Source organism: Castor canadensis, chromosome 6 (assembly GCF_047511655.1).
Source record: "Castor canadensis chromosome 6, mCasCan1.hap1v2, whole genome shotgun sequence".
Lineage (NCBI taxonomy): Eukaryota > Metazoa > Chordata > Mammalia > Rodentia > Castoridae > Castor > Castor canadensis.
The window spans coordinates 131,630,342-131,918,699 of NC_133391.1; the positions used below are offsets into that span (position 1 = coordinate 131,630,342).

The window sequence follows — 288,358 nt, forward strand, 5'->3', positions numbered from 1 at the left end:
TAGAGGAGGTAGGTAGTCTGGGCCCAGTAATGCCACCTAGTCCCTCAGCAGGGGATCGAAAGAGAGACGCCCAGCCCCAGAAGTACTCCCAATCCAATGCTGTCAAGTGGGCATTTAAGCCTGCCATTACTCCAGAGATTCACTCAGCCCTGTTCTCCTCCCACTACTCACTAGCCTCCTTTCTGAGATGGTGGCCAGGCATGCCACCAGTAATGACCTGGAGGTGTAGTTACTGCTTCTTGCTCTGTTCCCAAACTTCCAGATGCACATCCAGGTCTGGCAACAGGGTACCTGGAAGAGTCAGGAATGCAGGACTTGGGCAAAAAGAATAAGAAGCCCCCACCATTGCCAGGCATGGTAATGCATGTCTATACTCCCAGCTACTCGGGAGGCAGAGGCATGGGGATTGTGAGCTCAAGCCTTACCGAGGCAAAAAGTTAACAAGGCCTGACCTCAAAAACAAAATACAAAAAGCCAAAAGGGTCCAGGTTCTGGCTTGATCGGTAGAGAACTTGCCTAGTATGTGTGAGGCCTTAGGTTTAATCCCTAGTACTGGGGGGCCTTTTCCACTCTTCTCTACTTATAGTCCTCCAGGATTGGAGCACAAGTGTAAAATCCTGAGCTCGGAGTCAGCTGGCAGCCTCCCAAGAGGCAGCCCCCTCCTAACCCTTCACCATACCTCTCCCTTTCCTCCCCCCATTTCAAATTGCTCTGTAGAACCACTTCCAGATCTAAGAAACTAATTGTGAAATATCTTTGTGATTACAGTTTATACATTTAATTAGAAGCTGGGAATTAAGCCTCCAAATACCACCAAATGAAAGCTTGAGTTTCCCCCAACAAAACCCCAGCTTTCCATGAATGTGGACTGAGTCATCCATCTGTCTTCTGCGCTCCCCCTTCTCCCAGCCCTTGTCTTTCATGCTGAAGTCATCCACTTTCTACACCTGGATTTGGAGAACTGCTGAGCTCTCATTCGGCCTCAGGCCAAAGCCATCCTGCAAAGGCAAGGCCATGGAGAGTGGCTGCCTGTCACCGGCACAGGAGGAGGTCAGGCCTCTTAAGTTTGGGAGCCTCACAAAATGTGTTAACAACTCATTTCTACAAATGGGAGCAGACCACAAATGGGAGATCAAATATGGAGAAGGAGAAATATCTTATTCTTGCAACTGGATTGTAAATGCATCTGGACTGATATTCAAATATGTGGTTGGCTTCCTTTTATGGATTGAGATAAAATGGTCGTAATTTTCTTGCTCTTTTCTAGCTCTAGGGCCCTGTGAAAGAATGTTTCTTTTCTTGCTTTTGGTGGGAATTGGATGTTTGTCGATTTACCATATGTTGAAAATATTTTGACCTTGGAAAAGTGCACTGCTAGTCTTTTGCCTCTAGTGAAAATTAACTTCATTTTCCTGTAGCTCTCACAGCCTGTGATTCATGGCTCTAGTACAGCACATCTCATATCCTCTGCTCTATACTGACTTTTATCTCTGTTTGCCTTCTGCATCAGATCAAAAGCTCTGTGTGGGGAAAACTAGGAGCTCTGTGTGTAACACAGAGTTTCTCAAATAGAGTCTGCTATATTACATATGGTAGGCACTCAACGCATGTTACATTAAATTAAATTCTGGAAGGTGACACAGAGAGGACAGCAATCGCCATCCTTATAGCAAGTGCTGTTGATGTTCCACTCTTGTCCCATGGTCACCCAGGGTTCAGCTGTAGACTAAGCTGCTGTACAAATGGACGGCCTCCTTCTTCTGCCTGGCACAGTCCTGGCCACAGTAGTGAGCTGGGAGGTGCCAGGTGAGGCTGCAGGTGCCAGGGAGTTATTGCCTAAGGAGTGAGCACTGGTCAATAAGGGACAGGCCTGGCTGGATGGATAAGCCAGCACCCTGGTTCATCCTGAGGCATTTTACTCCGCCTCTAACAGGAAGCTCTAGCTGCCTACAGCTTCTATTTACACTCTTTTGGCTCTCCATCCTTCCCTGTTCCATGGCTCCTCACCACGCTTCTTTGGCATCAACAGTCAAATAACCCTAGTCCTTACCTCTGAGGAAGTGCCACAAAGGAAACCAAAGACCCCTAACCCCCACTAAAGCTTTAGAGCCAATTGCTATGCCATCAATTAACAGAGCTTGTTTGACATCTCTGAGCTTAGAAGGAAGGTAACTGGACAGGTGCAGGAGGAAGGAAGGAGCGTTCCATGGCTGTTGTCTCTGAGCCATGAGGGCATTTCCACCACTGGCTGGGAAATGGAGCTGGAGCCTTGTAAGAGGAAGACTCCTAGTACTTAGGACTGAAGGTGAAAGAACTTGCTGAGGACCAGATCAGCCTATGGGTCAGCCAAACCAAATGGGCCCAGACGAGGAATGTGATATTGTGGAAGAAAGGGCTTCCAGACCTACAGCACAGGGGTCGTCAGGAGAATGGGAAGGAGAAACTGATCACTGGGCACAGGAAAGGCTGAAGCCTGCCTTGGTGGGAGACTCTGCCCACAACGTGGGAAGGAGCCCAGAGAAAGGGGGCAGAGACAGGACAGGAGCTGCTAGCATAGCCTGTTAAGGAATGCTATCTCAGATCTCAGGCTTGGATCTTAAACCCCAAGGATCTAGAACTTGTCTATATTAAGTTCTAAGCAAAAGTGTGTGTGTGTGTGTGTGTCTGTGTGTGTGTGTGTGTGTGTGTATGGGCTTGTCTTAACACGGGACTGAACACTAGGCAAAACCAGTCCTCTCCTACATATCTGTTAACATCAAGTCTTAGTGTGCCCCTGGTTTTGGTGGCTAGGTGTGAATCTCCTAGAGTGAGGGGGCTTGTGATAAAGAGGGAAGAAGGCCAGCAGGCAGCCCTTTCTCCATGGCTTCACTTGATTACCAGAAACATTCAGAGGGCAATTTTAAAGTATTCTGTATTATGTGATATAACAGAAGCACTGTTGGTTGATACTCAACATTTGGAAATCAATGATGATTCTTTCCCCTAAGGGTTGATAGTTTGGTAATTTGCAAAGAGGTTTCTTTTGAAAATGAAAACAGGTCCTTCACAAAACAAACAAACAATAACAGAAACCAAACCAAACATCATTCACTATTTTTGTGCACAAGACGGGAGGGAAAGTATTGGAAGATTGCAAATCTGGGTAAGCCATTTCACTATTTGTCTGTTTCCTGACCTATAAACTAGGAGGGTGCTGAGCAACCTTAAGAGCTGCAGGAATCCATGGTCTCTGTGAAATTCCTCAGGCTGGAGAGGCTAGACACATGCCGTGGGAGGGGCCTGCCTGTGTGGCATGCTCCCTAGGGCACAGTGTGGGTTCACAGCTCTGGGTTTCCTTCTGCAGAGGTGAGGATGTAGTCTGTTGCATTGAGACTATTTCAGATCAGACTTAAGCTCTGTATGCATGCCTCCTTTCCCTGTCTTCTGGCTGTTTCTCTTCCTGTGTCCCCCAAAACAACCACCTTTGTTCAAGTCTAAATGAATTTCTTTGGTTTTAGGAGAATTTTCCCTTTGAAAATCTATTTCTAAACCCTATACTACAGAGAGAGTGACTGAGGTGGAAAGTCCCAGCTGGGCATGAGGGGCCTGTGTGGGCCACTTGTTTCATCTGAGCCACCCAATTTTCTGCCGTGTGGAGCTTTGCTCAGAGCTGTCATAAATTTTAGTGCTGGAATGGCAGGCCACGTGTTTTCTTGCTAAGCCTCTCATACATGTAACTGGGCTTCTCTGTTGGCCATTGCAGAGTGGACAAACTTCTAATAAGGAACACTCGGTCTATTCTGAGCTTAGTCCTAAAGGGAGAGGTACAAATTACACAGCTGCATACAGGGAAGTTCATTCCTGGGCCAGACTCGCTCCATTTCTGTAGCTCAGCTTCCCAGTCTTCTTCCTAAATTTGTTTCTTTTTTTAAATCTTCATTGTCTCTGGGGATATTTGTTGTTACTTTTGTTTTGGGTGCGAGTGTGTATTGAGAAAGATGGTACAGTCATTTTAGAGATTTGAAAATACAGAGGAAAGAATTTAAGCTCTTTGCTGCCAAGGTCAAAAAGTGGAACCATGTGAACTGGAACTCCAGTCATTACCTTCTTCAAAAACTGGTGCCCCATGGGTTAATGTGTGTCTGGGACCTTTGTGCTGAGCTCTGAATGATCTAGAATCTGACACTGAATTCTTTTCCCATTCAAACTGAAGTTGGCTTGCAATTATCCCCAAATTCAAGATGGTCTTATGATCTGGGTGAAATGCAAGCAACGCTAAAAGAAGTTTTGTGGTGGTGGGAGAGGAAGCATGGGGAACACTGTGAGGGAGTTCTAAATCATTGCAAAATGACCTTGACCACTGACATGGATGCTATTACATAAGAAGACAGGTGGACTCATTATTTTCCCACCATCAGTAGCCAGATTAGCCCCTTTGGTTGCTTTTTCCCTAATTTGACTTTGGCCTCTGATAGTATCTGCATTTGTCAACACTTATAGAGCACCTCCTGTACTCCGTACTCTGGGTACCAGGCCCAATGAATGTTCATATCCACCCCTCTTTTGAAGGCAAGCCTGCCTGCTTTTCTCATGTGCTAATTTTTAGGGGATTTAGAAGATGGGAGTTTCTAGGTGGGACTGTTTTTTATGTAGCAGGTGGCATTGTTTTAAGGAATCTAGTGACTCTTTCGCTGTGACCCATAATTATAATAATGCTTACATTTGCACAGTGCCTTGCAATTTATAAAGAGATTTTGCATGTTCTACTTCATTTGGTCTTCTCAACACTCTTGGGAGGTAAGTAGTCAGAATATCCTTATGCTCAATTTACAGAGGGAGAAACAGGCATGAAGAGATGAGTGACTGACCTGGCCAGGGTCAAAAGCTAGCAAGCAGTGAAGGCAAATCTGAACTCCTGTAACCCCTTTGCCTTATTCAGAGACAGGAGTTGCTGTGAACTCATCCACGAGCAGAGTTTGTCTTGGTTGCCTCAGGCTTTTCCATGCTTCCTATCCCCCTGTACAATGTCTGGCACATATCAGACAAAATGCAGGTTTACTGGTGGAAATTAGAGCTCCCTCAATGAGAGAGAAGGTGAGGAGAGGTAGGCATTTTCCTGCCTTCATCTTCTTGGAAGATCCTGATGATAGTCTAGTCTACTTTGTTCTTGTCTGACATAGAATTGTACCTAAATATTTGTTAGTAGGGAATGTTTCCTTTCCTAGCAGTCTAGGGTAGCCCTGGGTAGATGGTAGCCTGAAAGATGACACTACTGACTTTGTGACGCTCTTCACTCACGATTTAGCCTACCTTATCTCCAGTCTCATGACAACTTTTGAGAAGTCTTTTGGAGAATTTGGACTTTGTCATGGCTCAAGAGTCAAGCAAAACAGATAGTTTTAATAACCTCCCTGTAAATATCAGAAAGGCAGGGAGGGGTTATTAGTACTGTCTTTTCACAAATACTAATACAGAGATGAGTCAGGTTCTTGCCTCCAAGTTCAAGGCTCTGGAAAAAGCTGCTCTTATTCCTATCTTCTGTAATATTTCTCAACAGAGGACAATTTATTTTAGGCTAAAAGAAACACTTATTCCAAACTACAGTTGCTCAACTTTGAGACATCTACCTAACCTCCAGCAGGTAACAGTGGATAGGTTTTTCTTTTGTTTCAGATGAATTTTAATTTTTCTCTAAGGTCAACAGCCATGAAGCTGAAATAGTCCTGTGGCTGCTCATGGACCTCAGCTATCCAACTTGTATTCAGCCAAGTCCCAAATCTATTTCAGTTGAGTCTCTGCTCCCATTCTGCCCCATCAGCAGGGAAGAAAGGGGACAATTATTTGGTGATAATTACTCTAATGCAGTAATCTCTGGCAGCTGCTGGAGAACAGAGGTAATTGCCTTCTCCACCCCCTAACCTTTTAGAATAGAGCCTTGAAAGCTTGATAAGAAGGGGCTGAGGATGTGCGAACAGCCTTGAAATAACTTTCTACTTCCATCACTCAGGTTTTAATTAAACACAATGCATACCTCTTCAGAAACATGAGATGATGCACATTAGGAGGTTTGTATATCCAGGGAACTGCTGTACAAATGTCACAATTGCTGTATATTGTCCAGCTCACCTGGACAATTCAAGTCAGGGGTCAGGGGTCTTTCGAGGCTATACACCCTACCCCCGGAACCTATGTTTTCTTCCTGGGGAGATGGGATTTTCTTCTGAAAATTCAGGAAGAGGATTTTGGAATAGAAGATATGTGGGTAAATATAAAATAAAATTCAATAAGGTGCCATTGATTGGTAATCTTATGCTATGAAGTGTTCCTCAAAAAGAAAAGAAGTACCTCAGCTTTTATAAAAGTGAATTTTAGGGTCTCTTTCCAGCTTTCTGTGGAATTTAACTATTCTCTTCACTGTAGGATTTAGAAGTAGAAGTAGAAGGATGCTCATTCAGTTGACTATTGGGATTTTTTTCTGGATATTCTCTGAGAGGCAGGGAAAGACAGCAATAAAGAAGTAGTCAGAGGCGGGCAGCTGGTGACAGATCGAGCTGGTTCACTTTCATATAAATAAACATACCTGTTTTTATGCTGTGCACATAGTCTTTGGGTGATTTTTATACTCTGATAAAAGCAGTTGGGCACAGTAGCTTCCTCCTGGCAGAGGTGGAGATCAGGAGGATCTCAGTTCAAGGCCAACGTGGGCAAAATGTTAGACAGATCCTATCTCAATCAATAAAAAGCTGGCTGTAGTAGTGTTTGCCTGCCATTCCAGGAAGTATAAATAGGAAAATCGCAGTCCAGGGTGGCCTGGGCAAAAAACAAGAGACTCAATCAGAAAAATACCCAAAGTAAAAACAGCTGGGTCATTGTGTAAGTGGTAGAATGGCTGCCTAGCAAGTGCAAGGCCCTGAGTTCAAACCCCAGTACTATTTTTTTAAAATATGATAAAAATGTTCTGATATGGAAGCTTTTCTGTCTAGTTTAAGCCATTCCATCAAACACTCTAATTATAAACTGTTAGAAATGTTGAGAAATTCAAAGGGCCTTCAGGACACATTTGAGAGAATTTAATGAAAGCCAGAGACCAGATTTCATTGTTAATCCCTCTCCATGTTTCCCCCATCCCTGCCTCAAGCATGAAACTCCCTGCGTCATGCTGGTCATGATTCCTGGATGGGTTATGAAACTCCACTCCCTCTTCTATCCTGTTCTTTGTCCATATTTTCATGTCACCCACATTGCACAATCTGTTACCATTGTGCTTTGCAGCTCACCACTGTTAGGATATAGCTGCTAGGTGAAGGTTAATGAGTGCAGCCGTAAAAAACAAGACCAAGACCAAGACTAGCCTACCAACTTAACAGACCTCGTGAGCCCAAACACAATGGCGGGCTTCCTGTAGGAGTCATGTGACTCCCATGATGCACTGCATGAGAACTTTCCTTCCTGCCTCAAAATGTCACCACTGAATTGGGGCCATTAACTTATTTGAGTAGGAATGTGTCTGGGGTCTCTGAACAGAGGTTCTTTTCTCCTGCCCTCTTGAGTCATTGCACAAATAGGCACTGTCACTTTCTAGTTTCATGGATATGCCAGAATGGATCTGCCTGTCCTAACTACCCCAAAAGAATACACTGGTGTAGTAATCCCTTTGGTTTTTGGTGTTCTAATATAGCCCTTCTTGAACATACAAGCACATGGACCCCCTGTGCAAGCCTTGTTCAATGCACATTGTGATTCTGAGGGTCTGCCATGGGGCCTGCGACTCTGCGTCCCTAAAACTCCCCCTGATGTCAGCCTTCCTGGTTCACAGGCCACATTCTATGAGATGCAGCTCTGAGCAGGTCCCTGCCCAGAGAAAGGTACACATCTGGGACTGACATTAAATCCTTTGGTGGCCTAGCTTTAGCTCTGGTTATAGAAATTGCACCTTTTTTAATGCTTTAGAAAACTGAGGACTATTGCTAAATTTTAAAAGTTGTTTTGTTGACCATTTGAAATACATTGTTTGTAGAGCGTATTTTAGAAAAAAGCCTTATTCTACATTTTTTGCTGGCCAGCACATTTAAACATGACTTGTGGTTTAGTAACACCAATCACCTATACCTTCACCTTGTTAGTATTACAAACGTGAGGGCTGTCAGTCCATCTTGCCTGGGAAACCCTCATGGCTGGATGATTAACAACATCATCATCCCTGGTGATACTGGCAGAGCCCACAGACATGGGTCTGGGATCATCAGTTGGTAGCCTGTGGTCTTGTTTAGTCAGTCCACTTGCCACTTGCAGTCTGGTTATCTAATGGTTATCTGTGTCTCTTCCCTTTAAGAGATGGGTGAGTTACTTGTAGTGATTGTCCTTTCTGTGCCTGCCCCCCCAAATTCTGAGTCTGTATCCATGTATGAGAATCAATTTCTACCAGCTCCAAGTTTAAAGAAAAGAAACTGGGTTCATGTATTTACCTGTCTCCATGGCTCCATGAAATCAGACTGATCTTTTACCTTTCTTCCTTCTTTCTCAGAAGCATAAGGTACAAAGCCCAGGGTGGAGGTCTGTGGAGGAAGGAGGCCCAACTTTGCCTCTCCCATTTCCTTTGCCTCCTCCCCCAAGTCTGGCACAAGTGAGGAACTGCCCTGCAGGACTGTAGGGAAGTGGAGAAAGAGGTTTCCTTCACCTCCAGGCAGCCTCTAGGTCGTGTGGTCTGTGAAAACTGAGGGATAGAGGAGAGGTGACCACCATGGCTGGTGCGAAGTAGGAACCAGGGTATCAGGTCTAGGAGGGCAGTCATGTCAGGCTGGAGGCCTTTGGGAAGGGAAGTCCTGGGCTGTCACTGTGGAATGGCCTTGGGAACAGGAGATGTGAGGGTCTCACATGGTTGAGTTCTTGGCCAGCAAGGCACCATGCTGGTGCTCCTCATATCTTGCCTAAGAACTCCCCCTTTTAGCAGCTCCATTTAGCTGGTCCTCAGAACCTCATTTCATAGGGAGGAACCCCACAACAAAGAGATAAAGTGGAATGGCTGACTTCTCTAAGCTGATAAGTAGCAGAGCCAGAATCTGAACTGAGCTCTGTCTGCTTCCATATCTTTTGAAATCTTACCCTGTGAAACAGGGCATTATGGGAGCTCAGAAGACCTTTTGTAACCTAAGGCAAATAAGGATGGCAGGCTGGCTGCCAAAAATTGGTTTTGGTTACAGTTTATTTACATTGTTTTAAAATCTCCCACTTCTGGTGAGACTCATAGTTTCTGCAGAGAGCTAAGCAAGTGCCCTCTTAGAATTCCTTTTGTATTTGGTACACATTTGGTTTCTAAATGCTACCTGGTCTGTGGCTAGTTACAACAGTACCTCCCAGGTGTGCAAGGAGCCAATGATGGTGCATCGCTGGAGGCCAGAGGATCCCCACAGGATGCTTCAGGAAAGATCACAGAAGTCAGCTCAGCTTCTTTGTAGCCAAACCACAAATTGCTATGGTTTCCTTGAAGTCCTAGAATTCCAAAGGGTGTAGGCCCACCCTGTAAAAGAATGCTGAGCTCTGTAAAATCCCGTAGGGAGGAACCAAATCCACTTGTGGGAATTTGGGCATGAACTGAACTCCTTCAGTGTTCACGTGAGGAATTTGAATGTGTAGATGCTGCAGTTATCTACGTCATACAGTTTAAGCTTTACTGAGTGGAGAATCATCCAGCTAAAATGCACATTCTGGTTTCCTGGGTGCAGGGTGGGCCTCAGAGTCTCCATTTCCCAAGCTACTCAGTGGTGGTAGTGGTTCTGGTCTGTGGGCCACTCTTTGAGTAATAAGGATCTATAGTGTACCTCTCCATACCTTCCTTGTTCCCCTTCTCCAAGCCCCATGGAGTTTCATTCACTATGGGATAGTTTTATTTAGGGAACAGAGTGTGAAAAGCTGTTATTAGGGCTACATCAAAAATATGGGAATAGTTTGTCACAAATAAGCTTTGGGAGGATTGGGTGGAAATTTTAAGTTTATTTATGACTTTTTGAGCCTTTAATTGGCTAATATGCATGTGACTCTTCTAAGGGAACACTTCTCAAATTCATTTTATATTTTTTTGAGGCCCATCTTAAGAACATAATGTTCACCGAGCCTGGCTGTTTCAGACATTGACACAAGTGTCCAGCTGGGAGAGGGAGTTCCTCCTTAAAGTGTAAAAGTGGGTAAATGTCAAATTGCTCCCATGCTACCTAGGACCAGAGTAATTCTGAAATGAACTGAACTTTGAAAAAAAAAAGTTGAGTAGAAGGATGGGTGGACTGTGTGGCTATGTGCATCTACAGTGACAGACTCTTGACCTTGGAGGGAGAGAACTGATAGAAATGGATGGGGAGAGTGAAGGAAGTGGAATTGTTTGAGATTAACAGGACTTTGGGCAGTGGGGAGTCACCTAGAATGTTCTAGGAAGCAGCGAGGCAGGGGCTTAGTCCCTGAGGCTGGCAAGAGCCAGGTGAGGAGAAACTCAAGAAATAGATGCTAAGCAAATTCTAGGGGACAGTTGCCATTCTTTTGGATGCCCAGTGACCGAGCCCATTTTCTTTTGGGGGAATCTCCTGACCTGATGAGGCTAAGCTTTCTCCTCTCATAGAATAGCTAACTTGGATACCCCGGTTTGTGGTGGGGTTAAAGGCATATTAGCCTGGGTTCTACCTATCAGAATTGCCTCTCCTACACTTTGAAATACAACAAAAATAGGCACAGCATGGACTCCCCTTGGGTGAGGGCAGGACAGCAGCGATGCTGTGTTTACTTTCCAGAGCAACAGAGACTGTGGGTGGTCCACGGTCAGCACCCAGGGTCCAGTGCTGATTGCACACAGATGCTGGTTGCTGGGTCAGTGCCCAGTTGCGATGCCCGCAGCATCTTCTCTGGCAGCTCTGAACTGATTAGGGTATTGTTCCAGATACAGCCTCTGACCTTAGGTCTACACCAATCTAGAAACTGTGAGGTACCCCTCTGGCTCTTCATAACTTCCTTTTCTACTTAATAACTTAATTCATTTCTGTTCCCTGCATCTTAGAACCTGACAGGCAGAGAGGATGAAAGGAACCTCTTGACTCAGCTTCAGAAAGCCCCAGAGAACATTTTCAGTGTGTATGTGTGTGTGTGTGTGTGTGTGTGTGTGTGTGTGTGTGTGTGGTGGGGGTGCTGCTGGGGATTGAACTCAGGTCCTTATGCTTTCTAGGCAAGCACTTTACCACCTAAACCACAGCCCTACTCCTTTTGCTTTTGATTTGTTTTTTAGATAGAATTTTGTGCTTCTGCTCAGCTGGATTAGGACCATGATCTTCCTACCTCTGCCTTCCAAATAGCAGGCATGTACAACCATGCTGGGCCCATTTTCTATTCTGAATTAAAATTCTAGGGTGAACTTGGGGTTTAGAAAGGCAAGTCTATGCACCCTGAGGGTCAAGGTCAAAGGCATTGTGGTGGCTCTAGTTAGTAAGTTCAGGTGACAAAGAAAGTTAAGAAATTCATATTACTGAGCAAGCACACAGAGTGCCAGCTGGATGCTGTTATTACATGCTTCTTAAAACCATCATGTAATGAAAATACAGTCGTGTGCTACTTAACATTTCACTTAATGATGGACTGTGTATATGACATTGGTGATACCATATGGTCTGGGCCTGTGGTAGGTTATCTAGGATTGTGCAATATACTCTATGACATTTGCACAATTACAGAATCACCTACAGATGCATTTCTCAGGACTTGTCCTGTCCTTTTTTTTTGTTTTGTTTTTTGTTTTTTGTTTTCTTTTACTATAGTAACAAAGGAATTCAGAATTTTATTGGTAAAAACCAGTGATATTTATGTTCGGAGAACTTTTAAATGTCCAGTATGCTTCTATAATAGCATACATTCTAAACATAACCTCTTTAGTTTTCTTGACCAAAGCTTCCAAGATACATCAGCACCAAATATTTGCTGTTCCTGAGGTCAAGCTGAGTGTCTCCTTACTTTCCTTACCCAAGCTGAGACTGGGTGTCTCCTTACCATCCAACCAAGTTCACCAACTAATAAAAGATAGTTTACCAGGTACTGGTACCTGGTACACTATCAGTTAAACCAGATGTCAGGGCCAAATTAATTCTTCAACATTTTTATCTCATTTTCACCTTCTGGAGAGGAGAATGCAAATCACAAAAATTGTCCTGTCCTTAAGAAACACTTGACTACATTGTTATCTTCATTTTGCAATAGAGGAAACTGAGGCACAGAGAGTGTAATCAATTGTTCAAATAGTAAGTATTGAAACGAGAATACAACCAGAGCCTGTATGATTCCAATTACTGCCACATCTGGCTGCCTCTAATGGTCTGGTGAACTCTTATATGGGGGCACCTTCCATGGGGCACCATGATAATCATAGGTGTACCTGCCTTTGTGGAGGTTAAGATCTGCTGTAAGAGACACAAGTGAACATGTAACTGCCAGCTAAGATAGGGAGAAACAGTCAGAATGTAGGGTAGGCAAACCAGCCAAGACTTGAGTGTGTGGAGGGGAAATGGTTTCCTTGAAGGGGTGCCCTTTGAGCCTCGAGGTTTCAGGGTTGGCAGGAAGCAACTGGGATGGATGGGAGAAAGGGAAAAGGGCTATTTCAATAGCAGAAACTAAGTACAAAAGCATGCACCCCACACTGGGTTGTATCCTGAGAGTTCCTCTCAGTGTAGCAAGTTGGCTTTGTGGTTTCATTGACCATTTGGTTTATTAAAGATGGATACATGTGAGTGGTAAAAGGAAAAGGTCTGTGTTCCAAAGTCTTAGTAGAGAATGGAAAAGCAAGAGAAGAAGATGGTGATGGAGAAGGAGGAAGAGGAGAAGGGGAAGAAGAGGAAGTGGGAAAGGTGGAAAGAAGGAAGAAAGAAAAAGAAAAGGAAGAAGAAAATCCCAATCTTGTTCTTAGGGAGAAATGGTCCTAGAGTCATCTGTCTGCCCAAGGCCTACCTTGTCCCATCTTGGGAAATGAGCTGATTTCTGAATGGAGATGAGGATCAGGGCTGACTACAGCCACACTTCCCCAACTATGCCAAGCTATTTTGGTTTGGGTTTTTTGGTTTTTTTTTTTTTTTGTGGTACCAGGGCTTGAACTCAGGGCCTATACCTTCAGCAATTCCACCAGCCCTTTTTTGTGAAGGGTTTTTTTGAGATAGGGTCTGGCAAACTATTTGCTTGGGCTGGTTTCAAACTGTGATCCTCCTGATCTCTGCCTCCTGAGTAGTTAGGGTTACAGGCGTGAGCCACCAGCGCCCAGCAATGCCAACCTTTCTGCTGGGGTTGCAGCCTGTGGGCTTCCAGACAGTGAGGATGTGAAGGGCCCCCATCACTCATATTTGCATGGACTTAGGTGCAGCTGAAACTGGCCACTGGGTTCTATTCTCTGGACACTGTCCTTTCTTCTCCTGGCCACCTTGAAGAAGATCCCCATTGAGGGAAATGCAGCAGAATGATATTGGAAATATTATTTCTCCTTTTATATAAAAATTGGAGGGGATCCAAATATAAGGTCTAAATGGACGTTTGTAAAAGCCAAAATCCTCAGCATCTGTGATTGTGAAGGCTCAGCTTTAAAGTTCTCCCGCCACCACCTGGAAATTCTCCTTAATAATGCCAGTGGCAGTGATTCTCAACCCTCAGACCTCCCAATACATTGCAGGTCACCATTCTCAGGTGCAGAGCATGCCTGCTTTGTATCTTAGTCCTCCCGACTCATTGCAGTCTAGTGAATACAGGAGCCACCTGCCACAGGACATTGGAACAACAGAAGTGTTTGCATATAGCAGGTGCTTTCTGAGATTTGCAAACAGAACAGCAACTGGAAATCAAATTTAATAAAAGTCCTTTTAAAATCACTTATTTAGGTACCTATTATATTTGTTTTGCATTTATAATATTGCTATATAACAAGATAACATATTGCAGAGCAGCTAAATCAAGAATTGAAAAGACAGGGCTTGGTACCTGTTATCTCTCTTTCTCAAAAGCTGTATGGTAAAGTCCTAACCTCTGACCTCTGAATGTGACTGTGTTTAGATATAGGGCCTTTAAAGAGACGATTAATGTTAAATGAGGCTGCTGAGTGAGCCCTAATCCAATGTGACTGGTGTCCTTATAAGGGGAAGTTAGGACACAGACACAAATAGAAGGAAGACCACAGAGAGGAGAAGAGTCCTCCACAAGCCAGGGGGAAGGGTCTTAGAAGAAATCAACCTTGCCCACTCTTTGATCTAGACTTTTAGCTTCCAGAATCATGACAAAATCAACTACCAACTACCATTGCCAGCTAGCCTGGCGATGATACTTTGTTATGAAAACTAATAGAGTACCTCTAACTCTTGATTATGCCATATGGAATAATCAAGGAATGGAGTTCCTTATTTAAGCTTTTCAATAAACCATTGCAGTATAATATGGAATAGAGCATCTGCATTCAACTTCTCGTCCTGCTTCTTGCTTGCTGTGTGATCTCAGGCAAGTCACTTCACTTCTCTGAATTTTAATTTTCTCATTTATAACATGAAGAAAATCCTATATCTAACTTGTGGAACTGTGGAGAGGACCAAACAAAATAGCACAGAAGTGCCGTGGTGGGTTCTAACAGCACAAAGGCCAGGATCTTGACCATCCATTCCTCTGCTTTGTGCCTGAGGTCCTCTTGCTGCAATGTGAGCAGATGCCTGAGACAAGAAAGGTAGGCCAGCCAAGCACCTAGAACATTGCCATCCCAGGGGGACTGTACACATGCTTTCCTACAGAGCAAGCGAGTCTCTGGTCTCTGAGGTCCACCTGTGAGTTAACGGGCAGGCTACTTGTTCACTTCTCAATCACTCTCACAGCACTTATTGCCATAAATTACCACAATCATTTGTCCTCTCAAAGTGGGGTCCCCCTGCATGGGATGAGAACACTGATCCCTTAGAAATGGGCTGGACCAACATCCCCTGCACCTCTCATGAGATAAAAATTGTTTGTAAGGGCAGTTGCCAGACCACTGTGTTCAAGTGCAAACTCTAGGGTCAACAGCCAGGGCCACACCTTGGGAAACTGCACATGTAGGTCACTTGGAGTGTCCAGGTAATCCCAGCCAACACTGTACTCCATGCCTGGATGTGGGTGTCTCACCCTCTCCCCAGGGGCTGGATGTCAGAAACCCAGGCGAACCAAGAAAAGCTCAGCTGCTCAGGCTTTGAGGACTGTTTTGGCTCAGCAAAAGGGTGGCTACGTTCCTGGTTCCTAGGATGATGTTTTTGGGGGTGGCAGAAAAGGGAAGCAAAGATGCAGGGTCTGGCTGCCATTGGTCAGGGTCTGCTGGGCTGTGGCATAAGGGGCTTTCTGCAGCTACTGTTATTTCCGTTGCTCTGGCAACCAGAGGAGAAATAGACAACGCCTAGTGCAGGTGCACAGAGCTGATGGCGGGCCCATTTCCTCCAAACAGCCTGGGCTGGCCAGAACCAACGACCTCAGTCTCCTCCCAGGATGCTAGCTGCAGTGTTCAGTGTGTGGATGCTGACATGTGGAAACTCTGAATTCAAGGAGTTTGGTGTGGCAGCACTGGAGTGTCCCCCTCCCTGTGGGCACAGGAAAGCTGAGCCCAGCCTGGAAGGGTCACCAGTATCTCCTGTCTGTCCCCACTCAGCTTTCTGCCTTTGATAGCTACATCCAAATTGCACCAAGAAAGCTCAATTCTGGGCCAGACCTGGGACTCATAGCTCCCCTCAGAGCTCTGGTGAGAAGTGGGAGCTGCCAGAGAGGTGTCAGGGACTCCCCACCTTGGGGTCTCTGGCCACCTTGGCCTTGCCAAGCCTCTAAGTTGTGCATACCCCTAGCTGTCCCTTTGCATGGTGTTCAGGGCCTGGCACACACAGATTCAGATCTCTCTTCCTGACTGGTGGAATTTCCCTGGGATTCTAATATCCTTAGCCATGAATTGGAAATGGGCAACCCTACCACGAAGACTTATAGGGAAGAACCTTCTGTGAAAATAACCCACACAGCAGCTGGCACATAGTAGGTGTCCTGGCCTCCAGACTAAGGGCCAGGATTCCAGAGGCCTCCAGCCTGATGTCTTTACTTCTCTGATTGATCATGGAGTCTTCTCTTTGACCTGGGGTTTTGGGACCAAAGGCATCCTGTGAGTTCATCCCATCAGCAAATCCTTGCAGCCCTTGCTTCTCAGATATATCCAGAAATTCTCCTGTCCTTCCACCTCCACTGTGGATGCCTTGTTTCAGCGCAATCACCTCTACCCTGGATCACTCTAGCTGTCTCCAAATTGGACTCCCTGCTTCTGTGCTTGAACCTCCTTCTACCCAGCAGCCAGCACGGTCCTTCTACACAGAACTCCAGAGCTCCCTATCCTCTGTGCAGAGCCTGTCAGAGTGCCCACCTCATGTGAGCCCTCCCCACAGTGTCCCCTGCCTTGTGATATCATTACATACCTCTCCCCTCCACTCCACTGCAGCCATGCTGGCCTTCTTGCTGCTAAGCATGGAGGTCCTTGACCTACTAAGCATGTCCTAGGTAGGGCCCCCAGAACGTTTGCACTTGCCTTTTTCTCTGGCTGGATGTTTTTCCTGCAGATATCCTTATCTCTGCTTGGCTGTCACATTGTCGATGAGGGTCTCCCTTACTGCCTATCTAAAATATCATTCCTACCCCCATCACTTTCTATCCCCTTGCTTTCTTTTTCTTCATGTCATAACCTTAATACACCTTCATGTGCTTTTTATTTTGTTTAATTTTACCCTATCAAAATGTCAGTGCCAGAGAGCAGAGAATTTGGTTCTTTCCCCCTAAATCTCCATTGCCTAAAACTGTGCTTGGCAAAGACTAAGCCCTAAATAAGTTGAATAAATGAATGTTTAAGTGGTATATTTAAAATATGCATTAGATCAAATTTTGCATATATTTAGTCATACATATGCATAATTTCTTTAAGGCTCTTTTCTCTGGAGAGTTTTTGTTTTGTTGTTTTGGACCACGAGCATGTTCTGCAATGCCCATATACAGTGGCGCCCCTGCAGTATTTGGGGTACCCCCCGACCCTCCTCTCAAATGGTGATGAGAAGAGTGACCTTGGACTCAGGGCATTGGTCTAAAGTCAGGTTTGCTAATGTCCCAAGCAGGCTCTTTTGATACAGGACCTCTGATGAGAGCTGTGTTTGTATTTGTAACACAGGTGACAGAGACAGGATGTGGGAGAAAGGAATAGATCCATAGAGGCTCTTGGAACAGGGCAGAGGATAGAAGGGAAGCAATCAAAGTAATTTTCCCTACAGATGGGTCAAAAATTTGTATCTGCTCATAGAGAGGTATGATAGAGACACCCCTAGGGAGGCAAGCACCTCAAAGCAGGACATACATGGCTTGGCAGCTTTCTGTCACATTCTAGTTGCCCCTCGGTGACATGTTGGGTCCTTTCTCCTGTCCACATATGTTCTATTCAACAAAGTATAGAGATGAAGGTAAGACTCACTTCAAGTAATGTAGTGGGGGAAAATGGTAAGGTAAAGTGAAATATGAACATGCTGCCAGTGGTCAGGAACCTTCTTCTGGGACACAGGCACCGAGCAGTGTGTGGAGCCCCTCACAGAACATCTGACAGGAACCAGTGCCTCAACGACATGTGCAAAGCAACTCCACCCAATTAGGAAGAGCTGTTAAGAAGAAAGAAAAAGTTTGCACAGCTAACACAATAGCGGGCTTGCCAAAATCATCCTGCCCTAATTCTCTTCTCAGCAAAGCCACTTATGCGAAGAGCTAGTGACTCGTGACAGGCTCGATTCTGCCTGCCACTTCTGCCACACACCCCCACCCACCCCAGGACCTCAGCCAGGGTGCTCCCTTTCTCTGTTTTCACTTGCAGGCTCTTCTCCAGGTCTCAAAGCCTCAGAAATTCCGTTGAGAGCACAATGATCACCACTCAGGATGTGAATAGCCACAAATGTCATATTGCTTATCTTGCTCTGTGCGACACCCAGCAGCTGCTGGTGCTTAATGAGGAGGTGGCACAGGCCTCTGAGAACCGTCCTGTGTGTGCTTTGTTCATGCATTTTGCAGCTGATTTAAGAGCAAGAAAGGAACAAACGCGATCTGATGTCTTTACCCCAGAGATCATTCCACATCCTTCCGAGGGCAGGAAGAGCAGGTGACTGGGACACCGGACATTTGGCAAGCTGGTGGCTTTCCTGCTCTGGCATGCTTTGCCGGGGTTTTCATGAAAAGACAATGACCTTTACAAAAAACAATGACCTTTGCCGAGATCTCCAAACCCTGGAAACACTGCAACAAGTTCTGTTCCAAAAGCGTTCCTGTTGCCTTTCCCAACAGAGTGGAACAATCAGGAAGAAAGACTTTTGAAAAAATTCACCAGTGTTTTTTGGCAATGCTTATGAGTGCTCTCCCCCACCCTGTAATTAAAGCAGAAGTAAACAGTAAAAGGCTATCAGATTGCAGCTTGTGTCTCTAATAGTTGCCCAGGTGGAGTTGCTGCTTGTGTGGACCTGTGCATTGAGACAGAAGGGCAGCTTTCTGAGGACTCCACAGGTCCCCAGGTCTGACACATCAAGATTAAGACCTGAGGATTTGAATCTGAGAGACAAGAAAGGGTGAGTCATCTTGGCCGGCCATTACATGAAAAAAAAGAAAACCATTCTTCCTCCCTCAAAGTCGGTCTCCCTGCACTAACTCTGAGCACTTGTGTTTAGATGTCATCTCCTGCCTGGTGCACCTCACCTCGAAGGCTTGTGGGTTCAAGGAGCCCCAAACACCCCTCGCTCCCTGAAGAACCCAGGGTTCTGCTCATAGAGACGTATGATAGAAGCACCCCTAGGGAGGGGAACACCTCCAACCAGGACATACCCATTAGTGCCTATATATATATATAACAATAGTCCTTATAGGGTGCAACTCAAATGAAATAATATCTATTTGGGATACATCAGAGCCACTCCATCGCTTGTGTGACATATATCGATCATTCATTCCTTTTTAATGTAGAGGAACATTGCATTGTATGGAGATAGCTCGATTTATTTATTCATTTACATGTTGATGGTGTTTGGATTGTTTCTAGTTTGGGGCTATTACGACTAAACTGTTATTATTTATGTACAAGTCTTGATTATACACAGTTTTCTTTTTCCTCTTGGATAAATACTTAGAAGGAAAATGACTAGATCAAATAAGTGTTTGTATAATTTTATAGCAATTGTTGAACAATTTTCCCAAGTAGTCTCACTCCCTTACCTTCTTACCAGCAGTATGAGAGTTCAGTTGCTCCACATCTTGGCCTGCATTTGCATGGTCAGTTATTTTCATTTCACCTCTTCTGACATTTGAGACTAGTAGGTGATTCACATCGTACTTATAGTGAAGATACTTAGGTGGATGTTCTGTGCAGCTGTGCATAGGCCTCAAGGTTTGAATATTATCTGAAGACAAACAGTTATGAAAGTTCATCCTGGAAGCATAGTTGGTTGCATCTGATTTGGACCATTGAAGGAGCCGCAGGCAGCAGTAGACCCTAAAGATTCAGGGCTGTAAACCCATTAATTTCTTCCTATCTCAAAAGCCAAGTCACAGCTGTGATTTCATTACTTCTCCTATGACACCAGTACTGATCTGTGGTCCATATCACCTTTAGCTCCTGTTATCAGTAATAACAAGCATCATAGCACTAGCAACTGTGTTTATAAGAATGAGGTTACTAAAAGCATCCTCACTCTTTTTAAATATCCAAAAGAGAGAAACTGCCGGAAAAATTTGACCTTGATCGTTGTTCTAGGAGTAGCTTTGTTTTTCCTTGGTAAGTGGCTTTTTCTCATCTGGTGGATGTTAAGAACCATGGTGCTCCATTCTTCATGCTGGTAGTCAAAAACTTAGAGCCAAATGTGGCTTCTACTTACTCCACAGCAAGTTTCTGACTCAATGCTATATTCTTTGTAAACTAACCCTGGGTCCAGCCTACTTTCCTACTTAATTTTTAATTTGCTTTACCTTTCCTATGATTTAAAATATTTATCATCAAAATTCAAACATATCAATTCAGTCTTCTCTCTAGCCCCCAAAATACTTAGTCCCTTTTCCCAGGGACAACTGCTGTCATCAATTTGTTGTGTCTCTTTCTAACAATGTCCTAATATCATAAGTATTCAGTGTGATACACATGCGGATGTGTATAGTATATGTTTGTAAGAAGTTTGCTGAACCACTTGGAGTTAGTAGGATATAAACAGAAGGTACCTTTACCTGTGCTCTTTGCCAACCATTGGAATTCACTGTTTCTTTGCCTTGAATATTCTTTAGCAGGTCACTTAGCTGTTCTAGTCACTTTCCCTTAAAATTTTGAACTAATATAGAACCAAAATATCGATCTCCCCTCTCCTTGTCTAGGTGGGGCCCAACTCTGGCTCAGATATGCACAGGATTGAACTCAGTGCCTTATTCTTGCTAGGCAAGTGCTCTGCCATTTAGATACTCCCTGGCCTTTTTGGCTTTAGTTTATTTTTCAGATAGGGTCTTGTGCTTTTGCCCAGTGTGGGCCTCCAACCATGATCCTCCTACTCTACCTCCTAAGTAGTTGAGATTACAGCTGTGTGCCACTATGCACACCTGTGAATATAGCTTTTAAACCCAAAAAATCAATTTTATTATCCAAAATGTCAGACACTCCTGGTAGTAGCAGAAAAACCTGATTTGATTTGGGTCTCTGGGGAGTGGCAGATCCCTTTTGCAAGGACTGTCTTGTCCTGGCGTTACGCCCATGGATGGCAAGAAGAAACTTGAAGTATTTTACTCTTCTATCATATGGATTCTCTTCTTTAATGCATATCAGTTTTGTTCATATTTCCTCATTTGGTCTCTTCTACATTCATTATCTTTTTCTCTAAACTTTTTTGGGTTGTTGTTTTGTTACCATTAGGTCACTTTCATTTTATTTTCTTCACCAAGACCTCCAATGCCATGTTTGTGTCAAGGGTGAGTCTCCTACATGCTGCATCCAATGTGAACTTCGTCTTTGTAATAACGTACTTTTCTTCTTCTACTTCTTTTATAAATTCTTCCAGTTCTTGTTTCTTCTACTCCTGTCTTCTTTTTCCATCTCCTCTTGGTGCTTGTATCTTTGCTTTCTACCAGTTTGCAGCAATCTCCATAACAGCTGAGCTTTCCAAGGACACTGGATTCTAATTCTATTTGGGTGGCAACATGGAGCAGGGAGGCTGGAAGTTGAGAAAATTTTTATTTACACCCTGACTCTACCACATAAAGTTGGGTTGTCTTGAAGAGGTTGGTCTCCCTGAGTCTCGGTTGCCTCATTTGTAAAACAGATATTATATTCCTTCACAGTGTTGTTGTGAGGACTGGATGACATAAAAAAATGCAAAGGCTCAGTTCAGAATTTGGCTTATAGATGGTGCTTAATAAATGTTTATTCCTTTCCATTTTTTTTTTCCTGAGCTAATGGAGAGATGTAAGCCATTGTCCCAAAACAAGAAGCTGTCTTGTCTTAAACAGTAATTTATTTAACTACCAATCTAAAGCATTCATCACAATAAATATTAGAAAATGTTTATTGAAGGCTACCTTCTAGGAGTTTTGCTAAGTCTGCCACATATTTTGTCTCACTTAATTGCTTAGCAACTCTATGACGTATGTCATATAATTGTACCCATTTTACAGATGAGGAATTTGAGCTGTGAGTAAGTTCTTGCTCAAGGTAGTGGCTGGCAGATCCACAACTTGGTCTAAACTCTAATTCCAGTGATCAGGTCTTAATTACTACAGAATATTCCCTATGGTAGGAGCTGGAGGAGAAGCAAAAATGTATGAGGTATTGCACCTGCCTTGGGAAACTGACAGGACACACAACACATAAGCACACTGCATTAAAAGTTTCATAAAAATACAAGATTATGATCATTTTGATCCCACATGCCAAGAACTCTAGGGAAGAATTCTCATTCTCAGTAAAATCTGAGATCCTATTCAGAGCCTCAGACTAAAAATTTCTGTTCTTGTCCCTCTGCTTTTAGGTGGCTTAGTAAAAGTGACTGAATTCTAAGTCACTTAGAATATTGGATTTTCTCAGAATGTAAATCTCTCTCTCTCTCTCTCTCTCTCTCTGTGTGTGTGTGTGTATGTGTGTGTGTGTGTGTGTGTGTGTGTGTGTGTGTTAATTTGCAAACAAATGATTGGTTCTTGGGGAGGAGGTGAGCGGAAGGGAAAATTGGATAGTGAATGAGGACTCTATAAAAAGAAATAGTCTGTACTATGCTATGTATCAAATATTTTTCCATTTGAAAAATGGGGGCAAGTATTGTCTGACTGAGCTCTAAAGAAAAATTCCTAAAAATACCCAGACATTTACATTTGTGCTTGAAAGGAGCTACAGAAAAGCAACACACCATGTGAATTCCTTGTTTAACATAAGCAGACTTTAAATTGCTCTAGAAATGACTTTTGTACGTTGACAGTTTTTGGGTACATGTAGCACACACAAACAAAGCCAAATTGAAAAGTAAAGAATCTTAAGAACTGTATCATTTGGGTTTCTCCAGACTAAACAAAAAGTTCCAAGCATGGGCAGATAAAAAGATTTTTCTAACCCTCCCTGTCCCCCACCCCACCTTCCTCAGAGGACCATATTTGCAATACAGCTCAAGAATGTTGGATCAAGAGTCTTACACTGCTTCATGGTGCACATCTTGGCTTTGGGCAGAATGCAAGAATTCAACCATACCACGGCACAAGTGTGTTGGAATTCAGACAGTGAGTGTTTCCTCTAGATTACGATAGAGTCTTTCCATCAGAAATATTTTTCTAGGCAAGCAGTTCCATAATTTATTAGCTTCAAGGACCTACAAAGTCAAATGGAGACAACCTTTAGTTGGGGGAAAATAAATAAGAGTTTGTAGAGAAGGCAGACAACAGCCGTTCAGGGAAATATCATTTGGCACCATTGGGGGGGGGGGAACCCACTCCCATAGCAGTATTAGTGCTGTGTAAACCAGACCCTCCCAGCCTTTCCTTGTTCCTAACAGTCACAATTATCTCCCATAAGCCAGCGCACAGGTCACACACATAGTCATAAAAACTTGATTATCAAATGCTACCAAATCTTTTGTCCCTTCTTTTCAATAACGGGCCAACCCAGCTCTCAAGATCTATTTTACTGCTTCCTCTTGTACAGTCTTGACTGTGCTGGAGCTACTGTTGTTTTCCTTTGTAGGTCTGGAAATATTGTGCACTCTGTGTACTGGGGCAGGGCTCCCAACTCTACTATGGAGGCTGATTCTCTGGACTAGGTCTTGAGCTCCCCAGAGGTAACTCCTGCTGGACCTATATTCAAAGTGTGTGTGTGTGTGTGTGTGTGTGTGTGTGTGTGTGTGTGTGTGTGTGTGTGTGACAGGGTCTCAGAACTCTATAGCTCAGGCTGGCCTCAAACTTATCTTTCGCCTCAGCCTCCTGAGTGCTGGAATTAAGGCATGAGTCCCACACCCAGATGGAAGTTTCTATAGCCACACTTCTCAACAGTGTCCCTTCTTATTCAGAGCTTAACTGGGAACCAGGTTCTGGGTTTATTATAAGTAGTCTCACAGAAATATTACCTCTCTGTCTGGTTTCCTCCTGCTTGCCTTCCTTTTTCCCATTCTGTCTTCCATTTTCTTTCTTCTCACCTTCTATTTTCTTTCTTCTGCAGAGAGCAGCTAAAAACCTGTGGATGCTGAGGAGGTCCCAAAGACAAAGAAGACAAAGATTTTGCCATTGAGATCCTCAATATAAAGGACACAGATTTATAAGAAGTAATGACAATATAGTGAGCATTCAAAATGTACATATGTCATGTGTGCCCCTGTTCCTGGTCCCTAAATTTTATCTGTCACTATGTCCTGTCAGACTTTCAGTGCACCTCAGGTCTCTATCTTGGTCATTTCCTTTTCTTACCCTCCATGTTCTGTCTTGGAGATAAGATTCCATCTGTTACTTTAGCACACACTGTATCCTCCTACCTCCTAAGTGTCCCTCTAGGCCTAGAGGTGTGGCTCAAGTAGTAGATCACCTGCTTTGCAAGCATGAAGTCATGAGTTCAAACCCCAGTCCCACCAAAAAAAAAATTTCTAAGTGTCCCTCTCCACCCTTGTTTGCTGCTGGTCCATAAAGCAGATACCAGCTAAGAAACGAGACCTATGGGAGAGGCATCGATGTGGCCAAAGGAAAACGAGATCGTGGTGAAAGAAATGCCCTTTCAATGGTCTTGCATGAATTCCTAGTACTGTCACCAGGAATTCAGATGCATCTTTCTTGTTGGCTCACATGCTGAATGATTGGTGAGTAAACTCAGGTTTGATCTTCAGCCCTCTGTAAGATATCTGGCAAGAATGTTTTCTTCCTTTCTTGGCAATCATAGGTACACACTGGGGCTCTCGGACAGAGTGGTGCCCTTTTTATATGACCAGGAAAAGTGTATACTTGGTTTTATTAAAAAGGGCTCATTCAAAGAGTGATGATACAGCACACATGCACTCAAGTGTTGGAGGTATGATCAGAACATCATGACATTCAGTGGGTTTCTCTTTTTTTGTTTGACTTCACAAAAAGGTCTTATTGAAGGTGACTATTGTCTCTTTTAAAGGGATGCTTGGAAGCTTGTCACTTATTCCTGTCTCACTGCTATTGCTGACTTCTTCTTCTTTGTCTTCTTCGTCCACTTCCTTCTTTCTTCCGTCTTTGCCTTCGCCTTCATTTTCTTCTTCACAGAACTGGGTGATTCAACACAGGGCCTTGTGCTTGCTAGGCAGGTGCTCTACCACTTGAGCCACTCCTCCAGCCCTTTCTGCATTGATTGTTTTTGAGATAGGGTCCTGCTTTATGCCTGAGTCAGGTTGGACTGTGATTTTCTTATTTGTGCTTCCCTGTATAGCTGGGATGACAGGTATGTACCACTGTGCCTACCCATTGATTGAGATGGGGTCTCACTAACATTTTGCCCAACTGACCTTGAATCCAAATCCTCCTGATCTCTACCTCCCAAGTAGCTAGGATTATAGGGTTGAGACACTGCTCCTGGCACTGACACTTTTTAAAAATCACATTTTTGAACTGTAGATTTTTAGTTGCCTCAGTTATGTAAATCATCCCTTTTAGGACAGGGTAACTTTAGCGGTAAGCTGGGCCAACATCTTTCTTAGTCAAAAAAAGTTATAATTACAAAATAAGGAGTTTCATGTTACCTCTCACTGTGTTATCTGCAGGTGATGAACAGCTCAAAGGGAAATTTCAAAAGGGGAGATTTTTTTTGGAAATACATATTTTCATAGGTTTTTCTTAAGGAATTGAAATTCACTTAAAATTAATATGTATTTAATCTCTTTAAAATTTTTAAAAATGAAAGTATGTATGTCATGAATACTTCTAGGTATTCTATATCCATTCATATTTTGATCCTTTTTTATATTATTTTTATTAACATGTATTAGTTTTACAGAGGGATTTCATTGTCTCATTTATGTATGTGCTTACAATGTATCTTAATTAGACTCACCCCTCCATCATTCTCCTTCATCTCCCAGATTTCAGTAAGTTTCATTGTTCTGTTTTCATACATGTATACAAAGTACATCAACCCTATTCACCCCCTTCTTTGTCCCACTGGCACCTACCTCTAGACAAGACCTATTTTACCTTCCTGTCCTTCATTTTTTAAAGTATATGTATTGATTGTTCAATGGCGAGTTTGTCTTGGAATTGCACACATCTATATATTGTACATTTTTAAAAAAAGGATTTACACTTTAAGCTGATCAAAACATTTCTTCGTGTGTGTCTGTGCTGGCTCTTGAACCTTAAATAGCAAAGTCCATAATTATAAGACTGTCATAAATAAATAAGTTTTATAAAGTTGTTCATGTTTCTTAGTGTAAAGTTCCGAATGTATAAGAGAAGACATCAGCACCCTTAGAAGTTGAAAATAATAGGGCAGTGAATAGGGAGCAAGAGAATGGGATTCGTCAAGTTTTGTCCATGCCATGACTTGGCTGGAGCTGAGAACTGCTGCAAAAGGAACCGTGGTGGTGGCTTCATTTAGAGACAATGAGCACCGTCCTTACGGAGCACCTGTGAAACCTGAATGTACAGCCCAAGCCTGAGTCTACATCTGTTTCATAGACTAGGACACTTGGAAGATTCAGAGAGTGTGCCTGAAGATGAGGGTATCTGATGCTGGCAGAGACCCTGGGAACACATCAAACTCCCTCTTCACCCATGTTCCTGTGTGCATGGAAAACCTATCTTCCATCCTCCTCCCCTTCATCTGTAAAGTTGGCTCTGTCACCACTCTCAGCTACACAACCACGCTACATCAGCCTGGTGTTCTGTAGGAACCGACTGATGTCTTTGTCAAGATAACCCTCTCCTCCAGCTCCACCACTCGTTCCATCCAGCAGCCTTGAGAAGAATGACAAGGTTAAACAGACATGTGGATCTCACCATTCTGTCACTCTTCTGGCCATGTGGAGGCCTCTGCTGCTGAATGTCTAGGTGAGCAAGGTTTTGGAATATGATTGGCAGTTGGTATTCTTCATGTGTTATACTCAGGGGCCAGGCCACCAGCCTGCAGTCAATCATGGGGCAGGTTTGCTGTGGGATAAAGTGATCTAATTCCACTTTTTGGAGGATATAGTTGGGTGCTTCATAAATAGCTCTTGGGTAAAAGAATTATTCAATAATTTTCAAGAGAGAAGGATATAAGGATATATTTCTCCAAACAGGACATACTAGAATGTTGAAAGTTTCTTTTTGTTGTACAGTGGAAGTAGGGTGGGGGATTCTTCCTGATTAAAATAAAACATTTTCAGCATCATTTTCATTTTTCAATGTTTATGAAGTATTACATTCTATATTACATAATGCAGAAATCTTAAGTGGCCAGCTCAGGGACTTTTTCATGTTCATATAGCTATGTAGCAATCACCTTAAGTAGCAAAGATCAAAACCTAAAACATTTCCATCACTCCACAAAGTTAGTTCATGCCCATCTCCAGTAAATAGCACCTGCTCTTCCCCAGTTCTGGATAACATTTATTCTTCCCTTCTTTTTCTATGGATTATTTCTGCCTATTCTTAAAAGTCAAGTAGAGTTCTAAAGTTGTACTCTTTTGTGGATACACAGACATATTTAATTTATCCAAGCTAGCAAGTTCATTTCATTTTATTGTTATATAGTATTCCACACATGAAAGGTAGTTCCATTGTATATACACTACAATTTGTTTACCTGTTCTCCAACTGATAGACATTTGTGTTATTTATAGCTTTCTGTTATTAGGAATAAAGCTCCATGGACATTCTTATATACGTATTTGGTGGTATGTGTATTAATTTCTCTTGGTTATAAACCTAATAGTGGCATTGCTAAGTCATGAGCTTGGTGATGTCTGATCTGATTATAAATTACCTGGTATTTTCCCAAAGCAGTTGTAATATTCTCATTCCTAATGGTAATATAGATTTCCGGTGACTCTACAACCCCTTCACAACACTTAGTATTTATTATCAGTCTTTCTCCCCCACCATTCTGATGGGTGCACCATGCTATCTCATTGTAGTTTTAATTTGCATTTTAATGATGGCTGATGATGTGGAACAATTTTTCATATACATGTTGGCCATTTAGATGACTTTTTTTGTGTATGAAGTGCTTATTCAGGTACTTGCCCATTTTTCAATTGAATTGATTGTCATATTTTTATTATTGATCTTAAAAATATCTTCCACATATGAGTTCTTTGTTAGATATCAGGTTGTTCATATTTTCAATGTCTTCTGATAAGTGGAAGTTATTAATTTGTATGAAGTGTGATTTATGGATGTTGCTTTTATGATTAATGCTTCAGCACTAAGTTTTTCTTTATCTCTGATTAGAAAAGGTATTTCCAGTTTTTAAAAGCCTAGTTATTTTTAGTGTTCATATTTATATCTCAAATTAACTTTTGGTACAATGAGAAATCAGGTCAAAGCTGATTATCTTTCATATGAATATCCAGTTGATCCCACAAGTATTCATAAAGGCTTTCCTTTCCTCATTGACTTTCATTAACACCTTTGGTGAAGATCCAGGGTCTGTACACATCTGGCTAGATTCCCGATAAAGATCTGTTAGACTAGATCATATCTAAATAGCAGCACCACGCCATCTTAATTACTATGGAATAGCTTAGCTTATATCAAGTCTTGAAATTTGGTAGTTTAAGATCATGAACATTGTTTCTTCTTTAAAAATTATCATGGCTATTCTGATTTTTACATTTTCATATATAATGGAATCATTTTTTAATTCATATTTTTTAAAAACTTGCTTGAATTTTTATTGGCATTGCATCAAATAACAAATCAATTGAGGGGAAACCAACTTTTTAAATTCATGAACACATTATTCTCTCTCACACACACATCTTTTTATTTAGATTATTGTAAGAGAAAGAATAATATTCAATGCTAAAATGAAATTTTTGTGATAAGAAAGAACAAATTTTTAAAGCTGCTCCTTCTCTCAGAGAATAGAGGAATTTCTTTTAGGGACAGAATTGCTTCTCCTTCTTCTTCTTCTTCTTCTTCTTCTTCTTCTTCTTTTCCTATTTTTCTTTTTTCTAGTATAACTCATGATTTTTATAGAGAGAATGGGGAGACACCGTGTGCTGTGGTCTAGACACTGTCAAGTGTGTCCCCTAGAGGTTCACATGTTAGAAGCGTGGACCCCAGCGTGGTGATGTTAAGAGGCAGTGCAGCCTTTGAGAGATGGAGCCTAGAGTGACGACATGATTAGGTCATTGAAGGCATTCTTCTGGAAGGAATCCCTGTAGTTCTCTCAGGGCCCCAGTTAGTTCCTACAAGAAAGAGTTGTTATAAAAGACCAGGACTGGCCCCTCTTTGCTCGCTGGCTTCCCATCTCATCATGTGACTTCTGCTTCTTGTACATACCCCAGCGTGATGCTATACACCATGATGTGACATCGCTCAGAGCCAAGCAAATATCAATGTCATGCTCTTCAACTTCCAAAACTGTGAGCTAAATAAATCTCTTTTCTTTATACATTATCTAAGCTCTGAAATTTTGTTACAGCAATGGAAAGCAAGCAGCGAGGCACCAGAAGGACAGTGTGAGGCTGGCTTGTAGCTTGGATGGGTACTGAATATGGGGCTATATCCCTCTGCTCTCAGAAGAAGGTGACCTTGAGAGCTTTGGAGGCATCCAATTCTTTTAAAAGTTTGATAAGACAAGACAGTTGGCTTATATTTGGAAATAAATGAGAAACCCTTATTGTTTTATAACCCTATTTGCCAGAGAAGACTTTTATAGCACTCACTCTTTCCTTTATAGTGTGATCTCTTTGTGAACTATTAATCACTGTGTCAACATAGATAATTCAAGTAGTACAACCCATTAACTTCAATTGGACACTTAGCAATTTGTTTGAGTTTACAACAGTCTACAAAAATCACTTAATATAGTTCTCAAAAGTTAGTATTTTCCTGGAAAAACTTGGGTAATGATGTGAGATGGTATTTTGAAAATGGCCGCCTAAGAATCCCCACCTACTGTATTTACTCCCTTGTGTAAACTCTTTCTGTTGTGTGCATGCTGGGCCCAGTGATTTTACTTATAAGGAATAAAATATGGCAAAAGTAATGTGGCATCACATCCAAGGATGGGTTAAACAAGACCAAAATTTCCATCTTGCTTGCACTCTTTCTCCCTCGTGCTGGCAGTCCCTGGTACTCACTCTAATGAAGCAAGCTGTAGTAGAGAGAGGCTCACATGGCCAGGAAAGGCTACCTCACTGAGGGACTGAGGCCCTCACTCCAAGATTCAGAGGAACTTAATCTTGCTGATAACCACCTGAACAAGCTTGGAAGTGTACCCCTGAAATGATTGCAGCCTCCCGCTGACACCTTGATTGCAGGCTTGTGAGAGACCCAGAGCCAGAGCCTCCAGCTAAACCACCCCAGGTTCCTGACCTACAGAAGCTAGAGTAATTACACAGCAGCTAGTTAAGACAAATGATAATAGCAATGATTAGCACTCTCGAGTGTCAGGCCCTGGCTTAAGTGCTGGATGTGTGATTTCGCTTTTGATTTTCACAATCATCCTATGAGGAAGATAACATGCTCACTTCATAGATGGGAACACGGAAGCTTTGAGTAATTTGCCAAAGTTACAGAACTAGGAAGTGAAATCAGAATCTAAATCCAGGTAGTCTTGGTCTTGAACTTGGATATTTAAGTAAGATGCTTTGTTTGCTCTTTTTATCAACTAGTCTCTCTGGTCCTGAATACTTTTTTACTGAATTGATTGACTTTTAAAAATGGAATTACATTGTTGTTTTGAATAAAGTAGCACCAGGTCTGGGCATTTAGTCTCCCCAGAGAAAGGCAGGCAAAAGCTGGAGTACAGAGTAGCAGCCTCATGTGAAAAGCATATTCCCTGCCACTCTTGATGTAGAGCTGAGAATTGTCTTAGCAAGAAGCAAACAATCCTAGGGAAGGATTGAAGTGCAGAGGAAGGAGGATTCATTAAGTTTTTATTTCAGCTTTTATGTCAACACATCAACTTGTAATGATAAAAACAAATCAAGATGTCTAGGAGAGTATATTGTAGTCTAAAATCCGTCTCTATCTCATTTGGAATCTACCAAGAAAAAAAAAGTCATGCTTAAAATGTGATATAAAATAGTTCTTATGAGAATAGCAATATTGCTTTCTTATAAAATGCTACTTTTTAAAAAACATCTGTTATCTGTTTTAATGTAAATATAATTGTTACATGCTAACTACAATAAAAATATTAATAAAACAATTGAGAAAATTATTGATTGATACCACCATCAATCCCATCTTAGCAATAAGCAGATTGATTCCATTCCCTGTTTTGTTATGAGTTTTATTTCTTTAGTAGGGGTATCTTTTCATGTTAATAATTATGCATACACCACTGTTTTTAATGCTGTGTTGTGCATACATCCCATAATTTATGCAATTACTCCCTAGATATACAAGGTACTTGCTATTTACTGTAGCAGATAACTCCACAATAAATAGCTTTATACAGATATCTTGAGTATTCGTCTCAGGATTTCTTTAGAATAATTTTCTAGAAGTGGAATAGTTGGGTTAAAAGGTTTGCATATTTAAAATTTTTATAGTTATTGCCAAGTTGCCTTCCAGAAAGGTTGTACCAAAATTAATTCTCATACCAACAGTTTATGAGAGTGCCCACTTCCTCCATGCTTGCCAGCAATGGGTGTTAGCATTCTTTTAAACCTTTGCCCATCTGATAAGTGAAAACTAGCATCTTGTTTTAGTTTGCTCTCCTTTAATTACTAGGGAGATTAGGCATTCTTCCTTATTAGTTGTATGTCTTCTCTTATTAATTATCTTCATATGCCATTTCCCATTGGATTGTTCATAATGTCTTATTAAAATTTATAAGTTAAGGAATGCAACACTTTCTCTTTTGCATATGATACATTTTACCCTCGTTTGTAGTCTGCCTTTCATCTGTGGTTTACGTTATTTGCTTGGTGCTTGCTTTCTTGACATTGAGAACTTTTATATCATCAAATCTATCCACCCTCATACTTACAGTTTCTGACCTTGTTAGGCCTTTCCTTCTGGCCACACGATTTTTACCAAGTCTAGACAGCCATGAGGAACCAACATCTGACACAACACTTGGAAAACCAAATGCGAAAGACAATGAATTCTAAAAATTACTCTTCGTTTTCATAGGCTCCATGTTTTCCCCAGGGACTTCCTTTTTTGCTTCCAATGAATGACACTAAAGGAAACACTGCAACCATGTTCATATACGTGGATTAGAGCACACATGTGAAAACTCAATGTTTCTACATTGTACCGGGCTATTTTCTTTATTAGTAACATTAAAGTGAATACGTTATAAGCATATTGCTTATTATAATTCTAGTAATAAATATATTATAGAATGACTTAAATTCAAATCATATTCCATATAGATAATGTGATTTCACCATGCATTATTTCATTTAATTCTCACAGAAACATTTCAAGTTAATTATTTTTATCTTCCTTTTAGAAATGGGAATACTGAGTTGAGAATGGTTAAGTAACTTGCTGGTGTCACATAAATGATGGCACAACCAAGATTGAATTCTGTGTCTTTTAATCAAAATCCAGTGTTCCTCCTAGTTATCAAAATAGTAATTATGATGTTTTCAGATACTGAAAAGGATCACAGGAAGACCAGAATTTACTTGCCATTTTGGAATTGCAGCAATTTTAATCCCACTCAAGGATCTTTTTTAATTTGAACTTCAGTTTGGCCATAAGAAGTAATGAACTGCCATTGGTTGGACTCAAATTGCCTTCTCCCTGAGCGAAGGCTGCAAGGCAGCTCCTTTACTTAACAGGTCTCATTTCCTGGAGTCACGCATCCTTAGTGGGTGACTGTTCATCCACAGGCTGCTGCCCATCTCAACTCTTTTGGTGCTTTGCTTGACAGAGATCCCCTCCCCGGCATCAGGGGGACAGAAACTGCACTCTTTTCACCAGTTCCCTCCAAGCAGGGATGGAACTGGCACACAAGCGCAGAAGCACACTTGCTTCCTTGTCCAGCTTCTATTTAGACTTGATGTCCAAGATCGGCTTGATTCAGTATGGGGACCAGTTTAGACCATGCCCGAGTGTGTAGCCAAGTTTTCCCCAGCCCTGGGAATTCCTTTCCCACTCTAGTTCCACTTTTCCTCTTCCAGAAGTTACCTGCTGCTTGATGAATGGTAGTAGAAATGTGTGTTCCCTCTGAAGTGACCCATAACAGGGGTATGCTATCTTTCCCACCCCAGTAAGAAAGAGAAGCGTCTTTTAAAATGGGTTCATTTTCCTCCAAGACTGGATTAATTTGTTCTTATTCATGGTCACTTGTCTATACTTCAACTCTATGGGCTAACATGGTAACAGAAAGGCAATATAACCTTCATAGAGGAGATACTATTTAAACTGGCTCTTGCAGGACGAGTGTTTCCTCAGGCATACAAGGCAGAGACTGTCACTCCAGGCAGAGGAATGAGTACATTCCAGGCATGAAGAAATAACACAGATGAGGAGGATGTGTAATTCACTGTGACGGGAGCCTCGGGTGCCTGTGGGAAGAACAGGGGATAGAGGGAGGAGGAGACAAAGGCTGTTCATTCCAGGGTGGGACCTGCAGCCACCTTCCAAGTGGGGTGCAGACGTGATGTACCCCTTTGCCTCTCCTTATCCTAGCAAAAGCAGCTGGATCATTTCCACATAGAAGGTGCAGATAATAGGATATTGTGTCAGAGACTCCTCTTGGTCTTGCTGTCACAGCTGAACTTTGATGCTTTGGAATTGCTGTGGTCTTTGTGACTCTTACTCCTTGCTAGCTGGCTGTTCTCCAGCTAGAATTTCTGTTCTCAGTCTTATTCTCTGGTTGAATGAGGCCATCAAGAGTCACAAAATTTTGCAATAGTAATCACTTCTTGGCCATGCTCAAATAACTTCCCATACTCCTAGAACAAAATACAAGGTCTATATCAGAGTTGTGCACAATCAGGTACTTGGCTACATCTCTGATCTCTTCTTTTATTATCCATTTCCCCTCGCTTCTCATAAGGACACCAGTCTCCTTCCCGTTCTTCTCCCATGCCCATGTGGCCTGCTCACTCTAATGCCGCTGCTTTACAGGGACTGTCTCTGATTCCCTACCCAAAAGTAAGAGCTCTGTTCTTTTAGCTTGCTTTATTTTTCTGTATGCTACTTACCACTGCTTGGTATTAAATTATACATTTACTTATTCGGCCTTTGTCTTTTTCCCTTATTAGAATGAAGGTTCAATGAAGTGAGTGATTTTTCCTGTTTGTCTGTCTTGCACATTGCTATATCCCCAGCACCTAAAACAATGCCTGACACATAGCAGCTACTCAGTAAGTCTTTTGTGAGTGTAAAAATGAGTAAAAGAATGATGGGGGAGAGGGGTAAAGGAGAATGATGAAGGGAGTGAATTCAACTATGATATATTGTAAGAACTTTTGTAAATGTCACAATGTACCCCCAGTACAACAATAGTAAAATAACAAATAAAAGAAAGAATGAATGAAAGAAAGATAGAATGAAAGAAAAAGTTGTGCTTTCAATGCCCTGAAGAAAAGGGCAGGGAGCAAGGCACAGCAACCTTGGAAGTAGGGGGAGAAAACGAAGAGGACACCTTTTTGCATCACTACTCCTCAGCCACAGAGGCAGAAACCATTGTTTTGCTGCTCTGAGGTCTTTCCAACCATTAGTGCCAAGGGTTCCAGGGAGCAGGTCATTGCCAGACCTTTGCTTTTTTACCAAGTAAAAAAGACTATGTGCTGTACATAGTCTATAGGTTAGCATCCATGACTGCTCTGTCACTGAGTAAGACACCAGACCTGAGTAGTAGGAAGATTGCCAGGCCTCACCAAATTCAAGTGGAGGTTATGGCAAGGAAAGATTAGAAATGATGTACATTTTCCACTTGCAAGTGGGGCTTTTTTCTTGCTCAGACTTATCATAGAGTCAGAGCTGCTCAGAATTCCTTGCTTAAGCCTGGCAGCCCCTCCTCAGCAATGCAAAGCTCCCAGGAGTCTGCCTGTCGCTCATTTATAGGAAAGAACCTGGGGCCACTCTTTCAGTTCATTACACACCAGCTGCCCTCTCTGGACTTGGCTCTTCCTGCAAGCCCTTTGCACGGCCCCCATCAGCTCTCTGTAGTCAGAAGTCCTGTTTACTGCTCACTCCACTCGCTGTTTACAATAACTAGACTGGGGCACTCAGGGTGGGTCATACGCCATTAGGCCCTATGGACTTGATGCAAGGCTGGGTGAGACTGGTTGGATAGCATGAAGTTGGGTAACTGGAGATAATGCACCCCTTCTCCTCCCCCGAGATGCAATTTCAGTAGTTCCCACAGTGTGTTTTCATTGTACAGTGTATGTAAGAGCTCCAGTCAGTGTGAGAACAGAGCTTGGATAAGGAAAACACAGCAATGGCACAGTTCCTGCAGGACTCCCATGCTATTTTCTCAGCATTGAGAAAACCCAACAATGTCTAAACAGCTGACCTTGTGGTGTGTCAGTAGGTTTGCACAATTCCCTGGGGTCACAATAGCATATGCTTTCCAAGCAGGGAGATCAAGTCAACTCGGGAAAAAACCAAGAAGACGTGGGTACATTTAAGACTTATCTTCCTTCTATGCTCCCCCTGAGCCACTGGACAGTTACTGAAGTCTCCCCAGACATACTTAGACATGTCTGGGTCACAGCAATGGAAGCAGCTCAATTCTTAGTAGCACATGGAAGCTTCTTTTTTAGTGTCATTAGTCCCTTTGCTTTGGATATCCCAGAATACGTTTGGAAATACCCCTGGACTCTTCACTGTCTTGCATCAGCCTCCCTCTCCCTCTGGAAAATATTAGTGAGAATTGCTCAGTTTGCAAACATCCCTGGTCAGCTGGGGTAGAGTTCCCTGGTGAACTGTTTTCCCTAGCCATGCAATCTTCCCACATCTCCTATCTCGTGTTGTAATCTCTCTGGTTACATTGTCTGTAGACTTTTTTTTTTTTTTTTACTTATTGCTTATAAAAACAGTATTTAGAAATTTCTTATAAGGTTATTTTTAGTGGAAAGCCATGCCATGCAATGAACTCTAATTGTCACCTCTCCAAAATTCCAGGACACTCAAAGGGATCCTATTAAAATTCTAAGGACTAGGTCCAGAGTAACTCTGCTCTGGGATGCCAGCAAGATTTTTGTCACCACCCCTGTCTGTCGGCCACTGCCCAAGACCACTAAATATTCTCTTCTACCTTCTAAGACATTGGCTGATGAACCAGGTCAAGGATTAAGAGCTGTATGAGGCAAGAGCTCTGTTTTGGTGAAGGTTGAATACCTGGTGCTTAGCACAGTGATTGCTATATAACAGATGCTAAATACATATGTACTGAGTGAAAGCACCTCTCTTCACTATGAATTGCCACCTTTACTACTGATGGATTTGAGAGCACCAAAGGGGTGTTACTCTCATTATATGTGTTTGAATTTTTTTTTCTGTTGTAAGGTGCGACCTTCTAATACTGTCTTCAGAGATATGTAACATGGGCTAAAGGACAAGATTTTCTGATCTGTGGTTTTAGAAATGAGCATAATGGTTATCTTTTATTGGACTGAAGTGAGCAATGACTGAGTGGGGTCATGTGAGGGGGTTCTGGGAAGCTGATAAAGCCCTGGAAAAGTATGTTTTCTTTACAAAAATTAATCAAGCTATGTACTCTTCATGTGATCTCTATTCTAAATATGTGTTGTTATTCATTAAGATGTTTATTTTCTTTCTTTTTTTTAACAAAGTAGGACTCTAAAGCTAATTGTCAAGGCTGATATCTGGGCTCACCCATTTCTGGCTTGATGGGCCAAGAACAAGTTACTTAACATTTCTGTGCTCCCTTTATCTGCAGTCACGAATAATAACACACTGATGCCTGTGCTTGTTGTGAATTAAATGACTTAATCAAGAGTAAGTATTCAAAAAATGTTAGTTATTGGCTGTTGTTCTTCAGCAGATGAGAAATTTCAAGTCTGGTTCATTCAGTGACTCAGAAGAGATACTGGGAGCTGCTAGACTACTCCTGGGCCTCCAGGCAGAACCACTCTTAATTTCTAAAAATCGATCTTCTTCTGAAAGGTCTCTTTTTTTGATTTGGTAGCCTTCCAAAGTACACAGACCTCTAGGGACTGATCTACTATAATAATTTACTTTTCTACATTTTTACCTGAAGAAGTCCTGTGAATCAGAGAATGCTAGAACCAGAAAATATCTTTAAAAATATTCTATTTATGCTATCCAATATGGTAACCAAAAGGCCATATGTGGCAATGGAGCTTTAAATCCAAGTTGATTAAAAATTCAGCTCCTCTGTTCTTCACGTTAGGTGGTCAGGTTTAGTACATTTTCATCACAGCAGGAAATCCTACTGAACACCCTGCTCAATCAACGTTCTCACTTTATGTAGAAAAACACTGACCTCCAGAGAGACAGAATCATTATACTAAAGTAACATAGCAACTTACAGGAAGCTCTAGGCCACAGTTCAGAGTTCTTGTTTTCTACGTTGTTATTTTTTCTTGGCCACAATGATACCTGCAGTTCCACAGGACCCTCTACCCTCACAGTGCTAGCTTGCAAGTACGTGCATACCACATCTAACCTACCCTTGTTTCTGAGGATATACCATACCATATCATTTTACCCAGTGGGATCTGCATTTCCATTTCCATCTTCCAGTCTTTTCTTCTAGGAATCAGTGGGTCACGGGGTCACAAGTTATGGTTAGTAATAATTCCCAATGTTGATTAAGCATTTACTATGCACTGCTTATTTCTTCTAAGAAATTTACATTCAATCGAGGAATGCAAGGCACAGCAAGGCTATGAGGTGCTCAAGGTAGTGGAGGGGCTGGGATTTGAACACAGGTAGTATTTGCTGGCAACCCCTGCTCTTATCCATTCTGATATACTACACTAACTAAGCAGCCGCCCTGCATAGAGCATCATGTAAAGTGTTGGTGAAAGCTGAAGCATGAGGGCAAAGAATGAGAAGGCAATGTCTTCACTCACATGAAAAAACAATCCAGTTATAGGCTAGGAGTAGAAGAAAGTAGTATATCTATATATGAAATTCACATGTACTTTGTAGTTACTTAAAAATCACACAAATACTTATGAATTTGGCTTTCTGCATCTCTAAATCCACCCTCTCTCTTATCATCTTTTTTTACTAATGAACAAAAATACCAAAGCCACCCCCTTTAATGATAACGTCTTCCACAGAGTTGGTGATTGTTCCCAGACAATCATCCTCTGCTGAGGTTTTCTTCCTAGGCCTCAGCTTCCTCTGGATGTGCTTTCAGAAGTGCTTTGTGGACTGGCCAGGCCTGTGGGTGGAGGAAGCAAGAGCAGCAGAGAGATCACTTGATGCTTGGATTACCAGCCGAGCACCCAACAAGGCTTTCTCAGTAGGGCCCTGGAGTTAATGTGATTGTGGCAAGAAGAATTTTTATACAGATTCACTAAGTGTGACTAGATGAGTTTTTTTGAAGAGTAGATAGATTTAGTAGTTGATTTTCTGGTTTGGCAGCAGTTGTTTTGGTTCATAAAAAAAATCCTTGCCCACACTTGCTGGTGAAACTACATTGGCCCCCAGCTAGCAACAGGGCTGTTTAAACATGCTGAGGCTGGCATGGTTGAAACAACAACAGAAAGGGCTTTAGCTTCTCAAAACCTCCTCACCGTGGGTGAAGAGCTCCTTCCAAGATTTCAAATACATGAGAGAATAACATACCAAGTTGCAATTACCTCTGAATTGGGCCAATCATGCCTTCCTATCATTGAGTTAATAGTAGTCTATAATTTCTGTTATCTGAGTTTCATCTGCTTTGGGATTTGAATTTGAATTCTTGTGCTTAACATCTTCTGCATTTGTCATAAAAGTCTCATCCAAGGTCACTGATCATTTTCCTAAGGTATTATGGGTCATGAGGAAGTAGAATACAGTTTCTGTAAAGATCAGTTCTCTAAGCTTGCTGCTCCTAGAATGTCTAGGTTTATTTGATTGTTTAACATAGCTCTTCTCTGTTTTCTTTTCTTTTTCTTTCATTTTCTTGTTTAGGATAGAAGGTAAATCTTGGTGGACATATAAAGAAACTAAAGATTCAGTTAGAAGCTGTATTAACTGACTTTCATTTAACTAACTCTCCCGCCTAACTGGTAATGATCATTCTCTCTGCACAGGAGCTCTGTCTCCTCTCCCAGAGTTCACTGCCAAGGCTGCTTGCTCTTTGGTGTGCCCAGTACTACTGCACCCACTAAGTTTTCATTAACTGACCAATTATCTGATCTTGATTGTGTTAAATAAGGGAGCCCAGATTTTCTTTTATAAATTCGTAATCTCTAATTTTTTTCTTATTCCAAGTTTCATTGGCTAGGTCAAGGGAAAATCTGGCAGGTCCCAGGCTACCCAGAGAAGCAAAACAGATGTTACCTCAACAGTGTGGCTGGGGAAGAACCAGCTATATTGTTGCAAAGCAGCGAGGTACACAGGAAGATGGTGTAGGCATCAGTCTAAAGAACAGACAGAGAATGGGGGGAACAGAGAATAGATGGGAGTTGCAAGAGTTCAGAGACAATGCATTAAAGTATCAGTAGTGGGTCAAGGCAAGTGACTTGAAACTAAACTTATAACTGGAGTATCTGAGTTGGAATACCCTTTGCAGGATATGGGCCACACAGGAAAGGCTAAGCCGTCTGAGTGTCACCCGGGGTGTGCTGAAGGATACTTCATTACTCACACATGTTGACCTGAATCACAGGCTAACAGTTTGGGGCTATATCTACTGTTTATGGAGTTAAGCTATAGAAAGCCCCATGGTATGGGTAGAGTGCGACAGTTCTACAAATGTTCAAAGGAGACAGAATCTTTGAGAACATGGAAGACAGGAGTCCTTATTTCTAGGGAATATAATACAAGGCAAGGAAAATGATGACACAGAGATAAAGAGGTGAATTGTGGTTCACAAACTTTGTTAAGGTTTTAGGTTTCATAACAAATCACAGTCCAATATATATAACTGAGAAATTGTCCAAGAAAGAAAATCTGCCCAAAGATCTTGAAAAGTTTTGTGCTAAAAGTCCATAGATGAGTCTCCAGGAAGATAAGGGAGCCAGAAGTAGCCACGCAGAGAGCACAGAAAAGAGATCAAGAGAATCCAGCCCGGGAATATCCCTGACCTCTTAATCTTCTCCAGGTAAGAGAAGAGACAGTGAAAAAGTTGGAACTGCCCAGTGATTACAGCTTCCTTACACACAAAAATTCCTCATGGTAAGATTACTAACTAGGAACTGGTATGGCCATATTTATTCCATAATTTTGTAATTCCTCATAGTTCTGAAATAGAGGGCTATGCCAGAAAAATCACTATTGCTTAGAAGTATGTATCAATGAAGCATACAGAAGAAAGGAGAGGCACCATGATCAGTCTATATTCTCTTCTGATCAAATTTTGCATAGCCACTAGGAAAGTGACAAGCCAGCTTCCCTTGTATTTCTCTAGCTAAAGTTAAGCATTAGATAGCTAACCTTTATTACCACTGCTAGTTTCTCAGGTAGACATTAGGATGTGAATATCTACTTACATCTGAATTTTCCATTTCAACGTCTATCATAGTTCCCTGAATATGAGAAGAGCTGGGTTAACTTTTATTGACCATCATTTCACAGCAGGGAGCTAGGTGCAAACAATGCTTTTTCCCTACTGATACTTGTAAAAAGGTATAATTTAAGTCAGTGATTACTTTTTATCAAGAGAAATAGAAAGAGAGTTATCTATTTTTTATTTTATTAACTGCTCTTCTTTGCTTTAGGTATTAATTTACTTTAATGGTTTCACTTGGGGCATAGAAAATATGAAAAACTCATCATCAAAATATAATTTAAAAACTAAGCCTGCGTAGCAAGTGTGAGGCCCTGAGTTCAAACCCCAGTACCACCAAAAAAACCAAAAAAAAGCTGAAAACCCATGTCAACAGACGATGCTTGTTCTTTGTTAAGCATTCTGATGACAACCATATTGCTTTGTAAACTTGTGTTTCTACTTGTTTATCACCTTATCTCCTATCCTACTGCAGGGGACATGTGGGAACAGATAGCAGGTGATGTTCTGCCTTCCAGACCTTGGTTGGGATAAAAGAATTCTTCTGGGGAAGAGGACTACAGAGGAAAGCACCTATTTTTCTCAAGAGAAGAGAGAGCAGGCCTGCAGGCTTGCAAGAATGACTCATCTTACAAAGAGCAGGTTTAAGTTTGGGAGAACGAAAGAACTGGAGCGAAGGGTGAAACACCCCAGGTAGAGGAAAACCTTTGGAGAAGTAGATGAAGACAGAAGGCATGGACTGGGGTCTTGGACCAGGAGGGGAGCCCAGAAGTGAGGCCACTACAAAGGGTGATGTTGATGCTAGTACTGTGGCAGACTGGGCAATCCCTGGCCTCATCCAGTGTGCCTCTTTGCAGCCCAGCTCAAGGTAAGGTTTTCTGTTCATTAACTTCCTTCCATAATGCTGTTAGCTCCTGGGCTGACCACGTAGCTGTGCCCTGGTGGGAGAAGCTCCACCTAAAGCTAAGGAAGAGACCGTACCTTCAGCTTCTGGGGCTTGATGGCGCCTGAGAACTGGTTCTATCAAATACTCCACCAAGTCCTTTGGAGTTGTTCACACGACCTTTTTAGGGGCATGAGTTTAGCTAAACATGAGACTAAAACTAATTGGACTGTTTTAAAGTAACTACTCTGCAGTATCTCCAAGGCTTATCTGGCGATTATGTTGCTCATACAACATGGCTACGTATGACTGCTTGAAGTCCTGAGAAACAGGAGAGACTGTGCCTTTCCACAGGCCGCTGGATGAGCAAGGACCACCCAGACACTCAGGCTCACAAGAATGAAAATATTTAGGGCAGATTTTGACATAGTAAACCATGCTCAAGCTTCAGTCTTGCTTATGTTTATGTTAACCAAAGACCTCCTTTTTTACTCCATTTTCCCCATTTCCTAAACTGCATCATTAAAATGACAAAATTTGGCCTAGCTTGAAACCAAAATTAGACCTTTAGAATCTTTGATTTTGAAGCAAAATTGAGTCAAGTTATTTTTAACTTCCACTTAATATAAACATCATATTTTGCCTCTGCTAATGCCAGATCTTCTGTCCTTCCCAAAAGTCATGTGGACTGACTCTTACTGGCTCTATCCATAAATGTTTAACACTTGCCTATCTTGGAACACCATGCTCTATTGTACTTGCGGGTACAGCCTTCATCACGCAAACGTAAGACTGGTCTTGTTACAATATCAGCATCTTAAGTCACTAGACTCTTTCCTTCCCTTTGTGTCTACCCCCCAAATTATTATTATTACTTTGGGCTTTTGAGACATTGTCTCACTAGGTAGCCCAGGCTAGCCTAGAATACATTATACTGTAGCCAAGATTGGCCTCAAAGTCATGATCCTTCTGCCTCAACCCCCTGAGTGTTGAGATTACAGGCATACACCATCACACCTGGCTCCAAAAATTATCTTAATGAGGAACAAGGGGTAACTGAGGAAAGAAGACAAATTGGAGTGATGCTCCAGGCTTATGACTGTGCTTGTCACTTTTATCCTGCTCCCTAGAAAGATAAAACTCAGCTGCCCCGAGAAACCTTTCAGCTTTTCAGCTAGACTGTCTAGGATCAGAGAGAATCAGGGTTTCAGAATCATAGTGGGAGTTGCTTAGGATGGCCTCTGGCTCCTCCCCACAACCCAACCCCAACATTTTTAAAATCAAGACTCAGAAATTGCCTTATGAGCCAGGCACCTATGGCTCATGCCTATAATCTTAGCTACTAGGGAGGCTGAGATTGGAAGGATGGTGGTTAGAGGCCAGCCTAAACAAAAAGTTCATGAGAGCCCATCTCAAACGATAGCTGGGCACAGTGATATGTGCCCACCATTGCAAGCTACATGGGTGGTGGAGATCAGGAGGATCATAGTTCCAGGCCAGCCTGGGTAAAAAAGTGAAATCTTATCTCAAAAAAAAAATAGGGGAAAGGGGGATGGAGGTGTGGCTCAAGTGGTAGAGTGTTTACCCAGCAAGAGAGAAGCCCTGAGTTCAAACCCCAATATAGCAATGTTCACAAGTGGAGACTTTGGGAGGTGATGGGATCATGAAGGCTCTGACCTCATGAATGGATGAACCCATTTATGGATTCATAGCTTCAAAGGCTGTTGGAAGGTTATGGAAACTTTAGAAGGTAGGGCCTAGTGGCCCACTGTGGGGGCTGGGCCCTTGAAGGTTATATTTTGTTCCAGCCCCTTTCTCTTTCTCTCTCTCTCTCTCTCTCTCTCTCTCTCTCTCTCTCTCTCTCTCTCCCTCCCTCCCTCTCTTTCATCTTCCTGGCCACCATGAGGTGAACAGCTCTCCTCTACCACAGGCTTCCACCATGATGGACTGCCTCACTGTAGGCCCAAAGCCACCAGGCTAAGCATTCATGGTCCAAAGCCTCTGAAATCATGAGCCAAAAATAAACCTTTCCTCCTTTAGACTTATTTTCTCAGAAATTTGGTCATGGTGATGGAATAACACGCCTAATAACATCTCACACTGAGAACCTTAGAGTATGAGTTTTCTTTATGATTGCCGTGATCCATCGAAGTCTCAAAACTCCTCTGAGGAATCTTTTTCACACCCACATTTTTTGCCCAAGGAGTAAAGTTCAGCAAAGGTGAAGAGCTATTTCCAAACACTATCGCTGAGATTTTATTCAGTGAAAGACTCTAGAGTCCTCATCCATAAGAGTTGGCTCCTCCCAACTCTAATAATATTCTAGGTGTCCTTAATCACTTATTTGAACAGATGTTTCTGGAAGTTTCAGATTTGAGACTTAGACAGGTGCTATTTGAAAAGGACAGGGTAGTCTAAACCTGAAAAACACTTTGTTTAACTGGCATTTTGACTATCAGAATAATTACATCTGGGCTTAGAGCTAGAGCCCAACTGTTCAAATAGGAGCAACCATGTCTTCTTGCTGGGAAGGGGCTTATCACCTAATCTAGTTGGAGAAGGGTGGAGTACAGCCTTGCAAGAATTGAATGAGCAATAAAAGGCACCGTCTAGTCAGTGGTGGTTTAAATAAGACTACAAAACCTATGACATTTATTTCTATGTGAGGTAAAGAGGCAACGAAAACATTTTCAGAGAACACAGAGAAGCTTAGTATCAATGATATGGCCAGGTCACAAAAATGAATCTTTGATACTCAAAATGTCAGTCAGAGGAAAGAGCACACCCTGGAGTACCTGATGAAAGAGGGAAGTCTGTAAAGCCGATGGGTTCAAACTGTGAATGTGCAGCTACTTTGCAAAGGCACACTTGGCACTTGAATGAGAATAGACTTGGGTAACTGAAGGAAGGACTGCTTTATCTGCAAAACCCGCTAATGCTGAGGTGAAATGGGGAAATGTTTACTAGATTCAAAATACGACAATATAAGCATATGATATTCTGCTAGGGGAATTCAGCTACTATAAGTTTACAGTTCTGCTTTGACAATGATCTCTTTAGGTCACAGCTTCCCACAGTCCCTCTCCCCCTCCCTTTGAAGGACAAAACATTAAAGACAGAGCAACTGCCTAGAAAGAGTCAGAGTTTAACCCAAAACTCTAAGCAAAAGGACTTGTACAAATTCCATTTACAATAGCCTTAAAAAAAATCAAATACCTAGGTGAAAACCTAACAAAAGATGTGAAAGACCTCTACAAGGAAAACTATACACTTCTGAAGAAAGAGATTGAGGAAGACTATAGGAAGTGGAGAGATCTCCCATGCTCATGGATTGGTAGAATCAACATAGTAAAAATGTCGATACTCCCAAAAGTAATCTACATGTTTAATGCAATTCCCATCAAAATTCCAATGACATTCATTAAAGAGATTGAAAAATCTACTGTTGAATTTATATGGAAACACAAGAGGCCACGAATAGCCAAGGCAATACTCAGTCAAAAGAACAATGCAGGAGGTATCACAATACCTGACTTCAAACTATATTACAAAGCAATAACAATAAAAACAGCATGGTACTGACACAAAAACAGACATGAAGACCAGAGGAACAGAATAGAGAACCCAGATATGAAGCCACACAACTATAACCAACTTATCTTTGACAAAGGAGCTAAAAATATACGATGGAGAAATAGCAGCCTCTTCAACAAAAACTGCTGGGAAAACTGGTTAGCAGTCTGCAAAAAACTGAAACTAGATCCATGTATATCACCCTATACCAAGATTAACTCAAAATGGATCAAGGATCTTAATATCAGACCCCAAACTCTTAAGTTGATACAGGAAAGAGTAGGAAATACTCTGGAGTTAGTAGGTATAGGTAAGAACTTTCTCAATGAAACCCCAGCAGCACAGCAAGTAAGAGATAGCATAGATAAATGGGACCTCATAAAGCTAAAAAGCTTCTGTTCATCAAAAGAAATGGTCTCTAAACTGAAGAGAACACCCACAGAGTGGGAGAAAATATTTGCCAACTATACATCAGACAAAGGACTGATAACCAGAATATATAGGGAACTTAAAAAACTAAATTCTCCCAAAACTAATGAACCAATAAAGAAATGGGCAAGTGAACTAAACAGAACTTTCTCGAAAGAAGAAATTCAAATGGCCGAAAAACACATGAAAAAATGCTCACCATCTCTAGCAATAAAGGAAATGCAAATTAAAACCACGCTAAGATTCCACCTCACCCCTGTTAGAATAGCCATCATCAGCAACACCACGAACAACAGGTGTTGGCGAGGATGCGGGGAAAAAGGAACCCTCTTACACTGTTGGTGGGAATGTAGACTAGTACAACCACTCTGGAAAAAAATTTGGAGGCTACTTAAAAAGCTAGACATTGATCTACCATTTGATCCAGCAATACCACTCCTGGGGATATACCCAAAAGACTGTGACACAGGTTACTCCAGAGGCACCTGCACACCCATGTTTATTGCGGCACTATTCACAATAGCCAAGTTATGGAAACCGCCAAGATGCCCCACTACTGATGAATGGATTAAGAAAATGTGGTATCTATACACAATGGAATTCTATGCAGCCATGAAGAAGAATGAAATGTTATCATTAGCTGGTAAATGGATGGAATTGGAGAACATCATTCTGAGTGAGGTTAGCCTGGCCCAAAAGACCAAAAATAGTATGTTCTCCCTCATATGTGGACATTAGATCAAGGGTAAACACAACAAGGGGATTGGACTTTGAGTACATGATAAAAGAGAGAGCACACAAGGGAGGGGTGAGGATAGGTAAGACACCTAGAAAACTAGCTAGCATTTGTTGCCCTTAACGCAGAGAAACTAAAGCAGATACCTTAAAAGCAACTGAGGCCAATAGGAAAAGGGGAACAGGTACTAGAGAAAAGGTTAGATCAAAAAGAATTAACCTAGAAGGTAACACCCACACACAGGAAATCAATGTGAGTCAATGCCCTGTATAGCTATCCTTATCTCAACCAGCAAAATCCCTTGTCCCTTCCTGTTATTGCTTATACTCTCTCTACAACAAAATTAGAAATAAGGGCAAAATAGTTTCTGCTGGGTATTGGGGGGGGAGAGGGAGGGGGCGGAGTGGGTGGTAAGGGAGGGGGTGGGGGCAGGGGGGAGAAATGAACCAAGCCTTGTATGCACATATGAATAATAAAAGAAAAAGGAAAAAAAAAGGACTTGTACATAATAAGTGCCTACTATTGATATAAGGAAAACACAAAGATGATAATTTATTATGGCTTAAACTTGAAACACACAAAACTGTCTATCAAAAGTGAACATAAACAAGCCAGGTAGTGACATACACCTGTAATCCCAGCTATTCAGGAAGTAGAGATTGGGAGGATCACAGTTTGAGGTCAGCCCAGGCAAAAAGTCAATGAGACTCCATATCAACAAATAATCAAGTGTGGTGGTACCACACCTGTAATCCCAGCTATACAGGAGGCATAGGTAGGATGATCACAGTTTGATGTTTGCCCTGGGCAAACATCATTCAAAAAAATAACTAAAGCCAAAAAGGGCTGGGGGCATGGTTTAAGTGGTAGAGCATCTGCCTAGCAAGCACAAGGCCCTGAGTTCAAACCCTCATACCACCCCCCAAATAAAGAACATTAAGTAAAAATATTTACAGAAACTGAAAGTCTACTATTTAAAGAGTTTTGTCTCCAATCCAAAATAATCTGCCTTCTCTTGCAGTTAAGAAAATTCCATTAGCTAAAAGAACCACCTTCTCTGATTCCAGATTTAGTGCTCCCAAAGAACATCCCTGTGGTTGGAGAACACCATTTGAAAGAAAGTCAAGCTACCACTTTAAGACTCTGGCAGAAATGGACTGAGTGGGCTAAGGGCAATACCACTTTATGGTATTTATGACCACTGTACAAGGAGACTTTTCCTTGGATATTTCTGAACAGATTCCAAGGGATTCAGTTTGGGTAAGTGCCCTATAACTGGATGCCAAGGCATAAAGTTCACATGTGATAGATTGATTCAGGGTCAACGCCAACTTCACTGGGTGTGTTGTAGATTTTGCAAAATGAATGGATTTATGCTGCAGAGTTTGACAGCTGTGGCGCCAGAAGATAAACAAAATCACAAGATCATTTATGAAAGCTGAGCTTGCCGGAAAAACAGAACATAAGGCTGGCCAAGATCTTTCAAGACCAGGCAGGTACTGACAACGGAGTTATCTTGGATGTTCCATGATGCCCCTCTAAAATAGCAGCCATGAGTCACAATCTCAGCAGCTCCCACCAGCCAACTCATGGCCAGATGCTTGGTTTTCAGGTGACTTTAGTCCCAGCTCATCAGAAGGACTCTGGTTGATGAGCAGGATGTCACACTCCTGAGAAAAAGACCCCAGTCAGGAAGCTGAGGGTCTACTATCTGCCCATTGCTCAAGAGAGAAGAGTGTTCACCATGAACTAGCTCAAGAAATATGTGCACAGAATTTGCCAGAGAAAGACTCATTTAAGATGGGCACAGGTTATCAAGACGGCTATTCTGGGACAACCCAAAATAGATATAAATTGGGAAAAATTCCATCATGGAAACATACAAGTATTTGAAAGTAAAGGAAAGAAACCTTTCTTTTCTTCCAAATAATTTTTGGGGCTCTTGTGTTTTTCAGATCTATAAGGTTATTAACTGCACATTTTCACATGATTCATTTATCTCTCTTTTCTTGCTATTTGGTGGTAAAGAAAACTAATTATGTGTGTTGACATCATAAATATCCTTTCCTGATTACTCTGAGAAGGCTAGAGTTTGAAAACCATTATTTTCACTCTTGGTTTGGTTATACAGGAATAGAAGGACTCCAGTTTCTAGAAATTTGGATTCTTAAATTTATTTGACTATGGTTGGATAGCTTACCACATTCTTGGTAAAACAGTTAATAAAGCCACCTCTTCTTAAATTCCAGTTGCCAGCTGAATAGTCCTTGACCTGACTTTCCTGAAAAGGAAGTCATGACCCCTGCAGGACCCAGCTTCCTTGGCAAGCTTGCGTGTGGCCTCCTCATCCACTTTGCCCTCACCACCTGGATCCTCTGCAGCCCCTTGGCTCCTTCCAGCTCTGCATGCCAGTCTAAAGGTCTTTCTTTAACTCACTTTGCACAGAGGCAGACTAGGGAAAGCAAAATGCTGAGGACCAAGAGCCAAGAACCAGGGCTCAGATTCTAGTCCAGCACAAATTGATTGCGTGACCATGAACACATCAGTTTTTTTTTTTTCTCTCTCTCTTTTTTGTGATACTGGGGTTTGAACTCAAGGCTTTGTGCTTACTAGGCAAGTGATAAACACATCCATTGTTGACTTGCAGTCTTAGTTCACTTGTTTGTGAAACTGGGAGACTTGACTACATGCTTTCAATGGCTTCTGCAGTGGAAGTGTCCAATGCAGTCATTGCACCTGTGTCCCCATTGCTGGACCATAGCCTGCTTCTTCTTCTTCCCCTTTCTCAGTGGTAGAACTGACTTAACTTCAAAGAGGAATCTCAGAGGCAGCGAAAAGAAGGTGGAGGGTCTGCCAGGCGGCTGCTCAGTGTGGTGATAATGCTGGACGTTTGGACATGGACCCGCTACACATTTCCACCATTGCCACAGCTCAGAGGCTAGAGGGCCACTCTGCCTTCTCGGGGCCCGGCTGACATTTCGTGCCTTCTTTTCCCCTTCTAGTCCACTTGTAATGCTCATTACAATTTGATTCCTTCCATATGAATAAAAATGATGAGAGAAGGCCAAGTCTACAGCAGGATTTTACCCAGGCCTTGAACCCGTGACGTGTGACCCATATTTTGGATTGGATGTATGGGACAATGCAAGTATTATGCCTAATTCCATTCCTTGGGACTTACATTTGCATTAGGGAGATAAGGCTGGTACACATGGGTTAGCTTTACTTTCATGTTTTAAATAAAATTGTGAATCACTGACTTTTATAGGTTGGTTAAAAAAAAATCCATAGCAAGAATGGTAGACCCCTGCTGCTTCCCAAGTAGATTTATTCCTGACTATGGTTCAGAAAACTCCATAAGAGCTGATATAGATGGTTAGGATGGTATAGGTGTTGACTTTCAGTTCCTTTATTTTTCTTCTGTGAAAAATCTCTCTTCATTTATAAAAATATCCTCGGGGGCTGATTCATCTTGGGTACAAATTTGGGCCACCCTCCTAATTTTGAACTTGGGCAAGTTATTCATTTTACTAAGCCCTCAGTATCTCCCCATCACAGTGGAGAACAGCAGTATCTCCCTTAAATGTTAGGACTATCAAATGGGGTTGAATACACATCTGCTTGATATTTGGAAATAGCTCAGTACATGGCAGGTATTGTTACAAAATTTCAGTCCTCAGCTCCCACAGATCCTAGAGACTGATGGAGACAGGTGTTCGTTCACTCTTACTACCTAGAGACTGGCCTGTCGCAGTTGGTGCCAGGTGGACACAGGTCCCTCTTGTTTTTCTGTAGCTTCACCTAAGGGGTCAACAGCATTGTTGTCTATCGCCTGAAGACATTTGTGACGGGTCAGTCAATGTCCACAGCAGGGTGTGGTTGCTGTTTCATCATCTTCTGTGTGTGCCGGTAGGGAGAGGAGATAGAGGACTTCATCTGCCTCAACATGAATCCTTTTAATGGACTCCTGTCGAGTGCTATTTCAGGACACTTTCCTTCTTTCAGGAATTCACAAGCTCACTTGACAGGCAAGATAAGAGAAAGTGGCACCTTCTCTTCCTGGTGAACTTCCTCAGGCTTCAGCTGCATGCACTGGTTCTTTCTGCCTGGGCAAATCACACACTGCAGGGGTATGTAGTGAAGAGGGACACACCTGATGTGACCTACTAAGTTTGCGACTCATTTCCTTACATACCATTTCATCTGTAATACTATTGTACTCTTCGTCTACAGACTAGGAAATGAGGCATGAGGAGGAAATAATGTGTCAATGGCCATACAGTTTGCAGGGGAAGGATTCAACTCTGGTCCTAGTTTGGCAGATTTTTCACCCCCCAGACTCAGTTAGGAAACTCAGAAAAGTTCATATGCACACGCACAAATACCTACCTACGAATATATGCCTGACCTCCCTCCCAGAGATTCTTATTTAATTGGTAGGCTGGTGTAGGGCTTTGGGATTGGCACACAAAACAAAAACAAAAACAAAACAAAAAACCCCAAAGTTTCTTGTATGATTGTAAACTGGAGCCGGAATAAAAACCATTGAAGTCACTCCAATATCACATGATATCACATTGCTATAAGAAAGAAAGAAAAAAGCATTTTTACCAAACCACGTTTTAGAAACAGGAAGTTTCTGGACAGGTTTGAACTCCCAGGGTATTTGTAATCACGTCCTTTCTGTGTACAAGCATTTCACACTCTGGTGGGCCATGTTTCTAAGAGAAGAGAGTGGTAAATACAAATCTAAGAGGAAAAACGAGCTGTAAAGTGCAGCCTCACTTTCTTGGAGCCTGTGCAGCTGTCAAAAGTGCTCCCTGATTGCTCGACGTTTCTGGACACTTTAGCTAACGGCTGGCCTCTTTTCTTTCAGCCCTGCTAAGGAATTTCCTCCTGATTCCCCTGAACTTTGGTTGAATTTATGTACCTCATTTGGTTACTACAGGGAATAGTACATGGTCATTGCCACAGTCCCACATAGTAACTACCACTGTGTCTCTGTAGACACTGTAAAATTCAATTCCAGCAAAAATTCCTCATTAGAGAGGTCAGACCCAGCTTCCTAGGAGCTAGGAGAACCTGAATGTGCAGTAGGGTCGTCTAGGCTGGCTACTTGACATTTGTAAGCACATTTTTTTTTTTTGCATTTAAAAGGAACATTTTGAAAAACCAAACGTACCAGGTGTGGTCCTGTATGCCTGTAATCCCAGCTATGCAGGAGGCATAGGTAGGAGGATCAAAGCAGTCCAAAGTTGACCCCAGGCAAAAAATGTTAGACTCTACCTAAAAAAAATAACTAAAGCAAAAAAAAAAAAAAAATGGGAGTGTGGCTTAAGTGGCAGAATGCTTGCCTGGCAAGTGTGGGGCCCTGAGTTCAAATCCTAGTAGAACAGCAACACAACAAAAGTTTTCTGCTGAAAGGCAATATTTCCAAGTTATTGGAAGATTATTAATTGAAAAACACTATTGGGGATTAGAGGTAATTTCCAATTGGCTTGGCAAGCCACCATGGGCACCAACATATCTACTAGGAAATATCTTGGAATTGAAAAATAGCATATATGGCATTTTTTTTCTGTGTTCTCAAAGCTGACATAAGGATACATAAGACACCATTAAGAAGTTTTTGTCACTAGACAATAGGATGCAGAAGTGTGGGAAGTATTTATTTTCACTATATATTCTCCTGTAATAGTAATAACTGCAACCACAGTGACAGCTAGTATTTATTGAAGATGTTCTTTTGCTTTTGTTTGCCATTTCCCTTGCTACATTTTTCATTTGCGATACCCAAACTGGCCATTCAGCTATGGGTAACATAAGATTGGTTAGACAGCAAAGCTTGTTACCTGATTTTATAAGACATTCCAGAAAGAATGGCTCCAGAAATGATGAATTCAGAGGCATCAGGATCTGTATTTTTGCTCTGCCCTCATCAGCACAGCAGGTGGTCCTACAGCAAGCTCACCTGTGTCTACATCACACCCAGTCTCTTCCTCCAGCAGCTCCCCACTGCCCGAGATGGCACAGACATGTACATGCTCCCCCTGCCATGAGAAGAAAGGGACCTCCGTGGTTGACTTCCAGGCCAGTCAAGGGTCACTGCCTCTCTGAAGCCTCTGGAGGAAGAAAGTTGAGAAAATGTCAGGTGGGGTTATGAGAGCAGGTTTGAGCCAGAAGGAAAACATTTTCCAGTCCCCACCCTGTCAGAGTTATCAATTGAAATGACAAAGAATTTGCATTCATACACATCAGAATTGTCCCAGGCTGCTTTAAGGACCGGACATCAGATAATTTGTCCCATAGGCCTTGTCACGAGGCTCAGAATCCTGTTGCAAACAGGGAAGGAGAGGGTGTAGTTAGGTCACTGTGCTGTACCATTATCATCCAACTGCTCACTGATGAGGACCTGAGGTTAAGAGAGATGTCCAGGAAGTCACCCAAAGGCACTGGCTACTAGATGATAAAGCAGAGCCTTACAATGTCTACTCACCTCAAAGACAAAGATCTATCCTTTCCTGCCCTAAAATTCCATCCACGTGTGGTTCTCATGTGAAAAATAACTCAAAGGAGAGATTTCTTTAAAAGCTTCAAACACCAAAGAATATCCTCCATGAAAAACTGATTGGAATTTTTAGAAGTAAATGTTACTCTTTCTATAAAATGCACCTGCTTGTTTGTCACAGAGCAGATGGTGGTGTACAACCTTTACCTTTGGGGGTCTGGCCCTGATACTGAGGTGGTTTGTCTTTTCTGTCTATCATGGTGCTGTCTGTTCCAAGGACCTAGCTCACTCGGACACGAATATGCCAATAAGCCTTTCTGCCAATGGCAGTGAGCTGACAGATGGCTCTAGGAAAGTCACCAGAGAACTCATGTATACATGGTGTACGTAACAACCCAAGTGACCAGATGAAAAAGATCTGCCCTCCCTACAATCTCTAGTGGGGAGATTGCTCCCGGGAACTTCAAGTAAGATGAAAGCAAAGAAAACTTGAATAGCCAGCATTACTGAGCAAAATATAGGCAATAGGAAAGACAAAGGGAAAAGAGGCAAAATAAGCATGTGTATTTTATTTTCTTCTTATTTCTAGAAGACAAGGAGGGATATTTAGGTAAGAGGATAAAAAGGCTTAACAGTTATTTAGACCAAAATGAGAATTTGAAATTTAAATACCAGATATCAGCAAGGCAATACCAACTTTTGCTGAAGAACTTTCATGATGATGTATTTGCGAACTTTACCATTAGACAAATATAATATCGTCCAATTTCTTTCTGTAAGTTCTGGAAAAGCCAAAACAGGTTTAATTGATAGCAAAGCTGCCTTCAGAATTGCCATTTATTCAAGAGTTAGATTCCAGAGATAATCATAAAGTTAAACAGGTAATAGGTCGCAAGGAAGACATGGGGTAAGCTTTGTTGTACTTACTTCCCTCCCTTATGCCTTCCTTGTTAGCACTAATAGGAGTCAGCCACATACCCCAAAAGTTAAAGGAGAAAATTTTCCATGTTTGTTTGTTCTGCCAGCTATTATTGTTGTCTGACAGAGGACACTATGTCTATGGGGAAACATTTTTTAAACACACAAACATTACTAGTCCCAATAAAACCAATATTGAAAATGCAATTTAAAGAGAGAGTCTCTCTCTCTCTCCCCTCTCTCTCTCTCTCTCCCCCCCCCTCTCTCTCTCCTCTCTCTCTCTCTCTCCCTCCTTTCCTCCCTCCCTCTATCTCTCTTTTTGAAAAAGAAGGGCTGTGCTTCTTTTTTGAGTGTCTGGAAAGGTTCTGGTCACTTTGGATAGGAATTGTAGGTAGCTTTCAAATCCATGGCCTGAGCTAGGCACAGTCCCCATGAGACTTCTTTTAAAGTAAGAGATATTCACAACAGTATCAATTCATGAACAGTCACTCCAGGAAATGAAAACAGACACTCTTTTGGATTAAATTGTCCAAGTAAATGTTTTAATTTCCAATTTTCTTCCCAATACAAATTAAAGACAAAATTCCTTAGGTAATAGAAGCAATAAAATATGTACCACATTGTTACCAGATTCCGTCTGAGATCTGTCCACATTCTCATGGACCAGTGCAGACTTTGGATTTTGGCAGTCTCTGAAAGTCCTTGACACATTCAAAGTCCTCCTGTAGTCGAACTGGGGTGGTCCCTCTGAGGAGGCAACTGCCTGCCTGAGGCCCTTTTAGACTACAGAATCCCAGGTGCTCACACCTCTTAGTACAGCACAGAAGCCAGCGTGGCTGTCTCCAGGCCTCCCTCCGCTGTGCTGGTACAACTGTGAAGGAGCTCACTTTGGCAGCTATAGATCACATAGGCTTTGTCTCAGCCTCTCTCGGAATAACTTTCATCAGGGGACTTGGAACAACTCTCAAAAAAGAAAAATGCAGCAAGAATCAAGGCGTCAAACATCAATGCCTGCCTTAAAGAAAGCTACTCAAAGATTTTGAATTGTTGGTTTTTCTTGTGTATGTATAGTGAGAAGAATCTATCATTTCTGCCTTATGAGCAGTTCGATGTGATAGAAAGAGCTGCAGATTTAGAGTTAGAACAATTTGGATTTGACTTCCAGCTTTGTCTACAGTTCCAGAGTAATTTAGTTTAGCTTCTTTGACCTTGGTTTCCTCATCCGTACAATGAGATGGTTGGGGCAGATGATCTTTGACCTAATAAGTCTGTGAAAAGTGAATTTTGGAAGCTCATCTTCACCTTCTCCAGTTACCAGCTGTGACTATGTGACTGGACCAAGAGGCACAAGCTGTCGAAACGTTTTAGGCTGAAGGGGAAGCACTCTGAAATGGGACAAGGGCACCTCATGTTGAAACCTAGAGCCAGTCAACTCACAGATGTTGGGCCAAACTTTGCTTTTCCCTCCTGTTCTCCCCTGCCCCCCACTGTTACTAGTGAGTCCAGGAGAAACTCACCTCACGACAAAAGAATCTGAAATCGACAACATATTGATAGGTAGTTTTATAAACAGTTGTGAATCAGATATTTGCCAATCTTTAAAATTATAATTCCTGTAACTGGATTTGTGGCACTGGTAGTCATGAATTTATTTGTCTGGACTCCAGGCCCTGTTTGGTCCACCAACATTTTTTAAGTATAAGTTTCTGAGCTTGGGGAATAGAAAATTCTTATTTTCCTATGTGCCAATTAAGAGTGGAGTCACTAATACTGTCTCAGGCACTGGATCTTCACCAAATTCTTTCATGTTGTAAATATTTTTCAATACTTCAGCCTTCCCCACCCCACCCCACAGTGGCGTACACCTGGTAAGCACTAGCTCCTCCCCGTCTGTCCCATGGCCCCTACTACCCTGACTCATGGTAGAAGAGCACAGTGACTCATGGTGACTGGCATGGATAGAGAAGATGGCTGCACTCATGGTCCATATTCACCATAATAACTTCTGTACTCATAAGACCATAGGTCATTTCAAATTGACATGGCTTCCCAAGTGAGGCTAGTGCATGTGTACACGTGCGTGTGCATTTGTGAATGTACATATCATGACCCAGAGCAGAACTGCTCAAACTTTAGCATGCAAGCAATGACCTGAAGGGCTTTGTTAAAACAGGTTGCTGGATCCCACCCCCAGTTTCTGATTCTGTAAGTCTAGGGTGGAGCCTAAGGATTTGTTTTTTTATTTTTTTTGTTTTTTGGTGGGACTAGGGTTTGAACTCAGGGCTTCATAGCTGCAAAGTAAGCACACTAGTGCTTGACCCATACCTCCAGTCCATTTTGCTCTGGCTATTTTGGAGGATGGGATCTTGAGAACTATTTGCCTGGGCTGGCATCGAACTTCACTCCTCCTATCTCAGCCTCCCAAGTAGCTAGGATTCCAGGCATGAGTCACCAGTGCTTGGCTAGGATTTGTATTTTTAGCAAGTTCTCGGGTGAGTCTGACGTTACCATACTCAACCAGACCTCCACACTCACCTAGAATCTCCAGTCTCTGGTGCTGCACAGACCATGGAAAAACAACACAATGTTTGGAAACCTGAAGTTAGTTTTTCAATCTGAGAGATATTCCTGGAGTCTAAACAGAGAATATGTATTTAAAAAAAAAATGGATGAGCCATCCATTTGTATTATTGCACTGTGTGTTTTCCTATGGTTCTATCTTTTTCCCTTATGCATTTCCAAGCTACTAACCTGATTGACCCTGCAGTGAAGTAGGTATACCCAAGGTGGAGTCACTAAAAGGACTTTCTCTAGCTATGAGTCTAAAAATCCTAGGTTACCTATAGGAGTCTCCAGGCTCTGAGGAGGATGAAGCAAGGGAGAACAAAGGCCAGCCTATCTATGACACAGGCTTAGCCTGTGCATTTTTCTTGGCTTGTTTCCACATTAACTTGTATTATTTTTAATTAACAGCTTTATTTCTATATTGTAAAATTCAACTATTTTATATGCATAATTCAACTGTGCTCCGTACATTTACAAAGTTGTACAACTACCTCCACCATCTAATTTTAGAACATTTTTATAACCCCCTAAAGACAGTCAAGCCCTTGTATAATCACTTGGCTTTCACTCTCTATCCTAGGCAAACACTCATCTTTTCTCTGTTCTATACAGTTGGCCCTCCTTAGCCAGACATTCAACCAGTAGTAACTGAAAATATTTGAAAAAAATTGTAGCTCTTTTCTCTTGTCATTATTCCCTAAACAGATAGTGTAAGGGATTTACACAAAATTTATAGTGTATTAGGTATTATAAATCTACAGGAGGAAATGCATAGGTTATATGCAAATATTGTGCCATTTTGTATAAAGCATTTGAGCAGCTGCAGATTTGGGGGTGTGTGTGTGGATACCAAGGGACTACTGTGAATGGAATCACAACAATATGTGTTCTTTCATGTCTGGCTCACCAATATTGTGTCCTTTATCAGTACTTCATCAAACACCAACTTTTATTGTATCTTTGCACACACTTCTTTCTGCTTGTACTGTAACTCTTACAGTCTAGGGCCTTGTTCTCACAGTGTAGTTGGACCAGTAGCATCAGCATTGCCTGGGAGATACTCCATGCAGGCCACCAATCAGGAGCTGCATTTGAGCAAGGTCCCAGGGGATTGTGGTGCACATTGCAGGTTGAAAAACACTGTCCCAGAGAAGCTCCTTATTTCTATGAGAACCTTCACACTAGCCTCCCTGCCTCCAGAGTCCCCACCAGACTACCCAGCTTACACTACTGCCTGGGATTATCCCTGATGCACCAATCTCTACACGCTGCCCACTTCTTAAGCCACCTAAGTGGCTTCCCATCCCTTCACTCAAGTGTGATACTCAACACTTTCTCAAACGGCCTCTTCTCTACTCACTGAAGCTTCTTATCATCAATGCTCCATCACAAAATATTAATTCCCAACCTGCTACACTCCTCACTCCTCTTTGACTACACAGAGGTCAGGCTCTTCTCCCAGTGTCTTACCAGACAGTCTTTCCCTCCAATCCACTCAAATATGCTCAGTTCAGATCTCATCCCTGCCTGCCCCAACCCACACAGAATCTTCTCCAATCTATAGATTTGCATTGCCCTTTACCTACTCTAAACCCTAAAAGTGCTTATTAGATATGGAATTCTGTGGCCACTCTTGAGCTGCTCAATGTGATGATGACACCTTATCCTATTTTGCTTATATAATCTGCATAACTTTCAAAGATGAAACAGAGAATATGCTCCTAGACGATAGGTTTTATTGCTATAGGTCATTGACTTGGTTTCTTGGACAACCCTGGTCATACAGAGGGCACTTCATAAATTCTCTAGGAATGAACACAAAGCCAGAGACAGAGTGACAAATTTCCCCCAGAGGGGCAGATCAACTCCACACGGGGGAACTGTGAAAGGGCAGGTAATAAAAGCAGAAATCCTCCACCTCTTATTGACATTTAATGAATACTGAAACAGATATTTTGTGTGTGTTATCTCAGGCATTTTTCACTAGAACTCCATCAAGTCAGCATTAGTATTCCTATTTACTCATTCCTGTGGATGAGGAAACTGAGGCTGAAAGAAATCACACCCCTCACTTGAGGCTGGTAGGTGTCAGAGCTGCGTGTTAAGCACAAGTTTCTGACTCTAACTGCTCTGCTGTGTCTCCATATCATGAAAGCAGTTCCACCACTGAAGGACTGGAACAGGACTTGGGAACCTAGGGTCTTGGAGGTCATGACTATTTTTCCAAGTCAGGAAGTGTTTCCACAGGCAATATTCCTGTTTTCATTGGAACGCTGATGAGAGTTAAAGTCACCCATGAATTTCCTCCTTTGCGTCAGAGAACACTCAAAGGGAACAGCCCAACGGATACAGATGGACTCCACCAGCTTCCTTGGCCAAGTTCTTCTCATTCTTTACTCATTGTAAGAGGCTCACTGGGTTGACTACTCTCTCTGAACATGAAACCTTTGCTGTAATTTTCCCTTGGAGTGACCAGGAGAACAAACGAGACACTGACACAGTCAGATGAGACAGAGGGCAAACTGCCTTATTCAGTCAGCTACCTTATAAGGGGTGATATACAGCTTGGTTCTACTGATTATCAATAACTTTTCAATGTCAGCAAGCTACTCAAGCCCTAAAATGTTTATTTCTTTATTTCATGATTATACAGGTATTGCTCAGCAATCCCCATTTCTTTCTATTGGTCCTCTTGTCATGAAACAAAAAAAGAAGAAAAAGAGGAAAACTTCCTACAGCTCACAGTTCCAAATACAATTTCCAGAAAGTCATTCCATTCCCTCAGAATGAAGTAGACTGGAGGAGCGTAGAAACTTAGAGTTAGGAGAGATGGCTGGGAAAATTCAGTTCTGGGATCTCCAGAGTGGTCCTTAGAGGATGGCATTCTATGAAGGTCCTAGCATGCCACCGTAGGATGTGGGAGTGTATTAGCAGCCTACTGCTCCAAAACAAATTACCATAAATTTAGCAGTTTAAAACAACACGTCTTGAGTAACTCACATTCTGTAGGTCAGGAATGTGGCATGGATCATGAGGGTGAAATCAACGTGTTGGCCAGGCTGAGTTCTCATCTAGAGACTCTCAGGGAAAGTTCACTTCCAAGTTCATTCTTTTTTTGATGGGACCGGGGTATGAACTCAGGGCTTTGCATTTGCAGTACTCTACTCCCTGAGCATACCTCCAGTTGATTTTGCTCTGCTATCTTGGAGATGGGGGTCTCACGAACTATTTGCCTGGGTGGTTTGGAAACGCAATCCTCCTGATCTCAGCCTCTCAAAGATCTCAGCTAGGATTGCAGGCATGAACCAACAATGCCCGGCCCCAAGTTCATTATTCTAGCCATAGGGTAGGGCTGTGGTCACTGTTTCCCTATGGACTGTTAGCAGAGGTTGGCCTCAGCTCCCGGAGGTGCCCATTCCTTGCCAAGGGGACCCCCATCTTCAAGGCATCAGCAATGTGTTAAATCCTTCTTGTGTTTTACATAATGGCTTCCTGTTTGGTCACCAGCCAGAATAAACTCTGTCTTATTAAAGAGTTCAGATGATTGTCAGGTCCACCTCAATAATTTCCTTGTCTTAAGTTCTACAGATTTGAAGCTTAAAATACATCTTGAAGATTCTTTCATAGTAGTACTTAGATTCACATTTGATTGATTAAATGGGAGAAAATGTGTTTTCACTGGGACTGGAACTCTTGAGGGCCACCTTAAACTTTTGAAAGCCACAGGAGAAATAGAAATGGGGTTTTCTTTCCCCAACTCATTTTAGTCAGAGTTGCGTTTTTTATTTATTTGGCTGTACCAGGGTTTGAACTCAGGGCCTTGAGTTGTAAGGCAGGTGCTCTACCACTCAAACTTAGAAGTTGTCTCATTTTAGTGGGTCCTATATTTCATGCTAGCTTTCAAATGCTACAGTGAATGGTTATTTATTGTAAATAATGCTTTGGCCACCCCTTCCTCTTTCTCCACTCCATGACCTACACTAAGTGTTTCATTAACAGATGAAGAGGCTGCTGCCCAGAGAGGTCATAGTGGGTCAAGGAGGCCTAGTTGATTGGTGGTGGACTTGCACTGCACAGCAGGCCTCTGCCTTCTGGCCCATGCCCTCCTGCAGCACCACATACAGAAGAGCGATTTCATCATTTCTCATCACCCAAGTGCTCTAAATGTCACACTGTCTTGATTACTCCTTTTTATGATCTCTGCAAGGTGGATATTATTATTATTATTATTATTATTATTATTGCTATGTAGTCTAATCCAAACCAGTGTAAGTAATTACATCTGAGTTGGAGTACTATGAAAAATTACTATTGACATTAGTAGGAGAGGTAATTAACTTACTGTTGGGGGTGGGTGCAATCCCTGGACACTTATATGCTTCATCACTCCCCTGAAGGGTTCTTCTTTCTACTCTGAATCCTTCCACGTGCAGTGTGAGGGCTCGCCACACAGCTCAAGAAATAGTGGAGCTGAGGTGGAGGTGTGTTTTGCAAGAAATGTAAAAGAACAGTGCATCCTGTGATCTTTCAGGGGAGTTCCACCTATGTCACATGGGTAGGCAGGCAGTGGCAGAACTAGCAAGCAGTCATTGGCATATTCCCACTGAGCTAAACTCCCAGCTTTCAATCACTCAAGGATTCCAATTAGCATCTGAGTAGCAGCCAATTGTGTGGCTTATGATTTTACAGACCTCTCTGTTTGCCCTGCCCTTTTACATGGTACTTTATCAGTCTTCAAGTCCACTTAGACCCAGCACATAGAAGAGGGAGTAGCTAGCATCTGGGGTTCTACTCTTGGGACTGTTGTTCAAATGTTGTTTGACTTCCTGTTTTAAGAGTGTTTCCTCAGTCATAAAGTGAGACATTGGTCACTCTCAGTACCACATAGCATTTGGAGATAATGGTGGACAAGCAGTTTTGGAAAATGTATTATTCTTTGAAGAAAGAAGACATTCTAATAGATGCCAGCTGCAATTTGAGTGATTTAAAAGTATTAGTCTAGTTTCATGTTTTGTTTTTCTTTTTAAGAATTCCATTGAGGGGTTGGGTTGCTTAGATAACCTTTTTGTTCTCCAAAGAAAGCCTGTGCATTGTGGAAACCAAGACTTGACCATTTAAGTAGATTAATCAGGCCACTGCACAGTTTTATCAGCAGACAGTACCAAAAACAAGCAGTGCTTATGCTGAAATGATGAAGATCACTTTGTCAACCATTCCAAGTGGCTTGAAGGGGTGAGGGGTCAGTGGCACCAGCTGAGGTAGGAAATGTGGGCAGAAGGCTAATCGTGCAAGGCCTTGTGTAGATCATGGGAGGAAACTGGACACTTTTCAAGAGGAACACAAAATAGTTTAAACAAATAATTGTTTTTCCTAGCAAGAGTGTAGGGGGCCAGTGTAGAGGGAATGGGGTCTCCTTCATCTGAGAGGCCTTGTTGGGTTGAAAAAGCTAATGCATCAACCTCAGGTCCCCTCTTACCATCTGCCACCATCTCCACAGGGAAGAGGGAGGGTACAGTGCGGCAAGGAGGTGCCTGGGGATATGTCCAGAGCCTCTGTATTGGAGTCTTTTGCTCTTATCACCTCCTGACTCCTGGGGCCTCTTCAGACCAGCTTCCCACACAAAGGGAAGAGGGAAGGACTGAACAGAGGTGAATGAAGAAACTCAGATGTACTGAGATGTACTTACAACAACTATTCCTAGCTCTCAAGGGAAATGAGAACCCCCCCTGCGGCAAACTGAATAAACACCTTGCATGTCTGAATCTCCAGCATCTGTGTTCATGTCACTTTATGTGGCAAAGGGGACTTTGGAAGTATAACCAAGGAATGCAAGGGGCCTTTAGGAGCTAGAAAAAAGCAATATGGATGCACCCCTCGATCCTCCAGAGGGACCCACCCCTGCCAACACCTTACCTTTAGCCCAGTGAAATTGACTTCAGTGAAATTGACTTCAGATCTCTGGCTTCCAAATCCTACCTGAAGGCACTTGTGTTATTTTAGACCTCTATGCTTGTGGTAATTTGTTGCAGCAGCAATAAGAAACTAAACATCCCCTTCCTAAGCTTTTCATCAAACTTGGCAATGGTTGGACTGGACTTCATTCATTCTTAGGTGAGCTCAATGTGTTAGGAACCAGAGACGGGTACTGAACTCTCCCAGAACTGTTCTTGTCCAGCTCAGTCACTTTTCTGTTGGAGTGGTCATGAGTAAGTCATGGCCCCTTGCTCACTCTCTTCATGTAGACAGGAGGTAACTCATACCTTGCAGGGTGATTGTGAGGCTTAAGGCAATGTGGTAAGGCTTGAAGGAGCCTCCTAGGCACAACTGGCCCTCAACATGGGACTGGGAAGCTCTGGGTCAGGCAGGAAGGGTGATGGTCTCTATTGCTAGGGGCAACTTGAACCTGAGTTGATATAGGTTAGTGTCTTCCAGGTGAAGGGTGGGGCACAATCAGGCCAGGTGTATGGTCTGTGATCTAATTTCACTGTACAGGACCATGCTTACCCAATCTCCATGATGGGGCTATGAGAGATTCATCTTTGTCCTCACCAGGCCAGCAAGGACATGCCAGCCTTGTTGTTTTGCAGCAGCCTGGGGCCCTGGGAAGAGGAGGGAGGGTGGGAAGACATGCAGAGGGCTCTGCATGGCCGTGCAACCCTGGTGTGGGTGGAGCAAAAAGCCACAGGCTAAGCAGGGCTTCAATTGTCTGCACCCCACCCTCACAGTGCTCTCTTCTCAAAAAACATGGCCTATTTGTGGGAAGGGGAAGGGGATTCCAGGCCTCTAGCTAACATCCTGGTAGACACTTGAGACAACACTTTGTGAAAGAAAAGAAAACACAAACAAAAATAAACAAGCAAAAAACCATTCTCTGAATACTACCTGAAAAACTGACTTAAAGTAAGTTTCGTGTCCAAGAACATATCACCTTGTCAGAAAAAACAAGTGCCATATAAGGAATTCCACTAACCAGACAGGGGAGGCTGATGCCCAGACACACCTTTTCTGCAGGTGACTCATCTCCAGGAAGGAGCTCAGTCAGAAACAAGAGCAGTTTGCTGTGTTCTACTCAGCCCAAGGCTTCTGGAAGGGAAATGCCCCTTCCATGAGACCTCCCCAGCTCTTCAGGGTATATATATATATATATATATATGGAGGTGGAGTTTGAGCTCAGGGCTTTGTGCTTGCTAAGCAGGTGCTCTACACTGAGCCACATCTCCAGTCTATTTTTGCTCTGGTTATTTTGGAGGTGGGGGTCTTGCAAACTATTTACCCAGACTGGCCTCAAACCAAGATCCTCCCAATCTCTTTCCCAGGTAGCCAGGATTAAAGGCATGAGCCAATTTTACTAATCCTCCAATGACAGCACAAATTTCTTTTACCTCCAAAATACAATTTCCCCTTAGGCCTGTGGTCAGTATGGAAAACCTAATACTGCAGTACAGAATCTTCCGTTGGGATGTCCCTGGAGTCCACAGACTTAAATAATATCACATATGAAGAAATTGTGTCTTATCAGGTGACTTGCTAAAGGTTATAGCTGAGTAGTGACATGTCAAGAGCCAGCTCTGAGCTCCACTATATCCTGGGTAGTGCTCTTGCTCTGCAACAAGCTAAGCCATGACTTTGCACCTTTTAGGCATCATTGCTAAATGAAGTAATATCTACTTGATCACATTAGCTAACGATCACCTAGCAAAGAACAGGTCCAAAGAGCCATATGCATTTTTGAGGCTGGGAAAGGGTTTGGCAGGGGACTATAAATGCAGAGGTAAGGGACAAGTTATGATTTAGTATACTCAGTGACCCCATCGCCACTCCCCAGGCACGGTGCCAAATCAGATTTTCCCCTTTTCTCCAATTCTTGGCATGAGCTTGTTGAGTGACTAACTTGCATTATCCTATTCTCAGGGCATTTTCTATTCTAATCACCCATAAATCAGTCCTATTCCAGAACTTCACACACACACACATACAAAAACCCAGGCATACCGTTCAACTGCTCCTTGCTTGGTTTATTGATAAAGTAAATTAAAACATTTAGAAACAGGCAAAAAAATCTAGTCTTCCCAAATTTTTCAGAGGAGGAAAGAACCTTAGGTACCATCTAGTTTACCTGACATAGTTTTGACGTCTGAATATCTTGAGGCTTCAAAAAGATTAAGACATCTGTCTATGACAGCACTTGTCCTTCCAGACTTTCAATAAGACTGTTCAACACAGAAGCCACTAACCTCGTGTGGCTACAGAGTGCTGATAATGTGGCTATCAAAACTGAGGAACTAAATTTGTACTAAGTGTGTTTGATTTGAATTGATTTGGATTTAAATAGTTACATGTGGTTACCATATTGAACAGCAGAGGTCTAATGTCACAAAGCTGGAGGCAACACTGGGTTGGTTTTAAATCTTTATATTTTTGCTTAAATTCTTGCATTTTCCCACTACCTTCACGCAGAGCTCAAAGTCAAGGTGGAGTTTCTTAAGTGCAGCGTGAGATTTACAGTGCTTCCAAGTGGGCAGTAGTGGTCAGAAGTATGTTGTGAGATGTCACTGGAGGATGGGGAAGAAGGTTCCTCTTTGTATTAGAAAACATGGGCTTCCCCAGGTGGGAGCAGAATAGAGACACTTTTCATTCTTTCCTCCCCAAGTGCCCAGTATGGACTAGGTGTGTGCTAGCCACCTGGTACTACAATGGTTACCTGGTATGTTTACTGATTCATTTTCCTAAAGATTAATGGTAAAAAGTGGCACAGAGTTTAGAGGTTAAAGAACCATTTAGCCCTGGTAAAACTCCCCAGGATTTTGGCAAATATTCCATGGGATGCCACAGAAACACCTGCCTGCGACAACTTTGCTGGGATCAGTATTGGCAGGGTGTGTACTCCCTCAGCCTTAGTATCCAGCCACTCAGACAACAGCTGGCTTCCTCCTCCATACCGTTTCCTTCCATGGATTCATCCTGGCTGGGAGGGTGATCACAGGGCCTGTTTTAGTTGATTTAAAGGTCTAAGTTCTATAAAAAAACAAGCCACAATACTACTATCACAAATGTGTAATGCAAACTTGCCCCATCCTTTCATGAGTGTCAATGAGTTTTCCATAGACTACCTTGAGAATAGGTATAATTTTAAGTTCTTGTTAAAGACTCTAAACTGTCTGTGTGTATGTGTGTGTCTGTCTTGTGCATTTAATAATGGCTAAGACGCAGATTTTTAAATAAATAGAGCCCAAAAGAGACATAAAGACACAAATGACTAAAATTCAAACAGAAGTGAGGTAAAAGATAGGTGTGCATTCAAGGATAGGGAAGCAATCCCTCTTGCTGAACAGAATTAGGATGAAAAAGTTGCCTTGAAGGTGCAGATGGAATATTCTGTCAGACAGATGGAAGAGGTAGAAAATTTCAGATGAAGAAAATGGCAGAAGCAAAGAATGGGAGGTAGGAGTGTTCAGGGTGAAATGAGGAAGCTGTACTACTGGATTGCAGCATGGAGACTCCTGACGGGGTAGTGATAGAGAACCAATCAGAAAGATAATCAAGGCCTGGTTGTCAGGCTAAGAAACTTGGTTTTAACTTTGTAGCTAATAAAAAGTCACTGAAGGTGGTGCCCTGGAATAATAAGATTAAGCTTAGTTAATGTGGATTTAATCTAGTGGCAGAAGAATGTTTCATGGTGGGAGAAGCTAAGGCTAGGAAACCAGTCAAGTGGCTATTTGTGTAGTCCTAGAAGAGGGGCCTATGTGCCTCAATAAAAGTCCTGACCAAGGAGAATGGGTAGCCACTCTGAAGCCTTTACCTGATTAGAAAGAGAGATGATGTAGCTAAAACCAGTGCAGAGATTCTAATCACAAATACCAAAGCTGTGGAGGTATCATCAAGGGAAACAGAGTAGCTGAGAAAAAAAGTTGGTTTAGGGAAAATCTGACCATCCCAATAGAAATACCCAGCAAGCACAACAAAACAGAAGATGGGCATTGTACTAGGGAAAAGGCAAGGCAGAGACATAGCTCTCAAAACTGTTGAGTTCATGGGAATTCATGAACAAGCCAAATGAGAAGATGTGGGGTGAGGATGATTCTTAAGAAATCGTAGGACTGGAGGAGTGGATCAAGTGGTAGAGCACTTTCCTGGCAAGTGTGAGGTCCTGAGTTGAAACCTCATTAGTACCAAAAAATAATAATAATAAAAGAAAAAAAAGAAAGAAATGGAGGAAGAAACAGATGAAGAAATGAAGGCTCGGGGAAAGAGTTGAAGAGCAAGTACCTCAGAGTCAAGGGCAGAGACAGTGTCCAGTCCTATGAGTCACTGCATCCAGATCCTGGAGATTCCTGGGTGAAGAGGACAACCATGGTCCTTACCTTCATGAAGCTTGGTGTCCAGTGAGAAAGACAGATGAAACAGGTAAACACAAAAACAGATAATTACAGATAATAACATAGGGGTTGGGGACATGGCTCAGTAGTACAGCACTTGCCTAGCATGTGCAAAAAGCCCTGGGTTTGATCCCCCGCATGGGAAATAAACAAAGAAAATGAAACAAAACACATGACAAAAGCCATAACAGAAATAGATTTTGTAATAGAGGATATTAAGAATGGGTAAGGTGTCCTTTTGGAGAGGTGAGCAGGGAAGATCTCTTCTGCAGCTGTCATTCCAGCTGAGTTGTGCAGGTAAGGAGTTGGGCAGGTTAGAGGAGCAGATGAGCTTCGAAGTAGAAGGAAGAGCAGATAAAGATGCCAGGACAGAAAAGAAATTAGCCTATTGGAAGTACTGGAAGATGACTGGGGTTACAGGGGCACAGAGACTGGGGAAGAAGAGGACAAGAGGTATAACTGGAAGGATAAACAGGGGGCAGATGATGTATGCTGTGTAATGAAATTCAGGCTTTCTAGTAAGAACACAGATCAACAGAATAAAATTGAAAAAAGAGAAACAGAGCTTGCAGGGAGGGAGGATTGAGAGAAGACCACTGGATTCAGTCACCAGGACTGGATTCAGATCTGGGACCCAACTAGTGGTCATCAGGGAGCAGAGGGAAGAGATGGTAGCTGCAGTTAGTTTGCAGAATTGAGGGAAATCAAGCGTCAGCAGACCCCTTCATGAAGAAATGTGGTGGTAAAAGTTTGCAAGGAGATAGGTTTTCCCTGGAATGTACCCCAGACCATACTCCTCCTAGACGCTCAGGTATATGTGCTGATAGTCACAAACCAATACTTGTTTGACTTACTGTAACTGAAATCATAAAGGAAAAAGTGGAATTCCCAGCCCCTGCTTAGATCTATGTCCAAGGTCCTCCAGGAAGGGCAAGTAGCAAGCCAGCATTCCTGTCTGGTGAAAAGACTGGGGCAGAAGCCACCAGTAGGGTTAGCCCATTTCTGGTGGTATGGCCAGCCTTTGAGAATTATAGCTGATGGCAAGGCCCAGGCTTTGGAAATGGATTGGGAAAGCCCCAGGCCTGGGTAGCCAGTTAGGGAAGAGACTGTGCCATCCCAACTGTCGCTTCACACAGTGTGTTTGACTCATGGGTGTTGACAATTGCAGTGTAATCTTAATTGCACTAGACAGCGTTTCATAATACCTCCTGTCAACCAATATTTTGTAAAAGCCATGAAGTTTTAATAGTTGGCTGCTTCAAGAGAGCTCTCAGCTTTTAAATCTAAGCTGAGTGAGATCGGGTTATAATTATAAGGGTTGAGAAGTGCTGGGGATACTATAAATGCCAAATAAAAAGAAATTCACTAACATGCAAGGCCTACTGGGGAGAGGCTCTGATTCAACCCTCTGTCTGCCGCCCTGGGTCTGTGAACTCCAGGACAAAAGGCAGGAACTTGGTCCCTAGTTGCGATGGCTTCCAGAGGAAGAGGAATGACCAACATTAGCCTTCTTTTCTCTCTGTGAGGCCCAGGTTTGCATGGGTTTGCATGGGGTTTTTGTGGGGGGATCCAGGGAATCCATGGAAAGGGTGGCAGGAAGCTGAGTTTCCCAGTGCCTGGATGGAGCAGTGTTTCTCAAGCTTCTTGTGCACCTTGTACCTGGCCTGTGCCTACACCAAACACATGAGGATCTTTACTATGGGACACAAGCTTCAGAACAGAAGAAAATCTCTGTGGCAGGCCAAATAATGCACCTCTCTCTCTCTCTCTCTCCAAAAGATAACTATGTCCTAATCCCTGGAAACTGTGATGTTATCTTCCATGGCAAAAAGAGCTTCATAGATGTGATTATATAAAGGATGCGGAGATGGAGAGATTATCCTGCATTAGCCAAGCGAGTCTGTGTGCTCTAAAGGCTCCTTATAAGAAGAAGAGCCAGAGCCAGGCACCAGTGGCTCACGCCTGTAATCCTAGCTACTCAGGAGGATTGAGGTTCAAAGCCAGCTCTGAGCAAATGCTTCTTTGCAAGACCCTATCTCAAAAGAACCCATCATAAACAAGGGTGGGTGGAGTGACTCAAGTGATAGAATGTCTGCTTAGCAGGCATGAAGCCCTGAGTTCAAACACTAATAAAAAAAAAAAAAAAAGAAAGGGGAGCCAGAGAGAAGAGAAGACCAGGTGTCAATAGAAGCAGAGATTGGAGAAGTACCTTTTGAAGATGGAGGAAGGGTCCACAAGCCAAGAATACAGGTGGCCTCTAGCTGAAAAAAGCAGGGAATGAGATGTTCTGCCCCTCCTCCCTCACAGCCTCCAGAAGGAATGCAGCTCTGTTGATACCTTGACTTTGGCCCAGTGAGACTGACTTTGGATTTTTGACCTCCAGAATTACAAGGGAATAAATTTTTTTTAAGCCAGTAAGTGTGTTATAATTTGTTACAGCAGTCCTAGGGAACTAATACCATCTACCTAAGTGATTCTGGTGACCAGCCAAAGGTAAGAATCAATGATGGGGAGCCTTGCTACTCAACATATAGACAAGGACCAGCAGCCTCTGTACCTCCAGGAAGGTTATAAGAGGCCAGGCCCCATTCCAGACCTGTTGAAGTAAATCTGCCTTTTAACAAGACTCTGGGATGATTTAAGTGTATACTTTTGTTTGAGAAGTGCTGAGTTTTAGAACAATGGTTTTCCCAGGGCAACTTAAAGATACAGATTCCCAGCCCAAGACATGTTAGCTTTAGAAGCTTCCCAGGTGACTTTAATGTGAGGCCAGGATGGGAACTTGTGGTCTAGGACAAAAAGTTTTCAGACTGAGTCACTAGGAGCGCTTATTCAGCATTGAGGATTCCTGAGCTCCATCTCAGGGTTCTGACTCAGTAATTCTGGGATGGAGCCTGGGAAGATATGTTATTGAGCAAATATCCAAGAGGCTGGGTTGTGGCTCTAGCAGTAGGGCACTTGCCTAAAAAGCCCAAGGCTCTGAGTGCAAATCCCAGTACTGCCAAAAAAAATAAGGTTGATCGTCCACACAAGTGTCCAAGGAACTCTAACTGCAGAAGTGAACATTCAGATCACCATTGGCTCTGTGGCTGCCTTCTCCTGTGCTCTGCTGTGATAGCCTACTTTCTCCCTCTGCAGCTGGCTCCATCCAGTACTTGCTCATCTTTCAGGTTTTTCTTTATTCTCTCTAAGCGGAAAAGCTATAGATAGGCCTTAAGAGGTAGATGGGTAACAGCCAGGAAGTGCTCTCACCATCATTTTTTTAAAAATTTCTTTAGCTATTTTTTTTACATATTGTAGCATCATTGTGATTAGATTATTCATCTCAGGTCCTGAAACATAGGCTTAGTGGTGGCAGAGGAAGCAACCCAGCAATGCAGCCAGGAGCCAGGGAGCAACCAGAGGTGGAGAGGTGTGAGCACACAGGCCTTGCCTAGCCCTGCCCTAGTTCTTGCTATCCCAGGTTCCATAACTAGAGCCTGATAAGCAGGCTACTGTACAGCAGAATGCCATGGTGTCTGTTCCCCAGGACGTTATTCTTACCATGCTTCCCCACTCAGTTTCTGCCAAGTATTATTTCATTTTATTTTCATTTGTCTTGAAAACAACCACCTCATCCAAAGGACCCATTTTAATGGTGGCATTTCAAACATGATGAACAAGCCTTACAAATCACATTTGTCCCAAACCTCACTTATTCTTGACTCACATTCTAGCCTTATACTTGTCCACTAAATATTTACAGCTTCATAATAATGTCACAGTGTTGAGCCCTGGTTCTGCCTTTAGGTTGTACGACACTGAGCAACTCAGCTGCCCTTCCTGAGTCTAGTCCTCTACCTGCTAAGTTGGGGTCATTGTACTTCAAAGGCTGGTATGAAGACTGATAGAGATAATATAGCTAAGACACCAAGTCCAGTACCTCAATAGCTGACAGGTATTATTATTAATGTAGATCATTGGTTTCATTGACTTTCCATTGTTGTGAAAAATACATGAGATAAATCAACTTAAAAAAGAGGAAAGGTTTATCTTAGCTCATCGTATTAGAGGTTTTAATCTAAGGTCATTTGATCCCATTGCTTTCAACCTATACAGGCACAGCAAGTCATGTCAGACTATGTGGCAGAGGAGGCCAGCTCACCTATGGTGGCCAGGAAACAAAGAGAAAAAGAGAAAGTAGCTGGAGTTCCCAATACCCCTTCAGGAACACAGACTAATGGCCTTTCACGAGGCCACATCTCTTAAAGATTCCACCATTTCCCAGTAGTGCTGTAGGCTGGCAAGCAAGCCTTCAACATGTAAGCTGTTGAGTCTTATGTATTTCAAACCATAGCAATCATTATGCTGGATGTGGTTCAGTCAGGTGAACGAGAGGAAGGTTCAGATCCTGAAGTGCTTTCAGAGGCGGTTGAAGTGAAGGGAGGGAGTCTTCTAGACTTCTAGAGGCTGGGTGTAAAATTCAGAAAATTTATCTGAAATTTGGAAACAAATAAAAGAGACTACCAGGGATCTGACTTGGGTATTATTTGAGCTATTTCACAGCTCTAGAAGAAGCCTACCTTGTAGGCTTTATCTGCTAAAGATGCAAATAATTTCTGTCCAGTGGAAAAAACAACCCCAAAGCCAGCTTATAGTTTATGTCCCTGATGGAAATTAATCAGTTTCATATCTAACTCAGCAATCTTATCCTAATATTGCCTATACATTTTTTATTCATTTATTCACATGTGTGTATATTGTTTGGGTCATTTCTCTCCTCTGCCCTCCTCCTCCCCCCTGCTTGCTTCCAGGCAGAACCTGTTCTGTGCTTTTCTCCAGTTGTGTTGAGGAGTAGAAATGAGCAATAATAAGAAAAACATAGCGTTTTTACTAGTTGAGTTAAGGGTAGCTACACAGAGATTTCTAGCACTGCTTTCATGTACAAATGTGTTACAACCCAGATTGATTCATCTCTAACTGATCTTTACACTGGTTCCTGATCCCCTTCTCATGTTGACCTCTGTCACTTTAAGGTTTCTATATTAGTTCCTTTGGAGGGGGACATCAAACGCTTTCATGTTTTGGGTTTTCTACCTATCCCCATACCTCCTGTATATGTTCTCCCCTTGTCATGTGACCCAAGCACTTCCACATTGCTATATTTGCCATAGATCTAAAGACTGCATATGAGGGAGAACATATGATTTTTGGTCTTCTGAGCCTGGCTGACCTTGCTCAGGATGATGTTCTCCAGTTCCATCCATTTACTTGCAAATGATAAGATGTCATTCTTCTTCATGGCTGAGTAAAATTCCACAGTGTGTAAATACCACATTTTCTTGATCCATTCATCAGTACTGGGGCATCTGAATGTTTCCATAACTTGGCTATTGTGAATAGTGCTGCAATAAACGTGGGTATGCAAGTGCCTCTGGAGTAACTTGTGTCACATTCCTTCAGGTATATCCCCAAGAGTGGGATTGCTGGATCATATGGCAGATCTATGTTTAGATTTTTAAGAAGCTTCCAAATATTTTTCCAGAGTGGTTGCGCCAGCTTGCATTCCCACCAGCAGTGTACAAGGGTTCCTTTTCCCCACATCCTCGCCAACACCTGTTGTTGGTGGTGTTTTTGATGATGGCTATTCTAACAGGGGTGAGGTGGAATCTTAGTGTAGTTTTGATTTGCATTTCCTTTATGGCTAGAGATGGTGAGAATTTTTTCATGTGTTTTTTGGCCATTTGAATTTCTTCTTTTGAGGAAGTTCTATTTAGTCCAGTTGCCCATTTCTTAATTGGTTCATTGATTTTGGGAGGGTTTAGTTTCTTAAGTTCCCTGTATATTCTGGCTATTAATCCTTTGTCTGATGTATAGCTAGTAAATATTTTCTCCCATTCTGTGGATGGTCTCTTTAGTTTAGAGACCATTTCTTTTGTTGTGCAGAAGCTTTTTAATTTATGAAGTCCCATTTGTCCATTCTTTCTCTTAGTTGCTGGGCTGCTGGGGTTCTATTGAGGAAGTCCTTGCCTATACCTATTAGTTCCAGAGTGTTTCCTGCTCCTTCCTGTACTAACTTCAGAGTTTCGGTCTGATATTAAGGTCCTTGATCCATTTTGAGTTGATACTGGTATAGGGTAATAGACATGGATCTAGTTTCAGTTTCTTGCAGATTGATAACCACTTTTCCCAGCAACATTTGTTGAAGAGGCCGTCTCTTCTTTATCGTATATTTTTGGCCCCTTTGTCAAAAATAAGGTGGGCATAGTTGTGTGGATTCATATCCAGGTCCTCTAGTCTGTTCCACTGGTCTTCATGTCCAATGTTCTTTAGAGTATTAATTGGGTAAAATATTTGACAGACATTGCTTTTATATTTGAATGTAGATCATTTCACCATTTTGAAAGTGTCTGCTAATCTGGTTTGTCCGAAGCTTGAGTCCTTGGGAATATCAGTTCCAAGGAGGTCTGATCTGCATTCCATGTTATAGCTGTGCTTTTCCTCTTGGAACACGCACAGGAAGGAAAAGGTGAAGAAGACATGGAAAGACAGGAATATTTGTACTTTGACTTTACATTATAATTACAGTTCTCACATTCTTATTTAATCCCAAAGGACTTTATGCATATTGTGACAACATTAGTTGTACTTAGTGTATATCATAGCTAGATATTTATATGTCGCCTCTCCATTGAGTGATGAGCTTTGTGGTTATGCAAGTGATTATCTCTCATGCATTTTGAGCTTCTAGCATCTAGCATAGATGCACTTAGAGGCAAATAAATATCTAATTGAAATGAACCAGGGGCTGGTGGAGTAGCTGAAGCAATAAGAGTGCCTGCCTAGCAAGTGTAAGGCCCTAAGTTCAAACCCCAGTGCTGCCAAAAAATAAAAAAGAAATGAGCCAAACTGTCCATATTCTTGCTAATTGAAATGTGTTCATGGCGCAGAAGCCTCAGCATCAGCCAGGAGTGGTCAAAATGCAGACTAGACTCACTGAATCGGGATCAGCATTTCTATAAGATTTCTGAGTGATGTTGTGTACCGTTTCAGACCATTATCAGCTTGGAGACAGTGGTTCTACCCTTAGTGATAAATGAGATAAGGCAAAGAAAGTTGATGTGATTGTGCCATGAGTGCAAAATTGACATCTTTACCTTCAAAGTATGGTTACTAAGTGGGAAAGAGTATGCTTCTTAGGTAGAATTCCAGTTGGGTGGATAAAATCTTTGGCTTTTTGGGGGACAGAGCCACTAAGTTTGGTTTGGCAGGAGGAATGGTTCATTCTTTGAGTCCAACTTATCAACCGAAGGTGTCTCTGCCCTTCTAGATTCTAGCTTGGGTCCACCAGACTTTCCTCACTAGGAGATTGTAACTAAATTTCTGTTGGCTCAGAGCCCAAAACAGCTGAAAACATGGGTTATCCCTGTGTGAAATCATCATGGTTTAATCATAAAATTTAAATCTCTATTTGTCATATCCAGGGCTTAAATTGTCAGGGTTATTTGTCCAATATTCTTAAGCCAAAGACAAAGAAAGAAAGACAAGCAGAAACTTTCAGGAAATCTTAGCAACAACATCTTTAAAAGGAGAGGTGGCTAAAATGCAGGATATAGTGCAGGTATGGATCTAGTGCTATGAACAGGGATCTTCAAAAAATATTTGCAAAGAGATTTAGCCTCATTATTACAAAGTAATGATTTTTTTTGTGTCTGAGCCATGCGTCAATCCTTCCTAATAAATACCCAAGTCTGTCTATGAAAGAATGAGACTTTTATTGATTTTCCTGGCACAAAGATTGAACAACTTTCAACTTAGGAAGAATCAGCACAGGAGAGTCCCTTGCTAAAGGGAAGCCCATTTCATGCAGGGTCTACAAACCCAGACACTTTCACTGGCCAGCAAATGAATCAAATGTGAGAAAGCCAGTCAGCTGGATGCGATTAGGAGTGGTTAGCACCATGGGAACAAGAAAAAGAAGGCTTAGAAAAGTTATTCGAATTCACAGTTTTAAAACACCATTGGGTGAAAACAATCTGAAGGCAGGATTAGGTTTATTGATTTATATTTCAGAAATCCAAAGCTCAACATTTTCTGCCTAAGATTATACAACTCTAACTTATCCATAGAAATGTATACTCCAGCTCTGGCCATTCCTCATGTTTCCCATGACGGGGACATTCAGATTATATTTGGATATACAGGTGTGTGTGTGTGTGTGTGTGTGTGTGTGTGTGTGTGTGTATACAATGCAGTGAACAAGTCACTTCTTATTGGAAATTATCTGGCTGCTAACAACTAAAAAGCAGCAACTTTATTTTTTGGAGGGGGATTCACATCTTTTATTTTTAAATTTTTTTTCATTATTTACATTGCCTTCATCGTCAATCTCTCTCAATCCTTCCTGCCCCATTTAAAGCAATTGCAAGAGGTTTTTTTGTTCTATTTCATATATGTATACGAAGCCCATCAACCATATTCCCTCACCTTCATCTCCTCCATTCACCCTACCCCCTCCCACCAGTACCCCCCACACACGGTACCTATTTTACAGTCCTGTCTTTCGTTATTAATACTTAAGTTGATGTACAAAAGGATTTCTCAATGTATCCCCGCTGTGGGTGTACTTTACTTTGATCTATTTAACCCTTTCCATTACTTTCCCTACCCCTTTACCTCCCACCCCCCATTTTTCAACAGCTTTCAATACACATCCTTATATCCTCTACCTTCACAGAACAACTTTAAACCACACAGTACTGCAATGAGTGAGTAAAAACCAAATGCATCCAGCTGCCTTTTCTGTTCTGGCATGGCTTTTTACAAGGCTATAAACAATTGTATTTACAGGTCTTGGATGTTTTTGAATATAGTAATAAAATCTGTATGTTTTAAGAGAAAGATTGCTGAGTTTAAAATTTAATTGGTTGGTTAGTTAGAAAGACTATGTTCTACAGAAAGAGTGACAATTAGTGACTGGGCTTATACTCTGGTCAGCATGTTCTGCCCTAGTTGAAGCCAGAATGCACCACAAGACTTCTCTCAGACTGGAGTTTAACAGAATGAACCTGGATTGCTGCATCTAGCTTCCTGCTCAGTTATGCCCAGAGGGCATCCCCTGCCAGTTTTCTTCACGCCACCTCAGACATCAGCAATTGCTCTTCTGTGAGAAGATAGACAAAGATAGGCAACCAAGCCAGTTACAGCTCTTTCAAGTCTGCCTCCCATAGTAGCACATTTGTTCAGTGGACATGCGTATTCTCTGTTTAGTGTTGTTCCCCATTTTACAGATGAGGAAACTGAAGTTTACAGAGTTAAGTAACTTGCTCATGTGGTTGGGATTGGAGTCCAGATCTGCCTGCCTTCACAGCCCAAGCTTTTAGGCACTATACTATACTCTCTGCTCTCCGCCAACCATCCAAAGACAAACTTGACTTACATAGTCCTTGTTTGTTTGCTTCTATATTTTCTATCAATGAATTAAAAACAGCAGTCTTTTGCCAGGACTTTGAGTTCCAAATCTGGGGGATGCTGACCTTTTTCCTAGACATAAGTGGAGGTGCTAGTATTTTATTTACCAAGAACAAATGCTTTTTAAAAAATCAGTTTTACTAATGAACCAATAAAGAAATGGGCAAGTGAACTAAACAGAACTTTCTCAAAAGAAGAAATTCAAATGGCCAGAAAACACATGAAAAAATGCTCACCATCTCTAGCAATAAAGGAAATGCAAATTAAAACCACGCTAAGATTCTACCTCACCCCTGTTAGAATAGCCATCATCAGCAACACCACCAACAACAGGTGTTGGTGAGGATGCGGGGAAAAAGGAACCCTCTTACATTGTTGGTGGGAATGTAGAATAGTACAACCACTCTGGAAAAAAATTTGGAGGCTACTTAAAAAACTAGACATCGATCTACCATTTGATCCAGTAATACCACTCTTGGGGATATACCCAAAAGACTGTGACACAGGTTATTCCAGAGGCACCTGCACACCCATGTTTATTGCGGCACTATTCACAATAGCCAAGTTATAGAAACAGCCAAGATGCCCCAGCACTGACGAATGGATTAAGAAAATGTGGTATCTATACACAATGGAATTCTATGCAGCCATGAAGAAGAACGAAAGGTTATCATTTGCTGGTAAATGGATGGAATTGGAGAACATCATTCTGAGTGAGGTTAGCCTGGCCCAAAAGACCAAAAATCATATGTTCTCCCTCATATGTGGACATTAGATCAAGGGCAAACACAACAAGGGGATTGGACTATGAGCACATGATAAAAGCGAGAGCACACAAGGGAGGGGTGAGGATAGGTAAGACACCTAAAAAATTAGCTAGCATTTGTTGCCCTCAACGCAGAGAAACTAAAGCAGATACCTTAAAAGCAACTGAGGCCAATAGGAAAAGGGGACCAGGTACTAGAGAAAAGGTTAGATCAAAAAGAATTAACCTAGAAGGTAACACCCACGCACAGGAAATCAATGTGAGTCAATGCCCTGTATAGCTATCCTTATCTCAACCAGCAAAAACCCTTGTTCCTTCCTATTATTGCTTATACTCTCTCTACAACAAAATTAGAAATAAGGGCAAAATAGTTTTTGCTGGGTATTGAGTGGGGGGAGAGGGAGGGGGCGGAGTGGGTGGTAAGGGAGAGGGGGGGGCAGGGGGGAGAAATGAACCAAGCCTTGTATGCACATATGAATAAAAAAAAAAATCAGTTTTAGAAGCTGTTCTAGTGAGCCACTAGAAATGGGTGTTTTGCAGTACCGGTGTCTGTAAAGCAAAAATTTCAACAGACAAATCCCCTTGTTCCACTGACTTTAGTTTTAAATTCAGAGCCACATTCCCAGAGGCTAGAATGCAAAAGTCCAATTCTCTACTCACTGGGTTGAAAACTTTTGGCAAGAACTGGCCAAGTGACCTGGCCTGGCCCAGGGAGGGCAGAAATCAGAAAGTTACCCAGTCCTTTCCCAACCCAGAGCTCCTTTCCCTGGCAAGTTCCTTCCTGTCCTTCACCTTTTCCTGCCCTTCACCACACTTGTCAAGATCGCCAACTGTGCTTTACTAACTCTGAGCACTGTTTCCCATGTGTCCATCTACTTCACTGGCTAACTGAATGATGGAGCAAAGACTGTATGACCACACTGTGATCACCTCCTGCAGGTATATTCTACTGGGGAAATTCTGGATTCCAGACTCAATGCCATCTTAAGAACTCTATTATTTTGAATACCTCTAGATCAGATTTACCTCAAGTAAGATATTTCTTTGAAATAATAGAGAATTTAGAATTAAAATTTGCCATTACTTTAATTAAATTCAAATTGTGGGGGATTAATTCTAAGTATGTTTGGAGGGGGCTCAGAAAAATCAATAATACTTAATAAATAAAATAATAAACATCTGAATAGTTGGGCTATCTTTTAATTGGTCTATCACATCTCTGTAGTTCAGTTTGAACACTTTCCCCCCTTTACTCTGCCCTTCCTACTCCCAGAGCAAATAAACTTAAAAAGAAAGAAAAACAGAAAGGAAGGAAGGAAGGAGGAAGGGAGGAAGGAAGGAAAGAAGGGAGGAAGGGAGGAAGGGAAGAAGGGAAGAAGGGAGGAAGGGAGAAAAGAAGGGAGGAAAGGAGGAAGGGAGGAAGGGAAGAAGGGAAGAAGGGAAGGAAGGAAGGAAGGAAGGGAAGGAAGGGAAAGAAGAAGAAGAAAGAAAGAAAGAAGAAAGAAAGAAAAAGAAAGAAAGTAGGGAGTAGAGATGTCCTTGCCTATTCTACTTGGAAATACAGCCATTATGACAGAAGGACAGTAAAGTGGGTTGGATGTGCCAGAGCTTTCTGTATAAAAGTGGAAAGAATATTGTGCAGTGAATAAGGCACAGATTTCAAAGAGGCTCGGAACTACCTCTTGCTAGCTGTGTGACCTTGGGGAACCATTTTAAGGTCTCTGAGCCTGTGTGTTACCTTCTGCAATGCTAGAGCAGCAGTGTCTGCTGCTAGGGTAGTCATGTGGGTTTGAAACTGCTAGCACACAGCAGTTGCCCACTGATTGCTATTCTTAGGAGAACTTAAACACATACAAGTAATTCTCAAAATCAAAGTGTCGGCAAAATCCAGCGGTGCTTGTTCAGGGGTGTATTTGAGCCCCTCAGTGAGCACATTTGTATCCCCTCCTCTGCGGGCGATCTTTAGCATGAGTAGAGAGTAATAAGGGCCTGCTTCATTCTTTCCTTTTTCACCTTCCCCCCAGGAGCTTTATGTGGTGGGCTGGCTCAAGGCCATGCATGATGGTGAAATAAAAGAACTGAAGGGAATTTCCTTTAAATGTCAATACATTATTAAGTGCCAGAGAAAAATGTATTCCCATTCCCAAATGAAGGCCCAAGGACTCCCACAGGAGGCACGTGACTCAGGACCGTTTTAACATTCAATATACTGTTAAAAGCAGAAAGAAGTTTTATTCCGATTGCTATCCCTGGGGAGTCAGCATCATGACGCTTTGGGCCACAGGAATCTTCAAGTCTAGTCGTATAGAAGAGAAAAAGCCTGCCAGGTGCCAGACAGGAGCCAGCCAGGGCTGCCAAGCATGGCCTTGCCTCATCTCAGAGTTGGCATGACCTCCTCTGGTTGGGGGGGAATGGTGGTTACCAAGATGGGTGGGGATGAGGTGTTGTAACCCAATGCCATGAGTTTCCAAAACCCCAAACAGTTGTCAAATACGAATGACAAGCACCGCAAAATGCAGCTGTCTCAGCTCCCACCCACATGAAGCAGCGTGACTGCCGTGTCCCTTCAGGCTCCCTGGCAGAGCAGCAGCAGCCTCTGTTTGCCTGGGGCATCTCAGCAGAGAAACACTGTTCTTCTTTCTTTCTCTCTTTCAGTGGCTGGATGCTTTTCTGGCTGAGCCACAATAGAACAAGCTGACTAAATAAACTGAAACCTGGAGAGACACCTCCATGGCTAAAGGCAACAAGCCATGGTACATAAGGAGACAGACAGATGAAGAAGGAAATTTCTTTCTTTGTCTTACTATTGCATCTTCCCAATGATCAGTGCTGTTTGGAACAACAGCCATTATAACAGAGGGACAGTGTAACAGGCTAGATGTTTCAGAGCTCTGGAGAACCACACATCTAGTTAACTCAGAGGGTGCACCTTCAGTCTCTAAACCATAGTGATTTAGGTGATAAGTTAGTTATAGGGTCTCCTTAGTTATGGGTCATAAACCATTGGGTTTATGAGCCTCTGTTGATTGGTGGGGAGTCAGAATTAAGGTAGAAATAGACAGAATTTGGGTTGGGTTTAGGAGCTAAAATAATTTCTTAGGCCAATAGCAACCAAATTGAATTATTGTCAAAGAATGTACCAGGCTCGGTTCCATTGGCATCGACCTCAGCCTGGTAAAGAGGGCCAGTAGCAGGACTGGCTAGAGAGTGGACAACTTGCAGCATGTGTTATGGTTTCAAGGGATCCATTGGGTTTGCAGCAGGATATCAGGCAATGGCTAGGGCTAGATAGAGTAGGATTTCCCTTGGAATGAAGGTCAGTAGGAGCCAGGCATGGCGGCACACATCTGGATTCCCAGCACTTGGGAGACTGAAGCAAGAGGATGGTGAGTTTGAGGCCAGCTTGGCCTGCACATGAGGCCCTGTTTCAAAAGAAAAAAATAAATAAAGTCAATAGGAATCAGGCTGGGGTTATGCCAAGGAAGCAAGGCAGATTCTTCATGTAAGCATGAAGTGGAAAAAAGCTTCAGGTCAGTGGGCATGTGATTCCAGAGGGCTCACTCCAGTAGTCACCTGGGTACTCATTCCAGGGGCTTACCTATGTTGCTGCATCAATCCTTCTAGTAGCCTCATGAAGTGGGTGTCATGTCCTGGAAAAAGTGAGGTATCCAAGGCTCAGAGAGTTCAAGTGACCTGCCCATGCTTCTTGAGCAGGACTCTGATCACTCTGAGTGAACTCTGTGGTCTTTCTCCCCATCACACTGCTTGAAAGATAAAGAGTTGTTCAGGCCAATGACATGGAGAAGGTCATTGGTGCAGAGTAATCAGAGAGCATGATGCCTTTGACTGGGAAGAGAAAGGACTTGGGTATGTCTGTGGCAGAAGTGTATGGGAGAGACTGAGATGACGTGAAGGGCAAGTCAAACTGTGACAGAGTTAGACTGTACTCCGTAGGCAAGGGAAAGAAGTAGAAGAGAGTCAACATCCAATTCAGGTTCTAGAAGGTGTATTTTGGCAATAGGGAGGTGGCTGAACTCTCAGGGAAGGGAGAAGGTGAGAGAACAGGAGACCCCTTAAGAGACCAGTCTACAGAAGAATCTTTCAAATGTGTGAATAATAAAAACCTTGGAAATTTCCCTACTGTTCTCTGGATAAAGTAGAAGTTCCTTGGCAAACCCCATAAGGCCTTCATGCTGCCTTTCCTGCCATCTGTCCTGGAGCTCAGTTAGCCACCCATGATTCTTTGAACACTTGCTATTTTCTTTGCCTACAGTGGCTTCCTCAAGCTTGACAAACTTATTCTCAAGGTTCAAGTTCCAGGTCCAATGTTATCCCAGATGGGAAGGCTTCCTATATTAACTGGCAGGATTGGCCTGCTTCCCTCACAGCTCTTCAAAGATGCCTTTATGAAACTGGTCTTCCTGAGGTTTCATAATGGCTCTCCTTATCTGTTTCTGAGCCTATTGAAGGCAGAGATATGACTGGCTCATCTTTGATTCCCAAAGATTCCATCTTTAATACTTTGCATGTAGAAGATACTTCCTAGCCAGAACCCTGGATGCTAGGAGAAAGAGCAAAATTAGCTATAGACCATCCCTATTTTCCCTCAACCTGACACCTCAGCTCATATGGACTCACAAGGAGTTTTGTATACATGTGTCTAGACAGTCTACTTTCAGTCATGCACGTACCTCACTGTAAAGAACCACCACATGGCCTGCCTTGAGCCTACAGATGTGTACTGTAATGATGCAGTCAGCGTCCACTTAGGGGTTGTGTCTTGGAGAGGGTCCTACATAGGCTCTGAAAGCAGGCTCGGGCCATCAGCAATCCTGGATATTGAAGCATGGACTAGAATTGAGATATGTTGTCTACAGTGAAAGTGTCCCTTTGGCCTTATGGTCTTCTTGATTTGTGGCTAGGGGTGTGATCAGAGAAAGGACAGAGTCAAGCTCTCTAAAGTGTGCAGTTGTTCAGTTTCGAGGGTGGCGCTGTCCATCGTTGTATGAAATAGGTGAGACACAGTAACGATCTGAGGGAAAATATTAAGATGAGAGAAACAGGGCTTCCTCTGAGAGTGCACTATTTAAGGGAAGATATCATAATCCCTGATGGTCAGTTGGGGTGTGTATGTTGGGGTGGATCATTGAACTCTATTGGTGGAAAGAATGACATTGTGCATTAGCTCAGAAAGGAGGAACATGTGTCGGGTGAATTCAGCATTGGACAAAGTAGAACACTATGGGAAAATTGTTCAATAGTGGAAAATGTGGCATTCAGAACCAGGACAGAGGTTGAGATTGAGCTAAGGACATGTCTGTCATTGGCACACATTAGGTGATTTCTAAGGCTATGGGTGTGGTCAAAGTGCCCAGGGAGAGAGTAGAGACTGGGACGACACTGCAGTAGATGATACAGAGAGCCCATGGAGAATACCGAAGAGCAAAACCGAGAGAGATCTGGATGTTGGAAGCTATTGAACCAGGACAGCAGTTTCAAAAAGGAGAAAGTCATATTGACAATTGCCAAGTCAAGTATGGGAAGGGCTGTGGAGTGCATATGAGAGGCTGCTGGTGCCTTAGGAAGAGAAACTTCATCAGAGTGATAGGGACTGAAAGCCTGAGTGGAAGGTAAGGTAGAGGCAGAGTCAAGGTAGTTCCTCAAGAAGTTTGGGTGGGGAAGAACAAATAAATCCATAACTTGAGGCTAACACAGAATTTAGGAATGGTGATTATAGTTTTTGGTTGTGTTTCTTTTAAATATTGGAAAGCCTATGTCATTTTCACATGCTGAAGGCAAAGAGAACCTTCCCTACATGAGAAGGGAAGGTTAGAAGATGTAGGAAATGGACAGAAACTCAATGGAGATGGTTCATGGTACAGATGAAGAACCTGCCAAGTGGAGGGGGATTTATGAGTAGGAGACTTATAACATCTTGTTCTTGGAATCAACACTCATGCAAGGAGGGAAGAAAGGAGGATGCTGGCCTATGATGCAGCCATAATGAGGCATAAGCCTAACTCTTTGGAAGCTCTAAAGCCCTTCAGAGTTATCCAGACTTGGAGCATGGGGCCAGGCCTTTACACCCCCACATCTACCAATCAGTGATGTGAGCCATCTTGGGAAGGGAGTGGAACCCAGGGCAAGGTGACCCAGTTCAGTCAAAGCACTCCCCAAAGGTGGATGGCAGCGGAGGACTCTGCCACAGCAGCACTTCCGGGAGCTGAAACAAAGGAATCTAAGCTCCTATCTCTACCAGTCCAGTTCCAACCAGTGAAGCAGAGTCAGTAGGAGATAAACATGAAGAGATTTACTGTGCAGAATGGGCTCACATGATTATGAGGACGAGGAGCACAAATCCAAAATCCACAGGGTAGGATGTCAGGAAAGACAGGCTGGAACTCTTGGGCACAGGCCAAAGCTGCTATCCACAGTCAAGATTTCTTCTTCATCCAAGAAGCCTCCCTTCTGCTGGTCAGGTCTTTAAGTTGGTTGACTCAGGCCCACCAGATGATCTGGAATAATCTCCCTAGCTTTGATACGTGTCTCCATCCACTGTTTCTTCTCAGTGTTTTCTCCTCCCTGACAGCAGAGGAAACAGTTAATTACCCCATATTCTCTCTTCCCACCCTTCATGACTACCGACCACTCTGTCTCCTCCTATTCTAGCTCCCTGGGCTTTCCTCACCCAACTCTGAACTCATCTCTTTCTGCCCATTACCTACATTGCCCACTTGGAAAGACTGAGGAGACCCATTCCCTCCACTAAGACTACTGTCTCAGTAACTCCAGATCTGTTTCCTCCTGCCCTCAGTCTCCTTCAGAGCTGAGTGTAGCAGAGACAGAAGACACTGTTCTGTAGGTTGGCCTCCATCCTAATCCCAAAGGACTGCCCTGCAGTGAGAACCCAGCTTTGACTGGAGCCCTGTGGCGAGCTGAGCAATATTCCTTATTACCTCTGGGGCCAATGTAATTAAGAGCCTCCTGAATTTCTGTTTCAGATTTCACTTTAAAAAGTTTAAAATTTGTCAAATGTGATCTGCTGCAGGCTGGGATTTGAAGCATAAAGAAGGTCGCTGTGTACAGTGGTTTGTGTTTTTGTTTAACCATAGATTGTGAGGTCCATCCACTCTGCTCCTTTAAGATCAGAAAGTAGGGCTCTGGTACCACCTGACTGAAAGGAAAGTGTCTCCCAACTTTCAAAATAATTAAAATAACAAGCAAGCCAGATTGGGAATGACTTGGTTACTTTGGGCAGCTTTCCAAGATCAAAGGTAAAACTACCAAGACGCCAAATTCTAAATGTCATCGTCTCTGTAAGCAACTTCCCATCCAGACAATTACACTGCATGTAGGAGCAAGTTTGTAGCACACATGCTATTACCAGCACAAACTTATTTTGTCAGTTTCGTGAAATGAGTCCCTTCTCCCTCCCCATCACCCATCTCTTACTCTTTCTCTGTGGAAGAGAAACTTACCTCAAGCCCCAGAGAATACAGAAAAGGGATTGTGAAAATTAGCTTTCAAGGATTAAGCATCAAGATTTGGGAAGCAAAGAGTGAAGCCTAATCTTGGTAATCTCTGGCTTGTTTTTGGCTTTAAAACAATGTCTCCTTACAAAGCCAACTTCCCCAGAGTGGCATTGGAGTTTAATTTTTCTCCCTACCTTGGATTTTCTTGCAGTCACATATTAACATATTAACAGAACTTCAAAGTTCCCTTTTAAACAGCTAAATTAGAACACGCATAGTATGAAAAGAATCAGTAGGCTGGAACAAGTCAAGAATTTGGAGGTCAGGTGGATACAGAAAAGATATAACACTTAACATGATTTTAATCACTTCATTGTTTGGACATGTGGTCTTGTCTGCAATTATTTTTTACTTGGCGTAATTATGATTTTTTTTTCCAGTAAAAGTACAAGACAAGTTACCTTGTTTCTCCATCTGTCCCCATTATCTCCACCTGGGGAAGATAAACTAGAAGATAAAACACAGAGGTCCAGACGGTGTCTGTTCCCTGTCCAATTTGCCAATCTGGCTGTGCATGTCCAATTGTATCAAAGGCATCAATATAACTTGTTGCTTCTCAAAGGCAGCCTGCCTCTGGAGGAAGGATGCACCAGCCCTAGCTGCTGGAGGTGGTAGCAGAAGGATCCATTTAATTGAAGAATAAGTCACTGAGCAAGCCATTTCCAGACAAGGGATGAAATCATCCCTGGTACCTTAGATGTACTGGAGCCAAGAGCAAGTGGGTCAGAAAGCCGGGCCCTGCTTGGAATAGCTTCAGTAATTACTTATGACATCCCTGCCTGCAGGGCTCAGCCTCAGAATATAGGCTGCTCTGAAAGGCCCAGCATGGAGGCACTTCAGCCTGCGGTGGTCGGAGCATAGCTCCAGCTCCAGGCCAGGTGAAGGGACACCTGACCAGCTCTGCCTCTGTTCTGTCCAACACTCTGTGTGGCGTGGAGTAGATTATGGACCCATGCTGGGCCTCAGGCTCCTCCCAGTTGAACAGGCTATGGTGAGAAGTAATGAAATAACACATGTGCAGTTCCTCTTCCTCTGTCATGCTGACTTCCAAAAGGGTCCTGGACTTTGTAGAGCTTGGGGAAACAAGAATATTCCAGGGACTCTGGAGGAGGACACCATGGTGCAAAGACAGGCCCAAGCCTTGGACCCACAGGCTCCTGTCCTACACAGGCTCCAAACTTCACTCATGATCATGCTATGGACAAAGTCACTCTGTATTTTTCACGTATAGGAGTAACAGCTACACTATGTAAAAACAAAAACCCTTACAAAACCATATTGAAACAAGCATGAACCAATGTAAGCTATTAGGATTTGAGTCTTTTATTTTCTCGACAATATCGGGGTTTGAACTCAGGGCCTTCTGCTTGTTAAGCAGGTGCTCTATCACTCAAGCCACTAGCTCTTTTTGCTTTAGCTGTTTGCTTTCTTTCTCTTGCTTTTGCCCTAACTTGCCTGGACCATGATCTTCTTACCTATGTCTCCTAAATGCTGGAATTACAGGTGTGTACCACAAAAGCCGAGCTGTGGCTTGAATCTTAAATGTCCCCAAAGGCTCGTGTGTTGCAGGTTTGGTCCTAGCTTGTTGGGAAGAATTGTAAACTTTGTAGGGGAAGGGCCTAACTGGAGGAAACTGAGTCACTGGGAACGTGCCGTTTCTTTCTCTCGCCATTTTTCTACTCCATGAGTTGCTCCCCACCATAATGCTCTGCCTTGCCCCAGACCCAAAGCAAGGGAGTGACGGAGCTAAGTGAACATGGACTGAATCTATGAAACGGTGAGACAAGTAACTATTTCCTCTTTTTAAATTGTTTATCTCAGGTAGTCTATTACAATAACAGAAAGCTGGCACACTGGGAAACATAGTTTTTCTGAGATACTGAATTTTTCAAAAACGTTTCAGAATTTATTCATTTGGACTTCTGCCAAAAGCCAGTTTACCAGCCACCTGTGCACATTAGTCACACGTAATAGTTAACCCCAAACAATATTTTGCCTAGTTGGGTTATTCACCTTAGTAATAAATGACTTTTGAAATTTTTTGTCAACCTATTTTTCCAAAGAAGAAGATTTGTCAGTACTGAAGAAGTACATGACCACGACTCTCTGGAGGAAATTCCAGTTTCCTTCGAATATCTTAAGTAATGGTGGCAGCCACCAAGGGGAGGGGAGAGGCGTGGCCTGGGGGGAAGGAGGGATTTGGATCCAGAGGGACCTGGGTTTGAATCTAAGTTCCCCACTTTGTAGTAGGTGGAGTTGTTGTTTAGCATCATTCTCACAGTACTGAGCTCAAGATAAAAGTAAGGAGTCCATAAAATCATTTCTAGAGAGCGCTCAGCCCGTGAAGCATGCCCACAGTCAAGTTTTCCTTTTCTTAAGGATGTTCTGAATACAGCTGCGCTCATTCAGATGTTTGACAATAGTATTAAAAACAGCCAGATGTGTGACAATAGTATTAAAAACAGCCGTGTGCTGGGTCCTTCTTTAATTTAGTCCTCACAACAGCCCCAGGTGACAGGTACTAGCGTTATCCTATTCTATAGATGTAGAAACTGAGTCCCAGAGAAGGTAAGGAGCATGTCCAAGGTCACCCAACAAACTGAGTCATGATTTCCAAACCCAGGACTCTAGGTCCAGAGTCTCCTCTTGGCACATTATACTGTACTTGTCAGAGCATTAGTCATTGCTAACTGTCACACTTTACATATTTCTTAGGGGTGTGTGTGTGTGTGTGTGTGTGTAAGAGAGACAGCCAGAGAGAGACAGTACATGTGAGAGAAAATGTGTGTGGAGGTGTGAGAGAGAGAGTGTGTGTACACAGAAGAGAGGAGCGGTGGGGTTGGATGGCCAGGCTGGATGAGCAATTCCTCTTGTTACCCAGGCTCTCACTGCCAGTCTGCATACAGAAGGACTTTTTCCTAACAAACTTTCATGGATGCAAACAAAGCCAAGAGCCAGAGCAGAAAACCAACAGCTCGAGCTGCAGCCACTCTTTAAGTATCACTTGGGACTGAAGAGCATATTGGGCTTTGAACTAACCTCCTTGCAGGTACTTGTTCTTTGTGGTTTGCTCTGATGCCATGTTGGCTGTCTCACATACTCCCATTTTTCTGATGATGTGGGGAAAGAAGGACTTGCTAAAGATCAGTCAGATGACAAGAAGTGGAGCTATTGATCAGTTCCTTCTCCCTATTTTTGTTTTCACTTTCACTCTTTCTGGAGGCCATCTTGACTCCTAGAAAGATGCAGAAGGTGAAGCAGAGAGCTGCATGGCAACACAGATACAGATGGCAGAGCAGCCGGGCCTCGGGGCTGGGTGGCTGTTATGGGTGGAGGCCCTGCCTGCTGGCTTTGGATGTCCAGAAGCAGCCAAGTGACCCATTTTTCCCAGCTCTGCCCACACAACTTCGATTGTTAACACTGAGTGGCCACTGGCTGACTACATCAGCACACTTCCTAATGTCCTGGCACCAATGACCTTGACATGGCATAGAAAAAGCACTCAGCTCTGCCTAGTGTTTTACCCTAGTGCAGCCTAGCCCTGCCCTTTGCCAGGGAGGGGGAACCACACACTGCAGAAGAGTAGTTTGTGGTAGATTTCCCAGGGCTCTGAACACTCTACCCATCCGACTCCAAGTCAAGAACCTTCACTCATTCCCAAATTCATGATTCTTTTGGTCTTAGCATCTGACTGTCTTCCCAGGGAAAGAAAAGAGAACTAGTGTTTCTGCTTGGCCAAAAAGTCATTTATGTATTTAAAAACATTCAAGGCCCTGAGCACCTCATTGGGCAAACCAAGGACCTTGTCTTGGCACTGATAAACTTGGAAAAATAGAAATAGTCCAGGCAGAAACAGGCTATTTACATACTTGCCCTAGGAAAAAATGTTGGGAAAGCAGTGGCTTGGAGCTCTGGGGTGTGAATATGCTTTTCTCTGGCTCTGTTGATTACCCAACACCATTTGAGAATATTTTATTAAGCAGTTCAATTCATTATATTTCCACATATTGCTTCATTTTAAATCATCCTATCTCTTTGTCTTGTCTACTTAGCTAGACTGCAGACTCCTATGGAAGGTATGAAGAAGAGGCTTTCCTTCTCTGTGTTTCTCATTCATCTATCACATAACCATGGAAAACAGCTGTCACTCTGACAAACCAGAGCTGCTTTCTTTTCTTTAGGCAATTCCCCATCTTAGCAAACAGAGCCCATCTCCTCCTATTGAAGGTAAACATCTCAGATACTGCGTTTTCCAGGCTGCCTTGTAGTTAGACATGGACATATGTTCAAGATTCCACCAATCAGATAGTCTTTGGTGATATGACAAAAGAACCATTCAGAATCCACTCTGGTCACAAGCACTGGACACAATGGTAGCTACAGGTAGGTTCCAGAGACAGGTGGGTTCTAGCCTCAGCATCTGAGGACCAGTACTGACAGTGCAGATGGAGTAAGCTACAGTGACATCTTCACTGTGTGAATCCTGCAGTGCAATTGGCAACATCGCTCCTGGTTGCAGTCAAGCTTTATTCTCTGGATCCCCCAGAAATTCTTTGAGTTACTCAATGTCCTTTCAATAAATTCCTCTTCTTCCTAAATTAGCCAGGGCCTATTTCTGTTGCTTGCAACAAAGCATCTCAAGAGATACAATGTTAAAGCCAACAGGCAATAAATATTTGTTAAATGACTAATTAAGAATTTCTGACATTTCCCCCAGTCCTTATGAAATTCAAGACCCCTCTCTACAGAAAACAGACACAAATAGGGAGGCAGAAATGGACCAGACTATTTAGGGAACAAAAAAGAGAGTTCTGTGAGAGCAGAAAATTCATGTAGAAGAAGAATGAGAAATGAGACTACAAAACTCCATTTGGGAGATATTGATGAGGATCTTAAAAAGCCAAATCAAGGAGTCTGGGACTCACCTCCAGGACTGAGTGCATGCATGCAAAATCAGGGAGTTTGGAGTGATGGCTGTCCTCAGCCATGGTTGAGTGTCCTTAGCACACTATCCAAGATGGGCTGTGTAAGACCGACCCACACAGAATATTAACAAGGAATAGGGATCCATATCGTAGCATCTTTGGGAAATAGTGGCTCAATTGGACTTCAGAAAGATTTCTCTACTCTTTTTTTGTTTGTTTTATTTTTATGGTACTAGGATTTGAACTTGGAATCCCACACTTGCTGGCAAGAACTCTCCCTCCTGCTAGATTTCCTTGTTCTCTCTCTCTCTTTTTTGGTGGCACTGGGGTTTGAACTCATGCTTGCTAGGCAGGTGCTCTACCACTTGAGCCACTCGACCAGCAAATTGTTCTCTTAATGAGCAAGTGAAGTTCTAAGAGGGAACATTTGGTAAAAAGTACTTCTCACACTTATGGGATCCTGGAATTTGTGGTCTTCTGGTCACAGAAGCCATTCTGGGAAGGCTGGTCTTTCCTTGGTGACTGCCAGTTAAGAGGAGAAGGACATAGAACAAGAAAGGGCAGGTGGGAGCTGGAAAAGATGCAGAGCTTGAAGAAGCTTTAAAAGATCAGATGTGCTAAGACCTGGGCACTTGGGGGAATAGGAATGCAAGAGGAGGACATTTCAGGGACAGAAGATGGAACACCAAGGATCTCCTTCATTTTACAGAACACCAGCATTGTTTCGCGCTCTCTTGCCTGATTTTAACAATTTAGTGTATGCTTCTTCAGCCTCACCAATTACTAGGGACTTGCTCAGGGACATGACATATCTGGGTGACAGTCCAGACTACTGCTTGGGCAACTAGGCAGCTTCCAGGAAAGAGAAAAGCAAGAGGGCAATGCCAAGTTTAATACCATTAGTTCCACCCACAAACCCCCTATGTCCTACCAACACTTCAAAGCTACCCAAAGTTTCCCTTATGAAATGTTTCTGCCAACTTGCTGCTGTTCTGAGGCTCACTGCTTCAAGCTTGAACAAGGTTGAAATGATGGCTATGAAGACCATAACAAAAGCCAAGCATGGCAGCGTGCACCTGCAGTCCCAGTTACTTAGGAGGCTGAGGCAGGAGGATCTACTAGAGTCCAAGGATTTGAGGCCTGGCTGGGAAACATAGCGAAACCGCATCTTAAAAAAGAGAAATAATGGTTAGAAAAAGTTTTTGCTTCCAAGAAACAGAGCATGTGACTAGCCAAGGCTTATATCACAAGAATACTTCTTATTTACAAAACCAGGAAGACCAGATAGGAGGTTTCAGCGTTGGCCCAAATGCTTTGTAACAGTTACCTCTTGCATTCATAGCATGTTGGTTTTCAGTCTGCATGTCTATTTCCTCATAGCTACAATATTGCTGCCATAACTCCAGACATCATGACCAAATTCAAGACAGGAAGAAGGGAAAAGAGAAGTGATTTCAGCATCTCTCCATCATTTGGATCTATCCCTTTTATCTAAAAAAAATAGAATCTTTTCCAGAAACTCCTCTTTAGATGTCTCCATGAACCCTCCTGGCACCAGGGCATTTAGAAACAGTTTTATTTATTTTTTCAATCTACAATGGTAGGCAAGCAAGAGAGCAGAGTAATAGAAATGATTGATTAGCTAAAATTTATAGCAGCCACCACAAAGGTTTGTTGCTTGTGGTGGTTGTCATAGAAACAGCAACAACAACAGGCCTACTATAAATGCACTAAGTGAATAAGAAGCAGAATTAAACCACTGTATATAGATTACATGTAAATATGGACTATGCTTACAACCAACCAGCAGAGCAAGTGATGGGGAAAGACTGGATGAAATGATTTCAAAACACTACATAAAAATTTACCCATCAAAAAATGTTGAAGGAAGAAAGCCCACCTGGATGAATAATCCTGGCTTCCACTACCAAGGCAATTGTGTATCTAAACAAACAGATAGTAGATGGGCCCAAAAGAAGACTCTTTGGACTGAACGAAGAAAACTGTAAGATTCCATCACCCTTGTTTCTTCTTCCTGGGGCTGCTTCCTGGACTCACACTGAGTTGTCTTCCAGCTGTTATATAACTGTGCTCACGCGCTGCATGACCTTAAGGTGAACACCCCGTCACAGCAGCTGTCTCAGGGCTGTGCAGTGGTCAGCTTCCACAAAGGAAGAAGTGTATCAAGCCTCAAGCCTCTGAGCATCATGTTTTTATTAGTGTAATAGTGCAAAACTTGGAAACACGAAGAGATCAGAATAGAGAACCGGACAAGGGCTGTCAAGCTTTGATCAATTAGCAAAATATGTAGAAAAAAGAAAGAACGAAAGGAGAAAGAAAACTGCTCATTACCCATGGTGATAATTTGTCAATATACTATTTTAACTGGTCACTCCTTTGATCAGTTATTTGGGATGACTAAAGTTATCCTTAAGAAAAACTGGACAGGTTCACATCTTTAATCCTAGCCACGTTGGAGGCTAAGATCCAGAGGATGGGGGTTCAAGGCCATCCTGGACAAAAAGTTTGCAAGACCTCCATCTCAAACAATAGCTGGGCATGGTGGCACTCACCTGTCATTCCAGCTATGACGGAAAATGTAAAATAGGAGAATCATAGTCTAAGCCAACATAGGCAAAAACAAGACTCTATCTCTAAAATAACCAGAGCAAAAATTTCTGAAGGTGTGGCTCAAGTGGTAGAACACCTGCCTGGCAAGCTTGAGGCTCTGAGTTTAAACCCCAGTCCTACCAAAGTAATAATAATAATAATAATAACAACTGGAGCGTAACCTGGACACTTCAGGGCCCAGCAGTGCTATAATACTGGAAAGGAAAGGGAGAGAATTGACAGAGTCTCAAAAGAGGTGTGACCCTTGGTCTCTGCCAGGCCCTTGGCCTGAAGTTCTGCTTCAAGAAGGGTGTGAGCAACACATCACATGATTCTTTACAGGGCATCTGATTTCAGCAAGCCTGGCTCAGGCAAGCATGTGATTGTGGCTTGAATGGGTGACATCCCAATGCAGGAAGGAAGTTCTCCACAACAGGAGGGTAGGGTCACATTCAGATTTTGCCAACTATGGCTGAATTTGATTTGTCTCAATCTGAGTTTCTTTAACCAATCACCTATGGAATGTGTAATGTACACCTTACACGCTGGTCTACAGTGTGAGATAGAATCTTTGATAAGAGAAGAAGGGGTTATTGTGGCCTCAGTTTACTTTTCTGCACAACAGGGAGAATAATGCTATCTATCTTAGTGAGTTTCTATGAGGAATGAGTGAGTTAGTATGTGTGAACTACTAAGCATAGGCAAATTATATGTAACCCCTCACAAATGCTAGCTGTCATTCCTGTTATCGTCATTTGTTAACTCACAACTATTTGTTTCTTAATCAGGAAATAAGTTTCTCTAACAATCTTTCTGACATTTTCCTCCAAATCCATCGAAAATCCCAAAGTCAACATTCAAAACAACATGATTTCTCTAATTGTTGAGAAATCATGTAGCAGGTTGCTAGCTTCTTCTAAATTCATTCATTAAATCTTTCCCAGAGCACACATTTGGAAAAATATTAAAAGAAAGTAGAAACTCCCCTTGCTCCCATCCCTCCCATGAAAGGGGATGTTTATTCACAGACACCCAAACCTGGATATTAGGTATTTAGTTACAATAGTGTGGGACATTTCAACCCTTTCTGTGTAAACAATAGCTATGGGCACATAGCTTGGGGCCACAAGAACTGCCTATGTGAGAGAATGACTGAGGGACCACCACTCCCCTGCCCCAGGGCCTCTAACCAACTTTCATCCATTCCTGGGTCATCCTTTATCCTTTCTTTTTGTGATTTAAGGGAGACCAATTGTCACTGTCCCAATTTCAAGTGTCAGAAAATAAAAAGAGAGGTTGAGGTTATAAATGACTTGCCCAAGGTCACACAGGTTTGTTCAGTAGTGACGTGAAGATTAACACTGATCTCAGGTCTGGGTCAGGACTCTTCTGTGTGCTGTGTTTGCCAAGTTTCAGAGAGTCCATCTACACTTGCCCAGTTGGGGCAAGGCCAATTAGAGGGTCAACCTCTGTCCTAAAGCAGGAGGTCATAGGAGCTGTGCAGAAGTGACACAGGCCACTCTTGTTTCAAAGTTTAATACCACAGACATTCAGAAGAGAAGAGACTTGCTGTAGAAATCTTAAAAGTGATCATGCATAAAATACCAGAAGATTCCTTAGTGTTCGACAAATGTGCATTTTCATTTCCAGTGATCTTGCACTTGCCATTCAGTGAATGATAACATCACAGGGCTGGTATTTTTCTCTGCTGCTCTTAGGAATGGCCAAGGTCACATTCCAGAAAAGGATGGTTGCCTTGCAAAGCATACCATTCTTGAGGAGTGATAAAGAGGGAGTTAATGTTTGAATACATAGCCAACTTCTGCAACAACTAACAGACTTACTCATCTCTGACTGTTGCTATAACTTTATCCCTTTCCCCAGAGAAGTGCAGATAAGAAGAGCAATGAGCCTTCTCAGACTATTAAAAGAGCGATGGTTTTATAGAACTTAATCTAGTTTTTTCATGAGTACCGTTTGTTTTCTGAGGTGCTGTGCATTTTGTATGGCATCTATTGCTTGTCTATTTTTAGAATGCAGTGTGACTTACTCGAATCCTGGACATTCTTTCTACTTGACAATGATGGAGGGTAAGGGTGGTGGCAAAAGGGAATCAGGAAGGATGTCACTTGTGGTTTCTTACAGTTTTGCGGGCACTGCTCAAGTTAAGGAACTCTAGGGGCCAGATGGGAAGCTGAGGTGATGTAATGCAGCCCACTCCCTTCTTTATCCAATTCAGAAACTACTTGCACGACAATTCTAAAGGATAGTTCTACAACTCTGCTTGGATAGCTCCAATGACAGGGACCGGAACATTCCAAGTGGCTGGCGATGCATTATTGCAACAATTACACTGTTTAAAAAAAATGGTTTCTTACATTGACCCAATTTGAGTGTTTGCAACATTCCCTCATTTACTCTAGTTCTGTCTCTAAGTTATGTGGGATAAATCCTACCAAAGGCAAATACACGTCAGAGTGATGATGATTACTGCTGTGGAGCCAGTTAGCCTGAGATTAAATCCAAGTTCCTCCTCTTTTCATTGAGTACTTGTGCCTCAGTAAAGGACCAAGGACAAGGGCTGGGTGTGGTGGTACACGCCTACGATTCCAGCCACTCAGGAGGTGAAGGTTGGATGCCAGCCTTGGCAAAAGCATGAGACCTTATTTGAAAAAAGTTTAAAGCAAAACACAAACAAACAAAAAGACAGGGAGTATGGCTCAAGTAGTAGAGGGCCTGCTTAGCAAGTGCAAGTCCCTCAGTTCAATCCCCAATACTGCAAAAAAAAAAGAATAGTATTAGCACTTGACAACATAATTTTTATTGTTCAAAAATTATATTTAATATATTATATGATATATAATCTTTATTTTAAGAAAGTAATATTATTTGGAGAACTGTAGTGAGTGTAGCAATGTCAGCCAAGGGTAAAATAAAAGAAAATGTTGTCACATGTCAGATATTTATACATCTATAATCCAATCCTACTCTTTCATGACAGTCCTTTGAATATCTAATGAAATAGAAAGTTATCCCATCCCTGCCTCCTCTCCTCCAGGCTAAAGTATCTGGTACAAATTCTGGAAGATGCCAAAAGATGAGCTCACAAGGCATCTTTTGTGATTTAAATCAGAGCAAAAGAAAACATTTTGTCTTTTCATTACCTTTTATTAAATTCCACCAAATACCTGAGAATGTCATGATTGATGAAAATCTCTCTAAATAAATTGCTACTCCATTTTTCACAACTTAATAACAAAATTGTTTTCTCCTGCCTGCACACATACAGCACCCTGCATTGGTTTTGCTATTTGCATATAGTGTACTGTTATGGGGAGAATGTCAAATGGGGAGGCAGGAAGTATAATGGACTGAATTATATCTTCTACAAATCCTTATGTTCAAGCCTAGCCCACAATGTGCCTGTATTTAGAGTCAAAGCCTTTGGGAGCTAATTGAGGTTTAATGAGGTCATAAGGGTGGGACCATCATGCAATTGACTTGTACCTTACCAGAGAGAGACGGAGACAGAGATAGTGACAGAGAGAGATATTATGGATGGGCATGCATAGAGGAAAGACCAAACAAGACCTCAGTGATAAGCCAACAAGAGAGACCTCACCAGAAACCAATCCTACTAACACCTTGACCTTGGACTTCCAGACTCCAGAACTGTAAGAAATAAGTTCCTGTTATTTAAGCCACATTGTAGTATTTTGTTATGGAGCCCTAGCAGATTCATACAGGGAACATGAATTCTAGATCACCAACAAAGAATATGATCCTGAAGTCTTTTGCCACTCCAAATCTCAATACTGCAAAGTATCTTTTCCCTTGCAAATTCCTATCATAAGCTTCATCTACATCCTGTCTGGTCATGAGTGATGAGCTTAGTGTGGTGAGAAAACAGAAGTTTTGTAGAAGATGATCTTACAGGCTTCAATTTCACCTCCAAAATTGCACCTCTTCAATTGCACCTCCTCAACTGCACCTTCACAATTGCACCTCCACAATTGTGCCTCCACAATTGTGCCTCTTTGACCCCAGAAACATTTACCAAAAAAGTTTAAGAGCAAATACAGCTTTGATCTTTGAGTCTTGAATTCTAACCTTTTCCAGAACACACCAAGCCCATTATACTTTCTTCCATGGAAGAAAGGTAAAAGATCTAGTCCCCATCACAATACCCTGCCTGGACTCCTTGCTCTTCCTCTTCCCTCAAAGGAACCATCAAGAGAATCTAATTTTTAGAAACAAGGGGCTGGGAGGAGTAGAGAGGGATGAAAGAGAAGCAGACAGGTAATACTTTTCTAAAGATACTTACCCTGTTAAAGTTTCCCAAAAAGCATCCTGGGATTATGGGATATACTTGGATAGAAAGAGCTGCAGAAGGATTCTGGCCAAGCCACCAGGCAACTTAATGCCCCTAATATCTACTCAGGCCCTATCTAGAATAGTCATAATTACTATGTGTTTATACCCATTGGGGGTTCAGGAAGGATTTAGGGTGACTAATCACAATAATAATAGCTCCCAGCTGGCAATCTGATATTTAATTGTTTTCTAAAACATCTCAGCCCAGTAGTCTTATCGTCCAAACAAAATCACCTCAGCATTAAATGCCCTTCCATCTGTGTACTTCTTTGATTAGAGTCAGAACCTTAAAGCCAGAATGAACCTCCAAAAATCACCTAGCCCATCAGTCCCACTTTGAAGGGGGGAAAGAAGCCTAGAACCACAAAAGTGGTTGTTTCATGAGTCACTACCAGAGAGTGGCAGAGTTTCTATTGAGACTCCTAGCCCCTGATCCTACCCTAAGACTCCTGTATGGGCCTCGACTCCTGAAGGTCAACCAGCCCCGGATCATCCCTGGGTCACATCCAACACTCTTATCTGGGGTCTCAGATCTTATATAGTCATATTTGAACAGTGTGCATCAGCCACCTTTCTCAGAATAACACCCACTTTGACAAAAGGTGGAAAGGAGTGGGTCTGGTTCATAGCCTTAGACTCTGTTATTTATACAGGAGATATTTCTATTCCCTCTCCCTTGATTTTTTTTTCCAGTCCCAGAATATAAGGAAGGCCTCTCGTCTTGCAATCTTTGCAATTGATAGAACTCAGCCATCCACAAAAGGATGGCTCAAATTACTGTTAGGAAGGCTGGGGTCATGACTCAAATGGTAAAGCACTTGCCTGGCAAGCACAAAGCCCTGAGTTCAAACCTTAGTACCACCTAGAAAGGAAAAAAAGGAAGTTAATGTTAGGGATGGGTAGGTATGTAGGAAAGGAAGAAGACATCTCCTTCCTATATCCACTGGCTGGGTCCTGAGTGGAGCTCAGCTCAGAGTTTAAATCTTCTAGTTGAATACATGCTACCTGTGTGTTCTCATAAACCACTACAGTATCTCAAGTTTTAGGATTACTCAGAGACTGATGGGTTAACCTAACTAATTTATAGAAATATTTCCCCAAAGGAACAGGAATGATTTTCTTCCAAAATATAAACAGACCTAATTAGAAGTCAATAGGAGTATCCTGAAAAGAATGAAAGTCAAATGATGTCTCTGGCTTTGAGACCTGGCTGCTTCTGAGCCTTCCTAACACTTCCCACCCCCCCCACCCCCATTCTAATTTAGCAGTCCTGTTGGTTCTTCCTGCTGATAATGTCTTTAAAAGAATCAACCAAAGTATTGTTATCAGTCCCAAGGTTTCAGTTCTCATTTGTATCTATATTTAGGTTGGAAGAAACTATTTTTTCCATCCTTCTGGTGAGAGGGTGTGGGACTGTTTTTAAGTGAGTTAAAGAGTATCTACATTTGTAAGTAGATGTCTTCTTCTTGAGCAGGAAGGAGACATGCTGATGAGTGTGGAAGCTACTACCTGGTGGAATGACAATGACTTTGATAGTTACAGCTCAAGCTTATGGCCACCTGCACATTCTCCATATGTGTTGGGCCAGGCTGTGGAGGAGGCAGAGGCCTAGGAACTTGGTACATGAATGTACGTGGGAACAAGCTTGACTGTCATATCCTAATAAGATCAAAGGCCAGGGCTACTCAGGAAGAGCGTTGATAAACACAATTTTAAAGAACAGGTGCTAAAAGATGTGTCTTTTAATTAGGAATTGAAGTCTGAAATCCATGAATTAGAAGGAATCATGGGAGCTCATGCATATTCACCCCAAACATGTCATTTCCTATCTTTCCTTACTAGCTTTGAGGAATTGGTTTTTCCCTTCTTTATACCATTTTTACTAAGTAATTCCTCCAACAAAGTGCTTTCAATTCTCACTATTTTGTGTGGAGGATAAAAAGCATATTTTTGTCTCACCTTATGAATGAAAAAATTCATGTGCTGGTCCAGTGTAGAAGAAATTTGAGAGTGTCTCGGGGAGGAAGTACCAGTGAGGTGTTTTCAGGGCCAACCCTCAGCGAACAGGCAAAGAAGGCAATTTGCCCTTCTCTTTATTCCCTCCTCCTACTCCCAAGCTTTTAATTCATTTAAAGACTGTCCAGAGCTCTTTTCTGAGAATCTCATTAACCCTCCTCTTCCTAGCCCAGGGGCCTCCCAGTGGGATTGAAGGACTCTGGAGAAGGCTCAATGTCCTAACCTACAAAACTCTGCCCCCACTCAATATTGGCGATACATAAAATCACTTTTTTCCAATTGGATTATTTTTTGGCAAAATGCAAATCCTTAGAGAACAAGACAAAAATCCATTAGCATGTTTTTTAAATGGAGGAGGGGGAGATTGAGAAACTAGTGTGAACTGGTGTGGACTTTAATAATTCTACACCTTAGACCTTGCCTCAGAGTTTAGGCACGGACCTCTGATTCTTGACCTACCCCACTTTCAGGTATTTGGGCCACATTGACCTCTAATGCCTCCTGACTCTCAGAATTAATGTTTACACTTTAGGGCTCTTCACATCAGGGGCCCTTTCAAGACCTTAAAAAAGCTGTTGCAATGTGTTCACATAGTCGCGTGTTCTTGTCAATTTGCAAATGTAAGATTCCTTTACTATAACTGAGTAAGATTGCTATCTGTCTCCACTTCCGTTCCTCACCTTTCTGCTTTTCTTCCTATAACAGGTTGAAGTGAGGGTGAGCACAGGGAATTCTAAGTGCATGTTCACTTAGGAGTAAATTAATATCTAAACAAGTATTTTCTTTGAAGCCTAACTATGTTTTTGTAATTTTTAATTCTTTTTTCTTATTTGGGCTCCATAAAACGCCAAGGCAGGTATCTTGGATTTAAGACTTCCTGCAATTATGTAATTCTTAATCTCATTTCTACTTTCTTTCTGTCCCAATATTCAATAACTTCTACCAATTACATATATAATGCTTGGTTTTCCTGGTTTCCCATTAAAGCCTAGCACACTCCAACCTAGAAAACTGATAGCAAATGGAGGAAATGCTGAAAAAATAGTGAATCCAGTGAAGAGGAAAAGAAGGTTGAGAATGTAGATAAATTGATTAGCATCCTTATACATCAGGGTCCTGGGGGCGATGGGTAGGAGAAGGTCCTCATGCCTGGAGGGTTTAAGGAGGAGACTTGTAAACTTTTGTTTGTTTTAAAGGCTGACATACAACACTGCTATGCCAGTTGAGCAGCTGAGTGATATTCCAGCTGAGATGGATGTAGGGGAGAAGAAGAGGGAGGTGACAGGATGGAGTGCTGAAATAAATTAAGGAAAACACATGGTCTTCCGAAAAGGAAGTGGAGTTATGAAAGAGATGGGAAACCAGTTCTTCCAGGATAATGCCTTTTGTGGGGCCCCAACAGGAAGCTCAGTGGAGACGTGAGGAAGCTGGAAGAATACGATGGAAGCCCAGGTTACCTGGCAAGAGGAAAGAGGGCTGAAGGGAAAGTGAACAGTGGGGGACAGGGGACGAAGGGTCACGTTTTTCTTGGCATTGAAATATTTTCAAACGAGTTATTTTTCAAAAGTTTCCAAGGAGGATCCTTTACCAGTTTCCAACCTCCATTTGGGATTTGAAACCTACAGGAAACAAAGACCCTTCCCATGACCTCTTTTCTTCCTCTCTAAATTAAATTTGGATGCAGAGAGCTGGCGAAGCAGAGGCTGGAGCCTTCTGCTGTGCCTGGAAATGTGGCCTAAACCTCCTGCAGGCTAAGGGGCTGGTTCTGCTCCCAATTAACTCTTGTTTTGGCAAGTTGGTGATGTTGTTTTGGGTTTTGGCAAGTTGATTAAAGACCTGCCTTTCAAGATCTTTCATCTGTAAAATAAGGCGCTTAGACTAAAATCATTGGTGCTTAACTTTGTGAGGGAGTGGGAAGGTGGTCAAAGACCCTTTTGGGAACAGACTGAAAGCTAGAGAACTACTCGCAGAACCAGCACAAACCTGAGTGCTCACACATAAAAAGAACTTGCAATGCACAGGTCTGCATTGTACTTTTCCTCCTTGTATCCTTTGTACTCAGGCAGCGAGCAATGGAAGGTGAGCAGACAGACACGTGGCACTTACGGGCTGAAGGCTTAAGGGAACTGCTCTCGTTCCCTTCTGCACTGAGGTCAGCAACGCTCCCAACAGTGGATTTTCCATCAGGCCCATGAGTAAGGGTGGCGATGACAGAGGCCCAATCTCCCTAGCCAGCCTTAGGCTATCATGTGGCTTGTTTTGTAAGGCTTTTTTCATGAAGCCACTGAGGTTTTAGGGGTTGCCTGTCTGCCATCTCAGCTTAACACAGCCCAGACTGATACAGCTCTTGAGACTATTATGGCCTCTGGGACAAGCCCCAATTATCAATCCTGAGTCTAAATATTTCTCTCTTGTTTTTTTGTTTGTTTATTTGGTTTTGCAGTAATGACCAATGGACCTTGCATTTGTCAGGCAGGTGCTCTACCACTTGAGCCACACCTCCAGCCCTGTTTTGGTTTAGTTATTTTTCAGATGGATATTACACTTTTGCCCAGGCTGGTGTTAGACCATGCTATTCCCACATGTGATCCCAATATGTTGAGATAGTTGGGATCACAGATGGTTGCCACCATGCCTGGATTACTGGTTGAGATTTGGGAGTTCCCTAGCTTTTATGCATGGGCTAGCCTTGAACCTGGATCCTCTGTTCTCTGTCTCCCAAGTGGCTGGGGTTACAGGCATTCACCACCACACCCAGCTTCTTAAATCTAAATATTTCTAAGGTCTTTTTATTTCTGAAAGTCTTTGAGTCTGTGAAATAAAACTTAAAACTAAAACTTCATATTGTTGAATCACCTGAGTTCCTGCCCCAATTCCTAGGGAATGTTTCTCTGATTGAATGGGATGTCTTACTGTGGAGTCAGGTGATCAAATCCAGAATTCAACAGAAAGAAACACCAGGCCCAGCTTCAAGAGGCAGTGAGAAGACAAGAGATTGGCTGAAGTCTTCCGGGGAGTCCCTCAGTGACAGAGTAGGAAGGGATCACTTTACCATCCTGCAGTGGCTGTGTCCCTTTTATAGCCTTCTTTGCAGAAGAAAAAGAGAAATCAAGAAAACAAATAAAAGCATACTTCTGAAAGATCCAAATGACAAAAGTCAAGTCAAGAGGCAGGATGTCTGCACTTTGTTTCTATTTATGGAATGTAAAGTTTAAACAGAGCCCTCCATTCAGAATTCATCTGGCCATTAAAATTGCCTTCCAAGTTTTTATCTGCAAGGAAACGGACAGCATTCAGATTTTTTCTCAAATTTTTTCCCTGTCATGGGCTTGTATTTAGAGATGTTTCACATGTGTTTCATTTGCTGATCAATTTTACCTTGTCAAAACAGAGAATGGCCTGTCAAAAACAGGATGAAGGTCATTAGTGAGATGCAGGAGATAGCATGGTGGAGGGGAGAATAAACAGACTGCCCAGAAATAAGGAAACAAGAGCCTATTCAGGAAGCAAGTGGAAAGAGCAGAAAATGAGACTGTGACCATGGTCACCCACAGCTGGTAAATGATACTGAACAGGAAAAAAATCCAGTAATTACTGGGTGATGGTTCATGCTCCAGGGCTTGATAAACTAGCATATAAAGCAGCTGACCGATTCTTCTCCATTCTAGGTGGTTCCTGATTTTCCCAGTTGAACATGTAAACTCAACCAAGAATGTTACCAGAAAATCAGTTCAACCATCTACCTCGGTCCTCCCATCCAGGGAGAGAAGAATTCAGGCAAAAGGTGAAAATGACAGTAAGGTTTATTAGGAAAAGAATACACTTTCAACAGACTGAAAGTGGGTCATCTCTAGAGAAACAATGAGGGTGACAATTGTTTTTATGCTGGCACCAGTTTTTATTGAGGTGGAAGGGGCTTGGAGCATTAAGTCCCTTCCTAGGACCAGCCCATAGGGCTGAAGTCACAATTAAGGTCACGAGGCTAGGGTAGGCTAACAGATTTGCAATGCACCAACTGTTATTGGGTTCACCTGACCCTTAGGGTCTGGTTTACAGGTCTGAGGCTTTGTTTTGTTAAGTAAAAGATCTATTGTTTTAGGAACTGATGTCAACCCATGTTAGGATGGGTGACTCAAAACCATCTTGTGACATCCCATGACCTTAGTGGGCTATCTTGATCCTAACAGGGGCTTTTAAGTGTTTTTCCCTCAGAGACCTTGACAAATCCTTCATTTTAGGTTTCCTTTGCCTGTCCCTATGCTCATGGCTAACTGCTACCTAATGAACATTTCTGAAGCCAGGATGTGTCTGACCATTATGTAGATCTAATTGGTAGAATTTTCTCTGCTCCTCACAGAAGAATTCTCTTGAAGAGGTAGCTTATGACAGAAATGTATGAAAGAGAAAATCTGAAAATGGAGTCCAAGTAAGAATTAAAAGGTCAATGTAGGCTGGCGAAGTGGTTCAAGTGGTAGAGCACCTGACTCGCAAACGTGAGGCCCTGAGTTCAAACTCCAGTACTGCCAAACAAAAGGTCACTGTATTACATACAAAAGAAAATACAGGCTTACGATTTTAAATGCTATTTATTTACTGTCTAGTTTTTATCTCCATATAGCTCATAATTTACAAAATCAGTACAGCAGAAGTCTCCCTTTGGGTCTTGTCTCCTGGCTGGCCAGTTCTCCTACCTGAAAGCTAACAGAAGCAATTTACTTTTCTATAATTCTCCTCTTACTTATTCAAATGATAGACACCACACACACCTTTCTATACCTTGCCCTCTGTTCATACAGTGATGGTTTGGAGATTATTCTACTGTACATCAAGAGTTTCACATCCCCCTTAGAGCTGGGTAGTGCTCCAGCTTATATGTGTGCAGTGACTAACATCTAACCTTTTGTTATTGCAGACACTACTGTGGAGAATGGCATTGTGCAAGTGAAACAGCACGCGAGTTGGAGTAGGATGGCTTTTAGAAGTGCAATCGCTATGCCAGAGTGTATATGTATTTGTATATCTGATAGGCATCGCCTATTTGCCCTCCGTAGAAACTATACCACTTATATTCTTGTTAACAATATGTGAGTGTCTATTTCTCCACATCATTTTCAATGTAGAACATTATCATTTTTATCTTTGCCAACATTATTAGGTTAAAAAATAGAATCTAAATGTACTCTTTAAAGATTTTTGACTGAAATATATTTATAAAAGTCCATTGTTCATATGTGTACAGCTCAATAAATATGCACAAATTCGACATGCTCTATGACCAACATCTCTGTTCAAGAAAGAGAACGTGTTACCAGATGAGGCTTCCCATAGCTTCCCAGTTGTCATGACAAATCACAGGTCCTTGAGTTCCACAGACACGAAAAGCATTTCAAGGAGACTCACAGGTGGAAGTTTTAGCATGGATTTATTTTAGTATAACAGGATAAAGTAGGGAGAAGAGGGGAGAACCATTTCCTGCTCCCCACACAGGAAATGGGAATAGAGACTCAAAATGGTGTTTTTTATCTGTTGTCTTCATACTTTCTCACCCAGGGGAGTTCACATGGTCATTAGCAACCCCTGATCATTAGGCAATGGATCTGGGTGCCCAAGATGGGTGCTAAAACATGGAGAGGTGATGATAGGGCCACCCAAAAAACAGGGACCATAGGTGTCTTAGGACTTCCTTTTGCTAGACACGCTTTTCCTTTTGATCTGTCTCTACCCATCCAAGTTGCTCTGCAGCTTCAGAATATCCAAAGAGGAAGGTAGATGCAGCTAGCCCCTCTATGTCTGCCTATTCTTACAACTTAGCAGCTAAAAGGAGGTGGGGGGGGGCTACCTGCTCTGGCTTTTAAGTTTTTACTTTCTCATTCCAATATCTGAGTCTGGTCCTTTTAATATCTTTTTAAAAATATTTTCCCTCAAACAGAGGGAAACAGAGCTGGGGTACTGGTACATGACTGTAATCCCAGCTACTCAGGAGACAGTGCTAGGAGGATGAAGGTATAAGGCCAGTCCAAGCAAAAGCATGATGAGGCCCTTTCTCAAAAAAAAAACCTGAAAGCAAAAGGGTTGGGGGTTTGGCTCAAGTGGTAGAACTTCTGCCTAGCAAGCACCAGACCCTAAATTCAATCCCCAGCACCACCAAAAAAAAAAAAAAAAAAAATCATCCTGGCTCAGAAGACCCCTTTATATATTTCCCTTCCAGTTCATGTGATTTTGCTTTTCTCTTGTGAGTGAAAGCAACTATCTTGTTAACAATAATTTTAAATTGGCATCATAGAAGTTGAGTATCTTTGTGTGTGCTCAGGAGCCATTTACATGAATTTTTCCCATTAATCTTAGATTACGCTGTTGGTGTTTTTCCTGTTGATTTATAGAAGTTATTTTAGCAACAAGGGAATTTCAGTCAATAATCAGAAAGCCACGAGTACAATAATGGAATTTATCCACTGTGATGGACCCCTGAGAGTGGATACTCAGCCTTTGGAATTCTAGAAACACAGGAAGGGGTCAAACAGCTTGAGGACTGATATAACCTGCTCAGGGAGCCTTCTCTTATAGTCCAGAGCACAGCCTTCCTCCCTCTCTTCCTCTTCCTCCTCCATCCTCCCCCCAGAAGCCTTGGGCAAGTGAGTTCTTCTGTCAAATGAAGAATTTACCCTCAAGCATGGAACAAATGTTTTTTGGGTCACCAGTATAAAACTGCACCAGTCAAGCGAAAGGCACTGTGAGGCAGGACTGTCCAAATATCCTCCAGGGAGACATTTGGAAAGAAGCCTTTCCCAGGAGAGAGCTGCTTGCTGGCGCATCCTTGGTGCTTCTGGCCAGCCTCATCCACTCAGCCCCCACCTACAACCAAAGAATCATGTCTCTGCCTGGAGGCCCTGTGTACAAAGGACTTCCCGGGGAGCACACACAGGGGGGGAGTTTCCCTTTAAAAACAAAGCAAGGGGGAGGTTTTTGTTGTATTTTCTTTTTCTTTTTTTTTCCTTCTCTCAATCTGACTGGAGTGTAACCTTGCACCACAGGCCTTCCAGCAAACACTCATCACCCGATAAATCATGTGACCCCTTCTGTTTACTTAGAGGTGCTGGCCTGGCTGGGCCTCTGATCCAGGCCCTGGTCTGTAACCAATTTCAGAGTGGTTTTCACTGGTAAGGGGAACTTGTGAGGACCAGATAAGGCAAACTTTTCATTTGCATAAAGAGCTCCCCAGGGGATGCTGGGAGACAGTTAAGAAGCCACTCAAAGTGTGTGCTCCAGAAGCCAGGCCTGTGAAGTTCCCACACAATATGGAGGAGTTGCAAGGAGGCTCTTCTCAAAAGTAATTTTAGGTTCACTTTTTGAGCCTTCATTTAATGTTGCAGATTCTGGAATCAACAAAATGCAATCCAGACATTTTTGCTGAGTGCTTTGGCAAAACCTCTGACTGAACTATTTTAAGCCTGATTTTTTTCTTTTCTTTTTTTTTCTTTTTTCTTTAAAGGCTACTTATAAAGTGCAAAAGGTGGAGGCTGCATTTGAGGCGATGAACTGCCTGGCTCCAAGTCCAGAGCAGTACATATGAGTGGGTGTGTGAAATGCCTACTTCAGAAACCCTTGGAGTCAGCTGATTCAGGATAAGCAGATAGGTTCTCCTGGCCCATCCCAGGTACAAGGAATTAGAATCACAAAAAGTTAGGCTTCAGAAATATGACAAAAAATAATAAAAATAAAATACAGCCCTTAAGGTAAGTGTTAGGCTTATTGACTTCGACACCTATGTTAAACATCTAAAATCACCATTTTTATGAAGTAAATTGTCTTCTTGGGCCATAAATGAGAAATGTTCTGGGTTGGAGAGGACGGACAGATCACCTTCACATTATTCCACCTTTCTTGGTCTATTGATCTTGCTTTAGCCCACTCCATGGCTAGGTTTTCAAGGTAAATGAGTGTTTCATTCAGTTTTCTTTTTGAAAGTCCTGGCCTCTTAGAGTGTCCTTGGAGGTCAGATATCTTGTGATAGGAAGACACACCAGAAAATCTATCAGGATAATGGATTTGTGGCTGTGCAGAGCCCGGATGGTGTAGATGGATGGAGAAAGTGGAAGGGCAACTGAGTGTTTTTCTAGGCAGTTATTTAAGCAAATCATTACTTTGAATTTTCAGGCATCATTTGAAGTCTGGTCCACCAACTGCCTCCAGACTCAGTTTCTTACCTCTGAGCAAAGGAACTGGGAACAGAGAATCCAGCTAGGAGTCAGCTCCCTGGTACTGAAAGCATTGGGAAGGGTCTGACAGCCTCAAAATTCACTGTTCCAGGGCCTGGCTTGGAAAAGGGCACTGACCCTTAGCTCTGTTGGTCCCACAGGCTCCTGGAGGCAGCCAGCAACAGTGACAGGGCAGCGCCATGTGGTACCCAGGGACACTGAACTGGTACTAGGTTTTACGGAGGATATCTTCAGCAGAGGTCAACCCCCAACTTTGTCTACTTTTGACATCAAAACAGTGAAGCACTTTTGTACAGAGACCTTAACTGCTCAGACACTATCAGTGGTGTCTGATACGAATAGCAGACCATAGTATTAGGGTTTCCAGGACTGTATAATCCAGGATGCTTTCAAAGGATGTGCAAGCTTACCCACTGTTGTCTGGAACTACAGGGGTTTATCACCCTGCACACCAATAGGAATCAGAGTAGGCAGTCTCAATGACACATGATGTCAGTGGTCCAGTGCTCTCTGGATCATTCTCCCCCTCCCTGTCATGGAAACGAGATGACTGCTGTTGTTGATCTGGGCACCATGTTTCACATGTGTTCAGAGGCACAGAGGCAGGAAGGAATGGACTTTTCTTTTAGTTGAGGGACCCCACCCCTTCCAGCCCAAGATTTTAGAATCCACTGTCACATGACCATGTTCCAGTAAGTTTGCTATGCTGTTAAGCTTAGACTAATCATTTGCCTGAGTGTGGGGAAGGATCCACTTTCCCTGTGTACATTGCTGTCCTGCCTTTGAATAAAATCTGGGTTTTTATCAGCAAACAAAAGCAAAGTATAATGGAAGTTGAATGAGATCCCCTACCAAAGGGATCGTGCATTATCTTTGGTAGGGTGTTCCTTCCTAATGGCTAAGAATAAATTTCCTGTCCTGGAGAAAAGTGGCTGTAGAGTCAGGTTTAATAGGATTTTGGAAACTCTCATCTGAGCATTTTATTTTGTCCCATTTTCTGGGAGTCAAAGTCATGCCTTCCTGTCGTAAAGGTGGAAGTTTGGTTTGAATCTCAGAACTTGGAACTTTAATAAAATCCAGGTTTGCCAGAAGCACTCTTCTTCTCCAACACCCCAGAGACCCTTCCTGCCCACCTCCCTCCCTCAGCTCTTCTGCTGCAAGAAGCATGGGTTTTGGCTCAAGCACTGGCATTTGCCACCAAAGGGTTTCTAGAAATTTTTAAATGACTTTCTGAAACCTTCAAACTGGGCTTCCCCCACCCCCTTAGTCTAATAAAGCCTGAGCAGAGAGGCCTCTTCCAAAGAGTCGTGTGTACTCAGCAGCTTTGATGTGTCCATTTGTCTTCCAATCTGTCTCACTCAGGGTGCTTATCTCTTGGAAAGAGAGATTACTACCACAGAGAATGGGCTGGAAACCGCTTCGCTGACAGGTTTAAGAGTCTTAGCAAAATAAACAGCAGAAAATGCAAAAGTGTGTGCAAAATGGCAGGCTTCATTCTTGTGCAGCTCCGCTGTGTAGAGAGGGAGCTGTAGTCAAAACAAAACAGAGAACCCCTCAACCACACTTGGGGGCTGAGCTCCTGTGAGGGCGAATGAGGCAGGGGCAAGCGCTGGCATTTCTTCTTAACCTACCAGTTCTCTCCTTTTATAGTGACAACTGCTACCCTGACAGGCCAGCCACTGCACCTGTCCATCTGGTTTGTGATTCATGCCTTCAAAGAACCCCAGACTTGTGAAAGTTCCACTTCCTGTTTTTCATACTCAGAAAGTACACAAACTATAAAATCATGCATGCTATTGAGTTTCTCATAGTTTCGCATTTTGTGCCCACTTGAAGTCTTTTCCTTGGGTTTGACAGACTCTGAACTAGGACCAGTACATGCAAATTTGCAAGTAACCCGAAAATAAGAATGTCATTTTTCAAAATTTTTTCTCTTTTTCTCTTCCCAGCCCCTCCGACCACAGTATCAGAAGAGAACCTGGTGTTCCATAAATGCTACTTATTAAGGACTGAAAAAATTAATGGAAGAATAAATTTGCTATCTCATTGTAACACCACTCAGGAGTATTGAGTAGTAAAAGTGCTTCCACAAACTTATTCTTCTTGTTTTTAATATTAATGGCATTATTTCTAATGGCCAGGTACCATGGCTTGTGTCTATAATCCCAGCTACTCAGGAGGCAGACAGCAGGAGGATCAGGGTTCAAAGCAACCTAAGGAAAAAGTTACTGAGATCCCCTTCAACAAATAAACCAGCTGTGGTGATACACTTCTGTAATCCAGCTATGTAGGAGGTGTAGGTAAGAGGAGCTTCATCTGCAACTGGCCCTGAACAGAACGGTGAGATCTTACACTAAAAATAACTAGAAGTAAAAAAGGGCTGACTAAGTAAGCTCAAGTTCTGAGTTCAAACCCTGGTATCACCAACAAAAAAGGAAAAGGAAGGAACAAGTTAGAATGTTAGAATGCTTAACTCTTACCTAGAATTCATTAGAAGGAGAGGAGATATTTTGGTTGGTCTTGACACTGAAAGAACATTTAAGTACAACTAAAAGAACCATTCTTAACTGAAGCCTTAATTCTTCCACTCTCAAAAGATTTCGGGAGATTCAGGGGAACTTCATCTCCACCAAAGTTCAAGAGTTCAAGAAGCAGAGGCAGGAAGAGTGTGAGTCCCAGGCCAGCCTGGTCCACCCAGCCAGACCCAGTCTTAGAACAAAACAAAAAAAATAACGTCAAATTCAGGGTAGTTTGTCTGAATGGATGATTATGGAGTGGTGGGACTATTTGGGAGAACTGCAGTCTGGCTGGTCCATTTTGACCCCTCTCACACCTAGCTCATGGCTCCCTGCAGTGGAAGAGGAGGAAAAGAGGCCATGTAAGCACTGTTAGGAGTTTAGGAGTCAGGCAGGAATTTAAACCTGAATCCATGTCTCACTATGTGACCCTGTATTAATTTTTTTTAGCATTACTACAACAAAATACTAGAGGAAGACTAATTTTAAAGTAAAGAGATCTGTTTTGGTCACAGATCAGCGTGGAGGAAGGCCACATGGCAGGAGGGCACCATAATAATGAAAGTGCATGTGGGAGCCTGATCACATTACTAAGTGGGAAGCAGAGAGTGATTCCAGGGTTGGGTATAGCAACTCTCTCTTATAGTAACTTAGAGGTCTCAGAAGAGCTACCTGAATCCTTTCCAAAGGCAGATTCCCCAGTGACCTGAGGACCTCCCATTAGGCCCCACCTCTTAAAGGCCCCACCACCTCTCACATGGCCACGCTGAGGACCAAGCACCCAACACAAGAACCCTTGGGGGAACAAACCACATGGAAACCACAGCAGACCCTAAACCAGGGACTCTGCTTGTCTAAACCTTGACTTTCTCATCTGTAAAAGGCATTTTGCAAGGACTAAATGAGATGGTATATTTAAAGCATTTGTGCAATGCCTGGTACTCCACAAGCTCTTATAAATGGGGGCCATTGGTCATTTCTACTATTGCTTTAATTGTTCCCATTTCAGTCCCCACACTGGAACATGGCAGAAGAGAGAGGTTTGGTTCAACCTCATTTTGAACCTCTTTTTCTGGATGATGGGTCTGAATCCATGAAAATTCACTTAGTTGGCCACTGACCTCAACCCGCTCAGTTACCATAGATGTGGGCTGAGGTCAGTCAAGGATAATCTCCCAGGAAGGGGGCTTGCAGGCCAGCCCCATTGCTCTGTGGCACTCTGAGACCTCAGTGCACTGCCAAGTGACAGTTTCTCTTCTTTGATTTTATTTGCAAAGGGGCAAAATCGGTAACATCTGACTATAACCACACTGTTTACCTTTTTACTACTAAAACAAAAGAATAAAAAGAGAAATGAAAAATAATAAAAGACATTGTGTTTAAAGAAGGCTTTTGTTTGAAACCATCAACCAGGCATCAGAGAAGCAGCTGGGCCATTTGTAAAATTGAGATAATGATATTATCTAAGAAAGCCTCTATCAGAGCTAGAAATAGTGTCTATAAAGTGTTCCTGGTAACGAGATTAGTGCTCAAAAAAAGCAATAGCTAGCCCTGTGTTATGGCTCAAGCCTGTAATCCTAGCTACTCAGGAGACCAAGATCTGGAAGATCTCAGTTTGAAGCCAGCCCTGGTGAAAAGTTCACAACACCCCATCTCAACCAATGGCTGAGTATGGTGGCACATGCCTGTCATCCCAGCTACACGAGGAAGTACAACTAGGATTGCCAGCTAGGTTGGCCTGGGTATAAAGCAAGACCCTATCTAAAGATTGTCAACATAAATAGGGCTGGAGGCATGACTCAAACGCTAGAGCGCCTGTCTGGCAAAGGTGAAGCCTTGAGCTCAAACACTAATACCACCCCACCACCCCACCCTGCCAAAAAAATTGTAGTTAGTTCTAAGATTCTGTTTGTTTCTCGGTCCTACCCAAAACTTTAGGGAAGTGACTCCCTAGGTGACAGCTAGCACCCACATATGCTTGTGGTGGGCCCAGCTGTCTCCTGTGCCCCTAGTGTTCACTCAATTCTGTCAACAGTCCTAGGAGTCACTAACACCATCACCCACTTTCCAGATGAGGGAAATGAGGCTGGGTAAGGCTAAGCTTCTCATCTAAGGCCAGTCAATGACAGGTAGGCAGTGTGGTATCAGAACTCCTGCACCTGGACACTCTGCCAGGGAACCAATGAGGGAGAGAAGACCCACCTGTCATCTTCCCTTCCAGCTGATCTGCTGAGTAGCCTAGGGGCAGATCCATTCCCCCAGCAAGTCTTAAATGAGGTCAGAGAAAGAACCTTGTCCTTTCATAGGACTTTCCACTATCCTATTAGGACTAAGTCTAAAAAGAAAAAGCAGATAATATACCAACAACAATTTTAAACCTTCTTTTGAGAGGATGAGTCTACTGCAGAAGTCTAGGGTTCTGCTTTAAGAGCCTTAATCCGACTGTGGGGACATCATGTAGATTAGCAGAAAGCCTTCCAACTTTAGAGTCAAACAAATCCATGATCATATGCTAGGTTTGGGGTATTTTTTTGGTGGGGGACAATACCTGGGTTTGAACTTAGGACCTCACACTTACAAGGCAGGTGCTCTACCACCCCAATCATGCTAGTTCTGATACTCTTTTGGCCATGTGACCTCTCTGAGTGTTAGTTTCCTCCTCTGCAAAAGAAGATTAACAAAACTTATGTCATAGAATTGTTGCAGGAAGTAAATGAGATAATACCAGAAATAGTTCTGGCTCTCAGTGAAGGAGCCTCATGTCCCCACCGTCAGCCATCTTACATGAAGCCAACATCCAGAGTAGGTCTCCTCTTAAGAAACAATGGAGAATTTTGGACCACCTGTCTCTGAAATAATAAGTACTCATCTGTTCAGACACCTGGTCCTAGTGTCGCTACCTTGAACTTTGTCTCTGGTCCTTCTGCTTTCTACCACCTCTGATCCTCTGATACCTGCTGTGGGCCTGGCCCCTGCCTAAGCCACCAGATCCTCTCACAGGGCCTCCTGTAGTCAGGGGTGGCACAGAGAGGAAGGTGGCATGGCAGCGGGGAGCTTGGGCATAGGACTAGAGAACTGGCTGGAGCTTAAGTTCTGCCATGCTGCAGCTAAAAATGTGGTCACCTCTTTGCCATTTGATACTCAATCACCTTGTCTATAAAATGAGGAGAAAGTACTAGAAGCCACATCCAGACACTCATTGAGTCATATCATATCACTAAGGTCACATCCAGACACTCTCTTTCTCATGTATGTCCCAGCCCCCAAATTCACTAGCTGGGGAGCATCACAACTTTAAGACACAGTGTTACGAGATTTTCTGAGAAATAAGAAGGGAGGAAGAGAAAAAAGAAAAATAGCCCTCTACGATGAGTCTGCCAGTTCTAGGTGAACTCACTAAGGAAACAAAATCGTGAATCAGTCTCCCTTTCACACTCCCCAAGAAAACGAACTAATCTCTTGGACTTCCTAGTGCATCAAAGGAAAAGTCTTTCATTTGCAAGCCAGAGTTATTTGTACACTGCTGCCTCGATGTCTTTTCAGCCAGAGCTCATCGTACAAGCAATAGTAAAGGCAAAGGAAAGATGAGCTATTGTTTTGTTGTATTTATATCCTGCTGTAGGAAACAGCATGAAAATATTGTTAAGGAAACTCAGTAAATCTCTGCTCCAGAGTATGTATATAGTTTTGGTGCCAAAGGCAGCAGGGCCAGATGTTGCAGGGTGAGATCCCCCTGAAAGAACAAAAGGCAAGCATGCTGGAATTCCACACCGGAAGGGAAGAGCCAGGAAGAAGCACTCGGGTGCCTGCCCGCCAGCAAGACCCTCTAGAGGCCTCGTGGCCTTGCCTCTGGCTGTCAATCCAGACACCATTGCCCTGCAGGCAGGCAGCCGTGGGATCTTGGACACAATTGAGATCTCTTTGTCAGATCAACGAAATGGGAAAAATGACAGTGCTTAGCTCACAGAGCTGTGTTGAGAATTAATGACTTCATACATGTAAGTCACACATACATAACTTATGCTAAGAACTCCCTGTAGGCTAATATCCTCATTATTTGTAGGTCTCTGGAGAAGGCCAATGTCCCAGAGCTGCCGATTTAGGGAGACAGTGTGTGCAGGCTCTTGGACAAACCTGGACTGGGGGGGAGGGGAAGAAGGAGTAGTAAAGTGGCCCCAGGCTTAGGAGGCCTATGGTCTGTTCCAGGTATTCTGTGGATACCATACTGGCCTGGACCGTGCAACCCCTTTGAGGCAATTTCCTCTATCACAGTCACGGTCATTCTTTTCATCCTGTCATCCTTAACTTTACTTACTGATTGAATCAGTAGTCTCTTGTATACTTACATGCTGCCAACTATGACCTTCATCTAGTTCAGAACACGTCCATCACCCCAGAGGAGACTCCAGCGCTATTAAATAGGCACTCTCCATTCCTTCCTCCCCTGGCCCTGGCAACCATTAATCTGCTTTCCGTCTCTGTGGGTTTGCTTATTATGGATATTTCCTATAAATGGAATCATATAGCCTAAGGCCATCGGTTTTTAGCCTAGCTTTCGCCTAGCATAATGTTTTGAAGGTTTAGTTGAATTATATCAGTACTTCGCTCCTTTTTATGGCTGTATAATACTCCACTGTGTGTATATGTTACATTTCTTGCATTCATTTATTCATTGGGAGACATCTGGGTCTTTTCTGCCTTTTAGCTATTGTGCAGAACATTACTATGAGCAAGATGCACAAGTATTTGAATACTCATTTTCAATTCTTTGGAACATAATTGTGGGGTCAAATAGTAATTCCATGCTTAATGTTCTGAAGAATCTCCAAACTGTTTTGCTTAGCAGATGCACCATTTCTCATTCAAAAGGAGGACTCTGATCGTAAAAAGTAGTCCCTGTGGTTGAGACTTTCTCCTTTCTTACTCAGATTGGTCAGTGGGGTGGAGAAGTAGCCCACAACTCAGTAGGAGAGGGAAACAGTAGGTTGGGGCTCAGATATCCCTGCTGCCTCCTTAATCTTTAATATAGAGAGCTATCAAATCTGTCCTTTGCAAAGCTCATGCTACTAAACCAGTAGGAGGGAGAAGGAGAAGGATGTGTAGAAGACTCTGAACACAACCAAGTCTCCATAAATGAGGCCAGAGGGTCAGGGGTAAGGAGGTTCTGCCTCTGCCCCTAGATGAAGGGAAGAGACTTTGCCAGCAGGAGACAGAGAAAGTCATTAGGAGTCAGGGTCCAGGTCTGCACTCCTGTAAGACAGAGACAATGGCTTCAGCACAAGGCATTGACCTTGGATAGGGTTGGGATGCTGCTGTGGTTTGAATATTTGTCTCCCAGAATTCATGTGCTGGAAGCCATCTCCAAAGTTGTATGTCAGTGGTACTTGAAGGTGGGACTTTTTGGGGGTGATTGGGTCATAAGGGCTCTGACTTCAATGAATTAACTCAGTCATGGACTAATGGATTCGAGTTATTGAGATGTAGGTTTATTGTAAAAGTGAGCTCTCTGTGACACAATCAGAGAGAGCAGCGAGCGAGAGAAAAAGAGAGAGAGAGAGAGAGAGAGAGAGAGAGAGATTAGGAAGTCAATGTCAGGGTCTCTGGCATGCTATTCCTGGGCCACCCTGCCAACTGGAGAAGTCCTTGCGCCTGCAACGCAAGTCGCAGTTCGGTGCCTTTAATAGGGTAACATAAATGTCTGAGTTTCTTTTTGCTTTGGACGGACGCCATAGAGAGAGACCAACCCAGAGTACAGTCGGGTTCTGATCCCACCCAGCCCGGAAGGGCGGGCGGGGGACGCGGGGTGGCCGTCCCGCCGGGCCGGCGCGCGGAGTCCCGGGGAGCCTGGCGCGCGTGGGCTGAGCCTTGAGGAACTGGCGCGGGGCAGCGATTCCCGCCTGGTCTCCGCCGCGCCCGCCGGGGTCACGGGCTGCCCCGGGGCTGCTTCCCAGGGAGGAGGAAGCGCTGTCTGCAGATCGCTTATCAGTTGGCTCTCTGCGCCCCAGCGTCGCCGTTTTCCGGGGACCGCTGCCACCCCCGTGATTCCCAGCCCAGGCTGGGTGGATAAATAGGCCATTGTGAGGCGCTGGATGCAGGTTTCTTACTAAATCATCCAACAGCCAGAAAGAGACCCCACCCCTGCCTCCAGTCATCCCAGCTTCTGACTTTCTCTTCAGTTACAGCCATTTCCTTTTTAAAAAAATTTTTGAAGTGAATACTCAGAAAGCAATTTACTTGTCCTCTTCCTGTGCGTGGCAGGGACTTCAGGAGGGCGTGTCTGACAAGAGAACTGGTTTCTCTGGGACTTTGGTGAGCAACATTGCATTAAGCATCTTTGGCTTTAGTGCATGGTGTTTCTATTTGCACACCTCCCAGGGCAGGTGAAGATCAGGAAGGCAAGGCTGCAGGTCTTTATATCTACTGCAGCTTTGAACTAAATTCTTTGAACTAAAAAACTCTTAGGAGAAAACATTAGTGGGAATTGATCTATGTCAGAGTCTACAAGGAAGTGTGGTGGTTTTGGGGGAGCCCAGGATGCTGCTGGTGTTGATAGTGTCTGTTTTTGTTTCTTGTTTTTCTGTTGCAGCCTCTGTGTGACCAGGGAGGGGTTTCCTAGCACTAGGCTTAATAGATAGTCATCAGTAGGCAGGGCAGTATGCAGACCTGGGCTGAGAAGGGGATCCATGCTGACTAAATGTTTACCTGTCACTATCTTGACCTGTTTAGTAATTTTTTAGAAAGGATCCTGCATCTTCGCAAATCACATAGCCTGGACAGTTAGTAGGAGTTCAAGTTTATTTGAACAAACTTGAATAATGAAGAGTTTCCATTGTAGATAACGGCCTGCAGTGAATTGTTAAGCTGTTGGAGGTGATTCTCTTAGTTCTCATAAATACATGCTGTACTTGTTCTGATGGATTAAGAATGTTCTGCAAACTAAACCAGGCCCCTGCCTTGGAGGGCATCTGCAGCCAGCAGCCCCCATCACCTGTCAGAGCAAGAAAGTGCATCCAGGACAGACTCGCTTTGCTTTGCTGATTCCCAGTTCTTTCTTTAGAAAACTTTGAATGTATCTCATGCTTTCCATGTTAAGCTGCCATGTGTGCACTTTGCTTCTCTTTCCTTTTCCACTCTGGCATGCCCTCCTTCCACATCATAGGGCCAAAGCAAGGTTGACAATAGACTCATCCTAGCAAAGCTCCCTGGTGGTTTTGGAGACTGATTGTGTTTAGAGACCAAGTTGTGTCTCTCCAAAATTCATGTGTTGAAGCTCTAATCCCCAATGTGGTGGTATTTGGAAGTGGAGCTTTGAGAAGGTAATTAGACTTGGATAAGGATTAGGGTCCTTCTAAGAAGAAGAAGAGACACCAAGCCCCTCTCTCTCCACCATATGAGGACACGGCTCAAACTTAATGATTTGAAAATGAGGAACAGGATCCTCACTAGGAACTAAATTGCCCCCACCATCTCCCCCCTCCCCATCCCATTTACAGTAATTGCAAGAGGTTTCATTGTTTTATTATTTCCCATAAGAATATGAAGTCCACCAACCATATCCCCTCACCTTCATCTCCTTCATTCACCCTTCCCCCTCCCACAATTACCCCCCCCACGTGACTATTTTACAGTCTTGTCTTTCATTATTAATTCCTCAGTCAATATTCAAAGAGGTTTCCCGTTGTATCTCCACTGTGAGTATACTTTACTTTGGTCAGGTCAACTCCTTCCATTACTCTCTCTTACCCACCCCCCATTACTCAACAGCTTTCAACACATATCATTATATCTACCTGCACAGATGTAATGCATTTTCATATTATTGACTCTCTGTCATTCTCTTTTTCCTTTCCCTCCTCCCCAAGTTCCATAGAATAGTTCCACTATTACAAACATGTTCTACGTATAAGTTTGTATATGATCATGTTTGGTTTTGTGTGTATGTTATCTTCTGGATCTATCTTCTACATATGAGAGAAAACATTCCACTTTTGTCTTTCTGAGCCTGGTTTACTTCAGTTGGTATTATGTCCTCCAGTTGTATTCATTTACCTTCAAACCACATGGTGTGACTAGACATTCTTGAGAGACAGGAGAAGGAGGGTGGGACAGGTCACAATAAACAAGTAAAACTCTATCTTTTTCTAGAAATAGTTTGTGTAAGAAACAATTGTTTTAGTATAATGCAAAAAAAATTCCCTTCATCAGTTTCTGTATTATTTGCTTTTGCATTGCTGTGACAAATTGCCTGACATAAACAACTTAAGGGAATAAAAAGTTACTTTGGTTCATGATTTCAGAGCGTTCAGCTCATAGTTGCTTCTTCCTATCCCCTTGGGCAGAACATCATGGTGAGAAGCTTGTGGTAGAGGAGAGCTCGTGGGTAGACAGGAAGCAGAAAGCAAGATAGGATGGCGTCAGGGACAAAATACCCCCAAGGACTTTTCTCTGGTGACTTACTTCCTCCTCCTAAAATTTCCAGAAACTTTCAAAATAGCACCACCAGCTAGGGAGCAAGCCTTCAACGCATGAGTCTGTGAGAGACATTTCATATTCAAGTCATGACAGTTTGCTTATTGCTTTATTCATTAATGTGTGGCTTCATTTTTTTCTTTACTCAACAAAGATTATTTAAAAGAAGTAACATTGTGATACAACAATAAAAAAGAGATAATTCCTACCCTAGAAGTAGTTCAGAATAGCAGGAGTACAACAAAGTGTACTTTGTAAATAGAAGTATTTATCAGGACATTTAGGATCACAAAAGGTAAGTTAATAGAATCAATAATAAGGCTTTGTGAGTCTTATGATTATTATGGCTGTTGTTTTTGTTAATAAAGTTTACAAAGTAATTGGTGTGTTTGAACTCTGAAATACACACACACACACACACACACACACACACACACATACGCACATGTATCTTTTTCTCAGTTGAGACTTGTAATAGGTGAATTGGGTCCTCTTAGAACCCAGGCTAGTGGCTCAAGCCTATAATTCTAACTACTTAAGAGGTTGAGATTCAGAGGATCATAGTTTGAGGCCACCTGGAGCAAATAGTTCACCAAGACACCATCTCAATCAATGATCAGGCATGGTGGCATGGTGGCATGCACCTGTTATCTCCAGCTACATAGGAGAAGCACAAGGATCATGGTCCAGACTGGCCTGGGCATGAAGTGAGGCCCTATCTCAAAAATAAACAACACAAAAAAAATTGGTGGAATGGCTTGACAGGTAGCCTGCCTGCCTAGCAAGCATGAGGCCCTGAGTTCAACTTTGAGTACCTCCAAGAAGAAGAAGGAGAAGAGGAGGAGAAGAAAAGAAGAGGAGGAGGAGGAGGAAGGGGAGGGGGAGGAGGAGAAGAAACTGAGAGTGTAGCATTAAGTTGCTCAAGGCCACAACCTAAAGCACAGTTGGGATTTGAGCCAGCAAGCTCCACTAAAGCTGTCCCTCTCCAGGTGGCACTGTCTCTTTTACATGATGCCTTCCCTTCTCACAGAGCACACTGGGAAAGGGAGGGGTGAGGGTTGTTCTCTCACTGCTCACTTGCTTCAGTAACATGATGCCAGCAGCCGATGCCTGCTCCTTACCAGTCAGAGTTACACTTTTCGTGTCACAATGTTGGAAGCTAGCTTTTTCAGAATCATTCCAGAAGCCCCTCTGGGCTGGTTGACACTAGTGGCTCCTTTGGTTGGGGCTTTGGAAAATCTCTCACACAAGATTATAGTAAGAAGAGAATGGCATCAAGTGGCCATTTAGATGGGGACAAGGGCAAGACAAAGCTAAAGAAGTGGCTGGGGATAAGGCCATATACCCAGTGAATGCTAGAAATTGAATTCAGGTCTTCTGGTGCCTGGAGACCTGAATTCCCCTCTGCAAGGGGCCTGAAACAAGGTTGGCTTGGGGACCAGCAAAGTAAAGCTAGCATTTTCTTAAGGGAGATGTTGTTTTTCTTCCTTTTCTCTGTAGGAATCTAAACTCTAACTCCTTGCCTGCATGCTAAATGTTTTCACTGGGGAGAGGCCCCGTGTGCCTAAATTCGGTTCCTCCTGTCCCAATATAGTCTCTTGCTCTGACCTTGACCTGAATGTTGGGGAAAACTGTGAAATTGAAAGGAAGACTAGAAGAAAACAAGCAAAGATGACAAAAGAAAAGTCATCCAGGGTGACACTGTGGGGAACTCAAGTGTCTGATTCTCAGATTTCCCATTGCACTTGGGCTCCAGCACAGAGAGGAACAACTTCAGTTGGCCTTCTAAGAAAAGAATCTGGTTATTATTATTATTTGAGTAGAAAACATAGTTATTTCAGGGACATTAGATAAGGATTTTCATCTGTGGGGCTGGTGAATATCTCAGTTGTAGCTAAAGATGTCACATTTGAGGAGATCAGAAATGAGGTAAGTATAAATAAAGCCCCTACTTGGATGACTTCTGTTGGAAATGACATGGCAGCTTTCTACTGCTTGTCCTGGAATAACCAGGTCACCAAGAAAGCTGCAGTTCTTACTCTGTACTATGGACGAACAAGCCACCAGCCTCTCTGTTGTCTGCAAACTTATCATGTTCAGGAGAGATTAAAAAGAAAAAGCACATGAACTCGAGACTCAGACAGATTAGGAATTGTATGAGGGACTAGTCAGGCCTGGAATGTTGGCAATATTGCTGGAGTTGCTTTGCTTGGGGGGAAGGAGCCAGTAAGGGCAAGATTTGTGCTCCATACTCAGAGGGAGCTCAGGATGAAGGGGATAGGTCAAACTGGTAAAGGGTGACAGAATATGCACCCCCAAATCTGCCACTTTGACATAAGCAATATATCCATCAAACCAGACACTTGAAAATCAGCAGATGCAAGAAGAGCCTTCCAATCTTCCCCCTTTCCTCCTGAAAATAAGAGATAAACTCCCATGTAGAAGATTCCCTCTCTGTATCCGGAGAAAAACATTTTTTGACTGGGAGTCCTAACTAAGAAAATTCTGTACAAACAGACCTTGTTAAAATGACACATATCTTCCCTTAACCTCCACAGTTAATCTATTTATTCTTCCAGGATTACTTCTCTTTGTTCAATGGATACAAAAGCACATAGCTTTTGCATTTCACTGGGTCTTCATTTCCTTATGAGGGCTCCCATGTCATACAAAACATAATGAATTTGTGTGCTTTTGTCCTATTAATTTATCTTACATCAGTTTAATTCTTGGCTTAGCTGGGACCCTAAGAATAAAAGGTAGAAGTGAAGCCTCCCTTACATAGGTGACTTTGGTCATGCATCTTGGGCAGAAAGTCCTCCTGCCACTAAGAAATAGAACAGGAGAGCTAACTGCACTTCCATTCAGGTGAGGGGAGGCTTTGCCTTGGTGACAAGGGTGGGGAAGCTGCTACCTCATCATTAGGGCATGGAGAATGGGGAGCTCTCACTTTCACACCATCCCCTGGGTCATAGCCATCATGACCTGGGGGCTCAGCACTATTCATGGGACCAGGTACCAGCAGTGGAGATGGAGGTGAGAGGTTCCGAAAAATCCACTCTTGATAGGTCAAGAACAGAGAGCCCCCATAGATACTCTGTCAGTTGAGTACCTGGGCCTACAATTGATAATGATGGAAGAGGTATGTTGACAGGCAGGCAACTTTTAGCAGCATTATGGGCTAGAAAACTACCTCCATTCCACACACAATCATTCTACAGTACAGCTAACAGTCCTAATAATCTAAAAAGTCTTCAAAGTTGTCAACAGAGAAAATTCTAATTTGCAGTGACTGAGTTGTGCATTTTGTACTCCAGGCTCTCCTGAATGATTGGCTTCCAATCTTGACTAACTGCTGAGTTGTCCCTAACTGAATTCAAAAAAGGAGCACTCTCCCTTGCCACCTTGCCACCCTGCCATCCTGTCCTTGAGCTTTAATCAAGTTGTATTTTTATGAAAATAAAAATTATCAGAATGTTCATCAGGCTTGTTTGACCACTGTTATTAGCATCACAGTGAACACTGATAAACACAGATGTGCTTCTGGAGATAGTTTGAATGTGTTAGCCTAGTGTACTCTATATATTATACCTAACCTATAAAGACAGTAAGGACTGTGCACTTTTTTATGGACTCCAACCTCTGCAGAATCTAATACAAAGTAAGTGCTCATAAATAATTTACTGCATGATAACCTTGAAAATAATTAACTAGTTCAACATAAAACTCCATGACTTAGGCAATGTCCCAAATTCATTGACAAAGTTATTATTTCAGTAGATTAAATTTAAGAGATGTTTTCGTTGCATAAAAAGTTGTCCAGTGAGACTAAAGAAAATGGTGGAATCAAGTGCCCTAGGCTCAATTATCAATTTCTTATTTTCCTTTTCTTATTAGTTTTCTGGGTCTGATAGTAGGAAGCTAGTAACAAGAACACACACACACACACACACACACACACACACACACACACACCATTGATTGAATCATGATTGCATCATGATTCTCCATCTTTAAGATTTACATAAAAATTGCCTATTCACAATAGCTAAGAGGTAGAATCCCAAGTGTCTGTTGATAGATAACATAAACAAAATGTGGTATATACACACAATGGAATCATTTTCATTATTCTTCAGCTTTTAAAAAGACCCATGCTGTAACATAGATGCTATAACATCTATGCTATAACATAGATGAACCTTGAGGATATTACGTTAAGTGAAATAAGCCAGTCACAAATGACAAATTCTGTATGATTTACCTCATATAAACAGAGGTGCCTACAATAGTCAAATTCATACAGACAGAAAGAATGGTAGTCACCAAGGGTGGGAGAAGGGAGACTTGTTTAGTTTCCATTCTCTAGATGGCAAAGTCCTAAAGGTTGTTGCCCAACAATGTGAATTATACTTAGCATTACTGAACTGCCCGTACACTTAAAAACGGCTAAGATGGACTGGGTGTGTAGCTCAGTGGTAGTATGAATGCTCAGCCTGTGCAAGGCCCTGCATTCAATCCTCAGCACCAAAAAAAAAAAAAGGTTAAGAAGGCAAAGTTTTTTAATTGATTTCACTGCAATTAAACAAGTGACATTCCCTCATAGTGATAATTCCAGTGCACTGAAAATCAGTCTTTATGTGGGGAATTGCAAACTTAGATTTTATTTGTTTTTCTTGAATTTTAACTTGTTACCCTGAATTTATGGAAAGAGTTCTGGAGGTTGGTCAAAGAACAACATGAACACACTGAAGCACATTGTAATTACAGTATATTGTAAGTATACTTTAATTGTATACTTACAATAGTTAATCTGCTAAATTTTACATTATCTCTATTTTACCACAAATAAAAAAATAACTCACAGAAGCTAAGAAGTTTCACAACTACAGAGCCATAGAAAGAAAAAAAAAAACCCACATGTATTTCATTCACTTAAATCTTTTAATTATTGGGAATAAATAATGTGATGACTTTTTTTTAAATGGCTGACTCTCCACATATCGCTTGGGTTTCTTCTAAGCTCTGCAGACAGAGGAACTGTGCTGTCTGTGTTGTTACCATATGTATTTTAGGAAGCCAAGCTTATTACTTCCTCCCTGCTCTGTATTGCATGATAAAACATGTTTACAGATTCTATCATTTCCAGGGAAGGTAAGTGGTGCTTTGCTGTACTTCACCACTGTGGTAGAAGCTGCTAGTGCTTCCTGACATCTCAGACTCTCTCTTCTTGGATTCCCACTGGATGATATTTCTCCATCCCTGTGCACATGCGTGGGCCACGAGGCTACTTCCCTCCAGAGTGACGTACTTCGCCTAAGAGCTATGGCACCTTTCTGCATGCTCTTTTTGCTCTTCAGTTGCTAGAAGAAGGAATGAGCCTGGATCCCTAAATGACTTCATGGAACAAAGTCTGTTGTAGCCCTGTATGGGACTGTGACAGGAGTGAAAAATAAGTTTTTGTTGTTGTAAGCCACAGGAATTTTCGACTTGTTAAGCGCCTAGCCTACTCTGACTAATGTGACCATAAAAGGTATACAGAGACAAGATGGATGCTGATGTACCTGTAAACTGAGAAAAGGTCAGGTAGGCAAGAGAAATGGAAACTATATGTTAATGACTCCCAAGTGTCAGTGCTTTATGTTGCCAATTAATCACGTGGCAAATATGTTTTAAAAAACACAGACGGGCAATTCCTGCTCAACAGATATCTCAAAGGAAAAGGGCTTTGTTGGAGGTTGGACTAGAATGTTAACAGGCAGCAGAAATCAAAGTGAAAGACTTTCCAGGGGAAGTGGAATAAAACTCACGGGGAGAGACCCAGAGCTCCTTTTAGAGTTCTTATTCCCTCAAGCCTTGAGATTTAAAAATTATTATTGTTATTATTAAACCATGGTCTATGCTTACACAACAGCAAGCACTCAGGGGTTCTTAAGAGTTCCTCAAACAGTATCAATCCTGTTCTTCTCATGGTCTTTTCCCAGCCTTGGGGCTAACTTGTTCTTACCAACAGTGCCTATGTCAGACTGGATTCCTGTCTGTTTACTCCAGCTCTGTAGTCTGCCTGCCTGAACTCAGCAGCCCAGAATGAATGATCTGCTTTGCCCTGACTTGGACGGAAGCCCTCACTCCTGGCCCCAGTATGGACCTTTGGTCAATGATACCAACAACCAGCTTGTCCTTTCCTATGTAGGAAGACCACTAGCTTCGTACCTATGGGTCTTCCAAATCTGAAACTCTTACAATTCTTTTTTCAGCGTTTAGTAGAGTGCACTTTTATGACCCTGTCATGAGTTCATCTTCACCTAAATATAACCCTTTTCATGTCATCCAAGTCTCTGCCTGACCTGACCACTGCTCCCATCACGCTACCATCATGAGCTGCCTGAACTCTTGCTTATTGTGGCTACTCCACCTCTTCAGTTCCTAAAAGATGCCTGTTCTTTCTCAGGGCTTTTCAATGTGCTCTTTCCTGTGCCTGGAGATGATCTCCTCTCCACTCTTGCCATGCTGGGCATCTTGTCTTTCTTAAAACTCAGACTACAAGCCACCTTTCCAGAATCGCCCACCTAAAGCAGGCCTCCATTTTGGTCACCTCTTGTGTCCTCTCAACCTTCTCAGATCAACTCTCCCTCCAATCATTGCTGCAACACCATCCTTGGGCAGGTGTCACCTGACAGCTCCTGACCTCAGGAGCACCTGCCTTTTCCAGTTTCTGCTCCAGGATTTCTCTGATGATTCAATGGGGGCTTTGCCTGCCCAGCCTGGATATGGGAGGAAATTAATGGTTCATGACCAGTGTTAGCTGGTGGACCAGTATTCACCTCTCTCATCCAGTGGTGGTCAGTTCTGAGTTGTAGTCTACCTGACTTTTTGGAGTTCCAGCAGGATTGTCCCTATGGCAATGACCAGCTTGAGGCTGCATGGTAGTTTCAGCTTTCTTTTCCCCTTTTTTTGTTTTATTTCCCCCCAGTCCTCCCTCTTCATCCCTGGTATAAACTTCCAAAATAAACCATCTGCATGTCATCACTTGCCAAACTTCCCACGAAAACTCAAACTTAGAGTTTCCATACCCGCCACCTTATTTAATATCACAGGACCTCCATTTCTATATTAGCACTTAACTGCAGCTTGCACTATTTCTATTTCTATAACTACACACACACACATATAGGATAGATAGATGATAGACAGATAGATGATAGATAGATAGATAGATAGATAGATAATCATTCTTTTAGATTAGAATGGAAATGTTAGAGGGAAGGGAACTAGTCAATTTTCAACTGTCCATATCCTCACCTCCTGTCCAGTTCCCAGTACAGACACACTGTCAGTGTTTATATTCATGAATGTGTAAATCACAAATATGTTGTATTTTACTTTAAGAATTACACTTGTATTCTAGGCATTGAGAAGCAATACAGTGCTGCCTAAGAACATATGATCTTGAGTTGGACTTCCTCAGGTCAGTTCCTGACTTTGCCATTGAAGTAGCTTAGTCACCTTGAGCTGGTTTCCAAGCCATCTGGACACCAATCTCCCTGCCTGTGAAGTGGGAACACACACGATTGATGATGCATCTAAAAACTCAGGGCAGTCCTGGCACACAGTAACAACTCAATGTATTTTATTGTTGTCTTGAGCCTTCTTCCTTTATATTCATTTAACTAGAACTTAGTCTTGCACAGAGATAATATCCATTTAATCTTACAAACCTGTTGTTCTTTAGCCACATTTTGAAAGTATGCATGGGCTGAGTAATAACAGCCAAAGGACACATAGCTGAGAATCAGGTGATTTCTGTGTATAATACTGTAAACATTTCACAAATTTTAATTTTCTCTAAGGATGAAGGGAGGATTAATCAAAAATTTACAATGACTAATGCTGATGTACAACATACTAATTTTTTATCTTTGAGGGGTGTACTTCTATGCGATTACAGTTTTAGGCGTTAAGCTAGAACCACCATCAAATGACAATCTTGACCATGTGCTCTAAATTGTCTTTTGTAGCTGTAATAATATTGAGCAATGAGCAAATGTTACATTAAGAAATGCTGCTGGGGTGAGGGTTGGGACTAGATATTGTTAGTGACACGAATGTGCTTTAAGGACTAGACGCTCTTTCTCCTCTTCCCTCCCAGCCCAAGCAGGAACAAAGCCTTTCTTTTTCAGGTAGAAGAACTCATGCCCCATCTGCTTTGGCTTTCTGTGGGTCACTCTGCTGTGGGAGTTTGTGCTTATTTAGGGTCTAGGGAATGTGCACACCTTCATTCTAGCAAGCTCCTTTCCTACTAGAGATACTCCAAAGAGACAGTAAAACTAAGAGAGAACCAGCTTTGTTTCACAAACTGACCTTCAGATGACTTTTAGAAACACCTCTTAAATCCATTCAACTCTTGGGAGGAAAAAAAACAGAAGTTGGGTTTCATCTTGTCCAAAAGTTCAGTATGAGACAAAGAGACTGTGTGTCAGCATGTGGGAGGCAGGGAAGCTGACGCCTGGATGTTATTCTTGGACTATGGAAGGGAAGGGTGGCAGTGCTGGAATTCTGTCATTGTTACTTTGTCTCCCCACTTGCAGAGTGGCTCACCCCACTCCTCTTCTGACTCCCTCCGTCACTTTCCCTTGTGACTAATACCCACCTGCATCTGAGCCAAGACAGGTGGCCAGGCCTTGTAGGTCAGGCTTGAGTAAGGCAGGTGCTAGGTGGTATGAAACAAGGTGATGCGACTGAGGGTTGAGAGTCTTAGGAGCTCCCCCTCTAGTGCAGGGTTACAGTGCATTGGGATCAAGCAAGAATAGTCCCCTAGGAGATCCCTGAAGTGTGGGTGGAGCGTTGAAGACAGGAGAACTGGATTCTAGCCCTGAGTGTACCTCCAACTGGCTTTGTGATCTCTTCTTTGTTTGTTTCCTAGATGTTGGACAAGTGATTTTCTAATCAGTTTTTACTCAATTGAGGCATGAGCTGATTTTTAGCTCTTTGTTTTATATAATCTGATTCTACCTATATTTCACCATCAGATGGTCCCTGACCAAAAATCGGCAGGGAAAGTCCTCAGTGGGCTTTGACAACTGGAGTCTGATAGTGCCATTACTTTTCATGCATATTAAGATAATATTTAATTTTACCATGTTTTTTTCTTTGTTCTTTTGGCCTCAAAGAGTTCATTTCAGACTTGAACTTAGCCTGGATGTTGCCTAACTTCTGTGGGATGGGAGGATGAGCTCTAAAGAGACAATAAGATCTCCTGAAATTGTATGTGTATGTGTGTACATGTGCATGTATGTATGTGGGTATACGTGTACAATTATGTGTGTGATATTGGACTTAAGTAGCACACTACTTTTTCAAACACTCATTCAAGCTCTTCAAGGTAATTTCATAACAATTCTTTATATTCTATTTATCTCCTTTGCTTTCTGGCCTCATTGCCATTCCTGCCCATATTGCTGCTCCAAGCAGAATTTTAAGAGTACCTCAAGGTATTCTTCATTTGAAATGAAGCCAGTAAACAGCTTTAGCTGCCACCTCCAGCGTGGCGAGGTGACACAAGCCAACACAAACAGGGAGTGGGAAGTTTGCTGACAGCTCTGGGCACTGAGATCTCAGGACTGGTTTGGTGAGGCAGACTTGAGATCAAGCAGTGACTCGTGGAGGAGCCAGGGAGGACTCAATCGTGTCGCCTCTTGTATGAACTTCCTCCACAAGGAAAGGGAATTCTGGATGAGGTTGCACCCTCCTTTGGTCAAAGCTAGCAAGGAAGTTTGCATGAGCAGAGTGGCTGGGGTCCACAGATGCTGACTCAGCACTGCTCCCGCTGGGTCCACACATCCTCTTCTGTTTGGTGTTGGGAGCCGTATTCGACATTCCAGCATTATCTTGTGCACTCATTAGGAAATAGATTGAAATGACAAGATTCTTAAGAGCAGAAAGAATAATATTCAGCCAGTATCTTATGCTGTTGGGTATCCTGCTCACAGAAAGTGCCTCCCTCCAATCCATGTCCTTTGGCTACCCTAAAAATGAGCTATTCTATAGCCATATGGTAAGCTTTTGAAACCTATACACACCATGCTTGAACAGTGCTAGATTGTATCTAGAACCCCAAAGCAGACACTGTTGATGCGGTAGCCATACACATTGCTATGCTCCATTTCACACATTCCAGATGCTTTGAGCTGCAGGAATGTCTGCCTCTAGGCTTCCTCTGGTTTCCCAGGGTGTGCTCAGTTCCAGGAAGTCAATAGGTAGTAAGCAGCCCTCAACCAGGATGAGATCTGACACCTGAATACCTTGGTTTTCTCATCTCTTGGGTGACATTCAGAGGGCATCCTATAGCACCCCACAGAGGTCTCCAGGGTAACTGAACCCCAAATGCCCATGTTACTAAGCTGGTCACTGGCATGTCCTGCTTTGCTTCCTTATCTTCCATGGTTCATTTTCCCCACCTTCCTGGTCCTCCTGGGATTGTCACGCAAATTAACTGCATGTATTCAGGATCAGCTTCTGGGAAATCCAAACTAAGACACTCTTGCCCTTACTGTGTGCTTCTGTCTAATCACATGACTGTAGATGTGGTTGATCCTGCTAGCCCTCATTCTTCCCTTTTCATGCACCTCCTCCTTTCAGTGCCTTTCTTCTCACTTTCACAAAAACACACGTACCAGGATGTGTGCCCTTCATAACTGCCAACCTCCTCGTACTGATTAACACAGACCAGTGAAAGCCAGGCCACAAAGACACAGAATGTGGTAGCAAAGAATACATATTGTCTTTGGGGCTCGCTACCCTGCCTAACTTCCTTCAAACTTGTGATAATTCCTCTCGGGGCCAGCACATATGGCATATTGCTTAGAGTTGTGCCTGGTTTCTGGCTGCACATTGAATCAGAGACAGGGCAGGACCAGCTCTGTATCCTGTTGTGGTGGACAGGCATTCTCTGTCCATTTCCTCCCCCGGCAGAGAGAGGATGGAAGTGTTTTTCATGAAGACAGGAAATATCTTCACTACTGCTTTGTGAACTACCTGGGATTATCCTAAAAGAGCAGGCCCACTGGCCTGGATTTTCACTAACAATAGTGCTCTGTAGCCAAACCCTGCAATTTGGCACATGGAAAAAAAACAACTTGGCAAAATAAAACCCATGTCATTTCATTGTTGGAGTTGTACAAGATTCAGTACAAGAAGCAGGTAGTCTTTGGCAGGATTTTAGTGTGCACCAATTTCAGTCATGATGGTAGAGTTAGTTAAACAGAACACAACTCACATTTCAGTCACCTTGGCTTATGAGCTGTGAATACCTGCATGAAGCATGAACACCACCACTATCTCTTCTTTTTTGTAAGTAGATGCATCATGATCAGTTAGTGAACAATCCTGTCACTTCTTTCAAGATGTGTCAGTTGGTGGGCCACCATGCATCTGTTATCCAAGTAACAAACAGAAAACAAAGTAAGTCATTAGACTGCTTCCTTGTCTTCTGGTGATAACTCATAGGGCATTTTACAAAATGGATAACCAAGGGAGGAAATTAACCAGCACAATTAAAGGGAATCAAAGAAGCAAAAAATGAGAACATGGAGTGAAATTCAGATAGAATGTCAATGGAGCTTAGAAGACACAGCTGAGCACAGGTTGACACTCAGCCATTCTAGACTCTACCTAAGCAACCAAAGGAACTGAGTGACAGTAAATGTTTTGACATAGATGAAGAAAGTGACAAAAAGAGGAAGCTATCCCAGATGAAGTGATACCAGACAAAAACACAATGGAACTCAGCTAAATGAATCCAAATTTAGAAAGGTTATTGACAATTTACCAAGTCATGGAGAAGATACTGGCTCTGTGTTGTAAGTTATATCACAAAAAGGGAGGAACTGTGTATTTTTAATATTTTTTTCTGTACTGTTTTGACATCTTGAAAACCTTCCTGACTCTGGAGGGACACCTGCTTCCTGGGGCTAGCCAACTTTTGTTGTTGTTGTTTGTTTGTTTGTGGCACTGGGGATCAATCTAGGACCTCACACATGCTACACAGCACCACTGAGCTACATCCTGAATCCTAGCCAATTCTTACAGCTAGCAGAAGACTGCAGCAGGAGCATGCCTTTGAGTGCAAACTACCCAGGGCACAGCAGTACCTACTCCAAGTGACCTGTGTACCCCAGAAGGGAACATACCTCTGCCTTAGTCACCCCAAGGCCAGATGTTAGCCAACTGGAAACCACCTTTATAGTGTAGCACCTGCAGAAATTATTTGAGCTAGCTAACCCTAAACTTTTCATCCTGCCCTGCTTTCCTTTTACCTTAGAAACCCCAATAAAGACTCTGGCTTAAGTCTTCCCCTCGCTGTTATCTTTTATCTCCTGACTATCCCAAGGCTTTCCCAAGTTCTGTGCCTCCTGTCTCCTGGAGACCTGTGACTATAATACCTTTTGTTTTCCTGAGCCTCTCCTCTGTCTTCTTAGACAGAGACCTACATGACTACATGACTGAGGACCATAGAAGACACTGTTCAAACTACTTAACAAGTTTTTACAAAGAAAGAAAACACTTCAATTCTCAATATTACTCCTAACCTGTTAAATGACAATATGCTAAGTGAAGATTTGCTTTACCATTTATTATGTCCTTATACATTCATTACCTGTAGAGAATTTTTCATATTTGACAATAACTTTCAAAGGTTATGAAGTGATGGTAATTTTCCCTGATTAATAATATCGTTTGGTAAGGTTTCACCTGCATGTCACTTTGAAGGTCCTGCGCCACCATATCAAGCGCAGGCTCTTGTGCTTGGGAATCTGTCTTATTTTTAGGACAGAGAGACATGGGCTTTGGAACCTGGTGCCTCACATTCTGACTCTTGTGCTCAACTGCTTCTGCCTGCTCTTGCTCAAGTAAACCACCCCATCTAATACTCAGTTTTCTTATCTGAAAAAAAAAAGAGAAAAGAGACAATACTACTTACTACATGGAGTCCTCGTGATAATAGGTGACAAAGTCTCAGCAAATGTTCTCAGCCTAACATCTGAGAAGTATCTCATAAATAATAGCCACCAAAAGTGGAGACCCTGTCGTATTCTTCATTGCAATGTCCTTCCATTTAGTACAAAGCCCAACCCATGTAGGAGTTGCTCAGTAAATATTTGATGCATAGTAAATAGTTACACTTAATAATAAGTTCTGATAACCTCTTTCTTTTCCCCTTTCTTCCTTCCTTCCTTCTTCCTTCCTTCCTTCTTTCCCCCTCCCTCCCTTCCTCCCTCCCTCCTTCTCCTCTCCTCTCCTCATTCTTCCTTCCTTTTTCTTCCCCTCTCCACTCCCCGCCCCTTTCCTTTCTGCATAACCTACACCTTTAGAGAGCCTCACTTTATTGAGAAGTCCCACACAGTCATCTCTGTCTTGCTTGCGCTGTTCATTTATTTGATTTAGGTAGCCAGATCCCTTGATAAGTTAATGTTTTTCATATAAATAATGAACCCTATAAATCTAAATAAGAAAACCCTGAAAACTCAAAAATGAGGAAAGAACACTTTCATTTCAAAACATGGTACTTCAGTGTGCTAATTATTTAATTTTTTTGTTTCTTTTCTTAATTTTTTTCCTTTACTGGTGTGCTGGGTGGGGGTACACTGTGGCATTTACACAGATTCTTACAGCTTATCAAATATATCATTCTTGAATTCACCCCCTCCATCGCTCTTCTTTATCCCCACCCATTTCCTGGAACAGTTTGAACAGGTCTCATTTTTGCATTTGCATACATGTGTACACATTTTTTTGCACCATATTCATCCTCCTACACCCTTTCCCTGCCAGTTCCCCTCTCAAAGGCCCTGAAGGTGGGCTCACGCTGGAAGGGGATCTGCTCTGATATTCCTTTATTTGCCTAAAGAGCACACCTACTGCCAAAGAGGACAAAATGGCCACCATCCCCCCTGGAATCTCTATCTGTGGTGGAAGACTCAGGAACATAACCATATCTTGGTGGATTTTGTCATAAAATAGTGTCTGTCTCAGCTCATTCAAAGTCCAAAGGGAAGGCGTTACAAGCTAATTTCTGTCTTCTGAGTCCATTCATCTTCCCGGAAATCATTTACAGCTCCTCAAAGTTCCAGACGTGAAGAAGGGTCTGTAAGCATCTGAACTTCACTGGGGCACTGGGTGCTCACTCTCCCATGCATGCTAAATAAATTGGATGCCTGTTAATATGTTGTTAGTTCATTCAGCAAACCTTCAGAAGGAGAGAGAGAAGTTTCCCTTGCCCCTTATGATTTCATCTTTAGTTCTCACAACAATCTAGCAGAGTAGATGTTAATATGCTCATTTTATAGACAAGAAAATGAGGTCCAGAGGTCCAGGGAGCAATGCAGATTGTCTAACAGTTAAGTGTATGTTTCCCTGCCAAGTCATGCTCATTTGTGTCTGTTTTGTTTGCTTTTTGAGAAAGGGTCTTGTTGTCTATTTCAGGCTGGTCTGGAACTTACTATGTAGCCCAGGCTGGCCTTGAACTGTTCATCCTCCTGTACCAGCCTCTCAAGTGCTTGAATTACAGGCATGTGCTACCATGCCCATCCCAAGTCATATTCTTAGCCATATTTGGTACAGGCTTAATTTTTTAACTATGAAACAATGAGGGATTTTCTAAATTTTCTAAGTTTTTGAGTTTTTAAAATCTTTAGTAGCAATAATCATAATAATCGTACTCTAATAATAATCATAAATATGGTTAAAAAGAAAATAATGTAAATTTAATAAGTCATTTAACCACTCTGAGCCTCACTTGCTATGGAATAAATAGTACCTATTCCTGCTCATTTTATAAGGATGTTTGTCATTGTGCCTGGTGGAACTCACCTATCCTCCCATCTACTAGGGAGACAGAGGCACGAAGATCAGGCAGAGTCCAGCTTAGACAAAGGCAGTGGCAAGACCCTGTCTCAAAAACAGAAGGGCAAAGAGTGTAAATCAAGTAGTACAGCACTTGCCTCACATGTGAAAGGCCCTCGGTTCAACTCCTGGCACCTCAAAGAAGGTACACACATATACACACAGACATACATGTATATAAAATATATGTCTGTATATATGGCTGTATGTCAAAGATAAAGTAAAATAGCAGATAGCATGTTTCAAAATCCTTGCAAAAAATTTTTTTAAAAAGGAAAGATGCTCAAATTTTAACTGTTCTTTTCCTAACTTAAGTCAAAAACTTGACTTACTTCAGCTAATTATGAATTCTCATTACTGCTTTAAATATTATGAGCAGAAAACCTTCAGTAAATCCAGCGCTTTTTTAGTCACACATGTCCACCCCAATGAAGGAACAGGGAAAGGAGTCATTGTTTTGCAGGCTGATGTGGAAAACCTAGCACAGTCCAAAGTTCTTGGGAAAGGAAGAGGAAGGCTCTCCCATCACATGTTTTGGAAGAAGGTAACTGCAGAATGGGCTGGAAGTTCTAGATGGAACTTTCCAAAAGTACTTTTATCAACTCCTGTTGAATATTCAGGAAGTTGAAACTTGCTGTCTCTAATTGTGTGTGCATGTGTATTTGTGTGGTGTGGTGTGTGTTTGTGTGGTGTTTCTGTGATGCTTGTGTTTGTGTGGTGTGTATATGTGCTTTTTTGTTTATGTGTATATGTGTGCTGCACACATGCATTAAGAGTATCTTGACCCCGGGCCTTTCTGAATCATTCCTTCAGGGGCTGTTTACTCTGAACTCTGTCTAGGATGCCAGACTCAGTCCTAGATGACTCCTCCTGACAAAAGCAGAGGGCTCAGCTCACCCATAAGGATTGTTCTCACTGGTTTATTTGGGCTTGAACTTCAGGGCATTCTAGAAGCCTTCAGAAAATCTTAAGAGATGTGACCATCTTGTTCATCTGCACCAAGAGACAGGCTCTTGAGCAGTTTCTACAGAAACAAGTAGAAATGTTTGGTTAGGACAACTATGTGCTGAGGTGACCACAAAGTTCTCAAGGTTATGTAGTGGGTGACTCCCTCCTGCCACCTGCTCTTGTGGAGTCAGGACTTAACTGTGGGTTCCCTGCCACCCAGAGAGTTTAAAGGAAGGTACCTTCTAGCTACCCTAGAGGGTTTTTTTCCTCCTTCTTTAAGAGAGGGAAGGAGAGAAAGTGGCTATGAGTCAAAACATCAATTAAATATACAACTGGCTCCATTTCCATGGCCAACTGTGAGTCCTGCCCAATTTACCAAATAGTACTTATCTCCCCAACACAGGGCTTCAGGGGCTCAGGCTTTTCTCCCTCAGCTGTACTAACATCACAGTGATGTGAGTTCCACCAACATCTCGCAGCCCAAGAGGAAGTTTAGCTTGGCTGAGTTAAAAACTTAAAACAGGGAAAGAAAGAGCTTTTTTCTTTTCTTCTTGTGGATTAGAGTGTAGTTTTGAATTAGATATTATAATTACCTGTACTTGGTGACATGTGGAAAACACAATCTCACGTATTGACCACAACTTTTGGCAGGCTCTGCCGAGATCCCAGATGGTCTGGGAGATGACTGTAAATTGCTTCCAGGCCTGCGTTATTTTATTACTTGACTCTTTCCCTTTGAATTAGACTTGGTCTTCTATGCAGGAGCATAGCCAAGTGATAGGTTTTAAAACTTACTTAAAAGAACAATTTTTAGAAAAGCTAGAAAGAGCAATATTGAATAATAAAGGGAATGATTGTGTTTAAGAATGGAAGATGTTTACAAAGTGTTTTTGTTATGGGACCAGATAGCATAATTTTAGGCTTATGCACAACTTGTTTTCTGGCACATTTACTCAACTTTGTCATTGTGGTGCACAAGCAACCATAGACTACTTAAAAGAATGAGTGAAGTTATAGTCTAATAAAACTACTTACAAAAATCAGGCTGCTGTTCATAAGTCTGGAATAAAGATTATGATAAAAAGTATTTGTTGCAGGCATCTGGCATTTTGCATTCAGCTTTCCTGTTTTCCTTTACTTTAGAGGAATCTCAACCAAAGATAGTGAAGAAGCCATCTAATGTAAAAAAGAAGTCCCAGAATAGGGAAACTCCAGGGCTGGTTAATTCAATAATATCTGCAGGCCCAAGAGAGCCTCACCATCACTCACCCAACTGCACACGTAATTTTATAACCTTGGGCAGCTCGTCTTTCCCCAGGGTCTAATATTCATCACTGGTGGAAATCAAGATGGTAAGGATTGTTTTCCTTTGCATATATGAACCCTCAGAGGCTGGTATTTATGAAGTTCTGGAGAGCTCTGTAGTAGGAAAGGGCTCAGGTTCCACAGCTTTCTCCAGCTACCATCTGAAGGGCATGTGTTTTGACCTCTGATTGATTGGCAACCAACACTATTCTTCTAGCACAGAGTAAAATCTCCATAAACCTTACTATGGACACATGAAAGAATGCATGGAAGGACCAGTGGAAGAACTGAAGTACTGAAAGAAAGAAGGGAGGGAGAGAGGGGAAACAGGAAGGGAGATGTAGTGTGGATCCGACATCAGCTCCTGCTGATCACACACACACACACACACACACACACACACACACACACACATATCAGATGTATGGATATTATATAAAACATATAATTTATATGTTACATACATATATACTGTTATATATGCACACACACACACACACACACACATATATATGTGCATATTAGATGCTCTAAAAAGTAAATTAAATCTTTGATTGGGCTCCCTCCTTGGAAGATGTTTTGAATAGTTCCTCCCAGGTGCAAATGTAGGGTGGCTGTCTGGGAGTCTGAGAACAGGGTTTTGTGAATGGTAAAGCAAAATACAAATGGTGATTAACTAAGCCTCCACAAGCAAAGCATGTCTCCCAGACAGTCCCAGGAGGTGCTCTTTAGCCTTCTTTTTGTCATTTGATTTCCCAAAAATTGTCCTCAGCTTAGGCCAAATCAACTTCAAATGGACTGATTAAAATTTCTACTCTGAAGTTCAGAGCAACATAGGAATTATAGGAACAGACCCATCTGAAGATAATTTATAAGTAACACTCACATTTTAAACAGGCTCTGTCCTCCCAAAAAGTCCTGTGTCCTATCAGTGGGAGCCCTGCCAAGGTACAAATCACTAAATTGGGCCAGAGAGATTGAGGTTGCTGGGGGGAGTCCCTTATGTCTGATTCTTCTACGAATTTGGGACGCTTCATTGAAACATTTGTTTTTCCTCATGTAAAATGTAAGCTAAAAGCTGTTGTCTATCTGCAGATTGGACAGATTTTCTGGATTTCAGTGCACAGGATTCCCTCCATTTTTACTTTGTCTACTTCTAAAATAATTGAAGCATGAGTCCCATACTGAATAGCACTCCTAAATACCCACATACATGGTAAGGTTTGGGACACTGAAACATGCTGGCCGCTTTGCTCCTTTCCCACTGAATCCTGTTTACCTAGAACGAAGTCATTAATGTCATCTCTCTCCTGCTCCCTCTCTCTCAGGTCAGTCCTGGCCACCGTAGCAGATGTGGCTCTGAAGGGCCAATACTCGCTATGTCAGACTGTGTACCATGTTGCTGCCATGTGGCAAAGAATACTGTGGGGCTGTGGGAGCCAAAGCCATGTGTAGGTGACAGGCCTGGATGATGATGCTGTTCCCAGACATCTGTGGGGTTGCTGTGTTGATGCTCTTCCCTCCCTGAACTGAGCTGGAGTGATCCAAGTCTCCTGTGAGCTTGCATCACCAAACCTGTCTATCCCTCAGTGAGAGGCAAAGTTTTAAAAGAATTCAGCTCAAGGGAGAGCTCTGAAATGAGCAATCTGTTTCTCCTACAGAGTTCCATGAGCTGAGTTCCTCAAATCAAAATATGTATCCAGCTGGGTGTGGTGGTGCAGTCTTATAATCTCAATACTTGGGAGGCTAGGTCAGCCTAGGTTACATAGCAAGACCCTGTCTCAAAAAACAAAAAGCCAGCACATCCACACAAGTCCTGTCCTGCCCCTGGTGAAGGTTCTGAGTCCTGCAGACTCCTACAATCTGGCTCGTTGGACTGGAAGATTTTCATATTACTTTTCAAACTAGTGGCATATGACAAAATCAACCCACTGATCCTGGAGAGAGTTATATTGCATGAGAAACAAGACACTTATAAAGCAGCACTTTTCTGTGGGTTGAAGGCAAAGCATTTTTATTTGGAAAACATATAGCATAACACAGACCTCTGCTGTGTAAAACATGATCTGTGTGGAGACAGATCACATGTCTCTTTCCCAAACCATAAGAAGTTCTTTTTGGTCTGAAAAGCATGTGACTAGGTGGCTTCATAGTGGGACCCTGCTCTGTTCTCTCTGGGTCCCACGAAGTTGGTCTTTGTGCAGCCTCTACTCCTTCCCTTAACATTTTATAACATTGGATCTCTCACAAGGAAGAAGGGTCATAGGGACTCATATCAGCTTATGCTGGTATCCCTTTGAAAAACATATTATTCCCCCTCACACACACTCTTACTCACAATTGTACTGGAATTCCTAGCCAGAGCAATAAGGCAAGAGAAAGAAATAAAAGAGATTCAAATAGAAAAGGAAAAAATTAAATTATCCCTATTAGATTCTATCTTTAAAAGACCCCAAAGATTCCACCAAAAAAAAAAAAATCCTAGATCTGATAAACACTTTGGGCAATGTAGCTGGACAGGATATAAAATCAATTATAAAAATCAGTAACTTTTCTATATACCAACAATGAATACGCTGAGAAAGAAAGCAGAAAAATAATTGCATTCACAATAGCAAATCAAAAACCTAGGTATAAATTTAATCAAGGAGGTGAAAGGCCTCTACAAAGAAAACTATAAATGTTGAAGAAAGAAATTGAGGAAGTCACCAGAGGATAGAAAGATCTCCCATGTTCATTGATTAAGTACAATTATTATCATGAAATTGGCTATTCTATTGAAAGGAATTTACAGATTCAATGCAATGCCCATAAAATCCCAATCTCATTCTTCCCAGAAATAGAAAAATCAATCCTAAAATTCATATGGAAATATATAAGACCCTGAATAGCAAAAGCAATCCTGAGAGCAATGCTGGAGGTATCAAAATACCAGACTTCAAATTATACTACTGAGCCATAATAACAAAACAGCATGGTGCTGGCACAAAAACAGACACTAAGACCAATGGAACAGAATAGAAGACCCAGAAATAAAATTACACGGCTATAGCCATCTGATCTTTGACAAAGGAGCCAAACACATACACTGGAGAAAAGACAGCCTCTTCAACAAATGCTGGGAAAACCAACTATTTACATGCAGAAGACTGAAACTAGACTCCTATTTCTCATCCTGTATAAAAATCAATTCCAAATGAATAAAAAATCTTAATGTAAGACCTGAATGTTGAAAGTACTGCAGAAAAAAAATAGGGGAACTGGAAGATCTAGGCATAGGTAATTATTTTTTGAATAGGACTCCAATTACCCAGAAATTAAAAGCAAAATTGACAAATGGAATTGCATTGAATTAAAAAGTTTCTACACATCAAAAGAAACAGTTATTGGAATCAAGAAACAACCCATAGAATGGGAGAAAATCCTCATCAGCTATTCAACTGATAAGGTATCCATACTCAGAACATACAAAGAGCTCAAAAAGCTAAAAAGCAAAAGAACAAATAATTCAATTAATAAATGGGCAAGTGAATTGAAGACAGTTCTCAGAAGATACATGAAGAATTTAGCCATAAAGGAAATGCAGATCAAAACCACAGTAAGATTCCATTTCACCCCAGTCAGATTGACCATCATCAAAAAAACCCAAATAACAAATGCTGGTGAGGATGCAGGGAAAAAGGAACCCTCATACACTGCTGGTGGGAATGTAAACTAGTGCAACCACTGTGGAAAACAGTATGGAGGTTCCTCAAAAAACTAAAAATAGACTTACCTTATGACCCCCCCCATAGCATTCTTGGGCATATATACTGAAGGAGTGTAAATCAATATACAAGAGAGATACCTGCATACCCATGCTTATTGCAGCTCTATTTGCAACAGCCAAACTATGGAAACAGTCACGGTTCTCAACAACTGTTGAATGGGATAAAGAAAATATGGTATGTACCATGGAATATCACTTAACCATAAAGAAAATGAAATTATGTCATTTACAGGAAAGTGGATGAAACTGAAGATCATCATGCTGAGTGAGATAAGCCAAGCTCCAAAGGCCAAGTATCGAATGTTCTCACTCATTTGTGAAACCTAGACTCAAGATGATGATGAGGAGGAGGAGGTGGAGGGATAGAGGAAAAGGAGAAGAAGAGGAAGAGGAAGAGGGAGGAAAAGGAAGAGGAAGAGGGAGGAAAAGGAAGAGGAGGAGGAAAAATGAATGTATATGGGGACTGTATGTGGGAGGGAATCAGAGAGAAAGGAAGGGGGAAGGAAAAGATCTTGCGGGGTGAAGAGGATGGAAGTACACTACATATATTCATATGAAGACAGCATGATGAAATCCACCAAGCACATGTGGGAAAGGGGGATGGGAATGGGAATACAGTGGAGGGGTGAGCTTGCTCCAGGTGCACTGTACGCATGTATGGTGTTGCCACAATGAAGTTCCCTTGTATTATTAATCTATGCTAATTCAAAAGTAGACTTTTAAAAATCAGCTTAAAAACACATATTTCCACAATGTAACCCCTTTGTACAATTAACATAAACTAGTGAAAACATATATTTCATGTTCTAACAGCATTTAATAATTTAGAAAAAATGTTCACTACGTTCATAATAATAATCTCTGATGGAGGAAATCTGGGGTGTCATCTCCCTCAGTGGGTCCTGTCAAGATTTTATTGGCCAATGAGTCATAACATTTTTATGCATATCAAGTAGGAAAATAATGCTTTAAAAATTGTTCAAAAATCCTTCTGGGGCAAGAGACAGCAGGAGATGCCCATAGGATGCTGTCTTCAGGTGCTGGGGCTGAGACAATGAGACCCCCTGATGGGGAAGGAGCTGCGCCTGCAGAGACTGTGGTCCAGGGTCCTGAAGAAAAGGAGAAATATGCAGGAAGACAGCCATGGCACGCACAACCTAGGCCCCCGCCTCCTGTGTGGTTGTAGTTGCCCAGACAATGGGAGGAGGAAAATGGATGAAAGCAAATCAGTCCAGAGCCTCAGCCATGAGACTGCAGTAGCCTCTCAAGATTCCATCATGAGGCTTGTGGGAGCAGAAGGACAGACAGAGGATGCTCCCTGACTGCCCCATGATGGCTCTCTGGGCAGGGGGTTCGGACAAAAGTTCACTCAGCAAACAAGTAGCAGAATTTGATCCTAGACCGCTTAGCAGAGAGGCAATTCTAGGGAGACAATTTCCTGGTGTCACTTTCACAGGGCCTTGTGATGTTAGTCCCATGCTCCAAAAGCAAAGCTCTGGGGAATGAAGAAAAAGGGAGTTGAATAAGAGTGGCTGACACAGGGGACAGTGTACAAAGCATAGTCAGGCATACTTGATTGATGACTTTTAACAGTGAAAAGATGAGAAAGCCCAGTTAGCAGACTCAGATGCCACAAGAACCACCACAGTCCTTGCTGAAGAGGGGACAGGGGCACTATGTTGAAGAGGAGCTGGAGGACCCTATGTGGGTGACAGCATACGAGCTCAGCAGGGACCTGTGATGCTAGGGAGACATCCAGTCATACAAAAGGATGCAGAACAGGACAGGAGAGAGCAGAATGGGCATCTGCTGATGCAGAGACCATACCCTGAGGCACTGAGAGGGAGAAGGAAAGGGAGAGAGAGAAGAAATAAGAGAGTCAGAGGTTTGTAGAATTGCAGTCCAGTGAGTTTCCACCAAGGAATGCAGGACACAACACCCCTACATTTTGCCCTCTCAAGCCAATGGATCCGAGGCTTCAGTGGGGCTCAGTGTGGAGTAAGGACAACAAACATAAGGGCGATCCTGAGACAATGGGGACAAGATGGTGAACGAGAGCTGGCATGCATGGGCACAGGGTCCAAGGAGAAATGGAGCCCCCATAATTTAGGGTGTTGCTGGGGTGGAGGAGAGCAATCAGGACTTTGTATTTTAAAGAAGACTCAGTCCTTAGTATTAATAGAAATGCAAACAAATCTTCTGGAAACACTTCCTGTGTTCTTTTAATATGGATATTGATGAAAGGATCTCTCTGACCTCTGCCAAACTGTCCACACACCAAATGAGGCTGTCCAGGCTCTGACATGAAGCTGTTTTATTCAACAGCCTGAACATATTATCTTAAACAGTAAAACCAGGAGAGAAGGAAACTTGAAATTCTAGAGGGGCACACTTTCTTCAATGCTTTGAATTGTAAAGTAAAAAGTGATACCAGCCAGGGAAGTGCTGTGAACATAGGAGGAGCAGGAGTGAGCGATTTCTGACTAAAATGTTAATCTGCAAGAAAATGCTAGAGATGGACCACAAGAAGAAAGGAAACAGAACACAAATGGTGTTGCATTAGTCATCAGGATAAATAGGCTCTTTCTTCACTCTCACTTAGTAGCCTGGGACATTTGAGATGGTCTGTCTGATCCCAGGAGACCCTTCCAGTCAGAAAATGCAGAGGATGGCTCCCTGTATAGCCTCACAGGACATCTCACTGAACCCCAATAAGTTTCCCATGGACCCCTGTCTACCTTGAGTTTGATTTTCAGCATGGGCCAGTCCTCTCCCACCGCATTGATTTGACCTCCCAAGAAGCAAACTGACATTCATCTGGACTGTGGCTCTGTGGTCCATCCAGACAAGCCAACCTGTTAACTACAGAGAGCTGAGACCTGACGCTGAGCCCAGCGACTCCGGGACAGACTGTTGTGACTTTCGTTTGACTTCTGAAGTTCAGTTATCATATAATGTGGACTCATTGGCCTGCACGGTTTGTGGTCCTTGTAAGTCTAGAGCTTTCCCAGTGGAGCCTCAGGGAACATGGCAGGTATGGGAGTTGTCAGAGCTTGGGGCCACCTGGGACTCCATGGTTGTGTCTGGTGCCATTCAAAGGAGCAGCCAGAGTGGTTTTACTCTACTCACAGCAGTAGGCTTGGCTCAGGCATGCTTGGGCATGCTTGGGCTGCTGTTGGATCTTCTGGGATCCAACATCTATTCACTCATTCATTAGTTGAGAACCTACTGTGACTAAGACCCTGTTGTGGGGCTCTATGACAATTACTCTTTTGGTTTTCCTTAAAGGTTTATTGACCTGACCCTCTCACCTAGGGGTCAACACACTATAGCACATGGGCCAGCTCAGGCCCTCTGTCTGCCTTTCTGTGGGTTGACAAGGTAAGAAGAGTCTTTACATTTTTAAATGGCAAGAAAGAACTCAAAAGAAGAATATTTTGTTACACATGAGCATGTTATTCAATCCAAACTTCAGTCTGCAGCAAAGTTGTAATTAGAACACAACTGTAGTAGGCAGAATCTAAAATAACTCCTTTGAATAATCTCTGCTCCTTGAGAGTGGGTAAAACCCATGAACATAACAAGGAATCCTTCCTGTGACTTATGTTACATTCAAAGGTAAAAGAGATTCTTGAAATATAATTAAGGTTACTAATCAGTTGCATGGATCATTCAAAAGGGAAAGTATTTAAGTGGCCTAATTTAGTCATGTGAGCCATTTAAAAGTAAAGAGTTTCTTCACTTGGTAGAAGAAGGAGACAGATGTGCTCTGAATGGCCTAGAAAAGAGTCAACATCCATTCATATTAAGAACCACCAGTGCAAGGCCAGAGAGACACCTCTAGGGGCTGAGTGTGATCCCACTAACAGACAGCAAGGACACTGAGGCTCCAGTCCTAGGACCATAAGGAACTAAGTTTTTCCAACAACCTGCATGGGCTTAGAAGTGAATTCTTTCCCAAAACCTCTGGAGAAGAGCCCAGCCTTGTGAGATCTTAAGTGGAGAACACAGAGACCTCACTGCTTGCAAAGCCTAAAGTACTTACTATTTGGCTGTTGACAGAAAAGGTTTGAAAACCCGTGCTTTAACCACAAATGGCATCTTACCTCATGAGAGTTTTGTGCCTGACCTAAGGCTCTCAGGAAATAAGACTTATGCCCAGGAGCGTTCAACACATGTTCCTTTCGTCAAACTGAGTTAGTCTGAAGAACTAGTATATGCTGGACTTTCCTGGAGACACATTCTCTATCCTAACTTTTTGCAGGTTGAAGAAAAGAGAGACAGACAGACAGAAGAGAGAGATCCCCTGCCCATCCCATCTCTCAAGATCCTTGACTATAGATTAGACAATTCCTCCATGGCAGAGCATGTGGACAGTGTCAAAGCTTTCCACTATCTGCTATGGGTGCCCCACCTTGTCTTGCCCTCTTTACCCAACTGGATAAAACACAAGGTAAGTCAGAGTAGGATCATCTCATGTTAGGTTCAGGACACAGAACCCTGTTGGGACTTTCTGTAAGTGGAAAACTGTTTGCGCTCACTCACAGAAGAGTGTGGGTCTCTCTGGAAACAAGTCTATGCTCCTTATTGTCCATGTGGCCTTGGGAAAATCTGATGCTGTGATCTGGTTTCTCTCCCCGTAAAGAAAGCATAACAATGCCTTGCTACCTTACCAGGGTGTTGTGTGAATTTGCTGACACCCATAAAGCTCCCTGAAAATGAAGAGGCTTTCATAAGTACTCGGTATTATTCCCACAGCAGACATTTCTCCTGAGAATAAAGTCATAAATGGTACCATTGTGCTGCTGGTGGAGCACGTTCAAAAGTTTCCGTTCACGACTAGTAGATCAAGTTGTGGGTGGCTGTATGGACTTTCTGAGTTCATGCCAAGCCCCATCCCAAACGCCTGCACAACGGGCTATCTGGGAATGAAGAGCTATAGTGTGAGAGGCTGCCAAGCCATGGCATTATCGCACACAGGACAGCTATATAGAGCCAGTGACTTCCCATGTGCCTTTTCCTTACAACAGAAAAGAATTATGGTAGAAACCATGACCAAATGGATAGCTAACATGGCAGCAGTGAAGAAGTAGCTTTTTCCAGCACACTGACAAGCTTCCCCAGCTAAGGATGCTTGCAAAGGATTCTCTCTCTCTCTCTCTCTCTCTCTCTCTCTCTCTCTCACACACACACACACACACACGCACCAGGGATTATAATCCAAACAGACCAGAGAGAGTGTTCAGGTTAAGGACCTCTTCTCCTTCAGTTCGATTCACTTGATGTGTGGGAATCGTCTAGACAAAATGCTGCCAGCCAGCATAGGAGACAGGAAAGGATTTCCTTTCCACCTTTGTGAGTCCTGGAAGCACGCCAGGACATGATACAGGGGAAATGCCTTCTCTCTTCTAGCAAGGGCTGGGGCTCTCAGCCTTTGCATGGTACATCTGAGAAGGTGACAGATATTTTTAACCAAATGACAGGAAGATTGACTGCTAAAGATATCACATTTAGTTTTTAAGCGATCATGTTCAACTGCAGCCATTGGGAGACTACACTAGCAAGCTCAAAAGATGGCCAGAGGGGACCAAGCTAACTTCCTTAGTGGTAAATACTCTCACATTGAAAAGCTAAAATCACAGAGCCAAAGAATTTTTTTTTTTCTGCTTTGAGTCAGGGGGTCTACTATATAACCCAGGCTGGCCTTGAGCTCAACATCTTCCTCCCTCAGCCTCCTGAGATTACAGGCGTGAGCTACCACACCTAGCTTTATGAATCATGGAATTTTTGAGCTGCAAGTGATTTATCTGGATATGAAACTATTTGATTTTTTAGTTGTATGGACAAGCTACCATTTTACTCCTCTTTCTTTCCAGTGGCAACAATGAGGCAAATACTTGAAGAAAGTGAATGAGCTTAGGCTAACAATAGCAGAAACGATCTGTCTGAGCACTTCATCGTTGTCATTGGGCAAAATCTTTAGATTTTATCACAGAGACTGCAGAGAATCTTTCATTCATTCATTCATTCATTCATGAGGCACCTGCTGTGTACTGGGCAGTGTGCTAAGGGCAAGAGGTACAGAAAGATGAAAGGTATGCTCACTGCCCCCGGGAGTCCCTCACTTAATGAAGATGAGCGGTAAGCATCAGAGTCAAGAACAGAGAGGAACATTTCTTCGTGCCACCTTGCCTCAGACCCAGCAGCCAAGGTCCCAGCACCCTTTCTCCCTGGGAGAGCCTTGGAGACACTGTAGGGCCATTTCTTTGTGACCGGATCCATCGGCAGGGAATTCCATGGTTGCTAAGGTTTCTTCATCAATGAGCGGTCTGCAGGGCCCCAAGGCTGACAGTGCTGACCTATGGTGGTCAAGTTCAGAAGCTCAGGAAGGAGCTAATTGCCTGAACAAAGCCGAGCGTGCTTGCGAGCCTGGGAGTTGCAATCATTTGAACACTATTATGTGCTGGCATTCCCATAAGCTTCCAGGGGGCAGACGCTAATGTCCCTGCTGCCTTCCCTGCTTCTCAGCTCACAGGCAGCCTGCCCCCTCTGTTACTCCAGTAACTGAAGGCAGGTGATCTGTGAAATGATGCAATGGGTGGCATAAAGATGATTTGAGGGGAGGATGGCAGATTTTCAACCATGTTCCCCAGATTTGGGTTCTTTTTTTGGCAACCTCACAGCAGACTCTGTATCTAGCCCCGCTTCTTTCCAGTTTTGCTCAAGATAGCAATATGTCCAGATACCTACTTGTTTCCCTAGCTTCTCTCACTGCTGGTGGAAAGTTGTTTCCACGACAAAAAGGGACCCACATGTGTGGCACTACTCTTCCTCTGTTTATTTTTTTTTGCTTGCTGTGGACATGGACATGGTAGCTAGAAAGCAGCAGCCATCATATAGCCATGAGGCAAGAAAGATGAAGACAAAGGCCAAGACTGGAAGTAAGGTGGAACAGAAAGATACCTTCGTTTATTCATTTAACCAATATTTATCGAGGATTTTTTTTTGGTGATACTGGAGTTTGAACTCAGAGTCTCACACTTCTTAGGCAGACACTTTACCACTTGAGCCACTCTGCCAGCCCTTTTTTATGTTGGTTATTTTAGATATAGGGACTCACAAACCATTTGCCTGGGCTGGCTTCGAACCTTGATCTTCCTGATCTCTGCCTCCTGAGTATCTAGGATTACAGGCGTGAGCCACTAGTGCCCAGCTATTTATTGAGTTTTGCAATGTGCCAAGCACTGTTCTAATTGCTAGAGCTAAGCAGTGAAAAAAAACCACATACATACACACGCACACACACACACACACACAATCCTCTGCCTAAAGTTTAAATTTTAGAAGTAACAGGAGAGAAAGAGACACAGTAGATGCTATGTGATAAGGTGAATGGTATCTATAAATACTGGTAAGTAAAGGATACAATATATCACGTTGTGGTAAGCACTATAAAAAAAGGAAAAACAGGCATCTCCCCCCATCCCCCACCCCCACACCCTCCTACCCCTGCTGTGGAGACCTGAATGCTAACGAAAGTAGCTTTGGCTACTCCCCTAGGCAGGATGAACATGTCACTGAGCACACATGGATGGCTGGAGGAGAGCTTGATGTGATTCATAACAAGATCACTGTGGCCATTCGTTGAGTTGAGGATGGGTTGAAAAGAGAAAGACAGAAAGCGCCAGGCCCCTGATGGCGTCAAGAAGCAGCTAAGGCAACAGCAGCAGTCACCTGTGGAGAATAACTTCTTAGCTCCGCAAGCACCTCCTAGCTTTCCCTTACTTGTAGCCAAACTCATAGAGCAATTACCATGATGTGTTGAGCATCTTCTTTGTGCAGAGCTTGTACTAGGTCCTGGGGATATAAAGATGAAAATATCTGTAGTTCTTATTATCTAAGACCCTTTCATGGGCCTTATGACTTAGTCACGGAGATCAAAGACAAATGTCACACTGCAATAAGATGAGTGCTTCAGCAGGTTTGTCTGAGGACTGAATGAGTGTGGGCAGGGAGAGGGAGCTTGCACCTGAACTGAGGGAAGGGGTCAGGGAAGGTTTTGTGACAAGCACTTCTCAGGGGATCAGGTCAGTGGAAGGCAGCCCAGGTGGAAGGAACTCCATATGTTATATAGCACACTGAGAGCTCTGAGACATGGAGACTCAGCCATATTCCTGGGACAGCAGAGTTTGGGGAGAGGATGGCGGGAAGAAGTGGAGGTTAGGCTGCACGGGTTCCATCAGTGCTACTGAAGAATATGATTTCATCCTGGAGAAAACGGGGGCAGAGGGACTGCCATCATCTCTGACAGCCAGAGGAAAGACATGAGACCAGCAATAAGGTCAATGCAGGAGTCAAGGAACAGGATGCCAGCCTGAGCCCATGCAACATTTAGGACAGACAGGGAGGAGCAAGCCCACTGTGTGCACCTCTGTGTGAAAAGCCAGACAAAACTTTTGTGTAGAGATCATCTATCAGGTGATACTCAATGTGTTTTTTTTTGTGGACCATAATAGAGCATGATTAGCTAGAGATAAGCCCTTGAAGATTGCATCTGGTGAGCTGAGAGCAGAAGGTCCCATTCAGCCGGCTCTGTGGAGGCTACAAGGCAGCTCCTGGCACCTGGTCTGGGCTGTGCTTGCCTTCTTCAGTGTGGCTCTGTGTTTAGCCCACCCTCTTAACACCAATTACCATAAAGGGCTTATCTACTTAACATCATTCTGCAGACATTGTAACTTTAACGACTATCGTGGTAGAGACTACTATATGACAAACATGGTACATATACTCTTAAAATTTCACAATAGCCTTACAAAGAAAGTACTACTAACTTGAGGCCCAGTGAGGTTAGGTAACTACCGTAAGGCCACACAGCTAGTGAGGCAAGATGTGATTTTCACCCTGAGCTGCCTGACCAAGTCAACACTAAGTCCCCAGTGCTATAAAGTAATCCGGCTCATTATAACCCATTGCCCATTCAAAATGCAGGGCTCTGCATTTTGTCTACAAACACAGGGCTGAATAAAGGTGGGGCATTTCCAAAATACTTTCTTCTATATCAAAGGAACTCTTCTAAGCAGGGCTTGCCCAGTTTCCAAGAGTTCATACTAATAAAAAAATTAAGAAACAAATTTCTCATTCTCATTAACTGTACTTTACAATACAGAATAATCTAGATGAGTCAGAATGGAACCAGGAAGGGATGCTCGGAATCATTAGCCAAAGAAATAACACTGTAGAATTGAACATGGGCAGGAAATGTTAATGATCACTGGGGATGATGGATGGATAAATTCAGACCTTGGCCCATTTGTCAGAAATTAGTTTGCTAAACATCTTCTCTGTTTGGAGTGGTGCTTTTGGGAAGATGAGAAGTGCTGAAACCAGAAGGAACTGAGAGTCACTGTCCATCTTGGAACTCTTCAAGAGAAATGAAAGACAATTGTAGATGTCCTAATGCAATATGGGGTGTCTCAAGGGTACTGGTCTGGATCACAGAGTTTAGTAGGGGGGCCTTGGCGATCACAGCGTCTAGCCCTTAGAGTCCACAGATAATGAAATGAAGCACAAAGGAGCCTATGACTGGTCTGAGGTCACAAAGGTAGCTGGTGGGAGAACCACTGCTGCCATGACTCTGTACTGCTCTGCTCCTACTTTTCCTCAGGAATTGATTTAAAATTTTCTGGTACATTCTGGAGAGGAAAAAATAAAACACTTATTTAACTCAAGAAAAAAATAAAAAGCTAAGAAACTTTAGCCTCTCATTTGGGAGGGACTTGAGCATGAGGACATTGTTATATTTGTATGCCGAGATCTGCATGGAAGTTTAAAAAAAGTATTACTACTAAAAGATAAAGAGCAACTTGACTTCTATCATTAGAGGACTGAAAATGGTAGGGTCAGTTACACAAAGGAATATTGTACAGTCGATAACAAAACAAGGCAGAGCTATGTATAATTGATTTATATACTTTCTTTTTTTTGCAGTGCTGAGGTTTGAACTCAGAGCCTATATCTCAAGCCACTCTACCAGCCCTTTTTTTGTGATAGGTTTCTTAGAGATAGGATTGGGCAAACTATTTGCCTAGGCTGGCTTTGAACCATGATCCTCCTGATCTCTTCCTCCTGAGCAGCTGGGATTACAGGTGGGAGCCACTGGTGCCCTTAAGTGAGCAAAAAAAGATGTAGATCAATGCTGTATATTTTTACAACCAGTTTTTTATAAAGACTCAGCTCACTATGAATAATATAAAATGATTTATTTTTCCAATGATAGGTATACTATCATTTGTGTAATCTTTAATTCACTACGTATTTTCCACATTTTAATACTTTCCCACAGTTTCAACACAATTTTTCCAGTGTACAATCAACAACAACCCTATGCTGCCATTTCCCATGCCCCAAGGCTGAGAACATATAATTTATGCTCTATAAATAAGAAGAGCTACAAAACACTTCGATTTAAAACGAGCTTTTATTTATAAAGGTGGGGCATCCATTGGCCTCTCTTAATAGAAGTAGCATTTTGAAGCCAGAAGTTGTGCTGCCTTCCTGGTTTGTTTATTTATTTATTATTATTTTTTTTATTATTATACTGGAAGAAGCACAAACCCTTTTAAGGACAGTTTATTTTTCTTTTCTTTTTTATTGGCACATCAAGGTCAGTTTCTTGACGCTCAGTGTGGAGTCTATTTTTCTAATCTTATCAGCATTTGTAGAACTTTCTATATCCTTAAATCAATCTCTTTCTCTCTTTTTTTTTTAATGCTAGCTGGAGGGAACTCTGCTGAAAGCATGAAGCACTGTCTCCAATGAAAAACCTTTCGCCATCCTCTGTCACAGTCTCCTTACTACCATTAAAAACGATGGGCAGCTCTCATTGTTATAATTAAATTTAGCCTCTTCATTGACTTTACACTTCCCATTCAAGTCCTATTTAACTCTTTTATCCTGTTGTTCCCTATTGTGAGGCAGGCAGCCAGTCAGACAGTGAGACCTGAGTTTCCCTCTTCTGCTGATGGTCTCAAAAAGAGTTCCCCTTCCCCATTTTTTAGTTGGAGAAAAGGGTGGTGAAGACCCTGCCAGAATAAGATGGGGGAAGAGAATGGGGTTGTTGCAAGGGGTCCAAAAATAGCCTCCCACCATGAGCACTGCATTCCAGAAAACTCTGGCCTCTTTCATGCTCCCCACAGCTCAGTCGACCTTTAAAGACTGGGAAGGGTGGAGTTAAGATGATGGTTGGAGTAGAAGGTGTGGTGTTTCAAACTCTTCAAAAGTTCCAAGAGAAGTGTCCTGAAATCCTCTTTAAACTACGGTAGCTTTTTTTCTCAGGCCTGACCAGCTGTACAGTGTCAGGAAAAGTTTCACTTAATACCCTAAGGCATTTCTATTCATGTAGAAAGCAGGTGGACACAAAGACATTTCATACACATGTGTTGTTTTCTGGATGGATATTCTAAAAGTTGGTGAAAGCGACTGGTACTTAGGAGGAAAACAGGGGACTGGGGAAAATGAGATTTTTTTTTTTCTGTCCAGGCTGTTCATCACTTCTTAAGTTTTTACTGGAGACCTAGACTGCACCCACCATAGTGTGAGAGAGGCAGCAGCTAAGGTGCTTCTTGTGGTGAGTCTGTTTCTCCAGTACTCTTTCAGTTTTGTGAGTTTCCCAATAACCTCTATGATACAGCATTTACTCTTAAGTACTGATCCAGTTTCATCCTACAAATTCAATCATTGAGTTTTCATAATTCAAGACGTTTTCCAACTTCCCTATGTTGTTTCATATCCAAATATTTTGAGATTTAAAAAATGTTTTCTTTTGTTGATTTCTTCTTTAACTTTATCATAGTCAGAGAAGCTACTTTGGATTAATTAAATTCTTTTAAACTTTTTTTTAACAATCCCCTCTTATTGGGTGAGGTGTTCTATGTCGAGTAGGTCAACTTGGTTGATGGTGTGTTTTAGTTCATCTACTTCCTGAGTTTTCTTTCTATTTGTTCTATTGAGAGAGAAGTAAAGGGTTCCAAATATAATTATGGATTTGTCTATTCTTTCTTTCAGTTCTATCAATTTTTGTTTCATGTATTTTGAAGATGTCTGATTAGAAGCATACTCATTGGAGATTATTATATCTATGACTTAGCCTCTTTGTCATGCTATAATATCCATCCATCACTAGTAATGATTCTTTGCTCTCATCCCTACTTTGCTCAATATTAACATAAACACTTTGACTTTCTTTTGATTAGTATTTGGTTACTATTTTTTTCTCTCCCTTTACTTTTAACTTATCTATGTCTTTTGATTTAAAGTGGGTTTCTTGGGGCTGGGCATGGCAGCACAGACCTGTAATCAAGCTACTTGGGAAGCAGAAACAGGAGGATTGTGGTTCAAACCCAGCATAAGCAAAAGTGGGAGACCTTATCTGAAAAACAAAATTAAGGCAAAAGGAGTGAGGGCGTGATTCAAGTAGTAGAGGGCTTGCCTATTAAGCCAGAGGCCCTGAGTTCAATACCCACTACCACCAAAAAAACAAAAAAGAATAGGTTTCTTATAGACAACATATAATTGTTGAGTTTTTTGAAATTGTAATCCAATCTAAAATCCTTTAATTGTGTAATTAGACCATTTACATTTAATGTAATTATTGATAAAATCTACTACCATTTTTCTTCTTGCTTTTAGATTTACAATTCCATTTGATTCTGACTTTGAAATTTTTTAAATCATGCATTTGCTACTTATTTACATAGGTAGATAGATAGATACATAGATAGATAGATAGATAGGTAGATAGATAGATAGATAAATGGACTGAATTTTGTGCCCACCCTCTCCTCCCACAATTCATGTGTCAAAGCTCCAAACTACAGTGTGATTGCAGTTGGTAGATAATTAGGTTTAAATGTAGGTAGGACCTGCCATGATGGGATTAGATCCTGATAAGAAGTGGAAGAGATGGGTTTCTTTCCTAGCACTAGAAAAGGAAAAAAAAAAAAAGACAATACAGGAAGAAAGACCAGAGTGTTCATGCATTCCATCTCTCTCTCTCTCTCTCTCTCTTTCTCTCTCTCACTCCCTCTTATTATGAGAGCACAGTGAGAAGATGATCTTTTGCAAGCCAGGAAGAAGGCCCTCACCAGGAACCGCCCTCACCAGGAACCAAATCAGCAAGCAAGCCAGTCCCCTGATCTTGGACATCTCAGTCTTCATAACTGTGCAAAATAAATTTCTGTTGCTTTTTTTTTTTTTGCTTGCACTAGTACCTTGATTACTGTGTGGCTAATATTTAAAAAAAGAATAATATTTATTATCATAACCATTATGAATATTATGAATATTCACTTTTTTGCTGAAAATACAAAATATGTCAGACAGAGAAGCAGAATAATTTAAGTACTAAATTAAGTTCAACCTTGATTGATTGATTTTAGCATCATTTCTGTAGTATTAAGAAAATGACTTACTCCAAGAAAAGCAACTTTACAAACAAGCTATCAAGGACCGTAGTACCTTAAATGAATTACTAAGTATAACTTATAGATGATTGTGTTTTATTTTACTGATTAAAGCATTTGAAATCTCAGTTAAAGATGAAAGGCTGGTTGAGAAACAAACCAATTTAAATTCTGAATATTCACTAGCTCTTTAGAGTAATGTGTAGAATTAGGACTTTTTTATGCACTCCTAGGAGCATATGTATCTCTGCATCTGTTTCTTTTCCTTATGTTAATCTTTTGTGTTGATAAATTCATTTCTGAGGTTTAAATGATTTTTATGGATTAGATCCCCAGAATCACACACACACACACATGCATACACGCACACACACACACACACACACACACACACACATAGACTTTTAATGGGGACATTAATATTTTAAATAAAGTTCTGCATAAATTCAATTGATGGAGAAATGTCCAAATTAAGGAAATTCTTCTATTTTAGGTGAAAAGAGTATTTGTGTGTTTTTTAGTTTGCTGAAAGTTTCATTCTTTGTTGAACTGTTCAAATATTTAACACAGTAATTTTTAATTATTCAGTTATTCACATGTGCATACATTGTTTGGATCATTTCTCCTCCCCCCTTCCCTTCCCTCCCCCCTCCCCCCTCACTTCCAGGCAGAACCTGTTCTGTCCTTAGCTCTAATTTTGTTGAAGAAAAGACAGAGCATAATAAGAAAGACAAAGCATTTTTGTTAGTTGAGTTCAGGTAGCTATACAGAAAGATTCCTAACATTGCTTTCATATACACATGTGTTACAAACCATGTTGATTCATCTCTAACTGATCTTTACAAGGGTTCTTGATCCCCTTCTCATGTTAACCTCTGTTGCTTTAAGGTTTCTTTATTAGTTCCTCTGGAATGGGGACATCAAACGCTTTCATGTTTTGGGTTTTCTGCCTATTTCTATATCTGTTGCTTTTAATAATCCACTAGTCTATGGTATTTTGTTCTGGCAGCCCAAGCTGGCTGGATATGTAGACATTAAGGGCAATTCTGTGAGCACTCAGAAAGAAAAGGGTAGAACATGAGCCAAATGTTGGTAGAAATGTGGATGTTGAAGTTCCATCCTGCTAAGGTTCTAGATGCAAATGAGGGATGTGTTATTAGGCAATGGACAAAAAAGACAATCTTTTGTATCCAATGGCAAAGAAATTGGCTGAACTGTGTCCTGGTGTTTTGTGGAAGGTAGCACTTGTGATCTATAGAACTTTATATTTAGCTGAGGTTTATAAGCAAAATGTTAAGGGAATCACTTGATTCCTCCTGACTTCTTATAGTAAAATGCAAAAAAGAGGAAAATAATTGAAACAGGAATTGTTAATCAAAAAGTAACAAGAATTTAAAGATTCAGGAATTCTCAGATTATCCATATTAAAAAATTTAGAAAACTTGTTCTAAAGAGAACACCTAGGGTATGGTCAAACAACCACTGATAAGGAGATTTGTCTGTGTGTGAACCACAGACCTAATCAGCCACATCAGCAGAAACATTGCCAGTTGGTACAGAAGGGGTTGGCAATGGGATAAAGGAAGGGAGGTTGTCATACTTTTTAGATAGTACATGGAGCTATTCAGAGGCACATTCTGTTCTTTAAGAGAGGCTAAGAATGACCCAGAAGATGGTTCAGAGATCTTCAGTAGTACTGCCTTCCCAGTTCCAAAGAGGGGAGGACATGCCACCTTGGCTTCAATAAGCCAGGAAGCAGCCAGTCAGAGCCTCGTGGACAACATCCCATCTGACAGAGTGTGGGGGGAGGCCTCTGCTCCACTGAGTCTGGAAAGCAGAGCATCAAACCAGAGAGGATTATTCTTGAGCCTTAAGATCCAACTTATTTGCCTTGCTAGGATTTGTACTTGCTTGGAAGTTATCACACTTTTTTTCCTTCCAACTTCACCCTTTTATGAGAATGTCTATCCTGTCTTCCTCATAATTAAATTTTGGAAACATATAACTTATCTGGTTTTATAATCTCACAGAGAAGAATATTGCCTCGGGAGAAATGGTACCTTGGATCTCAACCACATTTAATTTAGATGAGGCTTTAGAATTGATGTTAGGATGAGTTATGACTCCAAGTCAGTTGGGATTGGATGAATGTACTTTGCATATGAGAAGAACATGAATGGATTGGGTGGGTGGATGCTAAGGATAGAATGTTATGAACCAAAAGTTTGTGTCTCCCCAGAATTCATATGTTGAAGCCTGAACCTGCAATGTGATGGCATTTTGAGGTGGAGCCTTTGGGATGGAATTTAGTTTAGATGAAGTCATGGGGGTGGAGGGCTCATGATGTATAAGAAGAGGAAGAGAAAGCGGAGGGCTGTCTTTCCACAATGTAAGAACACAATGAGAAGGTGGCCATCTGCAAGCCAGGCGGAGGGCTCTCACCAGGAAATGAACCTGTCAATACCCTGATCTTGGACTTCCTGACCTCCAAAATTGTGAGAAATGAATGTCTGTTAGTTAAGACACCAAGCTATATTACAGTAGCACAAGATCAGACAATTAAACAGTTTTTGCTATTCTTTAAAGTAAGCCCATAGATTTCAAAAGAGATCCATGCAATGAGATTTATCATAGCATTATTTGTAAAATTGAAAAAAAATCCAAATTTCCATCTTTTGGGAAATAATTAAATAAATTATTATGCACCCATTCTGTGGAAGACTGTGCTTCCACTAAAGAAAATGTGATCAATCAATATATACTGATATGAAAACTGTCTAGCAAATATTCTTAAGTGAGAAAAGTTAGTTGTAGTACAGTATGCACATTATGAAGCAATTTATGTATTAAACTAAAACTCCCACCAGGAAATATATGCTTTCCTATATGCAAAAATATGTCAATCTGTCTGTGTGTATTCACACACACATGTAAATATATATGCTTCTAAAAAGTCTGAAGGAGACAAGCAGGTGGATATAAGGACACTCAGTGGGGAGCAGTGTAGGATTAGGGGAATAGGAAAGAGATGTTCTGCTTGAATTTGTATCAGTGTACTGTCTTAATTTTTGTCAGTGGGAATCTATTGTGTAATTAAAAAATAACTCATTATTATGATGAGTTGTGATTAGGATTATAGTTTGAAAAGAAAGAAAAGAGAAAAATGCATGTCAGGATATTTTTCTCTTTAAGTCTGATGTTTCACTCAGTTTATTAGGGACAGGAGATTGAGGTGGGAGAGACCAGATCTTCTTCTGCCTTTTGTCCTAAACAGCAACAATAAAAAGCATAGCGAGCATGCTGGGAGTACACGGTGTGTCTGGGGTGCGTCCCAGTGTATTTGGTTATGCTCATTCATGCTGAGACATTGCTTTTTGCCCATAAAAGGAGGAATTACAACATCAGACCTGGATTGTTTTCATTTCCAAACAGCCACAAAATGTCAACACAAGACTGTCAATCTCTTGTTCTCGTCTCTCTCACAAACACTCCCTGGATCCCAGGCCAGTCGTAGAAAACAGATGCAGGCAGGCCCTGTTTTGACAACACTGGAAACGCCTGTGATTAAGAGTCAGGATAGCATAAAATGATTAATGTGCTCCTAAAAGAACAGGGAGTGCACCTCCAGAGAGATAATTGGATGGGCGTCCCTGCTGGTACTCATGCACCCTACCCAAACAAGGGAACGCGTTCCTGCACAGATTCCTCGCAAACAACCCCTTGCTGAATATTTGTTGGGACATTTTCATCATGGCAAGGCAGGTGGGGTGCAAAGTTCTTAGAAGATGGGCAGAAGGGTTGCAGGATGGAGAAAGAAAGGCAAAACTCCCCTTCTATCATAGAATAAATAATCTTTAGACAAGCAATGAAATGGACCTTGGTACCTTTTAAAAAACCAACAGCTAAGTGTTCCCTGATTTTAGCAGCATCTCATGGGGTGTGACAGTTTGGCTAATTCTTAATTAATGAAAAAAGAAAAGCGTTATTTAGCTCATCACAACTGAATTAAGACTATCTTGAAGTAACTTTAATTAAGTGATCATCTATTTACCAAATACTTATCTTTTCCCTATAAATACAGTCTTAGTTGTCAGTAGTCTGAGGGTCAACTCACCATCTTATCTTGTGATGAAGGAACGAACTCTGGGACTGAAAAGCAGAAGACCTGGCTCAGTTCCCCTTTAGCCAAGGGGTCTTTTATGGGACACAGAGCCTGCCTGGATATCAGACTTTCTCATCAGTATCACAGGCATCTATCTGGATTACATGAGTGACCTTCAAGTTGTGAGTAGATTCTTCAGCTGCTTCAAGATTGTGGCATTCGGGCCCCACCTTTGCTTCAAAACTTCTTCAGAACTTTAACTAGAGCATCCATGCTTTGATCTGTTTGATTATGGGCTTTTTGAATAAAAGATTTTTTAAAAATAAAGTAAAAAGGAAAGTTATTCAATATTTCAATATGTCTTTTTTTTTTTAAACAAGTATCAGCTGGGTTCCTAGAATGTAACTGGCACTGTTTTAGGGAGGAGGAGACAGCATGGTGCAGATGCCACCTGTTCTCATGTGAGCATTTTGCCATTCCACTGGACCAAATGATCATTCCAGCATCCTGCATTTCCAAGACACATAAAACAGGTCCTGAAGCATGCTCAGAGAACCTTTTGTCCTTACAGTCAACTGTCCAGCTGTAACTGTACAAGGGCAAATAGACCAGAGGAGAACTTCAGAGTGGTGTGTTTTACTGTTGTATTGATGGTCAACATTTTGGGTCTGCCAGATCCTGTTTAGCTAAAACTAATTAACTATTCTGAAACTGTCTTAGTCTGTTTTGTTATTCTGCTATAACTGAACAGCTGAGACTTGGCCAGAGATGTAGCTCAGTGGTAGAACATTTGTCTAGCATGAGTGAGGCTCTGGGTTCAATTCCCAGCAGGGCCAACAAAAAATTGCTGAGTCCGGGCAATTTATAAAGAGCAGAAATATATTTCCTGCAGCTCTGGAGTCTGGGAAATTCAAGGTCTTTATGAGGGCCTTCTTATTGTGTCATCCTATGGTGGAAGGCAGAAGAGCAAGAGAGAAAGGGCAAGAGCTCAATCTCAAAGCCTCAAGCCCTTTTATATTTGGCATTAATTCATTTATGTGGGTGGAGCCTTCATGAACTAAATTCCACTCATCAGGCCAGCATCATCACATTGGGGATTAAGTTCCCAACGCGTGCTTTTGAGAGAACATTCGAAACATAGCAGTGCCTCAACTTCTTTATCTTTAGATGGAAGTAATAATAGTACTTATCTCATTGTGGTCTAGATAAAAATACATAATGTACCCAAAGTCTCAAGGCTATACCTGGAATTCTGCAAACTATATTAGGTGTTACTAGTTATCATGTGTTCTTCTTCCTGCCTTAGATCAGGATAAAGTATATGTGGAAAGCCCCAATAAAATGCATAATATGGAGCAGAATTCAGCATAAAATAACACTAAACTGGACCTGTAAGGACCTTCTCACTCACCGATAGCCATAATATGGTCTCCAGTGGAACCCAAGGGCAAGGCTCAATTAGTGTGAATCAATCAAAACAATTTTTATATGGTAGATGATCAGTAAATATTTATTAAATTCATGAACACATTCTACAAATGATATTTAAGGCCCTGTAGGTAGTTTTATACTTTATTTAAAGCAGTCACTGCCTGAATGCAGCTTTTTCTAAATTTTATTTTCAATTATGAAATATTCCAAGCATATAAGCAATAATAAGAGGCACCTGTGTGCTCACTATTGATATTACACAAATGTTGCCTCAAAATATTAACTAATTGGCTTCAAATAGTCTTTTAATAAATACAGTTATTTACAGGCAACCAAAACTCCATTCACATTCCTTCCTCTTGTCTAAGATAATCCTTACCTTGAAGTCTATGTGTACCATTCCTATATACAGTATGTGCCCATAAGCAACCCACTCTACTGTTTCATGTGTACTCATTTTTCTTTGGGGGACATTAGCATCCCCCCCAATTTTTGACTATTGCAGATAAGGCTGTATGTGTATGGAGTGTATGGAGTGAGATTGGGATCTAATTTTATCTTTTCCATTCTGTTCACTCTTTCTAAAGAATCTTTTTTCATGGTTTGGATTTTTCTTTTATGACCTCAATCAACAAACTATTAATAACTAAATTGGTAACCAGAATATTAAGTTATTTGACATTCTGAGGTTCCATTCTTGCTGTTTGTTCTATGTATGATTTTATTTCTTGAAGGATTATTTATAATTTTAGATTGTAAGTTCATATTTAGGAAAATGTTCATCTGTGGGCCTATGTACACTTAAAGGGAAATGTTTTCTTTTCACTTCTACCAGGTGTACCTGGTATACCAGGGTTCCAAGGGCAATCTTTAACATAACTTCTCAGCCTGAGTGTCTAAGACCACACAGGTATAAAAATAATCAGCTGAAACTGGTGACTGTAAAAATAGTCAACCTGAATATGAATTCTCGGGTGAACTTTGTCTCTGTTGAGAACTCTGGTAGACACAGACAAGTGTCCGTATGCTGATGGGTTTGGACCTTTTTCTCCTGATTTATTCTTTCACTGAAGTCCCATGTTTTGGAGTTTCAAGTTCATGAAAAAGTCTCAGGTTCCACTTTCTTTGACTGTAGCAAAGTACTTTACCCTGCTGTTCACACATAGACTATAATATTCAAGCTCCAAGATTAACCAAAACTTTTCATACCCATCCTCCCTACAGCCAAAGAACCACAAAAGCTCCCACACCCTCTGGCCTGATTTTCAGTTCCCTTTATCTATCTGACACTTAGGAGTTTCCCTTTTTTGTAAGACTTGCTATGCATTTGAATGGTTGTTATAATTTATCTTGTAGTTCTTTGTATTTGTAGTGGCAGAAAAAGGAAGGCTGGTTTCAGATAATCCAAACAATTTGTCAGAACCATTTCTGGATTCAATTTTTCTTTCATTCCTCTGTGTGTGTGTGTGTGTGTGTGTGTGTGTGTGTGTGTGTGTGTGTGTGCTATAAAGTCAAATTTCCCTACCCTACATTTGGAACAATACAGTTTGCTAAAAGTATCACACTTTTTGAGCACATGCAATATCTGTTTCATGTTTTGAGTGATTTGGGGATAAGTCCGATGTGTGGCTACTTTGGGGTTTGTGAAAGGCCGGTACTGAAATAGGCTGCTGATCATATTTATCTCTGAGTATCTATAGTTCTAGCCTGCTCTACTTTGGTGGAAACATCCAGAACATAGTTGTACTCATTTACCTTCCTCCCATCCTCCCACGAAGGACTGAGCTAGTATTCACAGAAAGTTTCATGGGGTCCGACCAGTGAGAAAAGCCAGGCTGAAGACGAAGTTGGCCAGCTCTGTGACACTAGGCCTTGCAAATTTTCATGGTCTAGACCATGGCCAATCTGGTCTTCAGCTCTCAGTTCTTCCTCCCAGCTATACCATCACAAAGCAGAAAGTGATGAATCCCACACACTGGAGCCCATTCTACCCACATATTAGCCATTTTGTATTTTTATTGCGAGCTTACAAAAATGCTTCACATAGATCAATTTGGGCTCTGATCAGTTGGGAAGGACACTGGTAGAGCTGCCTTAAAACCCCATGACTTGTTCTGCTGTGCAGTCATCATTCACACTGACTTGTATAGTGAGTAGAAGAATTATGGGTAATTGGCCTCTGGACCCAAAGCTTTTGTTTGTTTCACGAGTCTATTTTCACTGAGCCACATGTGGTATTCGTCCTCACGGGCTGAGAAATGCGGGTCTCTTTCTGCCCTCTTGCTCTGCTTTCTGAGCCCTCCTCCACGTGTGAGCCTCTCCCAAGCCCTCCGTGGTCTCTGTCATTGTACTATTTGCTTTCACAAGGAAAGTGCAGATCCACTAGTGCCTTATTAACAAAGCACAAAGCCACCATTTCTTGAGCTTTAGTAATTAGTCACAATCAGGGATCTCCATATAGAATGGTATGAACCATTTCAGTTCTATCTGGCATTTGCATTCAAGGTTATATTCTTCTTAGGTGCATCCCTCCTCCCTCCCTAGGAAGCCCAAAGTCACCTTACTTTCCTCCCTTCCCTCTGGAAAATCCTGCTACAGGTAGGAGCTCACCTCACTTTTGCTGCTGATTTTGCAGCAGGCAGCAGTAATATCAATGTGCTAGACTGGAGCCCTAGCATGGAGCTGCCACTCTGCAACTCAACCAGCCACTGCCTTCCTGATACTGCCCTCCTCTTCCAAAAAAAACAAACAGGTCCAGAGACACTGGGCCTCAGCTTACCTTACCTTGAACTTGGGATGATCAGTTGCTTCAGAACTCAGTTGGCCCTGTCCCTGGCAAATGGAAGAGAACCAATCAATTGGGTTTGCCTTGTGAAAACCAATTGACTTAAACTGAGAAATATATATATATATATTTTTTTTTTTTTTTTTAAGATGCTCATATTCGTGTACGTGAGGAAGGCTGCTTTTCTGAACAACTTTTGAATACCTGCCAAGAAGAAAAGTGATGGGTTAAATTTCCAAAGAAGTGGCCATGAAAAGAATGTGGGATTGAAAGATGTCACTGTGTGGTCATGGACATTTAATGTCTAAAGATGACACAGGAGAGAAGCCAAGTAGCTTTACAGCATCAGTTAAGGGAAGGCAAAATAAAGAGCTTCAAAAACTTTTGCCATTCAAAAATTAAATTTATTCAAAGGTACAATAATGACATCAGATTCTGCAATACAGATTAATCATGGGGTCCAGGACAATTTAGCTGAAGATGAAACCCTCAATGTTTAGATTTGAAGCCACTGCATTTCCTGATCATTTTGAAAAGCTGTTTTTGTAATTGACTCCTAAGCAGCTTTTTCTTGAATTGGCCCTTGTTCAGAAACTGTTCAACCCCGCCTTAAGTGTAACTGTGTTGTAAGAGGGAACAAGGACGTTCAGGGAAGGAATTCATCTCACTGAGCTATGCTGGAGACAAGAGAGAACAATTTTAAGTACCTTAAATAAAAGTGGTTTTTTTGTTAATTTTCACAAAGATATCCTCAGCATCTGACCACCACTATCCTCCAGACTGCCCTTAGACTTGTGTGCTTTTAAGACAAATCACCATAGGATACAGAGTAAAAACACACCCTAGTGAGTTGGAGAAATGATCAAAGGAAAACTATTTTTTTCTCCCACTCCTAACATTGTGTACATGCAAACTTTGGAATGCAGCATGTCTGGCTCTGTGTGGCTTCACCACATTCACACTAAGGGAACAACACGTGGCCCAGAGAAAGGGCAACCATCTTTCTTATCCACAGAATACCAGCCTGGTCTTCAAGGCTTATTTGAATAGTCAGTAAGTTTACAAAGGTTAAATAGAGCTTGGCAGGATTTGTAATTTAATGACCAACCTGCAATGCTTCCTTAGCAATTTGGGGTGGGGGAGGGGCAGGTGCCCTCCTCTTTACTCAGCCTGAGGACTGATGAAAATGATTGCTCTATTTTAGTCTAAATTAAATGGGGATGAGGTCTTGAAGTGACAGCAAAGTGACAGTTGCCCTTTCAGACCCTGGGTTTTAAGTGTTTTCCTGACTTTCAGAGATACCAAGGGAGAGAATTAGGAAAAGAGGAGACTTATTACTGTAGTGTCACGACTGGGAAGAGGAGGTAGAGATGATCATTTTTCCTTTGAGGGAAAAATGTATGTCAAATCAACGCTGAGAGGAACAGAGGCATGCTTTCATGCTGAGGTCTACATAAGATACCCAGATGACTGCCTAAGCACAGATGGGCCTTAGCACACAAAGAGCTATGGGTATATTCTAACGTGACGGGGCTAGTGTACCCTCTTAAGCCTTCACCATCTGGTGCTACTTTACTAATCTTTCACATCCTATCTGCTTCTACTCTCTGGAAATGCCTCTCCATCTGAAATGCTCATGCTGGGATCCAGGGAGCACACTCATGGTGAATATGACCTGTGCTCTGTCATCAGGGGTCTAGGATATGCCTTGTGGTCATAGAATTGGACCACCCTTTTGTCTAAAGAAGAATTTCTGAAATAAGAAAACAAAGTCCAGAGAGGTGAAAAGATTTTCTTGAAGCTGTTACACTAGTTCCTAGAAGGGCCAGCTTCAGACCTAGCTGCCTTAATTGTCTGTCCTGGGTTCCCTGCCCTCCAATGTCCAGACAGAGAATGTCCTGGGATCTAGCAGGAAAGGGCAGGTTCCAACTTCCCTCTCTGTTCCTCCTCACCTCAACAGTCCTGCCTCCTGCAATGGCTCAAGCCACTTCTAAACTATTTGAGAAAATCCATTAACTTTAACCAACACATAGTAAGGGACCTAGAACATTGCTAGGCCATGAAAACTCCTGGGCAGGGAGGAAAAAAAGACTAGGAGATAGACCCAGTCCTCCAGGTAGTGAAGTTACATCTCTGTGATGCAGTATAATTGCAAAATGCTCTTTGTGACTGTTACTTAAGGTGACAGGCATTATTTAATTTTATTTTATTTTTGAATTAACATACATTAGTAATACAGGGGGTTATGCTGTGATAATTCCATACATGCATACAGTGTACTTTGAACAAGTTCACCCCCTCCATTAAATTTCCATTTCCCCTCATTTTCCTCCCCCTTGACACTATTGTTTTAAGAGCCAGCTCCCCCTCTTGCCTGGTGCCCCCTAGGCATAATTAAGACACTTAGGCTCAAGTCCACTTTCAGGCATCACTATAGGAAAATGCAGACTTCATAATCATTTTTACCAGGGAGGCTGGAATGCAGGAACTCTTAGAAACACATCGTAGCATGGGTTGGAATATGGTTTCTTGGTGAAAGTTCTGGTTCACATCATGCTTTCCTCAATGTTTATTTATAAAATGTGAGGATTTTATGTGTTTTCAGCTTTAAAAAATGCATTAATAGCCTTTGGGGGCCTTGGACAGTATTGTTTATGTTCCTCTAAAAGGCAGATCTCTGAAAGATACTGTTTCTCTAATTAGAGCCAGAGAGCAGGCTGGGAAGAAAAGACTGCAAGAGCTATGCATGGAGTGGGGATCCCGCCGCAGCCCTTCTCCTTCTGGGAAGTGTGACGTTATTTATCAGTGCCCCAAGTGAAGAGGTACAGTGATGCATGGGAATGAAATCATTGATAATGCTGTTAGTCTTTGCAAGTGAAGAGCAAAAATCCCTGCATCCAAAACTCTTAACATTTTGGTCCACAAATAAACTGACCAGCTGCCAGTTGAGAAAAGTCATATAACTTTTTATAAGTAATTGATTTGGAATTTTTTTTTACAGGCTTTACTCATGCTGTGTTATTTCCCAGTGCTCTTCAACATGAGCCCTGGGGCTCACGTGCTGGCCTCTTGGCTGTCCCTCGTGTGCCACGCGTGTTTCTATGCAGCCTTTCCCATGCATCTTCCTACTGCTGGCACGAGTACCCTGTTCTCCCTCTTTCTTTGCTGTTGGCCCAGCCAAGCCTAGCCTAGCTCAACCCCGGCTTTCCCAGTCATTTTCCCCATTGGATACTGTCTTCGCTAACTCTGCCCACACTCGTAGCCACCTCCACTCACTATACCTGCTGCCTCTGTTTTACGCATCAAATGTCTCTCCCTCTTCTCCTTATGACGTCACTTCTTCCTCCTTTGGGGGGACTGTGCACCACCCACTCTGTGGGGTTTCCCAATGTACATTTCAAAAATCCCATTAATAAAACTTAGCACATTTTTTCAGTGGCTTCTCCAACACAGACAGAAAGGTTTGAGAAGGGGACTTGCTATAGGGCCTACCACTGTGCCCACCTTTTGCACCTCACTGTCTGCCTCATGGCGGGAACTCAAGGAATGGTTAAAGAAGGGACTCAACAACCAGAGGTCAGAGTTTTCCCATTAGCAAAAGATGGAAAATTTATTATTCAGGTAATCAGGCCTTTGCTTAGGTGGTTTTCAATGGCACATGTATGTTGAATCATTTCTTCTCTGTACTTCAGTTTGGCTGTGGTCAGAATGAGACCTGTAGAGTTAAAACTCTTCTTAGCATGGAAAATTTAGGAGGCAGCTGGGCACAGACACTGGGCTGAGATTTCATGGGAAACAAAAGTTGATGCCAGGAAATTGGGGCTGTAGACCAGAAGGCCAGGGTCAAGGCAGAGGAAATATGGGTGGGAAAGATCTAGCAGTGCTCTGAAAGCGAAGTCTTCAGACATTTAAAGGTGCTAACCTGAATCTTCAGGCCACAGTGAAACCACCCTCCAGTCCTTCTCATTGACTGCTTTTTGTTTACATATTTTGCATAATTATGCATTGCTAATTAGGACTGGAATGCATTCTCTTCTGTCCGTGGCTTCCCTGAGGGTTGTTTGCAAGAGCTATGAATAGCAGGAGGAAGGGGTGCTGATCTCTCCTGATCCTCCCTTACTTGACTTCCACAGTGGGACAGCCAATCAGATTTTTATCTGAAAACTTCCACACCCTCTGGGATGGTGTCTCAATTTTCCATAAACCATTTTGAAAAGGAAAACGAAGTCAAACATAGAATGGTCAGAAAAATCTCAGACCACCTACCCTCTGTGGTTTCTTTCAGTGAGCTGAGAGCTGATCCTGATAGAAAATGTGACGCACCTTGGTATCCCCAAAGTCCTTTTTGGTGCCCAGTTCTCTTCTTCCACTTTTACCTCCCCTCTTTTCTTCAGGCTCCCAGAAACACAACAGCTCTAATTCTCCTCTTAAATGACAGAGAAATAATGTGCTGTTCCTGATACGCAGGAATTTTCGCATGTTGAGGGTTCTTGGGGTAGAAATCAAAGGCGGACTGGAGCAGCAAAGGTCAGAAAGATTTTATTTGTAGAGAAGAGAAAGAAAGGACTGTATGGGGGCATGCAGCAAGACCCGGAAACTGGTAGACCTGTGGTCAGATTGGAAATTGGGTTTTACAGCCTTTTTTTTAATGCCCAAGGGAGGAGGTGCTTGTCTGGTGCGAACAAATGTTTCCTGGGAAGTAGAAGTGTCCTCCTGGCTAATTATCACCTTTGGGGAACACATGGACCTCCTGCAGGACACCCTTCAAGTCCCTCCTTTCAATGATCACCCTACCTGCTGTTAGGAATAGGGACGACAAAGTCTATTCAGTGACTACTTCTTGATGACAGTGGGCGATGAAGGGGCCGCAGCATCAGGGCTGACCATGAGAGGAGTCATGGAGAGGACTGCAGTAGTACGTCATTTTCATCTCCATCAGGGGCATCTGTAGTTTGATGGATTCTAGACGAGAGGAAACAAACTTGACAAGTAAGTTTAAAATGCAGGGCCCAAACACAAGAAAGAGAATAATGGCAACTATAAGCCCAGAAAGGGTAGGAACTAAGTCCTGGAGGGGAGCCAGGATTTTATTTGGTTCTATACCTGTGTGAATATCTGAGTTTCAAGGGACTTTTCCCAGAGACACTTAGCCTGTTGGAGAATGTAGTCTGCACGTTCCTCTATGGTGTCTGAAGTATTTATATATGTGTAACAGGAAGTATTGGCGATGGCACACACCCCTCATTGTTTAGCCAAAAGAAAATCTAGGGCTAGGTGTTGGTCCACGACCATGCAGGCAAGGGACGACAAAGACCTTTTCATGTCCTTAATGGCAAGGCCTACTAGGTCTGAGGTGCCCTCTACTACTTTGTTTAGGTTTTTTGTAATTACATGATTGGCAACCACACCATAGCTGATTCTAGCTAGGGCTGTAATCAGTGCTGTTATCCCTAAAACTATTAGAGTAATCTCTCTTTTGAGTTTAAAATTTTCCCTAGGTCATGGGAGTGTAAACTGTCAGGGGTCAGTTTAGGACAAGTTTTTGAGCTTCAGGCACTAGAAAGCTAACTGCATCTGCTGCTCAAAGACATCCTGGCCATCCCTTGGCTACTTGATCTAATTCTTTACTTAAGTAGCTCACTGGCCAGAGCCCACTCCCCAGAGTGATGCCCCAGAGCTGAGCTACCATTCCCAGGGCCAATCCTCCCTTTTCATAGACATATAATTGAAATTTGTCCTGTACTAGGAGACCCAGGGCTGGAGCTGTCATAAAGACTTTTTTTAACTGGTGAGTCTTTAGGTGTGGAATTTAGGGCCAGGGATTTTTCTAGGGCAGGAGCCCCCCTGGATCTCCTGAAATCATGCCATGTACATGGCTGCTGATTGATCTGTCCTTAAGACTGGAATTCCTTCTAAGATGTTCTAAGTGTGATGGTATTATTTCTTGGTAAGATAGTTTCTTAAGCACCCTTTCTAACTCTAAAGCACTAAGTTCAGAAATTTGGGGCAGTGAAGTACTATTTCCCTAAGAAAATACAACATCCCCTGGAATTTTCTTGTTTTTCCTTTAAACTTTACTAAATAGGAGCTTTTGAGAGCAGAGACTGGTATTATAGTTTGCATGTGCTTGAGTGCAACAGAATGCCTAACTAAAAGTTGCTTCAAAAGCAGTATTTTGGTTTTTTTTATATCCCCAATAGTAAGTTCAAAGGTAGGGTCTGTTCAGAGGCCAGATGAAGATGTCCAGGAGACAGGCTCTTTCTATCATTCCGCTGCTCATTCCTAGGTGTGTCCGAGTTGTCTCCTCTCATGCTCACAGCATGGCTACCCCAGCTCAAAGTACCATCTCCTCAGCCCTGCATTCCAGCAAAGGTCAGTGCTGCTACCCTTTCTGGTTTCTGTCTACCCTTTACTGGGAAGAAATCTATCCCGGAAGCTTCAGTACACTGTTCCTTGTAATTCATTGGCCCAGAATGAATCACATGGCCCCTATTCACCAGTCATAGTGCAAGGACATGGGATCTAGGTCAGGATTTTCCACAGGCTGAGCCCTCCCTAGATCAGGGGAGGAGCCAACCACATTGGCCCCAACACCTGAGCGGAGTAAAGAGGTACTGTGCTCAGTTAGCAAACAGCCAACCTGTCAGCCCAGATGCCATCTCAACCACAGCAACAGTCTTCTCAAGCTTTTGATCTACAGATACAAATCCAAGATGGCTACTCTCTAAGGCAATGGCAGTTAATAAAAATGGAGACTCTAAAAGCCCCAGGACTGCATTATTGTTTTTAATCAATGCCTTTGCAGAATTTACAGGAAAAGGAGTTGGACTAGCCTGGAAGAAAGTGATTTTATTTTAAGGCAAATTGTTTTGAAATGTTTTCATTAGTATAAAAATCATACCCAAATGTACTCTTCTTCTTAAAGGAGAGACTACACAAACTATATACTTAATCCATTCACAAGGGAGTACCTGACATTTTCACTGATGTCAGCTCTTTAGGATTTGAACTTGTAGTTATCACAATGTAATTTTTAAATTTTGCTCTAGATTCAAAGGATGAATATGGATGAAGGAACTCTGATGCCAAAAATACTTTTTCCCAATCTGTGCTAAATAGAAAACAATCTATTCTAAAAATAAACATGTATTTGAAAATGGTAACTTGTTGGGGTAACTAGTGGTATAGATGGAACAAGATCAGCCATGAGTTGATCAATTTGGGTGGGCACATGGGTTAATGATATGTAGAAATTTGTTATATTATTCTATTTTTCACAATAAGAAGTAAATAAAAATAAGGAACAAATAAAATGAGAAATAAATAAAAAGAAGGATTTTTAAAGCAATGATAGAAACAAAAATAAAAATTGAATTTCCTGCAAAATTTCCATAATGGTGAATAAATTCTTTCAGTGTATAATATGAAAGATTTAGTGTTTTGAAGAAGCAATGAAAAGTTAAAACAAATTCTCCAGATAGGTGAAAACTGTCCCACAATTTCAATTTATTTTGAGGCTCTAGGAGCATAAATGTTAGTAAATTCAATAGTAGTTGCAGTAATTCATGAATATATCAAATGATTAAAACTTGATCATTTGCAGTCAAATGCTCTGCCACTTAAAATTTGATCATTTGTAACACTAAGTTATACAAAGAAATATTCTATGGCAGAAGAAGGTAGTGAGAAGCCACCACCATTTTGGTTCACTTGGGTGGAAAGGGGAGCTCCAGAATCCTAGTCTCAAGGCAGGTTTAAGATCGGATCCAAGAATTGTGAGGCCATCAGGGTAAACTTACTTTTCATTAGTTCTCTAAACTGCTAATGGCATAGAAGAAAGGAACATGGCATGCACATCACAAAAGAACTTGACCTGAACAAGACCAAAGCAGCTTCCAACAAGAAGTGATGACAGAAGTGAGATTTAAAGGAAGTGGGGAAGTTAAGCTTGTCCTAGGTGAGGGAAGGAGAAACAGGGTGCTCAGTTTGAGTGAACAGCAAGCACAAAAGTCCTGTGGAGGGACGAAGCAGAGGTTTCCCTAGGGATCACCTATGGTCTGGGTGCCTAAGGGCCTGGATTGAGGAGAGAAGCAGGAGATGAGGCTACAGAGGGAGCAGGATCAGACCATGTCCAGGGAAGCAGAGGACCAGAGTGATAGGTGAAGGGGCTCTCTTTGAGAGGGGGTCTAGCAGGCCTAGCCCAAGAAGAGAGAAAATAGTAAGAGACTTGCCTTGATGTTTGGCCAGTGGATTTCCAGCACACAGGAAACAACCTGAATCCCATTTGGACTTGTTTCCTATGTATTGGGTGGTAGTTTCTTCCTGGCAGACCCATGCCATCAGTAAGGTTGTATTATCAGCCATGACAGCCAAGATGGCCCCCAAGGGAAGCTGGAACTTCCAGGGAGGGCAGGCGATGGCTTGGCCAGGGTCATTCCTAGGTGAGGCCAGAATCTGGAGCAATGGGTATCAGGCAACAATCAGAATGTCCTCTGCTATGGAGCTTGGATGTGACTTGAAGGTGATTGCATGTGGTAGTGAGTGCCAAAGGGAAACCTGGATTTGTTCTTTGTTTAGCTAGGAAAAGGGTGATATTAGAAAACTGAAGAGCCACACAACAGTTGGGTGACAATAATTTTGAGTTGTGTTTCTTTTATTCTGTGCTTTTTTTTTTTTGTATTTGCTGGGGAGAAAAGTAATAAAACAGTTTTAGGATTTATTTCCTCTTGGCTCTGGAGTCCGTTTGCTTTTCTTCTCTTTTATATGCAAGATCATTTGCTAGGCCCTCCACAGCAGAGGAATTCCTGGTGTAAAAAAGTGGTGTGAGGATTGTGGAGTAATTATTCTGAGCCAGAAGAGGAGGCTAATGGGCCCACTGGGAGTGACCTTTCCTGGCTAGGGCACTAACAGCTGGCCCGATGTGCACATTAGTTATAAAATGTCTCCAGAGAGAGATGGTGACTGATGCCCCAGAGGAGGAGAAGGAAAAACGATGCAAAATCTGAGAATGTTGGCACTGATGAAACCTTTGGGTCTTTGAGCACAACCTCTTCCCCTGGCAGCTGAGGACAATAAGGCTAGGAGAGTTGTGTGTGAGTGAAGGTCACAGCCGGTCAATGGCAGAGCAGGGACAAGACCCCAGTTCTGAGAGTCTCCTTCTTTGTTTCTTCTACAGAGCACAGGTTGCGTTAGGGAACCACAGGAGTCTGTAAATCCCTATACAGCTTAGAACTCCTTCTTCCAATGGCCCCATAAAACCTGGGGCTTTGTTTCCTCTTCTACACAACACAACGAGGAAACTGAAAAGTTGAACCAACTTGTAACACCCAGAAAGAGAGAAGCTACACCCTGAAGAAAAATCAGGGGGAATTGAGACTGCTATAAACTAACTTGGGCTCCAAATGAAATCAGGATTCATTTTTAGTTTTTTTCTTGTTTCATTTTTCTTATCTAGTTTGGTGTTATTTTATTTTCCTTGGCTAATTGCATTTTAGAAGATATTCTAAGTCTTTTATGAAACAAGGTTGAATGGGCAAATAGGAAATGGAAAAATAAACTGTGGACAAGAAGGAAGAACAATGGTAGAATAGAAATATCATCCCTATTTGCATGGAAGTTGGGTACAGGCACCAGAGCCACTGGAGTCAAGAACAGCTGCTGGAAGCCTTGGTTTAATTCTTGTTTGCTACCCCCACCACACACACACACACACACACACACACACACCAAATTACCATTTTCCCAGACAGTCCTGTTAAATGTCCGTGCATGTCTGTGTATGTATACTCTACATACACTTAAAATATAGAACTAACTCAGGAGTTTGACAAATGAATGGAATAGGGATCAGAGAACAGGGAGAGAGAACATACAGCAAATGCAGCAGAGAATAAGAGCTATCAAAACAGCACCAATACAAATCAATAGGAAAAGACAGCTTGTTTAGTGGTGTGAGAGATATAGGTCACTATATTTAAAAAACAAAACAGAATCTACATTTCGCATCAACTAAAAGGAAGACTCCAGATGAATCAAAGACCTAAATGTGAAGTTTAAACCATATAGTTATTAGAATAAATTAGAATAAATTGTAGGAGAATATTTTTGTGGCTCAGAAAGGGGAAGGGCATTCTAAAAGCCTCTTAGTCATGATGGGCAGAGATAGAAGACAGGTTAGGGAAAAATTATCATCATCAACAAAATATTTACAATGGCTTAACTATGAAGAGTTTACATGGAGCATGGAGATTGTGTAAGGATTCCCACAAATCAATAAAAATTAGACAAAAAATTCAGGACAAAATCAGGCAAGGTATAAAAAGGTAAGTCATAGCCAAGCAGGGTAGAACATGCCTGTAATACTAGCACTTGGAAAGCCGAGGCAGAGAAATCATGAGTTTGCTTGTTTTTATCTTGAATTTTCTGCGAAATGTGAACTATCATATTATTAGACACAAGGGAAATGCACATGCAAATAAAATTTAAAAACAAAATAATGATGGGTCAAAGAACAAAGTTTTTCCTATATAATTTATGTAAAGTAAAAACATATACATGCAAAAACAGCAGATAATTTATAAGAAAGCATAATTTTAATGATAAAGATCAAATACATCAAGTGTATCCTAACATGGAGGTATGGGGGTTGAGTTTAAGAACTTCCTGGGACACATTTGGAAATGACACAGGAGCAGCTGTGGTACTACTGATGAGGGTGACATGTCAGCAAACAGAAGTGGGCATGCAGTCAGCCGTCTGTGCCTAAAGTCCAGCCAAACACACAAAAGAAAATAAAACCAATGCAGGATCTTGATTGTTTCCTTCAACTCTAAGAACTGAATAAAAAAGTAAATATTTGATGCTACCTTCATTGGGTGACCTCTTTTCCCTCTCTAGTCGTTATTCCTTATCAGCAATAGTTTGAAATAATTCTAATTTGGGAGGCAGTGATTGCTGTCTTCCATGTGTCACTTCTTTTTCAGTAGAAAAAGTGTCCTGGACGTGTGGCTATCTGGAATAAAGATGACATTTCAAGAGCCCCTTGCAGGTAGGTGCACCATGGGACTAAGTTCTGCTTACAGAGGTGTGGGGAGAAACGACGTGTTTTACTCTGAAACTTGTACATAAATGGACAAAGTGTAAGATTTCTTCCCCCCTTTTCTATCCTGCTGGCTGGAATGTTGGTCACAGTCACCAGTCACCTCCCAGTAGTATGTGGTTCATTCTGTCAGCTGGCAAGAATTTGCTATCGTATTGAATGAAGGCTTAAAAACTACCATGTATCAGATTGATCCATAAAAAATTGACATTTTTACAAGCCAAAAAGGACTGACCTTGGGCAATTTCATAGGGTCAATCAAATATGCTGATTTCTTTGCCTTAAGTATTGAAGTGTTCACTTTTCTCCCATCCTTCTGGGGAAAATGGAGCCCTCACCTGGGAGCTTCTTGAGAAGTCTAACTTTTTCAGTTTCTTCTGAAACTTATTTTTTGGGTAGTATGCCAGATGTATAAGCAATAACACCCTTAGACAATGGCTCTTGCTTTGTGATTCTTTTGAAGTACCCAGACACAGGATTCAAGTACAGGTCAGTATTTCAGATGTGGTCTCATGAAACGTTGATAAGGGAATGGTACAGAGAGATGACAAAGGCAGTCAATAAAAGCGGAGCGACTTTGCGAGATCCCACTGTGGGCAAGTGAGGTGTTCCCCACTGGGGAGCTCAGAGTCAGGGGGAAATAGCTGGGACTTGTTCCACTGGAGGAGCGATGGAGCTGCAGGCTGCTGGAGTGGGTAAGCTTCAGCTCCTCAGTACTTCTGGCTTGCCCTGGGCAGAAGAGGCTCCAGCCATCAGTCAGGCAGGCATGAGGAGACAGGGAAATTAGGCTATTTTTAATAAATATTAAAAGGACCAGACTCAGACACTGGAACATGGAAGTAAAAGCTAAAAACCAGAGCAGCTAGCTTTCTTCCTGCTCCTTTTAGAAGTTAAGTTACAAGGATAAGGAAACACAGGAGCTACCCGCGTCTGCCTTCCCCTCTGAGATGTCAAAAAGCTGCAAGACTCCAGGAATGGATAAAGGGACAGAAAAACAAAAGGCATATCTAGCAAAAGGAAGTCCTAACATACCTGTTGTCCCTTGTTTTGGGTGGCCCTACATCACATCTCCATGTTTGAAAATAATAAACAGCACCCATCTTAGCCATCCAGAACCACAAGGGGTTACTAGATGACATGACCAGCTCAAAAAGTAAACAGTGAAAGAACCACCATTTTGAGCCTTTACTCCCATTTCCTGAATAGGGAATGTTTTTCCCATCTTCTCCCTACTTTTATACTCTCACACTAAAATAAATCCTTGCTAAAACTTCCACCTCGTGAGAGTCTCATAACAGAGACACCTTGAAACGCTTCCTCAAGAACCTGTGATTTTTGCTTAGAGACTGGGAAGTTGTGGGACTCCACTGTCTCTCATAGGTCACAAGAGGAAGCCTTGAGGCAAAGAGAAGCAAATGCTGGCAGTTACAGGCGGGCAGCCAGGACTGCAGTGGTTTAAAACAAAGCAAAGGAGCCCCAACAATGAATGCTGCAGGCTAATTGACTTGACACTGGGCAAGTCAGAAGCACTCAATCGATTTTTTTTTTTCAATGAATGAATAAATTGAGGACCTAAAAGTTCTCTAATAAATAAAAATAGATTGCATTCAACTCATCACTATCATTAAAAACAAACAAACAAACAAAAACTATCCTGTGCTCTTGTACATATTCTTCATGGACCTGTGTGAGAATTTCCAAGGACACAGGCAGAGGAGCAGAATTGATCCAGCTGTCTGAGTTCTCTAAGTGCAAACTAGTTCTGTAACTTTAATCAAAAGTGAGCCTTTGTCAACATCATAAATGCACAAATACATCTGACAGCAACAAAAATGACCTAAATATGGTTACAAAAAACAGTTCACAGAAAGCAAAACCAAAACTCACACTCTGAAAAAAGGCGAGTCCTCAGAGCGGGTTAACTGTGCAGAGACAGAGCAGGAGAAAGGGAACCTTGTCCTTGTCCTTGGCGGCCAGCTCCTGGGACTTGGTCCAAAGGAACCAAGGCTGCAATTCCAGTTTGGGCACTAATTCCCAGCGGACCTTAAGCAGGTCAGTTCACTCCAGTCAGCAGAGAGAGTAATAAAGGCCTCGCCTCAAGGGCAATAAGAAATAAAGTTTGAAAGCACTCTGAGATGAAAGCTCCTGTTACAGTTTGCAGCGAGGAGCTCAGAAAGGGAGGCCTCTGGCTAAGCAGGGACTGAAAAGGTCAGCACATCCCACCCTGGGCAGCGATCTAATCAAACCCTCAGCAGCCCTCACCACTGGCCAAATTCCGATTTCTGTCTCTGAATATAATGTTCAGAAGCTATGGATGGATGTGAAAGTCAGCTTCTTTCTGATGAGCAATGAAAAGGCAGTGTCTCTTTAAGTCTGTGCGTGTGCAAGTGTGCACCTGTGGACTATAACACGTGTCAGCATTGCTCACTTTAAGAAAATCTTCTAAATTTTTCCAGGCACCAGGGCCTTATGCCTGTAATCCCAGCTACTCAGGAGGATCATGATTCGAAGCCAGCCCAGGCAAGTAGTTCAAGAAACCCTATTTCAAAAAAACCCATCACATAAAAGGGCTGATAGAGTGGCTCAAGTTTGTACGCCCTGAGTTCAAACCCCATTACCACCAAAAAAAAAAAACAAAGAAGAAGAAATCATCTGTATTTTTGTTACACTTGAAACACACTCAGGGCAGAAGGTAGCATTGAGTTTGACCACAATAATAATAAGCACTAATAAAACATACTGATGATTGCAACTCAATATGTTTTTCTCTTAGCAGAGGTGTCTCTCGGAACTTACAGTGCTGTCTGGAAAATGAGCATTCATGCTTTTCTTATCGAACTGTTCCATGGCCTTGTCTTGTTATTTTGTCTGCTCCCGAAAAATTGAATGGACTCCTTGAGACTTCTCCTTTTCACTTTTACTCATCTATTGAATTTTAACTGTTAAATTCTGGGATTCCCAACAATCTAGTGGCTGTTCTTTTCAGGACAGACTTCCTGGGACTTCCTTCTCCAGGTAGAAACTGTATCTCCCTTTCACCTCTGCACAGAGTGGGCCTTGCCAAAGCTGTTCTCTAGAGACTAGGAATTTAAGTCAGGTGTGATCTGTTCCAAGGAGCATATTCCATGCCTTGCCAGTGGAATGATTTATCTTTCTTGTTCCAGGATAAAACTGGACCCCCAAACAATTTGCCTTTATTCAAATTATTCACAAAGGGAGACATTTATATGACTGCTATGGTTGTGCTCTATTGAGCAAAGTGCGTTCTTGCTCGTAGGCCTGGGAGTCTAGTCCTTCTATGAGCTTCCAGAGGGACTCACCAAGTACACAAATACTAATAGCAGTGCTTTGTAATATTAACTGTCCCCAAAGTGAGGTTAGATTTGCACAGCTTTCAAATGAAGTTGGCTATCCCGTGGTGTAGTGTGAGTTATTATGACTCAGTGAAGATAGCTACTTTGTACTACACTTTCCAAATGTGATTTTCTCCTGTATTAAAAATCCTTTTTGACAGAGCAGAAAAACCAATATACTTGTTCAGCATACATATTTTAGGAAATCTTTGTGCCAATGAAGGAAAATGATATAAATGGATCAAGTAGAAACTAGAGTTGAAAACTACAGTATCAGAAATAAAGATTCCAGTCAATGTGTCTAACTATAAGACTGGACACAGAAGAAGAAGAAAGGATAAATGAAGACAGCTCAGTAAAAATTATCCATAATGGACCACAAAGAGGAGAAAGAATGAAAAGCACTGAATAAAATGTTCTAGATGTTTAAGACATGATCAAGTAGTCTAAGACAAATGATTGCTGTCAAAAAAGAAGGATAGGAAAGAGTACAGCAGAAGAAACATTGAAGAGATAATGGCTAAGATTTGTCTAAGTTAATGACAAACATTGACCCACAAATCAAAAGCCAAAACTATATAGAATAAATCTCAAGTTCATAGAGAAAAACCTACATATGATTTGGCTGGTGGCAACCACTACAACTTCATTTTCCTACAGAGTTTTCTCACCTTATTAGTCTGATCTTCTTTCAGTTATTGTTCTAGATTTTCTCCCTGACTGGTACTTTTGGGTATTCAGATTCAGTTCAAATGTCAATTTCCCAGTAAGATCTTGTCCAATGGGTGTGTCTAAAGTTTCACCTCAGCCTTCATTTTCACCGCCCCAGTATTCTCTGATTACTGGGGTCTTTTTCAAAGCACATATCATTATTTTAATTTATCATAATAATTTGTTCTGACTTTACCATTTCATTTCTTCACTCTATAAAATATAAGCTCAGTGAAAGTAGGAAAATCTATATTTCACTCAGAAGTGTTTAACCTGAATGCTTAAAGAAGTGTTTGATAGTGTGTGTGTGTGTGTGTGTGTGTGTGTGTGCAGACACTGAAGATTTTCAGGAATTACTGGGCCCCATTAAGTTTTTGTCGTTGTTTTTGGTTTTGTTTTTTTTTTTCAGTTCTGGGGATGGAAATCCAGGCCTTGAGCTCACTAAGCAAGTGGTGTACCACTTGAGACATGCCCCAGTCCTTTTGCTTTTAGTTTCTTTTTTAGACAGGATCTCATGTTAATTTAGTCTTGGCTAACCTCAGATCTAGATCCTCCTACCTCCACCTCAAGTAGGTGGGCTTTCAGGCTTGTGGCACCATACCCCAACCTCCCCATCAAGATTCTGAGTAGCTCAGCCCACACTTACAGATGAAATTCCCTCTCCCACTTCATCTGCTCTTCCTTGTCTGCTTCTCAGGTTGCCAGAGTAAACAAGCACAGTATCAATTCTTTCTTTGTGGCCGCTTTTTACTGAGAGCTGATTTGGGGGTCAAGAAAGGAAAAATAAACCTCTCAAATAAAATTGGTACACTTGAATAGGTCTCTTAATGTTCCAAATATTTCTTATCTATTAATTCTATTCCTACATCACACATATGAAATGGTAAGTGGGCAAATCTTATAAATGAAGTTAGAAAACTGGTGTTTGGAGGAGTTAGATGACGTTCCCAAGATCTCACACGAAAATATCTAGATTCTAAGTATCAAATAATCTCCTATGTTTTTCTACCATATTTATTCCACATTTTGACTCCTAAGTCTTGGGTTACCTCATGCGTTATTTTCATAGATAATGAAGGCAATTGAAAATCAAGATGTTGAGGATTTCTTATGCTTTTTTTTCTTGGTAGTACTGGGGTTTGAACTCAGGGCCTTACGCTTGCTAAGCAGGCGCCCTACTACTTGAGCCACTCTGCTACCCCTGAAGATTTATTATGGAGGAAGACAGAAAAAGCAATGAATAGGCTCACCACAAGGTCAGAACTCAGACTTCAGCTCTCTTGAGGTTCATGTATTCTCTGTTCCTAATCTGGGGACCTTCGTGGTTTGTTATCTTGCTTTCTTCAAGAAATCAAAATACCAGGCAGGTGCTCCTGTCATCTTTTATATTCTTCTCATTGGATTGCTTAGTTTTTGACCAGCAGTCTATGCAGGTGACATACATAATATAAGTGGAAATAAACTCCCAAGTCCTCTGTGACAGGGGAAAGCCAAAGAAGACATGTTGATGAAACTTGCTTCAGGTAACATTTTACTGTCTTGTTCAACTTGTCTTGATATTTTGGAAACTTTAATGATTGTCATGAAATTACATTCCCTGAATGAAATTCTTTTACTTCTTCAATTTGCTTCAACTAGTAATTTTTTGTCTTTAAACTTATCATTTTATAAAAAATTATACAAAACCTCCTGGATTATGGCCAGGTATGGGGGCTCATGCCTGTTCTGGGCAAAAACAAGAGATCCTATCCAAAAAATAATGAAAGCAAAAAAGAGCAGGGGCTGTTTCAAGTGGTAGAGTGACCCTGAGTTCAAATCCCAGTACCACCAAAAAGCAAGACAAAACCTTGTGGATTATAATTTCAAGAAGTGACATGTGGCTAGTGTGACATTGTCCTTGTCCAAACTGTAAGTCCAGACTGACTCTTTTCCTGGGTGAGATTCAGCCAAGTGCCTTGACTGATGAGAACAGTACCGGACACATGGAGAGGAGATGGTAAAAAGGCCTCCATTTACAAACTAGAAGGGGGAATGCTTACATACATATACTTGGAAGCATGAGATTCAAGGTCACTCACTGAGAGCACTGGGCCAGATTGTAGATAAGTAACACTAACGACACCCAGTCTCCACACTCATGAATTTCATACCGAGGGGACCCGTTTAAGCTATCCAAACTTAGAGATATAAAGGTAGTCATGAAAGCCTCGTAGCCTATAAAAACAGTTGGCAAACAGTATGGCTTTTAAAATACTCTAATGAATAGAAACAACCAGAAAGTATTTTTTTAAATCTCTTTTTTTACTGAAAACTTATTGCCTGGTCTTTTTTTTCCTTAATCCTATGTAGAATCCTGTGAGTTTCTACCCAACTGAAGGACAGCCAGCTTGGATCATTTAGAGTATTCCCCAAGCTAGAAAACTGTTTCTGGCACATAATATATGCTTAACAATTTTCATTGAATAAAGGAAGTAAGATATGATTTAAGTAATAAACTGAGGAGGAGTCAGGAGTGGTGGTGCATACCTGTAATTTCAACTTCTTGAGAGGCAGATGTAGGAGTTTGAGGCCAGTCCAGGAAAAGGTTAGCCAGGAGTATTGCAATCTGAGGCAGGCCCCAGAAAAGGCAAATTATTTCAACAGGACTAGGGAAGGTTGGTTTATCATTAACAGCCATCTCAGGAGAATGCAGCTGCAGACAGGTCCTTCTGTGGGCACAATTGCTAGAGCTGCCACTATAATAATTGTAATCATTTCTGAGAATCAAACACCTACATCCTACAGATATGTAGAATGCTTAGAAAAATCCAGCAAATGACTATTAAGACAATGAAAGAAATCCCTTTTTCTCTGTTTAGGAGTTGAGTTTGAGTCAGTATTTCTAGATAATCAAGGACAAAGAGCAAAAGTATTTTAAAGATCTGAAGAAGATTGAATGCTGTGAGAAAAGGGTTAAAATGTGTCTTAAGATTTAAAAGGTCCCCAAGCTAGTAAGTAATAAGGGAAGAATGAGTTGATGGGCCAGAAAAGGCAAATTCTGGTGTGGAATTGTGGAATTGTCCCAGGGTTGGGTCTTACAGAAACCCACAGGTCTCTCTGGAATGTTGCAAACAATGACCTAGAAAGACATTGCTGAGACGTGGATGATAAATGGCCACTGGACAAGAAACTAGACCCAAGGCCCAGGCCAGCTTCTTAGTTGTGCGGTCCACCTCTCTGTGGGCTTCACTGGGAGTAGAGAGGTCAAAAGCAACAACTAGAAGAACTCTGTCTGGAGGCGACTGGTCAGGCTGTGACATCAAATGTCATGGACCAACTACTGCTCCCGCCTTTACTACTGCAGGCCAGATTTGTCAATCTCAGAGCTTTGTTTTCTCCAGTGTGCATGGGGATGCTGGCCACAGTTTCTGTCTCCATCTTGCTGGACGATTCCACTCTGTCAGCAACCTATGACATGGTGATGGCTCAGTAAATACTAGTTGTTTGGTATTGACGGTTGCCACAATTCAATAATGTACTAGTGACTGACGTTTCTTTATGATAGGTATGGAGAAAGTCAGCTATCATAGCTGGAGAATAAGTCAGAGTGTCCAAGTGACTAGAGAGCAGCCATAGGGCAAAAGGCAATTGATGTTTTTTACTGAAGAACTGGTTCTGGTCAGAAAACCTTCTGGAAGGAATTGTGCCCAAGCCGAAGTTTCTCATCTGAGCATATTTATTTATTTATTTATTTTTCTTCTTGGTGGTAATAGGGTTTGAACTTAGGGCCTCTTGCTTGCTAGGTATGTACTTCACTACTTGAGCCATGCCTCCAACCCATTTTTTGCTTTTAGCTATTTTCTTCAGGTAAGGTTTCAAGTTTTTGCCTAGAGCTGGTCTCAGGTCTTGATCCTTGTACCTATGACCTCCCATGGCCTCCTACATAGCTACAATGACAGGTGTGTGTCACCATACCTGGCTTGTTTTGTTGAGATGGGGTCTGGTTAACCTTTTTTCCCAGGCTGGCCTTGAACTTGATCCTCCCAATCTCTACCTCCTGATTAACTGGGATTAGAGGCACGAGTCACCATACCTAGCCTTAAATTTAACCATTTTTACATCTTTTTGGTAGTATTGGTATTTGAACTCAGGACCTTGCACTTCCTAGGCAGGTGCTGTACCACCTGAGCTACTCTGCCAGCTCTTTTTTCACTGGGTATTTTGGGGACAAGGACTCTTTATATGTCCCAGCTAGCCTGGACATTGTTATAAATGATCCTCATATTTGTGTTTCCCCACATAACTGGGATGACACGCACATACTATCACACCCACATGGTTAACATGAGAACATTGTAAATTTTTTTGCCTAGGCTGGCCTTGAACCACCATCCTACTGATCTGTGCCTCCTGAGTAGCTAGGATTATAGATGTAGACCACTACTCCTGGCTTCTACCACTTCTCTTAATGCTCAAACTGGATGTCCCCATTCAGGTCCCATGTTGTTTACCTCTAAGCATTTGCTCAATGTCTTCCTCTGCTTACAAAGTCACCATCCTCACATGTCCCTTTGTCTCCCAGTGTAGTCTGGTGCACCAGCTGTTAGGAACCTTTGCTTGTTTGTGCCTTCCAAGCTCTTCATCTGCACCTCTTCATGGAAACCACCAGCTCCCTTGTATCATAATTATTTATAAATAATATATATTTAGTGCAGCTCCTTTCCTGGATTATAAATGTTTTGAAGGTGCTAAAAACAAGTCAATGAATATTTATTAAATACCTGCTATGTGCAAGGCTCTCAACTAGTGTTTGGCTTCTTTTGGAAGACCCATCAGTTTCTGGAACATGGTTGCTTAATGGCAGGACTGGTTGGATAACTGACTAATCGCAGTCTACTTCCTTTGGTAATTTTTCCTGTTATTGTCCAAATGGTCTCTATGAAAATTCAATCCCATCTTAGAAACACACATATACACATATACACACACAAACACACAGACACACACACACACATACACATACAGACACACACATATATGCAAATACACACATACACACACACACACACTACTATGCCATGTCTCACCCCAATTAAGAGAATTCATTCTATAAAATGGGTTCTATAGAATGTGTCAATTATTTATTAAACTCATCTGGCAACAGCTCAAAGACAATCAAGACCTATGCCAAATTCTAACTGCATCACAAATACATCTTCATATCCTGTTTAGAAAAGAATATTATTTCATCATTGCCTCTCCAACTAAATTGTAAGCTCCTTTAGGGTAGAGACTATCTTAGACCTCTATGCCCAATATCTCACATTCTCTAGGAAGCTCAGTGATCATTATTCAGCGTATGTGTGGCAAATTCCAATTTGTATTCTGCATTAATTTGTACCAGAAGAGGTTCACCATGTTCTATAGGGAAAAAATAACTAAAAACAAGAAAAACTTTTTCTAAACCTGTTCTCCTCAATTCTGTCATAGATCTATTAAAATAATTGGAATCGATCTATTGACTGATTTCAGGTTTTTTAAGAAAAAGAATTCACTCAGATATTTCAGGATTCCTACAAAATATTGGCAGCTAATAAACTTGCTTAGACACCCATATACCTTAAACACTGGAGGGCAGTTAGCTAGACTTTCCAAGAGGAAATGACATTTGCTCCCACAAAGTCTCAATTTTCCATTGCAACTAAAAAGAAAAAAAAAAAAACAGGATAATGTCAGGACAAAGCAGCTGAAATAAATTGTAAGTCCTTTGGAAAAGGGAGAAGGGAAAAATCTTTCCCCAAGGGAACATTTTTTTTTCAAGAAGTTGCTCTTTCTATTTGAAATGCTTCTGACTTGAAGACTGCAAGAATTTCACAATCACATTGGTGCAAGGAGGAGCAGCTCCACAGAATAGCAGAACATTTCTTGCAAATTAGAAAATTATTTGGTTTCATTGCCTGTTGCTAACCCTGTCCACAGATTGCCTAATGGTTTACAAAATGCTGGTTCCTCTTGGTTATTTCCTGTGCATGGAAATGTATGAAATACATGGCACAAAACTGTAGATGCTAATTGCAATATTTTCAGATTCTTACACATGTACTTATTAATCAGTAAATTGAACAAATTATACGAAATCAGACTTCTAAGTTTGTCAAAGTATAATTTTGAAAATTTAGAAACCTAACTCTAATATTAATATGTAATGGACGTGTGTCAAAGATTCATTGAACTCATCGATGAGAAAGCTTGCAAAACAACAAAACTGGTCCAAAAGAGAATACAAGGATGTGTGTGTGGGGGGGTGTGTGTGTGCGTGTATAAAGAAAAATTCTGAAATAAGATAGCAAATTTAAATAGCAAAATGGTTAAAGTCCTACAGGGGAAAAAAGCCATAACAACTAAGATTACCTCTTGTTTTTTGGACAGAAATTATTTGCAATGTATCATTTTCTGTAGGATAGCATCTAACTTTACAGAGGCTAAGCCCTAATTAATGTGACAATATTATCTCTCATGTGACTTTTAGACAAGTGTATTAAAAAGGTATACAGTAATCTTTTTTTCTTCATTTTCACAAGTTTGATCATACTTTTTAATCTAAGAGAGAGATACAGGAAAGGCCAGGATTCTCTAGCAAAATGCTCATGTTCCCACTTTTACTACTGTGCTCAGCTGGCATTTGTATTTTCACGGCAGAGACCAGGGACAAGGAGGACATAAATAGGAAAGCTTCCTTGAAACTCTCCTGCTTTGCAGCATCTGCCTCAATGCAGATACTAACACTTAAAATCAACCCATGTAAAAGTAAACAGGAAACCAAACATGGCCACCCTCGCAGTTCTGTGCTCTCTCAGGATCTCCTCACGTGACAGTGCTGACATGGATTGGAGCCAGAAAAGTCCCAGCCCCAGCCAGCACTGTCTCCTTTCAGTGTGTCTCCCATCACTCACACCCTACTGCCGCCACACCACAGTGCAGATCAAGGGTGGCTTCACCCTGCAGGGGCCCAGGCAGCCTGCTGCCTCTGAAATGCTGACTTACCCACACTGCATATACTAGCTGTTTTGCTGCTTCCCCTCTGGTGCTACAGCTGCATTTTACTGCATTATAACAAGTAGAAACCAATACTTAACAATTTGCTTTTGAAAATAAACACCCAGGGGCTGGTTTGTCATCTTTTTCTTTCTCAGTTCATACCAGGATCTGGCCTGGTTGTCACAGGTATATCCCCAAGAACTTAAAAACTTGCATTCTGCTTGTTCTTTCACAATCTGTCAGTGAGGTAGAGTACACCTGGTCCCCTTGAGCTAGAGATCAGATATGGTCCTCTTCCCGAGTAGCTTAAAATGAAATAGAATAGAAAAAAGTGGTAAAACCAGAGAGGCATGCCAGATTGCTTTTGGTTTTTAAGCCAGTGCTGAAGAACATATATATAAATCAAGCTGGTGAAAGAGGGTTTAAAACTAAGACATGTTCACTGAAAGTCAAGCAGTTGGCACCCACAAGGGTGGGCCTTTCTTGAGTAGGGAGCTTTTCACAATCCACTGGGAATGTCTTGTCACGTTTTTTTACAGTCACCTAAATCTTATTCTCAATATTTAAATTGCAGTTCCGTAAGATGTTTCCAGTAGTTTTTCTCCCCTGCAGCGCCCCTCACAAGGATCAGTCAGCAGACACGGAGAAGGGTGGGAGAGGGGCTTAAAAGAGATCACCAGAACTTGGAGCGATGTCACACACCTCGGGTGACTTTATGACGCCTGGCAATGTGTTAATGGGCCATTCACTAATGGTTATTAATAGATAAACAAGTGAGTGAGTGAGTGAGTGAACTAGTAAACAAAATGTTTTAAACTTCCTGCTCTCTTTCTTTTCTCTGTTGATTATTTAAAAAATTCTTTATTATCAGATTATTGTTGTACTGGGGGAACATTGCGGCATTTACAAAAGTGTTTACAGTACATCTGGGTTGAATTCACCCCCTCCCCCCTCCATCATTCTCCTTTATCCTCTTTCCCATTATTAGAATACTTTCAGCAGGTCTCATTTTTCTATTTTCATTCATGAGCAAATAAAATTTCCACCATATCACCCTTCTATGCACTTTCCTTATATCCTCCCCTCTTCCACTGGTACCAACTCCCAGACAGGACCTGAGTTACGATCCTGTTCTCCATTTTTCAGGGAAAGAAAAAGACATTTTTGTTTGTTTAAGATATCTATATAGAGAGTTTCATTGTGACATTTCCACGTATATATGTATTATTACCCAAATTGGCTCATCTCCTCTATTTTCTCCTTTCTACTTTAGTCCCCTTCTTATGGTGATTTCAACAGGTTTAAAAATTCTATATTCATTCTTGTATAGAGAGTACATCACCCATATTCACCTCTGTTACTTCCTTCTTTTACTCTCCCTCTCCCCTTGTGCCCTCCCCTTACCATGATCTCTGTTGGTTTTAATTCATACCAACCTTGCTTTAAATGATCTCTTTCCCAAATAGTATGAGAGACACCATAATTTGTTGTTTAAATAGTATAATATGCAAATTTCACCCTATAAAATGGCATATATGTGGGGTTTTGGGTTCCTTTGTTTTGTTTCCACAGTTTTGTTTTGTTTGAGATAGGGTTTCACTATACTTCTCAGGCTGTCCTTGAGCTCTCGAGGTAGCCCAGACTATCCTCAAACTTTCGGTCCTCCTGCCTCCAACTCCCAAATGCTGGGATTACAGGTGTGCACCACCATGCCTGGAAATTTGCATGGTTTTAACCTACAGATTGGTTGATTCATTTTTGTCCAACATTGTTATGTGTGGACAAAGTCCCTAGAAAAGTCTCTCTGGGCCCCTCAAGCTGTAAAAGGGGGCTACTCAATATTTAGGCTGATCTAAAAGTGGAAATCTAATTAATTACATTGCCTTGGAGCAAAGATGTAGCCAAAGCATTGATTTTTTTTTCCAAAGACAAATTTAAGAAAAAAAGTAGAAATAGTTAAGTCAGAAAATGTTCCTAACTAGTTTGAAAAAAAATGCTTCTTTAAAAAAAAAAACTGCAGATTTTTTAAATTAGAAAGTTTTTTTGCCCCAATTTTATCAATTTCTAAACTTCTAAGATCTATGCTTCCAGGAAAAATTCCAAAAATCTTTTAAAACAATCCACTATATAAAAATGGGCAAATGTGAAAATGCCCAGGTGACTGAAGATACAATTCAAAAGCTGTGTCATGGTGTGGTGATTTTTGTAAGTGGCACAAATGAAGCCCATTGTTAGTCAATTAAAGATGGAAAGAGCCCTGCTCCTGCCTGGTCTGGCTCCTGTATGTACTTCACCTTTTCATTGCTGGGAGTCAGCCTGGTGCACACTTCCAGGCAACCTGAGTGACAACTGCCTTTGATGAAACACGCTCCACCTCCCACCTCCCATCCCCAAACAAGGCTGAAGAAATGGGATTGAAACATGAAGGCATGGTGGGGACAGGATTGCCAGACATGGCATTAGCTAGGTTAATGCCCTCACTATGCATCCACATTCCCACAGGAAGGATCAAGCCATCCTTATGGTGGGCAAACCATTGAGCAAGGTGGGGAAGGGAGATGGTACTCACCTGCAGGCAGGATGGTTAGGTTCTGCAGGCTGCCAGGCAGTTGAACCCCCATCCCTGAAGGCTGAAAGAAGATAGAATTTCTTCTGGGGGGAGGTGGGATTGGAGGTAAGTGAGTGTGGTGTAAACCATCAGGAATGGAGGCTGAGGGAAAAGTGACCTTGGCCATTACGTACAACAGAATGGAAGTCCAAATTCTTTATTTTCCTCAGCAGTTCAAAAAGTATGTTTGGGAAGCAACTGGTCTTCCAGAGAGGAGAGGGACTACTTATGCCAGAAGAATCTTTCTCAGGAATGAGCTTATTTTCCTTTCTAAACAAATGGAGCCATGAGTTAGCAATGTAATCTTACAGTTAAAAAACTACCATGACTCCTCACACAAAAACACAGCAATGTAGTTTCACCCATCTGTTCGTCCTTTTAGCCTTCCTGGGTGACAAGCAACTTGTAGCCTGGAGGAGAGGAGTCAGAGGGAGCGGGCCAGGGTGTCCCCATCCCAAGGACAGCATCACGAGGGGCTGGGGGTGGCAGGCAGGAGGTGGGGGCACTTGCTGTGTTTTCATGCTTGGCTCTGCTCTTCTGATCCAGCTCGTTGGCAAAGAGAAGGACACCAAGCAGGCCCTCACAGTCCCTCGACTCAGCACAAAGCTTCCTTAGATTAGTGCCCAAACTAATTTTTATGACATGTCATTCCAGTAAGGGCACTGCTGCATTTCACAGATGGGCTTCCCCAGATAGCGAATGTTGATTGGCCAAGTTGGGATCTGGCTGGATTAGGGAAATGGAAGCTGACAGCTGGTCTTTTTGCATGAGAGCATAAAGCCCCCGTTGTTGGAGGAAGCAATGGGGGCTGGTCAGACCCCAGGGCCAAGTAGGAGGCTTGTTCTTAGCTGTGGCCAACATTTCCCAAGCTAAGATGACTTTTTAAAAATAAGGGTCATGCAAGTACAGTTACACTGTATATGCCCGAATGATCTCAGGCCTTGGCAAGGCCAGAGCAGACAAGAAAACAGCCCAGGGGAACGTGGTGTGGGAACACAGAAACAGCTTAAAGAAGTCCACTCCAAGGTGGAAATACCAGAAAGTCCTTCAACAAGGAACTTGGCTTCCTTAGAGCAGTGAGTCACCTCTAAGTCCCTCAGGAAGATTAGTGCACGTTATCAGTAAGTATGAGAGCAAGGATTTGAAAGATTTATTTGTCCAAGGAAAGACCTAGATGTATTTGGAAATAAAACTAAATAAAATTTGGTGTGTGTGTGTGTGTGCGCACACGCACGCACGTGCTCAGGCTCACATACCAGCCATTATGCAAAGGGTTTAAAGTGCATTAAATCATCTAATTCCACAACTATCCTCTAACAAGATGGATACCATTATTTTCTTCTCTTCATGGAGGAGGAAACTGATGTTTAGGGAGATTAGATAACCCGTGAGGCTCTGGAAGCCTTGCCAGCACTAATACCAGTTTTATTCAAATTATAGGTCACAACCCATTAATTGTTATAAAATCCATTTATCAGGTCACCTGTAGGCTTTCATATAACAGGAAAATCAGAGTGCTTTACATATAGTAATAAAAAGAATTGTTTCCTCATTCTTTCAATTCACTTATACAGATGTTGCATCATGTGGGTCGCAATATAAAATATAGCAGCCTGACATAACAATAAAGATTAGTTTTATCTGATTTTGAAAGGTGTAGTATGCATTTTGGGTCTTTCACTCAACCTTATTTTTGAGAAAGCCATCACTATTGTTGCTGTAGTTTGCTCGTTCTTGTGGTTGTACTCTACACACATATATTATACATATTGTTTACTGTATGACTACATACTTTCTAAACCAGTCTCCTAAGTATGACATTTGGGCTGTTTCTACTTTTTTACTATTACAAACATTACCTCCATCAACATTGTAAGTATGTCTTTTGGCAAACGTATGTGAACATCCATATTGGATAAGTACCTAGGCAGAGAATTGCTGAGTTATTGCGCATGGGAGAGCTCAGCATTAGTAGAAATTGCATTTTTTTCTTATAATAAATTGCCAAGCAGTTTTTTAAAGTGCTATAATATTTTTAATGGACCAGTAGCATAAATGGTTTTCTTTCTGTGAATGAGGTCAAAGAAGTTTGAAATATTCTGACTTATGATGCCTGTGAGAAAATGCTTTCTGCCAAGACGGATAAATACAGAAATGTTTCTATGTACACATCTGTTCCCTCATCCTCTTTTCTTCCCTTTCCCACCCACCTTCAGCACTCCTGAGCAAGACTGAGAGAGAAGGTGGAGGTGGAGGTGGGGCTGGGGGAAGGTGGGGAAGGACTGTGTTTTCTGAGCCAACAGCAGAGCAGAAGTTTGTGTACATGGGTATGTGGTAGGAGAGATTATCTTGAACAGAGGTCCTTCTATCAAAGACAGGAAGGAATCTTCTTGACACCCCTGGAACTCCTTGCCCCAGAAGTCAATCTTGGCCTATCTAGTACACAATAGAGACCACCTTGGTATTCTGGTCACTGCCAGCCTCCTGGTCTGAAGATCCTCAGGACAGACCACCCACCAGGCAACAATGACTCTGTTACTCTGATCAGTGATGATAGCAATCACAATTTCTCTGGAACCCCTCCCAAAACAAAGATGAGATGATTATCCACTGGGACACACCTGTGACCAGGACTGTTTAATAATTACATGTATCTCTCTTCAGTGTCCCCAAATCATTGTCTATTGAAATCTAAAGCCCATGTCTGTTCTGTGAAGATGGCTGAAGTTGAAGTGCTATCTTCCTGTGGCTGCCCAAACCATGTAATAAACCCCCTTTCTCTGCCCTTCATCGTGTCTCTTTACATATGGAGGCCCAGGAGTTTGGGTCTGGGTTCTTTGTGATGTGCCAGACCATGATGAGGGTACTACACATCACTGTCTGTTCACAGAAGTCTTTGGTTTACACAGAGCCATCTCAATATGGGCACTCTGAAGATTGTGCCCTTGCTTCCCTACTAACACAGACACTCAGGACCTCAAGGGGTGAAAGGGATAACCTAACTGCTCTGAATAGCCACACACCCCAACAACTGCCAGCCAGGTCAGCCTCTCCATGTCTCTGTTCCCACAAGCCTATAGTCTTCTCAGGGAAGCTTCCAAGAAGTTTGAGAAAGAAGACACTCAGGGAATATGGGTATGGAGCTTGGCCTGGGGGGGCAGATGTAGATGCAATCCACTCCAGCTTCTGTCAGGCTGAGGGATGGGTCACTCCAGAGTCCAGAGCAGCCCTCATGTAAGGCACAAAAAGATTCCAAGTGGGTTGAAGGCTTAGGTCTTCCAGTTCCCCCAGGAATTTCATGCTAAACCCCATCTCCAACACAATTCTGGACTTTAAACTCTGTCTCCATCCAAAGAGAGAAGTCACATGGCAGGGAAAGGGACATCTTCACTTGTTGTAAAACCCAGACATTTAGAATATGGACTTGAGATGGGAAACGCAAGCCATCCATGACAAGAAGCACTCAAAACATGCTTAGCCCAACTGAGATGTGCTCTATGTATAAAAGGGTTTCAACAATTTAGTTTAAAAGATGCTTAAATGTAAAATATTTTTACATTTTTGTTCCAGGAAGGGGAAAGGGAGATAATGAGAGATGATGAGAGAGATAATGAGTGCAACAGTAAAACAAACAGACAAAACAATAGATTTGAGGAATGTCACAGAGCACCTGGGATGAGACCAGAGAAGGGTCACCTCACCCCAGAGGTTAAAATAGCCAATGAAATAGTATGTGACCATGGATGGGACAAGCTGTAACCCCCATTTTTATAACCGGCTCTAAATGGTATATAAGGAAAGCCCCTTTTGTTCTTAGAGCTTAATCTTTGGACTCAAGTCTGCTGAGTCACTGCTGACCTGCTTAATAAACTTGCTTCCTGAAAGCTTTGATGCCCCATCTCTCTGAACCATCCTACAACATTTCTGGGGTGCTCATCTGGGATTTGGAGTGGTGTTTTCACCTTGTTGCTGGCTCAGTGACCCCAGCCTGCCAGGTGAGATGCCCCTGCCAGGTGCCACTGATGTATTGATCCAAGGGGAGGGAGTCTTTCTCCCAGTGAACTGAGGAGGTGAGTTTCAGTAGCACAAAAGAACCTGGAAAGGTTTGGGAACCATCTTGGGAGCCCTGCTCATAAGACTGGTAAGAACCCAGGTTTGAATTCAAGCCTGCCTCAGGAGGCAGAAGGTAAGTCTGATCAACTCCCAGTGAGACACCTGAATAACCACCTTTTGAGATGAAACCATGTCTCTCAGGTTCAGGGAGCAGGGTGAAAGTACTGTGCTGTGTAAGAGTGTGTGAAAGTGTGAGCCTGAGATGCAGCTCACCTGCAAAGTGAATCTGGAGTCCTGATCTGCAGGTCCATGGCAAACTCACATGGTCTAAGGCCTCCAGTCCAGGGCTTATATGGACTCACTACAGCCAAGAGATGCCTAAATCCCCACGAGAGGAGCAGCTGAAGATGGATAAAGTGAGTAGTGTTATTTGTTTTCTCCTGTGTGCCAGAGAGGAGGATCCCTTACTTCCTCTTTACAACCCTCAACCCTTCTGTCTCTGTCTCTGTCTCAACATCTGGTAATAAAAGGAATCGGAGGAGGACAGAGTAAGAACACCCCCTAGAGTGCATGCTTAAAAACTTTACAAAGGAATTTACTAGAGATTATGGAGTCAAGCTGACTCCTGGCAAACTTAGGACCTTCTATAGAATAAACTGGCCTGTTTTGGTGTAGGATGGCCTTCAAGGGGTCATTAGATAAAGTCATAGTCAATAGAGTTTTTAAAGAGGTTGTAGGGGAGCCTGGACACCCAGATAGTTCCTTATATTGACTGTTGGCAGGATGCAGTCCTCAGTCAGCCCACATGGCTAAAGCCCCACCTAGAGGAAGCATGTAGGGTCATGGCAGCCAGGATGGCAGCAGCTTCCAAATACAGGGAAAAATGTAAAAAGCCAGAGAAACCCATATTAGCAGGGCACCCTGAGGAGACCCTGCCTCCTTATGTGCCACTGTACCCCCTCCTTCACGGAAAAACCTCAGGCTCTGATTGATCTAATGCAGTCCATCATTCAAACAAATAAGCCCACCTGGACAGACTGCCAACAGCTTCTTCTGACTCAATTTAATACTGATAAGTGACCCTGTACAACCTTGGCAGCTCTAAAGTGGCTGGAAGATCATGTCCCAGTGGGCACTCTAAATGCCCAAACCTATGCCCAGGGCCAGTTCCCTGAGAAGGACTCCTGCTGAGAACCTAATGATGACCAAGATTACCAGCAGCTTGACCAGTATCAGGAGGCATGAAAGAAGAAGGAAAAAGGCCATAAACATGAGTAAGATGACAGAAGTTCTCCAAGGGCCAGCTGAGAGCCCCATCCAGTTTTATGAGCAGCTATGTGAGGCCTTCCACCTGTACACCCCTTTCAACCCAGAGGGTGGCCGAAAACCAGAGGATGATTAATGCAGCCTTTGTCAGCCAGGCCCAGGGGACATAAGGAGAAAATTGTAAACGCCTGAGGGTTTTGCTGGTATGAAAGCCAGACAGCTTCTGGAGGTGGCCACAAAGTTTTTGTCAGTCGAGATCAGTAGGCCAAATGGGAGGCCAATGGAAAGATGAAAAGGAAGGTGGACCTCCTTGCTGCAGCTCTAGCCTAACAGTTGGGCAGGCTCCAGCATGCAGACCATGGCAGGAGAAGAGGCAATCCCCATGGACAGCAGTCAGTGCCCCAGGAATGGCCTCATTCTAGAGAGGAACTAAGGTGAAACCAGTGTCATCAGAAGGGCACTGGAAAAATGAATGTCCCCAACAGCCCAAGAACCCCCAGAAGTATCCCCAGATCAGAGGCAGAGGTTGAGATGTTGAAGGAAAGTATCAGTTTGCTTAGGGGAGAAGGGGCCCCTAGGAAGAAGACATTGTCAAACTGACCACTTTTGAGGATTGTGAGGAGGACTGGGCTCCATTCTACTGGGCCCCCAGGGGCCTATGGTCCAAATGAAGATAGGGGGCCATTTTGCTGACATAATGGTGGACACTGGCTTGGAACATACCTCAGTGGTGGTAGAATTAAAGCCAGCAGCTATTCTTATTAGCCAGGCAATACTACATTCCTCACAAGGCCCTTGCACTACCTCTGTGCAATCAACTCAGCAACTGTCACTTTATGCCTTGTGGTCCCAGACCTGTACATTCTTTTGAGACTTATCCAAGCTGAGGCAAAGTGTCTTACCTGTCTGGACCTTAAGGATGCATTTTTCTGCATCTGCCTGGCCCCACAGAGCCAACCCATATTTGTCTTCCAGTGGGAAAGTTCTACTACTGGAGAAAAGAGACAAATAACTTGGACTCGGTTGCTACAAGGTTTCAAAATCCCTCTCACTATCTTTGGGACTGCCTTGGCATCTGACCTAAAGGCTTTCTTGCCCAACCAGCATCGCTGCACACTCTTCCAGTGTGTAGATGACTTTCTGCTGGCTGGACCAATTCAGGAAGATTGTATGGAAGAAACTCACCTCCTTCTCTCCCTTTTGTGGAAGGCAGAATATAAGGTTTCCCAAAAGAAAGACCAGATTTGCCAGAATATTGTCAAATAATTCTGATTTCACGTGTCATAAGGACAATGTAGACTGGGCCCTGAGAGAAAACAGACCATTTGTTCCATTCCAACCCCCAAGACCCATTGACAGATTAGAGAATTTCTAGGGGCTGAGAGACTGAGGACAGCTATGGGAGTCTTGACCCAGCAGCTAGGTTCCTGGCAATGCCCAGTGGCCTATTTACCAAAGCAACTTGATGCAGTTTCCCAGGACTGGCTGCTCTGCCTGTGTGCCCTGGTGGCCAGTGCTGTCTTGGTGGCTGAAGCAGACAAACTTACTTTGGGACAAGAACTCACAGTCCAAGTTCCCCATTGTTTTGAAGTATGGACAAGAAATTCTGGAATTGCTAGAAGCTGTATGTGCCCCTAAGCAAGTGGTGGTCATGCACTGCTGAGGGCACCAGAATGAGACAACAGCTGTTCAGGGATACTGAAAGGCTGATAGGGAAGCCAAGCAAGCAGCCCTCATAGGACAACAAACCTCGGCCTCACTGAGAGCTGCCTTGTTCTTATGTCCTTTATCTGAATGGGACCCGTGGCACACACCATAAGAACAGGCCTAGTTTAAGACTGAGGAGGGAAATTTTCTACCAGGCAGATGATGGAAGTTTGCCAACGGCCCGTATTGCAATTCCAGAATCACTAGCTCCCACACTTGTCAAGCAGTTCCATGAAGGAACTCACTCAGGGCAAACAGCTCTTGAGTCCACCTTGGTCCAGCATTTTTATGTTCCCAAGCTCTCTAACATAAGTAAGACAATATGTGAGAGGTCTAGTTTGTGTGCTAAAAACAATCCCAGACAAGGGCCAAGAGTGCCATCTCAGGTGCAAAGTGTTGGAGGAACTCCTTTTGAAAACCTGATTGTGGACTTTATTGAGATGCCATGGTCCAGAGGATGTAAATATTTGCTGGTGCTTGCACCTTCTCAGGATGGGTAGAAGCCTTCCCTACTTGTACTGAGAAAGTCCAGGAAGTAGCTGGGTGCCTGTTAAAGGAAATCATCCCTTGGTTCAGAATACCTGGGTCTATTGGATCCAGCTTTCATGGCTGGAGTGGTACAGTTGGTGGCTAAGGGTTTAGGAATAACTTGGAAGCTGCACACAGCCTACAACTCCCAGAGTTCAGGGAAAGTAGAACGTATGAACAGAACTCTAAAAGTAATTGGAAAAATTATGCCAGAATACCCACCTGCAACGGGTTACTGCCCATAGCCTTGCTCAAGATTAGGTCTAGCCCCACCAAACAGATGGGTCTGACCCCTTTTGAAATTGTTTTTGGGCACTCACCCCCTTTAGTCAAGGGCCTGTGAGGGGACCTTAAGGAAATAGGTGACCTCACCCTGAGACAACAGATTCAGGCCCTAAGGTTGACTCTTTTGAAAATCAATGACTGGGTAGAAGAGAGACTCCCTCTTAGCCTGACAACTCCCATGCACCCTTATAAACCAGTGGGTACTGCTTGGGTAAAGGAATGGAATGTTCAACTGTTAAAGCCCCACTAGAGGGGCCCTTTTGTTGTTGTTTTATCCACCTCTCACTACAGTTAAAGTAGCAGAGATCATTCGCTGGATGCACCACAGCCGAGTAGCTCCTTGCTGTCACAGGGGCACTCCAGCTTGCTGCAGGAGAACAGGACCCTGCTCCCAGGAGACAACAGGAGACCATGAACGATGAACTGTCAGTCCTGCTCTAGTCACTCAGGAAGCTGACAGTCTACACACTGTGGAAGCTTGAGGAGTTGCCCATCTCACCTTTGAGGATGAGTCCCTTCCGTGTTTTCTTTTGCTAATCTTAGTCAGCTCTCTACCTGGGGACCCCCAGGCCTTGGACTGTGACTCATGCATACACAGTACCCAAGCAGGAAGTGTTGTCACCAAAACTCTGGCTTTCCATACTTATTATTCCTGTACAGACCTGGAAGGAATGGAGTCCCAATGACCTGTTCGGGGGCTAGTTCTCAACCCTTGGTGGGCTCAAGACCTTAATAAGGACAACGTTCCTTGTCTTAGGAGCATGCCTAATATTACTCTGCTGAATCCCCCTTGTACTGTGATCCTTTAGGTCCATTATGGAATATAAACCCTTAGATCAAGATGATGCTCTTTGGCCCAGAAGTGGATCTGAGCATCAAAGGGAGGAATGTGGCAGGAAGGCAGGGAGGAGGAAAGGGGATAATGAGAGACAATGAGTGCAACAGTGAAGAGAAATGCCTCTGTAGAGTTAGACCACCTGTACCCAGGTCAGTCTATTCCTTGCTCTTGGGAAGCAGCGTAACTTTTTTGTGACTCAGTTTCCTCTTCTCTAAAATAGAGAATTCATGTACTTTCATGATATTGATAGGAATAAATATACTCTATATCTAAAGTGTAGAGAGCTGTGCCCAGCACAAGATAGATGTTCCCTAAATGTAGATATTACTATTGTTAACATTATCAATGGTGCTATACGAGAAAAAGTCTGACACTTGTGTAGTGTTTCTCCATCCTGGTTCCAAGAAAGCTCAGCAGAGCGGGAAATCAATCATTTGCACTCCTGAAAGGCTTGCAAGATTAATGACTATAAGTGAGGAGCGTCTGTCCTTCAATATAGGTGCCATACATGGACTGGATTCATGCTGTCCTTTTATGATGAGCTAAAGCCATAGTCTTTTGATGAAACCAGAATATGTCCTATTCTCCCCATCCTAGAGAATGCTGGGAAGAATTGCTGTATGGTGCCAATTAGGCCACAGATCAATGGCTGCTGTGGAAATATGTCCCCATTTCTAGTTTTAATGATAGCTACTAATTTTTTAAAATTTATCAGAACACTAAGATCTTTTTTTTAAGTCATGTTAAATTTGGAACTAGATATGCACATTAAGATAGAAACTGAAATCCATATGGAACATAAAAATATTCAATCTAAATCTTCTATATAATAGTCTGTTATGGGGTTTTGTCCCTTGAACTCTTAGTAAGATCCTTGCTTTAGGCTACAATGGTGCCTGTTGTTCTCCACTCATTGAAAAACAAGTTCTGATCTTTTCCTTTTAAAGTATTCTGTTTCCAAATGCTTGTCTTGTTTAAAAGAAAGAAAGCAAGCCATATCCTGGTGCCATGAATAGCAGGCTGCATTTTCCCCCAGTTAATGGCACATTATTTACTTTCTAGATGTGTAAATGAGTAATGAGTCCCCAGGGGGAAAGATAGTATTGAAGAGCAAATAAATTCCATGGATGGGATCCACAGAATTTTTAAGAAATGATTATAAACTCATGCTTTCAGCTAATAATAGTAAGAGTTTTGTTGAAGGATAAGAACATTGAATTGAATTACATAAGTGGGAAAGAAAAATGGATTTTCATTATTCACTTTGAATTATAGAGGTTTAATTTTTGTGTGCCATTTTTTGCTTTCAGAAAAAAATTAATTATAAGGAGAATGACTGTGAAGAAGGCAGACTTCCTTCTGTGAGATTCATAAAGCCTCTATGTTTTTTCCCTTTTTTCCTCCCACTCTGAGCATCACAAATCACTTCTGTGATCCTAGTAATGTATCTCCAAAGACTTATTAGCAAGAGGCACAGTTAATTAACATGGCCAGGGAATGTGACGACTTCACGGGGTTGCTGAGCCCTTTAATCCAGAGAAAAACCCACACTTCTTTTTGTGTCCCCAAAGCCATTAAGTATTTAATAGAGTCACAACTACTTTAGATATAGGCAAAAAGGCCAAACCAAGCAAGGAAAATTAGACACTGTTCCTAAACCTTCAAAATCTCGTGACAACTCAGAAAACGTATTGTAGAATTTTGCAGGAGACAAAGTTTAAGGACAATGAATGTAGATTTCAGACATGACTTGGAGGTAGAGGGACATTGAAATGACCTGTTTGGGTCCCATCTCTAAAAATATACCACAATTGTGTAATTGTGTTTCCTGATTCTTTGGTGTCACATAAATTCAACTTTGTCATTCTAGACCCTGGTCTTAGTCCAATCAAAAAGAGTGTTATAATGAGCCATATATATAGATATATGGCTTAGGTGATATCATGTTAAAATTATATGTGACAAATATATTGAACTGCAAATAGAAACCACAGAAGCACTATCTGAATGTATTTTTGAAAATAAAATGTTATGATTTCAATAAAGCATAAAAGAAATAACTTATGGTGTCTATCAACAAAACAGAGACTCATTGGATTTTGTAAGTAATGGAGTACCTACAGGGGTGACATACCTCTGCGGTACCCATAAGGTGAAGTACCCAATTTTATTCCTGTTCATCTCTGTCCCCTCCAACATAGATGGCAAACTTACCAAATTTAAGATGGCACCCAGCTGGGAGGAATGATAACTAAGATAACAAAATCAAGGTTTTGTCTTTGTCTGGGTGTGGTGAACTTATAAAGCTATATTTAAAAAATATAGTTCCCAAGACATTAAGAAAGCCACCTTCCTAAGTACCACTGAGGATGGTGTACTTGGCATTATTAATACGAAAATGACATGTGGGCTTCTGCGTTTTGGTTGAGGACAAGTCCAAAAGGCACCAAAAACATGGTATAGTTGAATTGATGTAAGGTGAAAACTCTAGGGGCATGGCATGACTCTACTCACTTTAAACTTGTTGAAGTGTATCTGGGGTAGGGTTTTCTCCCCTTTGGGCACCAAAACCTGGTATTGAGCTGCTTTTGCTGCCCAACCCCCTTACTTGGATCTGTGAATTAACTGAAAGCAGAAGCAGAGCTTGGCACCCCTGCCTCCAGTTTTGCACCTACCTTTATCCTAGGTTATTCACCTGCAGTCACCTTGCAACCCAGGAAGGACAGGACTGATCAATAACATCTTTACAAGGGATGGAGAAAACTGCCTGCAAGAAAGGAACAGCAGAGTCCCCTCCGGACAGACTGCCACCAGCCAACAACAACTTGCTCATCTTGACCAGGATGTTCCCCTTAAGCAATGGCAGCAATAACAAGTCCAGATCAACTTCTGCAGACCCCCTCCCAAAATAAGGGCTGAGATGATCCACCAGGCCATACTTTGAGCAGCACTGTTTAATCATTACACATACCTTTCACTTATCTGCCCCAATTCTTCCACTAAACCTAAAGCTCACGTGTATACCCTGAAGATGGCCGAAGGTGGGCGGAGTGCTTACTTGGCCTCTTCCCTCGCTGCCCATGCTGACTAATAAATCTCCTTTCAAACCTCTATTTAGCACGTTGGGGCAAGTGGCCAGACCTGACATGTGAAACCCCTGGAGTTTGGGCCTGGGTCCTAATGCTCTGATTTCTGTGTGATCAGAAGAAAGAGATCAGGATGATACACAGGAGAAGAAAGAAACAGAGAAGAGAGGACTGTTGAGTTGGCATGAGAGTGGTCTTCAAAAATTCCAAAGAGCATCCAGTTGCAGAGACAATAATTTGGGAGTGACACGTGCTTTATAAAACTCCGATATTAGCAGCAGCACAACAGTGTCCTACAGCGCATCACTTGTGTCTCCTTGATTGATCAGCATTACAAGTGGCCACAAGAGAGGCAGAGGCCTCTCTTGTCCTCCTTCAACTACTAGCACTGTGACCTTTAGAGGCCCTTATATGCAGCACATTGAACATTAACTCTATTTTTTTGGAATAAAGCTTTTCTTAATTTGAACAATTATGCTTTTGAAATTTTTTGGCTATGTAAAACTAATTTTGTTTATAAGTGAACCAAAAATAAGGAATATCTGGGAATCTTTGAGGCGTGAGAAAATCTACCTATAAATTGCTTTCAAATGTAAAGGAAATTTATGTCTACAATTAATTAAGTTGACATTTAACTGTCTATTCACTTTGTATTTATAGGGTTGTTATATATGTTTGTATAAAACTGCTGTATATTCCCTTATGTAAATACACCCGGTCTTGTGCTTTCTTAATCCTTTCCATGGGTCTAGGCGCAGTATGCTTGGTGACAGCTTGTCTCAGTGTCTGTTACACAAGAAACACTCAGTTAAGTATTTGCTGAATCAGTTAAAATACACTGATTCGTCAAATAAAAAACTAGAAATGCTTAGTTCTTTCTGCTAAAGCTTGGGAGAGGGCATTAAAAGGCAGGTGGGGAAGGACAGCAGCTGTCTTGGAACTTCTGAGGATCCCGCTTGCCAAGAAAAGATAAGTCCTAATTTGGTTTTTAATTGCAGGTGTGATTGCCCCCAGTGCAGCCAGCGACAGGGACATTACCATGCTAATAGCAGGAAGTGAATTGGGATCTGAGAAGCGAGCTGGGTTTGGTTTGTTCAGCTTTTGAATCAGGGAATTCTAAATATACTGAAAGCAGGACTGGTCGCTGGATATTGGGAAGGGTGCCTTTTTGCAGGTCTTTTTGAAAAAAAGGCAACAGATTAAGCAGTAGATCAAAATATAAGTGAAAGACTTGCCCACCAAGTTAAAAAGCAGAAAAGAGCTGAACTAAAATAAAAATAGCTCCAACCCAGAGATCAAGAGGACTATTTTGTCCAACTGAAGAATAGAAGTGGCCTGCTTACACTGCGCCAAGCCACTAGCTTCAAGTGCATCATTGTGCCAATGGCGGCAGGGCTGAAAGGCCTCATTATTAAGAAGTTAATGCTTGACAGCCGCCGAGTCCACCACAGCAAAACCGCCCGCCTCTGGGAGGCTGCCTCCTATGAGTCTTGGGTTAATTACTTAAATCTCCAAATTATCCTTCAGGGAGCAAAATGAAGCTTGTGGAATCAAAAGCAGATCTGTAGCTGAGATTATGAAAAGGGAGTGGGTTCCTTTCCATTTTAAAAAAAATGATTATTTTCTATTGTAGAAACCACCGAGGGGAAAGGGAAAACAGCAAAACCTGCCCATGTACCAAGCAGGCACTAAATAGCTGGCAGCTGGACAGTCCCAGGGCAAAAACAAAGTCTGTTCATACAAATACTCATAGGCACTCTTGTCTAAGTTTCCAAAACAGGCTACCTCAAATTGCTTGAGGAGAATAGGGGGTACTGAAATGAAGACACCCCAAGTCTTACTGCTGAAGAGTATTTTTTCTAAGCACCAACTTCTAAAACAGCTGAATGTGCCGGTTGAAGTCATCTACTGTTAACTGGAAATAAAATAACAATTTAAACATTTTTATTTTTCACTTTATAAGCACACATTTATTTTCTAACCCTCCTTCCCATTTTAGGAACTTTTTTGGTGATTTGAGAATCACCACTATCACCAAAACCTTTCATTTTTTTCCTGCTGTTTTCCCCCGTAAACTGTGGCTGTCAGAGGCTCCCCAATATTTCTAAGAGAAGTATTTCTCAGAGGCCCCTGAGCATATTCTTGGAAGGAGGGGGAGCTCCACAAACTATAAGAACATTTAAATTGTTAAAATTTGATGGGTTCGTTATGATGATAATTTAAATTTTTTATTTTTTACCAGTTAGACAACACTGCCTATGGCGATGTGCAGTTGTGTAACAAAACAATTCAAGGGTCTGTGAAATTAGTCTTAGGGGTAGGAGAAGGTTTTATTTGAATATCACATTCAAGAACTACTGTCTGCTTCACAACCAGCAGGTCCTCAATCTCAGCTATGCACATCTGGTAACTCTGAAGCAGGTTATGGTAAGGGCTTCGTAGAGTGTGTAAAAATTCTTAAAATCAGACCAACAGATGTCTGCTAAGTCCTAGGTTGAATATAGATAAAAATTATAGCATAATATCTGTAACAGAACGTTAATGCTAATATATTTACTTTCATTATTTCTTCTTGGATCTCTTCTTGGTCTTGCCATCTCCCCTCCAAGACACCTGCTTCCCTGTTTACAGTGGCCAAGAGGAACCTGAGAGAAGTACTGGAAAAGGGGATAGGGTTTGCCAGATGCAAAGAACAGTATTAACCTCCTGTCAAGTTCTTCAAGATGTTCACATTCTTGTGAAACCAGTAGCCTGGCCCCTCCATCTTCCCAAACGAAAACACCACACTCACTGAAAATATCTCCCTGTCTCCAATTTCCTTCCATCTTTGGCATCTACCACTCTCCTTTCTGTCTATGAATTAGGAAAATAGTGTGGTCCCTTCCCTTGATCTTCTATGAACATGTGAGCTGCTTAAATCCCCATTCTTGGGCAAAGTTCATTGACATATCTGCAATGTTTCTCCACCATTGCCCCATGAATTTTTTCATTGGCCCAGCCAGAAGGATTGATTCGTTTGTTAGTCTGTACTGCCTCAAAATGACCCATAAAGGAAGTGCAGTATGTGCTGAGACAAAAATGGAGCTGCATTTTCCAAGCTTGTGGGACAGCTCTTTGTCATTGCTCTGCCCTGGCAGTGCTGGTTGTGTCAGGGAGCAATTTACCATGGGCGAATCAGAGATCCCAGGCACCTTAAGTAAAGTTGAGAACAGATATGAATGGCACTACCATGTTTTTGTTTTGGAAATGTGTGGCTGGGCCTAGTGCTGTTTGCCAGTGAACAGGCAGAACAGAAGAAACAGCAGTTTTGTCATCAATAATTATTGAAGTTCACACTCACTCCAGTCTTTTGTTCTATGCTAAACTCTGTCTTAATCTCAACACTGGATGACACGCTGTCCCTGGCTGCAAACCCAAACATAAAAGCTTATATCACAATCAATAAAAGCAGGCGGTAACAATTTTCTTTTTCTTTTTTTTTCCTTTGGCAGCACTGGGGATTGAAGTCAGGGTCTTGTGCTTGCTAGTCAAGTGCTCTTCTACTTGAGCCACTCCCCCAGTCCTTTTTCTTGGAGTATCTCACTTTTGCCTGGGGCTGGCCTCTAACCATGATCCTCCTGCTTCTGCCTTCTGAGTAGCTGGTATTACAGGCATAAGCCACCACACCCAGCCCTGAAATTTTCTTATTCTTTATGGGCATTCACTTCTTTTTTTTTTTTCTCCCTTTTTCTTTTATTATTCATATGTGCATACAAGACTTGGTTCATTTCTCCCCCCTGCCCCCACCCCCTCCCTTACCAGCCACTCCGTGCCCCCAGCCCCCCACTCAATACCCAGGGGCATTCACTTCTTATACTGTCTGGTTGAATAAACACCCCTCCAAAGATCCTCTGCTTACTCCTCACCCCAACCCATATTGCTTTTCCTCATTTGCTTTCTATAGATGAGGGAAGTGATAACCATACTTAGGGTGAGGGGGACTGGGGGGGAATTGATTTAGGGGGAAAATGAAGAAAGGGAACTGCACAGGAGGCAGGACCATACATGAGTCCCTTTCCTTATGCATGCTGTAAGTGATATGCTAACATAGAGAAGGAAGAGGAGAATCTTACATAAATAAATTGAGGCATTACAGAGGAAAGCCTTAGAGATGAAGAAGTGAGATCCATTTGGTCATGTAAAACCATAGACTAACCACCAGGCTCTGCCCTGGGCTCTGCCCAGGCTGGCAGGTAATGTATTTTAATTAATTCCAATCTTACCTTAAGAGTAATGGACTAGAGTTTGAAGACCTGTTTTCTAGACCAGGCTTAGTTACTAACTAGCTGGTTCCCTTGGTCAAGTCCAAGAGCTATTTGAGCTTCACCTTCCTTATGTATGTTACAGGAAAAATAACATCTGCCTTCATATACCTTGAATAAATATTTTGCTACTCCACATAAAAGAATTTATAAGAGAACACTTCCATTTATTCCTTCCCAATTTTTGCTCTATTGATTTCCATCTCAGTCAGTTTGTATTGCTATAAAAAAACATACCTGATGCTGGGTGATTCATAAAAGATGAAAATTTGTTTTTCATTGTTGTAAAGGCTGTTGGTCCAAGGTCAAGGCTCCTGCCAGTTCTGTGTCTGGTGACAGCTTGTTCTCCACTTCTGAGATGGTACCTTGTCGCTGTGTGCACTCCAGAGTTGATGAATGCTGTGTCCTCACGTGGTAGAAAGGACAGAAGGGAAAAAGGGCAAATGGGGTCTTGCTAGTTTCCTCAAGCCCTGTCATGAGGCACTAATTCATTCATCAGGGCGAGCCTTCATGGTCCTTTCCTAAACCTTTCAATGCTATGGCATGGGGATTAAGTTTCAAATGAATTTTAGGGGGGTAAACATTCAAAACATAGCTTTATTAATATTTTACTTTCACACCTTTTGTAAAACCCACAACATATTTTTATTATTCTTGTTGTCAAAACCTATTAAACATATTCAGAAATGAGATAAAACAACATATCATCATATTTACCTATCTGGCCTTTTTAAAAAAAAATCACTTTCTAAGATCTGAGTTTCCAACTAGTATCATTTCTCTTTAGTCTAGAACGTTTTCTTTCACATTAGTTTTTTTGTAGTATAGCAATGTCATGACAAAAATATCTCACAGAATAGCTTCAATTTCACTCTGATTTTTTGTATTTGGTTTTGAGATGCTGCCCAGGCTGATCTCAAATATATGGGCACCATTCTCCTGCCTCAGCCTCCCAAGTAGCTGGGACTACAAGCATCTGCCACCATGCTCAGATTCCACCCTAATTTTTGAAAAATATATTCAATGGATATAAAATTCCATGCTGGTTGGCTTATTTACTTTTTCTGTGAGCTTTTAAAGGTATTATTTTATTATATTCTAAGTTGCATTTGTGATGAGAAGTCAGCCAGTGTCAGTTGGTGCACGTTTTGCTTATTTCTTGATGCTTTCTATGTTTTCTCTTTATCTTTGGATTTCAGCAATTTGACTATAATTTTGACTATAATATCCCTAACTATGGTTTTCTTTGCATTATTCTGTTAGAAGGTTGTTAAGTTTCTTGGATCTGTAGGTTGATATTTTCCAATAATCTAAATTCTTCAGTCATTATTTCTTCAGATACTTTTCTATACAATTCTCATCTCTCTCTGGGGGCTCCAATTACATGTGTATTAGATTTCTTCATATCATCCCATGGGTTATTTTTTATTTTTTTATTTTTATTTGTAGTACAGGGGCTTGAACTCAGGCCCTACACCTTGAGCCACTCCACTAGCCCTTTTTTGTGATGGGTTTTTTTAAGATAGAGACTCTCAAACTATTTGTGATCCTCCTGATCTCTGCCTCCTGAGTAGCTAGGATTACAGGTATGAGCCACCAGCACCTAATATATATGTATATTAGGGAATTGCATTATTTTATAGAATTTTTATTTCTGTCCTTTTAACCCAACGTACTCAGTAAACAATTTAATATATTTACAATAATTATCTTAAAGCCCTTGCCTGTTTATTTCAACAACTGTGTCATCATTAATCTGTATCTAATGAATGTTTTCTCTTAAATATGGGCTACACTGCATTTTTTTCCTTCTTTGCAAATAATGCAACTTTTTAATTGAATGTTGGACATTGCATATTAATCGACAGGAAATTACAAAATATAACTTTGGTTTAGTTTTGATCATTTACCAAGGAATGCAGAGTTTTCTTTTCTATGGTAGTCAGAAGGAGGAGTTGCTAATTTAGAGTGCTGTCAAGTTCTGCTTGAGTTGGGTCACCATTTAAGCATATTGCTTTCACTGTGTTTAGTCAAGCCTCTGTCATACTCATGCCACTGAGTATTTGACCTTACCAGTAGTTGAGCTGGCTAGGTATTGGCTGAAATTGCAGACATTTGTAGTTTACCTTTGGATTAAATTCTGTCAGGGCCCCAGAATGTGCTAAATTATTTGTTTTCTGTTAGCTTTCCATCTCTCATCTCTCATCTGCCATTTTTCTCAGCAAACCTCATGGTGGTGGCAGTGGTGGGATGGTGGGAATCACAAGGGCTGAGGGATCTGTCCTTGTACTTAGAGCTCTTCTAGACTCTAGCCAGAACATAATGTCCCATAGAACTTGTCCAATTTCCCTCCATCCTAAAAAAAACTCCTCATCTGTACCCAGTTTCTACCTGCACACAGGCCAGATGCATGCCACAGGCTTAGAAGCTGCCCTGAATCCTTGCTCATCTATGAAAAGTTTATTCTCTTGGAATTAATTAATTGTCAAGGCTTTATTGCATCCTTCAAAAATGTAACTATATTTGTGGGGGGTTTTTGTTGTTGTTGTTGTTGTTACCAAAGGAATAATAGTCCTTTGCATACATCTTTATTCTTGTCCAAAGCAGAATTTTCACAGGAAGTAGATTGTTACTGAAATAGATTTCTTTGGACTGGAACATTCCTGCATGACCGGGTGTTTGAGAAACACTCATTTGGGTAGACTATCTACTTTCAACAGGAAACCATTTTTGTCTGAGTACTGATTCAAAGTATTATCTTTGACACCTTTCTCCTGTCTAGATTGTATCTTGAAGCAAAGTTACATGCTAGAACTTGGATATGATTTGTCTCCCAAGGGTTCATGTGCTGGAAGCTTGGTCACCACTGTGGCAATGTGAGAGAAGATAGAACCTTTAAAGCATAGGGTCTAGTGGGAGGTAATTCAGTCATGGGATTAATAACCTCAGAAAGAATTAACACTCATCTCATGGGAATGGTTTAGATCTTCAGAAACTGGATGAGAATGAGTTATTATAAAACAAGGCCTTCCCACGTGTCAGGCCTCTCCTGCATATGTTGTTCATTGCTCTCCCGTGCATTCCTGCCAGGTGATGCCATGGTTGGTACAACAAAGCATGAGGCCCTCCCCAGATAAGGCCACCTAAGGTACGGCCTTTCAGCCTCCAAAATTGTTAGCCAAAATTCATCCCTTTTCCTCAGAAAGTACCTAGTCTCTGATTTTTTTATAATAATACAAAACAAATGAAGACAATACCCCTTGTATCATTCTATATTTTTCTTCATCTGGTCATTGTAAGACTTTTAGAGACACATAATATGTAGTTAAGAATGTAGGTTTATCTAAGAACCCAGGGAACACCTGCAAAACTAGACTCCTCTATAAGAAACAGAAGTTTATTGCTATGGTAGAAAAACAGGCTGACCATCTGCTTCTCAAAGATGCTACACTCTGCCCCTGAAGCCACCCTTGGAACATGTCATAAAATTTGTCTAAGCCTCAATAGCCTGCTTTCTAATATGAGGGTTTGCATTAACAGATCTTTGAACCTCTTCCAATCCCAATTTTTACATAGATAGTACAGGTAGAACCAGATGGAAAGGAGTTTTGAGTCACTCAATAAAATTATTGAGTCAATTAAATTCACCAGCATGCCAGTCTAGGTGCAGTGGCATACAGCTTTCTGGAAGGCAGAGATCAGGATGATCTCAGCTCATGGCCATCCCTGGCAAAAAGTTATTGAGACTCCATCTCAATGAAAAAACTGGATGTGTTCTCTGTGCCTGTCATCACAGCTACAGGGGAGGCATAAGGAGGTGAATTGCAGAACAGGCCAGCATAGGCAAAAAATAAGACCTTACCTGAAAAATAACCAAAACAAAAAAGGCTGGGAGTGTGGCTTATGTGGTTGAGTGCCTTCCTAGCAAGCATAAAGTCCTGAGTTCAAACCCACATATAGCAAAAAAGTAATAATAATGAATGTCAGTATCCTGTATGACAACCCCGTTCTGATGTGGCTGATTCTATAGCTAGAATTGGTCTGCACCAGTTCACAGACTGATGAACCATCTATCCTTCTATTACCTTCTTTCTGGCCCAGTACCTACAAACTAGCAAGCATTCTCCAAGTATCACCAATAAAGTTTTTGCCACACCAGAATCAAATCAGAATATATTAATTATTTTATTTCCATTTGAATCTTTTTGTACCAGAAAACCTCAGCCTAAAACCTCAGTCCCTTAAAGATTTAAGAATACCACCATGGTTTGAATGGATGTGTCATCCCAAAATTCATGTGTCAAAACCTGATACCCAGGAGGCCTCAGTTTCCTGGTTTCTGGGGATATTATTAAGAAGTGGTACATTTGGGACATAATTCTGTCATGAGGGATAAGCTGTCACGAATGAGATACTACTCTTGTAAAAGAAGTGGGAGGGAGCCTCCTGACCCCTACCACTGTGTGGTGCCACAGAGCAAGCTTCTACCAGATGCTGAATCTGCTGGTGCCTTAGCCTCAGACTTCTAGCCTTCAGAACTGTGAGCAATAAATCTTATCTGTTATCAATTATCCAATCTAAAGAATTTTGTTACAGCAGTCCAAATGAATTAAGACAAATAATGTTTTTATTCAAATAATCTAAATAAATTTTGACATCATGACAGTAACACTGTAGTACCCCCAAAAAATTTAGGGATGCTCCCCAATGATAGATTCCTAGGACACTCTTCAGGGAAACCAAGCAATAAGAGTTGCATCCTTAGTATTTCAAGGTTTCATTACTGAGGCCAGCTCTTATGCTCTGTCATAAATGTCTTTTTCTTCCACCAATCTTCAGTTCTGTGGTGGCTTGATGAAATGCTCTTATAAAAATTTTCAACTAAGTCAGATGGCAATAATTCTTTCTCAGTTATTTCATGGGTTTAGATGTACACACCTTATCTCATAAGCACATGACAGTCTTTTGGTGATCGGATGCTGCAGCTGGCTATGGATCTGGTCCAAAATGGCATCCTTCATGGAATCCAACCAAGTCAGCAAGATCATGGTTCTCACTTCTTCTGGAGTGAGTGTGAATGAGCAAGGCAAGCTTGCAATCAAATTTGACTGTGGTTTGATTCCTTGCAGTACATGAGATTCTCAGAGATACTCTAAATACACAAAAGTCTTCCCAGGTCAAATACCTTTGGAAAACACCGCTCCATTTTTGAAGATTTGTGAAGGACGTGGTATATTTATTTAATGACTCTTCAATAAAGGAATGAATGATCTTTTTATTTAGTCTAACAATGCTCAATATTATTAACTATAATTTATTCCCCTTACTTTGAAAGCACTGGAGTTCTCTAAGGTTAAGTTAACCTGACAGGAAGTCATGTGGAAGTGTTCACACAAGACTTTATTCCACAGGGGAAGGTATCCTTCGTTCACTCACAGGGGTACACTTGGGTTAGCAGAGGAGCCCTGGCAGATACACTGTGGTTTGAATGTTGAGTGTCTTCCAGGGCTTGATCCACAGTGTGGTGCTATTAAGAGGTGTAGCCTTTGAGAGTAGGACCTCAAAGAGAGTTAGAAGCGTTAGGTCATTGGGAACATGCCTTCAAAGGGTTGTGAGACCTCAGTCCTCTCTTCTTCTTTTGCTTCCTGGGCATGAGGTATCCAGTTTTGCTCCATCCGACACTAATGACATGATGGGTGACCACAACCCCAAGAAACAGGGTCAACTGATCATGGACTGGAACCTCCAAAATTATGAGCCCAAATAATCCTTTTGTCTTTGTGAATTGTCACCTCAAGTATTTTGTTATAGCAAAGGAAAGCTGATGGAAATAAAATTAAGAGATGCTGTGGCTCCTGAAGCTTGCCTCCATCTCCCTCATTCACAATGAACTCTAGTGACATAAACTTGAAGCTGCATTTTGTTCAGAGCCAAAGTAAGCAAAACTCCAAATGTAAATGAACAGTCTTATGAGTACATGGTTACTCTGTGTCTAAGATAAAAGCTCCACTAAATCACTTCTGTAAGTAGCTATTTGAATCTACCTGGGTTCCCAGGGGAATAAGAAACCATTTTGTTAACCATTGCACTCTATAATTCAGGAGATGTAATTTATGAGCTGTTCCAGAAGCAAGAACAGAACTATCCCCAGCAGAAGACACAATATTTTATAAGCAAAGAAATCCCCACTTGGAAACAAAAAGAAAAAACAGACAGTCAGAGTCTCTATGAATTAACAAAATACATTAAGTGCACCTGAGGCTAATGCCGAAGTTGGTCAAGGTTGCCAGTGATGTTTTAATGTTTGGACTAGCTAGTTGAGCTCTTTCCCATGACACTCTCCCTCAGTTGAACTTGACTCCATTGTTGACCTAACCTGAGCCTTGCATACTTTCTGCTAAGTCAGGAAAAGGTTAGGAATTTATAAGGGAAAGATAAGCAAGCCTCTAGATTGGTTACTGTATGGTATTTTCATGTTGGGAACTTTGAATCTAAAACAAAATGAGGAGAGTGGGCTTGTATACAGCAAGCAACTTCTACAATATAGTTTATATGGAAGGTAAAGAAGGGAAGAGAAGGGAAAGATGGGGCCAGCTCACAGTATTCAAAGGGCCAGACTGTTTCTAACATAAGCATTTCTGGACACGTGTCTTAACATGAATTAAACACACAATGGCAGGGTATTAAATTGCTCAGACACAAGCAATTTCAAGAGAAATGGGAAAGGGGAAGCATGAGAATGTGTTCCGAAACAATACTAAAAAGTACGAAAGGGTGTTCTGATTTAAAAGGTAATTATTTCATGGAAATATTAATGAGAACATGGTCCAAGGATTGCTATAAAACTGTTTAGAACTTAGATTTATTTACCGAAAAGACTCTATTCAGTCCTACGAATGCAGAATGACTATTTTTATTTCAACAAAGACAAAAGCAATTAAACTTTGCCTCTTTGAAAGCGGGGTTGGTATTTGAATACCTGGTTTATTTTGGGCCCCAAGAAAGCTGCTGAGATCTGTAGTGAGATTCCAGATCCCTTAGAGATTGTGTATTTTGATGACAGGCATGTCCTTGCTCTGTTTGTGCTAATGCCACCCTTTCTTTTTTTTGTGTGTGCTAACTATCTTAATATGTAGGAAGGCCAGAATACTACTAGATGATCAATTACCAATCTTCAAAATAAGTGAAGTAGGTGAACCAGTCTAATTTTGCTTAAAAATATTTCTTCTTCTACAAAATTACCTCCTTTTATGCTCTGATTGATGTCTTTAACTCTACAATTAGAAATAAATCAAGCTGGTTGTGATATGAAAAAGTAAACAAAATAACTATTGCAGTATATTAAACCTTTTCTGTCAGTAGAAAAATCAGCTAATGTATTGCAATAAATTGTTTCAATGACTGAGACTCAGGGGAAAGGATTTGTCAGATCCTTTCCTAAAATCATGGTTTGCCAGAGAAGGGTTGAGTGATTCTGAGAACAGGAAGTACTAAGAAACTTCTAGATGTAGGAAGGGAGCACATCCAAGAATGTCTGTCCTAGTCCACAGTATTTTCTCAACAGTACTTTCTATAAATATTCTCTGTCTTCTGCTTTGTAAAATTAATTTCCAAAAGCCTCTGGGGTTGTCGTTGTGTGGTTTAGAGTCATCGTATTCTGAAACCTTCCAAAGTAACAGCTCTTTAGATCCTGGTAGCATCACTCTATCACTCTGCCCCTAAGATTTTTTGTACTTCCCGGATGCTGCCATTCATTCAACAAACATGAAAGGAAGACACAGCATTACTGTGGTCATCCCTCCTGGAAACAAACTGATAAGCCACACATTGCTGTCTTTATAGTCCTGACATCTAGTCCTCTCTGAACTCTTCATGCATGGCTCTTTCGGTATTTTATTTTGCTTTAGAAGTGTATTTTTCTAAGTTAAGTAGACTAATCACAGCTTCAAGAAAAATACAGAGATATTCCCAGGCTCCTTTGGGCTTTCATGTTTACCATAAAATAAGCTAAAAACAAACACACAGGATACTGAGGGACTTCTTTTGAGATTTAATTGTACAATTAAGTTATACAATTGCTTGTAATTTCAATTTACAATGAGTTGTCCCATGTACATTTTCTGTGAAAAAAGTTCTAGAAAGAACAAAAGAATTTTCTTGCCCCCTGGCTGGATCCAGTTCCTGCAGGCAGAATGCTATAACCTCCAATTCTTCATGTGACACGCTAGGGCAGGCTGAGATAGAGACACCAGTGAGTCCTCTTGCTGAATTTCCTGGTTTACATCACATTTGACAAATGTGGCTTCCATTTATGGCAACCATCCTGTAATTTTTTTATTTTGCAAATATCAAAATTATAAGATTGAGGAGGAGTAAAGTTAAGACCTATTTGATTGATGAAGAAACTAGGGTTCCAGTAATTACATAAGAATCATCCATTAGGCCAGAGCCAAACTAATTTGTCACGGCTTTAATGGGAACCAGCATCAACAAATGAGAGCCACACAATTTACTTCCCAGACTTGGTTAATCCCCAGCAAAAGGGCTGTGATTCCTGACGGTCACAGGCTGATGAATTCCAGTAAGAGCAAGATACCTTATGGCTAAGTAAATCTACCTGGCAAATAGTGAACTGTTTCAGTGATGATTGACTTTCTGTTATTGTAATATCTAAAATAACCAGGGATCATCTGGTAAAGTTGTCTCTCAAGAGAGAAAAACTGTGTTTTAAAAATTGTTCTGAGCTAGAATTCTTGAACTTTATTTGTAAAAATTGTTATATGCCTAATTTTATTTTATTTTTTTTCCCTTTTTCTTTTATTATTCATATGTGCATACAAGGCTTGGTTCATTTCTCCCCCCTGCCCCCACCACCTCCTTTACCACCCACTCCGCCCCCTCCCTCTCCTCCCCCCCCTCAATACCCAGCAGAAACTATTTTGCCCTTATTTCTAATTTTGTTGTAGAGAGAGTATAAGCAATAACAGGCAGGGACAAGGGTTTTTGCTGGTTGAGATAAGGATAGCTATACAGGGCATTGACTCACATTGATTTCCTGTGCGTGGGTGTTACCTTCTAGATTAATTCTTTTTGATCTACCCTTTTCTCTAGTACCTGTTCCCCTTTTCCTATTGGCCTCAGTTGCTTTTAAGGTATCTGCTTTAGTTTCTCTGCGTTGAGGGCAACAAATGCTAGCTAGTTTTTTAGGTGTCTTACCTATCCTCACCCCTCCCTTGTGTGCTCATAGTCCAATCCCCTTGTTGTGTTTACCCTTGATCTAATGTCCACATATGAGGGAAAACATACGATTTTTGGTCTTTTGGGCCAGGCTAACCGCACTCAGAATGATATTTTCCAATTCCATCCATTTACCAGCGAATGATAACATTTCGTTCTTCTTCATGCTGCTTAGAATTCCATTGTGTATAGATACCACATTTTCTTAATCCATTCGTCAGTAGTGGGGCATCTTGGCTGTTTCCATAACTTGGCTATTGTGAATAGTGCCGCAATAAACATGGTGTGCAGGTGCCTCTGGAGTAACAGTCTTTTGGGTATATCCCCAAGAGTGGTATTGCTGGATCAAATGGTAGATCAATGTCTAGCTTTTTAAGTAGCCTCCAAATTTTTTTCCAGAGTGGTTGTACTAGTTTACATTCCCACCAGCAGTGTAAGAGGGTTCCTTTTTCCCCACATCCTCACCAACACCTGTTGTTGGTGGTTTGCTGATGATGGCTATTCTAACAGGGGTGAGGTGGAATCTTAGTGTGGTTTTAATTTGTATTTCCTTTATTGCTAGAGATGGTGAGCATTTTTTCATGTGTTTTTGGCCATTTGAATTTCTTCTTTTGAGAAAGTTCTGTTTAGTTCACTTGCCCATTTCTTTATTGGTTCATTACTTTTGGGAGAATTTAGTTTTTTAAGTTCCCTGTATATTCTGGTTATCAGTCCTTTGTCTGATGTGCAGTTGGCAAATATTTTCTCCCACTCTGTGGGTGGTCTCTTCAGTTTAGAGACCATTTCTTTTGATGAACAGAAGCTTTTTAGTTTTATGAGGTCCCATTTATCTATGCTATCTCTTAGTTGCTGTGCTGCTGGGGTTTCGTTGAGAAAGTTCTTACCTATACCTACTAACTCCAGAGTATTTCCTACTCTTTTCTGTATCAACTTAAGAGTTTGGGGTCTGATATTAAGATCCTTGATCCATTTTGAGTTAATCTTGGTATAGGGTGATATACATGGATCTAGTTTCAGTTTTTTGCAGACTGCTAACCAGTTTTCCCAGCAGTTTTTGTTGAAGAGGCTGCTATTTCTCCATCGTATATTTTTAGCTCCTTTGTCAAAGATAAGTTGCTTATAGTTGTGTGGCTTCATATCTGGGTCCTCTATTCTGTTCCACTGGTCTTCATGTCTGTTTTTGTGCCAGAACCATGCTGTTTTTATTGTTATTGCTTTGTAATATAGTTTGAAGTCAGGTATTGTGATACCTCCTGCATTGTTCTTTTGACTGAGTATTGCCTTGGCTATTCGTGGCCTCTTGTGTTTCCATATAAATTTAACAGTAGATTTTTCAATCTCTTTAATGAATGTCATTGGAATTTTGATGGGAATTGCATTAAACATGTAGATTACTTTTGGGGGTATAGACATTTTTACTATGTTGATTCGCCAATCCATGAGCATGGGAGATCTCTCCACTTTCTATAGTCTTCCTCAGTCTCTTTCTTCAGAAGTGTGTAGTTTTCCTTGTAGAGGTCTTTCACATCTTTTGTTAGGTTTACACCTAGGTATTTGATTTTTTTTGAGGCTATTGTAAATGGAATTGTTTTCATACATTCTTTTTCCATTTGCTCATTGTTAGTGTATAGAAATGCTAATGATTTTTCTATGTTGATTTTGTATCCTGCTACCTTGCTATAGCTATTGATGATGTCTAGAAGCTTCTGAGTAGAGTTTTTTCGGTCTTTAAGGTATAGGATCATGTTGTCTGCAAATAGGGATATTTTGACAGTTTCTTTACCTATTTGTATTCCTTTTATTCCTTCTTCTTGCCTAATTGCTCTGGCTAGGAATTCCAGTACTATGTTGAACAGGAGTGGAGATAGTGGGCATCCTTGTCTGGTTCCTGATTTTAGAGGGAGCGGTTTCAGTTTTTCTCCGTTAAGTATAATGCTGGCTGTAGGTTTGTCATATATAGCTTTTATAATGTTGAGGAACTTTCCTTCTATTCCTAGTTTTCTTAGAGCTTTTATCATGAAATGATGTTGGATCTTATCAAAGGCTTTTTCTGCATCTATTGAGATGATCAAGCAGTTTTTGTCTTTGCTTCTGTTAATGTGGTTTATTACGTTTATTGATTTTCGTATGTTGAACCACCCCTGCATCCCTGGGATGAAGCCTACCTGGTCGTGGTGAATAATCTTTTTGATGTGTTGCTGAATTCGGTTTGCCATTATTTTGTTGAGGATTTTTGCATCAATGTTCATTAAGGAGATTGGCCTATAGTTCTCCTTTTTGGAGGTGTCTTTGCCTGGTTTTGGGATAAGTGTAATACTGGCTTCGTAAAATGTGTTTGGCAGTTTTCCTTCCCTTTCTATTTCGTGAAACAGTTTAAGGAGGGTTGGTATCAGTTCTTCTTTAAAAGTCTGATAGAATTCAGCAGAGAATCCATCAGGACCTGGACTTTTCTTTTTGGGGAGACTCTTGATTACTGCTTCAATTTCATTTTGTGTTATAGGTCTATTCAGGTGATTAATTTCCTCTTGGTTCAGTTTTGGATGATCACATGTATCTAGAAATCTGTCCATTTCTTTTAGATTTTCAAATTTATTTGAATATAGGTTCTCAAAGTAGTCTCTGATGATTTCCTGGACTTCCTTGGTGTTTGTTGTTATCTCGCCTTTTGCATTCCTAATTCTACTAATTTGGGTTTTTTCTCTCCTCATTTTAGTCAGGTTTGCCAGGGGTCTATCGATCTTGTTTATTTTTTCAAAGAACCAACTTTTTGTTTCATTAATTCTTTGTATGGTTTTTTTGGTTTCTATTTCACTGATTTCAGCTCTTATTTTTATTATTTCTCTCCTTCTATTTGTTTTGGGATTTGCTTGTTCTTGTTTTTCTAGGAGTTTGAGATGTATCATTAGGTCATTGATTTGGGATCTTTCAGTCTTTTTAATATATGCACTCATGGCTATAAACTTTCCTCTCAAGACTGCCTTAGCTGTGTCCCATAGGTTCCGGTAGGTTGTGTTTTCATTTTCATTGACTTCCAGGAACTTTTTCATTTCCTCTTTTATTGCATTGATGATCCATTCTTCATTAAGTAATGAGTTATTTAGTTTCCAGCTGTTTGCATGTTTTTTGTCTTTACTTTTGTTGTTGAGTTCTACTTTTACTGCATTGTGGTCAGATAGTATGCACGGTATTATTTCTATTTTCTTATATTTGCTGAGGCTTGCTTTATGCCTTAGGATATGATCTATTTTGGAGAAGGTTCCATGGGCTGCTGAGAAGAATGTATATTGTGTAGAGGTTGGATGAAATGTTCTGTAGACATCTACTAGGTCCATTTGATCTATTGCATATTTTAGATCTTGGATTTCTTTATTGATTTTTTGTTTGGATGACCTATCTATTGATGATAATGGGGTGTTAAAGTCTCCCACAACCCCTGTGTTGGCGTTTATATATGCTTTTAGGTCTTTCAGGGTATGTTTGATGAAATTGGGTGCGTTGACATTGGGTGCATACAGATTGATGATTATTATTTCCTTTTGGTCTATTTCCCCTTTTATTAGTATGGAATGTCCTTCTTTATCTCGTTTGATCAATGTAGGTTTAAAGTCTACTTTGTCAGAGATAAGTATTGCTACTCCTGCCTGTTTTCGGGGGCCATTGGCTTGGTAAATCTTCTTCCAGCCTTTCATCCTAAGCATATGCTTATTTGTGTCGGTGAGATGAGTCTCCTGTAAGCAACAAATTGTTGGATCTTCTTTTTTAATCCATTTTGTCAAACGATGTCTTTTGATGGGTGAATTAAGTCCATTAACATTAAGCGTTAGTACTGATAGGTATGTAGTGATTCCTGTCATTTAGTTGTCTTAGTTGTTTGAAGGTTTGATTGTGTGTACCTAACTTGATGTTACTCTCTACTGTCTTGCTTTTTCTTTTCCTGTGGTTTGGTGCTGCCTGCCTTTTCATGGTTAAGTTGGGTGTCACTTTCTGTGTGCAGGATCCCTTGCAGAATCTTTTGTAATGGTGGCTTTGTGGTCACATATTGTTTTAGTTTCTGCTTATCATGGAAGACTTTTATTGCTCCAGCTATTTTGAATGATAGCTTTGCTGGGTAGAGTATCTTGGGGTTGAAGTTATTTTCATTCAGTGCCTGGAAGATCTCACCCCATGCTCTTCTTGCTTTAAATGTTTCTGTTGAGAAGTCTGCTGTGATTTTGATGGGTTTACCTTTGTATGTTATTTGTTTTTTCTCTCTTACAGCCTTCATATGTTCTTCTTTTCTTTATGCGGACAAGATATCATTTCCCTTTAGAGAAGGGAATGCTGGAGGGCAAGGAAAAGGTAGGGGAAGGAAAGAAGGGGAAGGAAGAGAAAGTAGGGGAAGGAATAGAGCCATGGCAACAGTGACAAGGACAGGTAAGGGAAGAGAGCTAAGGATGGCAGAGCCACCCCGCAATGCTACAACACCTGCCGAGGGGTAAGTAGGGTGGGCTGTTTCCTCGGTCTCTTCCCATGCTTAGGCCTGCATATTCTAATGCTGAGACACACGTGGAGTGGTCTCTATGGTGTTAGAGTGCAGTGTTGTTTCTCAGAGGTCTGTGGGAGAAATAAACAGCAATCTGGATAACCTAATATTAACAAGAGGTAAGGGAGGTGTGGATGGATTTGGGGTTTGATTGTGGGCGGGGCTCTTCATAAAGAGTCAGGAGAATACCCACACAATTGCTCCCTAAGCTTCCCAAAGATTTTTCTCATATAGATTCTGAATCCAGGCTTATTTTAGCAACCAGTCTGTAACAGCTTGCGTATTTAAAATGTCCTATAAGATGATGTTTCAGCTAAATTGCAGGTGGAAAAACAAAAGAACCAACCCAGAGGACAGGTACACGGCATGGAGCTGGTGAACTTAGCTCACCGGCCTCTGTCTTACCCTTGTTTCTTCTCATTTCCTCGTTTTAGAAATAATTCCTTCCTTTCCCCACCTAACTAGAGACTATTATCTTAGTTTACTTAACACAAAGTTGATAAGGTCATTTCATTATTTTCTTTTGAAGTTTTTTTTTAACCTTACTTTTAAAAGCTTAACCTTTTCAAAACTAGTAATTTTGAAATTTTTATTATTTTTTTCTTTTATGGTGTTTTGTTTTGCTTTTTTGGTGATACTGAGATTTGAACTTAGGGCCTCATGCTTGCTAGGCATAGTGTGTTGTTTTTGTCATTGCTGTTGTGAGAGGAGCATGGTGAGGAATGACTAAAGATGGAAAAATCTGTCCATATTGTGGCTTGCTTTTGATGTTACCCCATGTTCTCCCAACATGAAATGTGGGTGGTCCTTGATCTCTTACAACAATAAGTGCATGCCACTTTTTAAAAACCTCCATCAGATTCAGTGTGTTATCTTGACTATGGATTGGTCCTATTGCAATTCAGAATATTTTGATGTCAGAAAGGAACTAAAGAAAGGAACAGGATGATTTTGTGGTAGAGTCATTTTATCCCTGACACAAATCTTGCAACATCTTCCATGTCTTCACAGCAGGAATCACTCATGTATTTATTCATTTTTCACCGATATATTAAGTACTTTTATGCGTACATATGTATGTGTGTAAATATAAAAATTTTATGCTTCCTTAGTGTGTAAAGATATATACTTTGTGGCTGGGGCTCTTCATAAAGACTCAGGAGAATATCCATACAATTGCTCCCTGTGCTTACCAATGATTTTCCTCATATAGATTCTGATTCCAGGCTTATCTTAGCAACCAGTCTGTAACATCTTGTGTATTTAAAATGTCCTATAAGATCATGTTTTGGCTAAGTTGCAGATGGAAAAATAAAAGGACTGCCCCAGAGGGCACTCTATATAGCATAGAGCTGGCGAGCTTGGTTTTCTTTCTTACTCTTGTTTCTTCTTGAATATCATGAAGATAAAACATTTATTTAGGTTCACAGCAAAATTGAATAGAAGGCAGCTATTTCACTTATGCCTCCTGCCTCCACATACTCACAGCCTCCTCACTATCAGATTCTGTTACCGGAATTGTACACTTGTTACATCAGTGAAGCTACAGTGACACATCTTTATCACCCAAAGTCCACGGATGGCATTAAGACTTATTCATGGTGATCCCATACATTCGGTAGGTTTTGACAAATGTCTAATGACATGTGCGAACCTTTATAGTATCACACAGGATAGTTTCAATGCTGTAAAAATATGTGTTTTATCTATTCATCCTTTCCTCCCTCTGCATTGTAGCAACCTTTGATCTTTTTACTGTCTCTGTAATTTGCCTTTTCCAGAATGCTATATGGTTGAAATGATACTAATTGAACAATTTGTAGATTAGTTTCTTTCACTTTGTAATATGCAGTTATGTTTCCTCCATGTCATTTCATAGATTGATAGTTCATTTATTTTTAGTGCTGAATAATATTACACGGTCTACATGTACTACAGTTTTAAAATTCATTCATCTACTGAAGATACCTTGGTTGCTTCCAAGTTTTGGAAATGATGAACACAGCTGCTATCTGTGTTTAAGGTTGTGTGTGGATGTAAGTTTTAATTCATTTGGATAAATACCAGGGAATTTGCTGAGTGACAGGGTAAAAGGATGTTTAGTCTGCCAAACTATCTTTGATTGTGGCTGCACCATTTAGCACTCTCACCAGCAACAAATGAGAGTTCTTGTTTCTCCACACCCTCACCTACATTTGCTGTTGCCAGCGTTCTGGCTTTTAGTCATTCTGGTAGGTGTGTTGTAGTATCACTTTGTTGCTTTAATTTGCAATGATACATGACATTGAAAATCTTTTCATGTACTTATTTGCCACCTGTATACTGTCTTTGATGAGGCTTCTGATCTTTAGCCCATTTTTAAATTTTTTCTTTATATATTTTTGATAGCAGTCCTTCAGTGGATTTATAATGTATAGCTATTTTCTTCCAGCCTAAGGCTTCTTCTCTTATATTTTTGATGTCTTTTGAAGAGCAAAAGTTTTTAATTCTAATGAAATCCAGCTTCTCGATTGTGACCTCCTTTTTCTGCTGAATTTAAGAGTTAGCATTGATTTATTGGTTTGTTCAGCTTTTTTACTTGATTTTAGAATGGAGTGATCACTTACAAGGCAGACCAGAAAGTCTCCAATAATGATTTTTGTTCCAGCCTGGATGTTAAAATCACCACATGACATATTTAATATGGCTTCCCAGAAGGAAAGATTTTGGTTATGAAAGAGAGAAATGAAGTGATCCATACAACCTCCAAACTATGACCCTTGACTCATTGTGGTCCAGTCAAATGTGATTTCAGGGGGGGAAACTCATCATTTTATGCAGTGCCTTTAACTATGGTTATCATTAGAGATTAAAGTATTATGGAACCATTAGCTGCACTGCCAGATTTAGTCAAAGCACTTGCAGTGAATTTGTTCTTTGATTCAGCAGTACTGAATTCCATCTTATTTTCCCAATTAAAAAAAAAATCTCAAACATGGCTAGGAAGGAGGAAAGGAGGGAGAGAGAAAGAGAGAGAAGTCAACCATGGAATCTTTAAAATATCTAGCCAAACTTCAAATAACTCTTATTGTAAATATGTGTACATAGCTGGCATGATTTCTCTGAGTCAGTATGTGTACACTTTAAAACCCAAAGATGACTCTACCTGTAGATGACAGAAAGATGGCACTTGTTTTGTGGGGTGGATAGCAAGCCCACTCTGCTTATCTTATCCTGAGGTCTGGTTCCTAGTGCTTCCCTTGACTATGACAAATTGCTGTTTCAGGCTTTAACTCAACTACAGAACATTTATGTTTCTTTTCTTTTCTTTTTTGAAGGAGGCCCTCACTATATAGCCCAGGTTAGCTTGGAACTCACGATCCTTCTAATTCAGCCTCCCTGGTGCTGAGATTACAGACAAGCACTCACATGCCCTGCTACATTTGTGCTTCTTCTATTGAAAGTCTTTTTCCCTTTCTTGTCTTTCTTTACTCTGCTTCTATTCCTGTGCTGCATCCTCACAGCACAGCAAGAAGAATAAGAAGTTATACCCTTTGAGCTCTGTGGCCTATTTAGGCTTGCAGAAACTGGGAGGGGGCCATATTCCATAGACACCATTTCCAGGAGGCATGTGGAGATTGTATATGGCTTATTTTTTAACTGAGGCAAAATCATATAACATAAAACTCACGATTTTAGCCATTTTAAGGTGTTCACTTCAGTGGCTTTTGATATGTTTTCAAGAGTGTACAATCATCACCATGATTAAGTTCCATCACCACATAAGGAGACCTCCTTCTGGTTTCACCACAGATCTGCTTCCTGCCTCTATGGACTTGGCCTATTCTGGATAGTTCATATACATGGAGTCATACAATATGTAGCTTTTTGTGTCTGGCTTCTTTTTTTTTTATTATTTTATTATTCATATGTGCATACAAGGCTTGGGTCATTTCTCCCCCCTGCCGCCAACCCCTCCCTTACCACCTACCCAGCCCCTCCCTCTCCCCCCTACCCCCTCAATACCCAGCAGAAACTATTTTGCCCTTATTTCTAATTTTGTTGTAGAGAGAGTATAAGCAGTAATAGGAAGGAACAAGGGTTTTTGCTGGTTGAGATAAGGATAGCTATACAGGGAGTTGACTCACATTAATTTCCTGTGCGTGTGTGTTACCTTCTAGGTTAATTCTTTTTGATCTCACCTTTTCTCTAGTTCCTGGTCCCCTTTTCCTATTGGCCTCAGTTGCTTTTAAGGTATCTGCTTTAGTTTCTCTGCGTTAAGGGCAACAAATGCTAGCTAGTTTTTTAGGTGTCTCACCTATCCTCACCCCTCCCTTGTGTGCTCTCACTTTTATCATGTGCTCAAAGTCCAATCCCATTGTTGTGTTTGCCCTTGATCTAATGTCCACATATGAGGGAGAACATATGATTTTTGGTCTTTTGGACCCGGCTAACCTCACTCAGAATGATGTTCTCCAATTCCATCCATTTACCAGCGAATGATAACATTTCATTCTTCTTCATGGCTGCATAAAATTCCACTGTGTATAGGTACCACATTTTCTTAATCCATTCATCAGTAGTGGGGCATCTTGGCTGTTTCCATAACTTTGGCTATTATGAATAGTGCCGCAATAAACATGGTGTGAAGGTGCCTCTGGAGTAACCTGTGTCACAGTCTTTTGGGTATATCCCCAAGAGTGGTATTGCTGGATCAAATGGTAGATCAATGTTTAGCTTTTTAAGTAGCCTCCAAATTTTTTTCCAGAGTGGTTGTACTAGTTTACATTCCCACCAGCAGTGTAAGAGGGTTCCTTTTTCCCCGCATCCTCGCCAACACCTGTTGTTCGTGGTGTTGCTAATGATGGCTATTCTAACAGGGGTGAGGTGGAATCTTAGCGTGGTTTTAATTTGCATTTCCTTTATTGCTAGAGATGGTGAGCATTTTTCCATGTGTTTTTCGGCCATTTGAATTTCTTCTTTCGAGAAAGTTCTGTTTAGTTCACTTGCCCATTTCTTTATTGGTTCATTACTTTTGGGAGAATTTAGTTTTTTAAGTTTCCTATATATTCTGGTTATCAGTCCTTTGTCTGATGTGTAGCTGGCAAATATTTTCTCCCACTCTGTGGGTGGTCTCTTCAGTTTAGAGACCATTTCTTTTGATGAACAGAAGCTTTTTAGTTTTATGAGGTCCCATTTATCTATGCTATCTCTTAGTTGCTGTGCTGCTGGGGTTTCGTTGAGAAAGTTCTTACCTATACCTACTAACTCCAGAGTATTTCCTACTCTTTCCTGTATCAACTTTAGAGTTTGGGGTCTGATATTAAGATCCTTGATCCATTTTGAGTTAATCTTGGTATAGGGTGATATACATGGATCTAGTTTCAGTTTTTTGCAGACTGCTAACCAGTTTTCCCAGCAGTTTTTGTTGAAGAGGCTGCTATTTCTCCATCGTATATTTTTAGCTCCTTTGTCAAAGACAAGTTGGTTATAGTTGTGTGGCTTCATATCTGGATCCTCTATTCTGTTCCACTGGTCTTCATGTCTGTTTTTGTGCCGGTACCATGCTGTTTTTATTGTTATTGCTTTGTAATGTAGTTTGAAGTCAGGTATGGTGATACCTCCAGCATTGTTCTTTTGACTGAGTATTGCCTTGACTATTCGTGGCCTCTTGTGTTTCCATATAAATTTAACAGTAGATTTTTCAATCTCTTTAATGAATGTCATTGGAATTTTGATGGGAATTGCATTAAGCATGTAGATTACTTTTGGGAGTATAGTGTCTGGCTTCTTTATCATGATGTTTTCAGGGCTCATCCATGTTCTATCAGGTATCTGTATGCATTCCTTTTTATGGATTTATAATATTCCACTGTGTGATATACCACACTTTGTTTATCTACTGATGGGCACTAGGGCTATTTCTACCATTTAGCCATTGGTAAGAATGCTGCTATGAACATTTATGTTCAAATTTTTCTTTGAACATCTGTTTTCAGTTCTTTTGTATGTATACCTGGATGTGGAATTGTTGGTTCTATTGTAATTCTATGTTTAAATTCTTAACAAACCTTAAAACTGTTTTCCACAGTAACTGCACTGCTTTCTATTCCTACCAGCAATGTATGAGGATTCTGTTCTGGTCTGTTTTCTGTTGCTATTATGAAATACCCAAGGCTGAGAAATTTATATTTAAAAAGAGGCTTATTTGGCTCATAGTTCCTGGTGCTAGCTTCTGCTCTGCTTCAGGAATGGGCCTCATGTGCACTGACTCACAGTGGAAAAAGTGGAAGGAATTTGGGCACACAGAGATGTGCACATGTGCAAGGGGGAGTGAGGGGGAGGGGAGGTGTTAAAACCCATCTCACAAGAGTAAGAACTCACTCCCAAGAGAAAAGAGTTAATCCCCCCTAAGGTCTTACCACTTCTTAAAGTAGCAGTGTACCTCTCTACACTGCTACTGTGGGGGCTAAGCTTCCACATGAGTTTCGTCAGGGATAAAAATAGCACATCCAAACAGAGCAGATTCTAATGCTACCTACCCTTGTCAACTCTTATTAATTTCCTTTGTAACAAATTATAGCTGCTAAGGTTTGGATTTTGAGTGTCCCTCAAAGGCCCATGTGTTTAAGGCTTGGTCCCCAGGGTGGCACGATTGAGAGGTGGTAGACCCTCTTAGAGGTGAGTCTTAGTGGGAAGTCGTTATGTCATTGAAAGTGTGCCCCCAAAGGAGATTATCTAGCCTCTACCCTTCTTCTCTTTTGTTTCCTGGCCACGAGGGGAGCTGTTTTGCTCAGTAATACACTTCTGTCAGGCCAAGGCAACAAAGCCAATAGATCATGAACTAAAACCTCCAAAACTGTGAGCCATAATAAAACCTTTCTTGTTATAGGTTGAACATCTCAGGCATTTTGCTATAGTGCAGAAAGTTGAATAGTGGGCATAAAGTGGTATTTCATTGAACTTTTGATTTATGCTTCCCTATTGACAAACCATGTCAAGCTTTTTTTTTTTCCCCAGGTGCTTATTGACCATTTGTGTATCTTCTTTGAAGAAAGGTCTTTTCAAGTCCTCTGTTCATTTTTAACTGGGCTGTTTGTCTTTTTGTTGTTGAGTTGTAAGAGTTCTTTATATACTCTGGGTACTAGATGCTTTTCAGATACATGATATAAAAATATGTTCTCCTCTTCTGTGGGTTGTCTTCACTTTCTTGATAGTGTCCTTGCATGCCTACTTTCACGTGGCTTTTATAGAGCAGAAGCTATGTGAAATCTTCAGTCTGTCTGTCTATCTGTCTCTCTCTCTCTCTCTTTCTTTAATGCTCCACCCCGTTTCTTTTCCTTTACTTCCAGTTCCCTCATCTCCTTTGTAGTATCCTTCCCAAGGGCCAGAAAAATGCTTTCTAATAAATTTATTCACAAGGGGTTTTAAATGGCTAATAAGACTTAATGATTTACCTTCCTCCCCACGGTATCAGCATTTCAGTAATTGCAAAAGAACTAACTAAATTTATAAAATTATAAGCATGGGTGAATATAGTGGGTTAGAAACATGGCTGCCTTTCCATTGTTCCTGAAATCCACACTCTGTTAACACCTCTAATCCTACTTAAAGGTTCTAGCCCTGATTCTGAGTTTTTATAAAAAGCAGTGATGCTCTTTATGAAACTTCCTACTCATACTCTGAGCCCCCTTCTTGGGCATATTAGCAATGCAATCTGTATGCATACTGTTCTTAAATAGCATGTGCTGTGATGCTTCTGGAAAACCATTCTTTCCCTGAGACTCCTAAGACCACCTCTAAGCTGCCACCTGTATGTAAGGTTTGTCGTCAGGTGTCATGAACTCCACTGAACGTGCTGGGGTTTTACTCTCATATCCTTGAGCCAGGTTGCCCTGGGACCGAAATGAATCCACTGCCTCTTGGCCTTTTAACACCCCTTTGGGTCTTATCTGCCATTTCCTAAAAGTGATTCTTCAATTCTTTACTTTAGCATCCCTGATCTTGCCGACAGCTCTGATGACTATGTTTGAAAACTAATTAAGCTAATCAGTCTGCCACCAGGCTGACAGGTATGCCATACTATCATATGCATCCGTGACATAGTCAGCCATGAATGGAGCTCTTTTTCAGAGGCTCTGCCAGGGCCACCTGCTGTTTGAGCTCCATTTCTTGCCAACCAGCTCTGTGACCTTCAGCAGCCAAAGCCGAATGATTAGAGAACTGGCTGCATTCGAGCCAGGGAATGTTGGCCACTCAGCCTCTGTGGATTTTGTTTGTCACAGCAGAGAATCAGGAAGCCCCAGAAAAGAACCCTAAAGAAATGTTTTCTTTACCTAATGAAACCAGGAAACGATTCTGCCGCATGAAGATATTAAAAAGAGGCCCAGTGTTGATCCTTCCTTCCTCAGCCTGCCCAAGTAGGACCTGGCCAGTAAGTTTCTCAAAATGAGCAAGCGACTTTGAGTCACTCATCCAGTTAGTGATGAGCTAATACCTCACTGTCTAATCAGACAGAAGCAGCTAATAAGATAAACCTAAAAGTTAAGACCTGGATCAATTTACCAATGACTAATTGGATATTTATATTTTTTAAAATGCCATCCAAAACAACATAAAACTGTGAAATACATAGGGATAAAACTGACAAAAGATGTGCAAGTCCTGTGAAATAAAACCATAAAGCATTGCTGAGGGAAATTACAGAAGATCAAAATAAATGAAGAAATATATTGTATATGAGTCGTAGATTTCAGTTCTTCTTAAGATGACCTATAGGTTTAATGCAATACCAAATACAAAGAAATTTTAAAAAAGAGGAACAAATTTAAAGACAAGGCTACCTAATTTTAAGACTTATAAAACGGCAACAATTAAGGCAGTGTGGACAAAAGAACAAAGGTAATTCTGTGGTGAAAGGATGATTTATCCAACAATATATGCTGGGATAATTGGATACTAATATGCAAAATTATGAACTTTGACCTGCATTTTGCACAATACTCCAAAGTTAACTCAAATAATTCAAATGAATCATAGACCTAAAGGTAAAACCACCCACAGGTACAAAACTTCTATAAGAAAAATCTTTGTGACCTTGAGGTAAGCAAAGATGTCTTAGATATGACACCAAACATATAAGCCATAAAAGAAAAAAGATAATAATTTAAATACCATAAAAGTTAAATTGATCTTCAAGTACACTATTAAGTGGGTTTTGAAAATACAAGCCACAGACCAGGAGAAAATATTTGAAATCATATTGTATGTCCTGTATCTGACAAAGGACTTCAATCAGGAACATATAAATAATTCTCAAACTCAGTAATAAAATAAACATCTCAATTTCAAATATGCACAAAAGATTTGAATACATGATGAAGTTCAAAATGTCGAAAAAAAAGTCCATTATCATAGTCAATGTCAAGAAAGAGCACACCTGCATTGTCTAGAACAGATGCAGCAGAAGTGCTAACAGCAGGCAGCTCTGAATTGCGGAGTTGCCACCCAGCCCATTGTTTCTCCTAAAGGATCTCACTTCATCTTCCCAAAGCTAGCAATAGGCACGGGGAAAATACTCAGCATCATTATTCATTAGAGAAGAGCAAATTAAAATCACAATGAGATACACTGTACACCTGTTATTAACAGTCACAATTAATCATAAGACTGGCCACAGCAACATTGATGAGGATATGGAGAGCTGAAACTTTTACACACTCTTGATTGAAATACAATTTGGTACAACCACTTTAGAAAAGAGATTGGCAGTTACTTAAAAAGTTAAACTTATGCTGAGAGATATTTGCACATTTACATTCCTTGCAGCACTAATCACAATATCCAAGAGCTATAAACAGCCCAAATGTCCATCAGTGGATAGAAGAATAAACAAAATGTGGTCTATCCATCCAGTAGAATATTATTCAGCCTTATAAAGAAGGAAAATGTGGTACATGCTACAGTGTGGATGAGCACTAACAACAGTGCTAAGTGAAACAAGTGAGTCATAAAAAAACAAATGCCATATGATTCCACTTATAGGAGGTATCTTAAAGTAGTCCAATTCATAGAAACAGAAGGGAGAATGGCAATTACTGGGAAGTGGAGGGAGGAGGACAAAGAAGGTTGTTTTTAAGGGTATAGACTTTCAGATCTGCTGGAAGTTTTGGAGATCTATTCACAACAATGTGAATATACTCATTTAAAATGGTTAAGATGGTAAATTTTATTCTACATGTTTTTTCCACAATGAAAAGAAAAGTTAAATACATCCTGGAGGCTGCCCTGTGGCTGGGGCTCACTGGAACAGAGGACAGGGTCTGTGCACCCTGTGCTGCCCTTCCCCTCTGACTTCAGCTCCTGCTCCTCCCTGGGCAATGGCAGTCACAATGTGGAGGAGGAAAGTAACTCCTGCTCCTCACCAGCATTGTCCTGCAGCAGCCCATTCCACAGGCATCATGTCTGCCAGAACTGCAGGTACAGGATCTGCATTTGGGCTGGGAAAGAATGCCAGGCTATACTTCCCTGGCAGGGGAGATACCATGACCAAGAAGGTGGTTTTCCCAGGGCAAGGCTTATCCATTGCACTCCGGATGTGCGGATCCCTGCAATTTCCCCAAATGCGGGAAACTCGATTGCATAATTTGTGATAGTGGGGGACTGCGTTGGTGCTCTCCCCTAAAAAAAAAAAAAGAAAAGAAAAGAATGCCAGGCTGCTGCCCCTTTATACTCTCTTTTTGCCCATAGGAAATGAAACTCAAAATGCTCCAGGTTATGAAGTCGAGGACAGACATAAGAAAATTTAAGGAATGTTTATTTCTCTCCAAAATACATATGTTGATATCTTATCCTGGATGTGTTGCTATCCTGATGTGGCTTTAATGACTAGAGGTCATCAAAGAAGAGCCCTTGTGAATGAGATCAGCACTGCTATAGAAGAGAATACAGGGAGTTTAGTTTGTCTCTTCCTACGTGTGAGAGCAGAGCCAGAGGGGGCTATCTCTGAAGGAGAATGGGCCCTCACCAAAGGCCAAGTCTTCTGGGCCCTTTATCTTGGATTTTCCAGCCTCCAGAATTGTGAGCAATAAATTATCCTCTAGTTTACAAAAAAGAAAATTTAAGGAAATCTATTATAATCTATCTAAGAATTAAAAATCTCAAAGTCTGTCTTATTAACCCCATGGGGAAAATTATAATTAACCTATGACTAAAGATCTGAGAGTACGCTAAATTAATGTAATTGTTTACACATGTTATTTTATACCTTAGTCTATCAAACATGAGGTAAAAACTTCTTCTGTCCCTAAAATTCCAGAAAACAACTGAATAATTACTGCAGCTTATTTTGGTTTTTTAATTTTATATGTGCTTAAATTAATAATTTTTTGGCATGCCTAATTTAAAATATGTATGTGGGTGTGTGTGTAAACATTTTTCGGATAGTTCTTAAACATTTTTAGGATAGTTCTTAACCTGCTATTATGAAGTTAATATGTAAAAACCTGTTGTTGTTATAAAACATCATCTAAAAGTCTAACTTTAGATGATGTTTAGAAATTTACTCTTAGGCTCAGACTAAGAAAAACAAGGGTTGTTTTAAACTAAAGCAGCAGCTTCCAGGGTAGTCTTGGAATTTGGTTTTGAACAAACGATGTTAATTTGTTTCATTCTGTCATAAATATAATTTAAATTCAACTCTCATTTACAATGTATGGGTCCATTAACAAATACATTTTCTGTAAATTATTTTTGTACCATGGGAACAGTATAAGACTGCTTTTTTACTGGTTTTTTAATTAATATTTAAAGTTACTAAGGGTATTTTATTTTATTGGGAAAATTGTGTCTAAGTTCAAGTCTTATTAAGGTTGTTTCAAAATGCTTTTCAGCAAAAAAGGATTTTATGGAGTAAATTATGTCCTAAAGGATTGTTTCCAAAAAAGGAGGATAGGGACAAAGACAAAAGGCTCATAAAGTTGTGCAAAGTGTTTTAAATAACCACCTTATAACAACTGTTAAGCAACTATTATTTAACTGATCCCAATATATTTGGTGTCCTACATATCTAAGTTACTAAAATGCTACTAAACTTCATCTAAATGTTGTACAAATGTTTACGGGCTTAAAATATGTGTAATTTAACTACATGTAAAATGACCAGCTTTCTTTTCATCCAAGAAACATCTAAACCTCTTATTTTATATCTAGGAGCAATTTTATATATTGTTCAATAAGACCTTTGGCATTTCTACATTTTATGATCAGTGCCATTCAGATTGGAGAGTCTGCCATTTGGGCAGCCCTGCTATTTAAACCTGGCCTTCATCTAATTGTCTTGGATGGGTGAACATTGCGTATAGATGAGATGCATTTGTGCATTAAAAAAATGTGGGTATTTAGGGTCATTGACACTATCTCCCAACTTGTGGGAGATTTAGGGTTTTGATTTTTGTCAGTGCTATATACCTGTCATCTTACTTAGCCAAAGATTCAAAATTTTACCGCAAAGCTAGAAGCTATATGTAAGTAAACTCTGTGTGTGTGTGTGTGTGTGTGTGTGTGTGTAGCTAATGCATTTGTGTTCCCCAAGTTTTTTTTTTAAACACTTTACTAAACTGGTGTCCTGTAAACTAAATTTGTCAGTGGTGTTAGCCCTCTACAGGCTTATGTCTGTGTGTTCCTACTTGTAACAAAAAGAACTTGATGTTCCTAACATGCTTTCAATCATAACTACTATCCTAAAATGTTTTATACAATTAAAATAATTAGACTGTTATGTTGATTACTAAACTGTTTTTCAAAATTTTAACCATAGGTGTTCTAAGTCTTTTGGCATTGCAGTTTTGGTTCTTCACTAGAACATTTACAGTTGAGCTCATAGAGGATTCCAACAAGTTAACTTTTAGATACTTGTTTCTGTTGGCTTTTGTTTTGTATTTTCTTTGTGAAACTTTTTAACTATTGCCTGTTGATGTTCTGCAGAAGTACAACTTCTAACTAACAACTCAAATAGCATTCTTTTTGAGATACTAGGATGCCACTTATAAATCAGGCAAAATTAAACTTAATGGACTCCAGGTAAACCCTGCTGGAGAGCTAGTTCTTCTAAACTGACTTGTTGCTCAAATTTAGTTAAAAAGAGTTTTATTGGCACTGACTCCCACCTGGCCTATCACTTCCCCTCCAACATGGGATCAGATCACATCAACTGGGACATCTTATCCCAGAAATGAGGAAAGACCTAGTGGGAGAAAGTTTATCCCAGCAACAATGGACCATTTGGAAACAAACAGTTCAAAAAAAAAAAAAAAACTGTTGAGAAAAGGAAGATCTCAGATTCCAAATGGAGTCTCTTATGGCAGACCTTCCAAAGCAACTAAAAACAAGAGTTTGTTAAGAAATGATTCATAAGCATGGTTACCTAATACTAAAACCTGTGCCTGTCTACCTTCCAACAGAACAGAAGCTTACTTACACCCTAGCCTTTGGCCTGTCATCTGCTAGTTCTATAACTGCATAAAAAAATCCAGAGACCCTCTGTTCCTTAGTCCCTTTGAGATTATGTTCAGTGCCCTTTTCTCCTTGTCCCACAAGTACCTTGGGATTCTCCTTCCCTGTGCTCAAGCCTGCCTGCTATTGAACTAACATGCTGGCTTCTCAGGAAATATGCAGAGCAAATTCTCCCCCCAGCCTATAGATTCTACTTCTAAAACACCCTCTTTACCCAGAGACTGATCCTAAAGAACCTTCCGGGACAAACAAAACATCTTCATCCTTCCCAGAGGGGTCTCTGTCAAGTCATACTAACTATCCCTACAGCTGCAAAACTCTTGGGTCTGCCTTTTGGGATTAATCTATCTAGGCTTAAAATTGTTTCCCCTCTGCCAACTGGACACTCACCTACCAGACCTACATCTTCTGTTACCTCTGAAAACCTGCCCAGCACCAAATACCTGTGTGAGCCTGCTGGAGATCTTCACCTATTCCTCCAAAGCAATCCAGGTAACAACCACACCAATTCATAACTTATGGACCAGGTCACTTGCTATATACTTTATCATTTTCCTTTCTAGTAGGCTCCTTTTGCAAAAAATCTTCCTTTCCATCTCTGGTCCTCTTCTTTATTACAAGGACATGATTGGAGTCATCTACCATAACTGTGGCTCAATCCCATCGGGGTACTGCCTAGCATATGCCACATGATGCTGATATCTCAGATACCCCTTGTGTCAACTTAAACCAAACCCAATCCTAACGTGCTTTTTTTCTCTGCTTTATAATTTCTTCCCATCTGGACCAAATAACTTATTAATTAAAGACTTACCCAGCCCAGCCAGGTGCTGATGGCTCAGGCCGTAATCTTAGCTACTCAGGAGGCAGAAATCAGGAGGATCACAGTTCAAAGCCAACTCAGGCAAATAGTTTCATGAGACCCTATCTTGAAAAAAACTTCAAAAAAAAAAATAGGGCTGGTAGAGTGACTCAAGGTGAAGGCCCTGAGTTCAAACCCTAGTACCACAAAAAAAAAAAAAAAAAAAACTTACCCACCCCAAACACCCTACCAGGCTACTTTATTTCAACCTCTACCCCAAAGGAACCCCCTAACTCCTCAGGGAAGCTCTCTGACCCTTCTCAGCATGAAGCAGCTATGGAAGATAAAACTTCCTCCCTCAAGAACCCTAGAATGGGGTTGCCTCTCCCAATCTTCTGAAGAATCATCTCTTCCCTGTCTGAGGGAGAAATGTATGCTAACAAATGGACCTAAGCAACTCCATTTTGTGTCTGGACTTTATTTTGTGTAACTCTTTTGTCTATCTTTTCAGACCAGGTCCAGCTAATAACTTCTCTGTTCTATTCTGAGAAACTATAGTACCCCACAGACATAGAAGACAGGTCTTCCAAGCTAAACCTCACTCTGGACTATGTGCTGGTCTAATTGAGGAACCCACTTCACCATCTGTCAGAGAGACCAATGACCACCTATTCTGCTCCCCACCAATGTTCTTACAACCCCCACCTCACAAAAACCCTTAAAAAACACACCAATCGCACATGGTGTGGATACCATCTATGACATCTGGTCTTTTCCTCCTATGGAAAGTAAACAAAACTCTTTCCTGCTTTAACTGCAGCCTTTGTGGACTCTCATGCCCTGTACACCAGCCACAAGAATGGGACCTAACATTGTGGTTTAAATGTAAGGGTTGATTTCTCAGTTTTCAATCTGGCCAAAAGTCTGTCCTTGTGCCACTACCACACTGTTTGATTACTGCAGCTCTGTAGTAATTTTTGAAATTGAGATGTGTGAGTCCCCCAGCTCTGTTCTTCTTTTTCAAGACTGCTGCCTATTCTGAGATTGCATTGAATCTATCATCAATACATGGTCAAAGAAAGAAATCCAATAGCTTCTCCCAGAAACCTTTCCATTATGTCCATTCGCATTTAATAACTTTACTAATATGAGCGTTTTCCTTTTACTTTGTCCCTAAATGGCATTGAGAATGACAAAACTCTAGTTTCTGGATGTACATAACATTCCTAAATTGTCTTTCAGCTATCTTATTTGAAATTATTTGTCACCATTACTTTCATTTTTCATTAAAACCCTAGTCTGTAACTTTTAGTCACCTTTGCATTTTCCATGGTATCTGCCCCAATAAGTCAGAAAAGAACATGATTAAAGTATACCAAGAAACCCACTACCAGGATTTCTTCTTCAAACCTGTGTTTTCTTGATGAGTTCTTTAGCAATAAGAATAATCTGAGAAGAGTTCTAGCAAGTTCAGCTCAGATCATATTATGTTACTAAAGAACAACCTGAGAATACAAAACTGACATGTGCTAATCCTAGCCTTGAACAGGCTTGCTTGTGCTCTCTCTCTCTCTCTTTCTCCCCCCTCCCCCCTGACTTTTCCTCTTCATCCTTTCTCTCTCTTGAACAGTGTTTTGCAATGTAGGCCAGGCTGGCCTCAAACTTGTGATCCTCCTGCCTGCCTCAGCCTCCTAAGTGCTGGGATTATAAATTTTTGCCACCATTCCCAAAGGACAAGCCTTTGATCATTCATGACCTTGGAAGTCATTGAGTTGAAAGAAAGAATGCTGAGCCAAAGACACCTGGGCCAACAGAAATACTCTCAATAAAGTTTTTGACCTTTCTCATTCACAAGGCATTCTTACTATCTGTCCCTTGTCAGCACAGCCACAGGACAAAGTAGTGTAGCTTGCTGAGAGATTGGAGTAGCAGAGAGGTGAGCCAGAGGGGAGGATGGAAAGGAGATGCAAAGACAGAAAATTAGCCCTTGGGAAGCAAATCTCCACCCCTGCCTGGGCTATATTGGACCAACCCAATCCAAGAGGAAATTGTGCAGAAATGGGAGGGTTTATTGTTAGCTGGAGGACACCAAAAATAGAAGACTCAAGAATGCTAATGCACAGGGAGTAATGATGAAGTCCAAAGTGTTTTAAAAGAGGGTCATTATCATAGTCAGTGTCAAGAAAAATCACACCCACACTCAGCCCTTCCATACCATTGTCTAGAACAGCTGCAGCTGAAGCACTAACAGCAGGCAGCTCTGACTTTGGGAGAGTCTCCACCCAGCCCATTGTTTCACCAAAAGGTCTCAGTCTTTCCAACCCAGACCTGCCCCAGCACTTATTCATCCTTGCTCTCAGCCTTAAAGAGGGGTGCTGCACTCCAGGCCATGGCATGACAGCTTCATTGGGAAAGACACACTTGAGGCCTCTGAACTATGGGCATCCTTTCTTCTCAAAGGGGCTTGCCAGGCTTCTGTCACCCCACATCAGCAGCAGGTTCACAGCTAACCTTAGACAGCATGAGGCCTCCACTGGGGATCAGTGGGCCTTGAGCAAAACTCACAAGGATTTTGATTTTAGTGTCTGTCCTGCTGCCCTGCTACTTTTGTTCTGGTGAATAAAATTCTCCATTTTCTTACATCATGTATTGATGAAGAGAAAAACAGCCAACCAACATTTACCAGGAACTCAGAACTGCTGTGGAGACTTGCAAGGAACTGTGCTCCAGAACAGAGGTTCCCAACACAAGCTTCACATTAGCATCACCTGGGGATATTTTTAATTTACTGAAATCCATTCCCATCCTAGATATTCCCAATTCATCTAGGTAGGCCTGGTTGGCAGCACTTTTAGTGGTCCCGCCCACCCAGGTGATTCTAATGTATAGCCAGGATTAATAATGAATGATCTACTTTTAAACTCTAACTTAATTATCTGTTTATCTATTATCTGACAAAAAGCAGTATATTCATTGAGGTCTGAAGTTACTATGAAGCAGATGAAGTGCTTAGTAGAGAGGTGGAGTAAGGAACCTCCCAGGCAAGAGGAGGAACCATGTGAAAGAGATGTGTAGTAAGAGAAGTCCTGGGTCCTGGTATTAGAAAACCAAGAGCATCCTCTATAACTATTTTCACTTGTTCTTGATGCCCAAGTGTCATGAAATGAATGGGTTTCCAAATTCACCTATGGAAACCCTAATTCTGAATGGGATGGTATTAGGAGGTAGGGCCTTTGGGTAGTTACATTTCTCTCTCTCTTTCTCTCTCTCTCTCTCTCTCTCTTTCTCTCTTCCCCCTTCCTCCCTCCCTTCCTCTTTCTCTCTGCCATGTGAGGATACATAGAGAAATCAGCAGTCTACAACCTGAAAGAAGGCCTTCACCAGAACACAACCTTGCTGCTACCCTGATCTCAGACTTCCAGCCTCCAGAACTATGAAAAATAAATGTTTATTTTTTGAGCCACCTAATCCATGGTTGTTTGTTAAAGCAGTCAGAGATGAGTAAGACAGCATTTACTTAACTGATTTCTCGCAGAACCGTGTGGACATTTGGCTAGAGGAAACACACCTTCAGATAGAGTGGTACTGGGCACTAATGGTTGGTTATAATAGACAGTAAAAAAAGAAAAAGGTCTTGCACTTCCCTGGATAGATGCAGTTTGATTTGGCAGTTTTGGTACATGTAATCACCGTGTTGGTTGCTAAATTTATCCACACCCGGGAATCCTTCAGAAAGATTACTCACGAAGAGAATTTCATCTCTGCTTTATGGGTTTCAGACACAAAGCAGGACAGAATGCTAGAACTGTAATATAAAAATGTCCTGAATGGTTAGCTGATTTGGTGGCAAAAGACACAGAAAGTGTCATATTAACAAAAATACTTGACCTTCAAGTTAGTAAAAACTTCCAGGGAAGAGACCTTTGTTACATTTTCCACACTTCCAAGGAACAGTGGCCACAGTCAGTGATCACTTTCACCCTCACATCCTCTAAGTAGCACACTATCTGCAGTGTAGCCAGGTCTGGGGACCAGTTCCATCAGTGCCCTCAACTCTACCCTTCAGTTCCAAACATTACTTTATCACCAGCTTTTCTCCTTGCCTTCCAATGGCTAACAATGGAGGAGAATTAATGGAGCAGGGGATAAACAGATTTTGTTTCTGAGTCTTTCTAAAGGAATTCCACCCCCCCACACACACACTATATTTCTATTTCCCTCTTTTGCTGATGAGAAAAATATGTGTTTTCTTATATGCCCTATGGCAGTTATGATGGAAATAAAACTTAGAATGACCCCACAAGACTTTGTGCCATTTTGTGTTTTTGCTTCAACTGCATATGGTAGCAGGGGAGAGTGGAGAGGGAGAAGAAAGGTGTATAACTCATGTGCACTTTGGATAGACTTTCCAGTGCAAACATCTTTTGAATTTCTTCTAACCTCTGAAATGAAGTATTTGAAACAAATCACTTTGTTAGACAAATTTTTGTTTGATCAGGTCATGGAGAAGAGATTTATTTTCAAATTGATGCATAAGTTTGGAGCCATAAGAAAACCTTATACCTGTTCAGTGTTAATCAGAAAATTGCTGATGTCACCTCTTTGAGCTCATATGGTCAATGCTGTATACATACATATACATATATAGTCAGCATATTTTAAAGAAACTTACCTTTATATATCTCACATATAAGCATTCACCTCTGATTGGTTCTGATCAGTTGCCTTGTGGTAGGAATGTGATATTGATGGAACTCCTTTCAATGGAAAAATATTCTCAAATTAACGTTTCTTTGTAAGTAATAGAAAGAAAAATTGTCATTTTTTAATTTAGTAAATACTTGCACACTTATTTTAAATAGGTACAGTGCTGGAGATTTAAAAATGAATGAGTACAACACAATTCCTGCCTTGAAGAGTTGTTTCCTGTGCTGGGTATTGGAGGATGGTTAGGAGCTACCAAGAAAGGAAGGAAGAAAGAGCTCTGGATTAAGGGGAAATATCATTTTTAATTCCACAAAAATGTGAAAATTTCCAGAAAGTTCCAGGAGTAAAGGAGATATTTAGAGTAATTGGAGCACATGACTCATGTAGGAAAAAGTAGAAGTTAAGTCTAAGATGATGAATCAACAGGGAGCAGAGTGGTTAACAGACTGGGTCTGGCTGGGCTCAAACCCTGGCTCCTTCTTCACCTAGTCACTCATTTTTTTATATTTCAAATGGGATGATATCTGATGAATGTTAAAAATAGGGCCTGTTAAGGTGTGCCAAGTTAAGGCACTAGTTCATCCTGAGATGATGAGAGCCAACATCAAAAGAGTATCCTCAGAGGATTCTGGAGATGTTTCTCAGGTACATGTGACATATATGTCAAGTGGTTGGACTGGAGTGAAAGAGGAAAAGAACACAAAGTATGCTAGTCAGCTTTTTATAACTATAGCAAAGACCCGAGATAATCAACTTATAAAGAGAAGGGGTTGTTTTGGCTCATAGTTTCAGAGGTTTCAGTCCATACTTAGGTGGCCCTGTTGCTTTTAGGCCTATGCTATATGATAGCATGTTATGGAAACAGCATGTAATAAAACTATTTGAATCATAGCCAAAATGCAAGAGAAAGAGGGAGAGAGAGAAACAGAGAGACAGAGAGAGAGAGAGAGAGGAAGAGACCATGGTCCCCCAATACCCTTAGAAGGCACTTCCCCAAAGACCTAAAACCTCCAACTAGGCTTCACCTCTTAAAGTTTCCACTGCCTCCCAATAGTGCCAAGCTGGGGACTAAACCTTTAACACATGGACCTTTGGGGTATCTTTCAGATCCAAATTATAGCAGGAAGGAAGAGGTAAAGCATGGCAACTATATTTCTCACTTGAGAAATATTAGATGACAGAGCTGTAATAACATGAAATAAAGGAGGCCAAGATTTATAAGGGATTTATATTTAGGATTCCCACACAACAACGAGGTAGGTCTCTGTTAGGCAGCCAGTAGTAAGATAACAGAGTTTTGTCACCTCCAAAGAATCAATATCCCAGTGAAGAAATGGGCACATGAATTGAATAGGGAACTTTCAAAGGAAGAGATACAGATGGCTAATAATTACATGAAGAAGTGCTCAACTTCCCTGGCCATAAAAGAAATGCAAATCAAAACCACACTAATATCTCATCTCACCCCAGTTAGAATGGCTATCATCAAGGACACAAGCAACAACAAATGCTGGCAAGAATGTGGCAAAACAGAAACCCTTCTACACTGTTGGTGGGAATGCAAATTAGTACAACCACTATGGAAAGCAGTATGAAGAGTCCTTAAAAAACTAAAACTAGAGCTGCCATATGACCCAGTGATACCACTCCTGGGCTTATAACCAGAGGAATGTTAAGTTAGGACACAATAGAGACACTTGCACACCTACATTTGTTGCAGCACTGTTCATAATAGCCAAGCTATGGAAGCAACCCAGATGCCCTACAACTAATGAATAGATGGATTAAGAAAATGTGATAGATAGATATATATATACATATAAATAAATTAATTAAATGGAGTTTTATTCAGTCATAAGGAAGAAAACTATGTGCTTTGAAGGTAAATAAATACAATTGGAGAACATCATGTTAAGTGAAATAAGCCATTTTCAGAAAGACAAAAGTCACATATTTACTCTCATATGTGGGAGATAGACCCAATACAAATACAAACAATATTATGAAAAATTGGTCATGCTAAGGTGAGGTCACATATGAGAGAAAGTAAAAGAAGGAAGTTAATAAGGTGAATATAGTTGATGTACATCTTATATAAGAGTAAATATAGAATTTTTAAACATTGAAATTACCATAAGAAGGTGATTAATGTAGAAAGGAGAAAAATAGAGGAGATGGACCAATTCAAGTTATATTACATATATACCTGGAAATGTCACAATGAAACACCCTGTAAAGCTTTCTTAAACAAAACAGGTCCTGTCTGAGGGCTGGAACAGTGGGAGGAGGAAGGATATAAGGAAAGGGGAAGGAGTGTGAACATGGTAGTAATATTATGTACACATGTATGTAAATGCAGAAATGAGACCTGTTGACACAATTCCAGGCATGGGGAAAGGAGAATGATGGAGGGAATGAATTCAACTATGATATATTGTAAGAAATTGTAGTTCCTGGGATGTAGCTCGATGGTACAGCACTTGCCTAGCATGCACGAGGCCCTGGGTTCGATCCCAGCACCAAAGAAAAGACAAAAAAAAAAAAAGAAAGAAAGAAAAGAAATTGTATAAATGTCACAATGTAACCCCAGTACAATAATAATAATAATAATAGCAAAATTTAACATAAAATAGGAAAAAAATACTAAAAATAGGACAGCCATATGATCCAGTGATACCCTTCCTGGGCATATAACCAAAGCAATGTAAGTGATACAATAGAGACACTTGTATACTGATGTTTATTGCAGCACTGTTCACAATAGTCAAGCTTGAAACAAACCAGATACCCTACAACTGATGGATGAGTTAAGAAATTGTGCTATGTATATACAACAGAGCTTTATTCAGCCATGGGAAGAATGAAACTATATGGTTTGAAGGTAAATGGATGCAATTGGGGGACATCACATTAAGTGAAGAAAGCCAGGCTCAGAAAAACAAAGGACAGATGTTTTCTCTCATATGTGGAAGATAGATACAAAATATAAACATGTACACAAAACCAAACGTGATCAGATACACACTTATATGTGGAATATGTCTGTAATAGTGGAGAAGAGGGAAAGGAAAAAAAGAACAATAGATAGTCAACAATATTGAAATGCATTACATCTGTGTGGGTAGAAGACGTAACAATATGTATTGAAAGTTGTTCAATAATGGGGAGTGGGAGAGAAGGGGTAAGGGAGAGTAACAGAGAGGGTTGAACTGACCAAAGTAAATTATATGCACAGCTGAGATACATTGATAAACTCCTCTGGACATTGGCTTTGGAATTAAAAATGAAAGGCAGAACTGTAAAATAGGTACTGTGGGGGGGTACTTGAGGGAGGGGAGAGGGTAAGTGGAGGAGATGAAGGTGAGGGAATATAGTTGATGGGATTCATATACGTATATACATAGAACAATGAAGCCTCTTGCAGTTGCTTTAAGTGAAGCAGGGACGGGGGTTGGTAGGGACAATTTAACCAATTTACAATGTAATGCTATTTGGAATTGGCACAATGAATCCCCCCAGCACAATGAAAACATGCTAATTAAAAATGCTAAAAAAAGGGAATGGAGTTTTGGAAATAACACACAAGATAGACGTAAGAGTTGTCAGCATGGAGATGGTAGTGAAAGTCAAAGAGGAACTTTGAAATGAGAGTACATATAGCTAGGATCCTCAGCTTTGGTGGTATTGACGTTTGGGATGGATAATTCTTTGTTGGTGGGTGAGTGCCCTGTTCATTTTAGGATAATTAGCAATAGCCCTGGCCTCTACCCACCAGAAGTCAATGGCAGCTTCTCCCTTAGTTGAAACAACCAAGAATGTCTCCAGACATTACCAAACTTTACCTGGGTCAATTATCACCTATTCTTGAGAACAACAGGTATAGCATGAGGATCTTAGAGAAGGAAATGTGCCAAATTGTACACACTCCTAGCCTCAGTTTCTGAATCCATTAATTGTAAATAATTACAGCAATATGAAAATATTGCTGTGAAAGGCCTCTGAAGCAGTCAAGTGCTAAGAAAATGAGACTCATCACTATTAACCAAAGTTTAAATGTCAGTACATGTTGGGCTGGGTGCAGTGGCTCACAGCTGTAGTCCTTGCTACTTGGGAGGCAAAGAAAAGGGGATATCAATCCAAGGCCAGCCTGGGCAAAAGTGTGAGACTCTATCACAAACAAGCTAAGGGCTGACAGGCTCAAGTGGAAAGAGCGCCTGCTTAGCAAGTGTGAGGCCCTGAGTTCAAACCCCAGTGCTGCCAAAAAAAAAAAAAAAACTAAAGCAAAAGGACTTGAGATGTGGCTCAATGATAGAGCACTTGCCCAGCAAACTTTAAGCCCCGAGTGCAATCCCTAATACCACCCTGCCTCTGAAAAATCTATATATGAAACTAGTGAAATGGTAGAATTTTGGAAGTCTCTTCTCATTATGGTGGTGTTTTTGTTCATCCAGGTCGGAGATGGTAGGGTTCACCTGTAATCTCAGATACTTGGGAGGTGGAAGAAGGAGGAATTGGCTCCAAGGCCTGCCTATGCAAAAGTGAAAAAGTAAAACAAAAATGGTTAAGGACTTGTCTCAAGTGGTAGTGCAGAGAAAAGCCCTAAATTCTAACCCCAGCACTGGGAAAAAAAAAAAAAAAAGGCATCATCCATCTCTTCAACAGGCGCTCCTCACATCACAGGCAAATGCTCAATCTCAAGTCCCACTCATAGTCTCACATTCTGTGGTTCCTTTCTCCTGCTCCAGCTCCCAAAGGACAAAGTTGATGCAAATGACAGACACTTTCATGACTTGTTTGTGAACCTTGGTTGTCATGATCACTGAACACAAGTCTTGAGGTATCAGGTATTTTGTTGTTACTAGAAAACATTATTAAAAAGGCAAGCAAAACCAGGGTCTGAACCCTGGGTCCTGCAATACGAAATTCCTTACCTTCTCTTTTACACCAGCCCCTTTATCCCATGTAGTTCAGCTATATCTCAAAGGGGGTGCCTGAGTACCCCATGGCTCCTGTAAATCAAGTGTACTTGCTTTTGAACATGGCATATCTCTATCTAGAAACCATTCCCCACAGCCTTGACCTTGGGGAGTGATCCATTAGTGAAACTGAAATGTTGCTCTGCTTATTTTAAGTCTGTTACTCCCTTTGACTCTATCTAAAAGTTGTTGGTTCTTTCTCTCTCTCTCTCTGTCTTTCTTTGCCCACACCCTTTTCTACAAACAAATAATCCTGAAAGGCAAAGATTTACTGCCTGGAACCAAGAGTCACCACTGAACCACTGAGCCAACAAAATTTGTTCTCCAGCTAAGGTTGAAGGGAACTGGCTACCAGCCTCCCAACCTGCTGTACTGAACAGGTCCCACCTCCAACAATACCAGTCGTCTAATGGAAAATTCCAGGGCACCGAATAGTCAGCCCACAGACAAGAAATCTGCCAGCCATGCTCCCCTGGGCACAAGGACCTTGGTATTCAGCCAATCACTGTCATTAAGAGTGGGGGTTTTTATGTTAGCTTTCGTGGAGTTCACATTTCGGGCAGCTCTTTATTATGAGGGTGATTATTTTTTCTCCAAAGCCAGGCCTCTACCCTCACATCTTTGGTGGACTGTGTTAATAATTTGCTCTAGAGAGATGAAAGCCTCTTTGATACGAGTAGAATAAACACATGGAACACTGCTCAAAGGTCCAATTTCTACAATAGGAGCCCAGTTTGGGGACTGAGAATTGAACGGAGAAAGCAGTCTCATTTCTGAGTCACTTTTCACCATAGTGTCCCTTCTTTGCCTCTGGGACTTTCTCTTTATTTGTCCAGCATCTACTCTAGGAATGTCCAGACAGTTGACTGCCAAAAAGGGCTATTGCCTGCTGTTGTGGTTAATAATTCAGTCCTAAAACAGACCTGAAAGGCAACTGTATTCTGGATTGGGTTGCTTTGCATGGGATGAGGATCTTTCTAGGTACCAAATTAAGACTTGCTTCATGCACTCATAATATATCAGAGAGGAAGGACACCATTGAGTCCAATCCCTCAGTTTGTAGGTAAGTTCAGGGAAGTTACACAACTTCTCCAAAGTCCCATAAATCTTCCAAATCCCAGCACAACCTGTGCCCAAGCCCCGTGTTGCTATATTCTCCTGGTTCCCACACACTGATGGGAATAAAGTTGGGAAGTCAAAGAAATCACTTTTCAGGATCTCTTTAACCCTCTCTATCTATACCTACACTCACTTTGGGATACTTCACTCTGCCAAACTCTGAGTGCCATCTCAGGAGCCGTAGAATCCCATGCAGTGGTTTGGTCTGGGTGCTCTGGTGTGCTGGGTGGTATCTCACACAAAGGTCCTCAAGAACCTCCATCCTACACCCTCAAGATCCTACCCCCAAGGCTTCCAGGCACACAGTGAGTGAATGTCCTTCTTCTCTCAGACCCCCCCCAATTCATAGAAATCCATCTGAACATTCCAAAGCCAGTATAGAGAAGACATATTTGTGGCTGTAGACTGTACTTCTGGCTTCCTTTTTTCACTTGAGGCACTTTCAGGTTTCATTTTATATTCATTCACTGGTACATTTGATTAATTAATAAGAATTTCCTTGGGGACCACTCATGGTCTGGTAGAAGAGCCCTAGTTAAAGTAACAAAGGCCAATGACCCAGAAATGTTATCAGCTAGACTTGACCTTGTGATGCTATTTCACCTCCCTCTTCTGTATCTTCCTAAACCACAATACAGGAATATATCCTCCTATAACCAGTTTCTCAGGAATGATATGGTCATAATTAAACAACAGATATTAAAGTATTTTTAAGTTAGTGGGTGAAAAGAGCCTACTTATTTATGGTGACATATGTTTCATCAAATAATTTTATGGATTTCTAAACAAGCGATGAACATTCCTACAAAGGCTATTTCAGTAATAGTAGACTGCTACTTATTCCTACTTTTTCTTTCCATGCAACATGAATTCATGCACTTTTTCTACACTATCATGATGAATTTCCTGTGCAGAGATTTGCAACATTCTTTTTTTTTTCCCCTTTTGAAGCACCCAAACATCTACTTTCAGTCCTGGGATCCAAAGGTCATTTCATCATTTATTTTTCAAAACTTGCAAAATGACAGTAATGTTCTTTTCACCCAAATTCTGTAGCTTTGATCATCATTATCTTAACATTTAAAGTACATAGATTTTTTTTCCTATCATCAAAGCCCTAAAATGTGCTTTGGCCCAGACACCTTAAGAAATTGAGTTCGTTTTTTCAGTTCCTCTGTCAGATTCTTCCATGGGAGCAATTCATCTGAGTATCCTGAGGCCACATTCCTGAGACTTGTCTCCTTTCCTCCTCCCTTCTCTTCTCCTCCATATGCCCCTGCCTCCACTCTGTATACACAGCCCTTCCTAGAACACACAGTTCAAGGATTATCTGAGAAGAATCTTAGTGAATAGACAATTGTCTATACCTTGAGATTAGGAATTTCAAAGATAGCATTTAACTTGTGTTTCTAACCTGACACCCTTTCCAAAATTGAAACATCCCTGAGAAAAATTAGCACTATGTTTAATTCACCAGAAACTAGTGCCATCTTTCTCTTAACACTTGGCAATCATAACATTTTGAAACTTCATACTGAAATCAGTCCTTAGTTATTTATTCATCAGAATATTAATATTCTAAGATTCTGTCCTGAAATGATCCTTCTGCCAGTCCTTTGGAATACAAGTTGTGGCGAAAGTGCCTTTGAGCATGGATTTGAGTATCCAAATCACCAAAAGGACCCCCCAAAGAGATATGGGTGACTTCTCTTAGCCCAACTGCCTGATTTCCCTTCACACATTGGAAAAGCACTCGTTTCTCATGTGTTACCTGTCACTAGCAGTCCCCTCCAAGCTACTAAGCAAAGTACCTCCTGATTTCCAAATCCTGTTTGGTGGCCAATGAGCTACAAATTAGGATGTGATTAATTATTGCTCTTCCACAGAAATGGAGAAATCCCATGGACCTCCGAGGAAGCTATGTGTTCATTCTTGCTCAAAAGGGACAAAACACTCTGTAGAACGTTAACAAGGCTCAGCATTTGGGGTTTACAATAGTTTACCCAGCACTGCTGCTGCCTCTTTAATATGTCCTGTCACTTGTCCAAAGTCCCACCCTCATATCACTTTCCCTTGACCTGATACAATATGGGAACACAAATATGATGACTCTAATAATGGTTCCTTTGTGCTTCTGTCTTTGCTTCTCACCCAGAGATCCTTAAAGGCACAAACATACAAAATCCAGAGCTCAATTACTCTGGAATCAACCTGCTGACTTTTGGAATGTCATAACAGGGGCCTGTTACCTCAAGGATTGACTGATGAAAAAAATTTATTTTCTACCTATGGCATTGCAGGAGTTAAGCAGTTAGTCTGTGACCAGAGCGGCAAGTAAATGGTGGCAGAATTCAGCCTGTTTCACAATAGACTCTGTCTGCAGAATTATCTCCAGACGTCAACCCCTGTTAGGCACTAGATAAATGGTTGTTGATACTCACTATTAATTGATAACTGGCTGGGACTTTCCACTACAAGGAAACAGCAACACAATCAGCATTCTTTTGAGAAGCACTTTCTTCTGAAGCAAATAACCTTTAAGACAGTCAAAAAGGCTTCATCCATTCAATATGCATTCATTAAATGTGTGGGGGCTTACAGGTGGGAAAACAAAGTAGCCCTGTGCAATAAGCTAGCAGTGTCACTAGAACGAGAGGATATTCATATATGCAAATAATGTTCCACACAGCCACAACTAGTGGTTCACTTAATGGGTTCCCAAGAAAGGAAAATGAGTGGGAGAACTCAGAGAAGAGAGGGCTAAACTCTAGGATTTAAAGCATACTCAGATCCATACAGTGAGCTAGGGAACAAGATAGGCATTCTAACCAGGAAATTGCTCTACGTAGCATGTCTTTAAAAGAGGTTAATTGGATAATTTGGATTGAGAAAAGAAAAAATAACCTGTAAAGATGAAATTCCAAAGCAAAACCTTTGCCTTAGTAAGAGGAAAAGCTAAAAGCTGCCATCTTTTGGCTGGAAATATCAGGTCCACAGGATCCAGACATTTTTCTAAATGTTTTGGAGTATTCTTACTTCACCTGGTGGAGTGCTTTGGCTAAGCTAGATGCAACTTTCGTTGTCTTTTTTTTTTTTTTCTGGATTTCATATATTCGGAATTGATTATCAAATGTGAAATTTGTAAGACAGTCTCAGAGAGAACCTTATTAAACTATTGGAAAATCTTTGCTACTGATGATACTTTCTCAGAAACTTTATACCTAGAGATGGGTAAAAAATAAGTTAGGAAGAACAGAGATATGCTTCAGGATGTGAGATCAGAAAACTAAATCAACACTATATCAACTGATAGACTTAGCCTACCATTTAATGTGCTCTTGAGTAACACTTTCTTAAGTACAAATCTCAGACTTTCAGATGGCTTCCTCCTTTCCTTCCTGACCACACTCTCCCTCTCCCTCTCCCTCCTGTCCATCTTAAAGTGGTTCATAGGAAGGAGGAGGTGGCAGTGGCTTATAGCTTACATCACCTTTAGGTGGAAAAGAAGAGACCAAGTCAGGTAGGGTGGGGTAAGAGTGGAGGGTCCTCTGACTGCTCCAGTCTATAGCCCAAGGCTCCATTGTCCTCCAAGGCAACTGGTGTGCTGGCCTTCTTCGCAAGTTGGTCAGGACTTGGCGCGAACTAGAGATCCATGAGCATTACACCATCTTCTATCCAAGCTTAGCTTCTGCTTCAAAGTCCCCTCGTTGTCCCAGGAGGCTCACAGGCATTTCCTTACCAGAACCTAAAGTACAAAACTCAAGTGCCTTCCTCTGTGTTCTTCTGCAGACTGTTATAATGAAAACCATTCTGTTTCTTTCTGGAGTCTTTAAAGTGGATTAGGAACAAGAGTCTTCTCTGCTTTCAGTATTCAAATACCTCCCAAGCACAAAGGTCATTTTATCTGGCTCACCATCCCTGGCCATAAAGGAAATGTAAATCAAAACCACACTAAGATTCCACCTTATTCTTGTTAGAATAGCTACCATCAAGAATACCAATAACAAATGTTGGCAGGGATTAGGGAGAAAAGGAACTCTTCTGTAAGAGAGCTAGTAAGCTAGTACAACCATTATGGAAAACAGAATGGAGGCTCCTCAAAAAATTAAAAATAGACCTGCCATATGATCCAATAAAGCATTCCAAGAGGGGGATATCCAGTGTACTTACAGAACCCAGAAGCCACTCATTCTTTTCAACAAGCAAGAAATACTGACATTTAAATTTTAAAATAAAATAATTCATTTAACTCTAAAAAAAAATTTTTTTAAAAAACTAAGAAAAGACCTGCCATATGATCCAGCAATACCATGCCTAGGGATATACCCAAAGGATTGTGAATCAGCTTACTATAAAAGCACCTGCACACCCATGTTTATTGCAGCACTATTCACAATAGCTAAACTATAGAAACAGTCAAGATGCCCCACTACTGATGAATGGATTAAGAAAATGTGGTATTTATATACAATGGAATTTTACTCAGCCACAAAGAAGAATGAAATTTTGTCATCTACAGGTAAATGGATAGAACTAGAGAACATCATCTTAAGTGAAGTTAGCCAGGTTCAAAAAGCCAAAAACCACATGCTTTCTCTCATATGTGAAATATAGACCTAATACAAATACAGCAATATTATGAAAAACAGGTCATGCTAAGGGGAGGTCACACACTCCTCGGGAAGGGTAGGACAGGGTTTTCTTACTCTGGATAGGGTCCATTCTCTCTCTCTCTCTCTCTCTCTCTCTCTCTCTCTCTCTCTCTCCCTCTCTCTCATTCACACAGGCACATACCAAGTAGGAAGCTCAATGCCTTACTGTTCTGGGAATCACAAGGCTTCTCTACCTGTGGAAAGAACCCATAGGGTCTCCAGTCTTACCCCCTGATTTCTGGAAAAAGAAATTTCATTTTTTTTCTTGAAAATTCCATTTCAAGACAAAATAGCCTTATAAACAGATTCTATTTTGAACACCAGAAGCTGAATGTTGTCTGGACTTTTACAATTGGAAAATTTTACTTTTTTTACTCAACTTGTGCCATCCCCCCATGTCTCTATCCCCACCTAACACAGAAATAAATGCATACACCACTTGAGCATATCAATGGCCAAAGGGAAGGTAATGAAGTTTGAAAGTGAGAAAACAGCACATTCATACTTTCCAAAGTTTTAAATGATACTTGAAAAGAAAGTTAGCCAACCTTCCAAATTAATCAGTCAAGCCCCAGCGAGATTTCTGAGATTATGTGAAAACTTGGTCTCCAAAGTCATCCAAAAAAACTTGTGTTTGTTTTCTACAAAATGAAAGCAAATAGGAAATTATGCAAACCATTTGGAAAGAATGTGTTCTCAGACAGAATGGGCCCTTTCCTTTCCAGAACTAACTCTTACCTTTAGGCTCTTGTTTGTTCTAAAATGCCTTCAGCATTAGGATACAATAACTACCAAGATTTATTTTTAGAAAGAACACCACCACCCTATATTCTGAGACTCTTTTTACTCTGCTTTAAAAAGAGTCTTACCTATTCCATTCAATCTGTTCATGGACTACAACAAACACCCAAATCACAGCCCGTTAGTAATTCCTGGTGACCAGAAGACAACAATCCTTGGAAAACTGACTGATTCCTTAGTAACTCTCTGAAATGCAACAGCTGCAGAATAATATGCGGTCCAGCCTTCACCAATCTCTATGGACTGAATTGTGCTTTCCAAAATGCCTCTTTCAAAGCCCTGATTCCTTGTATTTGGAGACTGTATTTGTATGTAGAGCTTTTAAGTAGGTAATTAAGGTTAAAGAAGTCATAGAAGTCTTGACCTAATCCAATAGCATTGATGGTCATATAGAGAGAGAGATGAGGGGAGTGGGAAAGAGGGAAGGAGGAGGAGAGGGGAGGAGAGACTCTCACTCTTTGCATGCACACACTGAGAGGAGGCCAAGTGAAAACACAGAAGGCAGCAGTCTGCAAACCTTGAAGAAAGTCTTCACCAGAAAACAAATTGGCTGGCACTTTGATCTTGAACTTCCTAGCCCCAGAACTGTAAAAAAATAAGTTTCTGTTGCTTAAGCTTATTATGGCAGCCTGAATAGTGTAATACATCAAACCAAGATGAACAGCAAACAGTGCTGGGTAGAAAACTTTGCTCAGTATTATCTTCAAAATGGTCTTGAACATCTAAGTAGAGCTGTGAATGGTAGGCATGCATATGTCTGTGTAGATAAAGGGATTGTATTTTATGATGAAGTACTCTCCTAGATTTTGAGCATGCTCACTGACAATAAGCTTTCAATGGCTTCCACATATTTATTTCAGTTAATTAAAAGAAAAAAAGAGTTTCTTGCATAGAACATGTGTCAGCTTACTATCAGGTGTTAACTTCCAGCTCTTTCATAGATACTCTCTATGACTTTGGATAACTTGGAAAAAAAACTAAGGAGTGCTATGAATTATTCTCACATAGGATCTTGATTAAACCATTCATTTATTTGAAAAAGACAGAGTTATCAATTGAGGCAGTTGAAAAGAAAATTCTCCCTTTTGTGCCTTTAGTTTAAAAAATATTGTTGGACATTTACTAAGAGATAATCCCTTCAACTGCCTGTAAATGCCTCTTAGCAACCAGAGAGAGCAGATATTATGTTGTTTCTGCCATGTTCTAATCTCAAGACCTTGGACAAATTCCATCAACTCCCTGTGCCTTGGGTTCCACACCTGTAAACTGGGAACGATAGAAGTACCAATATCTAGGGTTATTGGGAAGATTAGATAAGCTAATACATGCAAAGTCCATGTATCAATGTCTGGCACAGAGTAGAAGGTCAACCAATGACAGATGCCTTAGCATTACTATTTTTATTATAATTATTACATTACTTTGTGTAGCTGCAAGTTAAGTTTCAGAGCACTCAAGGATCTTGCGTAAAGTCTTACAGGAAATCACTGACAGATTCAGGATTTAACTCCAGATCTATCTGACACTAAAGGCCATGACTTAACTCACTACTGCCTTCTTTCTTCCATTCATCTAGTTATGAGTACCACACTCTTACAAACAGAGCTGAAAAGTGCTCAGGTTGACAAGAACTCCTAACTTTCTCAAAGGAGAGTCCTTCCTTACTAGAAAAGAGCTGGACACTTTGTCCTTTCTTTTCTCCTGCAAGCTGCTTGGATCACTGCTGTGGGCAGCAGCACTGAACTATCTTAGTATTTCTTTGTCTCGTTCAGAGCCTCCCTTTTCCTCCTTCTATGTTGATAACTCCAAGAAATGGCAACAAAATGAAAAGGCTAAATAAACATTCTCTGTAAGGATCCTATGAGAGGGGATTTTTGTTTTTCATCAAATATTTGATAGCAATGTCTTAGAGAAGTTTTTTGATGTGACTTTCCCATACTTTGGACTAGATGAAAGTATATGACTCATGGAAATACCCGAGGCAGGAAGCAGAATGAGTCACCTTGCCCATTTAGATCTTCCGGCCACGATGCTCCCTGGGATCAACATCCGCTGTGGGCCAGCCTGTCCTATGCCACCTGCTGCAGTTGCTAGCTGGATGGGAACAGGGTTTCTTCAGGACACAAAGGAACTCCAGCAAATGAGGGAGTCAGGAACAGTGCAAAACATTGCACCCTCAAGGAATTGCCCTGTAACTCTTCCAGAAAAGCATTTTCTGCTGTCAGTTCTTGTCCACATTTTATTAGTTTAAACTCCTGGGTGTACCCTCACTCGGGTTAATCACTCTAGTGTGGACACACACTTCAAAGAGTTGCCAGCCGTGGTGTTCCCTTCCCCATTTAAGCAGGCCAGAGCATTCAAACTTGTGCATCTTTCCAACAGATAAATCTCTGTTCCCTATATTGTTTTTGCTGCTCTGCTGGAATCTGCCCAGCGTGTTTCCCTATGGGACCAAACTGACCCCAGTTAAGCCCTCGCTCCTGGATTCATTCTCTGGGAGCTGGAGGGGGAGGAATTGTCCATATTCCTCAGCCCACTTTGCCATGGGACTTTTGAGACTTCTCCTCCATCAGTCAGTGAATGACATTTAAAAGCCAGGCTTGTCATCCATGTCCTTCCAGTGGGTCTCTGTGTGTGTGCTCTCTCTATTTGTTCACTCTTGCTTTTTCTCAGGGTGGGTTTTGGTGCCTGGAGGCCTTGAGTTTGAATTCCTGCATCCTCAATTATTTAGCTTGTGGTTCATGGACAGATTGATCAACCCATCTGAGACTTAGTTTCCCATTTGACAAGAAAATGATAATTCTCATTTCCTACCTTTGGATAAAGATTTAGAGCCAGGTAAGTCAATCAAGGGCATACTAGTGGTCCTCAGTTACCCTTTCACAGTCCACATCCACCAATGAGTTCTTTTTCCCCCAAGGACAAACCCTCTAAGCCGGAGGAGATTTTGTAAAAATGATCCTCTTGTTTACTCTCACAAGGGATCTCCCTATATTTCTGTTTCCGTGTTCACCAGGATTGTGATTGTGCTGCTATTTAATTCTTAACCACCTGCAAATTGCGTTCACTGTTTATTCCCTTCATCCAATCCATAATGACAATTAAACACAGAGGTAGCTCTTCCGAGGAAGGGGACAAGGAGGAGGGGGAAAGGGTAATGAGGGGGTGAACATGTCAAAGTACATTATATATATATATAATGTCATAATGAAACCAATTAAAACTCACAAAGTTTTTTTTAAAAGTTAGTTCTACTGTTAGCTGTTTTATAAATGTGCTTGACACTTCCCTCCACAGAATTTATGTAACGTATAAAAATCCAAACTTGTGGATTGAAAAACGGAAGAAAAGCTGCCATTGTGATCATAAGTAATTTTTATTTTACCAGACACATTAAAAGGTCCTTCGGTGGTGTTTAAAAATAATACTTCAAGTTCTGTTCAGTTAAGAAAAAAGCAAACAAAAAAGATAAAGCTCTCCATCTAATGACTGTACTTATTCTGTGAGTGTTAATTGCTCTTTGGGGTGTTTGCGTTTATCCTATTCACCTTTCTACGGTGTTAAGAGGTTTGCAAACACTTCATTCAATTGTAAGTTTTATATCTATTTTCCTCTTTCAGAATGCCATACAACCTCCCACATTTAACTCTTAGCATGTATGCACAGGGCTTTCCAAAGAAACAAAGCATTTAGATCTGCTGTTAAAATTCACCCAGCTATTCCCTCCTTCCATATAACTTCATTTTCCCAGTGTCAATTCTGGAACAATTTCAAGTCCAACTCAAAGAGCTACAAGGGGGCTATAAGGAGATCTACATTTTACTTAAGGTGATTGTTTTTAGCCATGCCAAAATCTACCCAATCTCATTCCCCCAAAAGCCAATGATCCACATGAATAAAGTAAATTATATTTACATTAACTGTATTGCCAACTACCTAAGGACCACTCTTTTTGTTTGGGGCCTACTTTCCCATGAAGGGCTCTTTGTCCATAAAGAGGACCTTAAGCTACAAAGCCCTGTAAGCACTATTAATCCTAGGAAGAAAAAGAAAAATGAACTTTTCACATTCAATAAAGTTTCCCAATTCAGAATATGAATTACATTATACATTCAGAATTTAAGGTTATACATAGGCCATACTTCTATGGACAAAGAGAATTTCAGGTAAACTTGGGTTAGTAGTTGTCACTATGATCTAATCTGTAATCTAGCAAGTGCAGACCCAAATCAATCCATTGCAGTCCATTGTTGTTACTAAAATTTGCATGAGAAGTTATAATATATAAAAAATAATATGTCTGTACTGGGAATGTAGTTGAGTGGTAAAGCCTTTGTCTAGCCTGTGTAAAGCTGTACCACTGGGTTCAATCCCCACTGTCACATTTAATAACAATAACAACAGTAATCATAATATACCATCCTGCAGACCACAGGATGCAAGTGTAAGGGTCTTCGAGGGCTAGACAGATGAGAATGGAGCAGCTGTGAGAGAACTAGAGACTGTCCACCTAAGCTGAGAGATGGCTACAACTTGATTTTGGTCATTAAATGCCAAATAGAAATGCAGGCCCAGAAAGCATACTGAATCTTCTGAGTTTTTGAGAGAAACCAAAAATATTAGATTTTCCTTTTTTGGTGGTGAAAGTTTCCCATACTCAAAATTTTGAACTAACCTGAAATTTTAAAGTTATTGATGCAGGTCAAAAGAAAATACATCTGGGGGTAACATTCAGCTTGCCTGCTGCTAACATGTTATCATTCATTCAAATCATAGAAGAGATGGGGTAGGAGCTCATCCAGCCTATTTCCTCTTTCTGTGCATACAGCTAAATTATATTTCCCAGGCTGCTTTGCAGTTAGGCCAAGTGCCTGTGGGTGGAAGTCATGGATGCCACAGTGGGCTCCTCCTCCACTCACTCCCTCTTCCATCCCCTGTGCCAGCTAAATGCAGAGGACCCAGACCCACTCCAGAGGACCACAAGGACCCCATAAAGAAGACCCGCTCTCCTTACTCCACCCCACCCCATGCAGAGACCTGCATTAGACTGGGATGAGAGGCAGAAATAAACCTTTTTTAAAAAGCCCCTGAGCTTTGGGGAATATTTATTACAACTGCTGGTTGAACTTGATTAATAATGATTGTAGTGAAACTTCAAAAATAAGGAAAACATTTTTCCATGCTGAAGAAATACTATTTTCATATCCAAACTGCTTTTGTTAATCAGTTTTACTGCTGGTATAAAGCACTCTAACCATGATACCTCTACACCCATGTTCAAGGTGGCCAAGTCATGAAATCAGCCTCAGTGCCCATCACCAGGTGAACAGGTAAAGAAAATGTGTGTATAGACACAAGGGAGTGTTATTCAGCCCTAAAGCAGAATGAAATTAGTTATTGGCAGGAAAATGGATGGAGTTGAAGAGCATCATGCTAAGCAAAATAACCCAGACTTAGAAAGACAAATATTACATGTTTTCTCTCATATGCAGAATCTCAATTTTTTAAAATAAAGACATGAAAGTAGAAAAGGGACAATTTGGGAAAGAAAAGGGATCAGTATTTGGGGGAGGGAGGACAGAGAGAGTAATGAGATAAATAGATCAGTGTATGGTATATACATATATAAATAAATATGTCATAATGAAATGAAACACATTATTTTGTGTAATTAATATCTGCTAATAAAAAAAAGCACCCAAATGGCCATGGTAAGGGTAAGTTAAAGAGATGTCTATAGTGCACTGTCTTCCCATCAGTTCATCTTTCATATTTATGGTTGACTTAAAATCCCATCACTTCCTGTGTAGTCTGAATGGCCCGGTATTGAGTAGAAATTATAGTTTCTTCCCTCTGCCTTAGCATTTCAGTTCTTCTGTCTCAATCTTCATAACTTTTATATTCTTCAAACTCTTATTTTTAACATTGACTCTTGATGGAAGCACTACTACATGAGAATATTTGAAACATTCCTACTTAAAATAATTTCCTCTTTTGGAAACTTGAATCATTTCTAAATCAGCACACCATGTGTGAATAGTAAATCAGGAAAATACTGCAGAATGCAATTTTATGACCTCCTCTGGTTCATTCTCGGAGGGGAAGAATTTTGTTTTTAGCAGTGGATAAGTCCAATAGAACAAAGTAAAAATGTGAAAATTAGCAAAACAGCCTTTATACTAATGGTAGACATTTTTCAAGGAATTAATCAATGCACTAACCACACTAACCATGTACATATAGATCTAAAACCTACTTACAGGATCAGAAAATAAATTCTGAAACTCGGTAGCGATGTGGAACAATGTGGATTTGTGGTTATACTGAGCACCAAATGAGATACCAAGAGAACAGCATAGAGAAGAATAGTCTTATCATCATCACCATAAATCGGACCCTCACTATCATGTCATATCAGCTTTGGCTCACAGCGAGAGAATGCAGTGTTTAGAGGTTAGAAGAGAAGCACAACTTGGTTAAAAGGAATGTTAACAAGATCAACTTAAAGAAAGAAAGCCTGTAAAATACCTAACCCAATTTCCAAGTGTCTTCTATTAGAGCTTTGCATCCTCTTTTTTTGGGGGGAGGGGTAAGCAGACAAAAAAAATTACTCAATTTGCACTCTTTGAAGACTTGAGTTAGACAGTGAGTCAAAGAGTGATTGATAGGCATTCTGAGTGAGGTTAGCCTGGCCCAAAAGACCAAAAATCATATGTTCTCCCTCATATGTGGACATTAGATCAAGGGCAAACACAGCAATGGGATTGGACTTTGAGCACATGATAAAAGCGAGAGCACACAAGGGAGGGGTGAGGATAGGTAAGACACCTAAAAAATTAGCTAGCATTTGTTGCCCTCAACGCAGAGAAACTAAAGCAGATACCTTAAAAGCAACTGAGGCCGATAGGAGAAGGGGACCAGGAACTAGAGAAAATGTTAGATCAAAAAGAATTAACCTAGAAGGTAACACCCACGCACAGGAAATCAATGTGAGTCAATGCCCTGGATAGCTATCCTTATCTCAATCAGCAAAAACCCTTGTTCCTTCCTATTGTTGCTTATACTCTCTCTACAACAAAATTAGAAATAAGGGCAAAATAGTTTCTGCTGGGTATTGAGGGGTGGGGAGAGAGGGAGGGGGTGGTGTGGGTGGTAAGGGAGAGGGTGGGGGCAGGGGGGAGAAATGACCCAAGCCTTGTATGCACATATGAATAATAAAATAATTAAAAATTAGTTAATTAATTAATTAATTTTAAAAAAAAGAGTGATTGATAGGGAATGTTTCTGAAGAGTTCCTCCCCATCTCTGAAGAGCATATCTTTGGTAATGTGGACACATTGCTCTCTGATCACCATGCTGCCTACCTCCTGATTCAGATTACTCTCTACCTCTTCTAGCGATATACTCGTGTCCTTAGATAGTTGGATGTTTTACCTCCTTACCTATTCCGGTTACTCAGAAGTGGGAAGAACTGATAACTTATCCTGGAAAGAATGAATGATAACCAAAATAATGACAAATATTTCTTTATTCTTAACCATATTTTATCATCCCAGTGGATACTCAGCATGACCTTACAATGTGGGGCTTAGAAGTTGAGTACTATTATTGTCCTAGTTTTACTGGTGAGGAAACTGAGGCATGGAGAGGTTAAGCCACTTGCCTAAAGTTACAGACCTAGCAAATGTGGAGCTAGAACTTAAACCCAGGCTGACTGACTTCAGAGCCATTTGAACCTAACTGCTGGGCTACACTGACAAGGGTAGGAAATGGAATGTGTCAGTCACCACCAGACTTAAAGTCATACACGAGCAAGGCTTCTCTCCCCACATAGGCCCCCAAGGGAAAGTGATCTAGTGGCCAGACCATGATTTTTAAGACACTAGGTGCCAATCCTTAGACTGAGCAAAATATCCTGAAAAATCCAGGAAGCTCTAGTTCGTTTCTAAGCGCCTAAAAATTACCTAAAATGACTCAGATCAGAGCAAAAGTATGGGCCAAACAGAAATGGAGCATTTTATAAGTAATTCTGATATCATCGGATCAAATTACTGTACTTTATAAGTCAGCCAATTATGGGTTTTATATTTTCCTTGATTATTCGATTTTGATTTTCACTGGCTTTTAAAATGGCCTTTAGCCAATAGAAAATAAATTTTACCAGTTCACTGGCTTGTTTTGAGGTTGGGGACTTGCCTGGGTAGAGGATCCTGGGTTCACAAAAGATAAAAGGAATAAGGAAAAGAAGGGGATGTGGGGTTTCCCCCACCTTTGAGCCCTAAAAAGAAAGGAGAAGCAGTGGGGTCATCCATGGTTATAGCAAGGAAGGTTAAAGTAGAAAAATCCCAAGTGGAGGGAGACATTCAAGCCAGGAATTGTGGGACCCACAAATCCCACCGTAAGGCAAGTTGTTCCCCTTCCCACACTCAGCCTTTCATCAAAACTGAATTAGTTCCAAATTCATCAGGACTGAATTAGGAGCTGTAGAATAAAGACCCACTGCCTTTCTGTACACACTCCTCAAGGGGATGGATCCTCCAAGCCAGGACTTTCTCAAAGGTTAGAAATGAGAAGGAGACTTGGGCCAAGCATGGTGGTACACATCTATAATCCCAGCTACATAGGAAGTGGAGGTAGGAGGATCAAAGTCCAAGGCCAGCACCTTGGCAAAAGTAAGACCTTATCTGAAAAATAAACTAAAACATAAAGAACTTGGGGCATAGCTCAAGACCCTTAGTTCAAACCCCAGAACTACCAAAAACAGAAAGAAAAAAAAAAAAAAGCAGGAGGAGACTCAAAGTTTACAAAACACTGAGTATCAGAGCCATAAGCAGTTCAAGTTAACTATTAGATCACATGGCATCACTCTAATCTGTTCTTTTTCAAGATTATCAACTATTCTTGGTCTTTTGTATTTCCACACAAATTCAGAACCTGTCTGTTCATTTTCTAGACTTAGTAAAAAGGAAGAATTTTGATTGAGATTGAGTTAATGGATAGATCTGAAGTAGGCAAACTCTTTCTCTAAAGAGTCAGAAAATGTTTGAAGTTTTAAAGGCACAAGAATCCATAGACTACAGGCAAATGAAGGGCACAGTTGTGTTTAATAAAAATGCATTCACCAAAGCAGGTAATGGCTAAATTTCTCTCACACACCATAGCTTTTTGACCCCTGGTCTAGACCACTAGGCATCTTTACCACATTGACTCTTCCAATCCACAAATGTGATACGTCACTCTACCAGCTTAGGTCTTTTTTTTTGGTTGTGGTTTGAACTCACACTTGCTAGGCAGGTGCTCTACCACTTGAGCCACTCTACCAAACTTAAGTGTTTTTTGACTGAGCAATGTTTTGTTATTTTCATTATAGATGTAGTGTACATGTTTGTTAAATATATGCATATTTTTATGCTATTATAAATAGATTCAAATATATCAGTGAAGTTTCTTTCAGTGCAGTTATTTTAGGAAGTATGGGAATTTATAATGTATTCCTTATTGTCAAGAATATAACTAATATTTTGACTACTAAGTGATGTTCAAAAATAGAACTAGGATACGATTTAAAAAATCAATCTAGACCATTTAGTCTTAAAATCATGGTGACTTTTCCTCTCCAATTTAGTGCTTCCAGATAAAGGCTTGATCAAAAGGGAAAACTGATAAGCAGAAAATATAGAATTGAAATTGTGAAAGATTAACTCTCTACCAGTCATACTTAGGGAAAGCAAGAATGGTCATATATTTTATTTTGAATGGCTTACAAAACAAACAAACAAATCCATTTACTGTCTTAATTATATTTTGTTTTGAACAACCTTAAAATGAGTTTGTAGAGAAAACTCTGGGTGGCCCTGAAATTAGGCCTGGTATTAAAGTGATGCCACCAATATTTCCTAAAGAAAAAAACAATAAACAGTAGTATACACCTATAATCTCAGGACTCAGGAGAGGCTGAAGCAGGAGGATTTCAAGTTTGAGGCCAACCTGCACCACACAGTTTGACCCTGCTTATCTCAAAAAGCAAAAGAAAACCCAACAACAACAAGAAAAAAGCCAAGAACAACTAAAGTACCTAGAACTGTGTCTGTGTGGATGATGCAGTGGTGAAGTGGTTTAGGAGCTGCGAGCCCTGGGTTTCACAGGGCTTCACAAGAAGCCCTGGCTCTTCCCCTTGTACTCTTCAAGAGCTTGGGCAAATCACTTAACCAACTAATCTTAGTTTTCTTGTGTGTAAATGAAAATAAAAAGTGTTATCACCTACTTCATAAGGTCGTGGTGCATACTGAAAGATACATGCATAAAATTCTTACAACAGTGCCAGGAACGCAGTGAGTATTCTGTGAAAGAGACTACATTGTATTATAACTCTTATTATGAAGATGAAATCAGTAATGATGATGGTGATTGTTAGAAAGCTTATGAATGAACTGGAAGTGTAGTTCGAGTGATAGAGCACACTCGCTAGCAGGCAAGAGGCACTGAGTTCAAGTTCTAGTCAGTACCTCATCAAAAAAAAATGGCAAGTGTGTTCTGACTTCTACCAAAGACCTTAATTCAAGAAACAAAAAAAGACATCCAAATTAGATAAATGTCTTCAGATTAGACAGGGATGGTTTGGATAGAAGTGGGAAATGTTGGTGGCTGGAAGCAAACAAACAACAGTTCTTCCTCACCAGTCTTCAGAAAGGCCCAGAAAACAGCAATCATAGCCATTCAGTCCTCAAACTATTGCTATTCCATCACAATAGGAAGAAACAAAATCTTTCTTAAAGATCTCTGCCTCCAAATATACTATTCTCTATTTCATTTCAAGGCCCAAAATAAAGTCTTTGAAATTTTTTTCCTAAAATCCATAGCATAGTGAACTTTCCAGGAGCTGGGATCCCCTCCCCACCACTCAGTTAAGAGCAGCTCACCTTTAGGTAGCACCAACAACAGGCTGACTGTTACTATCCTCTATCCAATGCACAAGACTAGAGATTAAATCTGAAACAGTGAAGGGAAGGCAAAGCATTGCAAATCATCTTTACTCCACTGGCAAACCAGTCAACCAGAGCACGTTTTGTGTAGAAAAAGTTGGCCCTTTTAATATGAAAAGTGAGCTGCCATGCAACATAAACAATCTTTTGCACAATTACCTTTTTCAAATGCATCTATTTATCTTTGGACATATTTTATTACTGTTACATTTTGTCATAAACATTGTGAGTACAGTCATTTTTAAGGGGAAAGAATCAAGAAAGTAGCACCCATGAGAGACAATGATGAAATGCTGATGCAAATTTTGTTTTTTACATTTTTCTTTGCCCCACCTTGCATATTCTAGGTTAATAGATTTACTATGTTAAATTTCTGTCAGAGTTGCTTGTTGCTTCTTTAGGACACTCAGAAATTTTTCCTCTTTAAGTCAAGTAGCGTGCCAAGCCCAGCCTCTGACACATTCTACACATCTAATTAAGTTCTTTTTAATTACATTGACTTTAGCATCTATCTAGGAGCATGTATGAGATGCTCAGGTTCAAGTCAACAAAATTCTTGATAACGGCTACAAAACACTAGCTCTTTCTATCTCCCACTCAACTTCCAGAGAATCTCAATTATATCTGGTGGCCATCTCTGAGCTCCTGATGGAAGGAACAGCCCTGCAGGACCAAAGATGGTGCTTCTGGGCCTGCCTTGCACCCGTGGTATGTGTGTGGCTCCACGTTCTGCAGCTCTCTACTAGCCTGATGCTGTTTATCCTACTTGCCGGCAGTTCCACAGCTTCCTGAAGTCTCTTCTCTCTTCCTGAAGCCTGAGACTTTCCCAGGAGAATCCTAATCTATTCTCTATCCCCACCTGTTGTAGGCATTACACTAAGCACAGTAGTATAATAGCATGTTCCCTGCTGCCAAGGGCATCACAGAATAGTGGGATGCACACATGGAATCACCTCTTGCAGTGGGGGGCTGCACTCACTGTGTAGGAGCGTGCATCTAATATGGCCACGAAAGAGGATGTGGAAGGAGTGGTTCTCTGGGAACGTGATGTTTGAGACATGCTTTCAAAGAATACATAGGAATTAGTCAGATGATTGAATAAAGAGATTTAAGGGAAGGGGGAGATGAGATTGACATGTAACCACTGTGCTGATTGCATGACTTATGGAAGGTGATCAGTTTTCCCTATCATTGGCTCTCCCACATTTACTTAGTGGGGAGCTAAGGTCTGAAAATTCTGATTTTATTGCCTCTGCTCATTCCTAGGTAAAGGACAACCAAAGCCACACGAAGTTTCCAGTCATAGTCTATATTAGGATACGCTAATGTCTGATCCAAGATTCTTTCAAAGACTTTGAAGCTCATAGAAAGGGGGACTTCTCTCTACTCAGCATGCTAAAGCCCAGAGAGTGACAGTAGGTCTCTGGCAACATAGCCATGATTGACTTAGGCTCTCCGTGCTTCCTACCCTAACACCCATACCTAGCTGATGTTTCTGGCCCAGCCAGGACTGGAAGTGATGTGGGAGAGAGGACAAGTAAGGGTAGAGGGCAAGAGTACTGTGCTGGGGGTGTTTCAGCAGAGAGTTAAAGCTAACTGTCTCCTGGAGTATTGTCACAGGTCCCTCCCTATGTGTTCTTGTTTCAAGCAGTGTGTCTCCATTCTGATGCTCTTTTGCAACTCCTTAGGAATCCATCATTCATTTTAACTTTTTGCTTCCAGGGTCCTTACACCACATAGGTGAACTTATTGAGTGAAACCCAGCCAAAACTCACTGGCTAGCTCATAGGACACACTAATACAAGCCCTGCTCCCACTCTCTCTGTAAGTGCAGGTCTGGCCTCTTGGAGCTATCTCTCTTCTGCCTCCTAGTTCCTTTCATTTTTATCAGGCGTGAGACATCCAACAGCTCTTTGTGCCCCTCATGTAAGCTCTCTGGCACATCTTAAGAAAGTGTCCCTGCTATGGGTTGAATCATCTTCTCTTCCCCAAAAAGATTTGCTAAAATCCTAACTTCCACCACTACAAATGTGACCTTACTTGGAAATAAAATGTTTGCAGATGCCAATTAGTTCAGATGAGGTCACGCTGGAGAAAGGTGGGCCCTTATTGTAATAGGACTGGCCTCCTTATAAGAAGAGAGAGACACCCCGGAAGGAGAATGCCATGTGAAGACACAGAGACACACACATGGGGAAAGGTCATATAAAGACAGAGATGGAAACTGGGGTGCTTTGTCTACAAGCCAAGGAATATCAGGGATTGCCGACCATCACCAGAAGCCAAGGAGAGGCATGGAACAGATTCTCCTTCCGAGCCCTCACAAGGACACCTTGATTTCAGATTTGTAGCTTCTAGAACTCTGAGAGAACAAATTTCTGTTGTTTAAGCCACCTAATTTGTGGTTCTTAGTTGCCACGGCCCCAGGAAGCTAAAACATGTTCTCACAGCCTTGAGTTGAAAAAGGCTGCACACACCCCTCTCCCAGTTCCTCTCCCTCCTTGGGTAGGTGGGGCTTACAGCATAGCAACAGCTCTCTGCAAGTTAGTCACTTCACAAAATCCTCCTTTACCTTTTATCTTTTAAAATACCCAGCAGACTAGAGCCAATCAAAGGCAGACCTAGTCCCTGAGAGAAGAATTCAAGATTTATTTGGGAGCTGGAGGTAAATATCTACAGGGAAAAGGAAAGTAAAACAAAAGGGAAGACACTCAAAAAAGGAGTGTTATCAAGCCAGTTCCCACTTGGAATGTGTACAGCTTAGTCTTTCAGGGAAGGTCTAGAAAATGGTACAAAACATACACCAAAGTTATCCCACTTGAGTGGTGAGGGAACTGAGGTATTTGTATATCAACCCAACAGTTGGGTAAGGACTGCTACTTAGGGAAAGTGGTATAGAACCAATTGTGAACTACTAAGTGTTTAAGAACCAGCTCTCAGGAGTTGGGGAAGAGGTGAACATATATTAAAAAAGTATAATTATTGTATAATTTACTGATATAAAGGATAATTATAATAAGATATACAATATTCTTTATTTTAAATTGGATAGCAGCAAATAATATTCACAAAATACTTTCACTGATTTTTGTTGAACTCTTGTACCTATAGCCAACTGTGGTTACCAGTGATGAATGAGTGTATTTCAGATATGAATGTTGGTTGATACTTTTACTTATTTTAACATAGTGAAATTGTGAAGTTGCATGTTGGAAGTTTGTTAGGGAATGATGTGTTTGCTGAATTGGGTTATAATTATTGAATACTGGAAGACTATTTCCTCAAGGTTTTTGTGTGATCCACAATGTAAAAGCTACAAACACATACACATTTGGAGTTTATTTGCCTTATTAAATAGTGCTATCAACCTGTAAATTGTCCCCTAAATAATCTTTAAAGTCAATGCAATTCTAATCAAGGTAGCAACAGAATACATGATGAAACAAAAGTAATTCTAAATTCATTTGGAAGCTTAAAGGTCCAAGAGTAGACAAGACAATTTTGTAAAAGGAGAACAGTAAGAAAGAGGCTGTCCCAACATATTATAAAGGGGACAATTGAGACAGTCTAGTATTAACACAGGCTTATTGACCAGTGCATCAAAAGGCTAAATAGAGACCTAGAAATGTCTGGTTGTGTGGTTTATATGTAATCAAGGCAGCATTACAAACCAATGGGGAATTGGTACAAATGACTTTCACAGGGTAAAGATGTGAATTACATTCCTACTTCATACTAGCTTCAAAAATAACTTCTGAATAGCTTGAAGATCAAATGTAAAAAATAGAACTCTAAGACATGCATGAGGCTCTGAGTTCAATCTCAGTACCACAAAGGATAAAAAAGACAAATATATATGCATATATGTACATACATGTACATATGGTAAAACAATGGAGTTTTAGTCACCCATAAAGAAGAATGAAATTATGTCAGTTGCAGGAAAATGAATGGAACTGGAGACAATTATGTTAAACAGAAAAAGCCAGACTTGCAGAGACAAATATTGCATGCTTTCTCTCACAAGCAGAATCTAGATGTAAAAACTAAAAAAAACCATGAAAGTAGAAGAGGAACAACTTGGGAAAAGGAAGGGAACCAGCAGGAGTGGGCAGAAGGACAATAGACATTGGTGGCGAAGGATATGATCAAAGTACACTGTATGCATGAATGAAAATATCATAATGAAGCCTGTTATTTTGCATAATTAATATACATTAATAAAATGAAACATGTCTGGCAAATATTTTTAATTGAATAAACCTTTAAAATTTAGAATTTCCTTCCCTTAAAATTTATCATTGTTAAAAGACAATTCATAGACTTGTAAAAAAAAAATCTGAACCATACATAACAGAGGATTAGAATTTAAAAATCTAAAGAACTACGGAAATAATAAAATATAAACAACCCAATAATCACAGGTGGTGGTTATGAATAGGGTACTTACTGAGGTGGAAATGCAAATAGTCAAGAACCATACAACATGTTCTCAACCTCATAAGTAGTCAGGGAAATGCAAGTAAAATAACAATGAAATACCATTTTGTACCCTTTGAACTGGTATTTCAAAGTCCAACAATATCAACAAGTGGCAAGACTGTGGGAAGTAGAAAATATGATACACTGCTGAGGTGAGTATAAATTCAAATATTCTAAATATCTAAATAAAGTGAAAAATGTACATACTCTGGATTCCTAAGTTTACATCTTAGAAAAGTGATAGTACAATATAATATGGGACTGCATTTGTTTCCTGGGACTGTCATACCAAATTACCGACAACCATGATGGCTCAGAACAGCAAGAATCTATTCTTCCCTAGCTCTGTAGACCAGCCATTGAAATCAAGGCGTAGGCAGAGTTGAGCGCCCTCCAGAGGCTTCTGAGAGGAATCCACTCCTCACCACTTCGGAGGCAGTAGGTATTCTTTGGTTTGTGGCTGTATCTCTGTGTCTGTCCTTTCATATGACCCTCTTCAAATGATGGTGGTAAAGCTACCTATGCCTCCCTCCTGTAAGAACTCGTGTAACAATATTTACAGCCCAATCAAATAATCCAGGAAAAGCTCCTCCTCTTGAGATATTTATAATTACATATTTTGTCACATAAGATAATATTCGCAGATTTCAAGGATTAGGATATGGACATATCTTTGGTGTCCTCATGCAATGATATTGATTAGACATTGCTATTAAAGCGAAAAACTGGAACCAACATAATTGAGTCACCCACAATATAATAGTAGAGTCAATTTTAACTTTATCTGTGTTGTAGAATGACATTTACCTTATTATACCATTTATTTGATTTTCAGAACAGGAATACATATATTCCTTAAAAGTATAAAAGCATGCACCAGGCTGGAGGCATGGCTTAACTAGCACAGCACTTTCCTAGCAAGTGCAAGGCCCTGATTTTAAGCCTAGGTATCACCAAAAAGAAAAATAAATAAATAAAAAGCAGGGGCTGAATAGATCTAAAGATATGACTTAGTGAGTGTTAGAGAAGATTGGCAAGATAGGGGATAGAGAGAACAAAGATGATTTTGACTTACATTTTCTTTTATAAAAATACATAAAGGAAACATTCCAAGCTTTGAATTTTTTTTATGTGGTTGTTTTGAGACAGGGTCTCTGTATGTAGCCCAAAGTGACCTGGAATTTGCCATCCTCCTTCCTCAGTCTCCTGCGTGCTGGAATTGTAAATTTGTATCACCATGTTCAGTGAGAATAGTTCTTAATTCTGGGTGATGGACACTTAAGTGTAATTCTAAACATATTTAAAGTTATTTTAAAATATTTTATATGTTTTGTTTTTATATTAAAAATGGAAAATATGGTAACTCTGAGTATGAGGAGGATAAACTAGATAGGCAGGAAATAGAGGAAAGGAGGCCAGTTGGAGATTTCCAAGAGTGAGAAGGAGATTCATGGGTGATCCAAGCTACTGACTGAGGCACTGGAGAGCCATGGTCACACAGCACAGGCAACTACTGATCTGCTTTCTGTCACCATAAATTCCTCCCCATTTTCTACAATGGCATTTGAATGAAATGCATTTGCTTTTTGTGTGTTTTATTCTCTCAAGGTAACTATTTTAATAGTCACCCCGTTGCTATGTATATCAACAGTGCTTCCCTTTTGAATGCTGAGAGAATGCTAAGCTTATTGACCATCCATCACTGTGTAGAGGCGCTCCCTCGCTGAGCCTCTCCCTGGCTGGTCATCATATAGCACTTACTGCCCCCTCACCTGCTCATTCCCCTCCCACTTCTGAATCTGCAGCTGTTTTCCTTCTCCAAATCCTCTCATCAACATCGGATGCGCAATTATACTGTACAGTGATTTCCTGGAGGATTGCAAAATGTTACATTAAAAAATGCTAAGAGAGTGATACTCCTCAAGGGGGTGGAGGAGGTCATCTTCAAAGTCACATTGCAAAAATTCTCTGATTTTCCTGTATTTTCCGCTCAGTCTGTGACTCTACCAATGAACCACCACCTGTAATATGGATTTGTGAGGATTTGCACAAAGATGGCCAGTCCTAGTGAGATCAGTTACTGAAGCAATGCCTCAATGTTTGGGATTGCCCTTAAATTCACCTTTTTATTGCCTATGTAGATCATAAATAACATACTAACAAATAGTCAAATAAATGTCCATTGCCTAAGTTCCACATCACTAGCATTTTGTGATTCCCAGAGCTACTATAAGGATCAAATTCAATTGGCGTTCCAAGGACTCCAGTGTTGCCTTAGAAAAATGATTAGTCTGTTGTACCAACATCTACCAAGTCTGCTGAAGCCAGATTCCAGGAAATAGGCACTTTAACAGAATCATCAGCATGAATGCCCAAGGGAAGGAGGTCTGAAAGGAGTTGTTTTAAATAGCTGCTTAATGACTGAGCACCACGAAATGCTGTCATTTGTCAGGGTGAAATTGTACTACCTAGAGATGTCATTTAGAGGTGGCATTTAGAATTGACAGACAGTAATGAGGGCTGGTTAAGAAAAAAGGCATTTTAATGCTTTGGTAATTGCTGGACTTTCTGAGACATCTCCATTTTATATTTATAACTGTATTATGAAAAGGAAAGAGACCAAGAATGAGACAAAGAGCAAGGGAAAAAGACGGGAAGGAAGGATTTCTAACTTGCGCATCTGTTTTTAAAGGCTCCTGCATCATTTTTTTGCTAATTGAAGGAAAAAGTTTTTATAAGAAAAAATACACGACTTTACATATGAATATAGAAAATTAATTATTTGATTCTTAATTTCTTTCCTCTTTTTTATACATTTTAATGGGTTTCGTCATTTAACAGTTAACAATTTCTCTCTCTTGCTTCATGTTTCCATATATATTTAAGATGGCTCATTTCACATTCAAAACAACGATTTGAGGCGTGTAGTATTATTTCCCCTTCTAAATAGGCACTGAAGCTTGCCTAAAGACATTAAGTTGACAAGCCAGAATTCAACCTCAGGTCGGTGTGTCTTCAGAATCTGGGCTTTTTAACCATGTGTGCTTGCTTCTCTTAACCAACTTGGACTCTGGGGTTGTACAAACAGTGCCTGGACCCACAGGACCTACAGTGCTAAGATGGGACAAGTCCCAGGCCAACAGGTATGAGTTACTCATCCTGTGAGAATGCAGAAATCTGAAAGAAGCCTTTCTCTATTCAATTACAAAGCTTCTCCAAGTTAAGTGAAGGGACATTACAAGGTGGAAAGAAACCAGACTCTAAAGAACTGAGTCTCTGCCATAGTATGCTAACAGCCCATTGTCCAAGACCTTCAGGACAGGGGAACTCTCTGAGCCTCTTTTCCTCCTCAACTGAGTAGGATAAGCAATTGGATAAGCAATTTTTCTCCTTGGCTTCACATTAGAATCACTTGAAGAACTTTTTTAAATGCCAGTGCCCAAACTCCACCCCACCCCTGATTAGAAACTCAGAATATCTAGGTTTGGAGGTAATGGGTTTCCTACACAGAATGAAGCATATGTGTTTCTACCTCGCAGAGTTAACAACTTAGTGGGAGAGGGAAAAGGCAAAGTTAAACAATTATTGACATACATATGTGTTCCACCCTCCATATCCATGGCCCCTCATGTGTAGGTTCAATCAACTATGGATTAAAATATTGTTCCTGTCCTTATTCTTCAAACAATATAGTGTAGTATCTTATGTTCAAAGCATCTACATTACAAATAACCTAGAGATGATTCAAAGCATAGGGAATGGGGCTGAAGGGGTGGTCCCTGTGGTAGAGTGCCTGCCTAGCAAGCACAAAGCCCTGAGTTTGAATTCCAGTACAGCCAAACAAAAAAGGTTTCTGAAATGCATTTTGGGTCAGGACATGCTTGAGTGGCAGAGCGCCTGCCTAGCAAGTATGAGGTCCTGAGTCCAAACCCCAGTTCCACCAAAAAACAACAAAAAAATTGAAGTATAGAGTAGTATGTGTGTAGGTTATATGCAAATATTACACCATTTTATGTAAGGGGTTTGAGTATCTTCAGAGTTTTGTATCCATAAGGGATCCTAGGACCCAAAATCACCCCACAGATACCAAGGGACGACTATGTATATATAGCATGTGGCAAAAGCTATCAATTAAAAGGAAAAAACCATGTCATGTGAGTTATGAAAGTAACAAGGGGAACACAGTTGTCTGTTTCCATATATCTATACATACGTATATACTTGCACACAGATTCATATATGTACATGCTCATAGATGGATAGCTTGTTTTAAGATCCCCAAGCCAGAAAAGAGGGGTGGAAAAAAGAGCAAAGAGACATAGAGAGATGCACTTATTGCCCTTGGGATGTCAGTAGGACGCAGAGCAATTGACAGGTCACTTTAGGGATTTTAGATTTTATCTTAAGTACCATAGCAATACAAAGCCATTGAAGAGTGTAGTTGGGGGAGTTACACACTAAGCCATGTCTTTCTAAAAATCACTTGTGCATAAGTGTGTAGAATGATTTGGATGGGGCATAAGAGAACATGGTAATAACTACACAGCTATTGTAAGAATGTGAGTGAAGGTTTTGGTCCTTAATGATGCCAACCATTAGCAGAATTCTGGGTATCTGTAGGGGCTAAAAAGAGGAACAGGAGACAAGAAGTTCAATAGATATAAGCGGCATAACTCATTAAAATCATTATACACAATTTAGTTAAGTGAGTGCCTTTTGCTGAGTACATGCTATTTTCTTCCTCCTGGGTTATTCTGCCCCTTCCCCCACAAAAGCACATTACATTACCCATTGTGTCTCCCCTTCCTTGTCATCATTTATGTCTCCATTCCAAGGCTTGGGGTGGCATTCAATCTTGGAGTTCCCATGTTGCACCCTTGTGCACTAGAACATGGTTGGAGGAGCACGCTGATTATGCAGGAGTCGGCCAGGCATTGAATTTTTTGCTTTTGGTCCCTTAGTTGAATGGCTGGTCCACTGGTCTCAGTTCATCTCCAAATAGATAGGAGTCAGCTTCACAAAACCATCACTTTGATTGGCACTAAGTACCACCTTTCAGAGCCGTCATCACCCCAAGGCTCAGTATTAAAAGATCAGCAGGAAAGTGAACTTCTGCTCACAAATCCAGGGTTTGCTTTCTGACATGCAGAGAAAACAGAGGCTAGCTAATGGGAAACAGACCTTTCTGTCTTAGACCAGATGTTTCTTGAAAAGTTGGCCTTGGAACACCAGTCATCAGCTCAGGAGATGAACTAACTCTTCTCTGACTTATTCTCCCAATCCTAGACTCTCTCCTTCCACACTTCACCCTCAGCTTTGGCACCAACCTGGTGAAGGAGGTGGCAGTAACAAGCCCTCACTGCCTCCAGGTGTTTACAATGCCCAAATAAATCCTCACCCAGGCAATGACTTCACTGTCACCAAAAGTTGAGAAATAAAAATAGTTCAAGGTCAAAGGCAGCTTTTCAGAAGGGGAAGTATAGTAGAGATAGTGCATGCAATATAAAAAGTGTGGTTCAGAAAGTCCACTCAACCACATGCATTTCCATTTGATCCTTACAACATCTTGGTGAGGGACTCAACAGCATTTGCCTCACTTTATAGATGCAGAGATAGAGTCCAAAGAAGTTGGTGACTTGCACAAAATCCCACAGTCATTTTATGGTGGATATGGGTCCCCAAACTAAACCACTGGGCTACCCAAATGAAGTCATGTATGCATACACATTTAGAAAACCGAAGAGTACTCTATCGATATATATTTGGTTATTAGTTTCCTAAGACTGAAGTAGCAAATTACCAGAAACTAGATGGCTTAAAATTACGATTTAATTTTCTCACAGTTCAAAGGCCAGAAGTCTGAAATCCATCAGGGATATTCTCACTCTGGGAGGATCTGTTCTTCACTTCTTCCAGCCTCCGCTGGCTGTCACCATTCCATTGCTTGTGGCCATATCACTCCAGGCTCTGTGCCCATCCATGTGATGTGATTGCTTACTCTTCTCTGTATGCTCTCTCATTTCTCAAATATCTCTCTGCCTTTTTCTTAGAAGGATTCTTATCATGGGGCTATGGTCTACCTGTCCAATCCAAGAAAATCTTCTAATATCAAGGTCGTTAATTTAGTTACAAAGATATTTTCTCCAAATAAGGTAACATTCATAGGTTCCAGAGCTTAGGGCATGGGCATATCTTTTGGAGGAACTACATTCAACCCACTGCAGCATTTAGGTTCTTGTTGGTAATGATGGTGATGATGATGTGGGTGTGGCAGAGCATTGGTACCGTCAATCCACCTTTTCTTCTAAATCTAGTGATCAATTTGAGGTAATATAGCCTAGTACTTAGGAATGCACTCTAGAACCAGCCTGCCTGAGGTTCACATTCTGTTGCTTGATTACTGTGTGAGATTGAACCCTGAGTGTTAATTACCCTTCCTGTAACATAAAGATAACAAAACCCTGTCTCATAGGTTGTTGCAAGGATCAAATGATTTAGATTTGTGGAAAGTGCTTAGAACAGCGTCTACACTACAGAGTTGTCAGCTATCATTATTCCTTGGCTGGCACTCTGACTAATGCTAAGTTTTCTCAATTCAACCTCTTTATCATTAGATAATGATTCAGCTAAACGGATAGTGGACTTTCTATTCTGGAAGAGCAGTCCTGAATCATTAAGTCATTCCCAGGTAGTATTCTGAAAAATAACATTCTAAGTTGTGCATAGGAGGGGAAAAACACTAAAAAATGCCATGGAAGAGACCACTGGTTTTAAATTGTCCTTTAGTTTTTCATTTGATCCTGAAGATTCTGAAGTCTTTTGAGCCCACTGCTCAATCTAAAACCTCAGTTAGTCTTCAAAGTCTTTGGACTAGTTCTGCATACTGATGAGTACTTAAAACGTTAGCTAGGAAAGAATTAATAGAAAGCAGTGTTTTAGAAAGGACTAGCGTTTGAATAAAATGTTACCAAACAGGATAGCGGTAGATCAAGTCACCTTATATGGCTGCAGTTCAAACAGGTGACATCAGATCACCTGGACTAGAGTTTCTTTCCAGTTGTCATTTACATTGAACTCTGTTTTCTATAGAACTTGTCTGATTTCTCCTACTTTCACCTCATCCAGAGACACAAATGTCTGTCCAAAAGATTGAAACACTATCTCAGAATATAAGTAAAGGACAGTGTTGTTACTACTGAAATTAAGTTGATTAAGATAAGTGTTAAATTTGGCAAATCCATGAGTGCATACACAAGAAAATCATGGGAAGACGCTTGTCTTGTCACCAAGATAAATGTTAGTAAGGAACAGAAAAGTTATAAGTAACTTTGGATGTCAATTTATCTAATTCTTGCAACTTTATTTCTTGGGACTTTTTAAATTTTAAAAGTAAAGTTAAAGAGTTTGGAAAATATGGGAAAGTAAAAAAACTAAAAATCATTACCTAAAATAATTTCACTCTCCAGAGATAAACTCTGCTGATATTTTTATTTATTGTCTTTCTATTTAAAAGCACTTTTCTTTCCACAACTGGAATCCTGTTGCTAAAATTAGAAATGTCTCCTCTCTCTGGAAAAAGGTAATCCTTTGGATCTTTTTATTACAATGAGATGACAACTTTATCATAAAAGTCAGAGATGGGTCCAGAGATGGGCCCCCTGCGTTGTACCTCATTATAATGTCAAGCAGAACTTGGTTAGTGCCCACACTAATTCTGTCCCCTGCTTTAAGGTGGAACTCTTTTCAACTGTCCTATCAGATCTGGCATGACTTCCTCAGGTGGATGATACAGTTTGTCTCCTTGCAACTGAGCAGCAATGTCAGAAAGCAGTCACAGGTAAGTGTCTTTATCTAGAAGAGTTGAAAACTTCATTAATGACAGCAGCTGAAATCCATTGAGGGCTCTCTGTTCTAAATGCTTTGAATCTTGTAACCCATGTAATGCTTATAAAAATTCCATGAGGCAATTCACCCTCAGAGGCAGCAGAGTTGGGCTTTGAACCCACAGCTTGACTTTGGACTCTCTGCTTTTAACCACTGTAGAAGAGCTATGGGGTGCTCTCAGGGTGATGAATACTGATGCTGCAGAACATTCTAGGCAGGCACTCTACCACTTGAGCCACTCCTCTAGAACATTCTAGTACTAGACGCAAACAGGTAGTGGAGGTTCCAGACCAAAAATCTATGTGAGTTAGGAATTCATGTTTTCCTCAGGTGTGAGACAAAACCATACTTATAGAAAATGAATTGAGAAATGATTAGTTTTGTTTTAAAATGAGTATTATATATTGAAATGACACAGTCATATGTAATACTTGGGTTTATCTTTTTAAACAGCTTTGATTGACAAAAGGAATAAACTAGTGGAAAAGCATGCTAAGTTTTGTCTCAGATAATTCCTCCAAGAGAAAGCCGTCAGTCATCCAGGCTGCAGGAAATGACCTGTTAGAACCAAAGGTGGAAAACCCATGGACTTCAGATTCAAATTCCTGCTCCATTATTTGCTGGGTAATTATTTTCTAGGTACGCCTTTTTTCATCCTTCATTTCTTGAAGAGGGAATTGAAATAAAATCTCCTTTCCAGTGTTTTTGTGAGGATTAAATATAATACCATTTAAAAGGTGCCTGGCAACAGAAGTCACTTAAGAAATAATAGTGTATTATCTGTACCTCCTCATGACAGTTCATAGAGTTTGAAACCTAAGAAGAAACAAGATCCTCATACATGCTAACCTTGGAAACACAAAGCCTATCATGGTGGATATGGTCAGAGCAAGATGTACTCAGAGGGCAGAGAGAAACACTGAATGCCCCTACCCTAGCCTGACACCCTCCTTGCCCAAGCAGAAGCAGCAGTTGGATCAGAAGACTGGAGCCAGCTGGCCTTCTGAGGCCAACTGGAACCAGATGAAAGGAGAGCAGAAAGGGAACGAAAAATCACTCCCAAATGCCCAGCAAGGCAGCAACTTTCAAAGCCTCTGGACCTTCCCAGGCTCACTCTATTCTGCAGTTCATGCTCTCTGCATCTCTTGAGGATGCAAATGAACACAGAAGAAATGGAAATGTTACATTATCAGATCAGAGGTCTGGTGCAGACAGGCTGTAGAGCGGTTGAGAATAAAATCATTACAACCCTGCAGGATCCTGCCTTTCACGACACTCATTCGAGGAGTCCAAACGGCCTCACAACGTTGCTAGGAAACAAGGGAAAGGACGCACTGAGAGCATTACAGAGTCCCAGTGGATGAATGGTGGGGCAGGGTGGGGGAGGTTGTTTTTGGAGGCAAAATTAACCTGCCAGGTAAGCAGAAGAAAAGGGACAGTAAAGTAATAAGACTTTCATTGAGAGTTGAGTTATGATTGCAGCCAGATGAGATGAAGTTTGATGTTTTTTTTTTTTTTTTTTTGAGAGGAGGTATCAGGGATTCAATTTAAGGTCTCTTGAGCACTCTTACTACTTGAGCCATGCTCCCTGTCCTTTTATGCTTTTTTCAGATAGGGTCTTACACTGACTTTTCTGGGGCTGGTCTCAAACCATGACCTTCCTACCACTTTCTCCCAAGGAGCTGGCTCCACAGACATGTGCCATCACACCTGGCAAAGCTTTATTTTTTAAGCAGCATTTGAAGTTTTATGCGGGTGGTAGGGTGAAAATTTGTCTGACTACCCCTTAGGGAATCTTTGTGAGAAAAAGGGTAAAAGTCCCAACACCCCTCTTCCCTGAGATTCTTAGTTGAAGTGAACTAAGAATGGATGCTAACCACAGCCATGGCCCAGGGCCATGCTTTCCTGAAGCAAAGTCACCTTGAGGGAAAAATGAGGTCTGGAAAGAGAACCACAGAGTAACTTGTCCTCAAAGAGGCAGTGTGACTTTTCGACCTAGCGTGAGTCTGGGGTAGCATTCCTGAGAGTTGGGCCACTCTTGCCCTGAGTGTGGGGAAGAGGTGCCATCCCTCCTTCCCTCCAGAAGAACTGATGCAGCCCAGGAAAGGTCTGCCTTGGCACCGTGGAGGACCAGAGCAGAGCCCGAGGCATACCATCTCCAGGAAGCATTCTTGGCCACAAGAGGAAAGACCTTCTACAGACACCCAGGGAAGTACCAGTGACCTGGCAGCTGTGTTGGAGTTAGTGTCCCTGCCTCCAGGACACCACTAAGAAAGGAACTGGTTTCCCTAACCATCTGGATGGGACTGGGCTGTACAATGGTGTGTTCTGAGGCCAGCTCGTTGGCATGTATTTCTACACAGTTGTTTAAATATTAAACTCATTCAACAAAGGCGGAAGGAGTGGCTGTAGGTGGTTCAGGGATTGAGCTCTGTGGTCAGATATACCCAAACTAGAATTTTGTTCTGTTCATGTGTCCTCGTGCAAATGCTTAAGCTTTCTCAGCTCCAGTTTCCTCACCGTTATTATCCTCAAGTGGATAATAATGGTACCTACCCCGTGGGCTTGTAATAAGATAATGCATGCAAAATACTTGGCACCTCGCATGCCTCAACCAGTGCTAGATTCTGCAAACAAGCAAATTAGGCAGAAAGGTCATTCCATGGGAAGAGAAATGCCTCGGTCACCAGAAGACAAGGCAGGTTGCATGCAAGCAATGGCAAACACTATACTTAGCAACTCTGAGAGATCATGCTGAGAGATAAATAATGAGGAGAGATTTCTCACCATAATAAGAGGAAAGGGCAAGTAAGTTTGGGACAGTCCCAGAATAGTCACAAGGACTTTGATGATGAGTGCATTTAAGCATGAGTTAAGACATCCACACGATTTTTTGGTGTAACTTTTGACCCTCTCTAAAAGATTTTCAATGTTGTCCTAAGCCAGTCTTTATTTTAGCTTTTCTCCACTTGCTTTCCCCTCCTCCCCTTCAATTATCTCCTGAGGATTCTATTTCCATTGCCTCATGACATCTTTTGATTTAAATTCTCGTTTAAAAATAACTAGGTGGCTATTATTCCTTTGGTGTTTTGGTCAAATATGCTCTACTTAAGATGGGAGAATGCACTTCTCTGAAAGACATCACAGAGGTGGAGAACGAGCAGCCTCTCCTCTCAGGGTGGTGGTAGAGGGACATCAAACTTCATACGTCAGGAATCTTCTTGACAGGCTTTACTAGGCCTGAGTCCAAGATGAAGCTGAGAAAAATGAAAAGGGATTTGGCTGACAAAGCAGATGACAGGCAGAGAGAGCCAGTGAAAGGGAATTGGCCAATGGCAAAAGGGAATTGGCAAGGCTTTGTGAAACCCCTTGGTGGAAAACCAGAAACCTCAGCTTGTCCGTCTGGCGCATCAGTCCTCAGAGGCAAATCATTTTAGCCTGTGGAAGGTGCCTGCCAGGAAGCTGCACCTCAGGGGGCGCCTTTGGAAAGTGGACCGTGTCTGGACCCATGCCCAACCCTGTGGATGGGGATGAGAAGAAAAGGCTCACAATGCCATTGCTAAGGGCTTGGTGATGGGCGCTCCACTGGCTGACACTTGTGAGTCATAGCGATGGGAACAAGAAGGTGGGAAAGAGAGGACGAGGACGCTGGGGTGGGAGGGGGTGGGAGGCAGCTTTGTTTGTTCAGTCAGAGACTGTCAGGGCCTGTCTCCTTCCCTGATGGGTCCCCACTTGAGATTACTCACTCACCCTTACAAAACTCAAGTCTGTCTCCTTCCAGGTGAATAATCCACGTCTCTGGGTCTCTCAAATGAACACTTGTGCTATGAAAAATCTCTTTCAGAAATAAAAATCTGTGTTTTTGTGCTTGACCTTGACAGAGGCAAAACTGCTGCCTGAGAGGCAGTAGCAGGGCACAACTTCCTCGTCAGTTCCTCTCCACTCTCTCTGAGTGGACTTCTCTTCTCACAGCATTGAATATTTTGGTTCCAGTTCACCCAGAATTCCCTTTCTGGCCTATCTGGAGGCCTCCCTCTCAAGTCCTCCCTTCCTGGAAGATTGGCTCTACCTATCTCCCCCACCGACATTTCCCTCGTACAGACTTCCTTTCCATAGACACTTGGCAAGAGAAAGTTCATTAGAACAGTTCATGCTGAGGTGTTAATAACTAGTAATAATTTAGGGTGATTGCCTCTGTCAGAGGATAATGCCCTAAATTGCTGTTCCATACCATTTTTCCATGGTTGGCACATGTGGAAAATGATACTTATTTTTCTACATACTATAATGAGCAAAAGTGAGAAACAGTGAGCCCTCCTAGCACCCTGACTCCCACCACTGATGGCGGAAGGATCTGACCCTTTTGTGCACATTGATCAGGAAGCTCTATCTTAACCCAGTGGTTTTGAAATGTGCATCTGTGCCCAGTCTGCAGTTGTGCCTCAGATAGAGTGGCCCACAAATCCAGTGGGCCACTGGTTTCAGCTACAGCCGCTCTGCTGTATTTATTAGACCATGAGATAAAATTTTATTAAAAGAAACAACATTACAGATTAAAGGGGTTTGAACATCTCTGTCTTCAATCCAATAATTGAAATCTTTAATGGTAGAAGCTCAGGCAACCAAGGATAGAGAGGTTTTCTGCCGTCCTCCTTGTGTCATTCAGGCAGTACCATCTACTCCACACAGACTGGGTGACAGGGAGGCTGTACACATAATCCATGCACAGCCTTCTGTGCAGTTTTTGTTTTTTTAGAATGTTCAGTCCTTGAAAAGTGATCAGAGCACCGGATTGATGCCAGAGCCTTCGCTCAGTCTAACCAAAACCACAAATCACTGTTTTTGCCTTTGCTACCATCTGCATTGTACCTTAATTTATTTCTGCCATTTTTCAGAAGCCCTGGGACATATGGAGATCAAAGTTGCTAAAAGAAAGCCTAGAAAACTAAGTGCTGAGATACTTCATAAGACTGAGGTATGGATTTATTCGTTATTGCTATGATATCATCTTCTTGCTTTATCAAATGATTTCCACCTCACTTTATTTCAGAAAAGGCTCAGAATAAGAAAGACTGACCGAATTGTGTTTCATGGAAGAGATTTATTATTAAAATTTTGGTTATTTGTGTTTTCTGGGTGGTGTTATTTAAAAACTGTCATGGTCAAGTGGTAGAGTGTCTGGCTCTCAAGCTTGAAGCCATGAGTTCAAACCCCAGTACCTCAAACAAACAAAAAAACATAAAATTAACAAAGTTTAATGTGAAATTAGTTTAAGATTTGCAGCTTCTCATTTTAATTTTGAATCTTGTATTAAAATAAAGGGTCAATGGGAGTTACAGCTGGGTGCGTATTTAATTTATATCCTACATTGTTCCATAGAGTATCTAAGGCATCAGGAGCTAGAGTTTGCCAGTCAAAGCAAGTGTCTAAATGTCTAAAATACTGGTGGAGCCTTATCTTCCAGCAGAGCACCAATTTTCTATTGGTCAGTATAATTTTGATTACACATATGAACTATGCATTTTCACCTTTAAATATTCCACTACCAGAATTGAATAGAAATATGGAAGTGGACAGAAGAACAGACTTGCTTCTGTCATCCTTGCCTCAAATTCTCTTTTGAAGTTTCTGAAAGCTCTGAATGCTGTTGTCTGATTTATTCTAGGCACATCAAGGCCAAGGTAATTCTAGGCCTCAAAATGGAAAGTTTTAGAAACAGTGCATTCAAGTTTTATTTCTTATAATGTAAGCCCATCTCAACAAAAAAGAACCTGTCCTTTCATGGGGCTTAGCATGTACCCTGAAGCAAGATTCAGGCTCCTGAAGACAAAGCAGAGTCAGCTCATCAAGGCCCGGTGCAGTGCTTCAAGCCTGTAAGCAGAGCTACTTGGGAGACAGAAATTGGGAGGATTGCAGTTTGAGGTCAATCCAACCAAAGAAGTTCATGAGACCTCATCTCAACCAATAAAAGCTGGGCATGGTGGGGTACACCTGTCATTCCAGTTAGACGAGAAGCATGAATAGGATTGAAATCCTGGCTGGCCTGGGCCTGAGACACTAACTTGAAAATAACTAAAGCAAAAAGGGGTAGGGGCCTGATTCAAGTGGTAGAGTGCCTGCCTAGCAAGCTTGATGCTTTTAAGTTCAACCCCCAGTACCTCAAAAAAAAAAAAAAAAAGACACTTTATGAAGACTTTGTTGCTTCCAACTCTGTCTTTCTCTGTCCGCTTTTCACTGTTTCCCTGTGTTATATTGTCTGTGCAATATTTTATTAAAACATTTCAATAGAAACATTATTATGTAGTTATATATCCAAGTTAACACTATTCTATCTACCCTATCCTCTAAATGCAGTTATCTAGCATTTAAAACACCCTATTTGGGAGAGGGGAGGGCAAGATGGCAGATTGTTGGCATCCCAATAGCCCAGCAGCAACTAACTACCCTGAAAAAGGAAGATCAGAGGACCCCTAACCAGCAAGAAGCAAAGCCCTCTCCAAATCTGCCAACAGGGAAGCAATGAACCATGGGAAGAATCAGAAGAACAACTTGCAGTTAAACACTCCCCATCCCCCACCCTTGAAGTTGCCAAGCACACAGAGGTAAGTCCTACTTCCCAGCATTCATAGGAACTCAGAGCTCCACACTCCCCCCTTGTACACAACTTGCTACCTTACCCTGAAATGCCAGGGAAACCAGCGCCCCTGTGTAAGCAAGACCCATGACTCCCACTGCTCCACAGGTAACAGAAGGCACAAGCCAACAAGGTTGGTTCTCTCAAACTGGCAGCAGTGCCACTAAACTGTGCTCCCAGTCAGCAATCAGGCCTCAGAACTCCTGCTGCCTGCAGGCTTGGTTCTCCCAAGCTGGTAGCAGTGCCACTGAACTGCTCTCCCCAAAGCCTGGGCCAACAATCAAGTTTCAGAACTCCTGCTGCCTGCAGACTTGGTTCCCCTGTGCTAACAGCAGCTACCGTGGCTCCTGTAGCCTGGTGACAGCAAGCAGGCCTCAGGGCTCTCATTACCTGCAGACTTGGGTCCCCGGTGCCTGCAGCAGCTGCTGTGGCTCCTGGATGCCCATGCCCCAATGCAAGTAGACCCCAGGGCCTCTGCTGCCTTGTGGGCACCAGATGATTCAAGCCTTCTGGCTTTGCTTCCCCATGAGTACCCTCAACTTGCTACTCAGTGCCAGGAGCCAGCCACCACACACCTAAGTGAACTCCAGGCTCCAGGCTTTGCTATTTTGCTGGCTCCAGGAGGCTTTCCACCCCACAGAGCACGGAGGCCCAGCCTCCCCACTGTCTCTGACAGCAAAAGAGCCCTCATTCCCCCATCAAAGAGCAAAAACTCCAGATTCCCCACTGAGAGAAGGAAAGCTATAGTCTGCTACACTGCAGGCAGCACCAGAAGCCCTGTTGTCCCCAAGGTACACAAAAGCCCAGTGCTTCATACTGCACCTCCTTGCAGGAGAGTCATGTCTCTCCTGTCTGAGACCTGGAATCCCAGATCTTCCACCGAGTGGCAATCCACTACTCTGCTGGTGCCCCACACAGGGCATAGAGACCCAGTGCTCCCCACTGTGACTGCAGGAAAGCCCCATCCTCCCACCAAAGAGCTGGAATTCCAGTCCCCTCACTGAGAGGAGAAAAGAGGTAATCTGCACCACAACAAGAACCCTGCATGGAGAGAAACTAAAGCAGATACATTAAAAGCAAATGAGGCCAATAGGAAAAGGGGACCAGGAACTAGAGAAAAGGTTAGATCAAAAAGAATTAACCTAGAAGGTAACACTCACGCACAGGAAATCAATGTGAGTCAATGCCCTGTATAGCTATCCTTATCTCAACCAGCAAAAACCCTTGTCCCTTCCTATTATTGCTTATACTCTCTCTTCAACAAAATCAGAGATAAAGGCAAAATAGTTTCTGCCAGGTATCGAGGGGGTGGAGGGGAGAGGGAGGGGGCAGAATGGGTGGTAAGGGAGGGGGTGGGGGCAGAGGGGAGAAATGACCCAAGCATTGTGTGCACATTTGAATAATAAAACAATAAATAAATAAATAAATAAACCCTGCATGGGGTAAAATATCCAGCATACCACTCTCTGAGGAATACTACTGGAGCTCCAGGAGAGAAAACTCAAAACCCCAACTACAGGGGCACAAAGGATTAAAACCTTAAGCCAAAACAACTCTAGATGCATAAATCTCAACACAGAATGAAATAGCAAGACAATTGCTCTCTGTCAAAAGCCAATTCCACCACTAAGGATCTAAATACCTGCATAGAGGAAGAGAAATCAAATAATGAATTCCAAAAACAATAGTAAAAAATGATTAATGATCTCAAAAAAGAAACATAAAAGTTAGTATTTGACTTCAAAGAGGATGTGAGTAAACAATTAAATGAGCTCAAAGAGAATGCAGACAAAGAGATGAATGAAATTAAGAAGACTGTCCAGTGTATGAAAGAGGAAATCAAAAAAGATATGGAAACCTTGAAAAATAATCAATCCAAAGTAAACAACTCAACATCCCAAATAAATATCTCAATCAAAAGCTTGGTAAACAGAGTGGAACAAACTGAAAACAGAGTATCAGGAATGGAAGACAAACTAAAGAAATTAGAAGAAACAGTAAAAGACCATGAAAGAATGCTGAGAAAATACGAATGGAACATGCAAGGTATCTGGGACACCATGAAAAGACCAAAACTACAAATCATGGGTGTAGAAAAAGGAGAGGAGATACAAACTAAAGGCACTGACAATCTAGTCAACAGAATAAAAGCTGAAAACTTCTCTAACATTGAGAAAGAAAGATTCACCCAAGTGCAGGAAGCTTACAAAACATCAAACCCTCAGGACCAAAAAAGAAACACCTCCAGACACATCATAATCAAAACACTCAGCACACAGAACAAAGAAAGAATTCTGAAAGCAGAAAAAGAGAAAAGACAAGTCACATATAAAAGCAAGCCCATTAGAATAACAGCAGATTTCTCAATTCAAACTCTAAACACAAGAAAGTCATGAAAGTCTTTCAGGCCCTGAAAGAAAGCAACTATAATCTAGACTAGACTACCCAGCAAAACTGTCCTTCCTAATTGAAGGAAAATTTAAAACCTTCCATAACAAAAAAAACTAAACAAAGTCATGACTACCAAACCAGCACTACAGAAGATACTGAAAAGACTTTCACATACAAAAGAAGAAACTAGCATGAGATAGGAAGGCTTGAGAAAGAATAAACCCTTTTGAGCAAGCAGACCAGTAAAGAAGGGATAGGCAAAACTAAACAACAGGGAAATAAAAATCACTGGAAACAACATGCACCTCTTAATTTTAAATGGCCTCAATGCCCCAATAAAAAGACATAGAGTAACAAATTGGGTTAAAAAACAAGACCCAACCATATGTAGCTTACAAGAGACTCATCTCACTGAAAAAAACAAAAACAAAAACCAACGCCCCCCCCCCCCACACACACTGTCTTAAAGTTTTCCAATCAAATAGACCCTATAAAAGGCAGGAGTAGCCATACTCATATCTGACAAGATAGACCTCAGACTAAAATCAATCAGAAGAAAAAATAATGGTCACTTCATACTAATGAAAGGAACAACTCATCAAGAGGAAATATCAATCCTTAACATATATGCACCCACCTACATTAAAAAAAAAAAACCTCTAATGGCCCTATGAGCACAGAAAGACCCTAACACAGTGATAATGGGAGACCTGAATACCCCACTGTCAACAATAGATAGGTCATCCAGCCAAAAGATCAACAAAGAAACTTCAGAGCTACTCCACACATTAGACCAAATGACGTGGTTGATATCTACAAAGTATTTCACCCAACAACTAGGCAATACATATTCTGCAGCCCATGGAACTTTCTCCAAAATAGATCATATTTTAAGACACAAACCAAGTCTCAACTAATTCAAGAAAATTGAAATAACCCCCTACGTCATATCAGATCACAATGGAATAAAACTAGACCTCAATAAAAAAAGAAACCCCAGAGAATATTCAAACACATGGAGACTGAACAACACACTGCTGTAAAACCAATGGGTGACCAAAGTAATAAGGGAAGAAATCAAAAAGTTCTTAGAATCCAATGAAAATGAAAATACAGCCTACCAGGATCTGTGGGACATAGCAAAGACCATGTCGAAGGGAAAGTTTATAGCTATAAGTGCCCACATTAAAAAAAAAAAAACAGAAACCTCTCAAATAAACAATATAATGATGCATCTTAGGCTCCTAGAAAAACAAGAACAAACCAAACCCAAATCCAGCAGACTGAGAGAAATAGTAAAGATCAGAGCTAAGATCAATGACATCAAAACCAAACAAACTACATAAAGAATCAAAAATTAACAAGATCAACAAACCCTAAGACAGCATGACAAAACAGAAGAGAATATCCAAATGAATAAAATCTGAGATGAAAAGGGGACATAACCACAAATACTAATGAAATCCAGAAAATCATTAAAGAGTACTTTGAAAACTTTTATTCAAGTAATCTGGAAAATCTAGATGAAATGGATAAATTCCTAGATGTATGCAACCAACCAAAATTGAATCAAGAAGATATTAAACACCTAAATAGTCCTATTACATGCAATGAAATTGAAGCAGTAATAAAAGAGTCTCCCTAAAAGAAGAGCCCAGGACCTGATAGATTCATGGCCAAATTTTACCAAACCTTTAAAGAAGAACTAACATCAGTACTCCTCAAACTTTTCCAGGAAATAGAAAGGGAAGGAACACTACCAAACTCATTGTATGAACCCAACATTACACTCGTTCCAAAACCCAATAAAGACTTAACCAGAAAAGAGAATAATATACCAATATCGTTAATGAATATACATGAAAAGATTCTCAATAAAATACTTGCAAACAGAATTCAACAACACACCAAAAATATCATACACCATGACAAAGTTGGTTTCATTCCAGGAATGGAAGGATGGTTCAACATACATTAAATCCATAAACAGTATAGCATATAAACAGAAGCAAAGACAAAAACCTCATGATCCGCTCAATAGATCAGAAAAAGTCTGACAAAATCCAACACCCTTTCATGATAGAAGCTCTGAAGAAACTAGGAATAGAAGGAACGTTTCTCAACAAAATAAAGGCCAGGGGGGAGAAATGAACCAAGCCTTGTATGCACATATGAATAATAAAAGAAAAATGAAAAAAAAAACAAAAAACAAAAAAAACAAAAAACAAAATAAAGGCTTTGACAAACTTAGAGCCAGCATCATACTAAATGGAGAACAACTGAAACCATTCTTCTTGATGTCAGGAACGAGACAGAGCTGTCTGTTTTCTCCACTCCTATTTAATATAGTTTTAGGACTCCTGGCCAGAGCAGTAAGACAAAAGCAAGGAAAAAAAAGGGATTCAAATAGGGAAGGAAGAAGTCAAACTATCCTTATTTGCAAATGACATGATCCTATACCTAAGACCCCAAAAACTACACCAAAAAGCTATTAGAAATCATCAACTCTTTCAGCAAAGTAGCAGGATACAAAATTAACATACAGAAATCAGTAACTGTTCTATATACTAACACACAGACTGAGAAAGAAATCAGGGAAAAAAATCCCATTTAAAATAGCTTCAAAAACAACAAAGTACAGTGGAATAAATTTAACAAAAGAAACCAAAGACCTTTTAAATGAAAACTACAAACCACTGAAGAGAGAAATCAAAGAAGACATCAGAAGACAGAAAGACCTTCCATGCTCGTGGATCAGTAGAATCAACATTGTGAAAACGGCCATACTACCAAAAGTAATTTACATGTTCAATTTAATCCATATCAAAATTCCAATGACATTCTGCACAGAAATCAAAAAAGCAGTTGTGAAATATGTATGGAAACATGAAAGACCTTGAATAGCCAAAGCAATTCTGAGCAAAATGTCTATCTAATGTTAGAGGAATCACAATACCTGACTGCAAATTATACTATAGAGCCATAACAATAAAAACAGCATGGTATTGGTACAAAAACAGACAGGAAGACCAATGGATCAGAATAGAAGATCCAGACAAATTCACATGTCTTTAGCCAACTGATCTTTGACAGTGGAGCCCAAAACACGTAATGGAGAAAAGAGAAGCCTCTTCAACAAATGTTGCTAGGAAAACTGGATATCCACATGTAGAAGACTGAAACTAGATCCCTGTCTTTCACCCTATAACAAAATTGACTCAAAGTGGATCAAAGACCTTAATATAAGGCCTGAAACTTTGAAACAACTCCAAAAAGCAGCAGGAAAAACACTGGAAGAGATAGGTATAGGGAACTAATTCCTAAACAGAACTCAAAAGGCTTGGTATCTAAGAGAAACAATGAACAAATGGGACTGCATCAAACAAAAGAACTTCTGCACAGCAAAGGAAACAGTCACCAGACTCAAGAGACAGCCCACAGAATAGGAGAAAATCTTTGCCAGCTACTCATCCAATAAGAGACTAATATCCACAATCTACAGGGAACTCAGAAAACTCAGCCCTAAAAGGATCAACACCCCAATGAAGAAATGGGCACATGAATTAAACAGGGAATTCTCAAAGGAAGAGGTACAAATGGCCAGTAAACACATGAAGAAGTGTTCAACGTCCCTGATTATAAAAGAAATGGAAATAAAAAAAAAATGCTTAGATTTCATCTCACCCCAGTTAGAATGACTAAAATCAAGGGTAATAACAACAAATGCTGGTGAGGATGTGGTGAAACAGGAACCCTTATACACTGCTGGTGGGAAATGCAAATTAGAACAACCACTGTGGAAAGCAGTATGGAGGTTCCTCAAAAAGCTAGAGATAGAACTGCCATATGATCCAGTGATACGGCCCTTGGGCGTCTACCCAAAAGAACATAAGACAGGATACAGTACAGACGCCGTACACCAATGTTCACTGCAGCACTATTCACAATAGCCAAGCTGTGAAAACAACCCAGCTGCCCTACAACTGATGTATGGATCAAGAAATTGTGATATATATATACACAATGGAGTATTACTCAACCACAAGGAATAACGACCTATAGTTTGAAGGTAAATGGATGCCGTTGGAAGACATCGTGTTGAATGAAGTTAGCCAGGATCAGAAACACAAAAGCTGCATGTTTTCTCTCATATGAGGAAGACAGATCCAAAGATAAATATATACACAAAAGCAAACATGATCATATACAAATTCAGATGTAGAACATGTTTGTAAAAGTGGAAGTACTTTATGGAACTCAGGGAAAGAGGAAAAGGAAAAGAGAATAATAGAGCATCAGTAATGTCACATAACACAAAATGTGAAGGTAGAGGATATAAGAATGTGTATTGAAAGCTGTTGAAAAATGGGGGATAGGAGATAAAAGAGTAAGGGGAGAGCAATTGAAGGGATTGAACAGACCAAAATAAAACACACCCACAGTGGGCATACATTCAGACCCCTTTGAACATCGACTTAAATATTAATAACGAAAACCAGGACTGTAAAATAGGCACAGTGTGTGCGGGGATGGAGTCGGAGGGTGCTAGTGGGAGGGGGAAGGGTGAAGGAAGGAGATTAGGTGAGGTTATATGGTTAATGGACTTCATACACTGTATGAAACAGAATTTAAAAACCTCTTGCAATTGCTTTAAGTGGGGTAGAAAGGGTGCTGAGGGGGAGACGCTGGGGGAAATGTAAATAATGTACAATATAAGTCTAATCAGAATTGTCACTACAAATCCCCCGTGTATAATGAATATATCCTAATAAAAATTTATAAAGAGAAAATTGAGTAATTACATACAGAAATTATGAGTTACCTTTGCAAATTTTCTGTAAATCCAAACCTATTCTAAAATAAAAAGTTTATTAGAAAAGAAATAAAATTAAATACCCTATTTGGGAATTTACTCTCCAAAAGTGGTTAACCAAACAGATGAAGCACCCTAGCCAGACTGAACATCTCCAAGACTTAACATTTTAAATATAATTAAGTAACCCTACATGACAAGACTTACTGATCAGCATAAGGGATAGTAAAAGTAGTTTCTAATTAGTGAAATAAGTAGTATTCAAAACCCAGCTTTAGTAGTGTTACAAGAGCCCTGCCCTTCCCCAACTGGAGGCTAAGCTGGTGGCAAGCCCTGATTTCCTAATTTGAGTGGTGCAAGCTTGCAGTCTGGAACTCCCAGGTGATTCCACATTCCTCCACTTCACACAGCACCCTGTGCCTGACCCAGCACTCCTGCCATCAAAGTATGCTGGCCTTAAATCCAGCTAAGCCTTTTATGAGAAATGCTAAACATATGGTAAAGACTGGGGCTTCCCTCACCCAGACCAGATTAAGATAGTTTTTAAGTCTTCATGAGAATAAATTGGGTGTTGTCAGATTATTTAAAACTTGGTAGCAAGATTGTGGGGGTGGGAACTTGTGGGTTCCTCCACTCTGCCTTATTTCTGATGGCTGCAGAGTATTAACAATTACCATAATGACTTTATATTTGCCATGCAAGTTTTAAACTCATGCTTCAAAATTTGGAAAAAGAGTCACTTGCAAGCCAGGCATGGTGTAATCAGCTACTTAGGAGGCAGAGGCAGGAGGATTACAAGTTCAAGGCCAGGCTGGGCATGCAAAGGTAGCCTGACCTTGTCTCAAAAGCAAAATACAAGCACGAGGGCTGGGGACATGGCTCAAGTGGCAGAGTATTTCATGTGCAAGGCCTAGGGTTCAAGCTCCAGTACTGCCAACAACAAAAAATCAAATTGCAAATACGGAGTCACTTGCAAATATCTTTAGCTAAAATCTTTTGCTGTTGTTGTTTGATTGATGGTTTTGGTTGTGTGTGTTGCTTAGAATTTTAGAATTCTGGTTGCATTCTGTAAGTTTTTCCTTGCACAATTAAGGAAACTGTTTGGTGGGCCTTATACTTTTTCATGAACATGCTGTGACTGAGTCTCGTAGGAAGTTTTCTGAAACTTTTTAAATTTTGGGGCCCTGAGGCTTGTTTGCTTTAGCAGTATCTGTGACTTTTCTTCTTTCCCTTCTCCTTCTTCTTCTGGGTAAAACATTAAATTTCAAACTGGCTGTAATAGAAGCCCAGAATCACTGAAGGAAAAGAAATCTGGGTAGTGTTTTCTGCTTCCATGCTGCATGTGACAGGTAAAGTCTGTCCGTAGGCCAGGGACAGGTCCACTGAGGACCCCAGACTTCATGACTGCAAGATTTCTTTTGGAATTTCACGCTATCCAGTTCATCTTCAAAGAACACACGACATCCTGATTTATTATTATTATTATTCAAATATCAGGCCTTGGAATAAGAAATTGGGCAAGATAATTAGGACGGAAAAGGGAGACTGAGAGACCTCCTGTGGAAGCATCAAGGAAGAAGAAAGCAACAAAATTCAGCATCAGTAATGGTGTTTCTTTTCTTCTCTCAGAACACTGAGAGTAACATTTGGAACACTGATTGCCTAAGTTCCTTGACCTGGAGTGGATGCAGCTACAGTACAGTGCAACAGACAGCCCATAAGGGACAGCACTAAGACACAGGTCTCAGAGAGACTCCCAGCTACAGGGTCTTGCTGGTACATAAAAATTAGTGCACACAAAAGACAAAGAAATATTTCCAAGTAGTTATAGGATCTTGAATACAAGAAAGCAGCAAATCATACAGCAGACAACCTTGAAACAAGAACAGACCTGGTGTCCAAAAGAATCCAAGCCAGGTTCACTAAGTCCATGTTGTGAATAGACTACATGTCTAATAACTATAATTTAGTAATAATTATGCTTAAGGTTTCATCCTCAACCATATGTGAATCCAGTCACTCTCTCCCATTTTATCAATTTCACAAAATCTGGAGTTATGTAACTATGACATGTTATTGCAGAATGGCTTTCCATATGCCTGTCTCTGCTTTGGAAGTGACAGTGCCAGGCTGCTAGCTGAAGAGGGCTTAGTGGTGTTTACCTCCTGTCCCATACTCACCAATTACAACTCTACTCAGGTAATTCCTGAGTGGTCCTAATTGATTAAGAAGTAAAACATCAGTCACTTCAAATGTTTCATGAATTTCCAAATACCAGGGGTTGGGGATGTGGCTTAGTGGTAGAGTGCCTGCCTGGCATGTGTAAGGCCCTTAGTTCAAGCCCAGCACGGTAAAATAAATAAACAAATAAACCCTCTGACATAAATTAGTTCTCCTTGTTGTAATTTCTGGAAAGTATTATGGAGCTCAGCAAAGTTCATCCTTCATTTGAATTGCTTGTGACCCAGATCTGAGCTGGTGCCTTTTTCATCTGAGATGTCTGGGCAACTCCCCACCCTACCTGTGCATATCCCAGACTCTGCCCTTGATTCCTGCTAACTCACCAGGGGATTGCTCACTGTCCCTCCTGCCTCTGGCTTCTGGGTCCAGGTGACTGTCTCTACATCAGCTTTCTCAACCCAGGTACAATTTTGGCCCTTTCCCATTCAGTACAAAACAATTCACTCTCTAAACATTTGGTGAATAATCCAATGTACTGAAGGTTTGGGATACAAGATTGACAGTGTGTGGGTGAATCATGTCATAGCATGTTCAATGTTTCTCAAGACCGTCTTGGCTCTCTCTCCTCTTTCCCTTCCTTCCTAATGCACCCAATCACTCCCTGTCAGGCAGATTAGCCTGGTCCCCCTGAGCTCCTGTCTGTAAGCTTCCCTGAAGGACCTCAGCAGAACGGAGTTCTCTGTTTCACAAAATCTATCTATGCTCATCATGTGCATGTACTTGTTAGTTGATTGAGGTAAAGTGCAAGTCTCTGCTCCTATTGAAAAGCAGCACGTTATTTTAGAAGAGGAACTGAATTAGGGGTCAGCCTATTGGGGTTTGAGGTCCCCCCAAGATCTATGTAAAAAAGTCACAAATCCATTTTGAGTCTCAGTTTACCATGTGAAGAGTGAGGACATTACAAACAATATGAATCATTATGCTGATTAAAGAAAATAGCATGCACAGGCCCACTATGAAACATACAGCAGCATTTCTAAAGACACACTTTTTTTAGATTTACAATGAGTGGGGAGTGCTCTTGGCATGTAGAGTGAGGTGCCAGAGATGGTGGGTTTCCAGAAAAGTGAAGAAATTCTGCATAACACAGAACTGCCAAATTTCCATGACATCCATGTTGAGAAATATTACATTTGAGTACAGTATAACTGACAGGCATGACACCTCTGACCTTCTGCCTTGCACACAAAACAGATCAATTTAAACATGGTGCAGTTAATTCTTTACAAAGACTTTCCTCATTCTTTATTATTTTAGCCCAATCTTTGTTCCAAGGTAAATAGTTTCTCTGACATCCAACGGTACTGCCAACATTTTAATTACAACTTTGAGCTTCTTCCTCTGAGAAGTGCTTCCATTCAGGGTGCCTGTGTTTAATCTTTCAGTTGAAACTATATTTTACCCTCCAGAAAACAAAAAGAAGGAGGACAAATTACGAGATAAAGGCTGGGGGGCTTTTCCACATGGAGAAAGCAAGCAATACAAAGATGCAGGTGACCTGGGTCCAGGTGACCTCTGTTCGCTTTGGTAAGTCTTCAGACCACAGCAAGTGGATGTGCATCCTACCCTGGACTTCAGGCAGTGAACCAGAGCATCCCTGTGGGACAGCACAGAGACAAAGGTCCAGATACAGGACTTGGCAGGTACCTGGGGGAAGGTACCATCACCAGTAAATAACAGTGGAGCTAAAAGCAGGCTTCAAGTGTCTTTCTTAGCCTTCCCTTCCAGCTTGCAATAAGCAAGGTGGCCCTAGATAGGGCCCAGACCTAAAGACCCACAGACCTCCAGGAGCAAACAGTCCTCCACTTTCTCTGCCTCTCCATCTGCCCTGGAAGTGGCTGAGAGGCCCATTGTCTGCACACCAGGCTCCTGACCTGCTCTTCTGAACATGGTAAGACACATGGTCACCCATGTGTACTCTCCCTTTACCTAGGTAGATACCTGGGATGTGACTGCTGCCGTTCCATTAGGTGAGGCTTAGCAAGCATTGTCCTTGACTTAGGAAGCAGGTGAACATTCACATTCTTCTGGCCATCTCTGTCTGCATCTCTGTCTGCATGCCTCAGGCTTACCAAGCTCTTTTGAAGATGCCTGGTGAAGTGAGGGTGCTTGAAGACACTTTGTCACTTACATAAAAGGCAAAACATTCTGAGGACTTATTGGGGAACATTCAGATGGGGATGGGAGGGCCAAGCTGGCTGGGAAGATATGAAACCTGAAAACTAGCTATACTTCTATTCCCAGCCAACCAGTTGAGCCTAAGGCTTTGCTCTTAGATCACATCTCTGATTACTTTGACAATGTCACTTCTTTTCTCAGTTTCAATTCCTCTCTTTGCCAATAGAAAAATTCCAATTTCCTTAGCCATGTTACCCATAATTTGGGTTCAACCCACTTTTCTTACTCTTTCTTTTATAACGCCCTTAAAAAATACTTACTGTTTCCTGAAAACAGGTGCTCCAGCTGGTTGTATTGCTAACTCAGGCGCAATATGACCCTGGCTAATCATTCATATATCCAAGTCCAAGCCGTCCAGTTTGGAAATTCCAGAGGCCAGGCCTGGACTGATGAATTTTTCATAAGTTGCCCAGGTGAATTTAACACATCAAAGTTTGTCAACATTGGGACCATTTGTAATGCCCCCTCTAGTTCTGGCATTCCTACACATTACCCCCCGCACTGCAGTTCTCTGCCTCTGTGTGTTTCCTTATCTAAGTGTCTTTTCCCAGAATGCTTTATTTTACCTCCTATTAACCCTGTAAACTCAGGTGTGCATGTGTGCTCACACATACACACAAACATACTGGTGCAGGTCCATACTGCCTCTTCCAGGAAGTCATGCCAAGGGGACAGAGCTCACCACCCCTCCCATACTTATCACAGTCAGCCTGAGTTCTTGGCATGGGGAAGGTTGTCTCACCACTAGTATGTAGTAAACTTCTTGAAGGTAATTATTCCTTTTTGCTCATTTTTCTTTTCCACATTCTTCATGGGAGTAGCTTGTAAGAGTTGGTTGAGTGACTTGCCTTGACAGGAATTCATTGAGAGACATCTTAGAGAAGGTGACACGTTGGGGGCTCTTGGGAAGACTACAGATTAGGGTGGAGAGCTTGTGTTTCTGACTCTCATGGAACCCTTACCACTTACTGTCCTTATCTGTCCCTATCCACATGTAATTGTTGATTCAAAATAAGAAAAAAGGCCACAGCTGTTTCTTGTCAAAATCAGATGATTTTATATCTGTAATCTTGCAGCCAGAGCAGTTGAGCTGATATATTTAATGACTCACTCTAGACAGACTAAAGTCTGTCCCTGAGAAACGAGGAGGGGGAACCATTAATCTTCTCTAAAATAAACAGAGAGTTATAACAGCTCTTTAATCTGAAGAGTGGAGATTTCATGCTGGAACGCGGTACCCAAAGACCCACCAAATTCCAAGATGAGTGAAGAGTGTCCGGGTAGTAATTGATTGGGGACCTCATTTTTCCTGTGGTCTTTGAAGGGCATTCACAATGTTGCCAGCATTTAAAGGACCTTATTGAGGCAGGCTAAAATTAGGGAAAGTTCCAGAGTCATAGAAAGATATTACATTTCAGATTGACCATGCTCTGGCACAGGGACAGCCCTCACCTGGCCGGAAACCACCCATGCCCTCCTCACCCATTGATTATTGGATGGGAATCACCTGGTTCCTCCCTTCCCATAAATTAGTGCAAGTTTTAAAAGCACCTAGAGAAGAGAAGCACTCTCTCTGCCTCCGGATTCCACCTGGGCCCCACCATGGTTCCTTATGTATTTCCTTCCCTAACTTTTAATAAACTCCGTTTATACTCATGTGTCCTGCCATGGATTCTTCCCCACAGCACACAAAGAATTTGGAAGTCTTCTAATCACACACTCCACCCTACCTCCAACATGATCAAAGAATCTGTCCCAG

At 41.4% G+C, this 288,358-nt stretch overlaps 2 long non-coding RNA genes and 1 other non-coding gene across 10 annotated transcripts; 2 read left to right on the top strand and 1 right to left on the bottom strand.

Annotated features, from left to right (window-relative positions):
• Positions 1-22,623: 22,623 nt before the first annotated feature.
• Positions 22,624-177,610, bottom strand: LOC141424198 (uncharacterized). Of its 8 annotated transcripts, XR_012449170.1 has the most exons (8): positions 177,525-177,609; positions 176,249-176,472; positions 175,645-175,755; positions 164,631-164,798; positions 159,836-159,883; positions 51,866-52,016; positions 23,610-23,725; positions 22,624-22,859 (listed from the first exon to the last, which is right to left on the bottom strand). It is a non-coding gene; the product is annotated as an uncharacterized lncRNA (long non-coding RNA). The 8 variants fall into 8 exon arrangements; XR_012449168.1 differs by lacking the exons at positions 22,624-22,859; positions 23,610-23,725 and adding an exon at positions 30,841-33,563; XR_012449172.1 differs by lacking the exons at positions 22,624-22,859; positions 23,610-23,725; positions 176,249-176,472 and adding an exon at positions 30,841-33,563 and having other exon boundaries at positions 177,525-177,602.
• Positions 66,489-68,412, top strand: LOC141423930 (uncharacterized). The gene is made up of 2 exons (XR_012448696.1): positions 66,489-66,558; positions 68,041-68,412. It is a non-coding gene; the product is annotated as an uncharacterized lncRNA (long non-coding RNA).
• A 47,334-nt stretch (positions 177,611-224,944) lies between the features above and the next one.
• Positions 224,945-225,108, top strand: LOC141424329 (U1 spliceosomal RNA). Its single transcript, XR_012449279.1, has one exon. It is a non-coding gene; the product is annotated as a U1 spliceosomal RNA (small nuclear RNA).
• The last annotated feature ends 63,250 nt before the right edge of the window (positions 225,109-288,358 follow it).